Below are 269,171 nucleotides of genomic sequence, written 5' to 3'. Positions count from 1 at the left end.
ATATAATAATGATACAGGTGATGCCACTGAGACAGTAATGTGTTTCTTTAATGATTGTTTGTGATTAAATCAGGTTTTACTACTTCTCATTTTTAAAATCCTGAGATAGCAAAGCAAAATATTTATTGAAACATCACATCCCCCACCTTTGTTTTAATTGCGTCCCATATGAACTCACTAATATAATAAGAGACTTGAGCGTCCACTTCTTAATTACATCCATGTATACTTAAACTGATCTTGATAACCTCTTTCTTATATTTCTTTTCAATAATGTATTAGAAAAATTATAACTCCTTTCCTTTTAATGAGGAGGGCAGGGATTTTGTTAAAAAGTCCCTTCCCTCATTGAGAGGAAGGGAGTCATAATTTTTCTAATTGCTACAAATACCAGGCAGTTAGAATGCTTTTGTCTGGCAACCAGGTCTCCAGTCTCCTCTCCCTTAGAGTTGGTTCAGCCAGTGTAGTTCCATGGAAAGTAGGCCAACTTTGTTTCTCAAACTATTTTAATCCCTGAGAGATCTTTGACCCATTGTTGATCCCTCTGACCAAGAGTTATATTTCAGGAAATAAAATGACTAAGCATAGCACATTAAAGATAGTCTTAACATCAACTAATGGATATTACCTCCTATTGGACATGTACCCTTGGGAATTGAATTTGGCCTTCACATGCTCAATATGTAGAAAATCTGTAAGGATTCTGCTGTTTTCCTTGTTACCTTTTGGGAAGAGGCTTCATGGTATCCAAAGCAGAACATTCAGATTCAGCCAGATGTCAGGGTTTCGACAGGTGCCCTACTTAAATCATGAGTCTCAAGCCAAGCTTCAAAAGAAATCTGAGTTGTCACCGCAATTTTGTTCCACACAATATCAACCTTGTGATCTCTCAAGCTTCCTCTTTCCGCTATGTATTCAAGATGGACAGCGATTAATGTTTATATGTATTTATATCCTAGGGTACAGGTATATACCTATGTATTTATATAACTTATCTATATGTGTGTTATGTACGTGCACACTTTTGAGAGCAAACAACAGAATTTCATTTTTAATGTGCGCCAGTGTGTCCACAGAAAAAAAATGACAGTAACAGTTATCTTCTTTTGTTTCACAGGATTTCATAATGGAATGCTTTCAATGGGCACTATAAGTTTTTAATCTTTTATATCCCATTTTAAAATTTTGTTAGTCACTTGAGTGCCTGTTTAAGTAGAATGTTATAAATCAAATTATTGAACGGATTAAATTATACTTACAAATAAATAAGTAAATAAATAAATTCTTTTACTTGACCACTTTCAGAATGGAAGAACAGTCTTACTAGTTCTGACCAAAGATTTCTGTAGTTTAATTTTTAGGTCTCACATTGGCTAACCAAATGTCGTAGAGACAACCTATATGCAAGATCTAAGCACAACAACAATCCTTAACAATAGACAAAATTCTCTAATGTTAGATCACTGTCTCTGATATTAACTGTCGGGATGACTATCCTCTGTCATCTTTATATTCCACAAAAAAATTTTTTTTTGATCATGATAAAACAATTCATAGAATTAATGGAAGCCAAACCAATATGAGAATAGATTAAATTATCAGATGCCTGTCTGTCCACCCATATCTACAATAATGATTTCTTTCTGTAAATCAGATCTCTGGACTGCTCCTGAACACCTCCGCTGTGGTGATGTATCGCAGAAAGGTGATGTGTATAGCTATGGAATTATAGCACAAGAGATTATTCTGCGTAAAGAGACTTTCTACACTAACCATTGTCGGAATTCTAAAGGTAAACAAAGGTGCATAAAGAGAGGGGTGACTACAGACTTACACTTAAAAAAACAACAGCTTCCCAGCAATAGTTAGTTATTCCCAACTGAATAACTGGATAGAAGCATTCCTGTCAAACAGACAACAAATGGTCAAAATCGGGAGCGTCCTATCAAATCCAGTACCTGTCAATAGTGGTGTTCCCCAAGGCAGTGTTCTAGGACCAACTCTCTTCATACTCTACATAAACTACCTCTGTGATCATATTAAGAGCAATGGCGTTCTCTTCGCTGATGATGTAAAGCTGTTCAATACCACAGACAATACTGCTACCCTACAAAAAGATCTTGCCTATGTATCAGAATGGTCAAACAAATGGCAACTTCAAATCTCAACAAATAAATGCTCTGTCTTACATATTGGCAAAAAAATCAGAAAATAAAATACAAGCTGAATAGTCAAGATCTTGTTGATGACCCAAGCTCTGTAAAGGACCTTGGAATACTCACCTCTAATGATCTAAGTGCTAGAGCCCACTGCAACTACATAGCCAAAAAGGCATTAAGAGTTGTTAACCTAATCCTAACGTAGCTTCTTCTCTGGTAATATCACACTACTAACCAGAGCATACAAAACATTTGCTAGACCAATACTGAATACAGTTCATCAGTCTGGAACCCACATTACGTATCTGATATTAGCACAATTGAGAAAGTCCAGAAATATTTCACAAGAAGAGTTCTCCACTCCTCTACTGTTGTAGAATACCTTATGCCACCAGACTTGAAATTCTAGAACTAGAAAACCTTGAATTATGCCGTCTTCGGTCTGACTTAAGCATGGTATATAAAATCATACATTGCAATGTCCTACCTGTCAATGAATACTTCAGCTTCAACCATAACAACACAAGAGCACACAATAGATACAAACTCAAAGTAAACCGCACCAAACTTGATTGCAGGAAATACGACTTCAGCAATAGAGTGGTCAATGTCTGGAATACTCTACCCGACTCTGTAGTTTCTTCCCCAAACCCCAAAAACTTTAACCTTAGACTGTCTACTATTGACCTCACCCCTTTCCTAAGAGGCCTGTAGGGGGCGTGCATAAGCGCACCAACGTGCCTACCGTCCCTGTCCTATTGTTTCTCTTATTCTTTTATTCTTCTTATATGTACCCATTTCATGTATTCACAACTATGTATACATTTATACTTATTATCTTGTAAACAATTGGCAAATCAAATAAATAAATAAAATAAATAAATAGAAATAGAAAAAAGTATAATACGTGTACAAGATAGATAATATAATAAATGTTATAATAATTAACTGAAATAAGTAAAAAGAACTAAATAAGAAAGATTCATAGTTCATTTAGTATTAATTAGTATTAATTGAATTAATTCAATCTTAAATGATTAAATTAAAACCATGTAGAAATATATTGCTTTATTATCTCATTTTTAGCACATAAAATGTATATTAAAAAAAGAGATAACATAATTATATATCCAAACCCAATTGTTAATATTGGGAAGATGTTTACCTCATTTGCATAAGATTTTCTTTGCCCAGGCCTATACTAGGTCAAAACTTCCTGAAATGACACATTTTATGTTTTACCAATATTGTTCAATATCGTATTTATGTCTTTAACTCTTAATATTTCCCCCCAAACTGTTGATATAATTTGAAATCAAAACAAAGCTACACTTGGATATAGTCAAACTATACCAATTAAAGAAGCTTCAGATTTCATGGAATATTAGCACAAAAAATAAAGTATCTCTTTTTAAATATTCTTTGAGGAATCCAACAAATACAAACAATATTTTCTGATGAATTAATTGCAGTCTTAAATCACCAGTATGTTTTCTGTTTCTTAAATCCTGGAGTTTCCAAAATTGGATATTTCAGTCTTTATTTCATAGTTCATTTAGCTAATGGATATGAACTTTCAAATTGGATTGTTGGTTTCAGTTCAAGCATTGAACCTCTTAAGGATTCTAAGCTTGCAGGTACCTTTGAGACTGCTAAAGGATCTGGACCACACTGTTTAGTTAGTACAGGTTTCACTTTTATATTTTGATAAGCAGAAGTTATAGGTAAATAACACAGTCTTTAAATAAATAGCACAGTCTTTAAAAGAACCACTATAAATCAACTAGTATGCGTCAACTTATTTGGCCTACGCATTTTGTAAAACATCTCTGTTTGATTTGGGATCAAAACGTTGTGCTTACCTATTAATAGCCAAAAGTGTCTGGCAACTTTCAAAGACTGCGAATGAAGATCCCTGTTTAATATACATGGATACTGCCCCTTCTGAATTTGCTTACCCATCCCCCCCCAATTCCCAATAATAGGAGCATATTATTGGTTAGCATTGTTGAGTGCATGTTACTACATGTTTCAGCAGAAAACTCTGTGGCAAATCTTTCCCCTCCAGCTCTCTTCTGTTTTGCTGGCTGCTCTTATGCTTTCTGTGTGGTGAGAGTGATAAAAGAAAAAAACAAAACTTCATGTAGTTCCTTCTGGAAAACTGGTATGGATATATTTCCCAAAAACATGAAGAATGAGTAACACTACAAAGGGGAAGGAGCTTAATGGCTGCATTTTGCCTAAACACCCTCTAGAGCAGAGTAATTTAATATTCATAACAAGAATGACCCATTTTTTTCATTTACATTGACCTTGATTCTCTTGAAATCTAGAATTTTGAACAATACATAGTTAGGAACAACTGAAATTTAATAATAAAATGTTTAATGTTTTGTCAGTATATTTTAACATTTTAAAAACTGTTAAGGAAGTTAAGTGTTAGGAAGTTAACTGTTAGGAAGTTTCTCCTTAATTAGTTTCCATCCATTTTTTCTTGTCTGGAAACTTCTTACAAATTTACGATTCTGTAGCATTTTTGTAATATATGTTGCTGCTGCTCATAGCAGTAAAGCAATTGTAGTATGTATAATTATAATGTAATTCTAATGATAATTATTATATATAATGCTTGGAGCCATTTCATAATAACTTATAATGCTCAGCAGAATTTTGACTGATGGTGACTCAGTGACATATCGCCATACTTCATGTGATTGTTCCAGATTTCATGGAGGTGTAAGCATTTGTGAAAGCAGGAGTGCTAGGAAATCAAATATATATGTAGCAAACAATAAAAGGTGACCTAAAATTCTCATCTCTCTTCAATGCACACTCTTCCTATCCATACATAAATACAATTAAAACATAATATCATATTTTCATAAGTATATCTTTATTCTTAACATGGTCTTTAAATAGATCTGGTTTTTAAAAATCTATCTTCTTTCTAGTCAGCTTTTTAAAACTGCAGCCCTTTTTTAAGAATTCAAAAATCAGGGCTTTGTAGTCTGCATCTAGAACTAGTCTGACAACTGCTGATTACTTTCATAATTATTTGCAGTAAAGTAGCATATCTTCAGGTTTCAATTGGCTAATAGAGATGCAAGATTGCATATATACATATATAATTATTATATAAAATGTTGCTCAGTCAAACAAATCTGAGTAATTTACAACTCAAACATATAACACCTGACAAAAATAAACCTATTATATGCATAAAATCATAATTAAAAATGACTAAAATATAGTTGCCCGATATCAATCAATAGATCATTAATGCTTGTTTAAACGTAAGTTTTCTTATCTTCCTGAATGCCAAAAAAAGAAGAAGCAAAGCTCATCTTTGACAACAGAATATTAAATACCATGGAGAAGACCTGCCAACTGGCCCACAACTCTTTATCCTCTTTCAGAAGCACAATCTTAAAGAAACCTTCTCAAAAGGACCTCAGGTTGAATTGGGATCCAGAAATCAACTGGCAACCTGTGCCGCACTTGCAATATAGGTGTTATTCTTCAATAGCAGGTTCTGTATTAGGAGCCTGGTTGCTGCATATCAATTCCAACTTCTAAGATTTCTTCAAAAGCAGCTCCATGTAGAGTATTGCAGTAGTTCACAAGTATGTGGTAAGGGCATCAGCCACTGTACCCCAGGTGGGAGCAGATACCCCCAATCTAGTCTTTGCTGGAGAGGGAATCTATACCATCTGCAAGTTACTCATTACACATTACTCTCTCTCCTTATAATTTTAAGCAGGGTAAGTTAAGGGAGTGACTATGGAAGATCCTATCAGATGACACTGATGTTTTTAATGACCTCTTTTCTTTCTGTGAGAACTGGAGAAAATGTGAATGAAGAATGAAAGCAGGAATAAGATTTCAAGATAAAATCTGTATTTATATTTCATTTGCTGATAGCACAGAATATGTTCAGGATAGGAAAGCAAATACAACCCCCCGCCCCCGACTATGATATTAAACTGATGTAACATAACTTTAAAGGCTTTTATCTACTATATTTATCCTGTTACAAAAATATTATTTATTTATTAGACAAATTTATATAGCCATCCAACTCACATAAAAGGAAAATTTCTGTTTCAAAGGAATTCACTAGGGGTGTCACTTGCTTCTGTAAGCCAAGGCATACTATTTTAAATGTCAAATAACTTATTATAGGAAATCTATAATTGGGACTCCCAACTTTTAGCTTTTACTTCAGTGTATCTGGAGAGTAGGAAAAAGTTGTTTCAATGCCAACATCATGCTGTTTCCTTATTTCTGTATATACTGCATATAGTAACAATATGCATCAATTGCTCTTGATTCCTCTGTTTACACTAGCAGGGATTTTATTCTGCCATACCTCACAAATAGAAAAATCAGTCTATAGGATTTTATCAAAGAATGAACAGGTTTATTCAGAGCTAAGTTTGAGCCTATCTTTATTCATAAAATATTTCCTCGATGGTTTCTATCTACCTACAACAGTTCTTGTTCTCATGCTCTTACTCTTTTATATCCTCCAAATGTATTAGATTTCCAATCTCATTATTCCCAGAGAGGAGGAGATCAATGGGAGTTTCCCCAGGTTGGGCAAGCATATCCATTGTCTTTTTATGCTTATTTATATACATCTGTATTGCACATTTTCTCTCCCACTACAGAAAAACTTTATAGAGTAGAAAGCAGCAAAGAAGAACGACCATTCCGGCCAGATCTTTTATTGGAGACAGAAGGGGAGCAAGAGCTAGATGTACGTTCTGACTGAAACAAGAGTTTTTGATAGAGTGAAGTATATGCATGTCAGCTGAAATTAGAAAATTTGACAAACAGTGTTGTGGGTCCAGTGTTTTTAAATTTCACCATGTAATAGCCTTTTGCTAACAACTTCATGGAGTTCTGCAAAATGTAATTAATTTTTCTCCAACTGCAATTCTTCTCTTAGTTGATTACTGCTGTTAGAAGGTAGACTATGCCAAAATCCTACATAGCAGCTAGAGTTTAAAGTGCAAAAGGGGGCAGTTAAAACCATGTTTTACACACCTCAACAGACATGAAAACAAGCCATTATATTTTTCTTGCCAACTTTCTTCTAACAAATCGCGGTGGTGGGATTCAAAATGTTTTACTACCAGTTCTGTGGGCATGGCTTGGTGGGCATGGCAGGGGAAGGATACTGTAAAATCTCCAGTCAGAGGTGGTATTTGCTGGTTCTCCGAACTACTCAAAATTTCTGCTACCGGTTCTCCAGAACTGGTCAGAACCTGCTGATTACCACCTCTGAGCAAATGGTTTTAACCTTGGTGCTTCACTGAGAAAACAGGCCAGGTAATAATTTCCTTTGGGGAGGTAAGAACAATGGGATAATTATGCTACCAGATCTGGAAGCATCTACAAAACCTGGAAGATCACTACATGTTTGTTTTTCTAATTCTGCGGTTCATACCTGTAACCCTGTTCATTTACTTATTTATTCATTCATTTTTTTTCCTGTTCAAATAGGCTCTATATGTACATTTAAGGAATAACAGTATATCTGGTTCTATGATAAGATATCAAAATGGAATTTTTCCTTCAGATAAGGTTTACTCATTTTCCACCATGTGATGTTAAGCCAGTCACTTTCTCTCACTCCCAAGCTCAACAGAATTATTATTATAGGGAAAAATTGGAAGCAGGGCATTGTATAGTGTCTTAAGATCCAGGAGGAAAGGCGGGCTATGTTAAAATAAATTAACTGCTTCACTAGTTATTCAGTTTTGCAAAGAAAAAGAGTTGGAACTTGAGGTACTGGTTAATATTTGATACAATAGTATGTCAAGGAAGTGGAAATTGGGTGGGAAAGGAATTAACCTTATCTGAAGGAAAAACACCATTTTGATATTTTATCACAGAACCTAAATATATATTAACTAACCTTGGTTTGGAATATGCATTGCCAGATATACATTCTAGTGAAAAGCTGCTGGGAAGAAGATCCAGAAAAGAGGCCAGATTTTAAGAAAATTGAAACTACTCTAGGTAGGATATTTAGGTAAGAAACTAATAAACATTAAAGCAAGGTTTTATATAGTAATATGACAAAATGTTCAGGACATGGGCAAAAGTAAATGATAACCCATTATTTGATTTTTAAAATGTCCATGTATAAGAAGAGAACATGTAGACGTGAATAAAGAGAAATCAAGTAAAATAATATGGTTATTTATTATAAAGGTTAATTATGCAAAAATCCAGTTGGATCATATAGGTTGTTCTACTCTCTCTCTCTCTCTCTCTCTCTCGCCCACAACCTGTGAGCACAATTGGGACTGATTTACAATTATGATTTACAATTGTAAATCATAAGGATTATAAGTCAAGGCACCAATCAGCTTATTGTGATTGATTATCTCATCCACTAAATAAAGAGAGAACTGAAATTTTGCAGCGCCTCACATAGCAGGGGTTAGGGAAGGCCCTCTCCTTCCCCAATCATTACTGACTAGAGTTAACCCTGAATATATACAGTACCTCCATGGCTGCTATTCTCTCATTCATGTGTTCTCTCTGTCTCTCTCTTCTTTCTCTTTCCTTAAGATATCTAGTGTAGCATTGTAAACTCTTAAATACTAATATTCTTCTTTTTCTTTTAAGACTCATCTACAACTTTTAAAACCATTTCTAGCATGTCATTTTGTCTATTTATAGCTATTATTCAGAGGGAGAGAATTGGTGGATGTTCCTTTTGATTGTATAACATTTTAGATATAGATTAATTTCCACCAATTTCTATTTGCTGCTTTTCTTGAAAAATTTTGTTTTTGTTCTTACAATATTCCTAGCAACTACCACAACCAAAACAACGAGAGCTATATGGACACATTGATCCGACGTCTGCAGTTGTATTCACGAAACCTGGAGCACTTAGTAGAAGAGAGAACCAAGCTGTACAAAGCAGAACGAGATAGAGCTGACAAACTAAATTTCATGCTTCTCCCACGGTGAGTGTTGTCCACCAGGGAATAGTCTATACCTGCAGTGGAATTCTGCTGATTTCTTGTCCAAATACTTCAGGATAAGCTTTAAAATCTATGTTAAATATATTTGTCTTTTCAAAAACTTGTACAATATTGGACAGCATGAGGGATTTATCTTGTTATGTCTGGATAGCATGCAAAAAATTCTTCTATCCCTCTTCAAAAGGAATAGAAGCAAATACAATTTTTAGAGAAAGATCATTCTTCTACAAATGGGCAGAATAAAGTTTATGCTTTTTAAGTAACTTTGTTGAAAAAGGACATATAGTCTTGATTTTTCTTGGGCAGATTTTGGAAAGGCTACAAGTATTGTACCAAGTGCTGCTTTGGAATACTGTATCCTGCTTGTCACATGCAGGGTTCATTTGTGGAGATGGAATGTCTGGTCTATGGAAGAATGGTTTTTAAATGTTATTATATTTATGCTATTTCAAACTCTACATAATTAGACCAATATACTTACTTTATAAATTATAGTTTGTCGTAGTCAGCCAGACATTCAGGCTGGATTTGACATTTTTGTCTACCTATCAAGTCCTTTCCAAGGACCTGGGATAGACAGATCTAGATAGTTCATGCTGTTACAGATATCGTCACAGGATGTAAGCTGTTCTGAGTAAAGTTGCCTTTTGCAATTGACAGATGGTGAATTTGTCAGTGCTGATAGTGTTCAAGTGGTGTTCCAGTTGTTTTGGGATTGCACTCGAGGCACCTACTACTATTGGTACTACCTTTGCTTTCTTCTTCTTCTTATATACACAACAGTGTGATATTACAGCAAAGGAATTTCACAACAGCAAAGTGTTAAGATGATTTTATTTAAATATTGATTTCCAATGTGTTGCATAAGGAATATGAATAGCTGTTCTATACATGCTTTAATACTTTAATTAAGTAATTATTAATTAGCTGTGAACTAATTATTAACTAATATGTCTTAACAAATTATTTATTTATTTTATTTATTAATCACATTTTTACAGCTGCCATCTCTTTCAAGGCAATTCAACAAGAGATAAAAGTTATGGCTATCATACCACAATTATTTTTTTTTATTTTTTAAAAACACACTTTGAATTTAATAAGCCTCACCCCCTTTCCCCCCCCCACAGGCCTGTGGTAAAATCTTTGAAGGAAACTGGACTTGTAGAGCCAGAATTGTTTGAAGAAGTCACCATCTACTTCAGTGACATTGTGGGCTTCACAACCATATGTAAATACAGCACACCTATGGAAGTGGTAGACATGCTGAATGACATCTACAAGAACTTTGACCACATTCTTGATCATCATGATGTTTACAAGGTGATCTGATTTGAGAACAGAATATAAAAAGTTACCTTGAGATGAAAGAAAAGTAGTGGGGGCAGCAATGAATTAAAAAAAGGCAACAATTATTTTTGTCTGAGGCCTTCTCAATTAAAATGTTTTTCCAAAGTAATAAAAAGGAGATACTTTTCTTAAAATTTAAAAATCCATACTCTCATGAAGTCTCACTGTAACAAGTTTCTTCAATCTGGAGTCTTCTAAAAGTGTTAGATTCCTGCTCCCAGTTGGTATATTTGAGATAATCGTAGACTTGTTTTGTTAATTGAAGGTTGTTCAGTGTACGTTTTCCCCAAGCAGATATATCTTGTGACTTTTTGTCATGTTTCAACAGGTGGAGACCATTGGGGATGCATATATGGTAGTAAGTGGTTTACCAAACAGAAATGGTAACTGTCACGCAGTGGACATTTCTATGATGGCCCTGGATATACTCAGTTTCATGGGGTCATTTGAATTACAACATCTTCCTGGCCTTCCTGTATGGATTCGAATAGGAATTCATTCTGGTACGAGGATTCTATTAAACATTTGATCAAAGCAAACAAATCAACCAACTATGTTTAATATCATGTTTAAGTTTTCCTAAAGTAATAATAGAAATGGTATTATATATTTCTTAGGATTTCAAATGTGACCTTTAAGAAAATTAACAGTGGAGACCAATTGTTCAAAAAAAATAGTGAATATTATAAACATAATATCAAGCATAAATAGCTTCCTGATATTATTGATCAATACTTCCTTGTAATTTGTATTTTATATACCCTTATATACAAAATTCAGAATTTCTGTACTGTGCACGAAAACTGCCCTTTTCAGGAAGCCCAAAGAAAGTATTTGGCAGCTAAAAAGACCAAAGGAGTATCTTTTTAGTTGACAGCATTATTAATAGTTATGTTTTAATTAAGCCACCACATATATTACTCTCTAAATTCATAAGAAGAAAAAATGGGGGCAAGAGACTAAAGCAGTGGTCCCCAACTCCCAATCCATTGGACCAGCACTTGTCTATGGCATGGCAGAATCTGGCCATGTAAAGAAGTAAAACCCCATCCACGGGATGCAGGCAACATGCGAAACCACACCCCCTCCAGTCCATGGAAAAAAACTTCTTCATGGAATCGGTCCCTGGTGCCCAAAAGGTTAGGGGTCACTGGTCAAAAGGACATTTTATTGATATCTTAACTTTCTCATCAAGAACAATAAAGTAGAACTGTCAAGAACATCTGGTTTAAATTAATTTCCATTCCCACATATCTACCATAACATCAGCTAATATCAACTCTGACTGTAATTGTGGATTCATATACAAAACAGCTCCATTGAAATAAACTCTACATCTGTGTGAACCAAATATTTTATCCTTTTATGTGGTAAGTTTTCTTATAAGCAGAATACATATGGTTTTATTTAATTTTTTTTCAAATAATCAACAATGTTCTTTTTTGAGGAGCATTTGCTCCATTTATATTTTGTGTTAGACATTCATATTTATACGAAGAATTTAGAAAAGTCACTACCTGTAGTGCCTAAGATGGAAGCATCATCTTCAGTATTCTGTAGTTGTTTTTTTTTTTATGAGCTCTATTTGCATTTCTTCCCTTTCCCCTTTAAAATTTTCCAGAAATTCTCTTGCGTTTTGTACTGAATTCAATTTAAACTTCTGTTTTTTAAAAGTAAGGATGCACTTGGTCCCAATAAAACAATATTTTTTTTCCTGTCTGAATTTTTTACGAAAAAAAACTCCCTTCCCTTTGTCATTATCTTGATCAAATTTTTTTTAAATACAATTGAATCACATTGTTAATCTTCAGTCTGATCTTGGAATGCTGCCCAAAACCTGGTCTTTCGTCTTCTTCCTGAAAAAGTACACAAGAATATCCCTTAATATATTTCTTAATTGTGCAAATCATATATTAATCTTACATACTGTACTTTGCTCTGCCTGTGTACCTCATTCCCCCCAAAATATTAAAGATTAAATAACCTTTTTTTCTAGTGTCTTCACCAGGATTTTCTGGAACTCATTTGACTCCTTTTTTTTTTTTTTAAATTTCTAAAATGTTTCCCCTCCAAAAAAACAAAAAGTTTTTTTTAAAAAATTTTTTTTAACCCCCTTCACACTTTTATTTTGTGAATATTACAAAAAAGTTTGAAAAGATGGGAGGGAGTATCCAAATCTGTTTATAGTGGCTGCATTTGAAACGAGAATGGAAGATTTTGTAAAGAGGAAAGAAATGAAAGAAGAAGAAGAAATAAATTGAAGAAATTAGGAGAACCAAAACAAGTTACTGATAAAGTAAAATGATATAATAGAGAGATGGAAAAGGTCTTAGACAATTTGATATAACTGGAATTGAAAGAAAAAGAATTCTGCTTGATTCAGAAATAAGAGGATTTTAGATCTGAAAGAGCACTTTTCCTTCCCATTAGCTTTTTTCCCTCCCATTATTATTTGAAAAGTCCTGTCCCTCAGCATATTATTAATAAAGTGGATAGTCTTTTGATATAGGATGTTCAGTTGTAGCTTGTGTAATAAACCTTCCTTCCAGACTATGTGGACTGTGAAGGAGTACTTGAACTAAGTGCATTAAAGGCTGCAAATAAATTGTTGAACTGATACATTTTTTACTATTTCAATAGAAAAAATATTAAACCAATATTGATATCTAGCTCTTATGCTATTCCCATTTGAGAGAAGCAACTATGCAAAGTGCAGAAAAGGAGTAAGAATCAGTAATGGAAAGAAATTAACAGAAGGAAATAGGAGAGAAGAAAAGGAAACTAAAGTATAGTTTATATCACAACTTAGCAGCATTTATTGTATTTTTCCATGTTTTTCAGTGCTGCAAACCATCTTTTTCTCACCATGTCCATTCAACAATTCATGTGTTGTCTTTAAGTCATGTGCTGCCTTTTCTGCATACTTATTACGTCTCTGTTTTTCAGAATTTAATCAGTTCCATCCAACAGTAAAATTCTCCATTTTCTCCTTATTCCCAGCCCATCCACTCTTCCTTCAGATATTTGGTTTAGAGTGTTTGACCAAATCTGTCTTGGATTTCAATGCAATATTTTTGAGACTGATATACCTCGTTGTATTATACACTCTCTCGCAATCACTACAAAACATTTATATTCTCAATCAACAGTATAATATCATCCATGAACAAAGCCACATCCACATTTGTGTACACAACACAAATCTAATATCAGTGTAAACATTTCTTTGTCATTTACCCATACATACATTAAACAGTCAAGGGACATCACATATCTTTGTTTTACATATAATAAATTTTCAGTGAAACAATTCCTAATGATCTACTAAAAAAGTAAAAAAACAAACAAGGGAATAAGGCGTTTGTCAAATTTTGCTCAATGCCCGGATATTTCAGCCAGTATTCTGCTGAGTATCTTCCCAAGCACATTTATCAAATTCTGCTGAATATCTTTCCAAGCACATTTATCAAACCAGTCCACCAGAAATTTTCATTCACTCTTGTTGCCTTTTCCTTTATATGAGGGAACAGTGACAACATTCTTCCAATTATCAGGCAGAGATGCAATTATCACACATCTTTAAAATATTGCATAGTCACTCATATCTATCTTTTAACATTTCTCCAGTTGCACCATCTATATATGCAGGAAGAAAGTATTCTTTACCAGTGCTTTCCGTTCATAAACATAACTGATCAAATCAACCCTGCTACAGTCATTCCTTTGCCATATATTTTCATGAACACACATTCGGAAAAATAACAAATAATTTATGGTATCTTAATAACTTCATTATGGCATAATTTTTGGTTGGTCGACTATAGTTCACTCTACTCATATGATTGCTAATTGATTACAGTATAACTTTTTTATACTCTACCTCATGAGAAAGAGTATTAACTATGGGTGTAAACATCCATGAGTTCAGTTACAAATACTGATACACATGATTGAGGAATTGTAAACAGTGAGATTAATTAGACAATATGGACTTACCTTTTCAGACAATTTCTATTTCGTCTTGTGTTCAGGTCCGTGCGCAGCTGGTGTGGTTGGGATTAAAATGCCTCGTTATTGCTTGTTTGGAGACACGGTGAACACAGCTTCAAGAATGGAGTCTACAGGTTTACGTAAGAATAGTTTCAGAGTTTCTAATTATACAATATTTTATACAGTCAAATTCAGAATTCCATATATAAAAAGAAACATTTTATCAAGATATGATAAAAATTACTAAAATTTGGGGCCAATCACTATCTCATAAATAAGCGTGTAATTTTTGTGAATTTGGATTACAAGGCACTGAAACATATATAGCTTCTTACCTCCTTGATGGAAATGTACAATACAAGTGTCATTGTATAACTTTAAAGTTATAGTGAATATTGGGAGGGGGGTGACATTCCTCAAGTGTGTGCTACAGGCCATCCTACCAAGCTGAGGAAATATGACACCCATATTTGAATTATTCGCAAAACAGTTAACTGAGGTGTGCAGGAAAACACCACTGTATAATGGGATTAGAGATTAAATGTCAGAAAAGAAATTTCTCCCAAGAATCATTTTTCACAATGTTGTTCATGTTTCCAGGCTTTCTATGTTTTAAATAATCTTTTAGGTTTTTCTTTTATTTCTATGTCTTTAATATTTGATCTTCCTCTTTAATTTTTAGTCTTTAATCTTTCTCCATAAATCCAATCGCTGCTTTCTTAACATTTGGAGGTCCTTTCTGGAACTATTTACTTTGGTTAAATCTCTAATGTAACAGTTGGACGTTATCTGACCAAGTTTCACTGTTCTGTCCACGCACCGCTCCAGCACAAGATCTTAGTGTCCCAGTTGTCCCAGCTTGTGACAGACCAAAATGGCTGTCATCCTTGCTGCTCTTCAGGAGAGCTTTCTTCAGATCAATGAAGAAATTGCAGTTTCCTCATGTTTGACAAAGCACCTCTCCTTTCTTTACTACCCCTCCAGGATGGTTTAACCCCGTAGGGTCTCCCAGCAAGCAGTTGCCAGCTGCATTTCACAGAGCCCAGTGGAGCTCCACTATTTTCCAGCCGTTCTCACTGTGATGTCAACCGGAAGTCCTCAGCATAGGTAGCTTTTGACAGTGGTAATTAGATTTCCAGCCCAATCACAACATTGACCTGAAAACATTTCTTGCATGATTTTACTCTCCAAGCTGGCAAGAAATTCTAGAACTTGTAGTTCCCACTCTTCCTCCTCTTTTGTTGAGTCTGTCTCATTGAACAATTTATATCCTTCTAGCAGTATGTTCCAATCATGGAACATCCCATCCAGTTTCAGTAATAGCTGTAATATTGTACTTGCCTTCATGTAACAGGACTAAGATGCGGTTTATTTGTTTTAGGCAGATTTGTTGCAGGAACTATTTTAGTACATTTGGATTTTGTGGTTAATGTAAACTACCTTGAATCTTGGATATGACTAGTATATAAATTGTTATATGACCAAACAAATAAATAAAATTATCAAAGCTAATCCAAATTTATGTTAGTATGTTCAGCATATATACTTAATTACATATACATGTTGTGGCCCCGATTCCCGAGCCTATGCTGTCAGAGGAAGAAGACCTGGAAGATGAGGAGGAGGAACTGGGAATGCCTTCCTCCCCAGGACCTTCCACTCTGGCAATGCCTTCCTCCCCTGGACCTTCCTCCCTGGTAATGCCTCAGGTTCCATCAGACAACCGAGAGGAACAGCCTGAGATTAATCAGGAGGAAGGCATGTCGGAGCAGCCCCTGACAGGGAGTAAAGAGGAAGAGTATTGGCTCAACCCCAAGCAGTGTTGTAGGGAGAAATGTGAGCAGCAACGTAGGAGGTGTGGGAGGATCAGAGAGTGAGCCGAGTCATTGAGCCACACCCCACAGGGGATAAAAGTGGGTGTGTTTTCTCCTTAAACTTTGTACGTGACAAAGTTTAACCTTACTTCAGATTTTCTTCGTGAATGATTATTTTTGTGGACTGTCTTGTGATTTTCTGTGAGTAAAACTTTATTTGTTATCAGTTCAGACTTGGCAGGCAGGACATGGTGGAATGCCAAGAATATTATCAGTTCCAAAGAATTAACTCTGTGAAGTCCGAGCCAGCTTGCCTGCCTGTGTTTGTGTGTGTGTGTACTCTTTCATCTTTTGGGAAAGAGGAAAGGCGAGACAGAACATTTTTTGTCCCGTACCTGACTTAAACCATCTTCTACCTAAGATGGACCACCACCACCACCAGCAGCAGCAGCAGCAGTTTCAACAACAGCTGCAAAATGAAAATCAAACTCTACAACAGCAAGTGGCTCAATTAACAGCCCAACTTGCTTTGCTGCAGGCTCATGCAGCTCCTCCTCCCCCTCCCTGTTGGAAATGCCCGGTGGCTGTGCCATATAAGTTTTCTGGGCGGCCTGAGATGTTCCTGGCTTTCATGGGACAGTACCAGTTATTTATGGCTATGAGGCCAGAGGATTTCCCAGATGATCGTGCTCGGGTGGGGTTTGTGATAAGCCTCCTTTCTGGCTTGGCTGCCAGATAGGCCACGCCTTTGTTGCTCAAGAACAGCCCGTTATTAACTAATTACCAGGGTTTTTGGCAACACATGAGCCACATGTATGAAGACCCCATACGAGTGCAGACGGCAATCAGGCGTCTTAAGGACCTTTGCCAAGGGAGGCGCCCCCTGCAAGAGTTTATTTCTGAATTTTGGCTTTTGTGCCTGGACTCCAACTGGAATGACGCAGCGTTAATGGATGCCTTCCAGGATGGCCTGTCAGATGAGCTGCAGGATGAGTTAGTTCGAGTGGAAGCACCCTCGACGCTCTGGTGGTGCAATGTTTGCGCATCGATGCATGTCTCCAACGGTGAAAGAACCGTTGCACCATCCAGGAGCAGCCATCTGCATCTGTACCGCCGCACCCTGTGCTAACAGCGCCCTGGGTCACCCCATGAGTTGTGGCAGCGGCCGAGGAGCCAATGGAGTTGGGAGCAGCCAGACCTCACCTGACGGCGCCAAGGGGGTTTGTGCCTGTATTGTGGGGGTGGGGGTGGACATTTCACTATTTCTTGTCCTCTAAAGCGAACTGGGGCGCTCAAGCCTATGCCTGAATCTCAGCGTGATCACTCAGGAAATGGGGCAGGCCCGACCTGGGGAGAAACCCTAGGCTGGGCACGTATCAAACACCCGCCTGAATTAGCCAAGGTTGACTCTGGGCCCCCTTGGCATCTGATTTTGGACACTCGGGTTTTCTTGGCTAACCAGTCGGAAGGTCCTGGGGAGGAAGGCATTCCCAGTTCCTCCTCCTCATCTTCCAGGTCCTCTTCCTCTGACAGCATAGGCTTGGGAATCAGGGCCACAACATATACATATATATTTATTTACAAATATTACTCATAAAAACAATGGTATTTTCAGATAACTGAATTCTATTGCTTTCACACATAAAAATCAAGAATTACTAAATATCAACTATATAAATTTGACACAACCCAAAAGTAATAAAATAAAAAAACTATCTTACAAATTTTGTGTATTTTTTATGTTTACTTTTAGCTCTGCGGATTCATGTAAGTGGTTCCACTATTGATATTCTAAAGAGGACAGACTGTCAGTTCCAGTATGAAGAACGAGGAGAAACATATTTGAAGGTAATCTATACCCACATATTCATAATTTTAAAAATCTGTTTACAGTGAATATTTATTTAAGAGCCATGTAGCTTTTAAAATATAACTTACAGCTCAATTGTGTCCAGACTACTTAAAGATAGGTAGGCTTCACTTAACAACCACTCATTCAGTGACCATTTGAATTACAACAGTGTGGAATGAGAGGTACTTATGATGGATCCTCATAGTTATACCCATTGCAGAGTCCCTGTGATCACTTGATTGTAATTTGGGTAATCAATGATCAGATCACAAGTAGAACATCACAGCATTCCATTATCACATGGTCACTTTTGTGGCCTTCACTGCCATCTTCCGACAAGCAAAATCAATGGAGAGGCTGACAGGAGATCACAAATTGTAATTTGTGTGTGTGACTGTGGGATGCTGTAATGACATGGGGTTCATCTAACTATGGCAACTGATACTGCTGGAACATTCATCGTAAGTTGGCAAGTTGCTTTATCAAATAAAGGCCTTACAACCATGTCCTTTAGTGATGTAGTTGCTGGTCCCAGTTACCCTTGATGAGAATTATTTGCAATAAATCTTATTATATGACCTTGGATTAGGGCCATACATTCCTGATTTGCAGTATTGAATTTGTGATATATATTTTTATTGGGGGGTGGGGGGTGGTTTGTCCATGGAATAAGGAATTTGTGATGAAGAATATTTGTGTAGATTCTCAGTCATCCAGGTCATAGTTACCTCAAAAGTGCTTTTTCAAAAGGCAACTGGACTGTTTTTTTCCCTAAGGAAGAAGACATTTCGTTTCTCATCCAAGAAGTTTCATCGGTTCTGACAGGATGGTGGGGTCGATGGGAAGGTTTAGTTCAGACAGGATGGGAGGGGGTTGGAAGCATCATGTTTCTTTTGCAGTCATCTGATTGTAATACTTTCCCTGGGAGCACTTGGAGGATTTATCTGTGCCCTCAGGCTCACCTGTACCAGAATGCAAATCTATTTGAAACTGCTGCAAGGGATGCATTGTAGGCAGGAGATAGGTGGTGTCTTATCCCTCCCCTCTGTGGAGAGAGGACTGCTCAGTGTTCACATAATGGTCCAGCATTGGGTTTAAAGAGAGGTAAAAGAGGCTATTTGTGTGAACACTGAGCAGCTTCATGCTCTCCCACCCCCCATTTGACAGATAAACCCTCCAAGTGGCTTCAAGAGCTCTTAGGGAGACTGCTAATGACAATGACTGCCAAAGAAACATGGTCCTTTGAACGTCCCCACCATCCTTTTAGAACTGATTAAACTTCTTGGATGAGAAGTGAGATGTCTTCTTCTTCCTCCTCAGGGAAAAAAAATAGTCCTGTTGCCCTTTATGGTGAAAATTTTTGAAATAGCTTACTTTATAAAATATCATATTGTCTTTCTCCTTCTTTGAATTGTCATGCTAGCAAATCCTGAGGTTGAATTAATCACAACATAATGTGTTATTTTATGTATTTATACTTTCAGTGGGCTTAAATCAGGGGTGGGATTCTACCAGTTCGTACCCATTCACTAGAACTGGTTGCTAACATTCTAAGCAGTTCGGAGAACCGGTTGTTAGAAGAAATTACTGGCCTAATCCTGTAAGGAAGGCAGGAAGGAAACATTCTGGTGTTGCTTACAGGAACTGCCTCTCTGTTAACCCTTATTACATTTTTGGCAGGACTAGACTTCCTGTCGCAGGAACATATCTGGAGTTTTTTACCCCTCCTGTGCTGGTACTTTGCTTGTGTGGAATGACCATTCAAAGTTACAATGGCACTGAAAAAAGTGACTTATGACCATTTTTCACACTTACGACTGTTGCACCCCACAGTCACGAGAGGCCAGGCGAGGAGATGCATGCCTCGATGTGAGTGATGTTGAGTTGGCCATGCCCAGCCAGTACCATGACCACCAAGCCATGTCCACCCAGTCACATGACCACCAAGCCACACCTGGCAGCTAAGCCATGCCCACAGAACCAGTTGTTCAAAAATTTGAATCCCACCCCTGGCTTAAATAGTTTGCTTTTGTAAAAAAACATGCAATATAGTAATAACAATTATAATAGTTAATAATTAATAATAATCCTATCATTTCATATTAGGGCAAAGGACCTGAGATTACTTATTGGCTGACAGGTGTGAAGGATCAGCAATATAATCTTCCATCGCCTCCTTCTGTGTAAGAGGTTTTTTTTTTAAGCTGTGATATTAACCAGTGTTCAAATCAGGATGCCTCTTGCATTGTTGATTGATAGTTCTTGTTTTCCTTTTGATAAGGTGAGAAGGATCTTTTGCAGTATATGTGCTTTCTATTTGTTATTTTCTGAGGGTGGGGTGCTTTTTGAGGACAGGTTCATGCATTTCCAAATTAACTTTGCCCCCTGCAAGATATAGAGACACATAAAAACTACATTCTCACTCCAGGCAAGCTTGACTCTTGGTGTGTGTATGTGTACACACATCCATGTTGTATTCAGAAGAGAGGCTTGCCACTGTTGTCTATTATTATTTGGTTTTATTTCCCAAGTTCTTCACCATTTCTATAGTCCTGGGATATTCTGATGGTCATCCAGGTGCCATCCAAGCCTCAACCTGCTATTATTAAGATCAACTAGGTGTTACTAACTCATACAGCCACTGCTATATGAGCTCCCTTTATTTTCTAGCTTTTAAACAGCATTTATAGGAATAGAATTATTGATAGATAGAAATGTATAGATAATTAAAAATATTTACTGCTATTTCCAGGGAGAATCAGCAGCGTTTGCAGTCTGACTTTGCTGACATGATAAAGGACTCGTTACAAAAAAGACCCACGGGAGATTGCAAGATGCAAGAGATTTCGTGCATGACTAGCTACTGCAAAGGCACCCTGGAATATCTGCAATTAGCTACTACAGAACACCCTGCCACTTATCTGTAAAACTAGATAGGAACAAGTTGGGAATAAAATGATTTTAACTTCCTACCATTGCCACTCATTTGCAAGATTGAGGAGAGCAAGCCTGGTTTAAAAGCTAATGTTGCTCATTCCACTCACTGTTAATTAGTAAGGGTCTGATGGCACCTTTTCAAACTAGCAAGCATTATTAAAAGACATGCAAGTTTTTGTTATTACAGTTTATTTTTTAATAGAATGTGTTAGTTTGCAAAAATGCTTGGCTACCATAGACTAACATGGCTCTGTGTAATATCTTCTGTGCTTGCATATCATTATATAAGTAATGAAAGGATGAAAAGATTCCCTTCGCTGCATTTCCAACATGCAAATAATTTAAGGCAAGCTGCTTCTGCTGACTTATTAGAGCCTTTATTATTAGAGCTTCTGCTGACTTATTAGTTCTCTGCATATGCTTTTTGGATACGCAGGGAACAAAGGAAGAGCCTGTCAACTACCAGTAACATCTTTTAGACTCAGTACATTGTTTACGGTTATATGGGAAGAATTTTATCTGCAATTTAAAATCTGTTAAGGCATTGATTTTACATGATTTATTTGTTATATAATGTTTGGGAGTGTAACCAGTCCATTTGCAAATACAATAAATCTTTTGGATAAGAGTATCTTGTAGCACTAGTTCTTACCATGTGTGGAAAACAAGAATATAGGCTATCAATCTATCAGATTCAACAAGGCCTTTGGATGATAGCAGGCCCCAGAATAAAGTGACATGAACCAAAGTTTTAGATAGGATGATTTCAAAATGTACCAGAATTATTTGTAATCCTGCTGAACTGTTGCTAATTGTGAAACATGATTTTGCAAAGTATGTAGCTTTATAAATATATTTGAACATAGAAGGACGAAACCACGAGAAATAAGGAACTAAAAGTAACCGGTGGAAAGAGGTTTGAGATGTACAAATATACAGATGTGCAGAAGTATATGTGGAAACTGTCGTAAGAAAGAACAAGGAAGTAAGTTGTAAAATGCATGCAGAAAAGTATAAAAATAATGTCTTGGGATGAGTTCAGGGCCACTGGCTGTAGCAGAAGAAGAAAGGAAATCCACTGTGGAGTACCTGCCCTTAGATCAGCAAACAAGTACTAATAGAAATACAATGAGATCCAGTTTTCTTTGCATCAATGTGTTGCCATTAGGGTGCAAGCAGAGTGTGATTGGTGCATGAATGAGATGCTGAACATCAATGTAACCACAAGTGACTGAGCTTGACCAGAAAGGGCTTTTCTAGAATTACATTGATTATTCATATGGTTAATGTATGTTGCCTTTTTCTCATCTCCCCTCCCCTGCTCATTTTCTGTTAGATGTTTTTGCTTGGTGATAGGGGGCTCCTGTCTAGAATAGTTATATCTATGATTTGGTAATGACATCCTAGATGCCACCATGCAAACTGTTGTGAATCAATAAAAAGTAACTAGCCTAAATGCAAAGCAGGTTTTGAAAGCCTGCACACCTGATTGGTCCTTAAACAACGAATAAGGATTGGTCCATAACAAGTCCCTGATTGGCCAATATTAGGACACTTCTTATTGGGTATTAGTTGAACTTGTTGCACATATTATTGGTTAATAAGGTAGCAGCCAACCCTATAAAAGGGTTACTGCTGCCCATAGCCTTGCTCTGTTCTGTTCTATCTACTGTTATTAAAGAGTTGAAGTCACTGGTCAGATGTCTGGTCTCCATTATTCTCCAAACTTAACACTGGCGACGAAGGTGGGATGCGGAGACCGAAGAGCTGACTGATCTATAGAGCAACCAACAGAGCACGTGGTCAAACACGCACTATCAACGGCAACATGGCCAGCGGTGCCATACCACCCGCTCCATTCGACCCAGAAACCGAGGACTGGGAGTCGTACATGGATAGGTTCCAGATGTTTCTGGAGACCAACAATTTGAAAGATGCAACAACCAGCAAAAAAAGAGCTATATTTCTAACCCACTGCGGGCCTACCGTGTTTAAAATGGCAAAATCACTTGCCAAGCCAGCCGAAGTAAAAGCGATGGACTGGGACGTCCTCGAGCCTTTGCTACGGGCCCACTACGTGCCCACCGTGCCAACTTTAGTCAGAAGACACGAATATTACCAGAGGGTCCAGTGGAAAGGCGAAAGCCTTGCCAACTACGTCGCAGACCTCCGCAACCTTGGAGGCCTCTGCGGATTCTCTGACTTAGAAGAAGCCCTCCGAGACCGCCTAGTTCTGGGCCTAGAAGACTGCACGATCCAGAGTAAAATCATGGCTAAGGGGGACATCAGCCTCACCGATGCCCTTAAAGAAGCCACTGCAGCGGAGGCAACCAAAAAGTCGGCAGCCTGAATGCGTCGCACCAGCGCACCGCTACGTCAACCCGCCAATGATACCTCGCCTCGCTCAGAGAGACACCCGGTATCGACTCACCACGAAGACCTAGAATCCCCGTCAGAAAGCGATGAGGAAGAGGTCAACCGACTCCGAACGGAACGAGACCAGTCCACACAACGCTCATTTCGACCTTGTGCAGGATGTGGAGCTAATCACCCACGATCCAGCTGCAAATTCCTCGACGCACTCTGCCGCGTTTGCGGGAAAAGAGGTCACATCGCAAAGGTTTGCAGAAGCAAACAAAACTCCAACTCCAAACCCCGACAGGCCGAATGCCAGTCTTCAGGATTCTTCGGCACACCCCGAGACAAACTGAATCACCAATGGGGAAGCCACTCCTACAGAAACAAACCGTCCACCACTTCCACCAGGCGGGAAGAAACCAGGCGGGAAGAGACCCACCAGACAATTACCATAGGCCACGCTACATCCCTTGATGCCGGGAAAATCAGAGTGAAGGTCGCTATCGAAAACAAACCTTGTGTAATGGAGGTGGACTCAGGATCATCCCTCTCGATGGTGTCCTGGAAGACGCTCCAACAGCTCATTCCGACGATTCGCCGCCAAGACCTCAACCCTCAAAGGGTTATACTCAAAGATTACCAGGGTAACCGAATTCCCGTTGTCGGGTCCCGCCGATTCCAGGTCTCTTTCAAGGACCGCACCGTCGCACTGCCACTGACTGTCGTGGACCGTGACCGGCCTAGTCTTTTAGGCCTGCAATGGTTCAGACCGCTCGGTATCACTGTAGCCGGAGTCCACCGTGCCGAGAGCAACGATTGGGAGGAAGCCCTCGTGCAAGAATTCCAAGACGTTTTCGCGAACGGACTAGGCAAGTACAAGGGGACCCCGATCTCATTTAACTTGAACCCTGAGGTAGCACCCATCCGCCTTAAGCCGCGTCGGGTGCCGTTCGCCCTGAAACCTAAAATCGACGAACAACTCGATAAGCTAATAGCACAGGGCGTGCTGGAACCCACCGACCACGCCCGGTGGGAAACCCCAATAGTGACGCCTATCAAGCCTGATGGGTCACTGAGAATTTGCGGAGACTACTGGGCCACCCTAAACCACGCACTTCAGCAAAGTGCATATCCAGTGCCGGTAGTGCAACACCTGCTCCATTCCCTGGGCGGCGGGAAAGTTTTCGCTAAATTAGACCTAGCGCAGGCGTATCAACAATTGCCTGTAGATCCGGCCACCGCGGAGGCGCAAACTATCGTCACGCATAGGGGTGCATTTAAATGCAACCGGCTCCAGTTCGGGGTAAGCGTTGCACCAGGAATCTTTCAGAGCTTAATGGACAGGCTGTTACAAGGAATAAGAGGGGTCGTACCGTATTTCGACGATGTACTCATCGCCGCCCCTAACAGAGACATTCTAGAAAAACGACTCCGAGAGGTCTTACAAAGGTTCCAAGACGCAGGCCTCAAAGTTAAAAAAAAATAAATGCCAGTTATGTACCGAAAGGGTGGAGTTTTTGGGATACCTCCTGGACAGTCAAGGAATCCATCCCACTGAGGACAAATTAAAGGCAATTAAGAAGGCCCCCACTCCAAGGAACAAGGCAGATCTACAGGCGTTCCTTGGACTTATCAATTTTTATAACGTCTTTTTACCCAATAAAGCAACGGTAGCTGAACCATTACATAGACTCTTAGACAAAAAAGCAACGTGGGTTTGGGGACAACGTGAACAATACGCTTTCCAACAAGTAAAGAAATTGCTAACTTCTGATTCTGTACTTATGCAGTACAACGAGACTCTGCCGCTAACTATTACTTGTGACGCCTCACCTTTTGGGGTTGGAGCAATCCTGGCCCACGTATTACTGAACGGAGCAGAAGCTCCCATCGCGTTTTTTTCGTGAACTTTAGCTAAAGCTGAAAGAAATTATAGTCAGCTGGATAAAGAAGCTTTAGCTATTGTGGCTGCAGTTAAACGATTTAATGAATATGTGTATGGGCGTGCGTTTACAATAATTACTGATCATAAACCACTACTGGGGATTATTGCGGGTAATAAACCAACCCCGTATATATTGTCCCCCAGAATGACCCGCTGGTCTGAATTCTTGGCGGCGTACAACTACACCTTGCAACACCGCCCAGGGAAATCAATTCTCCACGCTGATGCATTGAGCAGAACGCCGCTCCCAGAATCGGTTGAAGATCCAGCCCCAACCATCACAACGCTGCAAATTGAGGCTCTACACGTGCCGCCACTGACAGCGAGAGACATTGCCCTCGAAACAAAACGAGATCCGGTCCTGCAACACATCCTACGCTGGGTTGAACGTGGTTGGCCAACAGAACAACTATCACCTGAATGGGCGCCTTTCAAAGCCCGCCAAACCGAACTGTTTTCCCAAAAGGGCTGCATCTTGTGGGGCGATAGAGTCGTAATCCCGGGCAAACTGCAACAAACTGTTTTAGCGGTATTGCACGACGGACATCCGGGCATCGTGTGGATGAAAGCACTCGCACGGAGCTACGCCTGGTGGCCGGGAATCGACAAAAGAATCGAGGCCTGGGTCGCTACTTGTCAACGTTGCCAGGACGTCAGCAACGCCCCACCTAAAGCAAGCCCAACCGAATGGGAAACTCCGAGGGGACCATGGTCCCGTATTCATATTGACTTTGCGGGGCCTACAAAATGGCACACTTTCCTTATTACTGTCGACGCCTATTCAAATTGGCTCGAGATCCATCGAATGAACACAACTACAACGGACTCAGTTATCAACAAATTAAACAGGCTATTTGCCACACATGGTTTTCCGGACGTTCTGGTCTCGGATAACGGCCCACAGTTCACAGCATTACCATTTGAACAATATCTTGCTGACCGGGGCATCCGCCATGCGCTAACCTCGCCCGCGCACCCTGCGGCGAACGGACGTGCAGAGCGCATGGTACAGTTTGTAAAAAAGACCCTCCACAAAATGGAATTCGGAAACATCGATGAAAAAATCAATCGAATTTTATTGTTGCAGCACATCATGCCCCACAGCGTTACCAACAAAACGCCCGCCGAACTTCTCATGGGGCGGAAACTACGATCGCACCTTGACCGGCTCCACCCCGCATACGCACCTGAAAAGCCTTTCGGCTCCAGCAGCAAATGCCGGGAATTTAAGGTAGGCGATTTAATCTTTGCCAAAAACTTCTCCGGCAACCCTTTATGGATACCCGCAACCGTCACCCACCTCACAGGGCCTAGATCTTACCGCCTGCTAACAGACGATGGGAGGGTGTGGAAACGCCATATAGACCAACTCCGTTCGAGATTACCACCCAGCGCCCATGGCTCCCCGGGTTCACCAACTGAGGGGGGAGGAAAGATTGAGGAAATTGACTTCGATATAACAGATAGCAGGCCAACGGAAACCCTACGGCCCAGCGAAGTACCAGGAATCGAAGCAGGGAGGGAGTTGACTTTCCCATGGGACGTGAACACGGGGAAAACCGAACTGCGAAACCCCGAAGAAACACTGATTGGTGGGGACAACCATAACGGAAGCAACACGGAAATTCCGTGCAGCGAAATGGAGCTTAACAGAGATCATCCAAACGCTCCACTGGAACCGGACTTTAGGCCTAACCCGGTGGAACCACGGAAATCATCCAGACAGACCAAACGGCCTGTCTATCTTGAGGATTTTGTTACAGCTCCCCTCAAACGGAACCCAAGGGGGATGTTGTGAATCAATAAAAAGTAACTAGCCTAAATGCAAAGCAGGTTTTGAAAGCCTGCACACCTGATTGGTCCTTAAACAACGAATAAGGATTGGTCCATAACAAGTCCCTGATTGGCCAATATTAGGACACTTCTTATTGGGTATTAGTTGAACTTGTTGCACATATTATTGGTTAATAAGGTAGCAGCCAACCCTATAAAACCCTATTACTGCTGCCCATAGCCTTGCTCTGTTCTGTTCTATCTACTGTTATTAAAGAGTTGAAGTCACTGGTCAGATGTCTGGTCTCCATTATTCTCCAAACTTAACACAAACTTTTGCCAAACTTTTGGAACTTTCAGTATAAAATTTGTAGACACAGAAGATTCAACTGCTTTCTAGTTTATTTGCAAGCTGAATGCCCACAATCTTTGTCAGGGACCTGGGACCTGGATGAAAATTAAAACAAGAATTTCCCAATAAGACCATGCTAGCCTGAACCATTGCATCTCTGCACAAGTGTTCCAACAGAAAAATTGCCTGACTCTTCGTTGGAAGGGTGTGTTCTTCCTGACCACCAATACTGCTGTGAAGTGTCAACATCTGGCCTCCTGGGTGCATGCTTTGCACTGTAAGAAGGTACCAACCCTAGATGAGGCAAACACTCAGCTCAGGCCACCTGATTGCTACAAGGCAAAGACTGAAGCTTTGCCCAACAAGGAAGCAAGTGCTAGTAACCTCTGCTTCCCCGCTCTCTGTGCAATCTTCAACCAAGACCTCAGCATCAAATCAACTCATCTCTACTTGCAATTGCAAGTGATAAAAGAACTGCTTCGTGGAAGCCCAGCAAGGACTGCAAGAACAGTCTGCATTAGGAGAGGTCTTATGCCTGCAGTCTGGACCATCGCTGCATTGCTCCTCTTCAGTGCCCTGGATTGCATGTCCCACCATTCAAATAGTTCAGCCTGTCTATTCCGTCTTATAACTTGCCTAACTGAAATGCCTTTTAATCAATGTAGCTGTCCTCTTTCATCTTAAATGAAGGATGCTGCACTTACTTCCATAATTGATATACGGTAGCTTATGTGTAGATATTGCTTTGTATGTTTCATTTTGTGTTGTTCTTACTAATGAGAAGTGGCAACTGTGGGAAACAAAAATATAGGCTATTGATCTATCAGATTCAATAAGGCCTTCAGATGATAGCAGATCCCAGAATAAAGTGACATGAATCAGAGTTTTAGATACAATTATTTCAAAATGTACCAGACTATTTGTACTCCTGCAGAGCCATTGGTAATTGTGAAACATGATTTTGCAAAGTATGTAGCTTTATAAATATATTTGGACATAGAAGGACAAAACCATGAGAAATAAGGAACTGAAAGTAGCTGGTTTGAGACGTACACAAGTATATGTAGAGACTGTCAGTAAGAAAGAACAAGGAAGTAAGTTGTGAAATGCGTGCAGAAAAGTATAAAAATATTGTCTTGGGATGAGTTTAGGGCCATTGGCCGTAGCTATTCCTTGCTGGACTTAGCTATTGTCTCTGGACCTCATTGCAATGGGTTATTGGTGTAAGTAATGTTATGATGGCTATTCATGTTCCAAATTGCTCATGAAATAAACCTCTGAATCTTAAAGTAAGCATTGCTTTATTTATATTGCTGTCTCTCATTTCTTTATTGGGATATTTTTATGACACATAATACAGATGAAATTTGAATATCTATCTGCATAACCACACCCACATAGTTAAGTTCACAGGCAGACAGTTATGTGGATGTTGGCATTTTGTTGCTATCCTATGTAGTTTTTTTCATACATGATTTTATTTTGCATTTTATAACATTGAGATTACTTATTATTTATATACAATTGAGAGTACTTCTACTCTGTTTGGAGGACCATTTGTGTGGCAAGACAACAGATTCAAAATGGTGCAAGAAAGAAAAAGCTGCCCATTTTTGGGTCTCCACTAGCTGTTTTGAGGATGGGAAGTTAGCAACAAAAACATTTAAAAAGCTGCTTCATGGAACTGCCGTTTATTTTTCTATTACATCAAATAATTAGTGTCAACTCATAAATTATTTCTATGGTCTTTTTAGAGTTGCCAACAGAAAGGGAGGGGGGAAAGGGGTTTGAAAGAGCAGTGCGGCAGCTTGGAAATAAAAAGTGCATTCCATAAATAGTTTTCAAAGATAGTAACTAGGTGACTGAAATTTCTGCCACGCAATATTCTAGCTGGATAACATGATTGATGACTCTTGGCTATGGATGTGTGTCATTGGAGAATATGAATTATGATACACCCAGGAGGTGGGGGAAAACCAGGGTCAAGGATGACAATAAATTATGTGTCTCAGAATCGGCTATACCCAGGCAGTGCCAGACATGTTAACTCCCAATAAGTCCTTTTGAAGTTTTGGAAGTTTTGCTCGAGACTCATGATTTAATTGAGGTATGCTGGAATCCTGACAGCCTTTCCCCCCTCCCTTTCTGTGGTAGCAGAGGATGGTTTCGATCTATTGACCTCTGGGTTATGTGCCCAGCACACTTCTGGGTAACTGCCGGAATCCTGACAATTAGATTATCTTATGTCAAATAGATAAAATAAAATAGCTGCTACCATCCCATCTGGAAATAATTGTGAAATCCACCAAGTATTGCCATATTCTTCAAAATGTATGACATCAGTGTTAGTTAAAGCCAAATACTGTATACATACCAGAATATGGATGTACTTTCTTTATTAGGTATCTTATTTATATGGTGCCATTGTAAAACATACTTTACAATATATTTTTGCTCAAGTTATCAAACAATATAGCAGGGAAAAATAAACTTTAGAATCTGAAAGAATAGTTTAAGTATAAAGGGAAGAGCACATAAAAGCAAAAATGAGAGAAAACTATTATTATGTATTTATCAATACATAAATAGGGTTTGCTTCCCAAATACACTAGAGCCCTGAGTTCTCTTAATTATTCACTTTACTTAATTTTGGTTCAAATCCATATAGGATGAAGTCTGTGTAATCACATAGTCTAGGGTTGATTGTTGCTTTTTTCTTGATGGGATGTCATGTCCAATAGGAGTCATGATCTTCGGATTCCAGCATCAGGTAGGGGGTATGCATATCATATCTGGTTAGGGTCATGACCTGGCAGAATCTGCATCCGATGGGGATTTGTTTATTTTGATGATGTCACTGATAAAACAAACAGATAAGCCATAGTTAACGTTAGTTATTACTGATTTACTTAGCACGGGAAAAATAAAATGGTATCCTTAGTACAATGAAATTTGTATCTTCCTGCCCTTGGCAATGGTTTGTTGTGGTTTCTTTGTTCATGATTAAGATCACGGAGGAGACTGTTAAATAAGCAAACATTTAAAGTAACCTTTAGATCATAAAAAAGTAACTTGACTTTGCCTTTCAAAAAAATGATAGAACTGCTTGACTTCTTCGGACCAGCCTAAGCTAATGACGGAAAAATTACAGAATGATTCTTTTTATATAACCCAAGATAACAAAACTCTTGAGAAAATGCCAACTCTGTATTATTCAGATATTTAAAACTGAGTAATCCAGATAATTCAATCAATAAACTTATATAGAGAATTGCAGATTATTCTGGAGAAGATATGCAAAGTATGTTAGCAAAACACTGGCTTGACATGGGGAAACAATAGCACATGAAAGAAATTTAAACTCTGTCTTGACTCTTTTCAGTGTAAGACAGATGGAAGGAAACAAGCTATTAGGCTTTCAAAATTGGTGACAGCCATTCAAAGTAGGCCTCATAAGAAATCAGACTCCATGATTAATACAGGAACTTCATTTGCATTAGCTATATTACAGATAGTCCTTGACTTACAACAGTTAATTTAATAACTGTTCGAAGTTACAATGCCACCAAAAAAAGGGATTTATGACCATTTTTCATTCTTACGACCATTGCATTACAGCATCCCTATGGTCACGTGATCAAAATTTGGATGGTTGGCAACTGGTTCATATTTACGACAGTTGCAGTGTCCAGGATAATGTAATCACGTTTGGCACCATTTTTTTAATCACACCTGGAAAATGCTTTTCCTTTTCACACTTTGTTGTACTTTTCTGTTATGTTTTTGTAAGCTGTCTTTAATATTGAAAGGCACATCATCAGTAACTGGTTTAAATATTCTTCAGATAAACACATCATTCAACAAAAATAAAAAATAATAATAAATTGCAAAAGGAAGCTTTATTTATAGAACAGCTTACATATTGGCACAATACCTTTAACATCATCATTCACATCTGTCTATCCCAGGTCCTTGGAAAGGACTCCATAGGTGGATATAAATGCCAAATCCAGTCTGAATACCTGGCTGACTGTGCCACAAACATATTGTAATTAAAATAAATAAATAAATAAAAAAGAAAACAAAAAATAAAGAACTCAAAGGACAGAATTGATGGACCACTAGGTTTTTTTCTGTTGTCTGTTTTCTATGTTGCACATATTTCCCTGTTTGTTTTTTTTTTACTCAAACATACCGGTATCTATGAAGAGAAATTTAGCGGAGGGGGGAAAACACCAATTAGCTAGCATCCATTACCTTCAGGTGCGGAGACTCCAGTCAAAAATGTACACCTCAGTGTCAGATTACAACACTCCTTGCTGAGTTCAACTTCTGAGGTGTGTAGAAGGATGCCACCCCGTGCCCAAAAATCTGCCGCTGAAATACGAAGCAGACCTGACGCTCCTTCCCTTCCAAACCCCACTGACAGGATCGGCCAGGTGTTGAAATTTGCTTAAAGGTCATTCCGGGTTAATGATTTCGCCTTAAGAGTCTGGGGACATTAAAAATAGGTCAAGACAGTGTAACAACCGCAAAACAATAATAATGATAATGGCTCGATGCTCAGGTGGAAACCTTTTTCGCTTTCTAATCCACCCCGCCTAAGAGAGGGCGGACCTCTCATGCCACCCGGGGCAGCGGCTCGGGAAGTGCCAGGCGAGTAATCTTGTCCCACTTTCGGATCGCCTCGGAGGACTCGACATGGTCCGCTTCGGCAGCGCCGCCTCCTCGGACAATCGCCGCCGGCGCTGCTGGAGCTGGTACTGGGGGGGACTTTTACTTCTCTGGGCCGTGGCAGAAACTCGAGCAGGTGAGAAGGCAGCCTCTTGACAGGACAGGCAAAGAAAAAGCCCTTCTCCCGGTCACCTCGCCGCTGGCCCGGGAAGGGGCTCGGGTGAGGCTGCCGCGGGAAGAGACGGCTTTCCAAAGAGGAGGATGCTTCCCGGGACCCCTCCGCAGGGTCCCGCCAAAAGAGCGTGAGCCGGGCGCTCGGCAATCCCTGCGTTGCCGTGCAGCCAGGAAGTCTCGCTTTTCCTTTTCCTCGGCTTCTGCACTGTGGAGGAAGAGGGCTGGCTCCGTCGCTTCCTCGCGGGTCTCCTCTGCCTTTTTTTAAAAAAGGCATCAAAAAGCCCTCCGTTTGGAAATGGCGCACAACGCAAATAAGTCCAGAATTCTTATTCTAAATTTCAAAAAGAAACGTATTTTTGAAACAACCAGAATAGATAGTACGTGGAACGGAGCTGTTTCGAATTCGACTTTTAGGTCTGTTGGGTTCTTTTGCCTAATGAGGAAAAATAGTAGAAGCAACAAGGAGCAACACTTTTTTTTTTGGCATTCTCCTTTTTTGAGGAGTAATTCTTTGCTGCATATATTATAAAGCCATGTTTCCTAGGATTAAATCCTGAAATGAACTGAAATCAATAATAAGCAGAAATTATTTAGGGTTTGGGGACACTTTTTACAAACAAAAATCATACAACTTTCAGTAAGTCTTCCATCCCTTATTTAGTTCCAAGAGGCAAATATATTCCTGTTCCATTATTGGTAAAACTGCTTACAGTATGTATACAATACATAGTGTGATTCCAAATAAACTTTGAAAACTACAATTAAATTTGTAAACACAAGGTAGGACTAGTGCCCTCTAATTTGATTATTATTCTTTTTTTAAAAAAATATTGCAAATTAGAAAAGGAAAACTTGTTGATCCTAAGAATTATTACTGAAATATTAGAAGTGAAGATGTTTTGTGATATATCATGTAACCTTTAGTTTCAGCAAGTTTTAGCAAATAAGTGCTTCGTAGGCTGAAAATATAATATGTACAGATATGTTGGCACCATGGATTAAGATAGTGTATAAACTTCCATTTTAATGAGTGCTGAAATACATAAGAGATAAAATAGATTACCATGGGAAAATATTTTGTAATTTTATTTGCATACTTAGCCAGCACATCTGCATTCACTAGCTTGGATACATTGGCTACTAGAATAGAGAATTTCTCTCCCCATGAATTGCTGATTCTTAGGGTTAAGTATATTTACTGTATATTTATTTACAATGGTGTACCTGAGTGTCATTACTTTACTCATATACTTATTGTATCTGTTTTAATACATGTTTTTATCTCTGGATATGATCCATAAGCAGCTATTTGTGAGCAATCAGCATTGAATCTATTTCCTTAAATTCATAGGATTTGCTATTAGTATACTTGGAAAACTTACAAATGAGGATGATCATAAGTAACATAAAACTTTTTATCTGTATTTGTGACAGTTGAACTGTCCCAGAGTTATGTGATCATTTGTAAGCTTTCCAGCCAGCTTCCAAAAAGAAAAGAATAGGGGAAGCCAAATCGCTTAACTACAGAATGATTCACTTAACAATTGCAATGATTTGCTTAACAACTGTGGCAAAAAAGTTCGTAAAATGGGGCAAGACTCACTATAACTGCCTTGCAATGGAAATTTTGGGCTCAAATGTGGTTGTAAGACCATTGCCTGGCAGAGAAGGATTAAGTAGGAAGGTGTCAAGTGAATTCTCTAAGAGGAACAACTACCAAGAAGGCCAACTATTGTTAAGTTGATCCAAAAGGCAAAGAAGACCCTCTGATAAGGTTACTGATGGATAGATACATAATACAGACTTTTAAGCATCCTGGCTTAATGGAGTGAAGGATCTTTAAAATTAGAATCATTAAGTATTTGAATTTGGGCTGGGGTTTGGACCTAAGGCAGTGTTTCTCAACCTTGACAACTTTAAAATATGTGGACCAACTGATTTCTGGGAATTAAAGTTCATATATCTTAAAGTTGCCAAGACTGAGAAACACTGATGTAGGGAATGCCCAGAGAAGAATGGTTTAATATTTATTTATTGATTATTTATATTTATTTATTGAATTTATATTGCCTCCTAAACACCCAGGGCGACTCGAGGAGGCTTACAGAATTAAAACCATATTTAAAATAAAAAACAATAAAAACTAACAAAAAGAATCAAATAAATTAATAAAATACAATAGAACAAAATCTGGAAATAAATAAATAATCACCCCCAACTCCCACCCTCTGCCCCTACGACAGCAGCATTACTTACTCCTAATAGTCTAATTAAAATCATATATTTTTATATCTTTTAAAATAATTTGATGATATCAGTATATTAAATAATATCTATAAATTACGAACCTTTTCTTTAAGAGGGATTGTAAGACTTGGGGAACAGCTCCTTCTTTTGATGAATTACAATCTACTGACACGTTTTTTAAACTGTTTTAATGTATTGATTTTTCTCCACTCCTTGGCCATGTCATAAGCTGATTTACAATTTTCATCTGATTTGTTTAAAAGTTCTAAAATCAGATAATTTCTCAATTGAAGTAGTTTAGAAAAAATTAGTCTTATCAATGAGTGTCAAGAATTATATGATAATCAATATGTGACATCTTCCTTTTTATCTAGTGTTCAAAATTCTAATTTTCTCAATCAGAAATTATTTTAAAAAATAACTAAATTTGCTTTTATCCATATAATTTTATTAAAACTTTTCAGAAAGAAGATTTAAAAAAACAAATATAAACTAATATAAAAAGAGAAGTTGAGATCAAAGAAAGAACTAAAATGCAAAAGCAAAGAAAGAAAGTACAAAGGAGTAGCCTCTGGGTTTTTTCACATCAGTTATAAGTACAATTATAAATTACTTGGTTGCAAAATATCTTATTTTTCCTTATAAACTATCCTTACTCACCATCAAAACTATAAATCACAAATTCATTTTTTCTGTTTCTCACAAAAAGTCTATAAGGAGTTTCTAGTTAGCAATAAATCTAGACACTATGTTTTCTCTAATTAATAAGTCAATTTGGCTGTTTCTGCAAGTTCCATTGTCTTCACCAGCTGTTCTGACCCAAACCTGGTTCCAAGAGAGCAAACACAAGACAAAGACAGCAGTACAATCTTTTTATGTTTCAGCTAAGAATTATGTTGCTTCACAGATAAAAGGCTGTTTCCAACTAATTAGCTCTGACAAGAAAGAACCTTGCCAAGTTTTCGCAAGTCTGCCAAAACACAACAGAGAAGAAATAGTTTACAATATAAGAGTCTATAAGAGTCATTACCAACTGTAATGTCCACAAGGCTGAGTTCAAAACGTCTTTGCCTTCTGCAAAGGTTAGTTTCACAGCTGGCTTTTATCTTCTTGAAGGAGGAGCCATTATCTTGCAGCCTTACTCCCGAGTCGCCCATGCTGTTGTAATTGTTCTTTCCTACGAGCAATCCTGCGTGCACGTGCACTTGGCACAGGCTCCTTGGGAACCTCCTCATCACTGCTGCCAGCCCCCACAATCTCTGAAGGTCCTGGCCTAATGGTCCTGGCCCCTTATCTGAGTCCTTGCTTTCATCAGCCATCCATACCTGCTGCCGGCTAACCACAACACCAGCCAAATATTTCCACCTTTTCACATATAATAATTTTGGTAAAGTTGTCATGTTTAAAAACAAAGTTTCATGACTTTTCCCCAACTGATAGGTAGTTCTCGACTTAAAATAGTTCAGTTAATGACAGTTCAAAGTTACAATAGCACTGAAAAAGTGACTTATGACCATTTTTCACTTATGATTGTTGCAGCATGATATTAAGCTGGCAGGAATAGTTAGCACCCAAGAAGATAGTCTCGGCTTCCGGTTTTGCAAGGCTGGCGGCGGCAGGAATTCGTGACTCTCCCGATTCCTGCAGCGCTCGCTGCTGAGGTGCCTCCGATCCAAACGGATCTGGAGGATATGGTTGCCCGTAGAGGCAACCAAAGAGAGAGGGGATCTGGATTGGGGTTTGGGGTTCCGCAAACCCCTCCCCAGCCGGCAAGACCCCTTTTTCCTAAGGCGGTGGAGCCTGCAGCCAGGTAAGATTTGTGCTGGAGGAAGTAGGAGAAAGCGAAAGTGCTGGCTGAACCGGGACAACAAGAAACTTTTAAACACCCTGGAAACTAAATCATTTGAAGGATACATCATCTCCCAGAGAAGATTGTAAAGCGGTGGAAGAAAGCTGGAAAGGGAAAGTTATTTTCTTTCACTCTCCCTTCTCACAGAAACAGCAGATGGAAATCTGGAAAACCTACTTGGGCATAGAAGGTAATCTAACTTGAAATTTAAAGCCAAGGGGATAAAGGATTTCTGGACATTGGAATTAAAAACCTAAAATTCTTTTTATTTGCTATAAGTGGAAGGGAAGAGATAAAGACTTATTTTAAGATTGTATTGAAGGAGACTGCTTTGAGTTCATAAGATCAGAAATAAAAGATATTACGACTTCTAGAAGACTACTTTGGAACTGTGTATTTGAATTCTACCCTAGGAAGAGAAAATATAGAAAGAAGAAAGTGCTAAATGAAACTGTTTGCTCTGATTTGATTTGCTTTGTGACTTTGGGATTTCTGTGAACTATTTCTTGAAAGATTAAAGACATTCAGGTTGTTTTAAAAAGAAAAAAAGAAAAAATGGCATTATCTTTTGAAGAATTACAAATGGAATTTCAAAAACTGAAAGAAGAGGAACAAGAAGGCAAGGGCTCTTCTGGATCTATTTTTCACTTTTTAGAAATGGCGACCTCTACCTATCAAGAAATACAACAACGACAGGAAGGCTGGGATGAAGAAGAAGAAGAAGCCATCTTTAATGGACAAATACTCTTAGTGGAGGAAGAAAAGCGAAAGGGGGCAAGGAAAAGGTGAATTCAGGACTTAAAAAGCAACCAAGAAAAAGAAAAATAAGATGAAAAATCGATATGATGTCATAAAGCAACAGAAAAGAGAAATACAACAGAGAGGGAAGATTAAGAGAGTGAAATTTGAGAGAAAATTTTTCTCAAAAAGCTAGAATTGATAAGAAAGAAAGGGAAAAAGGAAAGAGAAGTCATAAAGGTTTCAAACAAGAAGTTAAAAAACAGGTTTTTTTCAGAGATAAGGGGTAAGATATAATTTTATAAAAATGATTCTGCAAAAGTACATAAGATTGTATCGTAGATATTAGTACTTGAAACTGAGTCAGAAAATTAAAATATTATATGAATTAATAATGCATTAAAGGGAAGCTATGAAAATGTTTAAGATTTAATAATAGAGTTTAATTTCCTATGAAACATTGTTCTTATTATATCATAAACTCAATATTCCTTTTTATTGTTTTATTACTACTTATTAAATTTAATATTATTTGCTTGTTTTATTATTTTGAAATGTAGTACTTAGAATGTATGAAGCAGAATCAGTATGGAAAATATGTATTATTTTAAGTGTTAAATTTAGGGGAAAGATAAAAAGTTGTCATACTTCAACCAGTGTTTACAGGAGAAATATTGTATTAGAAAGAAAGGATAAATAGATGATTGAAAGAGAACGGACAAAAGATGCAAGTATAATTATTTAAATCGAGATGAAATAAATAAAATAGAATTAAAAGAGTGAATAGGAGAGAGAAATATATAGAAAATACAGAATGTTAAATAAGATATGAAATAGTATATTAAGTGAGCACGAATTTGATTTATGTCTGTACAAAAGATTTAACCGGGTAAGCCGCTTTCCAAAAAGAAGTTTTATGTATTTATGTTTTGTGTAATGTTTGTCCACGTTTGAAAGGATGTGGAAGAGAACTAATGAAACTATATACAATGAATATATATAATTCAAGGCAAAAGAAATACAATTAAATAGAAGGAAAGGGGGCAATAAAGAGAAGTTGGGAAAAGATATGAAGTTGAACAGATAAGACAAATATACATATTAAATTGTGTTTGTATAGAAATGTGATAATTTGGAATTATTTTGTTTTTAAATAAGATGTTTTATTTGTTTTTTTAGAAAAGATATTTTATGTTACTACATCCTATGTCTTGTTTGTTTGTGTATTGTTTTTTTAAAATTAATAAAATCTGTAAAAAAAAAAAAAAGAAGATAGGCTCAAGATCCAGATGGATCTTGACAGACTAGAACACTGGGCCGTATCTAACAAAATGAAATTCAATGTAGAGAAAAGTAAAGTCTTACACTTAGGCAAGAAAAATCAAAAGTACACATGTAGACTGGGTGAAAACAGGCTCAATATCAGTAATTGTGAGAGGGACCTTGGAATCTTAGTGGACAACCAACTAAATATGAGCCAGCAGTGTGCAGCAGCAGCCAAAAAAGCTAATACAATCCTAAATTGTATTAACAGAGGGATACAATCAAGATCAAAGGAGGTACTAATATCACTCTCTAAAGCCTTAGGAAGACCACACCTAGAGTACTGCATCCAGTTTTGGTCACCACATTATAAAAAAGATGTTGAGACTCCAGAAAAAGTACAGAGAAGAGCAACCAGCATAATTAGGGGACTGGAGACTAAAACATATGAAGAACGGCTACAGGAACTGGGTATGGTTAGTCTAGTGAAGAGAAGGACCAGGGGAGACATGATAGCAGTCTTGCAATATTTGAAGGGCTGCCACAGAGGAAGGGGTCAAGTATTTTCTAAAGCACCTGTAGGCCAGACAAGGAATAATGGGTGGAAACTGAACAAGGAGAGATTTAACCTGGAAATAAGGAAAAACTTTCTGACAGTGAGAACAATCAACCAATGGAACAGCTTGTCCTCGGAAGTTGGGGGAGTGTCATCACTTGAGACTTTCAAGAAGAGATTGGACTGCCATTTGTCAGAAATGGTGTAGGGTCTCCCGTTTGGGCGGGGGGTTGGACTAGATGACTCAACAAATTTCACACTTAGCAACATACATTTTGGGGTCAAATATGATTTTAAGTTGAGGACTACCTGTATTTATCACTCTGATTTAGTGTTTGTATTTGAATACAAGCTTTATGACTTTTTTTACAAGTCCATCAAGCATAGTAAAACATTTCTTGCTTTCCAATATAAATTTGTAATGTCTTTATACATTTTAGGGAATTTTTCTGGTCATGTATACCAAAACATAACTTTATAAAAAATTCTTAAGATCATAACATACAGTAATATAAATTTCAATATTTTCCACCACATATTTTCCCATTGTTTCAAACACCCAAAGTAGTTGAAATTTTCATGATTAAAATTCCTGAGTTTATTTTCAAGAAATGATCAGTTATACTTTATACCTTAGTATTCTTAAGTTATACTGTTAGTTTGAGTGATAGATTGGAAAAAAATAGAGATGGGTATGATCCCCTTACCGAAAGCTACTTTTATATTGTGGTCGAGGCATCTGGCTGGAGGTTTTGAGTTCTTGTCTCAGTTTATACACAATAGAGGCTGGTGATCTTGGGTCAGTCACACTCTCTCAGTCCTAAGAAGGAGGCAATGGCAAACCACTTTTGAAAAATCTTGCCAAGAAAACCTCAGGGATTATCCAGGCAGTTGCTAGGAGTCAAAGCTGAGTCAAAGACATATACACACACAAAACAACCCTTTACAGTGAGGAAAGAAAAGAGAATGCTTAGTGCAATGTACTAAATCTGTTTTTCATCTGTCACAAATAAATGCTTACCTCTGTAAATTCCATAACACAATATTAATATGGTTATAAAATATTGTTTAATCTTTGCAATGTTAATTATATTATGTTAGAGTAATGTTATTGTAATGTTAAAGCCTTTAGTATGGAAATTGTAAGTTAAGATGCTGACCTTAGCTTCTATGGCATGTAATCAGTCAGCATGTTCTGCTGGCTCACATACTGCATTTGAGTAAACTTAATCTCTGTGTCAACACATTCCCTTGGTCTTTTAGACTACTCATTGTTCTCTGTGGACTTGGGACAGTGTTGCAAAAGCTGATTTTCTTGGTATGTTTTCATTTTAATTAAAGAAAACTGTCCTAGGTTTGTGCAGATATTCTATGAAATCTATTGAGAAAAATATAATGAATTTAAGACAAGAAAGATGGGTTTAAGAATTATGAATGATAGATAGAAAGGGGAGTATGAGTATATTCCCCATATCTCCTAATTTTAAAAAAGTATTTATAAGCAGCTTCAAAACACCACAGCTTTCTAAAACTGCATGAAGTGTTAGAAATGAACAATCCTGCATTAAAATACTTTTTAAAAGATGTTAGTCCATCCTGCATGTAGTCAATAATGTAGGCCAAAGGTGATGAGGAGTTTTATGCCCCATTCTCTTGTCATTTTTCTCACACCATATGGCTGATGCCAAAGAGGTGAAGTTGTTGCTCTACCAACAACTTGGTGCAGCAACTTGTATAGTGGTCAATGGTACCATGTAAGTACAACAATGGAGCTGGACTTGGGTTGCTGCTGTTGGCAAATTTTTGTGGTATTCACTCTTTTGGAAGCATTTCTTTGCGACTTTTTGGGAACGTAGGAGAAAAATCAATTCGTTCTTTTTACTCTCACCTCATCATTGGAAAATGCAGCTGAATGTGAAAAGACTTTCCCAGACAAGATGGATTGCTCATTATGAAACTATGCCTGCAGTAAAGATAAACACTGGAGCCTTAATATCAACCTTTGAAATGCTGTGGGATTTCCCACCCATCCCCCAAAACAAAAGAGAGTCAACGGCTTAGACTTTGCTCCCTGCTATATGTGATTTTCTTTCCTGAATTATCCTATGTTCCTGATATGAAGTTTTAGATGAGATGAATTAGATACAAGGGACATAGTAGCTCAGTGGCTAAGACGCTGAGCTTGTGGATCAGAAAGGTCAGCAGTTCGGTGGTTCGAATCCCTAACTCCGCATAACGGAGTGAGCTCCCATTACTTGTTCCAGCTTCTGCCAACCTAGCAGTTCAAAAGCACGTAAAAATGTAAGTAGAAAAATAGGGACCACTTTGGTGGGAAGGTAAGAGCGCTCCGTGCGCCTTTGGCATTTAGTTATGCCGGCCACATGACCACGGAGATGTCTTCGGACAGCACTGGCTCTTTGGTTGTGAAATGGAGATCAGCACCGTCCCCTAGAGCTGGAAACGACTAACACACATGTGCGGGGAACCTTTATCTTAATTAGATACAACAATATTTACAAACAGCTAGAATCAACCTTGAACAATGTATAGTGCAAGCCCAAGGCTTGAAATTTGTTCCTGGAAGTTTAGAACTCAGAAATTGTGAGGAAATTAACAATAAATGGACATAAGCATAGTAAAAAAGAATAAAATGTTGAAGAAGAATGCCAGGAAAAATTGTAAACATGCTGGTCTTACATTACCAGAAGAAATCTAAAGGGCAGTATTTGAATGCTTTGAACATTTTCACCAAGAAATAGACACTTATTCTAAAAGGATGGATCAAATAATTTCAATGTTCACTATCTTTCAGCCATTTTCTTTGATTTTTTTCAGAAAAAAAACAAAAATTTGTTGGAAATTTTTCTGGTAAAAATATTTTATGGACATTACAAAAGAACAAGTGCAGCAGAATAGGTCAGTTGGTTTAATGCTTGAAAACTGCTAAATACGCATATAAATACTTAACACTATGAAATAAACTAAAATACACAGTATATTAAGGATTTTTGAATGTGCCTGGAGCCTGCAGCTTTATTGGCAAGATTTGGGGGGTGATTTGCCATTAGTTCCTTCCTAAGGCAGAGAATTCCTAGATTTTTTTAGTTTGTTTTAAGTAAATATGTACAATAAATATTCACTAGATAGGCCATTTATAATAAATATTCACTATAACAACATCTATTATGTATAACCTTGAATTTACCACTTAGTAACTAGGAATTTACCACTTAGTAACTAGGAATTTTATGTATGATGAGTTACTAGATATTGTCACTTTCATATTCTCATGTAGCAGTATTATTTTCTGTCATATATACAGAAATATACAGCAATAGTAGTAGTGGCATTTTCAGTTCTACATACATGCTTACGCTATTCTAAACTTTGAAAACTTCTCTGTGATTGCTGCCAATTGTTGGTTGCTCTTCCAGCTGATTCAGGTGTCTAAACTGAAATTCTGGAGCGAAGCAGAGGTCAGTCCAAAACCTGATTTGGGGAAGAAAATGGATTCTGTGGCTGCCTAAGCAGAATAACCCCAGAGAACTATGGGATTAGATGGAAGGGAGCATGTGCTTATCAGCATACAATTACTAGGATGCCAAGCAGATTTTTCTTGCTAAGGACTACCGACAATAAAATGGTAATATGAGTCAGATTGTACCCACAAACTGCTACTTGTTTAAAGGGAAAGCATTACTTTAACATCAGAACAGCTAAGAACAACTTTAAGCTAGCCTCAGGTATTTGAGGATAAGTTGAAGGCAATATAATGAAAAACGGCAGAAAAGTTACAGGGGCATGTTCCTGTTGTGACTTAGTGTGAGCAGGGAAATGTCCTGGGAGAGTTCTGAATAGGGTTGCTAATTGTGCTGTCTTTGGAAGTTGAACGACAAGCACCAGAATTCACCTTTATTCCAATACTTCTTGTTTCTTCACTGTTTAGCAAATAACTCTGAGAGGCAATTGCCACTTTCTATCTGGAATTGGGGATCTTTTAGTATTTATTTTTTAGTATTTATTTGATTTGTCAATCGCTTACAAGATACAGGTATAAGAATAAATATAGTTTTGAAGACATGAGATAGATACTTATAAGAAAAATAGTAAACAATAGGACAAGGACAGTAGACACAATTGGTGTGCTTATGCACGCCCCCTACAGGCCTCTTAGGAAGGGGGTGAGGTCAATAGTAGACAGTCTAAGGTTAAAGTTTTTGGGGTTTGGGGAAGAAACCACAGAGTCAGGTAGAGTATTCCAAACATTGACCACTCTGTTGCTGAAGTCGTATTTTCTGCAGTCAAGTTTGGTGCGGTTAACTTTGAGTTTGTATCTATTGTGTGCTCTTGTGTTGTTATGGTTGAAGCTGAAGTATTCATTGACAGGTAGGACATTGCAATGTATGATTTTATATACCATGCTTAAGTCAGACCGAAGACGGCGTAATTCAAGGTTTTCTAGGTCTAGAGTTTCAAGTCTGATGGCATAAGGTATTCTGCAATGAGTAGAGGAGCGGAGAACTCTTCTTGTGAAATATTTCTGGACTTTTTCAATTGTGGCAATATCAGATACATGATATGGGTTCCAGACTGAAGAGCTGTATTCAAGTATAGGTCTAGCAAATGTTTTGTATGCTCTAGTCAGTAGTGTGATATTACCAGAGAAGAAGCAACGTAGGATTAGATTAACAACTCTTTTTGGCTATGTAGTTACAGCGGGCTCTAGCACTTAGATCATTTGAGATAAGTACTCCAAGGTCCTTGACAAAGTTTGGATCCTCAACAAGGTCTTGACTATTTAGCTTATATTTTATTTTCTGATTTTTCCGCCAATATGTAAGACAGAGCATTTATTTGTTGAGATTTGAAGTTGCCAGTTGATTGACCATTCTGATACATAGTCAAGGTCTTTTTGAAGGGTAGTAGTATTGTCTGTGGTGTTGAATAGCTTTACATCATCAGCGAAGAGAATGCAGCTGCTCTTAATATGATCACAGAGGTCATTTATGTAGAGTATGAAGAGAGTTGGTCCTAAAATACTGCCCTGGGGGACCTCACTGTTGACAGGTACAGAATTTGATAGGACACTCCCAATTTTGACCATTTGTTGTCTGTTTGACAGGAATGCTTCTATCCAGTTATGTAGGTGTCCAGAGATACCATAAGATTTTAGTTTTAGTAGTAGTTTGTCGTGTACCACTGAATCAAAGGCTTTACAGAAGTCTTGCGTCTCTTGTTTTTCCTTGATCGAGTTGTGTAGTCCATATGTTTTTGCAGTGTAAGAGTTGCAGATTACAGGATAGTTTTTTTCTGAAACCAAATTGTTTATTAGAGAGTAGGTTGTTTGTCTCTAAGTGGAGGATAATGGATTGGTTAATAATTGATTCCATGACTTTACAGGTGATGCAGCATAAGGAGATTGGTCTGTAATTTTCAACTAGGCTGGGCTCTCCTTTTTTGAAGATGGAGATGACCGTGGCTTGTGAACATAGTTTTGGCAAGGAGCTGGTCCTGAAAGATTTTTCAAAGATTATGCTTAGAGGTTCGGCTATGGCAATGGATAGTTTTTTTGAGAAGTAGGCACATATTCTGTCTGGTCCAATAGATAGGGATGGTTTTAGATTGCACAGTGCTTTTTCAATGTCTTCTGTAAAATTGATATGTATTAGATCATTGTAGTTGTCTGTGGTTCAACTAGGAAATACTGGGCTTGATCCATTGCTGTTTACAAATACTGAGCCAAAGAATGTGTTAAAGAGGTTGGCTTTGATGGTGTCGTAGTTGCAGTCTTTGCCATTAGGTCCTTTCAAGGGTGGGATGGACCTTGAGTCTTTTAGTTTGTTGTTTATAAAACTGTAGAAAGCACAGGTGGAATTTGTGCGTAGAAGGTTTTCCTCTTGTTTAATGTGATAATTAGTGCATTCAGTTTTTATCTGGTGGCATAAATTTTTGTATCGGCTTTTGAAGTTGGCAACGTGACCAGATTTGTTTTTTCGCCAAAGTGATATCTTTTTGGATTGAAGCTTCCTTATTGTTATGGGTAATCTGTTTTTCCTGATTTTGGGAGTTATTATTGGTACATATAGTTTGATGGCTCTTTTGATTTCTAGTAAGAATATGTTGTAATGGTCTTCAACAGTATTGCATCAGTGAATAGAAATTGCCAATCAAGGGAAGAGAGATTATTGATTATAAGTTCATAGTTGCCTTTTTTAAAGTTATAATTGGCGATTTTGTCATTGTGATGATTTTTGTGTGGACGTATGTTGAGACAAAAATCAATCATGTTGTGGTCACTGTTGGAAAAGGGTTCTTTAATTTGTATTCCGTAAATTGAATTCAAACTATTGCAGAAGATGAGATTGAGGCAGTTGTTAAGCCTAGTATTGTTGGTTACTAGTTGTTCCAGTCCCAGATTTGTTACAGCATTGTAGAAGGTTGCATGTTTGGGTTCAGTTGTACATTTGTTTAGGGTCCAGTTAATATGAGGTAGATTGAAGTCACCAAGAAAGATAACAGCATGTGGGCAGGATGCTGTCCATGTTAGTAGTGTATTTAGCTTGTTTACATGTTCAATGTCATAATCAGGGCTCTGTAACATAGTAAGAACCGAAATGTGGTTCTTGGGAATCCTTCTTTTCATTTCTGTATATTAAAAATCAGCTTGACTGGAGAAACTCCATCTTTCCATTTGTTATCATGGACTGTCTATATTAGGGCTGCTGAGGTTTGTGGAAATCCCACAAAAGCGAATATATTATGGAGGACAATTGCAACAGACAAGACAGAAAGGAGAATGTAAAAAAGGCTGAAAATCTGCCAAATTCCTTGTACTTATATAGTATCAGCAGGATGCCTTTAAGTCACAAACTAGATATGAATGCAATGGCTCTCACACCTGTAACGCCAAGCGATTGAATGCAATGGCACTCACACCTGTAATACCAAGGGATTATTTCAACCGTAAACCTGTAACCAGAATAAGAATAGTGCTACACTGCAACACTAGTGGGTACAGAAAATATAAAGTTCACTGAAGCTATGGAAAATTTTGAGTCCAAAATATGCTGGGTATCCCTGACTGCCTAGATTTACTGAATTCAGCAAAGGCAGTCAGAGGCAACAATGACAAATTATTGGATAGCAAGCAAAATAACTTGAAGCCAATGTTGCATTTTATATACACTTATTTGTGTGTCTGAGATTCAAAGTTTTGAAAACTTTTTTGAGATGTATAAAATGTATAAAGATGCATTTAAAAAAGAAAGAACTGCACATTTTTCAACAAACTTAAAATAGTATCTTTGGTCTTTTGTATTTTGACTGTTAATTTTGTAGCAGAAATGAAACTAGTAGTTTCATTTGTTCATATTTTCTATCTGTGGTTTTAGACTGATTTAAAATGCTTTTGCAATAATGATAGGGGAAGCAAAATTATTTAGTTCTTCTATTTGAAAGAATCAATAATTAATTATAGAAGCAAAAGTGTTAGGCAGAACTAGTTGCTGAAAATCTTTTTTAGAAATCATAGTTGCACTTGGAAAAAAAGGAATCTGTTATTTTTCTATTTTCTAAATGTGAGATTAGTAGTTGCACTTTCTTCTTCATTTGCTTGCTTATGAGGAAATTATTTTCGAGGATGTTTTTTCTAGCAAAAAAATAATAATCAAATGTTTTCTTTCAGAACGCTACACGACCAACTACAATTGTTTTCTAAAGACAATATTCCAAAAGTTGGAAAGATGTTTTCTAATAAACCACAGGTTTCCCCCACACACAATTAACGGAGTTTTAAAATTATAATCTCTTTGATGTTAGAATATTTTGTACAATAAAATATTAAAACATTTTATTAGAGCATTCACACTTCTATTATGGCTCTGGAACCCTATCTCATTTTGTTTTTGTAAGATTTTGTCTATTATCGTACTCTTCACTGTATATAGGCCTTGAAGATAGTTTAGCCATAGAGGTGAGATAAGATGTACCTTCCAAGGATAGTTTCTTCTTAGATAAATGTACTTTCAGAAAGGTTAGAGGCCCTGGCAAGCAAGGAAGGCAGTCTCGTGTGGAATCATGCTGAAATGGGGAACAAATAACTGAGCAGGAGGGTGATGTTTTAAAAGACTGATTATAATGTATATAACTTATGCTGGTTGCAAGGGTCTCTGTGGCCCCTGCATCTAACTGTCTATCAGAGATGGAATGAAAGAGTTCCAGAGCTTCTTCAGTTAAATTATTTTAGAAATTGCCTTTTCTCTGGGGGTTTCCTGCTGGCATTCTCGGCCCAAGAAAATGAATATCTTGGACACAAAAGTTTCAAAAAAGCAAAATAAGGATCACGTCTCATGAAAATCCAATGCTGTACAAATAAAGAGTAATAAAATAATTGAGTAAAATAATTCAAAATCCATGGCGGTGCTATTACTAGAACTAACCTAAATGCTATAAAAGTGTGGATGATTTTGAGTTACCTAGAATTCATTAATTGTATATAGCTACATTTAGCTTTAATATTAAATGTTGAACTAAATTCACATATGTATTGTTTATTATAAACATTTTATTATTGGAGTAACTTGTTTTTTGAGGTTGGGGACGCAAAATCCTCTTAATATGAATTTTTAAAAATAAGTGTATCATATACTTTATATTTTTAAACTGAGGGTACTAGTAAATGTTCAGGCAAATAATTTGGCTTTCACAATAATAGAATAAGAATTAATATTTTGCTAGATTGAAGTGCTTGTGTAACTTGCATGTAATGATGCAATTTACAGTAAAACTTTCCTTTTTCCACTGCAAATGGAAATACAATTTTTTAAAATTTGGTTGAATGTTTTAAAAAAATAAATGAAGGTATTCTGAAGGTATTCAATTCATCAAAAGCATTGTATATCTTAAGTTTGTTTTTTTTATTTTCCCCTCCTATTTGTTCATTCATTCAGCTATACCAAGTGTTTGACTGAAGTAATAATAATTGAAGTAATAATTCAAATAGCTACTAATTATGACAAGGGAAGTGTATATCATCATGAGGATTGCGTTTTGATGTGGCGGGGGTAGTCTTACTGAAGTCAAAAGCCAATGGGGCAAAGAAAAAGTTGATTTGAACCCAAATAAAGTTAGTTGACAGGCTTGTTTCCAGTCCTAGGTAATAGGGAGGGGATGAAGCTTACAGAAGCCCTATGAGGGAGTTTAGTTAATTTTGTACACTTGACAGATTTTCAGAGTTGGCTCCAATGAAATGAGAAAGATGAAGCTTATTTCCCTATCTCCTATCTTGTTGCAGTTATGACCCAGAAAAATAATTCTTCTTCTGACATTTAGATCTTGGAAAGACCCACTGTTGAAGCTAAAGGAAGATTTTTCCATTTGCTTCATTTGGCAATCGAGGTGGTAAATACATGGACCTCCTTGGCCAGTCAGATTTGCCCAAATGATTGACAGTGATGAAGAAAATAAAAATGTGCTAGATGTTCTAATCTTTTTGTTGTTCTGAGATCAGTAGGAATGATTTTTAAAACTTATTCTGTGAAATTTATTACACTGCTTTTAAATTGTCAGTTGCCTGCTATAAGAATTATCCCAAGCTAAGAGTGCTTTTCAATATTTTTCTAGGCTACACTAATTATAATGGGTAGTAAACTAATTATAATGGGTAATACAGTAATTATAAGCAGGGGTGGGCGTCAAAAACTTTAGTAACAGGTTCTCTGCCCAGTTGCTGAGTGGACTTGACCAAGTCGGCCTCCTGCACCACAGCGGGGGGGCGTTTTTTCCATCCTCGGGCTCTGGAGGCTCTCTGGAAGCTGGAAATGTGCCCGTTTCCGACCTTCCCAAACTTCCGGGAGGCCTATTTTTGCCTTCCCCGAGCCTCCACACACCCTGCACTTACCTGTACCCAAAACGGGCCGTCTGGGGACTCCTAGGAGAGCGGGGCAGGGTGGGTGGGGCCAGCCAGGAGTGGGATTTGGCGGTTCTCCGAACTGTGCAGAATCTTAGCTACAGGATCTCCCGAACCCCTGCGAACACCCAGCAGCCCACCCCTGATTATAATGGATTAATTTGGTATTGTTCTTGTACAATACTTTCTGTTCTCCACCAGTTTCTTTTTTTTTTTTTTTTTGAACAGATTTTATTAATTTTTAAAGACATACAAAACATAAATACACAGAAATACAAAACATAAAAACATAAAAATTCTCTTTTCTGAAAGTTGCTTAGTTCCGGGTTAAAACTCTTGGTACAGACACAAATTCAAATTCATATTCATTTTACATACCATTCCATATCTTATTAACATTTTCAATTTTCTATATAACTTCTCCTCTCTTTTAAATTTTCTCAATTTTATTTTATTTATCTCCTCTCATTTCAAATCATAATGTTTATTATTCTTTGTCTGTTCTATTTCCAGCTATCCATTTATCTTTCTTCTTTGAAGAAAACTTCTCCTGTACACTAATTGGAGTATGACGCCTTTATCTCTTTCCCCTATATTTATAATACTTAATATAGAATACATAGCTTACATTGGGATTCTGTCTGGTACATTCTAAAATTATACAGTATTATCAAAACCAATACAAATCTATTCATTAATATTAATATTCATTTATATCTTAAACATTTAGCACATTACTTTTCAGTTAAATCACATACTTTTATGGGAGCACCTATTTTCCATAGTTATTCCCCCCCCCCCACATCACATATTATAGATCATTATTTCATTCACGATGTTCCCCTTCTCCTACTTCAAATCTCTCATTTCACAAAAAGTTTCACTAGTATAACATGGTCTAATCATTAATATTAACAATCATTTATATCTTAAACATTTTACCCATTTCAGTTAAATATCATGCCTTTGTGGGAACACTTATGCTTTCCAAAATTATTCCCCCCACATCACATATCTTAAATCATTGTTTCATTGAAGTACTCCCTTTTCTTAACAAAAATTTCACTAAATTATACTAAATATTTTATCACATTTTAAATTGCATATTATTTCCAATTTTCTATGGTTATTTCTAAGTACAAATGTAGAAATACAATCTTATGTACCTTTCTAGAATCCCTTTTTCAATAAAATTTATCCATTATCTCTAAAAAACTTTTGTTTCTTTGCATCTTGCTCCCTACCATTAAGGCTTCTCATTCCTTCCTTTCTCCCTTGCTTCTTCTTCTCCTTGTCCTCTTTACCCCCTTGTCTCTCCACCCCCCTTTTATTCTGCTTTCCTCCTTTCTGTTGTTTCCTAACATAATATCCCCTTTTCACCTTATTCTTCTCTTTTTGGATTGTTTTTCCAGGTCTTAAAGTCTTCTTCTCCTTTTTCTCTTTCTTTTTTCCTTCCCCGACCAAAGTCACTTGTTCATCAAAGATGGCTTCTTCTTTGTCCCAGTCATCCTGTTGCTCATTCAGCTTTACATAAGTACAAACCGCCATTTCTAAAAATTGAAAAAGAGTGCCAAGGACATCTTTCCCTTCTTGCTTTTCTTTTTCATATTTTTGGTATACAAGTTTCAGTCCATCCACAAATAATGCCATTGTATAGAGAAAAGGTTTTTCCAAACAACCACCCAAGTGCTTTTAATCAGAAATAATTCTCAGAAATTCCAAAGTCACCAAGCAGTCCAAACAAGCTGTTTCTTTTAAATACTTTCTTCTTCTTCACTTTCTCTTTCTGGGGTTAAAGTTTAGTCACAAAGTTCCCTTTAAAATATATCTTTTAGAAGTCTTATTGATGTTTAGTAACTCTTTAGAATTCTAGGCAATCTTCTCCTTATTTTCAAATTTTGCTCCAATTTTTTTTCCTCTCCCTTCCCACTCACAGCCAAAAAGATTTTTTTTCCTTTAAATATTCAAAAATCCTTATCCCTTCAGCATTCAATTACCTCCAATGCAGATTTTCGGATTTCTCTTATGATTCCATCTGCTGCCACGTTAGGAAGGAGAGTGAAACAAAAGAAAAAAGAAAAACTTTCCCTTTTAGGATATTCGCCGCTTGTAACTCTCTCTGGAAACAATGTATCCTTAGCAGCCTTTAAAATTTCAGGACACTTTCTCTTGCCTTGTCCCAGTCGAAAGCCACTTTCATAATTCTTCCAACTTTCTCCCTCCTGCACCAGCTTGTCCGGCTGCAGGTTTCTTCGTGGCAGCCATTGCTGACCGCCGCTCCTCTGCCTTGGGAGAAGGGGGTTCTGCCGGCTGGGGAGGGGGTCTGCGATACCCCCAAGCCCCTGTCCGGATCCCCCCTATCTTCAGCTGCCTCTACGGGGCAGCTATATCCCCCAGATCCAAACGGATCGGGGGAACCTTGGCGGCGAACGTAGCAGGGATCGCGCAGTATCGCGAATCCCTGCCACTGCTGAGACCTTGCAAACCGGAAGTCTGTTCTCCACCAGTTTCTTGTTCCACCCATAAATTGCAATAGAAGTTTATTGGGATAAACTTGGAATATAAAGGATATCTTTTTTTCTAAAGAAGTGTTTTCTCCATTCCAATGTATCAAGATATGACCTGTTGTATTAGTTTTTTGCAAGATGACAGCACTGCTCAAAATTGCGTTTATCTTAACTTTGAAGCAAAGCCTCCATTAAACTTGTATTCCTAAGCAACTAAATGTATTGAGGTCTGATATTGTTTAACACATGGGGTTCAAGTAGAAAGCGTAATTGATAACAGAAAACAACAAAGGTAGGATACAAAAAAACAAGGCAGAAGAAAAGTGCCTATGCGCATTCAGACACCTTACATTTGAAATGAAAAACATTTCCAAAGAATGCTCCATTCAATACTACTTTTAAAAGGGCATTAAAAAGATAACGCACCAGTGCTGGCAAGTGTAGCCAATGTTGATGATGCAGTTAGAAGTTTCTTCTTCAAGAGATTTGATCAGCCCTAGGTATGATGTGGAGGATAACAGAATAATAGAGTTGGAAGGGATTGGATGTGCTCTTTGTAAATGTGCAAAGTCAAACAGTAGGCAAGATAGATAACATTGTGGTAGGCATCTTGCTTAAGAACCTTAGTTGTCTTTCTTGTCCATTTTCTGAATAGGATATTTTCCCTATCTTATTAACTAATTGTAATATTTAAACAGAAAGCTGATAAGTGTGGTTTTTCACAATATTTTTATTTGTTTGGTAAAACTGATTGTTTTATATTAAATTCAACAACAAAGTTTCTCAGAACTAGATCTTTATTATCATGTAAGCATTTCTGGAATTGCTATTGAAAGTTTTTATTTGTATTTTTGGGATTTATGCTTATGTTTGTTGGTCTTTTCCTGAAGAGGGAATTGCCTTAGCACAAGATAGTGAACCATATTAATGACAATAGTTATAATTATTATCACTGTTATAATTAATAATAAATATTGACTTAACAAATTAATAGTTATAAACTTGCAATCATAGATTGAAGAGCTGTACAGTAAATAAAGCCTAATTAATGCTAAACAAAACCTTTAAATTATGAAAAAAGTTAGTATTTGCCCAAAATAACAGGAAGACTTTATATTTTATTTTGTTTATTTTATATTATTTAAACATTTATGTAGCCACCCATCTTATAATGTACCCTGACTGTCTCTCAATCAAAAATTAAAGTAATATAAAACCATATTAAAGCTATAAAATCCAAACACGTTAAAACCCAAACATCGGGGTCCGTCAAGCTTCCAATATGAAGTTACTTCGTCCGAGCACTTGGGGGAAAGCCAAATCTTCAATGCTTTTTGGAAAACTAGAAGGATAAAGGATGAACTTCAAGGGACAGGGGTTCCAAAGGACAGTGACTGACCTGGGAAACTCACATTTCCTGGCTCCCATAAGATGACAATATTTAAGAGAATGGATTGCTTTATCTGACCAGATAGGATAGAAAGCTGTCCTTAGGAAAATCCGGCCCTGTGACATATAGGGCTTTAAAGGTGATAAGCAATCCTTGAACCGCACTGGAAGCCAATGTAGCTGGGGGCCCAAAGAGCTACATGGGCAAAACTAGGAGTACCCATCACAGTGCCCACTGCTGTGTTTTGGACAAGTTGAAGTTTCTGGGTGGTCTTCAAGGGCAGCCCCATGTAGAGTGCATTGCAGTAATCCAAAAATCACACATTTTAGCTACAATTCCAATAAGACCTATTTGTCTATAGTTTTTTAGTTCATCTTTGTCACCCTTTTTATGTAGGCAGATTATAATTGTGACTTTCCAACTGACTGAAATGGATCCTGTATTGTTTATATGAGTGATTTTAAGATTAAATTAGGATACAACCATCCTCTTTCAAGCTGCCAAATTCAAGACAAAAGACAAGAATATTGCATGAAAGGAAACAGATTTCTAACTACAAAGAATGACTAATAAAAGTATCTCTTCCACCCATCTTCCTCTTTATAATTTTTTCATAATTGAGGAATTAGAGCCTATAATTTTTCACAGTCAAGGAATTAGAGTTTTGATACTATATTTTGATTTTTCAATGTTCTTCTTTGTATCCTTACAGACCTTCATTACGCTACTGTATATTGGTTGGAAGCTGAAAAATCTTTCCAAGTTAAGGATCTATTAGACAAGAATGGCGATGCTTATGGCTATTACAATGACACTGTACAATCAACTGGATGGGGGATACTTGAAATCAAAGCAGGCTATGGTAGCCAGCTCGTAAGCAATGAAATACTCATGTATGCTGCAGGTTTCTTGGAAGGCTACCTCACTGCTTTGTAAGTAGTTTGGTAATCTAAATTGGCATTGCTTAATTGATGATCTAAAATGTGGGTTGGATTTTTTGGATTTTTGAAAAATATTCACTTCCTTGTTATTTTGGCTAGCTATAATCACAAGTTCCAAAATATCCTAATTGAACAAATGTGCCTCCAAAACAGAGACATAAATCCATTTTGAGTCATGGTTTCTTATTTTGCTTTGGAGAAAAATGGTAGACAGACCACATTAATTGTAAACAATTTAGATATGGTGGCAAGCCATGATTACAACAGTAGGAAATAGGACAGGGGACTGTGCATGTGAAAGAAGTAGCTTAGTTACTTATAATGTGTACTTTTAATACAGTACATATTGAGGAAAGATTCATCTCCTGGAACAATGGAAAACTATTGTCTATAGGTGGACCAGTCGAGAAACAGATTCCATTGAAGCCTAAAATTACCATTGTTAAGATATGCTACGAAACAGAATCTTGCAAATTTGATTATGCTTGCCTTCCTCATGTGAATTATAACTTAACAAGGCATTAAGGCAAGTGATGTCTTCACTAAACTTCCAGAAACTTAGGTTATTCTATATTTACAGGTTGAGAATTTGAGGTCCAAAGTTTGAAGAGCAGTATGTTGGAGGACCCAAATGTGCTTTTTCCAAAAAGACAATTGGACCTTCTTGATTTATTCCCTTTGAAAATGTTTTGCTTCTCATTCAAGAAGCTTCTTCAGTTCTAATTGAATTCTAATTCTAGTTATGCTTCAATTTTTTTTATTTCTATGGTTTGATATTTTGCCTATAGTTTTGAGCAGGCAAACCAAGATTATTGAGCAGAATTAGCATGTTGCTCGTGGTACCAAATGAAAGAAGATTCAAGCTAATTTAAGAAAATCTTATAAAAATAACTTGAAATATATAGTTTTAATTAGGGTTACTGTGAGTAGGGTGGGAAGCATACTTATTGTTATTTTGCATACAGAATTAAATTATGTGCAGTCTTTCTTATTATTTCTATTGGAATGTAACAACTACTGCTGTACTAAAGGTAAGTTAAGACATAAAATTTATCAAGTTGTGTTCATATTGACAAGGCAAGACAAGTGGACTAAAATAATATTTCCTGTGTATTTCTTTCAGGCGTATGAGTGACCATGTTGCAAATCTGTATCATCAGCTGATTAAGAATGTCATCACTGAAAAAAAAGTAAAAGATTTTATGCAGTATGTATTCTATTGTAAAAAAAAATGTTCCCATTCATAAGTAGCAATGAAACAAGTGCTATAATACGGCTTTAAGAATCCCCAGAGTTATTGAATGTTTTACTAAGCTAATTCCACTTGTTCCAGCAATATATAACTAAGTATAAATCTAAGTATAAATCTCAGTAGTTCTGATAAAATATACATCCTAAACTCAGATTTGTTCCTACATAGGAAACAGGATGAGTGGACCAGGCAACAGATTAAAAATAACAAGGATGACCCATTCTGGAGAAATGCCGGCTACATTATTGCTCAGCTGGATGGGCTGTACATGGGAAACTTGGAATGGGCTAAACGGCAGAAAAGGACAGTAAGAAGCAATATGTTGTCTTTCACTTTCAGAAAGGGAAATATGGTTTACTTCAAGATTTAAGTTAAGACCAAGTCTTTCTGCTTTCTATACAGAATATGTAAAGCATCCTTTATGTTACAGTTGTTCCATTTGATAAAGAACTTGGTACAGCCCCAGAGTGGAGCATTACTCAATAATTCTCTAACCATTTATAAAGCTTAGAGACAAGATGAACGTCTGTCTGCAGTTGCTATACCACTCAGGGAAAATGCTGCCATTATAGCCCTAATTTTGGAATGGGCTGGGTGACCTGAGAGTCAACAGGATGTTGCCACTGTGAATTAGCAGGAGGAGAATTCACTGGATACAAAAAGCTTTCACCTTTAGTTCCATCCTCAGGCACAGCATGACAGTAAAGACGTGATTAACTAAACAAATTGTCTTTCTTTGACTCAGCAACACTGCAAGAAAATACAGAGCCTGGGGCTAATGGAATCAGGGTCAATACCATTTGAAGTGAAAATAGCATTTATCCTCTTTGAATTAATTTCTCTGAAAACAATTTACAGAAACTGAGAAGGAAAAACATTTATTGATTCTATCCATAATGTTAATAAAAACATTTTTATGAAGTAAATGTGACATAACTGTTGAAAACTATTGGCCTCTACTTTTCAGTTCAGAAAGTAAACCCAAATAATTGCCTGTATTTTTCAACTAAGATGAGCAGTTGAGTTGATAGTCAATATTCAAAAGAAGAAAATAGCCATCCTTTTGGCCCTCGCTGTGTTTATTGGCATCTATCCCCCTCTGCCATCCTCAGCCTTAATTTAGCCTTATTTATACCAAAACCAAGAATGATTTGCCAATGATGCCTCTGGAAGAAATATTGTTCAGTGCTAAATACTGGCAGTCTTTCCCCAACAAATGCACACCCTCTGCACCTTATTTATTAATACTGTACATAAAACATAAAAATACTGTACATTATTTATTAATACTGTACATAAAAACCCAATTTTTAAATAGGTAGTTTGTTTCATTTGTTCCACTATGCTGCATAGTGCAGTGATTTTGATTAGGAAATATATATTTTATGGTGGATTTATTATATTTTGCAATATTTATAAATGAATTGACAGTTTGCATTTTCTGTTAGGATTTTATGGAAATGAAGTAAAAAAGAGAAAATAAAAAGGATAAAAATCTTGAAATAGTTTATATTATGCTGCACTCTTCATCACTTACATGATCCTATTCTCTGGCTCTTCTATGATGGAAACTCCTTTATCAGGGAATAGAGGTAGTCCTTGACTTACTCTCAGTGGCTTAACAGTTGTTCAAAATTATGGTGGAACCCCAAAAGCTACTTTATGACCCAGTCCTGTAGTTATGGCTGGTGCAGTGCCCCCATATTCATATGCCATTACTACAACAACTACATGGATGCTGCAGTACCACCCTGCCTATCTTCTCCCCCATCCTGCCCATCGGGTCTCTGCAAGAATTTCCCTCTCCCAATGGCTCTCTGCTATCCTTAAGCCTGATTCCCATCCACTAGGATCCAGACACCTCTCCTCACTTACCTTCTATAGTATTGGAATGGGTCACTTTGTCACTTGGCCACATGGCTTGATTCTAGAATTGTGCCGCATGGGAGAGAGACAAACCACTCTGTTTTGCTGCTTTAACACAATTTTCACAGCCCTGAAGAAACTTTCTGCAACACTGTGCAATCTTATTAAGGCAACAAAACAGGGCAGTATCCCTTGCCTGTGTGGAAGCAACCACCAAAATGGTGGCTTTGAGACAAACCAATCTGTTTTGCTGCCTTAATAAGGTTGCACAGTGCTGTAGGAAGCTGCAGAAAGCTTCTGCTGCACTGTGCAAACCACCTGAAAGCAGCAAGACAGAGAGGTTTGTCTTGCATCTGCATGGTGCAATTCCAGAAGTAGTGGCAATATCAGAATGCAATTCGGTGGCTGAAAAAATGGCAGCTGCTCCTAGAACCATGCCGTATGGCTGAGGGACAAGACAACCCACTCTGCTTCACTAATACAGTCCATGTAGGATTTTGAAAACCTCTCAGACTCTGAAAGCTCTGCTTCCGGAATCATGTCACATGGCCGCACAATGAAGCCATCTGTCCTCTGGAAGGCTTCGGGGACCTTCACTAAGTCTTGGGGGAACCTGGTGAAGGTGGGGAAAGGCCTGTAAGCGGGATCTTGAGGGCATGGGGGAGGCCTTGAGAGGGCCAAAGCAGGCAGGCCGCCTGTGCTAGGCCTCCAATGGCACCCCGTGGTCCATTGAATGACCTGCACATTCTTTTAACAATTGCATTGGGGAGAACAATGATGGGGGATTGTTAAGTGAGATATTCACTTAATGGCCATTGCGACAGGTGACTGTAATGAACAGGCTCTGTTTCTGCAGCACTGTGCAATCTTGTTAAGGCAACAAAACAGGGCAGTTTGTCCTTCTCCTGTGTGGCAGAGACTCAGGAGCTCGAGGATTACCTCTATGGGGCACTTTGAGTTACCAGAATCTGCTGACAAGAACTCTCTGACTCTTTCCTCTGAAGCCTCACATCTGCAGGGGCTGAACCAAAAAAATCCCCTTGCTCATTCTTTGTATGGCTCAAGGAACAAATATTAACAGATAACAGATAATCAGAGTTGGAAGGGACCTTGTAGGTCATCTAGTCCAACCCCTGCCCAAGCTGGAGATCCTACACCATTTCTGGCAGATGGAAGTCCAATCTCTTCTTGAAAGTCTCATGTGATGGCTCTCCCACAACTTCCGATGGCAAGCTGTTCCTTTGGTTGATTGTTCTCACTGTCAGAAAGTTTCTCCTTATTTCCAGGTTGAATCTCTTCTTGTTCAGTTTCCATCCATTATTCCTTGTCTGGCCTACAGGCACTTTAGAAAATTATTTTTTCCTGTATCTGGTTATCTCTAAATGGGATCCTAATCAGTAAAGTTGTGTCTGAATAAAGCATGTTGGGTAAATCAGTAGTTTTAGATCTAATTTATGAAATTTCTTTATGAACTACTATTTCTTAATTTTAATATGAATGTTTGAACTAAAACATCACTGCTGTCGGACTTTAGGTTTTCAGATCCCCAATTTGAAGACAGACTGGTTAGGTATGGATTATTTCTGCCTGTCATGTGTAACACTCATTTAGATAAACCTGAATCTTAGGTATATTGTTATCTTTTTTCATTTCAGCCTCTCACTAAATTTGAAATTAGTTTCCTAAATGCAATTGGAGATATGCTTGACCTCATTCCTGCCTTATCCCCAGAGTCAAGAAACGATGATTTTCTTTCTATGTCAGAAGTTTCTAAGATGTACGAATGGGATATGGGTCATTGCTCAGCTTTAATCAAGGTGAGAGCAGTAGCAATTTTTTACTTTTATTTTAGCATTACAAGGACTGATAAAACTGATCACAGCAGAACCCAAGCAGTCTACAAATATTAATGCATTGTCAACACAACCTGCTTATTCTCCATTATTCTCATTGCCTGGGTTTTCAGGAGCACTGCTATGACCTATTGAATTAGCACCAACCCACAAACATAGATTCATCTCTTTCAACAGCTTAAAAGTAGCCTAATTCTATTTAATCAGAGGCCTTTCAATTCAATGCAGGATGTGAATCCAACATGAAATTAGGGATACATTAAGTAGCACGAGAATCCATAAAATTTGGATCCATTTTTAACAGATTGGAATTAAGTGGCAGTCATGCAGTAGAATATACCTAAGAAATTAAAACATACATGTTTTTCAAATGTTTTGGAGCTAGATTCCTGCACTGAGCAATGGGTTCCTTCAGCTCTATGATTCTATTATTTCTTTTAAGTCCTTGGGGTTCAGATGTATGGCAAAGGCCATAAAATGGTTATTTTAATGATGGTTTTTGATGTTTGCTTCTAGTTTTCTCCTGGTTGTTATGCTATTTAGGTTGTATTATTTTTAATTGCTGTTGGCTACCCAGAGCTATTATGATGAGATAGGTGGCCTTAAAAACGTAAATAAATAATTCTGGTTGCACTCCTTTGGATGGACAGGTTCATAAATTGAGGGTCCATTTGAATTTAAAATTTTGGCTTGCAGGTGGAATCTGTGACATAATTCCATCGTATGTGTCAATTCTGAACATTCCCAGAGCAGGAGATGCAGTTCTTGACTGAATAATTGTAATGCGGTTTACATGGGATTGTTTTTGAAAACTACTTGAAAGCTACAGCAGAATGTATTGGCTTGAGTTTGATGGGTGTTTCTTATTTTCTTCAGATAATACCATCACTGCAAGAGCTGTACTAGTTACTCATTGGCTTTCAAGTTTAATTCAAGGTTATGTTTGGCATTTTAAAACCCTATATATCTAATGATCTGGATATCTTTGAGATTGCCTGCTCCCAGGGTTCTCTGACAGCCTTGCAAGATTGTTTGAGACAGGAAGCAAGTTCAGATGAACTAATTCTTCTTTATTGTAAGATTACATCAACCAAATCTTGCAAATCTGAAAATACACTTCTCCCCTGATGCCCTGTTGCCTTTACAGTCCAAGAAACTAGGGAGGGTTTCAGATGTTTGCCACACCCACACTCCTGCTGCAGGCTAACCTGCCTCTTATCTGCTTGGTTCCCTGGGCTGTGTTTCTTCCCTCTAAAAAGTCATTTTTACATACCATTACAGCAGTGGTGGGATTCAAATTGTTTTACTACCAGTTCTATAGGTGTGGCTTGGTGGGCATGGCAGGGGAAGGTTACTGCAAAATCCCATTCCCACCCCACTCTTGGGGAAAGGTTACTGAAAAATCCCATTCCCTCCCCACCCCACTAATCTGCTTTCCAGCTCCGTTCTCCTGTGCAGGGCAACAAAAGAAGACCCAGCCAATCAGCTGGGACTCAGGAGGCAGAGAATAGATGGGGGTGGGGCCACTCAGAGGTGGTATTTGCCAATTCTCCAAACTACTCAAAATTTCCACTACCAGTTCTCCAGAACTGGTCAGAACCTGCTGAATACAACCTCTGCATTACAGTCTCTGTACAATAACATATTTTGATGTAAGCAAACATCAAGTCCTGTCTTTGAAAGTGTATTGTGCTGTCCCAGCCAGTCTATGGGAATTGGATAGTTACTTAGGAATTATGAGCTGTCCCCTTAAGGGAATGCATCATGGTAAATGTAGTTAAAGGTATCCTGGGAAATGTAGTTCATGTCACATGGCCACTTCTGTAATCCCGATTGGTCACTGTTTTGACCCTCGATGGGTTGGGGCAGTTTTCCTAACTTTTGCCTGAATTCTCTAACTCACGGCAGCTGCTTTCTATTGCTACAAGATGGGTTAGGAGATAACCATCTTTTACCTACAAGGCAGATATACAAAGGATTGATCATTAAAGAAGAACTTCATCACAAATGTGAGTTATGAGGATACCTGATGAACTAATAAATGTACTTTATTATGGATGTCTTGTTGAGTTTATCTATCTGCATCTGCACAGCCTACAAATGCACCACTGTGTAGAATACAGAAAAGTAAAAGATGGTTTAATTTGAAATCCTGAAGCCCATCAGTATAAAGACTGTTAATTTGGATTTGTGATAAAGCAAGTAATGTTGAAGCCAGGAGTGAATGTAGAATGCTAAGCTCTGTGCCTCTGTTTGAATTGCATGGAGGGGCAAGAATCCCCCACTTCCCCTTTTATGCAAGAGACTTTTCAAATATCCTGCACTCTGGCTTTCAAAGGCTATCAAATTTGCCTCCTTCGGTCCTTTTTTTTTCTTCCTTTACTGAGGCAGGATTCCATTGTCTTCGCATCAAGCCAGGAAGGGGCAAATTCCCCCTCTTTCTCTCTTCAGTGAAAGACGTACTATGTCTCATATTACATCGCTGTTATCTAAAGAGGAGTTCATCTACAAGCAGGGGGAAGGGCCAAGCATTCCATTTATCTCTGAATCCCTTCAGTTACAAGAGGACTATCTCCCTTTGTGGACTAAAAGCTAGAAATTGTATGTATTCACAGCAGCTGAAGAGAATTTGCTCCTTTTCCCCCCCTTCCTTCTTCCTTCTGAGACAAGGACTGCATCTCACTGGCCCTTCCAACCAAAAGCTTCCACAGGAAGTCAGTAATTAAAATACCTCATCACCATAGAAACGGACTGCCCACGAGGTAGAAGCCCTTTGTCTCAAAGCTCTTTACAAATGCTGATTTCCCTTCCTCCCTGTACAACGTAAACTTTGAAAAGCCCGCTTGGCTGCTGGGGGGAATCCCCCCCTCTTTCTCTATCCAACCACAGAGGCTCAGGAAGCCTTGCTCCATTTAAAGTTATACAGGTTGTTTGGATTACAGAGAGAAAGGGAATTTAGCAGGGCTCTGTAAGATTTTCTGAAGTTTAAAGCAGCCCACAGCAACTTCTGGTGCTCGAGGAGCAATTTCCCAGAGTTTACCACTATGTGCTTGCAATGATAATCCCTTTTTGCAATTATTGTGGACAATTTAAACAATTTAATTCAAATGTTCCAAGATTAATTGCAACCTACCAGACTCAAGCAAAGCAGCCCACAGCACCAGCTGGTGGTCAAGGAGAAATTTCCCATATTTTTCCAATACATGTTTATCCAATGACAATCCCTTTTTGCAACTATTGTGGTCAATTTAATCAATTTAATTCAAGGTTCCAAGATTAACTGCAACCTAACATGGGTGTAGCAACAGCGTCTTCCAGACCCTCTACTGCCACCTTGTGGAGCAAGCAACACTAACAGGCATATTTCTGCGTTCAGCCCTCTAGTCTTCAGACTTCGCTATGCAACCTCTAGTGCCCCCTTGGGTTGCAAGCTCACAATGCACCCCAGAAACAGCCATACTGTGTGCTGTACTAGCATCGCCCAGACTCTGTAGCGCCACCTACGTGCTCAAGTATTAATCCAGCAGCAATTCTACTTTCTGCTACCTTCTTGCAGTGCACCCTAGTACAAAAAAAGGAATTACACAGAAAACCACTACATTTTCCAAAATTCTCCCTTTGCCAATTTGAAGCATGGCAACTTCCTCAGCCATGACACATGTCTCTGATGTACCAGAAGACCTGAATCCTCCACCCACCTTGTCGTAAACGTGGAACCTGGTTCCCAACAACCGCCTTTAGATGTCCAACCCTCTGGAGAAGCCACGATACCTCAGAAGACTTACGACCTCAGACAGCATAGGAAGCTTACCTCACCTGCGGTGACACGCTTCAGAGAGGATTGGGAAAGGCAGTTTCTCCATCATGCAAACACATGGATGGAGCTGATCAAGATCTGTGACACCCCCAAAACAAAGTTGCCCCTCAAGAGCTTCTTCCTAATGCAGAAGGAGTTAGAGGAGCATCTCGCATGGTGGAGAGACAGTGAAAGTAAGCTCAAGTACATACAGTCGAACCTGGAAGACCCAGAACTCCAAGAACACATTCAATGCTTCGAGGAGGCAAACAAAGAATGTGAAGACTGCATCCAGGAAGAGAAACACTCCCTCCAGGCCGCCCTCCTTGATGCGCTACAGGAGGAGCAAATACCGAGGCAGAAGTCCACCTCCAACATAGGTCTTCAATCACAAGCAGCTTCTTCCCACCATTCTAAGAAAGCCTCCTCCCTCCATCCCAAATCGGCTAGACCGCAGGCAGGTTCCAGTGTCTCGTGCCAATTCTTTGCTGCTGGCTCTCACCATCCTTCCAGAGTATCCTCCCATCGTAGCGGCGCATCTAAGGCCTCCAAAGCAGCAAGTTACTCCGAATGGGCTGCAGAAGCTGAAGTAGAAGCTGCAGTAGCAGACACAGAGCTACGCGCCACAGAGGAGGTAGCACAGTAGAAGGCGGCAGTAGCGGCTCATCAAGCAGAAATGGCCAAAGCCCAGGCCAACCAACAGGCAGAAATGGCCAAAGCCCAGGCCAACCAACAGGCAGATTTGGCCAGAGTTCAGGCCCAATTGGAGTTGGCTGAACAACAAAGTGACGCAACAACAAAGATGGCATGGGCTGCAGCATTGTGGAAGATGGCCGACACCTCCCTCCAATTCAACCTCGAAGAGTTGGGAGAAGAGAGCCCAGATATACGGGTCAAAGCCTACGTGAATGAGCATCACTCGCTTCGAAACGAGCAGGTGCAATCACCTCAGACGCCTAGAAGTCTTCCACTATCAAGGGAGAACAGGGATGAATCTCAACCACAGACTCTACATGTCAGTTACGCAACTGACGTGGTAAGACCCAAAATACGAGATTCACTTCCTACCAACAGCAAACCTTCCCCAACTGATGTTGTACGTACTAAGGTCTGAGATTCTCTTCCGAGCACCAGCAACCCTACCACAACGTCTCATGCCCTGCTGGCCAAGCAACTTAGCCCACCAATGCTTACAACAACTTCTCAATGAGTCGACATGCCATCAACGACAACTGCCACACTCAATCCACAGGCAGCAGCATTCCTGCCACAACCTCAATACCAGTCCGGCTCCCAGGCACCACAAGGTAACCACGCCCAGTCTACACAGCAGTGTGACACTCGACCATTGTCTGCAGTATGGGAGAACGACATCCTCCGTAAGTACTGGGAGGAAGACTACAACCCGTCGTTGACTTACAACCCAAACCCACCCTACAAGAATCCAGGGGAAGAACCCTCTATGTCAATACCTCTCCCCAACTCAGCAAACGCTGAAGATTACTGGAGAAACTTGGCTGTACAGAGTGGAAAGCTAAATTTGCATGCCAACGGAGTTCACAAATTCTCTGACAAGCCAGGCGAGTATCTAGCCAGGCGAGTATCTAGTATGGAAGCAACTTTTCCTGTGCCCCGTTCAGGCAGCACGCCTGAACCCTGATGAAATAATTGGACACTTGATAGCATGGCTAGGGCCACAGTCTGCTGACATACCAAGGGCACTTTATGCATCCCACTTAGATGACCCGGCCACTGCCCTACGGTTATCATGGAAAAGGCTTGACGAACTTTATGGCGCTTCCGAAGACATAGAAGCAACACTCTTGGATAGCCTCAACAATTTTCCTAAAATTCCTTTCAACAAGCTTCGCTGGATCATAGACCTCGCTAACATACTTGTCCACTGAGAATGGCGCAATGGGATCCCAACTTACAGGGACTCACCTGTCTCGATCACATTGATACACAGAACAAAATTGTTCAAAAACTTCTGCAGGTGCTACAGTTGTCTGACACCTTCATGGCCAAGGGTCGCCACCGCTTTATACCCTTCACACTTCTTGAAGAATTCGTGTCCCACCAGGCGACTGTGCAACACACATTGGGCCCATGGACTCAGAGCTGTTAGTCTTCCTAATGACAGAAGATACAACAGCAATCATGTATCGCCCTCAGGCCCTATGCACACTACTAGGGAAAGACCCTTCATGGTTGTCCATAAAACCAAGAACGACTCCTCATCCACACACAGTTGGGGAGAGGACTCATCAGATACAACCCAAGTTAGATCTCCGAACACAAGGAGAATACAGTTTTGCCCTATGCACCACACTCGTCACTCACTGAACAGATGCACTGGGTTTGCAGCAAAATCACTGACCCAACAAAAAGAGTTGTTAAGGGAGTACCAATACTGCTACAAGTGTTGCGAATCCAAACACTCATCCAAGTACTTCACAGCCAAGGTGCAATGCGACTTATGCCATAGTGACCAGCACCTGACCGCGCTGCATCCAGATTCCGAGCTGCCACTGCAGATATCTCATAGCCCTCCTTCGGACAAGGAGCCTCAATGTAACACAAAAGCAGGCAGGGCTCCTCGGCAGATTGCCAAACCGCAACCAAAACCAAGGATGAATGTCAATTGCACAGCACTGTGCGCCGACTCACCATGCCCTCGTTCGTGTCTTCCCATCTGTTTAGCCAAAGTGTACCCTGAAGGATGCCCTGAAGATGCCGTGAAAATGTATGTGCGGATAGACACTCAAAGCACCTGCACCCTGGCCAGACCCGCATTCTTCGACCTCTTTGAGGTGCAACAAAACAAACTTCCCTTCACTGTATCAATGTGGCATGGACCAAGAAGCATGGTGGGGAGGAGAGCTACTGGACTCTGCATAGAGTCATTGGATGGAAGTTCCCAGTTCCCACTGCCGCCCATATTTGAATGCGATTGGGTACCGAACGACCGCAATCAGATCGCAACATCTGAGGTCATAAGTAGCATGCCTCACCTACAGCGTTTGGCTCATCACTTCCCCGCTCTAGATCCAGAGGCTGAGATCCTACTCTTGCTGGGAAATAATGCCCCACAGGCCTTTCTCTTCTCCGAGTCAGTTGGTGGCCATGTAGACGGCCCAATGGCCATCAAACCTCCACTAGGATGGGGAATTGTAGGAATTGTCAATGTCGATTGGAAGCAGACCCCAACCTCCAATGTCGATTGGATGCAGCCTTAGCACCATCCATTCCAACAGCCTTCCGATGCCCTTTAGCACCATCGAAAACAAGAATGTTGTTTCAGAATAAAAGGCCACCGGTGATCACTTTCGCTAGGACACTGTAAACGGTCACCAACAACTACCAGATGTCCACTGAGATGCTCTACACAGGCATATGCCTCCGCAACACCCTTTCCAACAGCTTCCCGATGTCCTTTGACACCGTGGAAGCAAGAGTACCGTTCCAACCCTAAAAGGCCACCAGAGGTGACCACCAGACTTTTACCTTTGGCACCAAGAGTACCTGTCAACTCTAAAAGGCTACCAGAAGCGACCACCAGACTTTCACCTTTGCCACCAAGAGTACCTGTACACCCTAAAAGGCTGCCAGAGGTGACCAGCAGACTTGCACCAAGAGGACGAACTTAAAGATTGAACCTCAAGCTTTGCATGCTTTGCTTTGTTTGACGCTTTATTAATGTTTCTCTTAGTTATATAGCTGTTTCTCTTAGTTATATAGCTAACGGTTTATCTTAGTTATATAGTTATCTGCTATTCAGTTAGTATTACTGTCTACTGCTTATCTTAGTTTATAGTTAATTATTTTTCTTTCTTCTTTTAATAGTGGAATTTACAATTCCAGACAGGGAGTGTGCTGTCCCAGCCAGTCTATGGGAATTGGTAGTTACTTAGTAATTATGAGCTGTCCCCTTAAGGGAATGCATCATGGTAAATATAGTTAAAGGTATACTGGGAAATGTAGTTCATGTCACATGGCCACATCTGCAATCCTGATTGGTCACTGTTTTGACCCTCGATGGGTTGGGGAAGTTTTCCTCACTTTTTCCTGAATTCTCTAACTCATGGCAGCTGCTTTCTATCACTACGAGATGACCATCTTTTACCTACAAGGCAGATGTACAAAGGATTGGTCATTAAAGAAGGACTTCATCACAAATGTGAGTTATGAGGATACCTGATGAACTAATAAACGTACTTTGTTATGGACGTCTTGTTGAATTTATCTATCTGCATCTGCACAGCGTACAAATCCACCACTGTGCAGAATACAGAAAATGTATGATCCTCAGGGACCATGTAGACATCCTTTTTCAACTGCTATTCTTTTCCTTTGAACATATTTCCACCTAAGGTTAGATAAGACCACACATGTACAAAAGTAGTGGGCTTTGTTTGCATCATTGCACCTGCCATCTTGTCAGTTTTAACACACATGCACACCAGTGATTGTGTCCTGTTTTCCTCTGTGCAAGGCATGTTAAGAAAGCTAACTTGAAAAGTTTTCATGACTTTCAGCTCCATAGGTCTGCTGAATACAGTGGGGGTCCTCCCTCCATTCTTTCTTTTTTATTCTTATCCAATGGATAACGGCAGGGGGGGGGAAACTCACTTTTAAAAAAAATATATTTATTGTTTACAACTATAAATATCAAACACAGTGTGGCCGTTCTGGCATCATTCTGCCATACAAAGATATGACTGAACCATTAACATTCATATTATTAGTACAATATTCACAATCTAGGTCTATTCGTCCTAACTATTTTTGTTCTGATCTTCCCTTCTCTTCTGCAACCATTGATAAAACTTATTCCAAGTATTATAATATTCTGATTCTCCCTTATTTTTCAGTTCTAGAGTTAGTCTATTCAGTTCTCCACAAGCCAGTATTATTCTTATTATCTCTGTTTCTGGTGGTATATTTTCATTCTTCCAATATTGTGCATAGACCATTCTTGCCGCTGTCAGTACGTGTATTATTAAATATGTTATGTCTTTGCTGTGACCTTCTGTCATTATTCCTTAGAGGAATAGTTCTGGCTTCAATTGGATATGTTCTCCCACCATTTGCTCTACCCATGTCTAAATCCGTTGCCAATATTTCCTTGCTTGATTACATGTCTACTACATGTGGTAGTATGTACCTGGTAAATCCTTACACTTCCAGCATTTGGTGATAAGTTTCTAAACATTTTAGCAAGACTTGCTGGAGGAAGATGCCACCTGTAGAACATTTTGTATACATTTTCCTTATATGATGTAGCTGATGTTAATTTCCTATTTTCCCTCCAGAGATTTTGCCATCTAGCCAATTCAATGTTATGTCCGAAATTTTTGGGCCATGCCACCATTGTCTCTTTAACATGCTCTTTCTCCAGCTTGTAGTCTTTTTTGTGTCCTCCTAAATCCTTAATTCTTGCAACATCTTCAAAGTTGTGTAAGGCCAGTTATTCTATTAATGTTTTAATTCACTTTACTAATTGTATGCAGGCTATTAAAATATTAACCAACAATTAATAAAAGAATTTTTAAAAATGTTAAATTCCATAAAAGAAAAACAAAAGTGATTTGTCTGTTATTTTTAGATAACAAATTCATTCTTTTTCTCAGGTCCTCCCTGGATATGAGAATATTTACTTTGCTCATTCTAGTTGGTTCACATATGCTGCCACTTTGAGAATATATAAACACTGGGACTTCAGAATAATTGACCCACAGACAAAAACAGGACATGCCTCTTTCAGCAGTTATCCAGGTAATTTAGATGAATGAAACATGCCATATATGTTTCTTAGTTTGTCTGTAAGCTATAACTTTTTCCAAAAGTCATTTACACATAAACCAAAAACATTTCTCCCCACTCATATTTAGAGTACAAGTACCATCTTCCATTGACTAGGCTAGCTGAAGATAATCCAACATAGCTCAACAGCACTGCATTTAGAAGAATGTTGTGGAGTGTTATAATGTAATATGAAAGTACTTCGACACAGCACAAAAGTTACAGATCAGTTGTACGGATGTCTAAAATCATAAGTAATAAAATAATTTTTTTCTTATGGTGCCTTTTGTGAGGTGAAAAGCAAGGAAAGCTTTTCCAAAGACGAGTTGAAATCAGGGATATATATATATGCAGCATTGAAGTCCTTTATGTATTGTGTTCCCATTCCAAACGCTAGGACTGCATGTATCTCCAAACAAGTATAGTTAGATCCATCTTTAGTTCTTCTTCACCCCTATAGTTCATATGTGGCAATCATTCTTCAAACCATGACATGGACTGAAAGAGAATACAATTTTTTCCTGGTCTTGTGAATAATTCTTCATGCGTTTTGCTAAAATGAATACAGAATCATAGGATTTTAATGTGCCTGGGGCTGATAGGACATTCATGTTGTGCAAATGAATGTCCCCATATAAATAAAACCACTGAGGTTTTGACTGTGCTAAACACCTGATTGTTTTTTGTTGGAGACACTGAAAGAAAAGCCTCTTTGGAGTTGTCCAGTCCAATCCGCATTTCTATAATCAATTGTAGAATGCATGACAGATGAAATGTAATCTCTTCACAAATAGATCCAGTTCACCACTTCCAGAGTCTCATTGTTGAAAACCATATATAATTTAGCTGAATTTTGTTTCCTTTTATTTATAATCAGTTGATTCTTGTGCTGCTGTTATTCTAGATTCTTTGTTTTTAACCATTTAATTTAATTTATCCATTTAATTTCCTTCATTTGTGGAAATCAAGCATTAGAATAAAAAATATGAAGGATTTCTTTTTGAATAACAAACTTTTTCAAAATTCTTGTTTCAGGCCTTTTGGCTTCCCTAGATGACTTTTACATACTTGGCAGTGGATTGATTATGTTGCAGACCACAAACAGTGTATTCAATATTTCTCTTCTTCAACAAGTGGTACCTGAGAGCCTCTTTGCATGGGAGAGAGTCCGTATTGCCAATATGATGGCAGATTCTGGAAAGACCTGGGCCCAAACCTTTAAAAAACAAAATTCTGGTTGGTATATTTGAATGGGAATCTTTTCACCTATTATTTTATGGGGGGAAGCACAGTAAAAATTTAACTATTTTCTCACTGCTCTCTAGGTACTTACAATAACCAATATATGATACTTGATACAAAAAAGATCAAATTGCGAAGAAGCATTGAAGATGGGACTCTTTATGTCATTGAACAGGTTCCCAATCTTGTAGAATATTCTGATCAAACAACTATTCTCCGTAAAGGTAAATGCTTATATAAGGGATTTTTGAATAATGGAATACGGGAGAGGGCCAAAGGTAAAGAACCTCAGCTAAAACTACCTAGTAGAAATTGCAAATAATCTTAACATTAGTAAGTGCAACTTACCAGGAATTCAACATTTGTATTTATAGAAATAATTGTGCGTGTGAGAAACACTTTAACACTAAGTACAAATTTCCTTTGTGCTACAGATGGTAGATGATGTAAATTCACATTATTATTTTTTTGCTGAATTTGAAATTCCTTAAATACTCCAGCTTTGCCAAATGAAACTTCCTTTTATGAAAATTTTCTACCATGCTAGTTTGGCTCACATTCCCTTGAGACTCAGTGTTTTAGAACTTGGTTAATATTTTTTGCAACTGAATTCAAGCAATGTACATTCACTGGTAAAGCCTTGTTTTGCAGGATACTGGCCTTCCTACAACATTCCTTTCCATAAAGTAATTTACAATATGAGTGGATATAGAGAATATGTTCAAAAGTATGGTTTGGACTTTTCTTATGAAATGGCCCCAAGAGCAAAAATCTTCCGACGGGACCAAGGAAAAGTAATTGATATAGAGTCCATGAAGCGCATCATGAGATATAATAGTATGTCATTTTAAATTTTCGTATTGATTTTTTCTATTGTTTTCTCTTCCATAATAAAAAAACACTTTAAAAACATTTGTTTTACAATAACAGTATCTGCTCACCTTTCACAATGTTAAATTATGTAGCTCTTGGCCATTATCTGTTGAATCTAGTTAAAATAAAGAAAGAAATGTTAATTTTAAATACACCATAGTTTTAAATACAGTTTTCCAAGTCTGTGAGTGACAGGAGCCAAATTTCAATTAGTTATCTTTAAACAACTTCTCAGAGCAGACCCTCTTTTCTACTCTCTTATTCTAACCTGTTTCATAGATAAAATCCAACTGGGGTGGAAAGAAAATGGCTCCAAGTTCTTTGAAGGAGAGGCAGAAATCAAATGACAGATTTCTGACTATACAGATACAAGGTTAAATGATGGTTAAACAAGAGAGCAAAAATTTACTCATCCTCTCCCCTTTATTTCCAGATTATAAGAAAGATCCATACACAAAACACAATCCCTGCAATACCATTTGCTGTCGACAAGACTTGTACTACATGACTCCAGTTCCAGCTGGATGCTATGATTCTAAGGTACACATTCCTAAAGGAATTGCCCCACTATAGATACATGTGGAGTGGAGAACACATTAATTGATTCACATTATTCTGCATACACAATACTTCCCCCCTGCACATCATTATATATGCCTGTAATTACTTGTGCATTCAAATGCAGGTGCCAGCAGCTGAGCAAACCCAGCTACTTTGACAATCATTGATATTATTTTTATCATGCTTCCATTGATAGCAGCTTTCATCTAATTAACTGTTAAAAATAAAATGAGAATTCAATGTAAATAGTTGTTTTTGTGTTAGGATTGTAAAGTATAGCTATTTCAGAGGCAGTTTGAGAACTATTCCTGTTTCATGCTATAGACCAGTACAGAGTAAAATGTTTAATTCTTTAAGATTTAATCTCAATTAAATCTCAATCCCTTTTAAAATTGAGGCAAGGGGTCTCAAGTAGCCTTAACCAGCCTGACTGTGGACATTCAGTATTATAGTTTAGCAACCCTTGGAAGAGCCATAGTCACTCCTGTCCTTGAGAAATTAATATTGATTATTTAAGGAATATCATAATATCCATTCTTAACTTGTGTGTAGGCTGCATTATTCAATCTGAGTCAGTCACCAGGATAAAAGATTTATTATCCTTATGCTGGAGTCCATCATCAGGGAAACAGCACAAGCCTGAAAACTTGGAGAATAAACCTTTGGTCCTGGTGACCAACTCAGATTGGATCCTGCAATGTTATCCTGGGACATGCATACTTACCTTCATTTGTATGTGTAGGCTGTCTTGATTTTCTGGAAGGAAGATTCAGAAATTCTGAACACTGACCTGCCATTTTTATCCATCTATTTTGCAATGGTATAGAACAGGGGTCTCCAACCTCGGTAACTTTAAGACTTGTGGATTTCAACTTCCAGAATTCTGAGAGTTGAAGTCTACAAGTCTTAAAGTTGCCAAGGTTGGAGACCCCTGGTATAGAAGACTCATACAGGGACAGAACATTGAGATATTTGTAATCACTCACATTTTACTTCAGGATGTCAAAAAGACAAATAGATACCAAGAATTGTGAGGGGAAATAGTTAAAGGAGGTAATTGAAATATGGACAAAATATGAACAGAAAGGTTGGTTGGTCAGTTGGTTTATCTGAAGCATTTATATGATCAACCAACTTAGATAATATGACTCTGATGGCATTTTAAAAAAAAGTCAAAACCAATAAATAGAAAAAACTCAACCTGTATTATTAGGTTTGTAATGGTTTGCAGACTCCAGCCAACTTATGCTGAAGGGAAGATTACACCAAAAGGGCCATCATTGGGAAGGTCATAAGGTCCAGGGTCTCATAAGATGATGTGGTTTCAGGGAAGGGATATGCCCCTCCAATTGCAATGTGTGGGTTGGCGAGATATTGTTAGGAGCAGACCATCTTGCAAATACCCTGGTGCTATGCTAAGAGGGCTTTTATAGGTGATAACCAGCAATAAACACCAGATCAGATAACAGCAGCCAGTAGACAGCCAGTAGAACAGTAACCCTTTACTTGCTGACTTACTATTTCATTACTTCAATACTTATAACACCGATTACTTCATTACCTCAAAACTTATAACTTTATTAACTCAAGAAATATATCAATGATTAGATAATGATATCTATAAAATAATTTATCTATAATAATTTCTCTAAAATAATTTATCAATTGATTGATTGATTAGTGTGATTAGAGTGTCTAGTGCAAATAATGTTATTACATATCAGTATAATTTAATTGATTAGTAAAATTTAATTATTAGTGAAATTAATTGACCAGTTTGATTAGTGATTAGTGTAATTAATTGATTAGGGTGATTGCTAATTAGTGTAATTACTTGACTAGCATGATTACTGTAATTAATTAATTGGTGCAATATTGTTATTGATCTTGTTTGATTGAACAATTTAATTCAACCAACCATTTCAACAAACCCACCATGCCAGTAAAAAAATCCAATGCAACTCCAAAAGAAAGAAATCCCCACCAATGAACCACAAGACTCCTACACATGCCTTACATATAAAAAAACTTTACAGGAGAATGAAAATTCCATCAAATGTTCCCTATGTGACAACTACACTCACCACAACTGCTTGGGATTACCCAAGCAAATGGCTCAATTCCTAGAATCACCCAACCATGGGTTTCCATATTTCTGTCCATCATGCAGACCCGAACTGGACAAATATATTGCCCTGTTCGAAAGAGTTGATACCTTAGAAACACGAATAACATCCCTTGACACCATAGTAGAATCCCTGGACACTATAAAAACAAGATTAACTAATCTTGAAAAAAAAGACACAACACAAAAAAATGAACATCCAATAACTGCAAACCACATCTTTACACAACAACCACAACCACAATCCAATCCACAGAAAACCACAAATCCAACAAATAATGATATCCCAATCCTCATCAAAGAAGCCGTCGAGCGCGAACGGAAACGTCCCAATGCCATCTTATTTGGTCTAGAAGACAACAATGACAATGATAACATCACAAATGTCCGCAACATCGTCAGTGGCTATTAAGCATCAAGCATCTCCCCTGATGAAATACTTGACATTTCCCGCATCGGCCCAGAGTTCAAAAACAGTGATGGCTCATTGGCCCCACGCTTCTGCAGGGTCGTTTGCAAAAATGAATTAAGCAAAAGAAAATTCATTTACACTATAAACTCACTTGCCAAGAGCAACATCAACCATAAGAATCTCCGTTCTTGCCTTGACCTCACCTTACAGCAACGTGAACTACACTCTGAACTCAAAAGACTACAAGAACTAGGAAATACTAACCTATACATTGACTACCACACAGAATGTATCAAAAGCAAGACCTTCAACTTACATCCCAATAACCATCACCCCAACATCCAACGTTAGGCATGCATGCCCCTTACTTCCTCCAGACCCACTACTACATATCTAAAATGGAAACTACTCAACACAAGAAGCCTCGCAAACAAAATGCATGAATTCCTCATCTTACTAAGCACAGCCACATTCAATATTATATTTGTCTGTGAGACACGGTCGAATGCATCTTTTCCAGACTCCATTACCACAGTGAGAGACTATCATGTGTATCGGTCAGATTGCGAAATCCGTAGAAGAGGTGGAGTTGCTATCTTCTATTAAAAAATCCCCAAATCTAAGAAAGATTCAAATTACAAATTGCTCTTCCAGAGACCATCGTTTGTGAACTGTCCTTAAATACCACTATCCGCTTCTTACTATGCTACAGAGCCCCTGATTATGACATAGTTCATGTAAACAAACTTCACTGCTGACGTGGGCTACCTTTAAACAAATGTACACCCGAACCCATACATGCAACCCTGTACAATGTCGTTACTACAGAGACCGGATCAATTAGTAACTAACAACACTAGATTCTTGACCTCATCTTCTGCAAGAGCTCAAACTCAATTTATGGCCTACAAATATAAGAACCCTTTTCAAACAGTGACCACAGTATGATTGACTTTTGTCTCAATTTACGCCCTCACAAAGAAGATCATAATGATGGATCTCCAAAATACAATTTCAAAAAAGCCAATTATAATCTCTTAGATGCCGATCTATCATTTCTTGATTGCCACATTGTTCTCTAACTGTAATACTACAGATGACCATTATAATGCATTCTTACTTGAACTTGAAAGAGTCATTAAACTATATGTACCATTAGTAACACCTAAAAACAAAAAACAAAAAAACAAATTACCATAACAATAAGAAAACTCCAATAAAAAAAAATCACTATGGCGTAAAAACAAAACTAGCTACGTAGCAAACTTTAAAAACTGATACAACACCTTATGCCGACAGATAAAGGCAGAATGCACAAATTATTACTGCAAACAGGAGGAAAACTTCCTACATACAAAATCTACCTGCACCTTCTACAATTTTGTAAACACCAAACTTAAAGACTCAAGAATCATCCCACCTCTAAAGGGACCAAATGGGAAAGACTACAACGACAAAGCTGTTAAGGCCAACCTCTTCAACACATTCTTCAGTTCAGTCTTTGTAAACAGCAATGGCTCATGCCCCATATTTCCTAGTCATACCACAACTAACTGCAATGATCTACTACATACTGATTTTACAGAAGATAACGTAGAAAAGGCACTAAGTAATCTAAAACCATCCCTATATATTGGCTCCGATGGATTATGTGCATACTTATTAAAAAAACGTTCCTTTGCCATAGTGGAACCCCTAAGCATTATATATGATATATCATTCAGAACCAGCTCTTTACCAAGCCTATGGTCCTTAGCTACAGTCATCCCTATCTTTAAAAAAGGTGACCCCAGTCTGGTTGAAAACTACAGACCAATCTTACTGTGTTGTGTCATGTGCAAAGTCATGGAATCAATCATTAACCAATTCATCACCCTCCACTTAGAGTCAAACAACCTACTCTCCAAAAAACAATTTGGTTTCAGGAAAAAATTGTCCTGCAACCTACAACTCCTACACTGCAAAAACATATGGACTACTCTACTCGACCAGGGTAAAGCAATAGATGCAATTTACATAGACTTCTGCAAAGTCTTTGATTCAGTGGTACATGACAAACTACTGTTAAAACTAAACAATTTCCAGATCCCTTCATAAGTGGATTACTGCATTCCTGTCAGGCAACAAATAGTAAAAATAGGGAGCACTATATCAAACCCTGCTCCAGTTAACAGCAGTGTCACCCAAGGCAGCATTCTAGGACCCACACTCTTTATATTCTATATAAATGACCTTTGTGATCACCTTATAAGCAACTGCGTCCTCTTTGCGGATGATGTAAAACTATTCAACACCACTGATAATACTACTGTTCTTCAAAGTGACCTTGATTATGTGTCTGAATGGTCAAATATTTGGCAACTCCAAATCTTAACCAACAAATGCTCAGTCCTTCACATTGGTAAAAAAAATCAGTACACCAAATACAAACTAGGTGGATATGACCTCGTTGATGACCCTCACTCTGTCAAGGACCTAGGAGTACTCATATCTAATGATCTATAGTGAGCCAGAGCTCACTGTAACAGCATTGTCAAAAAGGCGGCATTAAGAGTGGTAAATCTAATCTTACGAAGCTTCTCCTCTGGAAATATTGAATTGCTAACTAGGACATACACAACTTTTGCTAGACCAATACTTGAATACAGCTCATCTGTCTGGAATCCGCACTGTATATCAGACATTGATACAATTGAGCAAGTCCAGAAGTATTTCACGAGAAGAGTACTACACTCTTCTGCTCGCAACAGAATACCCTATATCACCAGACTTGAAATTTTGGGCTTGGACAATCTTGAACTACGTTGCCTACCAACTGTAGTACACAAAATTATCTGCTACAATGTCCTACCAGTCAATGACTACTTCAGCTTCAACCACAACAATACAAGAGCACACAACAAATACAAACTCAATGTTAACCGCTCCAAACTTGATTGCAGAAAGTATGACTTCAGCAACAGACTGGTCAATGCCTGGAATGCACTACCTGACTCTGTAGTTACATCCTCAAACCCCCACTCCTTTAACCTCAAACTATTCACTACTGAACCTCACCCCATTCCTAAGAGTTCTGTAAGGGGTGTGCATAAGTGCACCATCGTCCCTCCCGTCCCTGTCCTAATGTCCCCATTTAATCGTACCTATTTTCTGTATTCTTTCTCATGTTTATACTTATACCTTTTATCTTGTAAGCAATTGACAAATAAAATAAATAAAATAAATAAAATAAATAAAATAAAATAAATAAAATAAATAAAAAATAAATGAAATAAATAAATAAATAAATAAATAAATAAATAAAATAAAATAAAATAAATAAAATAAATAAAGTAAATAAAATAAATAAAATAAATAAAATAAAATAAATAAAATAAACTTGAATTATACCCAGAAGCCAGTCAGTGCAGCTCATGGAGCAACAGTGCCATGTGGGTGTCACAAGAGATTCCCATTACTATTACACCACCACATTCAGGACCAATTGTAGGTTCTGGATAGTTTTCAAAGATAGTTGTATGTGCAGCACATTTCAAGACTGGATATCTTTGGGTCAGAGAAGAAACAGCACAAGATAATTGTTAAGATTATCTCACTGAGGATGGTAGTAGAAATCTCAGCATGCTTTCATTGCTAGGGAGTGTGGCTTAATATTTGATAGATAACCTGTTCATAAAATCAGCTTAACAAAACCTGGATAAATCCAAATTTGTTGTCATGTCTCCTCGCTTTTTATTTAGAGACAGGAAATTATTCAGTTCTCTTTCTGTGCTTTATACAGAATTAAAATACACAAAATCATATCTCACCAGTATCAAATGTATGATTCAGTATCTCCATTCTGATCTTCAATTCACCTTGCTGAATAAAGGGGGCTGGTTTGGGGCATATGTGATTCAGTTAACATGGTTTGGATTGTCCCAGGTCATTTCTGAATAATTTTGCTTTCTTTTAATGTTACATAGAAAGCAAAAAAAGAAAGAAAGAAAAGAATGAATTAAAATGACCCGTTCATATTTGAATGGAGTTTCAGAAATAATTTGTGCATGTTATATTTGTGAAATATCCATCCACTCCTTCTTTTCTTCTCTTACATGATCTCTTTTTATAATTTTGTATAGGTAGCAGATATCAATATGGCTGCAAAGTTTACAGCCTATGCCATCAATGGCCCACCCGTGGAGAAAGGCCTGCCTATTTTCAGTTGGGTTCATTTCAACGAGACAACGCACCAGGGCCTGCCAGAGTCATATAACTTTGATTTTGTTACTATGAAACCAGTGCTGTAAGTCTGTATCTGAGCATTTTAGCATGTGCAGGAAAATTGTGTTTACATTTTTTCTGCCATATCAAATAAACAGACTTAGATATACCTTGACTTTGTTCTTGGCTTCTTATGAGAAAGAGAAAGCCTGACATATGCAAGTATATATGGGCATAACAGCATATATAGCTCTTGGATTTTGTTCATTTTAGATAAATGATCTCTGTGGAGCAAATACCTTGATTAGGATGACTTATTGCAGGTGACTGTTGATTCTAGACAGGACTGGGATTCAGCCATTTCGGGCTCGTTCAGCTGAACCGGATGTTAATTTTACATCCAGTTTGGCGAATTGATAGTTCCAAAGATCAACTGCCCCTGCCCCACCCCTCCTCTCCCCTCCCCACGCACCTGGTTCTGGCTCCCAGGTAAGTTCAGGGGGGGCCTCCTAGGCCCAAAATGGGGTGCGGGAGGTACGGCTTCCAACCCATGCCCTGTTTTGGCTCTCCTGAGGCTGCAGGGAAGCCTCCTAGGCCCAAAACGGGGCATGGGGGGGGTAAGGCACAGGGATGCTTTGAAACAGCACAGCAATACAGGGCTGGAAGGGACCTCAGAGTCACTATCTAGTCCAACTCCGTGCTCCAGCAGACCACCTTATATCATCTTGGTTATTTTGATGCCTCTAACGCAGAGGAGAAATTCCCAGAAAAGGGAAGGAGTTTACTAAGTAAGGCTGCCATGCAGAGGAAGGCATAGTCCTCGACTTATGACAACAATTGAGACCAAAATTTTGGTTGCTAAGCAAGAGCATTGTTAAAGTGAGTTTCTGTCTTTTGACCCACCCAGTCACATGACCACATAGCCATACCCACCAAGCCACGCCCACCAAACTGGTAGTAAAACTTTTTGAATCCCACCACTTATTCTAGATGAATTCTGGCAGATGCTTAGAGAGATTTCCAGCTCTCACAGATAGTTCCTAGTTGTAGAATTCATTGCCTATTCTATCATCTATAATCTTTGCCTGCCTGCCTGCCTGCCTGCCTGCCTATCTCTCTCTCTCTCTCTCTCTCTCTTTTCTGTCTGTCTATCTACTCTACCTGGGAAGAGTATATATTCTATCATCTACCTACCCACCTACTTACCTATTATCTGTCTATCTATCTATCTATCTATCTATCTATCTATCTATCTATCTATCTATCTATCTATCTATCATCTATCTATCTATCTATCTATCTATCTATCTATCTATCTATCTAATCTATCTATCTATCTATCTATCTATCTATCTATCTATCTATCTATCTATCATCTATCTCATATTTATTAATCTCTATCTATCTATCTATCTATCTATCTATCTATCTATCTATCTATCTATCTATCTATCTATCTATCTATCTATCTATCATCTCTCTATCTCTCTCTCTATCTATCTATCTATCTATCTATCTCTATCTATCTATCTATCTATCTATCTATCTATCTATCTATCTATCTATCTATCTATCTATCTATCTATCTATCTATCTATCATCTATCTATCTATCTATCTATCTATCTATCTATCTATCTATCTATCTATCTATTATCTATCATCTATCTATCTATCTCTATCTAGCTATCTATCTATCTATCTATCTATCTATCTATCATCTCTCTCTCTCTCTCTCTCTCTCTCTATCTCTCTCTCTCTCTCTCTCTCTCTCTATCTCTCTCTCTCTCTCTCTATCTCTCTCTCTCTCTCTCTCTCTATCTATCTATCTATCTATCTATCTATCTATCTATCTATCTATCTATCTATCTATCTATCTATCTATCTATCTATCTATCTATCTATCTATCTATCTATCTATCTATCTATCTATCTATCATTATCTATCTATCTATCTATCTATCTATCTATCTATCTATCTATCTATCTATCTATCTATCTATCTATCTATCTATCATCTCTCTCTCTCTCTCTCTCTCTCTCTCTCTCTCTCTCTCTCTCTATCTATCTATCTATCTATCTATCTATCTATCTATCTATCTATCTATCTATCTATCTATCTATCTATCCTATCTGGGAAGGCTAACACTAATCCTTGTAGTGCCAGGATAGCCTGGTCTCCACTGATCTTATTGTTCCTAAGGCTGCATTTCTCCCCCACTCTCCCAAGATCATTCTTTTTCAATATCATTTTTATTTTATTATATAAAATATAAAATACAAAAAAGAAAATAGGAAATTAAGGGCGGGAAAGGGGACGGGGAAAAGGTAGTGTGAAAATAGTGAAAATTTCTGCCAAAATAGCGGCAAAAATTTTACAGTCATTGTTTAATAATGAAATCAGTCTATAATTCCTTGTCTTTGTAGCATCTTGACCCTCCTTTGGGAGCAACACAATATTGGCTTCTTTCCACGTCTGGGGTGCATTTCCCCCCTGTAATATACTATTCATTGTATCTTTCAGTGTTTGAAGAAGTTCATCCTCAAAACACGTATAATATTGACTTGTAAGACTATCTGGGCCTGGGGCTTTACCTGGCCTCATTTTTTTATAGCTTCTGATAACGCAAAAGCTGTTATCTGGTCATTTATGAGTTGTCTCTGAGTTTGTGATAATTTAGGTAACTGTTGTTTTAAAAGGTATTCATCTATTTTTAATAGATCAATCTCCTCTCTTTTATACAAATTTGAATAAAAATCATGAAAGGCCTTTTTAATGACTTCATTATCTGTTATTATATTATTACCTTCCCAGATTTTTCCAATTATTGTCTTTTCTCATTCTTTTCTTAATTTATACACCAACCATCTGTCTGGTTTGTTGGCAAATTCAAAATGTCTTTGTTTCACATATTACAATTTTGTTTCTATTTCCTGTACTGTTAACATAGATGGCTGTTGCCGTAATAGTTTAATATGATGTAATATTTTAGAATCCATCAGTATTTTTTGCAACTGAGTTTCTTTCTGCCTAATTTCTTCCAGTATCCATTGAGTCTTTTCCTGGGATTTTTTTCTTTTCTAAGTGATTTTAAGCTACTTGTGAGGTTGCCTTGGCAGTTTGGTAACATTCTCCACGTTTGCATCTCAGAAGTACTTTGAGAGGATCTTTTTATCCTCAGAGAACAACTGATCCACAAATTAACGTATTTTATTTAGAGGTCTTTCAAATATATCTCTAATACTTTGCTCTACCATCTTGGCTTCCTCTTTTAATCAGAATCAGAAGATTTTGGCCACCCACAGCTGGGAAGATCAAGCTACCAGTTACTACAGTAGTAATCTTTGAAGGTGGTTAAGATAAGGAAGGTATAACTTACTGTCGATTTGAAACATTAATTTCCAAACGATGACTTCTTCAGCCCCTGAACAGATTGCAGCCACTCCCCTCCCAGCTTTTGGCATGCAGACAGCTTCGGAGTTTAACTCCAAAAGCAATCTGCTGGCTTACAGCTGTTTTGAAGTATCCTGAGGGGAAGTTCTTCAACACACCCTGACCAGGTAGATCATAAAAACTGATGGGATGTCAATCCCTTTAGTTAGAAGGTAGAAGAGCAACATTCCAGGGAAAAATCCATCAGAGATCTCTCCTGTGGGAATAACTCTGACTCCAGTATTGAGTAATGATTAATCTAAGACCTTATACATACATGTCTGCCTAAAGGTCACCTAGATAAAACAAGGAAATTAAAAGTAAACACCAGAAACAATCATGCAGCTCAGACAATTGTAAATAATTCCATGTATTATGTTTAATTATTATCCACAATGTGAATGCTTACTATGTGTAAAATTCTCAATAAAAAGGGAGCACTAGAAATTGCTCTGGACTCCCATCCCGAGTTCACTCGCTTGTGTCTCATCCTTTCCATGGGAGTCCACCACAAGTGGTGACCCCGACGTGATCCACTGCGGGTGGTACGTGTCCGGACCTCTGTGTTTCCTCGCCTGGAATAGGTAAAGTACGTACTTAACTATTGCTGGACAATAGGATTTTTTCAGGGAGCATGGGGAGAAAACTTTCTCAGCCACAGGAACGGCATGTTAGTGAGCTGCTGAGGTTAGTCAGGACAAACATCTTTTTCTTTAAACCCTCTGGGGGGGAGCAAATAGTTCTTTCAAAAGATAAAGTGAAAGAGCTGCTGCAAGAGATCTGGCGGCAGTGTCCCTACTATCCAGAGAAGGGATATTTAAAGTTAGACACATGGAGGAGAATTGGAACTATCCTTCATGAAGAGCCACGGGCAACAGCTGAAATTTTGATATATTGGAAGGTTGTTATGACTGCTTTAGAAATCCAGCAACAGCCTCTTTTAAAAACTTTAGTTGAACCTCCTCCTTATGAAGGAGTTGTGTTGCACCCCCCAATTTCAAAATTGGAATATGCCTACTCAACCCCAACAGCGCTTACGCCTGTAGAGGATAAAATCCAATCACAAACGGGGAAAGTTCAAGCAATGATGCATCAGGCTTTCAATGAAGGGAAATTAGAGCCTGACGAGATTACCCAGATGAATTTGTTTCCAGTTAATAGACAAATAAATGCTCAAGGCAATATGGAAATTGAATGGATTCCGATTCCTTTAGCTGTTCTTAGAGAAATTAAAAAAGCAGTTAAAGATTATGGTATTCAAAGTCCTTTTACAAAGGGGCTTCTGACAAGTTTGGCTACCTCACGTATGATTCCTAGTGACTGGAAAGATTTAATGAGAATGATATTGAGTTCTACTCAGTATGTAGTCTTTGACTAAGAATACCAAAGAGAAGCTATCACTAGGGGAAGGAATTCAGGGGGGCTGTATACGCCAGACCAAATCTATGGGGCAGGTTTGTTTGAATCCACTGCTGATCAAGCTGCTAATTTGCCTGATCACGTATTTCCAGTGGTTATGGCAGCTGTCCTTGGGGCATTGTCCCGCATCCAGGATGTGGGAACCCCAGCACAGTCTTTTTCTCAAATTAAGCAAACAGCATCTGAGTCTTATAATGATTTTGTGGAAAGGCTGCAATTGGCTATTACCAGACAAATATCTAATGAAGCAGCAGCAAAGGAACTTTTGCTGAAATTGGCAGTTGAAAATGCAAACGCTGACTGCAAGCATATTTTACAGCCTTTGGTGGCTAGAGGTGAGATTACTCTGGCTGATCTGTTAAAGGCATGTGCAGTGGTGGGTTCTCAGGCTTACAACATGGAGACTTTGGCTATGGCATTACAAAAAGGGATGAAACCTACAGGGAATTGTTTTAAGCTGACATCCTCAGCCGTCTCCTGGGAAATTTAACAACAAATCAGTCTGTCCAAAATGCAAAAAAGGGTTTCATTGGGCAAATCAATGTCGCTCTGATCAGAACCAAAATCCGGGAAACTAAATTTGGGGCGTGCAGCTAGCCCCGCTCCCAAGGCTGTCACAAAAGCATTGCCTGCAATTACTGGGAATGCAGGTTTGAGTTTAAAAATGCTGAATTCAATTGATGTGACCTTTCCTAATCAAGTGTACATTGAGGACACTCATTTGCATGGGCCACTGCCAGAAAAAACAGTGGGATTAGTACTTCCCAGGTCTTCTGCATCAGAAAAAGGGTTTTTTGTTATTCCAGGAGTTATTGATCAAGATTATAAAGGGGTTATTAAGATACAATTGTACACTGATACTCCTGCATCATTAATGGCCGGTGACTCTATTGCCCAGTTATTATTGCTTCCATACATTCCTATGAATCCTTTAATTGGGATCCCACGAACTGGCGGTTTTGGGTCCACTGAAATGACCAGTTCTCCAGTTGCTGCAGAATTGCTAGCGCTGACAAAAAAATTTGACTACAGATCAACCAAAAATGACAATTGAAATTCAAGAAAAATCATTTTCTGGCCTTATAGATTCCGGAGCAGATGTCTCTGTGATACGCCAAAAGGAATGGCCAAATGAATGGGCGCTTGAGGACTCTCCGGCTGTTCATGGAGTGGGTGGTATGCAATTTGCTAGAAGTAGTGTACATTGGTTGAAGGCATTGCATAGAGAAACTGGTGAGACTGCAAGGATTCAACCTCTTGTGTTGCCCTTGCATATAAACTTGTGGGGTAGAGATTTGCTATCACAATTTCGCACAAAAATTGTTATTGGATAATGGAAAAATTGCAATTGTTAACCTCTCAGCCAGTCTGGATTGACCAATGGCCACTTCCAAAGGACACTCCTTCACATAAAAACAAAAACGGGGGAAGTGGATGGATATGGCTTGCCTTACATACAAAACATTCTTAATATTACATTATATACTTTAAATTTTCTAAACATGACAGCTGCTACGGCAGCCAGTAGGCATTTTGCTTCCTCCCCTTCTGCAGGTACACCAAGACCGAAAGTTCGGTATAGGAGACTGCCAGATCCAACGTGGAGAGGACCTGTCCCGCTGATAACTTGGGGCAGAGGATACGCTGCTGTTGAAGATGAGGGGACAGTTGTTTGGGTTCCTGCTTGCTGTGTTCATCCTTATCATCAGCCAAAGGGGCAAGGGGATGGATTTGGGGGAATGGAAAAGAAACACGTTGATCCAGGACATGGGGAAGCTAGCAAACCTTCATAATAAAACTGATTGTTGGATATGTATGCACATGCCAACTCACAAAACATCAGGGCTTCCAATGGTTGCAGTACCTCTGGCCGAAGGTGACTGGTATAAGGGACAATATTATGGTTGTTCAGGGACGTGGTCTAGCAGTTGGACTATAAGTAACATAAATACCTTGCACCTTGGAAGCCGAATCCAAGGTGCTGGACCCACAATGAGACAGTAGAAAATATGACTTACTTGGGAACATATCCATTTTGCAACAAAACAATTGTTATTAGCAATGGAAGTCGGTTTTATTCGAATGATATGAAAACTAAAAATCTCACTTACTTTGTACATAACATTTCTCGATATGATATCACATCTTTGATCAATGAAAATAGGTGTCCATATATTCCTGCTACATGTTGTCCCACCACGGAGGACAGCAACCGGTTGCCTAAATGTGCAAATGGGAAATACGCACCACCATCCACTTATTTGGCTATGTTAATGGAATCCTTTGCACAATTAATCTATGCTGAACCAAATACGGTTGGTCATCTCCTGGGAGCAAATCTATGGTTGCTGTGTGGACGGATGGCCTATGATCACATGCCAGCACGATGGAAAGGAGTCTGCACCTTTGGGAAAGTAATCCCATCTCATTTCATTCAAAAATCATTGGGGACTGCTCATATCCACAATGCGCGTTCCGCAACGGAAGTAAACTCTGTTTTGACTCATGACTACTGGACACAAATATCAAGGGGAGTTATTCCTCCTTTAGGAGTCATGATGAACTATAGAAATTTACATCGTTTAAACAATTGGACAATTACTATGTTTAAAGAAACCATTAAAACTCTAAAGCTGCTTGAAGAAGAGCAAGGAAAAATCCTTAACTTTGTCCTGCAAACCAGATATGCGGTGGAAACTATTTTGGCAGCACAAGGGGGAGTTTGCGCTGTGATTCATACGCATTGTTGCATGTATATCTCTGATTTTTCTCCAAACATTACAGCTACTATACAGCATATGGAACAAACCCTGAATGAGAATCCATTACGATCGGAAGACGAGGGACTGGACGTGTGGTCTGCACTTTGGTCCTGGTTTCCAGATGGTTCATGGATTCGTCATTTAATTGTTGGAGTGATATTGTTTTTTATACTTTCTCTTTGTGTATGCTGTTGTATCCAATGTCTCCCTGGACTTTTAGGAATGTGTCGGGTGAAGCCTACGGAAGGAGAGCTGTTGTTGCAGATGGCGAAAAGCTACCGAGGCATCCGCGATCATCAAAAAACTAAAACAGGGGAGATGTGGGAATAACTCTGACTCCAGTATTGAATAATGATTTAAGATCTAAGACCTTATACATACATGTCTGCCTAAAGGTCACCTAGATAAAACAAGGAAATTAAAAGTAAACACCAGAAACAATCATGCAGCTCAGACAATTGTAAATAATTCCATGTATTATGTTTAATTATTATCCACAATGTGAATGCTTACTATGTGTAAAATTCTCAATAAAAAGGGAGCACTAGAAATTGCTCTAGACTCCCATCCCGAGTTCACTCACTTGTGTCTCATCCTTTCCATGGGAGTCCACCACACTCTCCCCGTACATGTGTTCAATTAGCCATGTTCCCAGGAAGCCTCCCAAGGTCATTCTCGCATACCATTATAGTTGAAAATCAAAGCACTATTTTGCAGTTGTTCTGCTCTTTCCTTAGTGGTGGGTTCAATTACAGAAGTAACAGCCAGATGCTCCCTTGTGAGAATTATAAATCTCATTGTGTCCCCCCCTCATAATACTCAAAGTAGACATGAAGACACTAGGAACATAATTCGTTCATTGCTGTTCTAAGAAAGGCAGGATATGCTGTCAATGTCTGGAGGCTATCAGGATCTCAAACAGATGAAGCAGATTAAGGTTAATTTTGCAGCACGGTGGAGTTGCTGATAAATAATAGCTGCTGTGATATTTTGATGGAGTGGCATTAGCTCCAAAAGCTGCTTTTGATGGGGATGGGGTGGCGTTGCCTCCAAAAGAGCAGGTTGGGATGCAAGGACCCTAGTGGATTTATGATCGCTTGATGAGCAACTGAAGACTGTAACCAGATTCATGCTTTCACACAGTTCTGGTTACTGCACTACTGTAGATGGGAGTTTGAACTGGCCCTGTGGTGGTTGGAAATATTTGGAGCTGAACATGCTTAAAACTGTAGAGATGAGAGTGGGTTTTAAGTGGGTTTTTCTTATTCTACTACCTTTTACTAAATCCAACAGCATAGTATTTGTAGTAGAATTCTTCAAGGCTTGGGGTACAGGGAGATAGGGGTGGGGCTTCGCAGAAGTACCAGTCACAGGGAATGGAGCTCTCTGTTCCTGTACTGATTTATCCCTGTTTGTGGGCTCCAAAAGAGCCAAAGCCACCCTGTAGGGCAGTGAAGCTAAGGAGGGAGCTCTGAGAAGTCACAGGAGAAATCGTAACTCTCCTGCTGAACCCTGGGGCTTTTTCCCTCTATGCTATGATGAGAAGAGGCAGTCTAAGATGGCTGCCACGAAGCTGGGACAGCAAATAACCATCTAAGCACAATGGACTTTAGTGAACAGTGTGAACAATTATTTTTATTCAAATTTTAACCCCAAAAAATATCCAGGAAAAGAGAGGCTCACAATTATGTTTAAAAGTAGCAGTGACCTAGCACTTTGAAAAAACTTTAAAATTGAAGGAAAAAGGGGACTTCCGGTTTGTCGGCTTCGCGAGCGGCAGGGATTCGCGAAGCTGCGCGATCCCTGCTGCGCTAGCCGTTTTTGGGGCTCCGATCCGGACGGGTATGGAGCTAGGCTGCCCTGCAGGGGCAGCTGAAGGTAGGGGGATCCGGAGAGGGGTTTGGGGGTGTTGCAGACCCCTCCCCGGCCGGCAGAACCCCTTTTCCCAAGACGGTGCAGCGGTGGAACCGTAATGGCCGCCACAAAGAAGCTGGCAGCCGGGTAAGAATGCGCAGGAGGAAGTGGAGAAAGTTTTTCAAAGGAGAAAGTTTTTCTTGGTTCCTAGGACTCTAAGACATATTTAACAAAATTCCTGAAAAGTATGATTTTCTGAATGATACCTTCTAGAAGAGGAAAAAGCGGCAGTTTGATGGTGCTGAAAGGAAAGCTTACCCTCTTTTCCTACGGAATAAATAAGTGGATATTAAGAAACCTATTTCTTTTAGGTGAAAACTGGCTTTAAGCGATGAGTGGGAAGAGAGAGGACTAAAAAAAATATTTGTATGCTAAGACTTTGTTGGAGGAGATGCCTTAAGGATTTGAAGACTAAAATATATTGCAATAAGATTTTAAGAAACAGATTTGGACTTTCTTTTTCTTTGATTGATACTACCCCAGGAGGAGAAAGTGAGAACTCTGCCTTGGTTTGGACTGATTGATAACTTTGGGACTGTTTTATTTTTTCTTTGGAATATTCTGGTTGTTGTAAGAAGAAAGAAGGGGAAAATAAAAGATTTATAATGGCTCTTTCTATTGAGGAACTGAGAAAAGATTATGAACAAGCAAAAAAAAAATGGTAAATCTGGTTTGAAAGAAGCCTTCCTTTTTTTAGAAATGGCGCTTATTAACTATCAACAAACATTACAACAGATGAAGACAGCAGAAGAAGAAGGAGAGGAAGCCATTTTTAATAAATTTCAGAACTCGACCAAGAAAGAAGGAAGAGTGAAAGGAAGAGAAATAAAGGACTTAAGATTTAAAAAAACACTTAAGAAAGGGAAAAATAAGGTGCAAAATCAATATAATGATAGTAAACAAAAGGGAAAAGGAACACGACAGAGAAGGGAAGCCAGTAAGGCAGAGGCTAGAAGAAGGGGGGATAGAAAGGTTTGTTGGGAGAAGAAAGAAAGGGAAAAGGTGGAGAAAAGCTACAAAGTTTTGAAATTAAATGGGAAAAAAGGAATCTTTTTTAGGGATAAAGGATAAAGTATAATTTCTTCAAAAAGATTTTGCAAGGTACATAAGATGATATTGTAGTATGGTATTAGAAATAGAAAACTTAAATGGTTTAAGAGTTGATAAGAGATTAAAATGTTGAAATGTTTAATAATGATTGGTTTTAAAATTTAATAATATGATGGGAGGTTTAGAATATTGAGTTTTAATTAAAGAGTTTAATAAGATTATGGTATTGATGTTATTATAAAATTTCTATTATAGTATTTGTGTTTAATATTTAGATTTATTGTTTAACTATGTATTTAATTACTCTGGATGTGCTATTTAGATAGAATGTACCAAGCAAAATCGGATTGGGTATTGGGCGTTATTTTAAAGGTTAATTTGATTAATTTAGGGGGGAGATAGAAAGGCATCATACTCTGATTAGTGATTTCAGGAGAAACTTTTTTTTTTTTATAAGGAACGAGACAAAGGGACAATAAAGAATGGACAAAAGATACAAATATAATGACTCAAATTAAGATGATTAATTAAGATAGAATTAAGAAGAGTGAAATATGTGGAGAAGTTAATATAGAAAGCTTAGAATGGTAAATAAAATAAGTAATGATATGTAAGATGAGCATGAATATAATTGAAGTCCATGAAGAGAGAGATACCTGGGTCCAAGTTACTTTCCAAAAAGATTTTTTTTATGTTTTATGTGTTGTGTGTATATGTTGTTGTTTTTTTTGGGAGAATTAATAAAACCTTGCAGAAATATAGAATGAGAATAATGGTAACTAAGTCAGAAAGAAATAGATGAAATAATAATAATGAAATTGAATAAGAGTAAAGAGAAGTAAAGAGAAATTGGACAAGAGGTTTTTGTATGTTTATATGGAAATGGTTTAAAACAGAATTATAGTTTATCTGACTTGTTAAATTTATAATGGAAAAAGGTTTAAACATGTAATGGATAATGATGATTTGTGTGTTTTGAAAATTAATAAAACTTGTTTTTTTTAAAAAAAAATTGAAGGAAAAAGAATTAAAGGTGAAAAGGCAGAAAAATAGTTAAAATACAGAAAATTGGACTTTCAAATTGAATAGGCACTGCTTTGCATAGGCATTTTGAAATGCTGGAATTATTTACTTAAAAATCAACATTATTTTTACATTGTGGGAAAATGGAAAAACTGGTTACTATTGAAATCCAATCTAATAGTGCCACCTGCTGACGAAAGGATGACATACTTCCAAAATCTTGGAAATATTCAATTATTGGAAATTTAAATGTGATAACAAGAAAGACATTATCATTAAAATGACCCCTGAAGATTACAATACAAGACTGAATTTATAGAGGGACCTAAGGAGGTTCTAGAAAACTTAAGGGACTATCCAGAGCAGGGGTCGCCAACCTTTTGGACCTCAGGGACTACCAAACTTGTAATTTTAAATCTCAGGGACCACTAACTGGTTCTGTGGGTGTTGCCTAATTTGTGGGTGTGGCTTAGTGGTCAGGTGACTGGCTGGGCATGGCTTGTATGTAAATATTATAAATATTTATATAAATATTGAATTTTTTTATTTAAAAAAAGAGCAACTTTTACCCAAAATCAGGCAAAGCAGGCAGGCAGATTGAGTTGCTCACAGAATCAGATTCATTCAGAAATCTGCCATTGGCTAGCTCAGTCTGTCACATTGAATTTTTTTATTAAAAAAAGAGCAACTTTTATCCAAAATCAGGCAAAGCAGGCAGGTAGAATGAGTTGCTCACAGAATCATTCAGTGATCTATCTATCTGCCATCTGCTAGCTCAGTCTCTCAAATTTGCTTCCCGTGAGTTTTCACTGAATAATAGAACCTTCAGTCCTAAGGGAGGTTTGGCTGTGCTTAAAAGCAGAGCTGAAGATCTAAAGACTAGCTAGAAAGCAAGAAATCCATTTCCTGCTTCCTAACTAATCTAAATCTCCCAGCACAGCAGAACACCTGATGGTCGGAAAAAGGAAAAATAGTAATTTAGCAGGCAAGTTTGCCGGATAAGGAGTGGGTAGGGAGGGTTCCCACGGGCCATGTGAGAGGCACAGACCTATGTTTCTGCGCAGCCTGGATTAATTGCTTTGGAGGAGTGCTCTGGGGGTGAGATTTCTCTGTGGCCCACCAAAATTTTCTCATGGCCCACTGGTTGGCGACCACTGATCCAGAGGAAAAGGTTGATCAAGTTTGGGATACAAAGAACTAAGAATATTGATTTTTTTGAGAAGTGATTTATAGGTTTGAATATATGGTCTTTGGGTTATTAGACAAAAGAGGGACACAAAATTTAACAAGATACTTCAATCAAAAAGAAAGGAGTGGAATTTGGAAAGAGATGGTGTTGGCAATTCAAAGTACGAGACACTGACAAGACATTCCTTGTATATCTAATCACACTTGATCAAATATTCTGTTCTGTTCTGCTCTAGATGACAAATGATCAAGAACTAAAAGTTGTGATTGGCCCATCAAAAAGGATTGGATAGGGGGAGATAATTGTCTTCCAGTACTTGAGAGGCTATCATAAAGGAGATTGACTTATTCTCTATGGAACCAGAGGGCAGGACAAAATTGGTTGGAAGCTTGTTAGAGATCCAACATGGAAGTAAGGAGAAATTTTCTAACAGAACAATTAATCAGTGGAATAGCTTGCCTTCTGGGATTGAGGGTGCCCCATCACTGTTTTTCAAAAATAGACTGAACCACCATTTGACTGGTATAAGTCTCCTGCCTTGAGGACAGGGTTGGACTAGACCTCCATCCCTTCTATCCCTTCTAATTATATTGTTAGCTTTACAACATCACATGGTTTGGCATAGAAGTTCTTGCAGAACCACCTTCTCCAAGTAGTCAACCCAGGAAGAACTGTGATACTCCTTATCTGCAAAGCACAGGTTGTAGAGCCTCGTAGGCATTTTTTTTCCCAAAGCAGTGCTTCTATTATGAACAATCCTCTTAAGAAATTTTATTTGCCCATGTTTTAGCCTTCTGGGGAACTTTTTATTTAGTAAACTTGTACACTGTCCATCTCATTTTTCAAATGTTTGAAATCATTTATTCTTGAGGATCTATGATGAGTGACAGTATATCTGATTTAGCTGCTTTAAGTTATTTTTATGTTGTTACAATTATTTTAGACCTACCATGGATGTTTTATTTTATATTCTCATTTTGCTCTTCAGTGTACTAAACCATTGAGATTCTGTCAGTTATGGTGGATATAAATTTAATAAATATTACTTTATGTTCTGAAAGGAAGTATTCTGGACTGTTATTTCCATTCCTTAAACCAAAAGCTCTTTTGTTCTTCCAAACTAATCACACAAAACTCAAAAATTTAAAAACCTAGTAGTTTATTTCAAAGTATAAATTTCAGGTGTATCAAGACAAAACCCCACTACAATTAACACATACAGACACTAATCTACAATGCATATAAAAGTTAGGAGAACTTGCCACCGTCCTGCTTAAACTGGACTTTTTGGTACAGCCTACATTATTTACATGTTCATCTGTTGAAGAAAAAAAATCAGAGTGCAAATTTCTATAATGAGTTTTGTATAGTTTATTCATCAGTGCTTATAAATTACTCTGAAGAGTACCTCAGGTTTGGCTGTCCAGTTGCTTTATTTACAGTTAAAATTTAAACTTAGTCTTAAAATATATTTTCAACCTAGCACATGAAGGTAAGAAACCAATCATTCTGCTTTAAAATATAGGTAAGATCCAAGGATAATACTGTAGAACACCTTTTGATTTGCATTCTTGCACATTTGTACATTACTCTCAACATAACTTCTATACTGCTGAAAATATGGTTATCCAATTTTCATACACCCCAAATACAAAGATCTTAAAAACAGCAAGATTTCAAATGCAAAATGAATAACTTTGCCATTGAATGAATGAGAATACTAAAGAAAGTGTAAGATGGCATCAACATAATATAGTTTTATATTCTGGTTGCAATGCTTTTAGCCAATACTGTGATATTGCAAGTCAAGGAATAAATATAAAACTGAAGCACTAATATTACATATAATATGGATTCTAGAGCCACAGAACTCTTGGATAAGTAGTAGTAATTGATTGGATCAGTCTAACATTGAATAAATGGACCAATTTAATTTACTGTAGTACAACCCATGTTCTAATTCTAGTGCAGGGGTGTCAAACTCATGTTGTCACAGCATCACATGAAGTATCGGGACTTTCCCCCACTTCACTAAACTGGGCATAGACATAGCCAGCACGTGATGTATCTGGCCCGTGGGCCAGGAGTTTGACAGACCTACTCTTTACATATATAAAGAGGCACAGAAATTGCTCAACATGCTGATAATACAGATTAATCAGGGTGTTTCAGTAAACATTAAACATAGAATTTTTATTCAGAGTTCTTAGGGCATTTGTCAGTATCACTGAACATATTATCCTCTATCAATAAGTTGTTAATATAAAAAGCATTTATCTTTCAAGAGCTTCTCTTGCTCTCCACTATCTACACTTAACCATTTTTTTGGGTGTAAATTGTAATTTGGGGAAAAAATTGAAAACAGAAATAAGCTAACAAGAGCTCCAGACCCAGATAACGATCATCTAGCTCACTTTCAGAATTTATATCATTTCTTCTGAAATGGAACTTGAATACTACTAATAGCTGCATTCTCAGTATTAAAGAAAGAACATTGCCGAAATATAGTTTCAGTGAAATTATTGTAGAAAAAAAATGTCTAAGTTGGGCCAGGAATACAATGCAGTAAAATAAGTGTGGTGAGAAAATAAATACCAACATAGTACAATGTAGACAGCGAAATTTTCAAGGTCTTTCAAAAAATACCTCTTCTATCTATACTATAACAAGCTCACATGCTGAGTGGGATGCAGTTTCTCAATGAGCACAGAATAATAAAAATCCAGCATCAGTCCACTTTGTTGCCATGCAATCCTGTTTATAGTAATTTGATAGAAACAGAATAAACTCCCCATAATCTGTTGCAAGGACATATTAATATCTACAGATTCAGATGTCTTTTTGGGACAAAGGCAGAGAATTAAGCACAGAATATAAAATATAATGTGGTTTGCCATTACTTACACATAAGAATTTGTTTCTGCTTAACTCTGTATTGCTTTATATAACTTGTGAGGCTTGCTCATTCTGTTTTGGAAAATGTAGCATCCTACCCTATCAGTTGCAGTTCATAAATCTGAAGGCTAATAACTATTCTCCAAAATACTAATTTAAAAAGTGCTGAAATTAACATTGCCGCACACTTACTTGAACATGGAATGAAATCTGATACTGGAAACTGGAACTGAAAATTCTTTTGAATTACTTCTTATGCCACATGTTGAAGTTGTAGGACCTAGTACCCTAAACTCAAAAAGAAAGTTGCACACCTTATGAAAGTATGCTTTTCTCCCAGATGTTCTCAGGCCTGACTTTATTGTCCAAGTACAAAAAAAATCTAAGAGAAAAGGCAAGTAACAATATATTGGCTATAAACAATAGGAACTGCCAAATTAAACAGTGGAATCCAATGCTTCTTTTAAAAAAATAAAAATGTTTTTTTAATTAAATGTTCCTTCCATTGATTTTTTTGTTGGCTGCCCTTTGCATTTTTCAGCATTCAAATTAATAGAGGTGGACTAAATATGCCCCTCCTTCAGTAAATAACACAAATCTTATTTGTGACTATTTCAGAGATGAGTTTCTAGCTCACCAGTTGTTTTATTTCCAGATAATTTTTGAAGGTAATAAGAAAATGTGATAAATTGATTTTATGCCAATTACCCACTGATTGTGATTTGAAGAATTCATAATAAGCAGATTGAAATTTACCCACTCAAAAATAGTTTTACAACACGTAGAGACGAGCAAAAGTTTCCACATAATTCTGAGAAAAATAAGACACAAAATGCCACAAGACTGGTTTTTCTTTACTGAAATACATCTTCCCACATAAGCAGCATTTAAGACCCTGTCTTCCTAAGCTGGCTTCTGACTGTACCTTTGGAACTTTGCATTTCTATTCCAATCCTATCAATTTAAGAACAGGACATAATAGGAAGTGCCAAGCAATGCAGTGAAGAGTTACCACTCACTATTTAATAGGAATGATCAATCAAGAAGATATATGTCCTATTTTTCTCTAGAATACAGTATAGTAGTTTTCTTTGATTTCCATGCAAGGTGTAGCTTATTTATTTTTAGTGGCCATGAGTTTGCTGAATTGGAAAAAGTGGAGAATCTATTGTTGTTTTGATTCAGTCGGTATAGAATGTTCATAAATTTGTTGCACAGAATTCTAGGTGTGTTTGTTAAGAAAATGAAATTTTATCTTTTGGCTACCTACCATCTTCTTAAGAACAGCATGATGCAGCTTAACGGTGTGAGAGTGATAAATCTTCACAGATTAAGTAATGTAAACATTAGCATGAATTATTAGAAAACCTGGGTATTACTTGTCAAGTGAATCTGCAATGAGAGATTATGACATCTTAGGGTTGGCAAAAGAGCAGAATATTGAAAGGATGGCAAAGAAAGAGGAACACAGAAAGTGTGACTGCATTTATTTTGAAATTATTGTTTAAGGCACAAATTAAATTATTTTTTTTAAAAGAGAAGGATCATAAAAGAATCAAGATATTGAAAATGCAAATGAAGTTTTCTAGAAACCTGGTTTTGGTGGTGGGTTTCAAAATACTCCAAGTTCTGGTGACAAAGAGAGTGCAAGCCTGCCTAGAACTTTTTGATTCCAATAAGCAGATCCATGTATAAGAATTCAAAAACTGATTGTGGATAAGTTCCGTTGCCCTTTAGGAAGTAGGTTAGATATCTTGTAAAGTACAATGGATCACTCTTCTAGGACTAAGCACAACCCTGAATCCAGGCTTTCCACCTTAACCTGGCTGTTATACTCTGCGCTTGTGCCAATGTTTGACATTACTGGTGGGCCACATGATACATGTCAACCATATTCCCAAAACTTTGTAACTCACTATTTACTAGATACAGTGGCTTGTAAGCAAAGGGGAGGAGACTATTTCATCAGAAATTCAAGCTCTTTTGCTGGAGGTTAAGAATTTATTTCAGTTTTGGTTGTAAGTTTTGTAGTGTATGAAAGAGCTCTCCAAAATAATTCTGCGGAGAAGATTTTACAATGAGTTTCATGCATGAGAACAAACTCAAAACTAGAGCAAGCCACAGTCATGGGACAAGAATGGAAGGTTTCAATGTCTTAAATTTAACTGCTTTGGGAAGCAATCACATCTGTTGACTGGGGGTCACAGAAGAGTCCAAAACGTCCATAGATGTCTTTAGCACGCACAGCAAAGTAATATTTGCTGCCAGACACAAACTGAGTAAGTGTGCATGCCATAGGCAGAGGAAGGGCTTTTACTTCCCCAATCTTTTTCCACTGAGAGGGTACAGTGGCACTTGGGTCCTCATGGTATGCATATAGGTGATAGCTATCCACACTAGCACAACTCCGGTCCACTTCCAAAACACTCCAAGAAAGCACAATGCCATTTTGACTTTGCACTCGGGCTAACTTCAGGTGTGGCTTCTGAGGCAAAGAATGGTTGGCAGCTTCAGGAGGCAGTCGGGAGGGCTGCTGGGCTTCTGGCAGAGGAGCTGGATGCACAGGCCGCAATGGCTCCTAAGGGAAAGAAAAATGGTGTTGTGAAAGTGGCAAAGAAGTTGCTCCATCATTTCAGAGACTACATGAATTGATTGCTCAATAGTTAAAAATTCATGCACTTTGTCACGTGGTAAGGAATTCCAGAAAATGGGAGCAATCACCAATAACACTAGCTTCAGAAGGAATGAGAACTTGGAGGGTTCTTACAAAACCAAACTGATCATTGCAAAAGCAGGCTATTCTAGTCTATGCAATTCAAGGCTTTAAAGATTAAAATCAGCATTTTGAATTGTACTGGAAGCAAAATAGTAATTTGTTCCTACATTTGTCAGAAACTTCTACAGAATGTGGTCCACATGTAGTCTCTAGATCTTTTTTTTTATGATCTCAGAAATAACCATTTTCCTCTTTGCATGTGTGCATGTCCTTAAATTTCCCTCTCAAACCCTAAACAGGCTCTAACCCTGTCCAGCTCAATATCATCACCTTACTATTTCTTCTCCATCATAACTATCCCCAATTAGTTTTTAAATATAAGTGATCCCTGCATAAATACATTTGATCTTCTGTGTGGTTGTATCATCTTTTCTAAATATTCATTTTAATAGATAAATGTACTTACTGTATGTACTGGAGGAGGCCGATGATGTACTGTGAGTTGAGGTGTACCAGATCCTAAAGTTAACCCACTATTTACAACATAAGCTGTTGTCTGAGGCACTCGCACGGTTACACCTATAAAAGACATTAGTATCAATGTATTTATGCCTTACTTTTTGGAAAGCTATTATGAACCATGCTATTTTAATAACTCACAGGTAGTCCTTGACTTATGACTACAATTAGAATTTGGTCATTGAACAAAATGGTTGTGAAGCAAGACACCCATATAACTGCTTTGCTTAATGACTGCAATCCTGGCACTACTGGTTGTGGTCGTTAAGTGACTTATGAATCCCCTAATTATTTTTAAAGAAATTAGATAGAACAGAAAAAAATCAATTAAAAATCAAGTTGAGTTTATTTTTATATTTATTAAATTTATATTCCACCCATTTCACCATCTAAAGAATAAAGTTGCAAAGTGACATGCTAACACAAAAATATATTGAATATTTACATTATAAACATTTTAAATATTTTTGTTGAATGATTTTTCATGTCAAACATTTATGAAATAAAATTTAATTATACATATTTCTTAGTAAACTATTGCAGCAGAAATCAAATTAAGTTTAAAAAATTACTGCCTTAAAAATTGAGATTTATATTTTGAACATATTATGACTGTCATGTTTTTATTAGCAACTGATAATTATAAGTTTCAGTTCACAGCTTACAAATGTACTTTTGAAAAGGCTTCTTACCTGAATTTTGTGGGCTGATTTGCCTTAAACCAGAATTCTGCATAACAGTGGTTCGCACAGGATTCTGTCCTGATGGGGCAGGAAGAGTAGTATAGACTACTTGATGGTTAGCAGGAGCTCTTGGTATTGGGAGTCTAGCTGTAGCCTGAGTCACTGGGCGATGTGTTACATTCACAGTTGTCTGGGCTAAGAGATAGGCAAAATAATAGTAAAAAAAAACCTTATGCTTATGAAAACCAGTTAAAGAAATGGCAGCTGTGACTTCACATTGTTGTGTAAATAATATCATAGCCCCATCAAGCAACACGTGCCTACTATAGGTCTAAACATCTGGTTGGCTGTATGACCAACCTAACAATAACATAGAAAACATATTGACTTAAACAAGTTTAATAGCCCAATCACGGTGGTATTTTAGGACAGGATTTGTTGGTGTGATTATTTCTACAGCAATCTGTAGTCAATGTAATTATAAAAAATGCTGGAGATTCACAAGTTTCTAACAATCTTAACTCCAATGTTATTTTGTTGTCTTTTAAGGAAAACATTGTAGCATTAGAAATAAATTAATTTATTACAATTGGGGGGTGGGGATCAACAACTGAGTTGTCAACTCTACAGGCAAATGTAGTTTTTGTTGCAACCTTCTGCTTCCAGCTGGTTTTGATGGAAAGTCTGCCTTTTCATATATGGCTAGAGGTATACCTTCTACTTCAATTATCAGTTCAATGAAGCAGCCCTGAAGGTAAAACATTTATAAGAAACAAGTGCAGTATGGCAGAAAGTTGATGAATTGTGTAAATGTACAACTGATCATTCAATAAACCACTTAAGAGACAAGTTATTTGTTCATCTTCATCGTAATCTCTGTGAATAAAATCATTGTTAACTATGTACCAAGTACCGTGTTTCTCATATAATAAGGCTGGGTCTTTTTTTTTTCTTGAGCCCCGAAAAAGATGGCTAGGCCATCTTTTCGGGGGTGACTTAATTCCCCTCCCTTGCATCTTTGGGCAGGTGGCGACGGCTTGGATGTTGACCTCGGCGTTGGTGGAGCACTTCGTATCGGGGTCAATGCAGGCAGCACCATATCCGGGTGTGCAACAAAAGTACTTCCTAACAGCAAGCCCCCCCCCCACTTTGCATGTTTTAATATAGGGCTTAATTTGGGGGGAAGGGCTTAATTTCATTTCATGCCTATAAAACATGCTGGGACTTCCTATTGGGGGAGGCCGTAGTGTTGGAGAAACAGGGTACAAGCTTATTTTAAGTTGGCAAGTGGTGGTCTTTAGGAGAACCAAAGACAATATGTTTCTCTCAAAGGAAACACCTACTTATGTGTGGATTTTCAATTTGTAATGCTGTGTGATCTGTTTATACAGAGAATGTGGTAGATTATGGGAACTTTCATGTATTGTCCAGGCATCAAAGGGTACATGGAATGATGATCCATTAAAAGCTAAGGTCCACTAAGATTGTTGTCATATATATTTTAATACAAGAGAAGCACAGGAAAGAAGAGAAGGAATGCTAGGGAGAAAAACAATTTAAGTACAATGTAGATTAGGTAGGAATCCTTATTAAGTATTATTGAGCAGGTGAAGGTAAAGAAATAAGACACAATCTTTGCAAAGGATTTTCTTGCAGGGAAGAAGTACTACTAGAATAGTTTTTCAATGTTCTTTGATATGGATGTTGTCTTAATTTCCTGGGACAGCAGATCTTTTCAGTGTGGGAGTTGCAACACCATTTCCCTACATATCTGCAGAAAAACTGTGAACCAGGATGACTTGGGCAACACTTGTAGTAATGTATACAGAGTCCAAGTTTAACTTTTGGAGGACTTTATGAATAGTAAGGCATTGAATTCTAACTAGATTCACATAAAAAAGAACTATATTACAGAATAATTCATATCTGAATACGATGTGCTTTTATTTACGTTTTGGACTAAATGAGTAATATCTTAAACCAAATGGTTACCAATAAGTATTTTTAAGGATTTAAGAGGTCATGTATTGAGTATAATTTAACTAAGAGTCTGCTTAACAATATATTCAATTGAAACATGTTTAGGATACACTATTTTTGAAGCAACACTGTCATTCAATTTTATATAAATGTAAAGAATATGACAAAGGTTAATATCGATAACACAAATAATCTCTGGAATAAAGAACTGAAATACCCAATCTTGGAAAATCAATAGGCTCACATTTTAACAAACATAAAATACACATGTGATTTTGAAATGAAGTTAATTAATCAGAAAATATTTTATTAGTCCAAAAAAGTCTTTTTGGGACTTTTACTCTAATTTATATGAGAAACAAATAGTTTCAGTAGAGCAAATGAGATTATGTACAAAATCAACATTTATCCCTTATCAGAAGAGCAAAACAAAATTATGAATAGTCCAATGACTGTTGATATTACATAAGCAATTAAAAAAAACTAAAATAGGTAAAGCGCCAGGACTTGAAGGTTTACCTAATGGATTTTGTGTTTTGAAATCAATTATTATTGAAGAAAGAATGAATCTAAATATTTTGTCTTTTGCCTAAAGGACATCTAAAGGATAATATAAGAATCATTTTGGGTATAATTAAATATTTAAACAATGCAATGACAAACAGGCTGTATTAATTTTTTTAGATGTAAAAGAAAGCTTTTGATAATGCAAATTGGGAGAGGGACTTTGGATGTTTTAAATACAAGAACTGAAATCTATTTATACACAACAGAAGGCCTAGATTATAGTCAATTATGAATTTATGAAAGCATATAAGATTCAGAAAAATACAAGACAAACAGCTGATTTTGCCACCAAAGTGGGTCTTTTGGCAGCTAGTTCTCTAGATCTGAATGGGAATAGCTAGGAATGATCTAAGGTGATCCTTGGACAACTATAGATCCTCCTGGGAAGGACTCGAGGATTACGTTTCCTAGTAGAAGCAGTCGGATAGTCATCTTTTTTCTGCTCAGCTGTTTGGTTTATTTAAGCACACCTGGGTTTTAATTGTGTGGTTTGAATTTTCTTTTTTATCTTGATTTTCCTTTTAAAAGTTGGTTGAAGGCTGTTTTACCTTAATCCCTTGCTTGTATTTTAATATGAATTCTTCAATGTTTTTTCACTCTTACCAACTCTGTTACTTCCACTTTCTCTGTAAGGAAGTCAACAGAGATTTCCTGGGTAGTGAAAGTGACCTGTTTGGATTTTTATTTTCATAAGATTTTCACTACAAGGATCTTATATTTTCTTAGCTTTTAAAAAGCTCGGATCATAATTTTTGAATGCTTCATGGAATTTTTTTCTTTTTTGTCTCATCATACTTTATCGTAAGAAATATTATTTGAACATTCTCTGTGGCTACTTTGTTACAGTACATTTAAATTTCCTTGTCCTCGAAAAGAATGGTTTGTTTGGTTGTGAATGCCCAGTTACAAGATTACATTAAAATGCGAACAATTTATCAACTTAAAAGATAAATCCCCCTGGAAAGTCTTTGAAAAAACAATGTTATTTAAACTACAAGATATTGAAAATTTTTGTAAAATGTTTCATAAATAACAAAGATTTTAAATCAACCTTGAATCAGACTGAAGCATCTGTAGCCAACCCAAACTCACAACTGCATTGACTGGAATGTAAATTGTTCTTGGTAGATTGAAAGAAGGAACTTAGTTTGAAAACTGCAGTTTTGCTGAAGAAGGTTAAAGCGGGATATAGATTCTACAGATTTGGAGTCAACAAGATTGCTGAGCGATGAATTGGACTTTCTTAAGAAGATTGATGGGAAGTGGACTTACCACATCTAATTGGAAAACGATTTGGCCTAGAGTTTTCTGGGAAAACGGATTGAAAACAGATATTTATGATTTTGGGGCATAAGACACAATTTTTGGGAAAGTTTTCAAACAAAATCTTTACTTTACTTTCCATTTTGTTAATTGCTAAAAATAAACTATTAACATTTCTATTTCTGAAAGCACTTTTAATTTACAGCATCTTTGCCAAACAGCCTAATTTTTCCCCCACAGTATTATATGAGGACCCGGTGAAGGCCCAAACCGCCAATCATCATTTGTGAGAGTTCAAACAGGGGCAAAGGCAAGTTGTGGACCATTTAAGTGACTTTTGCCTCTTCAGGCTAGGACCTGAAATGGAATGAAGAAGGTCACATTGACCAATTCCAGGAGATGGTCTCTTTGGAATTCTGGATAAATTGGCCTGCATCAAATGTCCTTCAACCCTTCAGGAACTCATGCACCTGTGCTTTTGCACTGATTGTCTGGAGATGCATAGGGCTAGAAGACGCATGACAATTCCCAGGCCCAGCATTACGTCAAGAAGCTCAGACCACCCAAGTTTGTCACAGGTGGAAAAAGAGTGTCAGTGACAGGAAGGCCTTTGTCTTTATTGTAGAGGACGGGGTCATATGGCTGCCAAGGTGAAGAAGCTGCCAGTGGGAAATGTCAAGAACCCAGCCTAGAGGACTCAATAGGTCAAGTTCATTGGCAGTGGGCCAGTCTCAGTAATCCCAAACCACTCCATCCAGGCAATTCATAGTGTCTGTTGTCCTGTCCATCCCTTAGAGAGATGATGACATGGCTCTGGTGCACTCAGGGGCAACTGCAAACTTTATTGATGCAGCCTTTGTGGCCAAATGGGATATTCCCCAACATGAAATGGCAGTGCCTTTGCTATCTCTTCAGGCATGCCAGCCATTGCCCATTGCTCTTCCAGTTTGTCTTTACGCACACATGTGCATTAGAAACCAAAAGACCAGGTGGCCAGTGCACACTAACCATGATTGACTTTCTGTGTAACCAGATCTCTCCTGAGAGCGTTGACATGGTTCCCGAGGAAGTCAAGATTCTACATGCCTGGCAACCCGCGCATCAAGTCAAAGACATTCGATGCCTCCTGAGCTTAGCCAAATTACTACCAAGCCTTAATTCCACAATTTGCAATGCTCACTTTGCCCCTATCCAACCCCCCCCCAAAGGACCAAGGTTATGTGGGGCTGATCAGGACATGTTTTGACAGCCTAAAGGTTGCATTTGTGTCAGAACCTATCCTCAGACACCCTAACCCCATGTAGCTTTTGTTGTCGAGACTGATGCATCAGATGTTGTAGTGGGGGCAGTATTGCAGAAGCCGCTGCACTATATAGAACTTTATTTCCTTGTGTCTGTTACTCCCATAAATTAAAGTCAATAGAGGAACACTACACCGTCTGAGATAAAGAGCTTTTGACAATTAAGTTAGCCTTTAAAGTTCCTCAAAGGAACTCAGCATCAGATTGAAGTCCAGAAGGGAGCATAGAAACCTGGAACATTTAAATATAGCACAGAAGCTTAAGCAATAACAGTTCTAATAGTTACCTGTTCTTCACCCATTTTAACTTGGTAAGCTCTTGCCTCAGTTCTGTCATTCCTACTGAAAAATTTGCAAGAGCATACATTCAGGATGAGCAACAGTGAGGCCCTTTCATGAGGACACAGTGAAGGAAGTTAAACCAGGACACCGGGGGACAGCCTAACCCTTGGTCATGGGGAGGACAACACATTCTACTTCTGCAGGTGTGTTTTGTCCCTACAGGGGCTCATTCCACGCCAAGGTCATCACAACCCAGCAGACAGCTACTTCATTTTCTTTAAGACCCTTCATTTAGTTTTGTGGATCTCTTTTGGTGACTCTGGATGTGCCATAATGTGGAAGGTATATGTTTTTTTGTGTAGAGTGTCCACAAGCCAAAAACTGTACTGGTGCCACTCCTGGACTGTTGCACTCTTTGCCCACTTCCTTAGAGGTTTTGGGGTGCTGTTTTGCTGGATTATATTACAGATTTGCTGGTTTCCAAGAGAGCCACAATGATCTTGATCTTAATCAATATACTGACCAAAATAGCCCATCCCATGCCAGACTTCTGACAACACAGGAAACCATGCAACTGTTCATCCAACATATATTTCAGTTACATGGGTTACCTGAGTCATGACTGATCACAAGTTCAGTTCACAGCCCCGTTCTGGCAGGCACTGGTCCAAAATATGGAAGTCCAGGTTTACCTTTCTTTTGCCTATCATCCAGAGAAGGATGGATGCACAGAATGAATGAATGCAATCCTGGAACAATATGTAACAATATCCTGGAACAATGGCAAGCAGGAAAATTGAGAAGGGTGATCATCCTAATTTCTGTAAAACAAGTCAGAACTAGGCGAGACAAATTTTCCAGGTAACCTCTGCCTGTCCTAAAGCCTGGTAGTGTATAGATTTTTTTTATAGCATTACCATTTCTAAGACAGAAAAAGCAAAAAGAATGTACACCTTTCGGAAGTAGGGCTTTGGAAGTGACAGGCAACAGCTACGATAGGGAAAGCAACGTAACAGCTTGCTGGACCTCCAGAATGAACTGGCATGTACATTTAAAAAAAAAAGCAATGAAAAAGGAAGATGAAGAAATAAGCTACAAAGTTTGAAGCATAATGGAACAAATGAGCTATTTCCAAATATACAACTGCTTACGAAAGCACTTTAAAGGTTTAAGACAAAATGCACCTAAGCTTCTAGACATATTCAACGGGACCAATGCCTCTGCTTCCAAACATTCTAATGAATTTCTACACAGGTAGAAACCCCATATGTGAGCCATATAGAGACCATAATGAAGCATCCTCTATACATAGATTCCTAAGAGCACTGTGACGCAGTGGTTAGAATGCAGTACTGCAGGCTACTTCTGCAGATCACTAGCTGCCAGCAGTTTGGGTCTCACTGGCTTCAGGTTGATTCAGCCTTCCATCTTTCTGAGGCCAGTAAAATGAGGACCCAGATTGTTGGGGACAAAATGCTGACTCTGTAAACTGCTTGGAGAGGGCTGTGAAGCGGGATATAAGTCTAAGTGCTATTGCTGTTGCTTACAAAAGATTACATACCCCTAAATCCTGTTCAGCTAATATATCTGGACCAAGAACTGAATATACAAACAGGCGTGAACAGCTGCTTCCCTCACCAAGTTACAACTGAGATTTCAGTAGAGACATGGGTACAGACTGTCTACAGTTAGTAAAGTTTTACATGTATGTGAAGGTATATATGTGTATGTAAATAACCCAGGAACACTATTAACCAAAAGAACTAGAAGAATTTACTGTTTTGAAATGTATATTTTTTTAAATGAACTATTAGTCATTTAAAATCAATGCAGGCATCTACTGATAGCTATAAAGAATAAAGGTTCTGAATGTAAAGAGAAGCTACTCACACTGCACCAAGGAAAATCAATAAAGTCTCACCTGTCAGGATTAGTGAATTCTTAACAAATCAAATATGACCATTCTTCCCCCCTCCCTTCAACAAAGGGCTTAATGGAAAATTTTCAGTGTATTTTTAAAAAAATATTACCTGTGGGGAGAACATGTATGGTGGCTTGTGACAGGCCACTTGTTGGCACACCAGCTTGTTGGAGAGGAGTTGTCTGTACTGGATGTAAGGGGCGAGCAATAGATGGGGCTGATAGGCCCATTCCAGGGTTGTTAGGTTGGTTCTGGTTCTGCTTCTTGCCATCTGTTAGAAATATAAAGCCAATACAGAAAAAGTACCTAGAAAAATGTCTAGTACTGTTCAAACGCAAATCGTTTTTTGGAGAATATTTGCTATTCACCTTCAATTTTTTTGTTTTTTAAAAAAACTAAATAAAGACATATGTTCTTTCTGATTATTCTGCATAGTTTGTCTTCAATCTTTTATGCCAAAACATTGAATTTTTTTGTAGCTACATCACAATATTGGCTCCATCTTCAACCTGTGATTCACCAATCAAATTCTTTTTGCATCTATTGGAACTCAAGTGCCCCTTTCCTTTTTACAGCTTTGATTTTTCCTGTGCAAACGTAGGACTTTGCAGTTTTCTATTAAAATTCATCTAACTTTCCATCTTCTGTTCTACTTCGTCAAGATTCTTCCAAACACTGAAAATGTCATCTACATTATATGTTATTTTCCTTACCTGCGCTGTTTGCAAAATATTGCTAAGCATTCATACAAGATATTTATGAACATGTTGGTGCTTCATATTTATAGTATTATATTTGTTCTCCATGATTTTTCAAAGATAACAGATAAGATTTCCACAAGCTTCATCACAACTCTTGGATTTAACTTGGTCTTGGATTCTTTAAGTTTGTTCATTTTAGCCAGGTGCTCCCTACCTTCTCTTCCTTATCATGGGTTGCTATTCCTTCCTTTTGTCTACTGGGCAATTCATAGCAAACAGGCAGATAATGGCAGCTAATCAAGTCTGTTTAGTACTTTAAAAGTCAGCATCTGAATCTTAAATCATGTCTAGTAAGCAAGTAGTGGCTGGACTTTGCAGGGGCATTATATCATCCCCATACCTCACACTGCTCAAAAGTCTGGTGAGTAAATGTTGCATTAACTGCAACTTCTGTCATTTTTCAAGAGTAAACTCATATAAGAATACTGTAACAGTAAAAAAAAATAAAATGGATCTGTCCAGTTCATTTTCCAGAATTACACTAAATAATTAAAATGCAATTCACATCTTACATTGATCCATATTTTTTTAAAAAAATCATTTATTTTTTTTACAAAGATAACTCCAATGGACAGCTAAAGCACTGACAATATCTGGGGCAAACAAATTTAGTTTAGGGTGTTTTTTTTTTAGTTTAGCTTACTTTATTGTCATTGCACCTTGTACAATGAAATTAAATGCCATCTTCAGTGTACATTATAACTACAAAAATAAAACATAAACATACATCCTTCACATTCTACACAATTTAATTGAAAACCTGATATTGCATTAATATTGCACTATATAGTAGAATTCAATGTAGTTACTGCCCTGGGATAGAAGCTGTTTTTCAGCCTATTTGTCCTTGTTTTTATTATCTTGTACCGTCTGCCAGATACTAATAGTTCAAAAAAAGGGTGCCCAGAATGAGATGGATCTTTGAGGTTTTGAACTTTCTTAAGGCAGTGGGAGCTATAAAACTCTTCCAAGGAGGGGAAAGGGCAACCAATGATCCTCTGGGCAATGACATTAACCCTCTGGAGTGCTGTCCTATCTGCCACTGTGCAATTGGCAAACCACACACAGCTGCAGTAAGTTAAAATACTCTCTATGGTGCAGCGGTAGAAGGTCACCAGCTATTTTTCATTCAGTTGTTTCCTGAGAAGTCTCAGGTAGTATAATCTCTGCTGGGCTCTTTTGACCAGTGCTACAATGTGAGCACCCTAGGTCAGGTCCTCTTTTATGATAACACCCAGAAACATAAAACTGGCCACTTGCTCCACTCCGTCTCCATTGATAAGCAAGGGCTGGATGATCTATTCCTTCTATAGTCCATAATAAGCTCCTTGGTCTTATTGGTGTTAAGAATCAAGTTATTGTCTCCACACCACGAAAGCAACCGGTCCATCTCATCTCAATAGGCAGGCTCATTCCCCCTCTCAGAGACGAGTCCCATCACTGCTGTATCATTTGCAAATTTAGTAATAGTATTACTAGCGTGAATGGGAATGCAGTCATGCACATAAAGAGTATAGAGTAAAGGACTCAACACGCAACCCTGTGGTGTACCAGTGTTAATATAGACTGAAGAGATATTACCTAATCTGACCCTCTGAGAGCGACCAGACAGGAAATCCATAATCCAAAGGCAGATTGAATAAGAAAGTCCAAGATCCATAAATTTAGACACTAGTCTCTGTGGAAGTATTGTGTAAAATGCAGAGCTAAAATCTACAAAAAGCATCTTCACATAGCCCCCGTTGTTCCAAATGAGTCAGAGCAGCGTGAAGAGTGATGGCTGTAACATCCTCTGTAGATTTATTTCTTCTGTATGCAAACTGGTGTTTATCAAATATATGCAAAGACCAGAATTTTATGAAGGCATACACATACATGGCGTGCAGAAATCAGATGCACTATGAAGTTTTAAAACTCTCAGTTTTGAATAATGTTTTATAGTAAGTCATTTTAATTAATAAATGTTTATTTTTGATTTTAATAATTTCTGAAATTAATATGTTGCAACATAGTTTATTCTTACTTCCATTACCAAAATCCTATTTTTGGTCAGCTATATCTTTTCAGTTACCTTGAGAAGAACCATCATCTTCATCGTCTAATGTGAGATCAATTACTCCAGCTGCAATACTTCCTGTAACCTTTCCAGTCTGGAAAATGAAAAAAGCAAGAAAAAAACCCAAAAAATTACCCACACCCATTATTTGTAATAGGTTTTAAATTTCCTTTTAAGAGTGTTAAAAATGACATAAACTATTCCCACAGAGATCCAAGGTATTTTAATTACTCTACTGAAATATACAATTAGTTTCAGTGGAGCCAACTCTAATACAACTAATTTTAATGTAACATAATAAAATAAATTTAAAAACTAGATTAAGAACACTGAACACCTGCAATATTAAGAACTAGAATGCTTTAAAGAAATTCTTATTGAACTAGAAAGCCTTGCAAAAGCCTTATTAATAGTTACATATTTCTAAACAGTAGAAACATAGAAAAGAGTAGTCAATTTAATTTTTATACTCCAGATTACTCCACCTTAATTTTTCTTGTACCATAATAGTTTGGATTAAATGTTTTTGGATGACCATACAATTCTAAAATGTTGTACCTGGTTTGTTACAATTACAACACAATTTAGTTTGTGAGTTCAAAATTAAAAGACCAAGAAAAAGTAATAAATATTCATAATACTGTGAGAAGTTGTTTTAGAAAGAATGCTAAAATATTCTACACACTTTAATACATAAAACAGCAACTTGCCATGAAAATTTAAAATGAAAATTCTTTTCTACAATTACAGTGCCCATAATCACTTTGAAAAAAAGGACAGACACATACTTATAATAATGAAAATGATTTTAGCTAGAGGAAACTGCACATTTGTTTTTATAAACATTCTTAGCAATCTAAACATTCAGTTGTTATATAGTGAGCTAATCTAAAGAATTATCTAGTTTAAATAGCTCCTACCACTGTAAAAATGATTCCAAATTCAATACTGCAACTGTTGTATGTATATATATACACACACACACAAAAACATATATGCTATTTTTCTAAAGTGGGTAACATCATGCAAAATGCAGAAAAACAATAAGTAGCAAGAAAAATACATACGTACATATGGCAAGAGAAAATAAAACTAGTTTAATATGTTTCCCTGCAGAGTAATCCTTACTTTTATCACATATTCAGAGAGTTGCTCATGCATTGATTTGTTCTTCAAAATGTTCACTTTTTTTGAGTTGTAATTAACTACACCCAACCATGAGTTCTTCCATCAATGCATATCATCTTCCTCCATGTAATCATTTTGTAATTCGGTCTTCATTCATTACTCTGTGACGAAATCCTATTGTATTGGCTATTCACTTTTATATTCAATCCACATTTATTCACTGCCCGTGATAACTCTTCTGTAGCTTTTCCATACATGTTTCTTAAATTACTCAGTACTCCACTACATTTAATTTATATCTACATTCCTTCTGACATACCCAATCCTTACAACCATATAAAAAAAGTGAGGAAGAATACTTTTTACAAGCACTCTTCCTTCTTTTGTATTCCTTCCTCACAATAAATCAGTGATGGCGAACCTTTTTGGCACCAAGTGCCCAAAGCGCGTGCGCACATGCCCAAAATGTGTGGCAGAGACCTGAAGACCAGCTGGCTGGTGAGAGGCGTACACATGCGCGGTGGAGCTGAGGCGACAGCGCACGTGCCCAGAGGGGCACTGCATGCCACCTGTGGCATGCATGCCATAGGTTCACCACCATTGCAATAGATTATAGGTTACCCACTACCTTCCTACTTGAGTTTGCATACTTTAATATTTCTCCATATCCTTAGGTTACATTAATTAATGTACTTGCTCTTTTTATTATATATGTATAATTTAGAATTCACTTATTTTCCTGGTCAAACCTTGGTCTTTGATGCATTAATTTTCAGACCTATACTGCTCATCGCAGCATGCAATCACAGAATGGCATGTAATTACTTTCATTGAAATGCTTTGTCAAAGACATGAACACATACATGAACATTTATATTTCCAATCAACATATCTGATATGTTATCAAAAGCATCCTTAATGTGTTTATCCATGGATATATTAAACAACCAAGGAGACATTCTGATCATCTTCCCTGCTTAGCGCAAACTAGTAATTAAGCTATCTATTTATTTTCATACATGCTTTACTTCTATTATACACTATTCTTATAACATCCAGTAAACAAACATCAGCTGTACTTATTGATGACTTTTTGTAGAATTAGGATGGATGTGTAGGCCATCCTGATTCTTCATGAATTTTCAGGGGCTACTCCATAAGCAAATGACATCCATATTTTAAACATTCCTCCAATTATCTTTCCTATACATGCAGCCTTTTAAAAAACCATTTTAACATTCTTCAAAATATTGTATAATCACATTTTCTCCATTTTTACACATAACATTTTAATGTATCATTATTATTATTCCCATAAAAAATCTCTAAAATACTATTTAGGTCTTCTTTGTCTCAGCTTCATATGATGTCATTTTGTTTATTTTTCATTCCATTAATTCTAATGGGATTGTTCGTTTAGCTCTCTTCATTCAATTTTCAAAAATAATTTAAGTCAAAATTGCTGTACAATTCCTTTGTCTGTTTGAACTATTCCTTGCTTTCTATTGAAATAGCAACATACGGGGACTTCCGGTTTGTCGGCTTTGCGAGCGGCAGGGATTTGCGATCCCTGCTGCGCTAGCCGCTTTGATGCCTCTGATCTATTGATCTGGAGGCTAGGGCTGCCATGAAGAGGCAAGCCCAAGATAGGAGGGATCCGGACAGGGGGTTGGGGTCTTCGCAGACCCCTTCCACACCCGGCTTAACCCTCTTTCTCAAGGCGGTGGAGCGGCGGTCTGTAATGGCCGCCACAAAGAAGCTGACAGCTGGACAAGATCGTGCTGGAGGTAGAGAAAGTGCTGAAGCGAAAGTTTCTTGGCTGAACTGGACTATAAGATACAAGTAATATCCTGAAAATTCGGATTTTTTGGAAGGTACTTTGTTTCCAGAAGAGATTTACAAGCGGCGAGTGAAAGTGTTTTAAGAGAAAGGTTACTCTCCTTCCACATGGATTTAACAAATGGATATTGAAAATCCTGCTATTTTATAGAAGGTAAAAATTTAAAGCTTTCTGTTATAAGTGGGAAGGGAGAGGACAAAAAGAAAATTTTAATTAAGATTTTGCTGGAGGAGATGCCTGGAAGATTTTGAGATTGGAAGTTAATTGTAATGAGACTTTAAAATACAGATTGGGTTTTTTTTTTCCTTGCCAACTGATATTACCCCAGGAAGAAAAAGTGTGAAGAACTTTGTGTTCTGTTTGGACTGTTTGATGACTTTGGGATTTTGGGGAATTGTTTTAAGTTTTGAATTATCTTGGTTGTTCTAAAAAGAAGAAGAAGAGCAAAAAGAAGAAAAGGTTTATAATGGCTTTATCTGTTGATGAACTGAGAGAGGATAAAAAAAGAAGGTAAAGACGGTGTGAGAGAAATTTTTTGCTTTTTGGAAATGGCGCTTGCTACTTATCAACAAATATAGTAATTAATGGAGGATACAGAAGAAGAAGAAGAAGAAGAAGAAGAAGAAGAAGAAGAAGAAGAAGAAGAAGAAGAAGAAGAAGAAGAAGAAGAAGAAGAAGAAGAAGAAGAAGAAGAAGAAGAAGAAGAAGAAGAAGAAGAAGAAGAAGAAGAAGAAGAAGAAGAAGAAGAAGAAGAAGAAGAAGAAGAAGAAGAAGAAGAAGAAGAAGAAGAAGAAGCCATTTTTAATGAGTCTAAAAGGACATAAGACTTAAAAAAAAAACATCCAAGAAAGAGAAAAATAAGATGCATAATCAATATACTGTTAGAAAGCAAAAGAAAAGAGAAATGTAACAGAGGGGGGGAGCGAAGGGGGGTAAAAATACCAGATGGGATAAGATAGGAAGGAAGAAGGGGGAAAAAAGCCAAAAAGGTATGAAATAAGGTGTGGAGAAGAAATCTTTTTTTATGGATAATGGGTAATGCATAACTTTGTTTCAAAATGTTTCTGCAAGGTACATGATAGTATTGTAGTATTTGTATGAGAATTAGAAAATTATAATTTTATAAGGCTTAAGTAAAGATTAAAATATTAAAGGTTTAATAGTGATAGATTTTAAGATTTAATAAAATATTAAAAGGAATGTCTAAAACATTTAGTTTAAGTATAGTTTAAGTATATTAATTGACTATTGTGTGGATGTTCGTACGAACTTATTATGGTATTTGTTTTTGAAATAGATAATTGGAATGCTATGAGATTTAATGTTTAATTATATATTTAATTACTTTATGGATTTACTATTTTAGTAAGTAGAATGTACTAAGCAGAATTAGATATGGAATTAGATGTTAATGTAGGGGAGCGATGGAAAGGCATCATACTTCGATTAGTGATTTCAGGAGAAATATTTTTTTTTCTAATATGAATGAGATAAATGGATAATTGAAAAGAATGGACAAAAGATACAAATACAATGATTTAAATTAAGATGAAATAAATAAAATAGAATTAAGAAGAGTGGAAAGCGGGGAGAAGTTATAATAAAGATATAGAAGGGTAATAAGATAGGTAATGGTATATAAGTTGAACATGAATTTAATTGAAGTCCATACAAAGAGAGGTAATCCGGGGCCAAGCTACTTTTTAAAAAGAAGTTTTATGTTTTTGTGTTTTGTGTGTGTATGTCTGATTGAGATTTAATAAAACCTTGGGAGAAAGCGAGAGGAATATTTGTAAACAAGGCAGAGGGAAATATGAATATGATGAGTATAAAATGGATAAATATAGAAGAAATGTAATTGAATAAGAGTAAAGAGAAATAATGAGAAATTTGCTAAAAAAAATATTTAAGTTGAAATGGGATATATTAGAATTGTATTGTATAAAACAATGTTTTATTTGCCTTGTAAAATTTATAGTGGAAAGAGGTTCAATGTCTTTAATGTTTAATGATGCTTTGTTTGTCTGTAAAATTAATAAAATTTGTTTAAAAAAAAAAAAGAAATAGCAACATACGTTTTAATCCTTGTAACAACTTGTTAAGCACACTTTTACACAATTATATTATAGTCATTTTTTTCAGCAATCATTCTCTTTTTTCCCTCATTCACAGCCCCTTCATCTTCCCATTAAGCATGTTTTTCATATTTCCAACTATTGTCACTCCATCGACTTGAGGTACTTTATAATAAATGTTGTGATTCACCGACAGCCTGTGCAGATGGCAGAGGAATCGAACAGTGGGGAAGAAAAGGGATCAGTCTGGGAGTCTGGAGAGGACTTGGACAAGGGTCCTGGGTCCGATGCAGAGATGGGGCCAGGACCATCTGGGAGTGGGGTGATGCTTCCGGTGCCTGGCAGCAGCAAGGCAGAGGACCCAGGGGAGTCTGTTCCCAGTGCGTGTGTGCACAGAGCTACTAGAAGGTGAGAGCAGCTGAAACAAAAGGTGCAACTCAGAAGTAAAGCTGGGAGGTGATTGCCCCTCCCATAAGTTATAAAGGACAGGCAAAGATGACGAAACCTTTGCAGGAAGCAAAGTTGTTCGTTTGGTTGAGATTCATTCTTGAAGCTTTGTACTTCGGTTGGTTTTTGTTCTAGTTTATTTGACACTTCTGTTATTGGCAGCACTTCACAGGAACGAATGGTGAGTGCTTATCTCAAGGACTGTTTGAGATACATTACTGGCTGGGAATGAAAATAATTCTCAGCATTGCAATAAAATAAGACTTGTTTTTAAAATTGTTTTAAGACTTGTTTTAATTACAGTCTCCGAAGACTTGGTCAGAACACATAATTCTTAACACTTTTGCACTCTTCCTGCAGTCATTCTACTTTCACTAAATTTTATTTCATTTTCCTCTAAATCAGGAGTGTCAAACTCAAGGCCTGGGGGCTGGATCCGACCCGTGAGATGCTTAGATCTGGTCCGCAGGGCTGCCCTGAAAAGTGAAGGACTGGCATGCGGTGACTCTGCCAGTGAAAACGGACCTCGGGAGGACCAAACGGCCCTCCTGAGCTCCGTTTTTGCTGGCAGAGAATTGCAGGAGGTCGTTGCAGCCAAAAATGGAACTCGGGAGCCCGTTTTCTCTGGCAGAGCACTCGGGCCTACAGAGGCACCCGACATGAGTGACTTTAAGCTGACCATGCTCACCCTGGCCAAGCCCACTCCAGCCCGAGGTCAAACACAACCCTGATGCAGCCCTCAATGCAATTGAGTTTGACACCCATGCTCTAAATCTTTTCCCCCCAAGATTTACTTTTGACTATACCAAAAATTAGTTAATCAACATTCATCATTACTTTTGTAATCACAAATTTTCATTGTAAACAAAACAACTTTTTGGAGTCATTTCTTCAGTATGTGTACACATGAATACATTTTTGCTTAAACCATGTATTTGGAATACAGGTGTCATTTTTACAGAAGAAATCAAACAATAAACCATTCATTTTGGGGACTCCAAATGGCCTAATCATTTTTTCCTATATCTCTTATCCACCCATTCATTGATGTTATCTAGTGGGGTAAGTTATATTTCTGGTTTGCATTTGCTCAGAATTTTAAACAATTTACCCAAACCACAACCCTGGTTTAATCATTACCAACTTTTTTTTAAGCACAACATATTGTTTACTGTAAAGATATGGTACTATTGTGCTGGGACATGTTTGAGCTAGTGACAAGGATCATCTGTAAGGAATGAAACTGATGAGGCAGGAACCAACAATATCTTTGCTAGAGAACAATTACATCAAAGGTGCTTTTCAAGGGAACAGCCTTCTGGTTGACTTGGCAAGAGAAGAGAAAGGGGCATAGAACTCAAATGCAGGGACAGGCTTTGCACAGCCATACACAAGCTTTGATTCCTGTGTACACCAGTAGGCAGCACCTTCTAAGCATGTAAACTTTCTCACTGTTAAGTGCAACAAGTAAAATCTAGCCATATTATCTATGATAATACAAGCCAGGAGAGATCTACATTTTTCAGCTGTACCGACATAAAGATTAACATTTAATCTATAATTGAAGGATCAACTATAGCTGCAGAATCTTTCACAATTTCTAAGATCATCATCCAAGTTGCCAATTCCTGCTCACATATCTGAATCTACCAGTGTCCCATATGGACCAGTTAACCCGAATACTGAATCACCTAGCTAGCCTAGCATTTTGGACGGAATTTACCAACTGATGATCCCTGTATCAGATGTAGCTGTTGCTGGAGCAATTGGGAGTCCTCCAACCCCACCTTAGCTAACACATAGATGGGAAACCAAAGAAATGTGTGATCTTTGTTCAATATGAAACAAAACACTTTGTAATATTTGAACAACTCTATACAGTAGAACCTCTGGTCACAACTATAATTTGTAATAATAATGGTTCGTCTTCAGGAATTTCTGGGTCAGGGGTCATGTTTGATCGCCAGCAGAATATGTGTTTGTGACCAGATTCAAAAATTTTGTGAATTTTTTTAATCAGAACCTGATTTAGTCGTGGTCAGAAGCCTTCATGATCAGAAGTTCTATTGTAATTGTTACTATTATCTGTCACCTATATAAAAGAACTGCGAACTGCTCTAGAATTGGCAGGTTTTGTTGTTCAAAAATTATGTCATATAAATAAATAAGGAATAAGTAACTTTTACTTTTTATTAATATCCTAAAATAAAAAGTAAATTATGTGAGCAATAAATAACTACAACACCTGACCCAATTTGTTGAATGGAAGGAAAATAAAGTAGTCTCTATTAAACAAACAAAACATCATACCTGTGATGGCACTTCAGCTTTCTTATTTGCTATATTATCTGCTGCTGCTGGTGGAGGTGGTAACAATCTGGATGTCTGATTCTCTAAGGAGATCAAGGAACAATTTCATTGCATTGTCCAACAAACTATTTTAATAGCAAAATGCAGCAAAAACATTTTATTTTTTTCCCCTAAAAGATTTTAGTTTCAGTTTCAATTGAATTTTACAGTTTATATGTTATATTAAAGGTGGAAAAAATTCTGAAGTGATTTATTTTGATATGATTTTTTTTACATCTCAAAAAACTGGCATTTTAAAGGGATGTATGAATTTTTTGTATCTACTTTATCTGTTGCAGGTTAAATACATGATGCAATGGACATTCTTTCATAGTGTCTGGAGGCTGTGGGGGCATGGATGGAGAACAATAGACTTCAACTGAACCCTGATAAAGCAGAATGGCTGTGGATAGGCCATCTGTATTCAGGAGTTTATCTTTGGTCTTGAATGGGATTACATCACCCAAGACAGACTTGGGGGTGCTCCTGGACTCACAGCTCCTTTGAAAAATAGGTTGCAGATGTGGCTAGGAGAGCCTTTATTCAGCATTATTTTGTGTGCCAGTTACACACTTTCCTGGATACGGAGGCTTTTCAGTCAGTCACTCATGCCCTGCCGTTTGGACTACTGAAAGAAGCTCTAGATGGGGTATCCTTGAAAAGTATCTGGAAGTTTCAGGTAGTACAAATGCTAGTTTGCTTCTGGATTCAATTCAAGGTGTTGGTTGTGATTAAGAGATTGGACCACCATTTGTCAGAAATGGTGTAGGGTCTCCCGCTTGGGTGGGGGGTTGGACTAGATGACCTACAAGGTCCCTTCCAACTCTGATTATCTGTTATCTATAAAGCCCTATATAACAAAGGACCAGGCTACCTATGGAACCTTCTTTGTCCCAAAACATCACTGTCCCACCCAGTTGGACAAGGAAGGTATAGAACCCGTCAAAGAATTCTGACTGGTAAGGGCCTAGGTGATGAGTTTTCTCTGCCACTGCCCCCACTCCATGGAACATTCTTCCCCTGGAGGTCAGACAGGTTGGCACTCTCCTATTCTTCTGAAAAAACATGGCTGTGCACCCTCACCTGAGGAGCCATAGCCCTTGAAAGCCCTTCCTTCATCTTTTAATTAATTTTAATCAATTTGCCTCTTGAATTTTTTTTTAAATTAAGTCCTTAATATACATACATATATACTGCTCAAAACAATAAAGGGAACACATAAACAACACAATGTAACTCCAAGTCAATCACACTTCTGTGAAATCAAACTGTCCACTTAGGTAGCAACACTGATTGACAATCAGTGTTCAGATGCTGTTGTGCAAATGGAATAGACAACAGGTGGAAAGCATAGGCAGGTAGCAAGACATCCCCAATAAAGGAGTGGTTCTGCAGGTGGTGACCACAGACCACTTCTCAGTTCCTATGCTTTTTGGCTGATGGTTTGGTCGCTTTTGAATGCTGGCGGTGCTGTCACTCTAGTGGTAGCATGAGACGGAGTCTACAACCCACACAAGTGGCTCAGGTAGTGCAGCTCATCCAGGATGGCACATCAATGCGAGCTGTGGCAAGAAGGTTTGCTGTGTCTGTCAGCGTAGTGTCCAGAGCATGGAGGCACTACCAGGAGACAGGCCAGTACATCAGGAGACGTGGAGGAGGCTGTAGGAGGGCAACAACCTAGCATCAGGACCGCTACCTCCGTCTTTGTGCAAGGAGGGACAGGAGGAGCACTGCCAGAGCCCTGCAAAATGACCTCCACTGGGCCACAAATGTGCATGTGGCTGCTCAAACGGTCAGAAACAGACTCTATGAGGCCCGACATCCACAGGTGGGGGTTGTGCTTACAGCCCAACACCGTGCAGGACGTTTAGCATTTGCTAGAGAACACCAAGATTGGCAAATTCGCCACTGGTGCCCTGTACTCTTCACAGATGAAAGCAAGTTCACACTGAGCACATGTGACAGACGTGACAGGGTCTGGAGATGCCGTGGAAAACGTTTTGCTGTCTGCAACATCCTCCAGCATGACCGGTTTGACAGTGGGTCAGTAATGGTGTGGGGTGGCATTTCTTTAGGGGGCCGCAGAGCCCTCCATGTGCTCGCCAGAGGTAGCCTGACTGCCATTAAGTACTGAAATGAGATCCTCCAACCCCTTGTGAGACCATATGCTGGTGCGGGTTGGCCCTGGGTTCCTCCTAATGCACGACAATGCTAGACCTCATGTGGCTGGAGTGTGTCAGCAGTTTCTGTAAGACGAAGGCATTGATGCTATGGACTGGCCTGCCCGTTCCCCAGACCTGAATCCAATTGAGCACATCTGGGACATCATGTCTCGCTCCATCCACCAATGCCATGTTGCACCAGACTGTCCAGGAGTTGGGGGGTGCTTTAGTCCAGGTGTGGGAGGAGATCCCTCAGGAGACCATCTGCCACCTCATCAGGAGCATGCCCAGGCATTGTAGGGAGGTCATACAGGCACGTGGAGGCCACACACACTACTGAGCCTCATTTTGACTTGTTTTAAGGACATTACGTCAAAGTTGGATCAACCTGTAGTGTTTTTTTCCACTTTAATTTTGAGTGTAACTCCAAATCCAGACCTCTATGGGTTGCTAAATTTGATTTCCATTGATAATTTTTGTGTGATTTTGTTGTCAGCACATTCAACTATGTAATGAACAAAGTATTTAATAAGAATATTTCATTCATTCAGATCTAGAATGTCTTATTTTTGTGTTCCCTTTATTTTTTTGAGCAGTGTATTTTTATATTTTTCACTTTTTATTGTAATTCCTCTGTGGGGGAGATGGGCAGTATAGATATGTGAAATAAATGTCTATTTGTGCAAAGCTTAAGAGTCATTTGAAGAGGAAGCTGGGCAGTTTCTAAATGTGATATGTAAATAAATAAAGAAAGAAAAACTCACCAATTCTTGGTGTAGTATTCATTTCAGAAGCAGCTGAATTATTGAAGGCTGATATAGGAATCTTCATCTGTATGGAGTTCCTATTGAGGGGAGGAGTATAAATTCCTGAAGTACTCACAGTAGCCAAAGTAGTCCTTGCGGCTTGTGCAACAGGATGTGCTGTTGTAACAGCTTGCACTGCAAGGGTTGTCCCTATTGAGCAGCCAACACTAGCTGGAGAGTTCCTTTGAATGCTTGAACTGGATACTGAAGGGTTATTGTTTGGTTTTGCTGAATTAGTTGATGATAGAGACAAAGGAGTTTTGGTTAGATTGCCAACATTTGATTGGCTTTGGACAGGTATAAATTCAACACTGCCAGACTGCTGATTAGTAACCAAGGTTCCTGTGTGACCTTGCAGGAGCTGAGGCTGAGAGGACATTGCAACAGGTACATGCAGGATTACTGGCAAAGACTGAAGTGAAACAGACATTGGCTGTGTATTCCCACCAGCCCCCTGGCTGGTACCAACTACTGTTGCAGTGTTAGCTGTGGGAAGAACAGGTGTTGTCAAAGAGCCAGATGTGAGGGATGCAGAAGTAACTGGTATTTGGGGCTTCGAATGTCCACTGACTGGTGTCTGTGGAGTAGTAAGAGAAGCAGCAGGCACTATAAAGAGAAAGAAAAAAAAATCTGAAAATTTTGTCTCAAGTTAACTATTTCATAATAAAGCAAAATGAATTTAAATTACAATTTCATCATGGCAATCAACATCTTTATTATATTTTTATTCATATAAAAGCACAGGTTTTATTACTATTTAATATCATCAAAATAAAAAAAACACCATAAACCATTATTATAATAAAAAGACACTTTCAGGAAGTATTGTTGAAAACTTATTTATTTCAGGCTTGACATATTGTAAAAAGGTGGCAAAGAAAGCAAAAGGTATTTAATGAAAATTTATTTTTAATTTAGTTTTAAAGATATTTATGAATAAATATTAGATTTGCAAACTGAAAAGGCCACTGGACAATATTTTTTTCCCAAAAGTTTTACTTCCTGATTTTTTTTCTGATTATGACAGATCCCGTCAAACTGAACATAAATAGAATTTCAGAATAACTCTATCGTATAGGAATCTTGAAAAATATGAAATTAACTTTTAATGATATATTTAATTGCATAATATTTCCAACGTGAGTTCAACAGGGCTAAAAATATTTTGCTGTTGACTTCCATTTGTATTCAGTGTCTGATGCATTTTGCTGCAGTATCTAACAATAATCGGCCTGGATGGATTCCAGTTACTTTATACCATTTTCAATTGTGGGAATATCCTGGGGAACTTTTCAACATATTTGTCACTCACTGTACCTAGATTTTTAGGAAAGAAATCTCAATGTGAATGCTGGAAATGAATCTTCAGTGGCATGTTGCACTATAACACTGGTCGACAACCAGTGGGCTGGTAGCTGCCAAGAAAATTATAAATGACACCCTTAAATGCTTTTCATGTGATTTTCTCAGGCCCCACTAACAGATCTTTGAACTGTTTGTCATTGATGATGATTCTGATCTGTGAATCAAGCAAAATGTCTTCCTTAAACTTGCTCTCAGTTATTCTTGAAGACATCTGTCTGAAATAACAAAAACGTCACCTTTGATATCACTTTCATAAAAGTTGCTTTGCATCTTTCGGCTGTCATAAGTAACAGGGGGAGGAGGGGGGAGATGGTTATGGGAACTGAGCTGGAGGTGTTTACAAACCAGAACTGTATAAGCTGGGGGGCGGGGTAGATTCTTGCTTAGGCTTCTAACCTATGCTATGTGCAGCTGCAACTCTTTATCAAAATATGTCAAGGTCAACGGACAGAGGCCTCATCACCACCTGGAGATGCCCACATGATGATATACACAACTTTTAATTGGATGAGCCAATTGAACTATTGGGGGTGGGAACGTTGCCATTACTTTGTATATGTGATTTACGCGCCCATTTTCTCAGATTCAAAATTCTTTTGTTGCTACCACTTGATTTCCAGTAAAAGATATCTTTTCTCTGATTAATGGAATCTAAGTATTTCCTTCTTGGATTTTGAATGGAGCACCAGCCGACACAACCAACAATACAGTATATAAAGATACACCCAAATATGTCCAGGAAGCAAAATTTTTGTTGTCCTGTGAAATTTGCAGGATGTTAAGAAAAATTATCATGCAGAATCATGGAGAGACACATAAGCAAAATGAGGAGTATAGAAATTAGATGAATAATATAAAAATGTCCCTGTATTATTTTATTTATTGATAGTAAATAAAAACAATACATTCAAACAAGTAAAATCAATTTGAAACTCTAGAACAAATCAAGTAAAAAATTACAAATAGTATGTCAAAATAATAAAAAATGACAAGAATTCCTAGCTTAAACAATCCTTTTATTATCAATCAGAATTTGCTGTTTCAACATTTTAAGACAAACCAAACTTCAGTTGTCTATGTGCAGAATTATAAATCATAAATGGTTTCGAAGTTAGTAAGTACATTTTTTAAAATATGAGCTTATTTTTCATTCCAGAGCATAGTTTGCCAGTCTTTTTGAAGGAACTTTTTGAAAGAATTGAATCTAATTTCCAATGGGAAACATAAAATATCTTAGCCACCATTATGTACAAACCTAATTCAGCGCATGTGTGGAAATAAAAGATTTTTCAATTTCTAAACTTGCTTTGAAATTTTAATTTGCCATGAAAGCTCTTTCTCAACAAAAAGTTGAATCAGAAATACTTTTATAATGCACGTTTTTGTCTGAATACTGAATAATGTAGAAACTTCAGCTAAGGTAGACTGGCAATATTTAGCTGTTGAAATTCTCAAGCTTTGCATGGTACTCATTTGGCTTTCATAAACTATTATCTGATCCATATCAGGCAGAATACATTAATAGAAAAATAGCAGAGCTATTTCATTGGATTTCAATAGTCATCCACTATCAGCCTTTCTAATTTTTTTTTATCCCAGATGATTATGGTAAAGAATTAAAATGTAAGAATATGTACATAAGTTTCTTTCTCACTGCTATTGTGTTTTCCTTATATATCAAGACAAACAATACAAAACTATCTTTTGTCATCTATTTAAAACATGTGCATTGTCTAATTAATTTCTAGGCCTTATTCAATTCTAATTTGTGTTTCAAATTGTCTGAGGATTAATTATGTCAGAGAGTGCTTTTGTCTGACCAAAGTTTGAAAAAGTTAAGTTCAGGATCTACCCCACTAAATATTGCATTTAACATGAAAAAACTATAATTACTGTTTTTATTTCGACCTACAGCAGCAACATTAGTAACATGTTCATACTGATTAATCATGAGGTCAAGGACATCAATAGTAATCTATCAGTTTATTATTATAAATCAATGATTGATTTGTAAAGAGAAGCTATTACTTTATAGGTAGAAAATATCAATTAGTAAATGTCAACTTAAATCCTCAAGAGCTCATGATGCCCCACCGAAACTTTGGATATATCCAAAGTGTCTCCCAAAGTTAGCATCAAATTATAATATTTATTTTATAGTTATTATTAGGTAAATGGAAATATCATAAAAGCTTAAATTTACATTACTATCCAGTCATTTTATCCTAGTCCTTCCTACTTGCTGAAATGTAGTACCCAACATGCAATTCAACGGCCAATTGTGATCATTAGGAACCCCCCCCCCCCCAAAAGTTATACACTTCTGAAAAACTACATATGGAAGCATGCTTTTCTTTTAAATACAGCCTTCTTTTTCTAAACAAAGCATCTTTGTCAAACCTGTGTTTGATTTATTCTAGTTTTAGAGCTGATGTGGAATTCGGGTAGCATACAGTGCTGCAGCCTGGCTTATTTTATATGGTGTTCAAACTGGTTCTATGAAAGTGCAAGGATAAAATTGTATATTAAGTTTAAGGACAGGACTCTACATAGTTCATTTTAAGACTCAGGCTACCACTGGGTTTAAACAAGACAGCACCTGTTATTTTCATCTAAATCACTTCTGTTTGGCTGAATTATATCAAATCAGTTTCTACTTATTTGATTTTAAGAAATGTGCCATAAAAGTAATAATACACATAATTGAGAGAGGTTTTACCTGCATTCACAGGGGACTGAAAAGTAGTCGATGAAGTGTCTCCCACATTTCTCTTGGACTCCAACATTTGCCTTACTGTGCCAGCATTTCTACAGAAAAAAGATTTATGTTAGCTGTATCAAGTAGAGGAGGTATAGCAGGAAGTCCAAAATAAAATTATTTTTGTATTTAAATGATTAAGTATTACTCAATTTTTCTAAATCATTCATAATATCATTGAATTCTGCATACCTACTGTATATGCAATACAAAGCCTTAACAAATTTTTTTTAAAAATCAACGTATTTCTAAGTTTAAAACAAGCAATCTCTGGGCTTCATATTTTGTGTGATGCTAACGTTATTTGTCAACAACTAAGGCATACAGCAGTTGAAAACTACAGGCTGCTCACTTTTGCCCTTAGAATTCCCCATACCTAGTCATCCTTTTCACCACTAGAATGGATTAACATATATTTGGGTAACATAAAAAAAGGCCACATTTATAAATAAAATGTGAAATATAGTTGCCATCAAAATATATTGTACTTTTCTGCATAGGTTATCTTTCTGATGAAGTTTCCAAAGGAAAAAAAGTATAATAACTAGGGAATTACAGCTTACCGAAATGTCACGCTATTGACACTGCCTGTATCACTCACTGCTTTTCCTGGGGAATGTGGTGTGTTTTGTAGAGTCTACAAAGTGACATAAACCAATGTGAGATTTGCAACTTAAATTTTGTACTTCATAAATGATCATTCTATTTTAGGGACAATTCTCTTTCAGAAAATCTCAAGTTCTGCTTAATAAGTACTGTATTATATTTCATGATACAATATAAATATATTTTCTCCCTTGAAGCCTCTGACATACCAAATGAAGTGATATATCTAAACTATCAAAACAATTCTGCTGCTTGATAATGTATTAATGTAGCAATAGTAAAGATCTATCAGGGAATATCAAGGTAAGGTGTTTAGAGTTTCCATTCTTATTTTAAAGTTAAGACATTTAAACATATTTTTGGAAATAATTTTCCCTAGCTCCTAAATATGAAGATATGTTAGAATTATGAATGCTCTGCTTTCTTCAAATAACTTTGTAGTACAATTAATTCTGAAAGATATATAGAAACATAGAAATATCAAATTGTCTTCTATGGTCTAATGCAGATATATATATGGTCTAATGCAGCATGCCTGAGTGAGTGGGTGAGTGAGTGGGTGGGTGGGTGTGTATCTATATCTATAATCTATATATCTATATATCTATATATATCTATATATATCTATATATATCTATATCTATATATCTATATATCTATCTATATATCTATATCTATATCTATATATCTATTTTCTGAGGTTCTCGCGGGTATTTGTATGTGGATCTTTGGTTATTCGGGTTTTCTCCCGCGTAAGATTGGAAGTATCTAGGCAACGTTTCGATGAAGTCTCATTCATCATCTTCAGGCTTCTGTCTTCAGCTCTGTGCTTCTCAGAGTGATGTGAGCTTGCAGCTGCTTCTTCCTTTTAACTGCTAGTGGGGGTGTGATATATAGACTGGCCCATTCACCCACTCTGGCATGCTGCAGACCCCGACAGTCAAGCAATTTCAGTTGGCAAGCTTCAGGAAAAGGACTTTCTCTGTTGTGGCTCCTGCTTTTTGGAACATTATACCCCTAAGGTGACATTGGCTCTCATCCTCCTGACCTTCTGTAAGGATCTGAAGACCTGGCTCTATCAGATGGCTTGGGGCCCCAACAGGGGAGCATCACATTGGAGGTGATTGATGAATTAAGAGGCAATCCCACCTCCCCCGTGCATCCTATTTATTTATCTATTTATTTATTTGATTTGTCAATCGCTTACAAGATAATAGGTATAAGTATAAACATGAGTAAGAATACAGGAAATAGGTATGAATAAATGGGGACAAAAGGACCGGGACGGTAGGCATGATGGTGCACTTATGCACGCCCTTACAGACCTCTTAGGAATGGAGTGAGGTCAATAGTGGATAGTTTGAGGTTAAAGGAGTGGGGGTTACAGGATGTAACAACAGAGTCAGGTAGTACATTCCAGGCACTGACCACTCTGTTGCTGAAGTTGTATTTTCTGCAATTGAGTTTGAAGCGGTTTACATTGAGCTTGTATCTGTTGTGTGCTCTTGTATTGTTGTGGTTGAAGCTGAAGTAGTCATTGACTGGTAGGACATTGTAGCAGATAATTTTGTGTGCTACGCTTATGTTTAACTGTAGGTGGCATAGTTCAAGATTGTCCAAGCCCCAAATCTCAAGCCTGGTGATATAGGGTATTATGTTGCAAGCAGAGGAATGTAATAATCTTCTAGCAAAATACTTCTGGACATGTAATTGTATTAATGTCCAATATACAGTGCGGATTCCAGACTGATAATCTGTATTTGAGTATTGATCTAGCTAAAGTTTTGTATGTTCTAGTTAGCAACTCAATATTTCTGGAGGAGAAGCTTTGTAAGATTAGATTTACAACTTTTAACGCCTTTTTTGGCAATGCTGTTACAGTGAGCTTTGGCGCTTAGGTCATTTGATATGAGAACTCCAAGGTCCTTGACAGAGTGAGGATCATCAGCGAGGTCATATCCACCTAGTTTGTATTTGGTGTACTGATTTTTTTTACCAATGTGTAGAACAGAGCATTTGTTGGTCAAGATTTGGAGTTGCCAATTGTTTGACCATTCAGACACATAATCAAGGTCGCTTTGAAAGACAGTAGCATTGTCGGTGGTGTTGAATAGTTTTATGTCATCTGCAAATAAGGTGATCGCAAAGGTCATTTATATAAAGAGTGTGGGTCCTCTAGAACAGGGGTCCCCAACCGCCGGTCCGCGGACCGGTACCGGGCCGCGGAACAAGCCTTACCGGGCCGCTGGTTGCTGGGCGCCGCCATCTTTTTTTTGGAAAGCTCACCGAAGCGCTGTTTCGTCATAAAAAGATGAGCGGCGCCAGCGCTCGTGAGCTTTTCCGGGTAGAAAGCCATTTCTACCCGAAAAGCTCACCAGAAGCGCATGCCGCTTATCTTTTATGACGAAACAGCGCCCGTGACGCCACCGAAGCGCTGTTTCGTCATAAAAAGATGGCGGCGCCCAGTTGACGCCGGCACCGGGCCGCGGCGCCCAGCTGATGTCGGAACCGGGCAGGCGTGCGAAAGGTTGGGGATCCCTGCTCTAGAATGCTGCCTTGGGGGACACCGCTGTTAACTGGAGCAGGGTTTGATATAGCGCTCCCTATTTTTACTATTTGTTGCCTGTTTGACAGGAACGCAGTAATCCACTTATGATAAGAGTTTAGTTTTAACAGTAGTTTGTCATGTACCATTGAATCAAAGGCTTTGCAGAAGTCTATGTAAATTGTGTCTATAGCTTTACCCTGGTCAAGTAGAGTAGTCCATATGTTTTTGCAGTGTAGTAGTTGTAGGTTGCAGGACAATTTTTTCCTGAAACTAAATTGTTTTTTGGAGAGTAGGTTGTTTGACTCTAAGTGGAGTCCTGCTCCCTTTCTTCCCATCTTTGAACTATAATTTTATCTTTCTAATTCCATTCTTATTGTTTTATAAATATTTTATCTTTTTATGTTTTTTATTGCTTTTAATGATGTAAACTGCTGAGAATTTCTTTGAAATTAGACAGGTAGCAAACCAATCAAACAAATAAATGAATGTGTAAATAAGGCCACATTACTTGCTGTCCAGGGCTGCATTTGGACCACAGGCCACAGGTTGGATATGCCTAGTTTAATGGTTTAAAAACTAAAATCAAATTAAACTAACATGTTTGAAAGTAATTTTGCAGCCAGAGCTTAATTTTAATCAAGAATAAATTTTAGGGTAGAATATTTAATCCTTTAATTTCCCTCTAGAAAACTCAGTAGATCAGAGGAGTTATAGTGTACTAGTTAAATATTGTAGATATTAACAAGTGACCACACACACTAATCTGTCAGTTACAGCTAAACATTCAATGAAAACTTCTTAGGGCATTCATCTTACTCCAACTGGGAAACCCCAAAAGATTTTTTATCTCATTTCAATTTAGAAATACAAGTCCACAAATTTATGTGTATCCATTAACTTCTCCAAGTTAACACATACATTTGTAATTATACAAAAGAATGCATCTCATTCCATTGTAGTATTTTAGCTAAGATCACACATGAATAAGGTACTGGTATACTAAAAATTGCATTGTTACTAATAACAGTTTTGAGTTTAATAGTCAATCAACAATATAATAAAAACTTCTGTTCTTACTTCTGGTTTTTTCTTTGAGTCCTCTCTAGCTGCTCCAAAACGTTTTGTCAATCTTGCAATTTTAGCCTCAAAAGGAAAACAAAAATGAAACATAGTCTCAATAAATTAATGATATAGTTCAGTTTTATAGTATTGGTTTCATCAAGAAAAACTAGAAAGGTTTTTTTTTATGTGGTTTTACTTCTATCTACTTCAGAAGAAAGTCATGCTACAATGAGAGGCATTAGTCATAACACTGTTCCATCTAACTATTCCCTACACAGCAATTTTATTAACCTGAATGGAAAAGGAGACTATTTTCTCTGGATGAACAAATACAGGTAGTCCTCGAGTTACAACCGTAATGGAGCCTGCCCATTACAGCCTTAATGTTAAGTGAATTATATTCAATAAATGAGTCCCATCCCTGCTCTCCCCAAAGTATTTATTAATCAAATGCATGGGTTGTTTTAAGTGCTCATTGAGTGTCTCAAGAGTGGGGAAGACTATGTAGGAACAAGACCATCTGCCTCTGGCCACCCAAGACCTCCCTCCCCCCACCTACCGAGATATCTCATGCTCCGCTTCCTATCTCTTGGGGTCCCCATAGCTGCATGGGTCTTCTCTGCACCAACTCTGTATCACCAATTGCTCACTATATGTTCAAAGAGTTCCAGACCTCAAGATGTCAGGGTAAGAAAGGAAAACAGGCTGGACTACTTGGAATAAAAGCAACCATCTTTTTCTCAGACTCTGATGAAGCTATTTTCCTTCTGTCGCTAGATGGTAACCTTCCCACCCACCCCACCATTAGCTCCACTAGTCTTACACTAGAAGAATTAATGGTGGGAGAGGGAAAGCATACAGCCAACGGCAAACCTCGACTTCCTACAAACTGTCAGTAGAGGCTACAGCAGAGTCAGTGAAGGTGTCCAAACTTCTGGCAACACAGAGTGAGCTGAATCCATCAGGAAAGGGGCAGGCAAGTGTTGATGCCACCAAATTAGAACTATCAGAATGAATATGAGTCAGAAAAGTATAACCAATATTATCCATGTAATATCTTGCAAATCTGTCAATAGTCTTAATATTATCTCCAAAAATACCTTTTCCAATCAAAATCCTGGCTGATTTTGCAAACTTTTCTCCTTTCTTTTTACAGATTTCCCTGTAGATTGCATGTTTATGTGCCATATTCTTTTCTGTCTAAATAGTAAAGTGTTTCTTGTGATACATTGTTCTTCACAATCAACTGTGGTTCCATTTAGTGCAAGGCATTTGAATGAGAGGTTTCTACTTGTTGAATAGAAAGTCACATTTGAGAGCTGAATGAAAGAGGGTTAACTGAAAAATGTCCTTGAACCTATTCAGCTATTCTAGTTTTATGTTAACAAAGTAAATAGTGGATGTGATATTATTTTTTCTTATGCAATCAGCTAGCATAAAATGAACAGTAGGTTTAATTTTGAAACAAGGGACAAAAACCCTGCAAATACAAATGGGGATATTTCTCTGAGGAAAATATTCTTTAATTAACAGGAGTCTTGCATTTTAATATTGGAAGAAAAATAACTCTATTAAATCTCAGTCATATAAGCATAGATACCTGTAATTCTGTAATGATGGTTTTGTGTCTCTTATTGCATTCAATTTTATCTACTCTACTTTTCAAATTTTCTAGAGTTTTATCAAACAAAGCACATTCGATGGCACTAAATTTCTCTTCTAGAAAACGATGGATGACCTGTAAAAATATAAATGAAAAAGTAGCTAATTAAGATTAAATTTTGTTTTAAATGTTATCATTAAAATGTGTTTCATATTAACATTTATGAAAAAATGAAATAAAATTAATTTACACTTTTATTTAATGATTATACACTGCTCAAAAAAATAAAGGGAACACTTAAACAACACAATGTAACTCCAAGTCAATCACACTTCTGTGAAATCAAACTGTCCACTTAGGTAGCAACACTGAATGACAATCAATTTCACATGCTGTTGTGCAAATGGAATAGACAACAGGTGGAAAGCACAGGCAGTTACCAAGACATCCCCAATAAAGGAGTGGTTCTGCAGGTGGTGAGCACAGACCACTTCTCCGTTCCTATGCTTTCTGGCTGATGGTTTGGTCGCTTTTGAATGCTGGTGGTGCTGTCACTCTAGTGGTAGCATGAGCGTAGTGTCCAGAGCATGGAGGCTCTACCAGGAGACAAGTTAGTACATCAGGAGACATGGAGGAGGCCGTAGGAGTGCAACAACCCAGCATCAGGACCGCTACCTCCGCCTTTGTGCAAGGAGGGACAGGAGGAGCACTGCCAGAGCCCTGCAAAATGACCTCCAGTGGGCCACAAATGTGCATGTGGCTGCTCAAACGGTCAGAAACAGACTCCATGAGGGTGGTATGAGGGCCCGACGTCCACAGGTGGGGGTTGTGCTTTCAGCCCAACACCATACCATGCAGGACGTTTAGCATTTGCCAGAGAACACCAAGATTGGCAAATTCGCCACTGGTGCCCTGTGCTTTTCACAGATGAAAGCAGGTTCACACTGAGCACATGTGACAGATGTGACAGGGTCTGGAGATGCCGTGGAAAATGTTTTGCTGTCTGCAACATCCTCCAGCATGACCGGTTTGACAGTGGGTCAGTAATGGTGTGGGGTGGCATTTCTTTAGGGGGCCGCAGAGCCCTCCATGTGCTCGCCAGAGGTAGCCTGACTGCCATTCAGTACTGAGATGAGATCCTCCAACCCCTTGTGAGACCATATGCTGGTGCTGTTGGCCCTGGGTTCCTCCTAATGCACGACAATGCTAGACCTCATGTGGCTGGAGTGTGTCAGCAGTTTCTGCAAGACGAAGGCATTGATGCTATGGACTGGCCCGCCCGTTCCCCAGACCTGAATCCAATTGAGCACATCTGGGACATTATGTCTCGCTCCATCCACCAACACCATGTTGCACCAGACTGTCCAGGAGTTGGGGGATGTTTTAGTCCAGGTGCGGGAGGACATCCCTCAGGAGACCATCCGCCACCTCATCAGGAGCCCAGGCATTGTAGGGAGGTCATACAGGCACGTGGAGGCCACACACACTACTGACGCTCATTTTGACTTGTTTTAAGGACATTACATCAAAGTTGGATCAGCTTGTAGTGTTTTTTTCCACTTTAATTTTGAGTGTAACTCCAAATCCAGACTTCCATGGGTTGCTAAATTTGATTTCCATTGATAATTTTTGTGTGATTTTGTTGTCAGCACATTCAACTATGTAATGAACAAAGTATTTAATAAGAATATTTCATTCATTCAGATCTAGGATGTCTTATTTTTGTGTTCCTTTTATTTTTTTGAGCAATTTATATAGTTATCTATGAAAAACAAATCTTGAATATATTTGCATTGATTTAGTGAATTCTATTTTCAATTCACACCCTCACTTATTAGCACGTCTTAAGTGAAGATCAGCAAATGTTTAAAATATTTGTTTGACTGACTTTTTTCATGGTACTATCCAGGCCTATATAAAATTACTCTTAATGGAAGAATTTAGATTGCAAGTTCTGCTTACTAAAGACTAGTTATTTAAAAATAGCTAAAGTGTTAAGTTACCACATGGTGGTATTTTCCATTGTCTTTAAAATTGAAATACACATCTAACTGAAAAACATGTCCCTGAAATCAATGAAACAAATAACTGAAATTGAACCATTCATATCTGTTTCCAAAAACCATTTGAATATATATATTCATATAAAGATATAAATGTATCTTCTAAAAATCTAAATGCTTTCCTTTTTTGCTCTCTGCAGCTATGCAATTAGACACTAAAAAGGTTGTGTGAACTTTTCATCATATAATATGTTAATTTCACACATGTACTAATAAAACAAGATTATGCTGTTATTTTTAATTTATATACACATATTTTTCAATAATTTATTAAGGATTATATTAAACAGATAAAACAGCTATAAAAGCCAAACACAAAAATACATAAAAAAAGAAAATACTTAAAAAGTGCAGAAAAAAAAATTGTCCACAAAAAAAGAAAGAAAAGGAAAAAAAAGAAACTTCTTCATGGCTGCTTCATGGCCAGCAAGTACATTCAACATTAACAACTTTTCACTGTTTCTTAAAATATAACCAAACAAAAACAACTTCTTTCTCTACCACATACCATTTTCTTTCAACTACAATTGAGCCCAAAATTTCTGTTGCTAAACAAAGACAGCTAAGTGAGCTTTGCTTCATTTTACAACATTTCTTGCCCCAATTGTTAAGTGAATCACTGCAGTTCTTAAGTTAGTATCATGATTAAGTGAATGGCTTTCCCACTGACTTTGTCAGAAGGGTGCAAAAGGTGATCACATGATCCAGAATACAGCAACCATCATAAATGTATGCCAGTAGGCAAGCATCTAAATTTTGATCATGTGGCCACAGGGATACTGCAATGATCATGTGAAAAATGGTCATGTCACTTTTTTCAGTGCTATTATAACTTTGAACATTTGCTAAACGAATTGTTGTGTTACCTGTAAACCTCTTTCTAAATCCTCAGCTAATCTAATTAATCAACAGAGATCCAGTAAAAGTTAACAGAAATACATAACATAAATATATAATTCCACTATTTAAAACCTAATTCCCAAATCCCTATCTTTAATAATCAAAATCTAATTCCAATTAACAAGTAAACATTACCAAAAAAATTCAGAATTATGAAGCATTATTAGAGGTAGTGTCCCCTTATTTTATGTTAAAGTAATAACAGCTATTGCAAACCAATCCATTATACCAAATTGAACATTCCCCTGAAGAAAACTGTAGTCAAAATAACTATTAAAAATCACCAGAGACAGTAGCCCATTATTTAATCATAATCAAGTAAGATAATTTTTGCATTTTTTCTTCCTTCTCCCAGAAAACCTTATGTTCCATACCTAAAATTCTTACTTTTGTTTTCTTCTATGGTCCCTCGTTCTTCTTTCAAAATTCTTATTTTTATCCATGTCCATTTCTAATTTCCTTGTAATCAATTCTAGCAAATCTCTTATATTCTAATTTAAAAGGAATCTGTTTTGATAGACTGTAATTTCTTTTCAATGTTGGCAACTTTAAATACTCAAAGAGCCACAAAGGTCCTAACCAGAAAGAAGCCCCCCATTAAATTCTGGAGCCGACTGGAAGTCCGGTTCCCCCACCATGGTGTCTCCTAGCATGGTGTCCTTTTTCCTCTACCTTTCCAAAAGCCCTACCAATTGTGGAGCCAACCAGCAATGGAGTCACAGCAGAGGGATGAAAGAGCCACATACAGCTCCAGAGCCGCAGGTTGCTGACCCTTGTCCTATACCAAAGGGAGTCAAAACGGGACAATCTTAATCTTTATTCTGCTATCTTGTCTTCCTGGCCTTGAATGAAATTTTGGTAAAAGTCTTTATATTTCTTCTCCAAGGTCAACTACCAGGTTTCTCATAAAACACGACTCAACCCAAAAATTTCCACCAGAAATGAGTCTTTGTGAGACTTGTCGCGCCAGTGAAGCCTCTTGGAGCAGGATGAATTGCAGGATCCCAAGGACTCATTTCTTGCACAGACTTTGGGGGAGGGAAAGTCTTCTACTGCTTTCCTTCTGTGCAGCCAAAAGCAGAAGTAATAGATACCCTGGGAAAATCCCAAAACAATCTGCAGGAAAATCCCCCACCCGCATTTTCCTACTGATCAATCAATCTTTATTTGGGATTGCAGGATACCATCTCTCTCTCTCTCTCTCACTTTCCCTCCCCCCCGCTCTCATAGTGAAGGAATGTAGCCTTGGAGGAGTTGGGGATGTGTGAAGGACCTGTTCGTGTGTCTTTGTGTATGCGAGAAAGAGTACATCACCGCCAGCCCTCCGAGGTTATATCAGATCTCTTTTTCTCTCCCCACTCCCAGTGGCAGTGATGGAACTTCAGTGCCTGACTGGAGGGGAGCCAGGCGCAGCACTCTTTTTGGCCACGAAAGAAGCCTGGGGGTCAGGCGAGCCGTTTTTTCAGGGGTAAAAAGAAAATATGTCCCTTGCCTTATTTTCTAAGAAACATGGTATGTGGTTCTCTATATGAATATGTTAATTTAGGGCTTGCAGAATTTGTTGGGTCAGTGTGGGTTGTGGAGGTTTGTTGTTGAATTAGGAGATCATTAGGTTTACTTGGAGCGGGAGGGTGGCATGGTGGCAACAGCTGTTCTCAGAACTGGTACAGCACAAAATCTTGAGAATAACCTTCTGAAAGACCAGGAAAGTGGAGTTGCCTGGTGGCCTGCAAATGAATGGGATCTAGTCAGGCCATATATGTGGCTGTAGGTCATGGCTGCTAATGTAGCAACAGGGACAACAGCACATAAGAATTTATACTACTGATGTTGATCATCTTTTTGATGGTGTGGTTCTGTCTCTGAAGCACCACCTCTCTTGTACACTCTTTGGTAACATGGTAGCAGCAGCAATTCAGAATTCCTTGCTCAGGTAACAACAGCAGCAGTGTGGAAAAGTGCTTGCTCTGGACTAAATTTCAACAATGGAGAGTGCTGGTGATTAAATGAGGCCTGGTTTTGGTTTTCTGGAATACATGAAATTTACTCTTAATCCCTTAATAAACAAGCTTTGGTTAGTCCAGTCAAAACTATACCTTCTTTAATCTCGATTAGGGATGGGTAATTAATTTTTGATTAATCAATTAGGTATATCCTGATGGCATAGTGGTTAGAATGCAGTATTGCAGACTAACTCTGACCACAATCTGAAGTTTGATCCTGATGTGCTTGAGGTTGACTCAATGTTCCATTGTTTTAAAGTTGCTAAAATAAGACCCAGACTGTTGTGGGGAATATGTTGACGTTGTAAACTACTCAGATGGTGTTGAAAAGCATTATGGAGTGGTATATAAGTCTAAGTGCTATTGCTATTTATTTTCCCAAGGGACACCTGAAAAATTGGGACGGTTGTGGATGGCCACTCCACCTCTGCCACAGCCCTTCACACCACTGCCGCAGGCTGGAAAGGGACAACAACAACAACAACAACAACAAGCTCAGATCTCATGGGTAAAAAGGAAATAATGGGTTTGTTATTCAGCCAATAAGTTAAAGAAATACAGCTTAGGCAAGAACAATGGAAAGTAAGTATTTCCTAAATAGTTTTCTTCTTTATAAAAGCATAATCCTGCCAAACATTTATTTTCAAGATTAAGGATTTTAAAATTTTAATATAGTTGGAGCAAACAGAAAATATTTTAAATTAAAAGGCAAATTACCTACAATGCACAAATCAAGAACGTCATATTTACCTTTTCAAGTTTCTGATGAACATCTCCTTTGGTTGTAATTTTTACTTCAAATTCTGCTTCAAAATCTCCTAGATATCTTCGGCGTTTAGAATGAATACTATCCATATCCTCTGATTTAGAACGCTTTCTTCTCGATGCCTCACCTAAAATTTATTTTGATTTTTTATAGAGACTTCTTAGTTGACCTTTTCAAGACCATGATTCTCTCAACAACAAAAAACCCTCAAGAAATTCAGCTTCACCAAAATTTGAGAAAAAGGAATTTTAAAAGGGGTGCGATGCTCCATTAAAATTCAATGGGAAACGATGTATATTTTTCTGTTCATAATAAATTTAAAAAAATCAATAATTCTCAACCATGAGTGTGCAATGTATGAGATTAATTTTTAAAATATATGCTTACAAAAATTAAGATAGCAACTTTGAAAATAGTCGCAATTATTCCATCACATTGAGCAAACTGGTGGCAAGATGTGACCTCTTTGGTTCACTAGGAACAATGTGAATATGAATCAGGCATGATGTTACTAGGCTTCTTAAAAGGCTAATATCATAGCAAGAAAATCTGGTAGCATCTTGCAGATGAAATAAGTCAGTGGCAGAACACCCATTTTGCATCTAGGAAAGTCTCCAAATAGGACTGGAAAACCTCCTGGAACAATTCTCTCATTTAAGTGTTTATCTGCATGTATGTATTTCATTTCATGTATTTCATTATGACCCCAATTTATTCATTTTGTTATTTGTTGCATATGTAGTTCCATTGGCTCTGAGCCATACATATAGCACTGCCAGCTTTATGTAGGCAAAATGCACTAGTGAAAGAATACAGAAAAAAGTATGAATAACTCATTCCTACTGGTGCATTCTGACCTTCCTCATTTATCTTCCTCATTTATCAGCTGTAAGACTCAAATCCAGGAAGCCTCCACTGGCACTTGCATAACAATTCCCAATGGGAAGCCAAATGGGTTGCTGAACACCCAGATTTAAGAATGCATATAAATGACCCCACAAAAGGTGCCATGAACTACCATGTCAATAACTGACAATCCTGAATAGGATTTGTATCTCACATGGTGTCTGCCAGGACTCTCTGAATACCTGGAGCATAGTAGCCTCCCCTCATTGTGACTGTGGGGTCCCACATCACAACTGTAGATCACACTGTGACCAACTGTAAGCTGAGGACATACACTGGTCCAGTATCTGACTTTTTAAAAATAAACAATAATGCACTTCAATGGTTAGATGGTAATTGAACATAGATCTTTTTAAATTGTTATATTTATTGTGTTTTGTTAATCTAGATGAAATATTAATATATTAATATATCTTGGTAATCCACATATGATATATGCTAAATATTTGTTGCCAATCCTGAATCATATACATGCACATGCAGTACTCTGGTATAAGATTTAGCATGATCTAGGGATTCAGTAGTGGTAAGGCAGCTAAATAATTTGAGAACTAAAGTGAACTTGAAAATAAATGTGCCTTCCTAGTAATTTTAATATTTGACAAAACGAATGGCAGCTCAATCCTATGAAAAACTTTTAACACATTGATGATGTATTTTTCTGCATTTTAAGCATATTGTATGCAACCATGAAATTTCACATAGTAGATAATTCAAGTGACAGGATGGCTATCAGTAGAAAAAATAAAAAATAGGACTACCCAAAAATGAAGTAGCGATTTTAACATAGAATCCTAATGCTTCAAAACATATAGAATTATAAAACATGATTTGAAGGTAGCACAGGGGAAGGAAATGAGGAAGAAACAAGTGAATTCATTTAGTCATTGTTAATAGAGTACACACACACAAAAATCATTTTGAAGTATAGCCAACATACAAAAATACAGCAACATAATTCCTGCAAGCAGTATGAATTTCTTATTTTTGCTATACGTACATTTTTCTGGAGGTTTCTCCTCCTTGTTGGGCTCCTTTTCTTCTATGTGATTCAGTTCTTTTTTTTCTTCTCTGTCTTCTGTGAGAAAAACCAATTGTTTTTTATATTTATAGGCAAAGTCACTGTACCCCAGATTATTATTTATAAACATATATACAATAAATTGAATCTCAGAAAATCTTAAGATAAAATACCTTAATGCACATTTAAAATACCACATCTTCTAATGCTGTATACCTGTACAATTATTAGAAGGCAAGCCAATAGTGCCTTCTGACCAATGATGTGATTCAAGTAATTCAAACTGGTTCTCCCTCATTACCACCTGGGTAGGCATGGCTTGGGGGGGTTTGTCATATGGCTAAATGGGCATGGCCAACTCAACATCACTCTGGTGCAGGTGGCCAAAGCAGTGATGGCCGTAGCCTTAGTGCGGGAGTAAAGTGCCCTGTATTTGCCTTTGCACAGCAACAGCATTCCACTTTCGTCGCGTTACATTTGCTCTCAAGGCAGCCCTCGTCTCCTGCCACTTCAAGCTCGGAGCTGTAAGCCACATCCGGAAAGCACTGCGGCAGAAAGAGGTGGCCAAGTCTGATTCTCTGGCACCTCATCTCTTGCTGGGTCTCACTGCCCGACAGGGCTTTTAAAAAGATTTTTTCAGTAGGTAATGGTGGGCAACTACTTCCGGCATTTGTTGGTGCAGCTAGGCATGCTTCAGTCACTCAGGAAGATGTGCAACCTGCTCTCCGCCCTGAGACACTGGCCTGCCATGTTCACTGCCACTGCCTCATGATCTGCCTGCTGACCTGGTTGTGGCTGATGCCACCGCTGTTGCCAGGGGTGAGCAGGCCAGGGTCACATTGTGGCTTCATGTCGTAATGGGCTCCAGGAGGAGGAGGGGACCCTGTCTCCCCCATTGTGAAGCACGCTAAATTTCACGGTGCTGCACAAGGCGCTGTGAGAGCAGTGGGCAGGCCACTTCGGTCATAAGGCGGGAACAGCAGCGGTGATAATGGCACAGATGGGGTCAATGGGCAGGCCATGAGGCGGCAGCTGGGCTGGGTCAGTGAGCAGGCCATGAGGCAGTGGTAGCGAACATGGCAGGCCAGTGTCTTGAGCAGGAGATCGCATATCTCCCTGAGCAACCGAGGCATGCCCAGGTGTACCAACAAAGGCTAGAAGTAGTTGCCCGCTGTTTCCTGCTGCAAAAATCTTTTTAAAAACCCGACTATTGGGCAGCGAGACCCAGCAAGAGATGAGGCACTGGAGAATCAGACCCGTCCACTTCTCTCCAATGCAATGCTGCCCATACACAGCTTACAGCTACAAACTCAAAACAGCAATAGGCAAAGGCTGCCTTGAGCGCAAATGCACCACAATGAAGGCGTAATGCTGTTGCTGTGCAAAGGCAAGTACAGGGTGCTTTGCTCCCACACTAAGGCTCTGGCTAAAGCCACTTCGGCTGCCCTACTCTATGGTGATTTCCATCCCCCCCCCCAGTGAGTCTCCCTCCCCTGCCTTACCTTCTCAGGCCATGTGGGGCATGACTGAGAGGGAAGGGGCCAGACCAGCCAATGGTAGGATCAGCCGGTTTGCTGAATTGCACAAAAAGTTAACCAGTTTGAACCATCTGAATCCCACCACTGCTTCTGGCCCTTTTCCAATTTTGTGACATTAGAACTTGTACAATCCAAATTTCTATGATGAGCCATTCAAGTCACAAATTGTCATCCTGCTACTACAGCAGGCTTCATCAAAGTTGAGGCTAGAGTGTAGGTGACCATACTCAACTGTTGGCTCAGACTATTTGTTTCCCTTTGACCGTGTCACATTAACTATAAGCAATGATTTTCAATCCACATGGAAACAGGCAATGGCAACTACAATCTCACCCCTAGGCCTCTCTCCAAGTCATACATGAAATATGATCAGGCCAAAGCAGTCATTGAACTCAAATTCTTTTTCACCATCAAGTTTCCACCCTGCTTTAGAAAAGGAGCCAAGCAGCTGGACATCAATACATCTAAATTTGTCCATTTCAAATCTCTGGCGTAACTTGGTAGCAGAGGAGGACCAATCCCAATCATCCTCAGACAAAGTGGCTCAACCAGATATTAAAATGCTGAAGAAATAAGTTTCAAAATCTCAAGTACTAGGATATTTGCTTTCATATTTGAAGTTCACATGCACCCCAATCATCTACAGAATTCAGCCATTTAGAGCTACTGTATGGGAGGCAGCTTTGGTAAGTGCTAGATACAATAAAGAAGAGTTGAACTAAAAAAAAAAAGGAGGTCCAAAGAAGGTACAGAGGGCTACATTGCAAAAGCTAAGACAAATAACACAAGAACAGTTTGGCTATCCCAAAGCCGGGCGCCCCTTGCAATCACAGAAACCGCACCAGCCTTGCCTTTTGTATGGGTCCCCTAGGCGAAAGGCAATTGCAGAAGCTGCACTTCTGCCTGCTACCCGATTGGCTGGAGCTATTTGTCCCATGCAGTCAAAGGCCCAGGTCAAACAGTATCTGGGCAAATTGGTAGGGATGAAGGGCGGACGGCCAGGGGCCCATTGGTTGTGAAGAATGGCTGGGGGAGGGCCAGCGGAGATGGAAAGCTGTCTGTTAATGGGCTTAGGTAGGTGGCTGAGGGCGAAGGAGGGGCAGTCAAAGGTCTGTGTCTAAATGTTCCATTCCGAGGAGGAACAATGCTTTTACTTCTATTAACCAGGAATGCAAACTTCACACAAAATGATATTCAAAGCTGATGGCAGAATGGTGCTGTAAACCACAAAGTACACTTGTACTTAAGAGGAATTTGAAAGGGTATTTACAGGTAGTGCTTGACTTACATTCATTTAGTGACTGTTCAGTTACAAATGCAGCATAAAAAAGATGCAAATGCAGCATAAAAAAGCATCAGATCTGTAGAAGCAGGGGCTACCACATTTCCTTCAGGGAATAGGTTGAATAAGATTGTCCACATTGAAATTTATTCCAAAGAAATAGCTAGCACAAGCATTAAAAGATGCCAATATAGTAATATCAAATATAAGAACCAGCTCACTACAAGAAACAAACCAACTAATGTACAGCACAACTGCAGTTATAACTGAATAGCTGGGATGCAAAATCAACAAAAACAGATCTTCTGATCTTTGAATACAGATCCCACAGTTCCACTACTCATGAAGCCATGAATATGCCTACAAACTGCAAACACTCCAACAAATCTGCTTATCTGTTGCCTTAGGTTTTTGTCTAGAAAAAGCTGAAGCTGTAGCAATCATGAAGAAACAGTTGTAGTCCAGCTACCAGTAATATTTCATGTGCTCATTTGAACACACAGTCCGTTCTTCCTTCAACAATACTTCTATCTCTTCTCCTTTAAAGGCCGTTAATTTGGACATCATGGCTGTTCCTATTTCATTAATACTGCAAGTATTGGTAACCATTATACTTGATCTGAGTGGAGAGTACATTAGTGTTCATTAATGTGAGGGATGTTTTAGCTTTGTCCAGCTCCATCTGCTCAATTATTTCAATTAAGACATTCAGAAGGGAACACAGACATCCATGGCACACCCTGTAGGAAGCATCATTGTAATTCTTTCAGACAATAGCCATTGGGTTGCTAGGATACAATTCCACGTAGAGTGATTTGTTGACTTACAAAGCATATCTCAGAATGTGTTAGCATTTAACTCTTAAAGGGAGGCAAGGCTTGCATGTTTTCATCCAAAAACTGGTCCACTCCCCATCTAAACTCAAAGAGGAAGTGGACTCTGTCTGTGTATCTCATGACTCTTTTCAGTATCCCAAACAAATATTGAAATATCTTCATTACTGTAGATATTTAGGGTTAAGAACCCTCTTTCTATTTGTAGCACTTTCAGGATAGTTACCTTCTTTTCTAAGTATCTTTTCTTGTATCCCTTGAAACCTTTTGCTCTGGTGGAAGATGTCAAAGTGGAGGATGGGAAAGCGTGGTTTTCTGCCCTCTCTTCCTGATTGTCTGGAGCAGCCTACTCAAACTTGCATGTAAATTTGTTCTGGAAATTTTCTTATTAAGAGGTGTATTTGCTGGAGCTCCCATGACTGTTGGGGCAGAATTTCAGTTTTCTGCTGCCATTCTGGCAACAGAAGGTAATCCATGTTGTTTGTGGCCTGGAGAGGTTGGTTGTTACTGTACTCTCTTTGCTGGATCTGGCTGCCCATTGTTTGTGCTAATACATTGACTGGTTGTTAGACAGTCATTGATAATTACTCTTGTTGGTACCATGCCTTGTCTGATGCAGGAAAAACTGTTCCAAGTGGTCCTCAGTCCTAATATATTACACACAGACTTGTTGCTGGATTTCCTCATTGTTACTTTGCTAAGTCTTATATGGAGCCTGTCACTTTATGCTTGGTCTGACCCTTGTGAACAGCAAATCAAGCTGTTTCATCCTCGGCCTAGGTGTGTTCTTTGGTCTTATTTATTTTGCAAGGAAGTCACACAGTTGCTGAAATGAGTCACTTTTGCTTGCTGCTTAATTCTTTTTCTTCAGCTATCCAACTGGAGTTCATGGAAGACACTGCCCCCTCATACTACTGTATTTAGAAGAGGTGGAATTAACTCATTCCTAGTCTCCAATTTCAATGTTGCAACATTTGAGCTTTTAATTTGGGCATTCTTGGCAAATTAAGTACTATATATTTTAACAGTCTTTTTACCTTCTTTACCTAAGCTGACAGAGATAGGCTGAAGAATATGGCCCTGGAAGACTAAAACACTCAAATTAAGACAATCTTAACAAGAACAATAGTGTTTTTCATGATCACCGTGACAATTGTAGAGCCAATTTAGCTGCACACTAAGAAAATCAGAAACCTTCCTCTACAGTGCTTTTCAACCAAAACTTAAAAGGTAAATGATTTGGGAAAGAATATCTTCTAAAACAGTGGTTCTCATCCCAAAGGGGTCGCGACCCACAGATTGTGAACCACTGTTCTAAAATATCCTGTCTAGAGAAAATTCTCACTAGGGGCTTTTTTAATTGCTCTGGGTTTTTAAAAAAATCTTGTTTCAATTTACACTATGTATTTCTGTTTATTCTAATACTTGAGGGAAATGAATACAATCATAACCAATTATAATTAAAAACTTAGCAAAAGGTATTTATTTTTTTAATAAGAGTGGAAGCTAAATGCATCTCCTCAGAGAGTGGATTCCGTAACTGTTTTTTAAGCCAGTCCTTTAAAATATAAGTTTGTTTGGCTTTTCATTATATTTTTATTACAAGTAGTACAACTGGTCATTTACCAACCAAATTTAGGACAAACTGAAAAGTTACTTGTGACCCATCCTCAAAGTTACGACTGCCACATTAGACCTACCTCATGCAAACTTATTTCAGGTACTTGGCAACCAACTCACATTAATGCCAGGCTACAGCATCCTAGTCAAGTGATTATATTTTGCTATGTTTTTTGTCATTTTCTGGCAAAAACGCACATTAAATAATCCTGATTCAGACGTATAACTATGCAATTAACTTTAAACACTACAATTCTCACAGCAACCATTGTAAAAACAACCTTAAAATTGAGTCTGGTCACATGATAACTCAACATGCAGCCATAAATTTAAGCTCAATGAAGGTTGTAAGTCAAGGACTACCTGTACAAACTACTCTATGAATATTTACACTGAAGAAATTGACCAATAAACAAGTCACACCTAACAAGAATCCATATATGCAAGGTAATATTGCACCAAATGTATCACTGAATAGAATCAAATTTGGCGCAGCTCCTATAAAGATGGTAGTATAACCGAGGTCCTGATACTTACTTCAGGCTGGAATCTTATCTATAGTTTTACCTAGAAAACAAAGTCGTCACCGCAATAATTGATAGTATGATAAAATCAAGTTAAGCTATTTTATATTATTAGTTACTATATTACCAATCTCTCAAACAAGATCAGCTAGTATCTATACGGACAATATAAAGTATTATAGTATTGTTTTAAAGTTCAGCTAAAAGTAGAAGCAGTTAGATGAAGCAAATATAAATAATTTAAATATTTTAAAAAATCAAAACAAATTGGATGGCAAAATAAATATCAAAAAGAGCATGTCTAAACATGAGGGAGAATCTTAGATCATTATTTGCTAGATTTATATTTCACCTTTCATTTAGTAGCTCAAGGTGGTATAGATCAGGGGTCGCCAACCTTTTGGACCTCAGGAACCGCCAAACTCATAATTTTAGATCCCAGGGACCACTAACTAGTTCTGTGGGTGTGGCCTAATTTCTGGGTGTGGCTTGGTGGTCATGTGACTGGGTGGGCATGGCTTGCATGTAAATATTATAAATATTTATATATTGATTTTTTGTATAAAAAAGAACAACTTTTACCCCAAATCAGGCAAAGCAGGCAGGCAGATTGAGTTGCTCACAGAATCACATTCATTCAGAAATCTATCTGCCATTGACTAGCTCAATCTGTCACATAAAATTTGTTTGCAAGCAAACTCATAAAATTTGCTAGCAAGCAAACTCACAAAATTAACTCACAACACACCATGTATGTAAATATTGCATTTTTTATTTTTTTTAAAAAGAGCAACTTTTACCCAAAATCAGGCAAAGCATGCAGGCAGATTGAGTTGCTCACAGAATCAGATTCATTCAGTGATCTATCTATCTGCCATTGGCTAGCTCAGTCTGTCACATAAAATTTGCTTGCAAACTCATAAAATTTGCTAGCAAGCAAACTCACAAAATTAACTCATAACACACCACGTATGTAAATATTGCATTTTTTATAAAAAAAAAGAGCAACTTTTATCCAAAATCAGGCAAAGCAGGCAGATTGAGTTGCTCACAGAATCAGTGATCTATCTATCTGCCATCGGCTAGCTCAGTCTCTCAAATTTACTTGCCATGAGTCTGCACTGAATTTCCTTGCAAGCAAACCTTCGGTGTACCAAGGGACGTCCACTTGTACCGAAGATCTAAAGACTAGCTAGAAAACAAGAAACCCACAGAACAGATAATGGTCGGAAAAAGGAAAAATAGAAATTTAGCATGCAAATTTGCTGGGTAAGAAGTGGGCGGGGAGTGTTCCCGTGGGCCATGTGAGCAGGGCAGCCTTGTCTTTCTGCGCAGCCTGGATTAATTGCTTTGGGGGGGTGCTCTGGGGGTGAGATTTCTCTGCGACCCACCAAAAAATTTTCACGGCCCATGGTGGGCGACCACTGGTAGAGATAATACTGTCTACAACAGCAGCTCTTTGACAGAGATTGGGCTGAGTGATAGGTACAAGGTCACTCATGAACCTTTGTGACTAAGGGTGGATTAGAATCTGGGTTAAAGTCCAACACTTTAACCACTATACTATACTTCCCCAATCCTTAAAGGCCATCTTTTCTTGTTATAACTTTCAGATGGGTTTCTCAAGCTGTAATTCTCATGTTTGAAGAAAACACAGATGGCATTACATTATAATTAAACTAAGCAAAATAGGCAAAATTGCTTAACAGTTCCATTTCTCTTGGTATGTGTGTCATAATTCTAAGCGAATAGAATTTATTCTAGATTGATCCACCTAGACAATCTTCACAGTTATCCTCAGTGCAATTGTCTACTGTATACAGGATCCAAATCTGAGTTGGTCATCAGGACCAGAGGTTTAACCTTCCAGGCTTTCGGACTTGTGCTGCAGCCCATCCTGGTCATATCACACCCCATGACTAAGGTTCTCTTGTACTATTCCTCTCTGCAGGGAGGCTGAACCCATTCATACCCAGTGAACACATTAGTCCACACCTGGCAAATGAGAGTCCCAAATGGATTTCAAAGGGAGCTGAGAGAAATAACTGCTGCTACATGGTCCTGTTGAAGTCCTAGCGGTTGCCTAGAATAGGGAGTCTGCTGGAGCCCTAGACATGATTGCTCTTATATAGTCTCTCTGGTCTGATCACTCATGTTACTCCCTATGCTTCACAAAGGAACTAAGAGAGTCAAAAAGATGCCCAAAAGAGATGCCTGAAGCACTGCTGGATAAAAACAAAGAACGAACTTGACCAAACATGAGCTAAAATTGCTATTAAGGTTTACCTAATACCAATAAGAGCTGCTAAGCATTGATACCTCTCTGCTCTTACTGCATCCACAAAATGCTGCCGAGCAGCCATGCTTAGGGTCACCAGAGTCCTCCTTGGATAAGGTGCCTCAGAAATCCATCTTCAGAGCCATGCGGAAGAATTTGAGGCATTAGTGGATAAAATCACTTGGATTTGTTCATAGTTGGATCCAAGAGTGGTTTAAGTCCTATGTAGATGACAAAGGAACACATACCCAGCTTTATGGGAACTGTTCAACTTGAGGAAGTGGGCAGGGTCCTGTAGGGTGCAACAACCACCACCTGCATATTAGATCCATGACCCTTCTGGCTGGTTAAGGTTATCCAGTGGGTGTGTGACTTGATCCTTGTTGGAGGGAGTGTTTCCAGCCCCTTTTAAGGTGTCACTGCTGTGCCCCCTAGATCAAGAAGCCGTTACTGAACTCGACTGTGCTGGACAATTTTCGTGTAATCTTCAACTTTTACTTTTTAGGAAAAGCACTTGAGAAGGTGATATGACCTCAAGAGGGCCCTGGAGAAAAAGCATTATCAGATTTCAGGCTCTGATATGGGACCAAAACTGCATTGTTTGCACTCATGGATATCTGGTAGGAGTGAAAGGGAGGTTGTGCATCCATCTTTGCTCTCCTTGCTTGACTATGACATCCTTTAGGGGTGATCTTGGGGTGGGTGGGGCTGGTTCTCCTCTTTCTTCAGAGGCCAATTCCAATTGGCGTTAATAGAGATATCCAGTTCATGGCCCTTCCTTTGTTGGGTGCAGCAGGGCTGTGCTCCCTCCACTCCTTTTTAATAGCTACATGAAACCTCTGGGTGAGATCATCCATCGCCATAGGATGAGGTGATATTATCTCTGTCCTAGGTGAAGTGAGTGATGCAGTGGTTGTCCTTTTGCGGTGCCTAGAGGCTACAGGGATCTGAATGGGGAGCAAAAGACAACAACTGAACCCTGATAACACGGAATGGCTGTGGGTGGGTGCCCTGTATCGTTTTCATCTTGGGTCTTGGATGCGGTTGCACTACTGCTTACAAACCTGGTGAAGGACCTTAGACTCACAGGACCTGTGTGGTCAGGAGTACCTTTGCCCAACTCCCATTGTGCACCAGTTACATCCTTTCCCAGAAAGGAAAGCTCTCTGCTCAGTTACTTATGCCTTGGTGATCTCCTGATTGGATTTTTTTTTTTTTTTAAATTTTGAGTTTTCACAAAGAAAAAAAAATACAAATAAAACATCTTTTTTGAAAGCAGCATAATCCTGGGTTACATTTCTTCGTACAGACACAAATTCAGGTTCATGCTCATTTTTATATTCTATTCCATATCTTATTACTATTTTACATTTTCTACATAGCTTCTCCCCTCTTTTAACATTCTCAATTTTATGTTAATTATCTCATCTCAATTCAAATCATTGTATTTATATATTTTTTTCTGTCCTGTTTCAATTATCTATTATCTTTTCTCATTAAACAAAATTTCTCCTGTAGTTACTGATTGGAGTATGACGCCTTTATATCTTTTCCCTAAAGTTGTAACATTCAATATAATACATAACTTCCATTCGGATTCTGCTTGGTACATTCTTAAAATACACACTGTATTCTTAAAAAAGAAAAAAATTATAAATATATATAATTAAAACAACATTCCATTCCAATTCAATTCTATCATTAATATTAATATTCATTAAAGTCTTAACATATTTAACATTACCTTTCAATTAAATATCATACTTCTATGGGAACAATTATAAGCTTTCCATAGTTAATCTACCCCCTTCACTTATATTTTATAAAACATTAACTAATTAAGATGTTCCCGTTCCTTCCTAATTCAATTTTCTCATTTATTTTATTTATTTTATTCACAAACATTTCACTAAATTACACTATTTTATCCCTCATTTTAATCATACGTTGTTTCCAATTTTCTAATTATTTCTATTACTAATATAACAATACAATCTTATGTACCTTTACAGAATCCCTTTTTCAGTTAGATTTTCACCTATTATCTCTAAATAGGTCCTGTTTCTCTATATCTTGCTCCGGGGTCCTTTGTAACTTATTTTCCTTTCCTTCTTCCCTCTCTTCTTCTCTCTCTCCTTGTCTCTCTACCTCTATTTCTCTCTTTTGTATTCCCCTCTTCTGTTGCTTTCCAGTATTATACTTATTTTTCAAATTATGTTTCTTTTCTTTGGTTGTTTTTTTAAGTCTTAAATTCTCCATTCTCTTTTCCCCCTTTCCTTTTTCTTCCCCACATAAAATTGCTTATTCATTAAAGATGGCTTCTTCTTTGTCCCAGTCTTCTTGTTTTGCAGTCGTTTCTTGTTGTTTCTCATAGTTCCAAATCTCCATTTCTAAGAATTAAAAAATGAAGCCAAAAGAACCCTTCCCTTCTTGTGCATCTTCTTTGTGCTTTTTAAGTTCCATTTTCAATTCATCCAGAAGTGGTGCCATTGTATAAATTTTTAAACAACCACTCGATTGATTTTAGTCATTCAAATATAATAACCAAGAATCCAAAGATCACCAAATAATCCAAATACACGCAAGCTGTTTCTTTTTGCTCTTTTTTTTCACTTTCTCTTCCTGGGGTTACTATTTAGTTGCAAAGTTTCAGTTAAAATGTATCTTTTAGAAGTCTTGTTGAAGTTTTACTGTAGATTCTTTTTAATTCCAGGCAGTCTCCTCCCACTTCCAGATCCTGCCCTTATTCTTTTTCTCTCCCTTCCTGCTTATGAAAAAGAAAATTTTTAATGTCCAGAAATCTTTATTATCCCTTTGGCATTTTGTTTTATTTTCAGCTTAATTGCCTATTGATGTCAAAGCAGATTTTTCCGACTTCTTATTTAAGTCTCTTAGTTGTCAGTATAGGGAAGGAGAGAGAAGGGGAAAAAAGCCAAACCTTTCCCTTTTCACTTTCCTTCGCTGCTTCCGACTCTTCTTTGGGAGCGATGTTATTTTTTGTAAGTTTAAATTCTAGGGTACCTTAGTTGTTGCTTTTACAATTTAATCCAGTCAGCCAAAACTTTCACTTCTTATCTTCCTCCTGCACATTCTTTTCCGGTCGAGTTCTTTTTTGTGGTGGCCATTTCTGACCACCGCTGCAACCGCCTTTGGGAAAGGGAGTAATGGCCAGCTGAGGAGGAGAGATGCGGCTCTCCTCGACCCTGCTGGCGGTCTCCCCCCTCTTCACCACCTCTACGGGGTGGCTTAGCCCTGAAACCAGCTGGCTCGGGGCGCTCCAGCGGCGAGCCCAGACAGAAACCGCGCATGATCGCAGATTTCTGTCGCCGAAGCCCTTCAAACCGGAAGTTCTCCTCCTGATTGGATTATTGTAACATGCTCTACATGAAGATATCCACAAAATGTATCCTAGAATTAGATCTGGAAGCAAACTGGCACCCAATGCAGTTCATTGAATAAATTATTTATGCCTATCTGCTTCAGTATCTTTATTATCAATTTTAAGATTGCTTAGATTTGATTGCTGTACCTATTGCCATTAGTTTGGTCTTTATATTTCATCCTACCCCATTTTTTTTCATTCTGCTCTTTTTTACTTTCATTACTAGAGTTTAGAGATTTGCATTTCTACTGTCATTAGCATAGTGCAGGTTACATTTCTTCTTCCAATTTTAAACCCCTGCTAATTATTTTCTAATCCAACTTCCTTCAATATGTACTCTATGTATAGGCTGAATATATAGAATACACAGCAGTGTGAGCAGCGTGGTAACATAGTGGTGAAGATGCTCAGAAGATTGAGAGTTCAATCCTAGATGATGGCAGATGTTTCTTCCTTACGGTGCAAAGATGTAACATCTGCTGCGAACTCCACATAAATGTCAGAAAGGGCATATACACCATGTATCTGCTCTAAGAACCTTACATCTAAGAACCAGAATATAAATTATTCAAGTAGATAATAATCTTAATAGGAAACAATATTTAAAGAAACAGTGATGAGCATTATTAAAGTAAATTTTTGATTTAAAAATGTATTTTCATTTATATTTTGGACCACAGTTTGTTTTAATCTAATATGGCTTTTCAGAGTTAAGGTTTGATATTTATTTATTCTATTGTTCCATAATTTAAATTTTAAATAATACAATGCACATCTCAAATAGGGACAAAAGCACTATATACCAGTAAATGTCAAGTAAAATAGAATTATCAATTTGAGCAATTTTTTATTTTAGAATTACACAAAAATTAGTTTCTAAATCTTTCAGACATATTTGAAATACTGATCAACTAATTCTTTTCTGTTGCCTTTAAGAATTTTGGAAATTATTTTGTAGTGGTTTGAATACTATTCACATAGCTCCAGAAGGTAGCACTTTATTGTTTTTGACAAAATTTTCTTCAGAATTCAATCCTACTCAACAGAATTTAATGCTTACAAATGACATGTAACAAAGTTACATGTTACAGCGTAACAAAGGTATTTGTGAGGAAGTTTTCAATCCTGATATTTTATTTTCAATTGTTATTCCAACTCTCACGAACCAAACTGTTTTTGAAATAAAATCAAACATTAGTATTTTTATTACAAACAGAATATCACTGCTGAGAATCAACCCTGAAAATCAAAAAGATTCATAAGCGAAGTAGAAAAACAAGTAAAATTGAGCCACTTAATATCAACTGATTCAAATATTCTACTAATGCAGTTTGAACTTTTACACAGCAACAAAATTAAATCTAGTCTGAATATATTATAAATGTAAAAAATAAAATTCAATTAACCACAAGTAGGTATCAATAGCATGAAATGCCTCTAAAATAGTTTTTACTGCATTTGTTGTAGATATGGTCTATTTGATTTGATTTGATTTGGTATTCTACAGTTGCTGGGAGTTGGGTGGCACATGAATTAAAAAAAATATTATAGTTGGTCGCAATCAGCAAGATATTTACACTCAATTTGGCATTTTTATCCACCTATTGAGTTCTTCCCAAGGACTTGGGATAGGCAGATGTTGTTTGATGGTTGTTGTTATTAATGAAAAGTAGGCTTTGAAAGCTTGAGTAGTTTACTATTTTATGGTTATTGTACAGTATTATTTTTATGTTTTAATTTTTAAACAGCAAAATATTGATATTGTGACTTAAAAACACTGGACTACAATTAATGCTTGTTCTACATTTAATATAACTAAATTTATTATTTCACAGATAAGGCAATTATTTTACTGCATTTAAGTTCCAATATTGTTTCAAATGATCATTTAAAATGGAGGGGGGGGGGAAGATGCCACTCACCTGGAGGGTTTTCATGGCTTGGCATTAATACTACAGCATCTTTGTCACAACAAACTTCTTCTTCATCAGAAAGAACCAAGAAAGCTTCTTTGGGCAAACTTTCATTGCTTTCATGTTTAGATGGAGAATTTAAAGAATTTGCTACCTTTTCTTCTGAACATAAGCTAGGAGTCTCTACAGGAAGCAAGATGGGTTGAGAGAAACAATCTAATGCATTTGCTGGGGCCAGCTTTTCTAAAATCGGAATGATTTCATCTGTTTCCATTCTAGCTGCATTTCCCAACATATTCTCAGTTGGTGGTTCTTCTACAGTTTTTTGAGCTATAGTCTCTACAACATCTGCAGATTTGATTTCATTCTTTGAACCTTCAGCTGTATTCAAACTACTAGATATTGCTTCCTCATCAACGTTCTCTTTTACAACAGCTTCCTCTGCATTATTTTTTTCCTCTATAGACAGCTCAGGAGTAATAGCCAACTCATTTGTTTCTGCTGGTTCTACCATTTGGTCATTAATGTTACTTTCTTCTTCAGTATGACTTGATGAGGATTTCTGATCTGAAATATCAGCTACACAAAGATCTTTATAATTTAGGTCCTCTTTTATAGTGATCTCTTCCTGGATGTCATTATCTTTATTACAATCAAGTACTTGACTTTCAGATCCAGGACTCAAAAGTGGGCTACTATTTTCATGATGTTGCTCAGAAACAATGTTTTCAGGAGATAGTGTTTCAAATTTTGCTGTTAAGTCACTATGCTGGTTGTCCTTGTTATCTGGACTTTTGACATCAGTGATTTCATCAGATTCTATTTTATTGTCTTCAGGATCAAGACATGCATCATCTAGGCCATTCACCTCTCTTTCCTCAATGCAGTCAGAATTTAATAAAGGAGAACTGATATCTGAATCCCCATTTTCATGTTTTCCATTTAACAGTTTCAGATCAGCGGTCTTCAAAAGATCTTCTTTTACTTTATATACACTTTCAAGCTGTTGTCTGTCACTTGTTCGCATGGTTTTACGGGCCTTAAAGACTTTTTTTTGAGGTTCTTCACTGTTTTCCATCTTGATTCTTAAAAGTAGTTTTAGGATAAAAAAGAAAAACAAGAAAAATCCATCAGTAAAAATCTAACATTAAATACAACAGGTTTGTTATTTATTTATTTTTTGTAAAATCATTGGGAAGATGGTTTAAATAATGACTCTCATTGGACCTTTTGTGGCACAGAATCTCTTTTTATTTTAGGAAGTTATTAAAACTTGATCATGGAGGTAAAGTATGGATGGCACCATACTGAAATCACATTCTATAAATTGTCATCTTTCTAGTTCAATTGAGATAGCAAGTCTTTAAAAATTGGTAGAGATTGGTAGTCCTTGCTTAACAACCACAATTAGGATCAGCAACTCTGTCGATAAGCAATGCAGTTAAGTGAGACATCACATGACTGTGATGGATTTACAACTTCACTTCCGCTGCAATTGTTAAGCAAATTACCCATGGTGGTTAAATGATTTGTGATTTTACTGCTAGATTCTCCATTGATTCTGCTTGTTGGAAGCCAGCTGTGAATCATGCAAATGGAACCACATGATTGCATAGTAATACATGTAAGGACTGGTTGTAAAGTTACTTTCTCAGTGCTGTCATAACTTCAAATGGTTGCTAACTAGGGCAGCTGTTAAATGAGGTCTACCAGTGCCTTCTCCAGGACTAATGTCTAACTGGGAATCTTTTCAGTAGATTTTTTAAAAAAAAATAATGAAGAAAACCACTCAAGAAACTTTCACTATAAACTCTGCTAAATTTATTTTTGAAATATCCTAAGACATTTAAACTGATTTAACACAATAGTTTAATCCCTACTGCGCAAACATCACAAAATATCCACAAGGGTGCAGTAGTTAGTCACTTCATAGATTTGTTGTTAGAGAAGGTACAGTGTCAAGAAAAATCAAAGCAGTATGCAATTGGATCATAACTAAGCACTTTAAATAATTTGGTGATATCTGTGCAAACCAATCAGTCATTCTCTATTTTTTAGAATAAAATTGCTGTAAAAACATGTTCCATTGTTCAAATAAAGCTCATATGCATGTAGATCTGGTAATAGTTAACTTAAAATCATACATGAGGAATTTAAAATAGATTCAGCATTTCTGCTTTTTACTCCAGAAAGTGTATCTGTAATTTACATCAGGGGGATTTAAAACTATAAAATTGGATACTTTAGTAAATCTTGATTTCTTCTCATACAAATGGCTCCATAGAATGCAGGTAATGCAGAAAAGCTTGCATAACTTAATTCAGTGGATTCATAAACACCCACAAATCTTAAAAGAGATATGTCTTACCAAGAAGAAACAATTTCTGAAATTCAATGGTCTTATTTTTGCTTTTTGAAGTTCTACAGTTCAGAACCATACGATAAATTAGGAGATAGGACTATGTAAGTATATCTTGCTTAGTTTTGCAAACACTTATAGTATTTGCATATGCATAATACAATTCATTTCATAAATATCATTTCATTTCATCTCCAACAATAGGGCCTCCCCCAATAGGAAGTCCCAGCATGTTTTATAGGCATGATATGAAATTAAGCCCCTCCCCCAAATTAAGGCCTATATTAAAACATGCAAAATGGGGGGAATGGTGGGGGGCTTGCCGTTAGGAAGTACTTTTGTTGCACACCCGGATATGGTGCTGCCTGCGTTGACCCGATACGAAGTGCCCCACCAACGCCGAGGTCAACATCCAAGCCGTCGCCGCCTGCCCGAAGATGCAAGGGGGAATTAAGTCACCCCGAAAAGACACCTAGCCATTTTTTCGGGCTCAAAAAAATAAGACCCAGCCTTATTATATGAGAAACACGGTATTAAACATTATTTCATCTACCAGAAGAAATTATTTAAATCACTTGTCACTTTTATTTGGTGAAACGTTTTGTCAATACAGATGTAGCTTTCAAGTGTTCATCTGTGTAAGAGTAGTTTCTAAAGCGATATTCCAAAGTGTCCTTGCCTCCATAATTAGGAACTTTTCTTTCTCTTCCCTATTTTTTTTTAAAAAACAAGTTCATTGCTACATGTCAACGAAGATAGATATTAGAATAGCTGCTGCTATGAATTAACCCATACTCATGAAGTCATATTAGTACTTAAAAGGGTTAACCAATCACTTTCTAGCTCAAGTGTATTTTACCGGGCAACAGAGGCCAAGATCACAGAAAGACAACATATTGTGTGAGACTCAAGACAGTTCCATATGCTACAAGCATTCCAGAAGGGCATTTCTGTTAGTTTCAAAAGCAGTGTTTCTCCAACAAACATAACCCAGTTTAGAAAAAAATTATATTAGCAAATAATGTTCACTATTAAGTGGGTATGCATAAATGTTGCCTGCACGGTAATTAGGAAATCCTTGGCCTTGGTACCATGTTCTAGATGGATTATAGACGCGTTCTAAAACATGGCTCAGACAGTCCATCAAAATGGAAATGCACACTTGTATAATGAATTCCACTTTGCTATGCCAAGAATACACATGAAGAAATGCATAGTGATGTTTTGAAATTCCATACATTTTCATAATCTTACTTAAGATTATTTTTCTTCTTTCTTTAAAGTATTTGCTGGAGTGCTTAGGTGTCTTTATAAATATTTCTTAAATTATGCCATTAGCAAATTAACAAAAATTCTACACTTAAAAGAATTGCATTACCTTCCACACAAGCTGAATTATATATGTATTAAAAGGCAGTGCTTACATTGTTTGTTTTGGTTTCCCATTTTATTAAGAAAAAATAAGAACTATAAGTCTTGAATAAGACTCCAAGAATTATAGTTTGCATAACTGTTGCCACTTAGATTGAGCATAAATCAGGAAGAATGGTAGTTAACAACAGCAATAGTATTTCTTCTATTTTTTTAGCTCTTGCAGTATCAGAAGCATACTCAAGATGGAGTTAGCTGTACTCACAAATTTGTGAGACAGGAAAAAATTGGCAGCTGTGCTTTATTGTTACCAAGCTGCTTCCTGTGAAAGTTTTATCTTATCCTATTGGCTCAAGAATGCTAATCCTGACCCACCAGTTAAGAACATGAAATCTCAGTTCTGCCCAGCAACAAGAAAATCAAATAAAACTGAACATTTAGACATATAGCTTGTAAGAAAAAATTGCTAAAATATTTAGAAAATGTACAATCCTTTACAGTATTTTGAAATATCCTTCTTCAATATAATGTTAAGGGTAATTGTAGCAGTAAGATTGGAAATTGTTGAAGTTTCCATATAACAGGTTGTGAAATTGAGAGCTTAACCTAGTTCTGAATTTTTCAATTTCAGTATCAAATAGTATACATTTCCTTCAACCAACATAAACATCAACTAATTGCATTCTGTGTTAGTTTCTGAGCAACTACCATAAAACCATAAAATTGTTAAGATAATTGCTAAAGCGCTAATATACAATTACAAGCTACTATAAGGCCTATGCAAATCAACTGTGCTAATCGGTTGAGATTTGCTATTATTGTTATTGGCATATTCTCTCAAATACTTTTTAAATTTATACTTTTATTTTGCTAACCATCTTTGCATTATTTCCTATAGTTGGATTTCCTATATTTGGATTTTAAATAAATCGTAATCTCAGCAGGACATTTGCTAGGTTGCAAAAGCATTCCTTTGGTTTTATAAAGATGATAAATAGCCTTCAGGGTAGTATAATGGGAACCCGTGTTAATACAGTAATCAAAGGGTGAGTTCTTAAATTTGTAATACGATTTCCTAAAATGATACATGACTACATGCAACCTGTCTCATAAATAAAGCCAGAATAGAATGTGAATGATTTAGACATCTCTAAAAGCTTGCTGCTGTTGAAGGCTTGCCCAAGCATAACACGAAATTTTGACAATGCTCTTACTGTGTTCTCCATTAAGAAACCTATTTTAAAGCAGCAAATAAATATTTGGTACTAAAAGTTACATAGCATTTAACACTATGTTTTTAATAGGGCAACAATAAGCCTACCAAAAGCAAAATGCAAAACTATATATATTTACATTTCAGCTCCTTTCTTATTTGTAACTTTATAATTAGATTTGATATCTTACCTTTTTACGCCACCAAGTGTCACCCTCTGGAAACACAAGGGAAATTACATAGAAATACATCAAAATTCAAAATTTCAGTATTAAAAAGTAGCATTTATAAACCTTCAGAAAGCAAATGATAATTCTCTTACAAGACACATTAAACTTAAACGGTTTCTACGGATTTTCCAGAAAATTGTTGACTGTTTTTTGAGAAGATTTCATCGACAGAAATGAAATATATCTGCTTGTATGTGCACAACCACAAACACTATTGGCTTATACCAAACCCTGTACTTTGAAAATAATAAATGCGGATCAAATAGATGCACTTCAATTTTGGGAGACTTCACAAATGAAAATTTTGTTATAATACAAATTTATCTCCCCTTATCATGAACCAAATTAACCTACAGATTTACCTTTGGCATTTACTTGTCATTTAAAAATGACAATACATTTTCTGAGTATATAGAAACATGTCCTAACAAGAAGCCCCTGAAGCCATGCTACCATATTATCAGCAAGCCTAATAAGAGAAATTATACATAAACAAGACATAACAAGTCTGATGTCAGACAAATTACTGAATATTAATGCAATTCCATTGGTTGGCAACTAAAGACTGGTTTGAACAAGCCTAGCAGTACTAGAGGCTGAGAATCAGCAGGAAGCAGGAAAAGATCTGCCTGGCAACAAGGCTAAAAATAGCACACCTCCTAAGCATTAGCACTACTGTATATGAAATCAGCGGAGCTTCATGAAATCTTCCTGCCTCTTTCGATATGCACAATGGAGTGCTCTTCATAACAAAGTTAAACTATTATGTTCTCCCCACAACAGAGCCAGATTAGCACACATCAGTTAAGCATGTAACAAATTTTCGTGCAGTCTTCTTTACACATAGAATACATGACAAAGTTTTGCCTATTATTTCTTTTTACCCTTAAAGACAGGAAATATAGCCCTATCTTTAGAAATAGTTAAATTCAACTATATTTTTTTTAAATGATAATGCTCTCAAGGTTTTCATCCACCATTAAACTATATGTATATATCATGCTAAAAAAAATATACACCTATGTATAATTTCATAGGGAGGCATTTGACCGGTTTGACTAAAAATATTAAACATCTACAAAATTGCCCACTTTTTCATTTAATAAAACCCCAATGCTTTTGAGAAACCTCTTAGTGGAAAGAGACCCTTGCCTTCCTTCCATGATGCATAATCATTCCTACCTCAAAGCAGAATTTCCTTGCATGTTTAAAAAGTATTAACAAATATTGTACTTCAGATTAAAAGTATTTCTATTTGTTTTAAATTATCATTACCTAAGCCCATACAAAATTAAGTCAAGCAAAATGAGCTTCACTTAAGAAACAAAATATAAACAGACATTTAATAATCAAATAGCTATATATAGTAAACGGAATGTAAAGACTTTTTATCTGAACAGCAAGTTCAGTAACTTTAATACATGGAGAAAGGGGGAAACATGGTGGTTAAGCACAATCTCACTCCCCTTAAATAAAACCAATTAAGACTCAACAATAGTACCCATATTTCACATGACTAAAATCTCAATCCCAACATCTCTAGTAAAGCAGTATTTCTTAATAGTACTGGAAATTACTTTATTTATATTTGATATCTTGAAGAGGTGACTGCTGATATGCATGCGAGCACTAAGATAAACATTGATAATTTGGCTCAATATAAGGAGAATAAAATGAAGCACTGCACTGACTTCCCAAAGAGGATCTGCATGATACAATAAAGCATTAAATGTTCATTAACATGAAATTATACACTGCATCTTAAATCCTATCTTGAATACTTCTATCCGTAGAAGATATGAAGTGGCCACCAAATTTTTGATTATCAAATTGGAATTGGAAACCAGTAAGTAACAGTTATTTTAAAATTTCATTATTGTTAGAAATGGTGCCTACTACTAGTCATTTAAAACATTTCATCATGGAGGAACAGTTGAAAATGGTTAAGACCTCAGGATTTGGAATATTGCATAACATTTTCACTCTTTAAGTAAGTGTGAGAATGTAACATTTTAAACGTAATTAGACAATTTTATTCAACCCTTGTTATTCATAGGCTTTCGTTCTTGAAAAACCTTTTACAAAGGGAAACAATTATTGAAACACCATTCCTAGTGAGGTGACATCATCTATAATCATAATATGGAGAAACGTGTTAAACAAGAACAGAATTTCCTTAATGAAGCTCATGTCAGTACTGAGTGGTAAAGCTCTCAAGCTTTTTTCCCCTACTGTGCATGGCCATATACATTGACACGGTTGAAGAAAAATGTACATTTGTATAGAAGTGAATAAGAATGCTTAGAAAACAATGACTGAGACTAATAACAACGGGTTTTCCTTCCTGGTTATTACTACTGTTGTTCATAAGTTTTTAAACCCATTATCTAGATTTATTCTTTCTGTTGATTTAACGTATTGTAATAAATGAAATCCCACTTTTTAAATAAGTATTCAGATTTAACAGATAATCAGAGTTGGAAGGGACCTTGTAGATCATCTAGTCTAACCCCCCACCCAAGCAGGAGACCCTACACCATTTCTGACAAATGGCAGTCCAATCTCTTCTTGAAAGTCTCACATGATTGCACTCCCACAACTTCCGAGGACAAGCTGTTCCATTGGTTGATTGTTCTCACTGTCAGAAAGTTTCTCCTTATTTCCAGGTTAAATCTCTCCTTGTTCAGTTTCCATCCATTATTCCTTGTCTGGCTACAGATGCTTTAGAAAACAGATTGACTCCTTCCTCTCTGTGGCAGCCCCTCAAATATTGCAAGACTGCTATCTTGTCTCCCCTGGTCCTTCTCTTCACTAGACTAACCATACCCAGTTCCTGTAATCGTTCTTCGTATGTTTTAGTCTCCAGTCCCCTAATTATCCTGGTTGCTCTTCTCTGTACTTTTTCTAGAGTCTCAACATCTTTTTTATAATGTGAACAAAACTGGATCCAGTACTCTAGGTGTGGTCTTACTAAGGCTTTATAGAGTGGTATTAGTACTTCCCTTGATCTTGATTGTATCCCTCTGTTAATACAATTTAGGATTGCATTAGCTTTTTTGGCTGCTGCTGCACACTGCTGGCTCATATTTAGCTGGTTGTCCACTAAGACTCCAAGATCCCTCTCACAGCTACTGCTGAGCCTGGTTTCACCCAGTCTATATGTGTACTTTTGGTTTTTTTTGCCGAAGTGTAGGACTTTACTTTTCTCTACATTGAATTTCATTTTGTTAGATACAGCCCAGTGTTGTAGTCTGTCAAGATCCATCTGGATCTTGAGCCTATCTTCTTGGGTGTTAGCTATTCCTGCCAGCTTAATAGCATCTGCAAATTTGGTAAGTTCCCCTTCTATTCCCTCATCTAAGTTGTTAATGAAGATATTGAAGAGTACTGGGCCTAAGACAGAACCTTGTGGCACCCCACTGCTTACTTCCCTCCATGTAGACTTAGACCCATTAAGGACTACTTGCTGAGTATGGTTTGCCAGCCAGTTGCGAGTCCATCTAGTGATGGTGCTGTCTATTCCACTTTTTTCTAGCTTACTAAGAAGTAGGTTGTGGTTTGGTTTGTCGAATGCCTTGCTGAAATCTAAATATATTATGTCCACAGTATTTTGCTGGTCTACTAATTTAGTCAGTGTGTTGAAGAATGAAATAAGATTGGTTTGGCATGATCTGTTTTTAACAAACCCGTGCTGACTGCTAGTTATTACTTTACTTGTTTCTAGTTGTTGGCAGATGTTTTTTTATTATTTTTTCCAGTATCTTCCTGGGTATTGAGATGTTAGGCTGATTGGTCTATAGTTTCCTGGGTCTGTTTTTCCCCCTTTTTTAAAGATGGTAACCACATCAGCTCTTTTCCAGTCCTCTGGTAGTTCCCCAGTGCTCCAGGATTTTTGAAAGATATGGTGCAGTGGTTCTGAGATGACCTCTGCCAGCTCCTTTAAAACTCTGAGATATAATCCATCAGGCCCCAATGATTTGTTTTCATCAAGATCAGACAGGTGTTCTCTTACTATTTTTTTTTTTTTGCTTATTTTAACTTTTATTTCTGGCCTGTCTTTTACAGTTGTTTTTGGTGGGTTGAGCTATAGTTTCTTTTTGCATGAAGACGGATGCAAAGAATGAGTTAAGCAGTTCTGCTTTCTCTGTGTTGCCCGTTACTTTCTTGCCATCTTCTGTCTTTAGTGGACCGACCGTTTCCTTGATTTTTTTCTTATTTATAAGTTGGAAGGAACTTTTTTTTTTATTATCTTTGAATTTTGTTGCAAGTCTTTGTTCGTTCTGAGCCTTTGCTATCCTGACTTTGTCTTTGCAGATTCTGGCTATCTGCTGATATTCTGCCTTAGTTGTATGTCCTTCTTTCCATTTTTTGTACTTGTCCTTTTTTTCTTTCAATTTGCCAGAGAGATATTTGTGCAGCCATGCTGGCTTCTTCTTGGATTTCTTATTTTTCTTTCTTAGTGGTATTGTGCTGGTCTGAGCTTCTATGATCATACTTTTTAGAGCTTCCCAAGATTCTTGACTTGTTTTCCCCTTTAGGATTTTCATCCATGGAATCTTTCCCAAGTTCTGAGTTTATTGAAATCAGCTCTTTTAAAATCCAAGACTCTGGGGTCATTATGTTCTGTGGCTTGTGTTTGTGTTATGTTGAATTCTAGCATGACATGGTCACTCTCACCCAAGGTTCCTGCAGTTACAACTCCCTCTATCACTTCTTCTCTGTTTATAAGAATTAAGTCCAGAATGGCTGTCCCTCTAGCTTCACCCTCTACCTTTTGGACAACAAAGTTGTCAGCTAGGTTGGTTAGGAACTTATTTGATTTCTCACTTGGTGCAGAATTAGTTTTCCAATTGATATCAGGATAATTGAAATCTCCCATTACTATTGTGTTTCCTGCATGTGTTTGTTATAGTTGGCTGGCAAAAGGGACATCTATTTTTTCTGCTTGATTGGATAGCCTATAATATACACCTGTGGCCATGCCATTCTTTTTTCCCCTTTATATTGACCCATATGCATTCTAGGTGGTTTTCATCTTTGGTTTCATGCATTTCTGTAGCAATATAGTGGTCCTTTACATACAGTGCAACTCCACCTCCTCTTTTATGGGGTCTGTTTTTTTGAATAGTTATTAGTTTTAGGTTGCTGGGGACAGAAATGTTCTGAATCCATTAATTCTCTGTCCCCGCTGTTCAGTTTAAATGTTTATCCAGGAAATCTGTGAATTTAATGCCAAGTAAGTAAGTCCCTTTCTTTGATGGATGCAAACCATCTCTTTTGTACAGTTTTTCATTGGACCAGCTGCAGACATCATGACTAATAAAACCAAAGCCTTCCCTTTTATACCACTCCTTTAGCCACACATTAAATTCCGCTATACGCTGCCCTTTCTCTTTCTGTTCCTTGTATACTGGTAGAACCTCTGAAAAGATAAGCCTACAGCCCATATTACTAAGGTCATACCCCAAGCTCTGGAAGTCTTTCTGAACAGAAAGTACATCCTTCTGGGATAGATCATTTGTACCAAGATGTATAATAGCATCAACATCACAGTCCTTGCTGGCATTCTGGACTATCTTAAGAATATGCTTCTTGTCTCTGCTGGCAGTAGCACCTAGTAGACACCTTGACCTCTTTCAAAACCTCAGTATTGTTTCCTAGATTTACATCCCTTACACTTTAGTCCCCAACCAGAAGGTGGCTTCTCTTTTTGGATGCCTTACTCTTCTTGTGTGACTGGTGCATAATACCTGATTCACACTTTCTCCTTTCCAAAATAAGTACTTCTTCTAGGACCATGATCCCCGGCTTACTTGAGTTATCATTATCACAACTACCTTGATCTGTCACTTTAGTGTCCTTATTAAGGTCAGCAAGGGCACTGTATCTGTTATGCTGGGACACAGCAAAAGCTTTGTGTTTATAGTCCACAGCTCTCTCTGCCAGATCCCACGGTTGTCCATACTGCCCTTTTCCTATAGGATCTTTGTGGTAGTGGGGGCTGATAGCACGGCAGCTCAATAGATGGCTGGTTTGGGCACCTAATTTCTGTTTGGAGAGAACAGATTAGAGATTCTAGATAGGTAATCTGTCCATGTAGACTGGTAGTTTTTTTACAAAGAGGACAGTATCCAAGTTTGAAAAGAGTACTGCGAAAGACAGCTGTAAAACCAGTATTACACTGAACTAAGCCGGTCATTTTGAAATAAAGTAAAATCACAATCTCAAGTGCACTTACCCTAAATGTCTTATTGGTATTCTTGGTTTATAGTTATGTGATTCGCACGCCGTTAGGGCCGCTATCTTTCTACTCACCCTCTGCTTCCTTCACAAGCAGCCAGCAGCTCCTCCCACAACCTCTGGGAATTTGAAATGCAATGGAAGCAATTCAAACCAATGGAAAAAAGGTTACCTACTTTTTATTTTATTTCGCTTGTATAACCAGCCAAGCAACTTAACTGTATAATTGCCTTTGATCCTGACTGATGCTTGTTTTTTCTTCAACAAATTGGCCATACAATTTGGACCAAGAGATATGTATACGTAGATGTGCATATATCCATATAAGATAAGCAGTAGTGAGATAAAAGTTATACAAAACTGGGCTACATCATACTTGTCAATTCTGAGAGGAGCTAACAAGGAAAGAAAATCCCAGTTGTAAAGGAAAGCTTGGGTTTACTCTAATGGACTCAAGCGGAACATTGCTTTATCTGTCCATAAAGAGGAATAGAATTACAAGTCCGTATTTACAAGCAGCAATATAATTGAGAGACAGAATATTATCTTCTTTCTACATCTAGCTGGCCTAAACCATGGCATCCTGTTTAACAGTCTTCTCCAAAGGCTTGGGTATTTAGGCCTGTCTGTGGTTATTTGTAAGTAACTATACAACCAAATTATGGAACAAAAGCAATAATCATCTAGCTGGGACCAGCAAGACCTAATCTCTGTTTCTCTATCTAGTGTGGCCAGATCCTGATTACAATGTACAAGGTGGGTATTAAAAGATGAGACCATCTGAGTACTAAGCTTTCTCACTAAGGACACTAATTAAGTAACTGGAGGGTTGCTTAATCATAATATTCACTAACCTTAAGATTTTGATTTACAAATGAATTGTTTAGCTCTGTAACATGAATAAACTTTTAACTATTTCAAGCTTGGTTACTATGAAAAAAATGGATAAACTAATAAGACTAATGGTGAGGTCTCCTTAGTGAAGTTGTGTCAAGTTTTCAACACCAAGGCTCTTTTCTGTTGTACCAGACTTTTTAAGATTTAGAATTTTAAAAACATTCATTTTTTTCAACATTTTGGTTATTGTTTTTAGCAGTCCAAGTTAGTCTTGTAATTATTTTCAGTTGTTTAGAATAATGTATATGAGTAAAATAATAATTTTATTCTATAATAAAGATATATATACACACACATATTCTAATTGAAGCTTTGAATAATTTAAAGACCCTCTTTAACATTTTTCTTATTTTTAAAATAAAAATATATATTAAAAGATAGCTTTTAAATTATTCAAAGCTTCAATATGTAATGTTAAATATATTCATGACGTAGACTTCTATCAAAGGTAAATTAGAATAATGAGATGAAAACATTTCTTCCTTTGGTCACATGCAGTTTTAAGCTTCTCCCATGATTCTTAGATTTCTTCTACAATGCTTCCACTTATTATTCTTGTTCAACGAATAATGTTTCCCAAGTATGTCATAGAATTAAACACTAGAAATAATAAACAAATATTTTACATATTCACATATATATATCAACACCGAAAAAACAATGCTATAAAAGCTATGCCAAATATTTTGTACAAAGATATATAATCTGATGTGTTTTTAACTGGACATAGAAAAAAACCCCTAAAATGCTGGTTATTGGTTTTAAACTGAAATTCTTTATTTGGTTTTTATTCTAATAGAATTATGTCACACTAGTTTCAAAATGTACTAATGCAGACTTGAGAACTAAAAACTTTAGAATAAATCTCCAATTTCACAGGATTTTTCAGTGTAGAGATTAAACAAATTCTTCCTGGTATGAGAAGAAATCAAGCACTTTTTCAAATAAAGTCTGAAAATCTAATTATATATTTTAATACTATCAGATTTAAAACAAAATGAAAAATAAAAAACCCCATCACAGTTTCTGTTATTTATTTTGAAACTGCAATTATATTTAGCAATAAAAATATGGGATAAAACTAAAGCCAAAATATTTTTATGAGAGAATCACTGAACATGCTCACAAATCTCATCACAGAATCATCTGTCAATTACTCCATTAAATAATCAATCGATGACTATCTCCAACAATCCTAAACCCTCAAATATACTGCCACACAACCTAAGCAAGTAGCTTGTTAAATCTTGAAACTATAATTAAACTATAATTAATTAAAATGTATAAATATATTTTAAAATTATAAAACTACTTTTCTTACCTGGAAACAGCTTGCCCCTCATCAAATGAACTTCCTCTTCAGCTTAGCTGCTTATTTATCAAAACAGTAGAAGAACACTTCTAGTCAGCCATCTTGAGAACAGGCTTTATTTGTCTTTATATAAGCAAAAAATATTGCATGTTTGTTGAACCTGACTAATGCCTAATTTTTCATTTAACTATCCACATTTTTGGAAAAATGAATGCCAGGATTTTTATTTACACAACAAATACTCCTAGAGGAATCATATTAGCTCTCAAATACAGTCTAGAAAGCTTTTAGAATGAGATTATTGGTGATGCTTGCTGCAGTGCTACCAGTTGCCTCCACATAAATGTGTGCAATGTGATAGCTCCCTTTAACATGCCACAGCAGAAAAATTGCATATTGTAGCACAAGAGGAAACAAATAAAGTTAGCAATTTAAATTTTGCGTACAAATTTTTGTTCTTCCTTGCATTATTTTAATAACTTTTTTTCCAAATGGTATCTATTTTAAGTACTTAGTTTTATTCCTCTTCCATCTAAGCAAAAGAATTGCTTGGATATTCCAGATGAGGTAGATTCTTTACTGCCTGTTGTTAATAGTAGAAATGTAGATAAAACAAGCATCTATTTCCTAAAGTAACTGCAGTAAGATGCTGCTAGAAAATTTGCACTATATTTTATGTTCAAGGATTAATAGTTCTAAACAGAACTGGAAGTTCAATGACAAGTTGCCTCAATCAAAAAAAATTATCAATATTTTCAATATATAATAAAATAATCTGACTGTTCATATATTTTATATATTTATATACCTATTTTAAAGTTCTCTTTCATATGTGATAGAAATAATTAACGGTAAAACCTTGTTTAATTTTAATTTTATAGTACATATCTCATAAAATAAATCAGTTCTGCATTCATTTTTATTCTTTCTTTTATTACATTATTGTAACTATTTTATTTATCCTTTGGAATTTTTAAAATCTTGTATGTCATCAAGTTTGCAATGGATTATAAATAAAAGTTAGTTATTTTAATTATGTATGACTTAAAACATGGCTATTTTAATTAAGTAGAACTTAAAACATAAATAATTCTCCATTTTCAGGATGATCTGTTAACCTAGATCCTCAGGAAACTCCCCTAAAACAGAGCTGAAATTCTTGGCTGACCACAAGCTTGACATTTTTCCATTCCTGTCCCCAATTAAGTTTTATATTCCAGAACAACAATGTGAACAAATACCACTAAAGCTTCCTAATGTTGCTACTGCATTTCCTACTGGAAACTATAACTATAGCTGAATCTCAATTTTAAGTTACTAACTTTATACTACTTTGGCATTTTATTTACCTTACCCTTGCTGATCGAGATCAAACCTCTATGTGCAGAATATGAATCATGAGCAAAAAAAAATAAAAATACTCATTTAAGTAAATGTACAGTCTACCAGTGAAAACATGGGGTAAAATGTATAATATACTGTATATATCTCCTGCCCAAGAAATATGTATAATATTAACATATTTTAAAGCTAAATCATAGAATTATAGAGCTGGAAGGGACCTCGGAGGTCTTCTAATCCAACCCTTTTGCTCAAGACAAAACCTTACACCCAACTCAAATGGTTGTGCGGTCTATTTTTGAATACCTCCAGTGATGGAGCCAGGAGACAACCTATTCCATTGATTAATTGTTCTGTCAGAAAATTTCTCCTTATTTCTTGGCTGGATTTCTTTTTAACAAGCTTCCACTCATTATTTCTTGTCCTGCCCTCTGATGTCTTAGAGAATAAACTTAACCCCTCTTTTTTGTGACAGACACCCCCCCCCCCAAGTACTAGAATTATTGTTGTTATTGTTCCCCAATCCTTTGATGGGCTACAAATACCTAGCTCACTCAAGTGTGACATTTTAACCATTGAAAAGATTCTTGTCAAAATACCAAAAAAAGTGTAGTGATGCTGTAAATCCAATACCAAGAAAAAACTGTTAGGAAAAAAAAAGTTATTTTTTTTTTAAAAAGTGGGCACCCCAGCCGAAAAGGCTGGCATCTGTGGTAATGGTCAGGCAGCTGGGCTCCTTGAAAGCACATCACCTTTGTTATGGCCCTGGACGTCCACCACTGGAAGGACTGGAGTACCTTGTGTGGAACTGGAATCTTGGTAGATGAGTTGCTCTTGCTGGATCTTTGGTAAGGTAGGAGAAACCACTGCAAAGTCCTGGCATGTAGGCATGCTCAGGGAATGATTGCAATGCAAGATACCATCTTGCCCAGGAGCTCTGAGAGGAGGACCAGTGGAACTGACTGGAATGTTCAGATCTGGTTTGCGAACGCTTTTATGTTGTGCTGATGCTATAAATATACCTCGCATAATGGTCGCCCCCAATTGGTAAGCAGGTGGTTGGAGTCAGGTGATTCTTTTTGAAATTGATAGAAAATCCATGATCCTGAAGGACCTGAATTATGACTCTCAGGTCTTCTGCTGCCTGAAGGCGAGAGGGGGACTGGATTAAGATGTCGTTCAGATAACACTGGACTCAGATTAGGATCACCCTTAGGTGGGCCACCAATACTACCAGTATTTTGGTAAACATCCTTGGTGCTGAAGATAGACCGAACGGTAGGACTCTATATTGATCGTGCCTTCCCGCATAGAACTGGAGAAAGCAGCTCTGGGGTGGTAGGATAGGCATGTGGAGATATGCCTGTGTCAGATCTATTGATGTTAAGAAGTCAACCTTCCTGATGCTCTCCAGAATGGACTGGAGGGATTGCAATTTGAACCTCCTGTAAATCAGGTGGTCATTTAATTTTTTCAGGTCTAGAATTGCTCTCCACCCTCCCAGAGGTCTTTGGGACTACAAATAGAATGGAGTAGAATCCCTGTCCCTGTTGGTCCACTGGAACCGGCTGAACAGATTGAATGTCCAATAGATGTTGGATTGTGACCTCCATGAGACCCCTTTTTGTGTTGTCTCTTGATATGGGGCAATGTATAAAGAACCTTGGGGGTGTGGAGAGGAATTCAAGAGCAAGGCCTAGTCTCACTGTGCTTAGGACCTAGGTGTCCATTGTAGTTGCCTCCCATTGATTTGCAAATAGCTCTAGGCGGCCACCAATGGGAGAGCTGCACCTGTGGTCACTTGTAACACTGGAACGGGCAACCTCCAGAAAGGGCGTTGGTACTTACCTGATACATCCGTTCTCTGTGAGCTGTGAAGAACATCCAGGCACGGGAGGTGCTTCTGTCTGTCATTCAATAGGCTGCCCCCGAAATCAGATCTTTCTGCCTGCTGTCCTTGATGGTACCCAAAGGACCTTTGAGATCTTTGAGAATAGATTCCTTGATAAAAAGGACAAAAAGAATTCCTCCGAAAGGACTGGGATGGTCTAGTTTCAGGTTTATGAAAAAGGGAGGGAAGGATTTTCTTATTCCGATTCCATGAAATGGATCCAGGGCAGATGGAGCGGATGCCAGCTTCCACTTATATTTGGTATCCGCTTGCCAATAGCGAGGCCAAAGTAAGCGTCATGCTGTGACTTGGGATGCTATGGTTCTGGAAGAATATTTGACCAAATTTAAAGTTGCATCAGAAGAGAATTCTACGGCTGCCAACAATTTGGCTATGTCCTGATGCATCCTGGTATTCGAAGAAAGTATGGAATCTCTCAGGTGATGAAGCCACCTTAGGCAATATCTGGTAAAAAATGAAGCGGCTGTAGCCACCCTGATAACCCATGCGTCTGCTTGATGAGACCTGCAAAGTGCTAACTCCGCTCTCTTCTCTGGCTTAAGAGCTTCCTCCGCTTCGCTTGGTATGGTGGAGGGGAGGCTAGGGCTACCACAGGTTCATCTTCTAGGGGAGCCAGAAGGGACCGTGAAAATTCTGGTGCTAGGTTGTAGAATTTTTTTGTTATATTCCTTTGGATTGGGATAGGCACCTGTGGAGGTCCACTGCTTCTGAACTATACCAATGAACATCTGTGGGACAGGAATGACCTCCGCCTTGGTGATAGGTTGTGAAAAAAATTTTAAGTCATCCAACTCTTCATGCGCTTAAGGCGATGGGAGTTAGTGGTTGGATTGTCAAGGCATGCGTTTTTGGCCTTAAATAATAAAGATTTAAATAGGTTTGGGCGGAACAACCCTGTGAATGTCAGTTGATCTGGGGCCAAACCTCATCTTCCAACATATCCTTCTCTAGCTGCTCTGCCTCAGACAAAGAATCATTGTCTTGAGAGGACACTGATATAAGTTGTTTCAGCTCCTCTGTTTGGTCTTCCCTGAATTGTATGTTCTGATCATGCATGTGAGCAATAGGAAGATTCGCCCCTTGGGGAGGTACCTGAAGTTGGATGTATTCCACCCTGCTGAGAGACCATAGTGACTGAAGGTAATGATCAGGACCTGCTTGATGTTGTCGGGCCAGAAATGTCTATTGCACTCCACTGCGATACCTTGTTTGATTGATTGCTCCATCCAAGCTCTCATTTGTGGAGGAATATCTTGAGGAAGAGATTCCTCTGTGCAGAGTCCCGCTGCCGTGGGGTTGAACGTAGCTTCAAGAGCCCTCCGTGGTGCAGGTATTGCACTGTAAGTGCCAGCTTGGTCTGACAAGTTGGTGCTGCACCTGGGTTGCATTGACAGGTCCAGTGGAGGAACTGGAAGGGAGCTTTGAACAGGTGCGGCCCTTAGAGAAGAAGCTGTTTATTTTTTTCAGCCTCACGAAGGCACTTTTTCAGGTGTTTCTCAAGTGCCTTTTGATGCCTCTTGGCATCCTCTGTGGCCTTGGAGGGCTTTCTTGAACCCAATGTTTTGCTCTGGTTCCTAGCCATGGCCCTTCTGGCTGCCGCTCTGGATCCTGAACCAATAGAGCCAATTGAGATTCCACTTGCCATTGTATCCCTGGATACAGGAGCTGTTAAAAGGCTTTTGAATTAGAGGCAGTTGGCATGTCTAGAAAGCCTGTTCCAGAGGGGGCGTTGGTCTTATCTGAGACACACCTTCTCAGATGGTGCAGACAGGATCCATGTGAGATATATTCAGCTCTGCTCGGCTGTAGACTAAATAGAAAAAACTGAAGCCACTCCCCCTTCGGGCCACCATCCCTCCAGTTGTTCTGATGAAGTCAAGGTGTCTTATAGTTACTGCGAGAAGGCCATCCTTAGGGAAAAAAAACCCTGTAGATAGTCTCTTCTCATACACCCTTGACCACAATGGCCAGAAAAAATGGGTGGGACTGGATCCTGTCTACACCATCTGAGAAGGTGCGTCTCAGATAAGACTAACGCCCCTTCTCCAGAATGGTTTTGACAGGATCCATGCATGGGACATACCAAAGCAAATGTCCTATGGGTGGGAGAATGGACACTATTGAAGATGCCCATCTGATAGGACCCTCTGCAAAATCCTTCATCCAAAAGCAGCATGAGCTGATGCGAAAGAGTCCAAACGATAATGAATTATGAAGGGAGAAGGAGTAGACCAGGTTGCGGACCTGCAAATCTCCTCCACCATAGCCTGAGTTGTCCAAGCAGCCGTTGTGGCAGTGCTACATGTGGAATGCGCCATGGCATTATGAGGAAAAGGCAAGCCCAGTGATTGGTAAGCTTTAATCATAGCTGCTCTTATCCACCTACCTATGGAGGAGGAAGAAACCTTCTGGCCCAAGGTGTTCTGATAGGAAATAAACATAGCTTCTGTTTTTCTAATTGTAACAGTTCTCTTCATGCGTATGTGGAAGGCTCGTCTTACGTCTAGCGTATGCCAAAGTCGCTCCCTAGGGTGAGCTGGATTTGGGCAAAAATTAGGCAAAATGAGTTCTTGTGCCCTACGGAAGTAAGAATTGATCTTATGGATAAAGGCCGGGTCCAATCTCAGGACTACGCGATCGGTATGAAAAATACATAGGTCATCTCTGGCGGACAGAGCTGCCAACTCTGATATTCTTCTTGCTGATGTAATTGCCACCAGAAATGTAACTTTATAAGATAGGTATTGAAGGTCGACCGTTCGTAAGGGCTCAAAGGGTGGCACTGTTAGTGCTTGAAGCACCTTAGAGAGATTCCATGTGGGGAATCTATGTACCACTGCTGGTTTTAAATTTGATGCTCCCTTGAGGAAGCGACGGATCAGTGGATTTTGTGCTAATGAGTCCAGATTGCTAAATGAGAGTACTGATAAAAGTGCTGCTACTTGTCTTCGTAAGGTTGCGGGAGCCAAGCCTCTATCCAGTCCCTCCTGCAAAAAATCTAACACGAGTGATTGAAGCCTTAGTGGGATCAATGTTCTTTCCCTTGTTCAATGTACAGAAGGCCCTCCAAGTGGCGTCATAAATTCGAATGGTGGAAGGTCTTCTGTCTGCCTGTATGGTGTTAATAACTTGAGGAGAGAGATTAGTGCCGTTTAATTTATGCCTCTCAAGTGCCAGGCGGCCAATTGGAGCCACTGTCGCTCTGGGTGTAGGATTGGCCCCTGGCTGAGAGATCCTGTCGGGGGGATCATCCATGGACGTGACACAGACTGACCAGTTCCGCAAACCACAGTCTCCTGGACCAATGTGGCGCTACTAGGAAGATCTCAGCCTTTTGCTGCAATGTCTTCTTGATGACTGCTGGAATGAGGGGTAGTCGAGGGAAGGCATAAAGGAGACCCCTCAGTCACTGGCAACGAAGGGCATTGACTCCCTCTGCCCCCTGCGATGGGAACCTGGAGAAAAAACTAGGCAATTGGTGATTGACATTGGATGCAAAGAGATTGACTAATGGTTGCCCAAATGTGGCTGAGATTTCCTTGAAGATAAGAGGATGCAAGGTCCACTGAGTGGTCTATTGTGCACCTACCCAACCAATCAGCTCTGACATTCAGTGTCCCTGAAATATGCTCAGCCTCGATAGAAGCTAAGTTTTTCTCTGCCCAATTACAGAGCCGAGAGGCTTGCCTCATTAGAATTTTGGAGTGTGTCCGTCCCTGGTGATTGATGTGCGCCTTAGTGGCCACATTATCTGTTAGAAGGAACACATCCTGTCCTATGATCAGAGATTCAAAAACTGTAAGGGCTAGGAAGGCCGCTCGTAACTAGCCAATTGATGTTATGTTTTAAGTCAGAGACGGTACAAGTACCCTGTGCTACCCTATCCTGACAGTGCCCCCCCATCCTGATAAACTAGAATCAGTGGTTATGGTGATACATTCCTGTTCTTTAAATGAACACCCTTGTCTAAGGCCGAAGAGGTCCACAACATACTGTGGTAACCTCACTCTAATAGAACATGTCCCTTGCTTAGCTTTCTGATAGCGGAGTAAGAACCACTGCAGTTCCCTAGAGCGCAAGTGTGCCCAAGGCACAATATCAATGCATGATATCATCTTGCCCAGTATGTGAGATATTTGGGCAGGGGAGGCCCTTCCGGAGGAATGGAGCTGCGTGCAGATATCTGTAAGTCTTCCTATCATGGTTGGGAAAGTAAAAGTACTTCTGCCTCCGTGTTTATAATTCCACAAAGGCGCAATATGCAAATATGCAATATGCTTTTTTACTTATTGACAAGAAAACCGTGAATCTCTAAAGCCTGCAGGGTGGTTGTCAAATCCCGAATGGCTTGGTCGTGAGACCTTGACAAGATTAAGATATCATCCAGGTAGGACAAAATCTGGATTGTTACAGTCCTGAGATGTGCTGTCAAGGCTGCCAGGATCTTGGTAAATGTTCTGGGGGTTGACGCTAGGCCAAATGGAAGGGCTCTATATTGAAAATGTTCGGCCGCGTAACAAAACCTCAGATACTGGCGATGAGCAGGCAAGATGGGGATATGTAAATATGCCTCTGTGAAGTCTATTTATGTTAAATGGCCCCCGTCTCATGCTCTTCAAAATTGATTTAGCATGTGCATCTTGAACCTGTGATAAATTAGAAAGGTGTTTAGGCTTTTGAGGTTTAAAATAGCCCTCCAGCCCCCCGAAGCCTTTGGAACTACAAAGAGCATTGAATAAAACCCCTGCCCCTGTTCATCCTGCGGAACCTCTTCAACAGCTTGAATTGACATGAGGTGCAGGATCGCTTCTATCAGCCTTTGTCTGTGGGAGTTTGTTGAGACAGGGCAGCGGATGAAAAATCTGTGGGGACGGGATCTGAATTCGAGGGCAAGACCCAACCTTGTTGTTTGTCTGACCAAAGCATCCGAGGTAGTGTACTCCCATTGGTCCGCAAAAAACTTGAGTCTGCCACCAACAGGAGTTACTTCGTGCTCATTTGTATTTGCGAAAGGGCCTGTTGGAAAACTCTCGAAAAGGCCGCTTGGTCTGTGTTTGTGAACTTGCCTTGTAACGTCCTCCTTGTGCAGGTTGGACGTCTTGTCACTGACCAAAGCTGCCCTGAGTCCGTTGTCCCATTGACCTTTGCTACACTGCACGAAAGGAACGTTGGAAAAATAAAGAAAACCTCGAGTCCCCTTTTTTTGAGACCGAAGGCATGATCTTATGCTTGTGTCTGGACTCTACAAGGACTAGATCTAGCGGGGCACCAAATAGTTTGCCACCTTTGTATGGTGCTGATGCAAGTTTCCATTTATGTTTGGTGTCCGCCTGCCAGTATTTGAGCCACAGATGGCAACGGCCTGCTATGGCAGAAGACAGAGCGCGGGATGCAAACTTCACCGAATTCAAAGTTTCATCAGCTGTATACTCAGACACAGCAATCACCTTGTGAAGTCTAGGTGCACTCTGATGTTGCTGGTTGGCACTTGTGCTTGCATCTGCCGTAGCCAAATTAAGGACACTCTGGTGAAGATGCCGCTGTAACTGTTTTGATTGCCCATGCAGCGGCCTGGTGCGTCTTCTGCCAAGTGAGGTCCGTCTTCTTGTCCTTGCCCTTTAAGACGTTGTCAACGTCTTTCAGTATGATGAGGATGATGCTAGTGCCAAGACCGGATCATTGACTTCTGGTAGATTTAAAGCATCTGCAAATGGTGAGTCGACACTATAAAGGTTTTTGTCGAAAGCAGTGGCACTAGGACATGACCTTGGAAGTCCAGTTTTCTTTGGATCATGTTTGTAAAAATTTCATAAGAAGGAATTACGTCAGTTTCCTCTTTGGGGTCAGTGAAGAGGGACTTACCCCAGTTATGTGTGAGAGTCAGGACATCTGTATTCAGCTCTAACCCAGTTGTGCTTTTTGCTTTGGCTAAATAAAGGTTTAAATAGCTTGAGTCTAAAAAGCCCTATGAACCCGGCTTTTTCGGGTTCAGTTTCCTCCTCCGACAGGTCCTCTATCTCTCCTTCTTCGATGGAATAATCAGATTGGTCTTCCTCTGAAGAGACCAAGGAATAATCCAGGGGCAGATTGCTTTAGAGGCTGTCTGGTGGTGCATTTACTGTGGTGAGAGATGACTGGGTCAGCAACTGTCCGAGTGGGTAGAATGGCTTGTTGCAGTCCAACCATCAAACCACCCTGTCTAAACATCAGAGTAAACCACTGTTAAACTTCTATAGACATCAACTGGGTTGCTGGGTTAGACATTTGACTTGGCTGGGTGGCCTTGTAAGGCATAGGGTCACCCACGCCAGCCTGATGATATATATGAGCAGATACCAGTGGGAAACCAGGTGTACCTACCCCAATGTGAGCAACCAGGAGGTTCTGCAGCTTGGATGGTACTAATTGGCTGCCCCTGGTTCTCTGTCCTTGAGCTTTCCCCGTGAGATGCCACAGGTAGACCGTCCCGATTCTCCCTTTCCCTAGGAGGACTACGTTGCAATAACTTTTCCTGTTCTCTGGTGTTCTCCACCTGGCTTGACTAAGGCACTGTGTCGCCTACGTTCAGTCTTCTCCTCTGTCTTGGACCTTCTAGTTGTTCTGGATTTGGCTGATTTTATCTGCAGCTTCCTGGACAGAACCCCTGGTTTTACGGGTTCATTTGCTCCTGCCTGTCTTCTGTGTCTCAGATATCTGAGGTGGAGAAACTGTGGCAGTGGAATCATCCATAATTTAATTGGATGATGGTACTCCAAATTGGAAAGAAAAACTCAAAAAGGAACACACACACAAAGGAAACTAATATTCATAGCAGGAGGGGCTATCTGAGACCGACTGAGTGAAAAGGGAAACAAAATTTATTCCAGTCTGCTAGTTGCAGCAATCTATCTGGTTAAAGGATCACTCTCTATGGTAGGAATGAGAAAAACCCTCTGAAACTAATGGCAGTAACTCCTGAAAAATAACAGGAAAGCTTTCAGTTGAAAGTGAAGTGGCTATTAGAATCTGAATAGGCTGGTATGGAATGTTAGCCAAACCTATAGATCCAAAGTAAAGTAGCTTTGCAAATTCCCAGGTGTTTGTTATGCAAAATGGCGTTCCCACCAAAAACTATGTGCTGTGAAGCCCAGCAATGAGTTGAAACTGTCCCCAAACAAGCTTCCTACTCTGCCTAGGCAACTCTCCCTTATTTGGGCAGATTGCCCTTCAGGTACCTCCAACTCTCCCCAGTACCTTCGCTTTGTAGTCTTTGGAGTGATTTCTTGCAGATTGCCTCAGGCACGAAGAAACTGAGCTCTGGAGCTGCAAATCGATCTCTTCCACGTGCGCTGCAATCGCTCTCTCTCTTCTCTCTCAACTGACCAGGCAGTGCTCCCTTCCCTTGAGCAGCCTGCCTAATAAGAGGGTCTATGCCAAAAACGCTCCCAGTACCTTGATCTTGGGACTGGAAACGTGGTTAGGTGTTTGGCGCGAAAGCAGCAGCTCCTTTGCAATCTTGCAGGCAGGAAATTATATCTAGCCTGCTGCTGTATTGTAATGAGCACAAGTCAGAAGAAATCCCTTTGTGCTTTTAGTCCCCTTAGGACTGTTTGTGGATCAATTCCAAAATAAAAAAGTAATTAAGCTGCCAATGTTCTTCTATTTGTAAAAAAACAGAAGAGCTATCAAGCGGTACGTCTGCTCAGCTGGACTGAATAGAATAACTGGCTGTCCGAAAGGAGAGTAGCTTCAGTTTTTTCTATTTAGTCTACAGCCGAGCAGAGCTGAATATATCCCACACATGGATCCTGTCGAAACCATTCTGGAGAATGTGCAGCGACTCCCTAATATGTAGTTAATTTACCTCCCCTTTTTAAAAAATTAATGCCAATTAAAGCTGAATATGAAATCAAATCCAAGGTACATTGCGACCTGGCCAGAGTAGGATCTGACAATCTGTAATAACACTGGGCCTCAAACAGCTTTAATGCTCAAGCAGTCTCAGGCCTGGGTGCTAGCTATTGTCCTGTTCACTAGATCTGGCTGTGAGGGGTTTGCCAACTAAAATCCTTCAGCAAGCCTATTCTTTATCTAAGAACCTTTGCTGAAGGTCCCGTTAGACTGTCGTGGATCAGCCTTGTTAGGAATAATCCCTCACAACAGCTATTTAAAAAGGGTAATCACTGAGCCGTTATTAAATTTGGCGTGAGTTTGCGAGAAGCAATTTCAAAGGGTAAAACAAAATGGCACTAGCCATTACTTTTGGCACGCAAATCTCTGTCAGCAATGAAACCCGGCTGGAGCTAAAGGGCATTAGAGGGGCTCCAAATAACTCTGCTGGGTAGGGGTGGAAGCTCTGATGCTTCCCTCCTTAGGTTGGGTGTTCTCTAAGGGGAAATAAACCTGTTTGATTTTGTATTGGCGCAATTGCGAGCCTGGGCTCGCCGCTAAGGGAGTAAGAATCCAACAGCCAGCTGATCTAAAACAGCTGAGTAGAGGGGAAGCTCTGATTCTCTTCTTTTCAGGTGATTCCAGCGGGAATAAGCCTTTGATGCCAATACGGTGCAATCTCAAGCCTATGCTCAGATCACCATTATAGCCCTCGCTGAGGGCTTGAGAGCTCCCACAGCCAGCTGATGTTAAAAACGGTGTCAGAAACTCTCTTTAAGAATTTTCCGATCGCAGTGATCGTAGGCAGCCAGAAGGCTGCGATCTGATCTTATTTATAATTGTTTATTTCTGAATTATTGATCTGACAATCCAGCCAAGGAAAGGTTACCTTGCTCGAACAAAGGCTGAGCAAAAACTGGGGACACTAAAGAGGAGCCTCAAGTAGGAGTGTCCTCAGAAATCAGCTCAGCCTATCAAACAACAGAGAGAAGCACCTCCCATGCCTGGATGCTCATCAGGAGAACTGTCTGTTCCTGTCGTGAAATCCAGCTCTACCAGGTTGGCAGTCAGTTCTGTGGGGATACATTCTCTGGGAGTAGCCAAATCCGTTGTCTGTTGGTCGAAAGGAAGGCCTGCTAAAATAAGGGGCATCGTTCAGCTCGCCTGCATAGGGAAGGCAGGATCTTTTTCCTGTCTTTGGTTTCCACCAAGATGGGTTCCATGGCCTCTCCAAACAAACAGCTTGCCACCCTTAAAGGGTGCAGAGGCTAGACTCCATTTGGATTTAATGTCTGCCTGCCAGTGGCGAAGCCACAGCAAACATTACTGACGATGCAATAGCCCTGAAAGCTAATTTGGCTGCATCTAGGATTGCATCAGCTGTAAATTCCGTCATCGCTATCAGCTTGTTGATGTCCTGTTGGAGGCGTTGATGTCCTGTCATCAGGCGAAGCTCTCTCTTGCATCTGGTGCAATGAGCATGAGGAGACTCTACTGAAAAAGTGGTTGTTGTTGCCTTGACTACCCAGGCTGCCACCTGATGAGCCCTGCGAAGGGTCAGTTCCACCCTTCTATCCTGTTTTCAGAGCATTTGCCGTGTCTTGAGACAGGAGAGCAGAGGATGTTAGGGCTGCCATTGGTCCGTCTACCATTGGTAATTGTAGCTCTTCAGTTAAGTCTAAGGCTACATTTTTTGTCACTCCCACTTGGATTGGGGTATGACCTTGGATGGACCCATTGCCTCCAGACGTCATGGAACAATTGGGGTGAGGGGATCTCCTCACTCTCCGCTGTTGGCTCTGTAAATAGAGCTCATTTGGGTCTAGTAGCGCCAATGATGATTCCAATGTGCTTGGCTCAGCTCCCATGTGAGATGTTTTTGCTTTAAACAGGAGGAAATTAAAGAGAGCCAGGTGAAAGAGTCCTGTGAATGCTGGGGGATCAGGGATCAACCCTTCATCCTCCGAGATCTCTACTTTGTAGGGATGACGTGGGAGAATGAGGCTCCTTAAAGTTAGCCAAATCTCCATCAACCTGAGGTATGTTCTAGGGATGAATCTGAATCCAGGGGCAATTTGGTTTCCTTGCTGCAATGCGGCAGGAAATCCGTGTTATGGAGATCAGAAGTTTCATTTGCTTTAAAATCTCTGGTCCCTGATTCTCTCATGGGTGGAGCCCAGCTACTGTGGGGGTAAACATTGCCTCTGAGACCAATTGCCTCTTTGTTAAAATAGACTCCCAATGTCCCTCAGCTGACAATCTATTTGGCTGTGGAGCAAAAGTGTCATCATTGCTGCCTTTAATAGAAGGTAACGGTGGAGATTGCTATCCCGAGTCTGGGAGCTCAGGGTCCCCTGCAATGAATGGGAAGGTGGTGATAGGATCTTTCCCAGGCAACTCTGTCTGCCTTTCAGATATGGAGCTCTCTTTCTCCAGGGTTCTTTGATGCCTCTGGTGTCCTTTTCCTCATCCTTAAAAGATTTTCCTGGAATGCAGAGCTTTTGCCCTTATTTGGGCAGCCACCTGTCTACTGCCCGCTCTTGGTGCCGAGGGACCTCTTTGATTAATTTGGGGTTGTACTGGGCCCCCCCTCTCATCCCCACTCACGCGAGCCACTTCATGGCTTTCTTAGGCAGCAGTATCCTTCATCCTTTGTTTCTGCTGTATTGGGGATTTTTCGGACCCCTGCTGAGGAAGCACCAGGGCATCTGCTGTTGAAAACCGTGCCAAACATTGGCTTCTTTGAATGAGCTGAAAATGGCGGCTGTGCTGGGAAAATCAAAGTTGCCAGCCAGGTTGTTTTAGCAGTAGTGCCGGTATACCGGGGAAACCAGCTTAATTGTTGCAGCGGCTGTGCTGATAAAACGGGAAGCCACCTGATTCATTGCAGCAGCTGCATCTGTCAGACCAGGGTAGCTAGCTGAGTTGTTTTGGGCTCTATAGCTCGCCCGCCAAGCAGCGATGTTGCTGAAAAACAGCTGATATGCTGTGGCTGTTCCTGCACCAAATAGCCGGTTTTAAAAGCCTCCGCTTTGCTGGCAGCTCCTCTGTCAAAAAACAGCTGTTTGTCTTGGCTGTTCCTGCATCAAACAGTTAATTTAAAAGGGGGGGGGAGGAGAAGCAATCCACATTAAAATTCTCCGTGAGAATCCAATGAATTTAACTGTCTTTTTGCTCTGAGTTCTTGTTAAACACGTCTCTCTTGGGCTAAGACTGAGTCAAAACTGGGACACATTCAAGAGAGGTGTGGCTACAATGTTTTAAAGGACTGAGTCTCTGGGCAGAAAAGCGGAGTTAACCCATTCTTTAGATTCTCTGCTCAGCACACTGGAAAAAAAGTACTTTTTAAAGGCATACAATACATTGCTTTAAAAAATCAGTGTACTATTATAAGAGTAACTCAACAATAATTTATACTAAATACTCATTACATCAAAAGCAAATTTTAAAGCAGCAAATAACTAGAATGAAAAATTTAGGTGAGCTTTCCATAGCAACCTAGCTTTCTGATGAAACCTTCTCACAAATGTGTTGCTGTTTACAAATTATCTAATGGAAAATGAGTCTATAAGCAGTGAGAGAAAAAGCACTTTATCAAAATTGATTCTGTCTCATTAAAAGATTGTATAAGCAAGAGTAGAAGCTGGGTTGTTGCAAAGGTCAATCTTGCAATGTCAGTGAGGTCAGTGTGTTGAATTTTGGGGGTGGAGAAGGAAGAGAAGTAAACACCAGATTTAATGTACAACTTTAAAACAATTTTTAAATGGAAATTTAAAAACATATGATGGTCAAGATATACATCTTTTTTATACCGACAAATCAAAACGGATATAAAATCACTGAATTATTTCAGTGATTGTATATTTTAATAAAATCTTTTATTGAAAAATGATAAAATCATACAGTGAAAGAAACTGAGCTAGCAATGTTAATGTTACAAGCCTAGAAAGGATTGCAGCTAATCTTCCACTTCTACAGGCACAATGTATCTGAAGCGATGCATTGTTGAAATCCACTATTTCCAACAGAAAAATTAAATACATGCTGAAATCTTGCGTTGAAATTGAAGTTTATATAAATAGGCTTTTGATAAAACCTTAGACCAATTACAAAAGAACACTGCTTGTTTTAATTCCACAAAATAACTGATGAAAAAGAATATTTAATTTTTTTAAGTCAGTCTATTTTATATTCTTTTAAAATCATGAGAAAACTTAACTACTAAGCAAAAGCCAGAGTATTTGTGCCAATTAAATAAACACTACAAAACATTGGAGAGAAAGAAAGCATTATACAAAGTGGAAAAATACAAAGCAAAATAATTTTACCTTGTTTCCTGATAATAATTTGCTTTCCTGGGATTGCAGTAATTATGAAAAATTCTAGATTTTGGCATCAGCACCAAGGAACAAAAAATCTTTTTGATATTTAAGGTAATAAAGTAAAATATAACACATATCTGAAAAATATTCAACAATCTAAAATATTTCATAAAGAAATGTAAGTGGAATACAAATAAAATTTATTAAATATATGGAAGTGTTTTTTTCTTTTTCTAAACTGATTTTGCAAAACCTCTTTAAAATTTATTATTGAAAGGATTGCCAGTATTCATAAAGTATGCAAAATAACTAAAATGTATTTTGTAAGAGATCGTGTTTATCAGTAATATTTTACTGCTTGCTTCTAAAACAATCACATTTGCCAGACCATTTATCCCTTTAAAACCCATGCAATGATAAATGTCTAATTTACATGGAAATCTTACTCAAAGAACAAAAATAAAATTGAAACCTTTTCATTATATATTTTATAATAATGTACATTTTGCTCCTGGAAAATGTGACTTCAAGCATATAATTCATTAACTTACTCAAGTTAGCTTTTTAATTAGATATTTAAGGATGAATAAATAGTAATATCCACTAATTTTAACAGGTTACTGAAAGGATGGTTTGACTTCCTTGATATGACAATGAATGTGGACATATTGCTTTTCTTCATGGAACTGCTTTTTGAAAACAGACATCCCTCTTGCACTAACACCCACTGATGTTTTGATAAGTGCAAGCACGACCACATCTTGTAAAAGGTGTACATAAGTTTTGCCCCAAGCGTGTGCACAGTGATCTGCTCTCTCTTCACAAAAGTAGCAGCATTTTCTTATTTAAAAAAAGTATTCAGATAAGTATTAGTATTCAGATAAGCAGTCCTATATACTATTCCTCTATTACAGTATAGCAGAATTGAATAAAAGGGAACTATAGGTAAACCTGATATTTAAAAAGTGTAGCCTACAAAAATTATGTTTTAATGGAAAACAATTCTTTTGATAGAGACATATTTATATGAGATGTTAATGCCAATCTTATAATTAATTAGTAATTTACTGTCCTGGAATAGTATCAAAGATATCCTCCTAAAAACACATTAAAAATTGAAACAACCTAATATTTTTCCTTCGGTAGGTGGCAGCACTTTGCTGAACAGATAAGGTCTCAGAAGTCAGAAGGGGCAGGCCTGTTGGCACATGGATAAAAGACAATCATAGAATATCAGGCCTATACGCTAAACTAGTGAGTTGAAAAATTTCAATGAAGAACGCCATGGCAAATATCCATGAAGACAGCTGACATCAAACTCAAAAGAGATTCTATCTTAATATCTCATATCTGAATTTGCGCTATTAACTTACCTTTCTTATTTATGCTTCAAGACAATGCTCATACAAAACCTAAGATACCATTAATAAATCGTGTACAACAAAATAGGAATGTGGGTCATAATATTTTTATGTAAGTGAGCCTATATCTCAAATGAATATGTACCAAAATCTTTTTTAAAATCTAATATTTTACAAAACAGCAAATACAAAAATTTAAGAAGTAATTTTAACATTGTATATGAATGCAGCATTCCTGAATAAATGCTATTCAAAAATATATTGCTCTATCTTGTTCTAAATATTGAAGAATTTAAAATTAAGTTTGTAAATATAGTTACATATTTTACAAACCTTTATGAATGATTAAAAATAATCTTAAATGTATTTAAAATTGAATACAAAGACTAGCAAACATATATGTCTAAATCTTTATGTCTAAATCAACTGATGTGAATGTCGAAACAATGATTACACATATTTATGATAATTTTACATTAATGTCGCCCTTTGACCCCAACCCTTCACCGAATGACTTTTGCAAAACTGCTGGAATAACCAAAACTCCCTAAAATTCTTCACCATAAGCTTAAAACTGAAACAAACAAAAAAACTTCTGTTCCAATAGTTTTACTTCATAGTCTAATATTTGTGTGTATATATATATCCTGAACTAATTCATAAAAAAATCTTAATTGCTCTTACCTCTAAATCTGTAACATGTGACTGCATCAGATTTGCTCATTAGCATAGTCATGCTAAACTGCTCCAGAGACAATTTCATCAGCCATTTTGAGACTGTACTGTTCCAGCTACACTGAAAGTGTGATTAAAATGGCTGCAGTGTGTATTCAGTCTCAGCCAGTAAAAACGTAGCAATGTGTGAAACACTTGTCACAAAGCACCTCCCTCCTTATGGAGTATACACTATTAGTGTTATTAGTGCATGTGCTGCAGAGATATGGCACAAGTGCTAGAAGTAAAAACTCACAAGGCACACAGACTGCCTCTGTGAACCAATCGGTAGCTCAGGATATAATATCTAATCCTGAACTGAATCCAAGCAGCTGCAAATCCATGTCACATATTATTGACTACAGGAATGAAGCCAAATATTACTGGCAGGCAAGGAATGCTATGCAGGAGGAGCCTGATTTCAATTCCTTTTTTTTCTTACAGCATTATAATTTCTGCTTAAATCACTTACACTACACAATGTTACAAAATAATTTGTGTAAGATGCTACAAAGAAAAATAAGTATTAGGTTGATTTTAATCAACTACATATGTTTCCAACATGTGCTTTAACTGAAAGACCTAGAGTAAATTTTAATTCACAACTGACAATAAATTAAAGAATCATACAAACTTATCTTAATGCAAGCATGTTAATGAGCTTTTTTCTCAATGTGGGATAAAAAATATCTAGTAATAAAAATGTTGAGAGTATATATTACAGAAATATTAAATTCTATACCTGAATTATGGACATGTTAGAAGTTTGTTTTATATCCTAAGTAGTTGCTTAGCAAATTTCATTGGCCAGATATAAATATATTACCACATTTTTAGTATTGGCAATATATTTTACTGCCCAATGCCTGAGAATGAATTGCCAAAATTTAAAATAACCAACCAAAAATTATTTTCAGTGATATTGAAAATTAAAACAAACATCATGCATTACTATTTAAATATCAAGGTGCTTCTATTTCAATAGCTATATCAGGGGTAGAAAACCTATCTATTAAGATATTGATACCCGTCCCTGCCTCTCTTACCATTAGACATGATGGTTGAGGTTATCAGAATTGAAGATTAGCAATAGATTTCCTAACCATGTAAGTAATCCTAATCTTTATAATCTCATTCTTCAGAGAGGGAGACAAAATTACTAACACCAAGTGATAGATTAAATAGATTAAAATGTATATAAAACAATCTTTTAACCCATGGGTACTTTGTCTTGGTGTCAGCATATTCCATGTTCCATCTAACCTTTTTTTAGAGCTACTTTAAGTGAGAGGTTGTCTTAAGTCTTGCAAAGAAAAATAATACCTCCAGGCCCCATATTCTTTTTTGGAAGAGTTTCCGCTTGCAAAATAATGAACTGAATTTGTGAGCATCTTTTTTATCACAAATTCAACTTTAAAAAGTGAGATTATAAAAACCCAGTCTAGCACTATACCACTGAAAAAGAAAAATAAGAGATCCCAGAAGAAACTAGCAGGGCTGTATAAAGAATTATCTGATAAACTGAAAGGCAAAAAGGATAAATATAAAAATGGAAAGAGATTTGAGTTCAAATCACCAGACCCAGATGTATTACATTCCAGGATCTGAAGGAGCTGGAAGACAGGATCTTAGAACCACTGAACCATATGAGAAAGGGGCAGTACCAGAGGACTGGAAAAAAGCTGACTTGGTTTCCATTTTCAAAAGGTGGGGGGGATTGATCCAAGAAACTACAGACCAATCAGCCTGAAGTCAATGCCTAGAAAGATCCTGGAAAGAATCAAGCAAATACCTAGAAGCAAGCCAATGGATTTGTCAAAAACAGATTATGTCAGATAAGCCCTACTGCATTTTTGGCAAAATGGACCAGTGAAATGCTGTGCATATAATTTATCTGGATGTCAGTAAGGCATTAGATAAAGTAGACTACAACCTACTAGTTCATAACATAGAACACTGTGGGTTAGGCAGCATCACCATCAGATTCATAACTGGCTTTCCAGCTGACTCAAAGTGTAGTCCACAATGGAACTACATCTACATGGAGGGAAGCATGCAGTGAGGCACCTCAAAGTTTTGTCTTAGCCCAGTACACTTCAACATATTCATAAAGGATTTAGATAATGGGATATAAGAGGAACTCATCAAATTTGCAGACAACACACAGCTGGTGGGGAAGGCCAACACTCCAGAAGCTAGGCTCAAGATTCAGAAAAATCTCGACAGACTTGAACACTGGACCTTACCTAACAAAATAAAGTTCAATGTAAGATTTTATATTTAGTCAAGAAAAACAAATTGGCAGCCAATGCAGCTCCTGCAGGAGAGGTGATACATGTGCACACTGAGGTCTGCATAAAACCATGCGGGCCACTGCATTTTGCACCAACTGGAGCTTCCGGATGCTCTTCAAGGGCAGCCCCATGTACAGCATGTTGCAATAACTAAGACAGGAAGTCACCAGGGCATGAGTGACTGTGAGTAGGTACTGCTGATGCAGGAAAGGGCATAACTGGTGCACAACTGGTTGCACAAAGGCCCTCCTGGCCATGACCGCCACCTGCTCTTCGAACAGGAGTCATGAGTCCAGAATCCCCAGATTACGCACAGGGTCTGTTTGGGGTAGTGCCACCTCATCCCAGACTAAAGGTGGTAATTCTCCCTGAACCAACTAACCCCAGAACCCAGAGCCACTCGGTCTTGCATGGGTTTAGTTTCAACCCATTGCTCTCTATCCAGCCCCTAACTGCCTCCAGGCATTGCGAGAGGGAGGACACAGCAACACTTAACTCACCACGGGGCGAGACATACAGCTAAGTATCATCAGCATATTGGTGATATCTGGTTACCAATGGTTGCAGGAACTGAATAAGTCTCTAATCCAATGAAGAGAAGGACTGGCAGTGACATATTAGTCTTCCAACATCTAAAGGGCTACGCAAAGAGGGAGTCAACCTATTTTTCAAAGCATTTGAAGGTAGGACAAGAAGCAATGGATGTAAACTTATCAAGGAAAAATCCATTTAGAAATAATGAAGCATTCCATGAAGATATTTTTTAAAACAGTATGAAGACAATAGGCAAGTTTCAGTGAGTTTGGAAAAATGTCTGCCATAACCGAACAGTTGACCAGGAATAAAAGAAACAACACAAAAGAGGAACAGAAGAGAAAAGACACATAAAGAAATAGAGAGTATGATGTATAGGTAATTTCTAAAACTACTACACTTCAATTTACAACTACAATAGGGCCTAGAAAATTTGTCATTAAGTGGTGTGAGACATCATGAAACTACACCCAATTTTACAACTTTTGCTGTTGTCATTAAACAAATCAGATTGTTAAATGAAACATTGTGTGACCTCAATTTGTTACATTCTTCCATTTTTCTTGTCCAAAGCTGACTGAGAATGTTGTAAATAGTAACCATGTGACTGCAAGACATTGCAACAGTTATAAGTGCAAGGACCATCATAAGTCACTTTTTAACATCATAACATTGGTCACTAAATGAATGGTCATTAAGTGAAGACTACCTATATTCTGCCTAGTGCTGCGTAAAAAATTCAAAAACAATGAGAACCTTGCAAACACTGATCTCTAGGATATTTTGACTTTAGACTGAACTCTTTCCTAAACTCCTCAGCTGTAAGTGAAGAACCATTTATGGCTGTTGCACTATTCCCAGTCATGTGATAAAAATTAGAGCACTTGGTTACTAGCGTATATTTATGATGGTTGTATTATGTAACTGCCATTTGCAGCCTTGCCCCCCCAAAAAAGCAAAAGGGAAGTTGCTTAACAACCATGTGATTTGTTTAATAACTGAGGCAAAATGGTAATGATTCATTTAACAACCACATTGCTGAATGATGGATGTTCCAGTCCCAATTGTGTTCATAAGTTGAGGGCTATCTATAGAATACAACCTGTACTAATTGGCATTTATCTTGGGAAAGAGTTACAAGTACTCTATTACAAAGGCTTAACCAAGTTTTAGTTGAAACAGAAAATAAAATAGATTGATTAGATAGTCAGATAAAACTGAATCTTTCTAATAACTGAATAGACAGTCTACAACAATTTGTCAAAGAAGAAACCAACAAAAAGGGGAGAAGAAACTCATCTGATTCTATGGTATTTTCAAAAGCAAACAAAGCAACAAAAATCTAACAAGTATATAACAAATAAAAAATACAACTCTATACCAACACAAATGTAAGAAAACAGACTACAATTTGACAATTGTAGACAAAATAAGCTTGGAAGTTCAACTCGAAAACTATCCATCTCCTCTTACTGCAATATAAAGTGTTCTACTACAACATAATTGTATATGCTGAGAGAATGTTTAGAATAATAGCAAAGGTAGATCTAAATGGTCTTACCCTCTTATTTACGAGATAATGAGAATTGAATGGCAAAGCAAATATAACCCAACCATTATTCATGGGTTCTTTACTACGTAGCTGCCTGATGCTGAGCAAATTTTTGGTGCTGGATTTCTGCTGATCAGAGCATATTTGTAGATACACAAAGAATAATTGTTAAACATTGTTCCATCTCTTCCTGCCTTGTATTAAAATGCAGATAAGCCATTGAAAATCGGGTTTCCACCTACTTAATTCTATAATTTTGAAGGGCATTATAATTCCACAATTTAAAATTAGCTTCGATGTTGAGTGGCTGTTGTTAATTCCAGTGGTATTACTAGTTGTTTCAATATATTCTTAGTTTCAACATTCTACCGTTTTTTTCTTACGATTCTGCACATATGTATGATTTAACAATCCTACTTTATGAATAAAATTGGTCCAACCGAAATTGCATATTTTTGATGGAACAGAGGGTTTATTTAGAATTGTGAGATAATGTTGCTGTTTTCTTAAGATAATCAAGAGGATGCTACTTATTGATTTGTTCATTTTAATTTATTGTGGCTACATTCCTATTTCAGAATATCAGTTATTTAAACTATTTTATGTGGATCTAGGAATTGCAGCATATTATGCCATCTCATATCAAACCTCTTCATCATTTAAGTATTTTTTCCTTAACATTAATAGACTTAATTGTATTAGTTATTTTCCTCTAAAACATTTATTTTCAGTGAGTCAGAAGTTTCTCCTTATTAAAAAATAAAGCACTGAAAACATGGAGACAAAAAAAAATATTCTACACAAATTTGTTCTTGAGCAGATGTTGAATATGTAGTTCAAATAGCTTTTTGAGGGGGGAGGGCAAAAAATTAATACCTGGATCTACTCCATGCTGAGAATATTCTGCTGATCCAGATTGGTTGCTCGTAGAACATAGAAATCTAAACTCAACAGTGAATTGCAGCTATGTCCATAAAAGGCAATTTTAAAGCACAATATAAAAAAAAATCTAACCTAAGAGGCTTAGAAGGAGATCCTCTAATCAACTAGCTACAATTCACTTTTACCAAACAAGAGTATGGTTCAAAAACACAGTAAACAATTAAAAAAATGAAACAATATTTAAAAATATGTTGACTGATTATGCACCTGAATTACCTTCTGCTGTATTTTGCACCCCGTGCAGTTATTTCCCCCCAAAAAGTTAATTAGATATCATATCAATTTTCTGAGGTTTTGATGAAAACTTCATGCAGTTATTAATCAAACTTGAAGTCTGCCCTGCTACCAACAGGTCTTAGCCAATCTGTCTAGACCTATAACATATATTTATATAATTAATTTATATGACTGCTCTACCACTCTTTCGATGGAAAATATCGTGCTAATACACGTATGTACAAGAGACAAGATACGAATGTAATCTTGGAGTTCTGCACCTGATAAATGTAGAAAACTTCCTGTAAAACACGGGTGTCAAACTCGCAGTGTCACGTTGCCGTCATGCAACATTTTACAATATTTTCCCCATTTGCAGAACTGGGGTGGGCGTCGCCCATGTGTGACATCTGGCCCATGAGCCGCCAGTTTGACACCTCTGCTGTAAAACCTTCGGGGTTATTAGTATCTATCCTCTGAAATGTTAGTGAAAGAACTAAACAACACCAAATGAAAAGACTATATTTCTGGATGTTGCATGAAATATTTTAACTTGCCTGAATTATACACATTAACCAGTATTAAAAATAATTCATTAAGTTTTGAATAATCAAAACATAACACAATGTTCCTATTTGTAATATATATTTTATATTAAAATATTATATTTATATTACATATATTCAAAAATTAGTTTTGACATGAACTAAATAAAAATGTTTATAGATTTTTTTTAATTATGGCTATAGTCTTCTCTTTGCTATTTAAAAATATCCTGCCCTTTTTCATTATTTTTATTAATTAGTTAAACATATTTCAATATGTTCCAAGAAAGCAGCAGGGATAGAATAATTTAAACTTTTAAAAGAACATAAAATTATGTTATCTTCTATTGCTGAGAAATAAAAGGCCTACCGCACCAATTCTGAAATACAATTGCATCAACTTTTAAAACAAAGTTCATAGTCTTAAAATCAATGAAATCTTGGATTGTGAATTTAAATAGATCTGTCCAATGACATACGAATAAATTCAATGGTAATACTAAATATTTGTAAATATTTCTGTTTGGAGTCAATAAATTGCTGATTGAACAGGAGCAATATTAAACTCATTCGCAAGGTAATATATGATGAGGACTGTTTGGAACTGTTCACAACTCAGCAAGATTATTTGTGGAAACATCTATGACTGTTTTTTAAGCATAATTATATACTTAAACTTGCGTATCACTTAGAATATTGATACCCGAAAACAAACCGCTCAAATAGCCTGGCTATGCAATTATTGTCTTAAGAAACTTTACTATAAAACTCATGTTAATATTGTTAATTTTATTAAATAATTGGTCCAGACAAGTGGTTGTGATGCTTATTTATCACTAATGAAGCTTCCTTTTAATTTAAGTCTTGTATAAAAAGACATTTTTACTAATGGTGTGATCAAACTATAACAACTAAGAAAAACTAAATACCCAATTTTCATACAGAAGCTGGAACCTCAAGAAAAATTCTGAATACTGTGTAGAGGGAAATTTTTCAGCATTTTTTTCTCTCCAGTAAGGTACTTTTGTTATATATAATTTACAAATACCCAACAGAAACAATTTTTACGTATATATTGCAATCTATGTTTCTCCTATTTTAAATAATTTAACTTTTAAAAAGTTATAGATCATTTCTATTTTAAATATTTTGTCTAAAAATGTAAAATTAAATCATGCAAAAATTGGCAATATTCCTATTATCCTATAGCATATAATATCTAAACAAAAATTACATTTTGATACTGCTTGAAACAATGATGGGATCCAAAGTTCCTTAATAGGGTTCAATCCTGCAATTATTATTTTTAATAGCAACTAAAATGCTATTATTTAATGATTTTCATCATTATAGTAGTTAATCTTAATGAATGACACTTTAAAATCACTAGCCAGATTTTGGCAGAATAATTTATGGTGACTAGAAGGGGGGAAGAATCTATCACATTAGTATGTTGAATTATTAATCAACCACACTTAATATTAGTGTTTGGGTGTCATGTAATAGTTTGTGGATATAATGGGTATAGTAGTATACACACGTGCTTAACAATATTTTCTCCTAAAATTATTAAGCCACCTTTATATTAAAAAGACGCTGAACTTTGTATCATGGATGTGGTCACTTAACAGCATATAAAACGTAAAACAAAACAACACAGCTATCAGCAACTCAGGAGATAGCTGCAAATGTAGAGCATTATACAGTATTGTATAGTCTAGTGAAATACAAATATTTAACATTTTATTCATACTACTTGTTATTTATGCTAATGTAAGGTGCTGCCCAGTCATTTAGTAGTGAGATGGATGGGACACAAATTCAGTAAATAAATGAAATATTCTACTTCTACTGCACTGCTGCTATATTTGCAGTTTGGTGCATGTATTGTAATATAAAATTTATAAAAAAACAAAAGTCTCCAAATTCGCAAAATATACCATGCTTGACATTGTAAAATTATGTTGGAATATTTAAGTTGACAATTTGGAATACTAAGAAATGTATGAAGGACAATTTTAATGATTTTTCTTGGCAGTTTCAGTCAATATAATTCATCAAATTTTCAAGGGTAAAGCAGACTTCTCTGACACTAGATGAGGGAAGATATGTATCTGCTATTTATTGACAGTGCGTAGCTGTTGCATCCATACATCTGCAAATTTTAATGTTCTGGCTAGGAGCACTCAAACAGCAAAGCATGTCAGATCAACCAATCCAGCAATAACTGAAAATACCATTTTTGGAATTTGGAAAAGCACTTAAGCAAAAGGTTTTCTCACTGTTAAAGAGAGCACGTTTTGTCCCCATTAGACAAAATAGGAAGTGAAAGTAATTTAGAATATTTTTCCAACACGTTTGGCCTGGAAGAAAAAAAATGTATTTGCATTTTCCTTATATTACAACTCTAGAAACTAAATTAACTAAAAAAATGAGTGAAACTTGGAGGTTTTTTCTAGTGATAATTATATTAAATCTATTTATCATTCTTACACTATCAGTAATGTTAACCTACCTCAGAGTTGTTGTGCATATTAAATCTTGGCATCATTCTAATTGGAGATCTTTTGACAGAATGGTAGAATATAAATTTAAAAAATAAAGCTTCCTTCATAGAACAAATCAGAAGAGAAAAATATCATTCCCTCTCAAAGACTAAGCACAATAATATTTTACAACAAGCCATTTATAAAACTTATAAACGTGAAATAAAAATAAATTGAGAGATACAGGATTTTGCCAAAAACATATAGCATAGTGTCCACACACACATCCACGGGTATGTCATTTCCCCTTTGTGCTTCTTGCACTCAGAAATACCAAGATATAACACCATAATGAATGATCAATGCGCATTACATTTGCTCTTCTTTGCACTGCAATGTATAAGAATGAAAGATATGTATATACACATCATACGGTTTTTCTATTACTTCACAATAAACTGGTGCATAATCCTTGAGTATAAAACAAGGAAATTTGAGGCCTTTTAATTACTTATTCAGACAGAAGATTGTGCCTGTAGCTTGAGGTTTCATAAAATACAGCAGTTTATATCTCACCATCGATGTATTTTCCACAACAGAAACTAGAAACCAGCAACATTATCTACCATGTTTCAGAGTGGATAACATACTTACTGTTAAATTCAGATAATTTTGCTGATAATGCTGGTTTTAAATAAAAGCAAAGAAAGTTACTTGTGAATAAAACAGCCATTGATAATGCAAAACAAAGTGAGCTCTCTTATTTATCTTAGAAAAAAAGCTAGAGGTCATATAGCAGTGTAGCAATTTTAAAAGTTAAATATTATTTTTCAAATACTGCTAACTTTGATATGTCGTATTAATGGAAAAATTGCCATACTATTATATACCGCTTTCCAGAATTTAAAAACTCATAAATCAGTACAAAAATTTCCAGAAAATACTTGTGAGGCATTTTTATTTTAAACTACAAAACTATAGTAATTTTTATAGGTTTCTAAGTAATACAGCAATTAATGAAAATTAAAGTATTATATCCCAATGAAGTTTTTATTTTATATTCTAGCAGTATTGCCAAGTAGTCTCTCATCTCTTTTAAAATTATGATTGTCTATTTTAGCAGCAAAGTTATAAATCCATGGTATTATTTCAAGCAAATATATTTTCTAATTAATATTTATAAATTAAAACAACTATTTTTCTCTTACAGACATGTGAATGTTTTGTGTGTGCATTTGCGTATATGTACACAAATAAACAAAGGCAGAAACATTAACATGTTATTATATAGATTGCAAAGATACACAATGTAGCGCTCTTCTTGAAATTCCAAATTTTGAACACAATCCACAACTGGGAAAATATCTTTTACTGTAATGACAATGTTATTTTAATTGTTGCCCAATCACCCAAAGAGTAGAATGAGAGTAAACTGTTGTCTTACATAACACTAAAAACTCAACTTATAAAGTAATAATACAATTAATAAGATTTAATCTATTCTTTAAGAACGCTGTCAGTACTTTCACTTTGCATATTTATCTCCTCAGAGCTACCAATCAGAATACTTTTTAAATTGAACAACACAACTAATCAATATCCAAATATTTACATTTTAATAAATAAAAAATAATCAAACCTGGGTTAAAAGACAAATATTATCCCACCGTACTTACCTTAAACTCAAATAAATAAGATCAAGAAACAGCATAACCCAACCAATATAATTTCAAACAATCAGCCTTCAGCAGCAGATATGTAAATTAAAATAATATAGCACTAACCGATTACATGAGACTAAAAGCAGGTGTCCTCGATTGCTCATAAATCGGGAAAATGGCCGCCTCCTTCTGAAGAAAACCTCCTCGTCGTCGAACACTAGAAACGAGGGTTTCAGGCGCGCTTATGCAATGCGCATGCTCAGGCACATACTTCCTGCCAGGATAGAGGAAACCGCCACCTATCAACCCGCGGGGGGGGGAGGGGTAAGGAGCGAACGGAAACTACCGCCAGGAGCGGCAGTGAGGACTCATGAAATTTTCCACCGCGTCAGCGATTTGGACAAGGCAAGTCGGAGGGGAATCGACAAAAAGGAGAAAGTCTTTCCTCATAAAAGATGCCTGAGAGAATTGTCTTTAGATGTAGTAGCTGCGGCTGGCTACCACCGTTTCCAACACAAAACCTGATCTGTATCCAACACCCGCTCCCTCCCTCCCTCCCCTCTGGGATTGCAGCAGTACCTGCGAATAGAAGTATGTTCGCCGCCAGTGGTTCAGAGCGCTGCTACAAGTGCTCCCGTCCGCTTCCACCGCCGCCGATGGTTCAAAAAAAAAACCCCACACAGCCAACAGCATGTGCTGGGCCGTTATGCAAATGACCTGTGATTTCCCCTCCCACTCTCTTGGCCACACCTCCTTTGAAAAAGCTGAGGGGGCGGACGTGCGAACTGCATTCTTTCGCCGGCCAATCCACAGATCGGCCGTTTCGACGATTATGCAAATATTCCACAATTACTTAGCATATTTTGCTGGTGACTCCTCCCCTTTTTGCAGTAAGGAAATTATTGCTTTGAGCGGTAGATAGTTGATAAGCGAGTTAAGGTGGAACGGAAGTCCTTGTTTGTTAAGCTAGAAATCGACGCCAGTGGTTAGGAGAAAGCGCTGCTACAGTTTACGAAGCTGACCGAAGCAGCGTAAACTCTGTCTCGGCTGGATCGGTTGGAGTTACTTGGCTGTATCTGGATAGCGTTGAAATCAGCTTGTTCTTGAAGAGAAGCTTCGTGTTTTATACTGTTTCGGAGGAGTCCCCAGTCCTCAGTGTCAGCTTACAATTTCTGTATTGCATGGTAAAGGTAGTGAATGATGTTGATACACTTTGGAGGTAGCTATTGTAAAATTAAGCTGCCGTAGAGCTGTTACTCATGACATATTTGGAATGTCAATTACGTTCTTATATTCCTTCCCCATTTTGGTCTTTAGTTGCGAAAATAATTTTCAGCTAGGAAATCATTGAACTGTTATATTTAAGTGGGAAATAGGAAAGGCTAAATAATATCTTGTTTGCTTTTCTAAAAACATATCTTACCAGCTGCTTTTTCCTCTCTACAGTGATTTTCCACACCCTTTTCCCACAAGTCTTTTCTTCCACATATCCCTTCCTACTTCATTGCCTGCAGCAATGCTATCTTAAGGTATTCTAGAGGGACAAAACTACTCATTTATTCTAAATACTTATTTGAGTAAAAAGTGTTAATGTTCCTGTTTTAAACTTGTTGATGAAATGAAATCAAACAGTAAACACCAAACATTTAATATTTAAACATTTGAGAGAGATGGAAAATAGAGAAGTGGGAGGTGGGAATAAACTAAATAGTCAGAAAGAACTTGGTATTTTTCCCCACAGTGGCACCAACTCTAAGCATGCAGAGGAGAGGTATTATGAAAAGACACAGGCCATCTACTTATTAGCTTCCTCAAAGCATAGACAGTGGATCATTGAAATAAAAATTGTGTCATTCATTTGCACTTTACTTTCCATTTCCCCTAATTTTGAAGACTAGTAATTCAAGTCCAATTATTCCGTAAGAGAATAAGTAGAGGCCATGTAAGAAGGTTATCATCTTTGCTGCACCTCCACCCCCACACACATTTCAATGGCTTTTGCTGAATCAAGTGAAATATGAGTATTAGTGAATAAATGAAGCAGTACAGGTCGTCCTTGACTTACAACAATTCATTTAATGATTGTTCAAAGTTACAACAGCGCTGAAAAAGTGACTTATTGTTTTTCACACGAGGGTTGTAGCATTCCTGTGGTCACATCAAAATTCAGATGCTTGGCAACTGACTTATTTATGATGGTTGAAGTGTCTTGGTGTCATGTCATCACCTTTGGCAATCTTCTAACAAGCAAAGTCAATGGGGAAGCTAGATTTACTTAACAATCATATTGTTAACAACTGCAGTAATTCACTTAACTGTGGCAAGAAAGGTGGTAAAATGGGGCAAAATTCACTTAATACTGTTTCAGAAATTTTGGGCTCAATTGCGGTAAGTCAAGATACAGTCAAGCAGATATATATATAAAAGAAGAGAACTGGTAAGCAGCTAGTAATGGGGCAACCAATACAGGAAAGAATTACAGACCCCACAAACACTCTTCAGTAGTATAATGTAAAGAGTACAAATTTAGTAATAATAAATACAGTACCAGTGTCCATACTGTTGCTTTGTAAGATACGGGAAGAATTTGGTTCCTGGATAAAAATGCCACCATAATGCTACTCAGAGAATGAATTCAAGGGGGCAGATAAGATGATGAAATCATTGATGATTGCCTCTTGGTATTGTACACTACAAAGAGACAAGTAAATGAGCAAGTGAAGTGCCTAAAATGTATAAAAAAGAGTAGATAGGAGCAAGCATCTGTTGCATATTTCATCTCCAGAAAAAGAGAAAGGATGCAAGAACAGATTGCTATTTTTAAGAGCAACATAAACAGAACATACTAAACTGGTGAAAATTGAAGAATAAATATGCTGGAACACAACTATACCTCAAAAGGTCAATAAGACCCTGATAACTGGTAACTTTTATGATGGCAGTGAAAGCTGTTTTGTTCCATCAGAAACTCTGGCCCTAAATTAGACCACATTAAATTAATTTGCTTACCTGTGGGCTATTAAAAAGTGAGGGATGGTAAATATCTATTTCTAACCTGATAGTCTGGGAATGGTATTTGGAAGTTTTATATCAAATAGTTTTCTGTTTTACTCTTGTGTTTTTTATTGTGAATTTCCTAGATTTGTCGGAAATGCATAGAATATAGATATTGTACTAAATAAAAATAAATTATCCCAATTTTTTGCATTAGCTGGTATTAGTGTGCTTATGTTGGCTTTTCTTATCAGTGGGAAAAAGTATTGGCATAATTTCAGATTAAAGTCTACTTGTTTCTGTTATGCAAGATACATTTTCTTCTTTTGGAGAAGGATCTTTTGTTGCTTAGGTGCTGTTTCATCTTGTCCATTCTACCTATTTCAGTTTAATGGCAGAAGAAGTAAGGAGAGGGATTGGAATTAGTCAGCCAGAGAAGCAAATAAATAAAATGGTGTTGCTTCTTGAAGAAACTTACAGGACCATTTTCATTTGCAGCTCTATTTTTGTCACTGGTTGGTATGAAGGTTGGACTCCATGAGGATAATTTATATTAATACATATCTCAGGAACCAGAGATGAATGAGAAGATGAGATAATTGCATATTGTTTACTACATTACTAAGGGGCAATGTTGAATGGATAGTGATGCCTACTTGTATTCTCATTAAGCATTTGCCCTCTTATGTATATTGGAAGAAAATAAGAAAGAGATGAACAGCACTGTCTTGTTTTGTTTTTAGACTCCCCTGCTTGTTCCCTGAAATGGTAGTTTAGATGAGATGCTACTTAGAAAGTGATAAAAACTGGATGCAATTCCTGTCCTTGTTCCTTTCATTGTCTACCCTAGAAGAAAACAATAGGATTGATTTATTGTTTATTGTTGATTGTCTATTGCCCACAACAGATTTTAATGAAGTGGGGAAGGCAATGCTAACCACCATTTCTAAATATGTGCCTATTTATGTCCTAAATATCCCGTGAGAACAGATAAAGTACAATTAATGCATACCGTTTAAAAAACATGCTTTGGCCCATAGCTTATCCCAATTGGCATCAGACTGGAACTTAAACCAAAATTACTTTTATTGCCCTAGAGCAAGAAGGGTTTTTTTCCCAAATAAGCATCATTAACTACCCATTTAGCATTCCTCTTTAGTTTGCAATTATTTTGCCTTCTTATTCATCTCTAGTTCAAGAGTTTTGTATTTGTTTGAATGTATCCAGGAATCCAACCAGATTTCTTTTAAATAAAGCTATACAAAAATATTGTCAGTTTTCATTTAGTGAATTTCATTTTGGAATTGAACCAGTGGTTAAATCAATATTTATTTTAACCATGTTAAACAATAATATAGTTTGTGACTTAGCAAAATTCATGAACCAAGGCACTGTAGTTGTTCAGTTCATTCACTGACTTTGGGCAATGTGATTAGGTATTATTCTACACAATTTGTGAATCTCATCAATATCAACTGTTTTCTTTAAAGCTATATATGGCATTTAGAAGTCATTTGGAATATAAACTTCTTAATGATTTTAAATTTTAAGAAGAATGTTGAAAATTGGATAGAATTTAAATATCTACTAGAGCTATACATTTTTGAAGGTATTGCATATTGATAAAAGAAAGAACTATCATGCAAAAAAATCATGCATGAAAAGTGGAAAATTCTATTTAACATATATTGGATAAAAAAGGAACTCTATTTTAGGGAAGTAAATATTGTATGTGGACCAAGAAATGTAAATATTTAATATTAATACATAAACTTATATTAAATATTTATATTTATTAGTTCACACACATTATTTGATTCCCTAAAATATAATTTTTATCCAATATATATTAAATATAAATGTATACAATTTTAATAATAACTCTGCATCTACTTTACATTTAATGGAATGTGCTAGCTATACGTTTTCATGTGTGCTGCTCCACTCAATCGTATACACGTAGAGAGTTTATTAATGTTCATCAGCAATTCCCTTCACCCAGCCTCAGAACTGTCCCAAATAATTCCAGCCACAAGCAAGCCAAGGTTAATATAACCAAGGCAATGGCCAATAGTCCATAAAACAATGGAAAGTCGCTCTGACAAATAAGTGTACCAAACAAACTTAATCTACCAGGCCAAACTGAAATACGTCCACAAGAGCTCACTTGGCAAGAGAAGTTCAGAGTCTCCAAAGTCCAGCAGGAAGCATGAGGAACAAACACACACAGCCAGAAACTAAACACATTGTTCCCAACAATGCCTCCCTCTGCCTGCCGTGAGATATAGTTTTCCAGTGCAGCCCATTATGATGGGTGGGGCCTTCTCCCAAGTAATCTGGCAGATCACCGTTGCTTTTGTCTCTTCTCTGTCCTGCGTGCTCTCGGATCCAGCACGGAAGGTAGCTCCTCGTCCTCCTCTTCACTGACTGTCCGCCCCTGCAAGCTGTCCCCAGCCAAAGCCCTCTGTAAATCTCAGCCAGCCATTCAGAGTCATTAATTAACCCAGTTCCTGACATGCCAGGAATGAGCTCATTCTCTCTTGAGCAGACCAAGGAAGAATCTGAGGAGTCCTCTAAGGGAGACATCACATCATGCCAAATTTAAATACTTAATTATCTTGCTTTCAGATAGAGCTATTGCAACAATGCAAGAGCAAATACTCCCTCTACATAAAATTGATAACAAAATCAGTTTTCTACAATCTATTTGAACTCTGCAAAAGTCAAACATTAAATTGGAATTATTATTTTTCTACACACTTTCCAAGTGGAGTAGAATGATATTAGCTTATTCTCATTTCAGTGGCTTACAAATAAGCATGCATATTTACTCTTTTTGAGACCATACCAAGGCTTAACTAGGTGAGAGTCATTATTGTTCAGCATAATTTACTATATGTTATTTGTTTATTTAAAATTTTATAGCGTGTTTTTTTTTTTTTTTTGAGAATTGAAAGCAATTCCATTGTAGGATAACATACAGAAACTAAAAACAAAAATAAAAAGTAACAGAGTCCTGGATCAAGTGGATTATCTGGAACTTTTCCAGTTGGGTTTCAGACAGTGGTGGGATTCAATTTTTTTTTACTACCGGTTCTGTGGGTGTGGATTGGTGGGCGTGGCAGGGGAAAGATACTGTAAAATCTCCAGTCAGAAGAGGTATTTGCCAGTTCTACGAACTACTCAAAATTTCCGCTACCGGTTCTCCAGAACTGGTCAGAACCTGCTGAATATCACCTCTGGTTTCAGGCCAGGATATAATATGGATTGGTTATTGGTTATGCTGGTGGATGAACTCTGTGACGCAACTATCTTGACTTTTGATAAGGTCCTGGCATGTTTCTGAGCTGGTCATAGGATTTATGAGTAGGAGGCACAATGATGATTCTCCTTTTTCCCCTTAGACCTGTTCTATTCAGTGTTGGTATGGAGGAGCGGGTGAAGCATTATCTGTAGGATGTATCAGGACTGGACACTCATTGGTTTAACATCTACATGAAACTTTTGTCAAGGTCATCCAATAAAATGAAGTGCAATATTCATAGTACACGAATGATACTTGATTTTACTTTTCAACCTAACAGTGCTATCAAGAGCATCTCACAGTGAAGTTCTGGATGGAAAGGAAGAAGCATAAGTTTAACTCTGAAAATATGGGAAAGGCTGTGGGTCCTAGGGATTTTCTACTTTTACTTCTTTGTCTAGGGATTGTTGATTCCTAGACAAAACTGGCACACATCTTGGAGATTCTCTTTGATTCTTAGTTAATGCTTAAAGAGAAGGTAGCAGCTCTGGCTAGATTCATGTGATGCACTGATTGCAACTTTTTCTGGATTTGGACTTCCTTGTCATTTATGCCTTAAACACTAACATTAGGATTGTTGCAACACACTCTATATGGGTTATCCTAGAAGACTATTCAGAAGCTGCAACTGTTATTGAATGTAGCCTTACAGACAATTATGGGTATGTCTTAACTATGCTCTTATGGCATCTTTTTTGTGTGAGCTAAACTAGTTGCCCATATACTTCTGAATATAATTTAAGGTGCTGCTTGTGATATATAAAGTCTTGTTATAGAAGAATTATTTCTTCCCATTATTTCTGCCTGCCCAATAAGATCTGGCATAATAGGTATACTTAGATTCCATTTAAATAATAGCAATAGCACTTAGACTTATATACCGCTTTACAATGCTTTACAGCCCTCTCTAAGCAGTTTACAGAGTCAGCATATTGCCCCCAACAATTTGGATCCTCATTTTACCCACCTCAGAAGGATGGAAGGCTGAGTCAAAATGATGTCACTTGGTGGGTCCCAGGAAGTATGGCTTCTCTGTCATGGAGCCTGCAATTTAGAAGGGAGTCCCTCCAAGATGTCTGTATTGTCCTGACCATTGTTCTTTAAATGAGCCTTGACGTTCTGGTGTGCGGATTTCTGATGCTAATGAAGAGTTGTTTTGGTTTTTTTTAATCAAGGCTGTTTATTATTATTTTTATCTGATCTTGCTTTCTTATTAGGTGTTTTTACTGTAATCTACCCAGAGAGTATATGAAATAAATATGGAAGTGGCCACAGAAGAACTAGCACATACAGACACTTGACAAATGATATTTTATAGTTGCTCTAAAATTGTGGCAAGGGGGCTAAAATTTAAAATATTTGGAAAGATGATGCTTTGAATTCAAACTGAAAATTGGGGTTGTGCTATGATTTGGTTTTGTCAGGCTTGGAAAAAACCTGGAATAGTTATTATGGCAAGAAGAACTCAAACATACTTTTTAAATAATTATCCCACCTAAACTCCCCTCAATAAAATATTGGGTGCCCCCAAGTAACCAAAATTTTCCCAAGTCTTAGTAATGGCAAGCAATACATGTACATTGACAAAAGAAACAGCATCAGAAATGGAGAAAGATTATTTATGAGAATTGCCAATGTTTTTGTCTTCGTATCTTTGAAAGTTACATAATAAACAACAGAAAAAGGGTTGCTGTTTCTTTGAATTACAGCATGTTTTCCAGAGTACAAAAGATAATTATTTTCTGTATTCAGTTTTATTTTTAAAATGGCTGCATGTTTTGATATAGCATTAACAACACACTGGTATATACACTGTGGTTGTACATTACTCAAATATAGTATCACTGAGTTTATTTGAATTTAACTCTTCTAATTGCCACCTTAAGCACTTGTACATGTGCATTTTCTGATAGCGCTCAATTTATGTACAATGATAATTGAAAATATTCGTTGTATGAGGAGGAAATGAGCTTTCTTATTATTTTGGTTCATAGTTAAATAAATTAGAAGATAATTGTAAAATAAAAATAAACAACATAATGGTCACAGCTTAGACAGCATTATAAAGTCTGATGTTTCATATCTTTATTTTACAGATTATAAATAACTGCAGCATATGTAAGTAAAGAACTTGCTTTTTGCTAATTATCAACACTTTTGCTAATACCAACACTCTTCATAATTATAGTTTACGTACTATTATGGACAAAATATTGGTTAGTTTGATTAAGTGAAATAAGTATTGTTTCTGAATTTAGAGTTCTTGATCAAATCAGTTATATTTTATGTTTGGGCCAGTGCCCAAATCAGTGAACTAGGAATAAATGAGATCTGGATCCAGGAATTTATTTAAGAATCAATACAAATGGAAATTGTAAAATATTTCCAAAATTTAATGTAATATAGAACATTACTTTGATTGGAGAGCAACCAAAATTAAAAATAAATTTAAAAATGTATTTGACATTAAGGAAACATGTTAGGCAAGGCATCAGATAGTCTATTAAAAAGCACTAGAACAAGACAAAAGTAGAATTAATTCATGGTAGATTTTGCCTGCTCCCTGCCCACAGATGGTTGCATTGACAAGGGTACTATGGTAGCAAACAGCTGAAAAAAAGTAAATGGGGAGATGTTGCCATAGCAGCTAGCCACATGGCAAAATGAGGAATGTTGCTTAGCAACCATGAGGGCTTCAAGGCACAAGCATTCCATAGAGAGCTAGGAAAGCAACAACTGGAATGGCTGGGGGAGGGGAAAGAATTAAATTGAAGGACACAGAAAGAATGCTTAATGTGAAGACAAGGAAAAACGGCGGAAAAAGGCAAATTAGCAAGAAAATCTAACACCAGAAATAACTGTAGTGGTGGGTGAAATACTGTAGGAATGCTTTATTTACATAGCATTTTGATTCAAGTCATTAAAAGTTACTGCAAAATTGGACATTTGTTTGTTGTATACATCTGCAAATAAAATACTCTCCATGAATAACCGGAAAAAGGAACTTTAACAGACTGCTTAATTTTTGTTGTTTTTCTACAAATTAACATAAATATAATTTCTATTATAGTAATTCTAGTTCCTATTGCACGATAAGAAGTTCACCATTCATCCTTATTACGCTTTGGAAGTGAAAGATGAAAATCTTAACATTATGTACAGTATGTTTGTGCCTTCAGTCAAAAAAATTGTAATTTATTTGTCAAAAACAATTTTTTCTGCAATTATAACACTTTTCAACCATTTTTTAACTGTTTACAGACCACCTGAATGGAAAAGCTAATTGCTACAAGATATGATAATTAATTCTATAATTAATTTATGATGTTAATTATACTAAAGACTAAGGGGCAGCATTGAGCTTGAAAAAAAGAAAGAAAAAGATTCCCACAAGTGAAGTGTTTTATCTCCAGAATCAAAATACATTTTTACATTCAGTTTATTTATAGTCTATTACAATTATAGGAATATCAACTTTGGTTGAACATGAAGATTTTTTTTATAATTCCAGTTATTGAGCAGTTGATCAGGTTACCTTGGGAAGTGGTAACTCTCCTCTACTGGAGGAATTTAAATTATCACTGGATGGCTATCTGCAGGGTGCTACAGTGTTTAATTTATTTTGTATTTATTCAATTCTTTATATTCCACCTTTATTATTTTCAACAATTGGGTCAATTCCCAACTTGCTCTTTGTAATAATGTTTCCAACATTTTGGGACCTCACATGAAAATTCTGGATTGATTGATTGATGATCATTTGTTTTCTTGGCTGTCTTTCTCAGATTTATTCTCTAGCACCAAAGTTCAAAACTGTCAATATTCCTTTTATCTTGCTTGACCCATTGTCATCGGGGCACTTGGTACCGTGTCCAAGAATTTTGCAAAATCCATCAAAAAGTTGCAGCTTCCTGCTGTAGTGCCAGCGGAGTTGCAAAAGACTGCGCTACTCAAAACAACATACATTTTAAGAAAGATATTTGGTTGATAACTAGGATGCTGGCAGCAACCCCTATCAACCATCAAAGCCAGTCAATATTTGTGATACCTTTTTAAATGTTCAGTTGACTGATTTTCATGTTTAATGAATAAAAGATAAAAATAACAACAACAATGCTGGAATAGACCCAAGGAAATAGGTGGCATGAAATAAGATATTATTATTCCCTCAGCAGTGAACATCTCCCCCAGAACCTCAAGCCAACCAGCAAAACCCAGTTTTGGAACCCTTCTGGAAGGTCAAAAGACTGGGAGCAGATCCCACTTCCAGTGGTAGAATGTTCCACAGGACGGGGCTGTATCGGAAAACACTCTTCTACTTGAACCCTCCCCCCTCCCAGCTGAAATTCCATAGCTGATGGAGTCCAGAGGAAGCTTCTTCCATTGGAGTGAGAAAGTTCCTCAGATACCCTGGATCCATGCCATGGTTATTATTCTTGAGTTATTACTTTGGTTTTCTTTAGATTTAATTTTAGTTTCATATTTTTTTGTGCTCCTTGATAGCAATTGGGGCTGGGATTTCCATTGCTTATAGATCTAGTCGTAAACCATGACATCACATGACTGAATCATATGGTGATAGCAATCTCTTCAATCCCAGTTGCTGTTATTCAGCGAGGATTGTGGGTGATTAAGTGAGTACCTCCTCACAACTTCTTGCCATCTTCCAACAATATGTACACATTTTATCATTGGGTCCTCAGTACTAGTTGGTAAAGAATAAAAGCTTTTGTTACATATATTGCCAAACTCTTGCTTTATCCCTTGGCTTAGCAGATATGGACCAGAAACTGCTGGCCAAGACATTTTGCTATCTGAGGTAAAAGAATAAGATTGTATCCTAATTTGTCTGCAAAATCTGCATTCTCTATCTCACTTGAGAACATTTTAACCTTTTTTTCTCACTGTGCCAAAGACCATCCTTTCTAATGCTACTCTTCTTACTCAGGAAGGTTAAATTATCATCTCTTGTTCCTAATTACCTTCTCATGCACTTGCTGCTTTATTGAAAGATTGAAAGAGTCCAGATTGATGCAAAACATTTGAATTACATTTATTTGTTACCCTTCCATCCTGATACTTTTGTCTTGCCAGGATTTTGTTTTTTAAAACTAAAACATTTTATTCTCTTTTTTTTTGTGGCTCTCTAAATTGGACAGTTAATAAACATTGCAAATAATTTTTACATATAATTTTATTTAAGGTTTAAAAACAAAGATAAAAACCAATACAAGTTAACATAGTGTAAGTAAGAAAAAAAAATCACAGAGAGAGCTAATAGTGCAAGAAAGAAAGAAAAATAGAAAATAAAAAGGTGTGAAGTGGCTTCTGATCTTTTGTACAGCAGTTATAAGAACAATTATAAATTCACCTCTTTCTTTAGTTACATCATGACTCTCTATAATTTTTCCTGATTGTCAAAATCATAAATCATGAGATCATTTTCATTACACAAAAATCCAACATATAAATAAATTTTAAATTCTTCTTTATTCAAAGATAATATACTATATTGTTAAATCTGGAATGTACCAATAATAACAACAGCAACAAAAACAGTAAAAGAACGGCAAATAACTGGGGTCGCAGAGCTGGGCAGAACTTTGGATTCAAAGTGAAAATGACTTTGACTTCACTATAATCCATACACAGCATGTGTGGGAAACATGAAACACTTCTTTTTCCAGGACTGTTTATAGTTTTGGAGGACAACTGCAAGAACCAAACAAAAAATTCAGCTGCTTTAAGGTGTTTCTCAAAGATCCTACATGCATGTCAATGTACATTTGAATCCAAAGCATTTTTTTCTCCCTTTGAAGCTGTTTTAGGTAATCCTTCACTCTGTTTATGATGTAACTGAACTGAAAAAAACCTGCATTTATATTGTTGTTGTATTCCACCAATGTCCCGCTTCATTGTTTGGAACATATATGTTCCAGCATTTCTTCACACTCTTTTCCTTATTGGTTTATAATACTCTTGCCCAATATATTTATAGTTTTCATTTCATTCTTAAAGTTTTTCTTAAAGTTTGATGAACTTAGAACAATGTCTTGAGCAAGAAGTCTGTAAAATGCACAGAATAAAGTGAAAGATTGTAAAGATTGTCCTGGTTTTCAGACAGAATATTAGATTTAGAAAAATTCAGTATACATGGCAGTACACTGAGCCTGCAATTGCAGTGCTGATAGCTGCAGGAAAAATAGTCTTTCAAGTGTCACCTACTATTGAAGTTACAAGGTGCTTTGCATTCACTGCATGTATGATTTTGCATAGATTGTCAAAGGCATATATTAGTCCTTGACTTACAACCAGTTGCGTATGATCAAAGATACAATGGATCCCAAAAAATCTGCTTATGATCCAGATTTGAAATATAAATAACTGGGCCAGTGGTGGGATTCAAATAATTTAACAACCGGTTCTTTGCCCTAATGATTGGCTGGGTGGTCATGTGACTGGGTAGGCGTGGCCAATTCAACATCACTCACATCAAGGAGGTCCTTGCCAGGCCCCTCCCCTTCCAGCTATCTGTCACTCCCAGCCTCAACATGACAAAAGTTCTATAAAAATGTTGTTCATCTTTTTTCGATTATATTATCTGCATTCACATAGTATAGATGTACTTTCATGGACCACTGAAAGGTGGAAATGGCTCACATGCTTTGCCCAAGACAGGTCACAAAACAGGCTTTTGAGGGGCTGCCACAAAGGGAGGCAAAGCAGCAGAAGGCAAAACAAGAAGCAATGGATAGAAACTGAACAAAGAGAAGCAACCTAAAACCAAGGAGAAACTTCCTGACAGTGAAAATAATTAACCTGGTTCAGTTCCAAGCTGGGAGAAAAGCACTGGAAACATGGAGGCTGATTAGAATGATAGTTTATTGAAGCAGAATCACATGGATGGTCCTAGGCAGCTGACCATATAGAGTTGAGAGAGGGAGGTATTTATACCCTCTCTTGGGCTTTGCGCTTGAACTTCCTGTTCCCTGTGCAAGAACATGTATTCTATTAGCTGTTGCAGGGATCATAGTTAACTTTGTAGGTTGTCAGAGTCCCAGGTTTGATTGAAGTTTGCTGGGTGATGCAATGTGCCCAGTGATTGTGTCATGTTGTCCACATTGCTAGAAAATTTGGTTGGGGAAAATTAAATTCACTATATCAAACTTGTTTGTCTACATTCTGGAAAAGGGGAGGTTGAGCTTCTGTCACCACAGTAATTTACTGTGTAACTTTCCCTTGGTTTTGAGCTGAAAGGTAGTTTGGAGAATCCCCAAAACTGAGTCAATGGAACATAGATGTTTTCATGTTTTCTACTAAGGGAGTGCAAGTTCCCATACTTCTTTCTTCATAACAATAAACAAATAGAAAAAATAAATTTTATTGGCTCTCTAATTAATGAATTCTAGTCTTTTTTTTTTAAAAAAAAACATTTTTTATTATGAAAGAAGTGATTTTGTTAAAAAAAGAGTACAATCCAAACAAACCTGTCTGAGTGCAAAATATTGTGTGAGGAATGGATATCTGCTCCAATTCATGCCAATCTTAGGCATTGGAAATAACTCCCTTTTAGTTGTTTCTTGTTCATGTTTCTCAGCTCAGCCACTTAAAAGATGTTGTCTTTGACTTGGATCTGATCTGTCTTTAGGCAGAAAGCTTTGCCATGTTTCAATGGCTTTCTACCCGGAAAAGCTCACCGGAAGCGCTGGCGCCGCCATCTTTTTTTGATGAAAACGTGCTTCCAGTGAGGTCACCGGAAGCACTTTTTCATCAAAAAAAGATGGCGGTGCCCAGCTGATGCCGGTACCGGGCCGCGGCGCCCAGCTGATGCCGGTACCGGGCTGCGGCGTCAAAAATGTTGGGGATCACTGTGCTAGGGTACTCCTCTCTGCCCCCTAAAATAGGGGTCCCCAAGTGCCGAGCCACAGATCGGTACTGGTTTTTGACTTGTTGGGTACCAGGCTGTGCAAGCAATGGGCAAGCACCTGAAACTTCATTTGTGCATGGGTGGGAACTAGATTGTGTGTGAAAAACCATCCCCTCCTACCTCACTGCTGTCACAACTGCTATTGTTGCTGCAGTCTGTGGAGCCAGAAAGGTTGGGACCACTGTTCTAGAACGAGCTGATTCTTCTCTTTTAAAAAAGAGTATAGTTCCAGCCATTAATTTACATCAGCCAAACCCATCTTTTGTTTCTTTTCTATATTTTTGAAGACCTGTTCTTGTCTTTCATCTCTTCCCAGCCATTTAATCTCTTTGGGTCACTTGAATAGCTCTATGCCAATTTTTGACTGTCAAAGTTAGGTGCTAATAGCTGTGGATATTACACACCTGGTCTTTACTGCAGAAGAGAGAAGGAAATACTGCAAACTGATAATTCATTATAATCTTTAATTATATTTCTTTGCTTCATCCAATTATGAAGAGTTCTTCAGTATTGCTAGAAATATTCCTGGCTAATTGCATCACTTCATTATTAAAATTTATAGTAGAAATATTTCTTTCAAGATATATTCACACTGATGGGAAAGAGGAAGGAAGGGAGGAAGGAAGGAAGGAAGGAAGATTAAACTAGAACAAGAGAATAGTGTTTTTTTAACATTTTCCCCTGGTATTCTTCTTTTCTTTAGGAGAGAGAAAATAATTTGAATTGTGGAATCAAAATACAGGACCCAAAGGAAATAATCAAAGCTCACTGCAGAATTTATTGTTATCAGTGCACATTGGAAGAATTCCCTCAAGAGCACAGTGGGAGGATCTTTTGCAGACAAAAAGATGCACTCATATTTATATATTTTAGAAAGGAGAAGAAAATGATAGTTATACATATGTATAAGTGATAGATGATATAGTCATAAATATTCAAACTGTGTTACTTTCCTACCCTTCTATCTTCAAGAAAGAATTATTGTCATGATTAAAAAGATATATATCAGTTATGTTGCTATAGAATTTTTGATATTTTTTTAAAATTATGTCCTGAGGATTAGGAACAAAAAGAAAATAAGCACATTCATATATCTGGTGTCTGGTGTCTGTGTAAGTTAACTTAGAACAGGGCTGGGAATCTTCTGCATAGATCCAGAGGCCCTGCCACTGCCATTTTCTCCTTCATCTCACAGCTCACTCTTGTTCTTGTTAGTACCAGGCCGAAGACTTGTGTTGGGGTGGCTGATGAAACCATTGCCAAAATGGTTCTAGGACCAACTCTCTTCATACTCTACATAAACGTCCAGAAATATTTCACAAGAAGAGTTCTCCACTCCTCTACTCGCTGTAGAATACCTTATGCCACCAGACTTGAAATTCTAGAACTAGAAAACCTTGAATTACGCCGCCTTCGGTCTGACTTAAGCATGGTATACAAAATCATACATTGCAATGTCCTACCTGTCAATGAATACTTCAGCTTCAACCATAACAACACAAGAGCACACAATAGATACAAACTCAAAGTAAACCGCACTAAACTTGATTGCAGGAAATACGACTTCAGCAATAGAGTGGTCAATGTCTGGAATACTCTACCCGACTCTGTAGTTTCTTCCCCAAACCCCAAAAACTTTAACCTTAGACTGTCTACTATTGACCTCACCCCTTTCCTAAGAGGTCTGTAGGGGCGTGCATAAGCTGCACCAACGTGCCTACCGTCCCTGTCCTATTGTTTCTCCTATTCTTTTATTTTTCTTATATGTAACCATTTCATGTATTCACAACTATGTATACATTTATACTTATTATCTTGTAAACAATTGGCAAATCAAATAAATAAATAATAAAATAAATAAATAAGTGATGACTCCCTCTGACGCTTCCCCAGATATCTCTCCAGATATCAGCTCGGAGGAAGATGAACCAGTTCCAAGCACATCAGGAGGGGAGTTAGTCAAGAGCTCCAAGCAGCTGTCTGAGAGTGATTTGACTCAAGCACAGCTGCAGCAGGATAGTCCTGAGGCTTCAGGTGGGAAAGCACACAGCTGCAGCTGGTTAGTGATGATGATGAGGAATTGCCTTCTGTGCCTGATCTAAGAACATTTAAATTAAATGTATAATTACAAAGATAAAAAAATGAGTACAAACTGAAGAATATTTAAAATTTCCCTTCATCATAACAAGTATAAACAATTTTAGCAACTAATCACTTTTTCCTGACACTATAACAAAATATCTCCTTTCCACATCTCATCTATAATCAAATCTTTAGAGCCTTGTTATTTGTTCCAGCTCAACATAAATCTACTGAGCTACCAAAAACAGCTACATATGTGTATATGCACACATACATAGCCTGATCAAATAAACCATCTTTATATTTCTTCATTTGCTTTTAAGAATCTCAATCTTTAGTCTTTTAAATAGTGTCCCAGAAATTGGTTTCTTTTCATTTTCTCTTTGTTCTTCTCAGAAAACCCTTGAAAAATTTAACGAATCTCTTTCATAAATCCAAAATGAGAAAGTTATCCGTCACTTTTCTATGTTGTTATTTGTATATCTCCCTTAATTATCAAGGAATACGCTGTTTTCAATTATATATCCAGTATATAATATATTTTTCTGAATAATTCTTGTAAACTATCATTTTAAAATCCACATTTGAATTAGCCTCAGTTTTGTCCAGTAAAATTTGTTCTTGTTCTTTTAAATCTAGTTTTATGATGGCAGACACTTTTAACAGTAATAAGTACATTGTTACCAAATATTCTTAAATACAAACAAGTTAGAATATTCTGCTCCATTTTATATTAATGGGTCTCTTTTCTTTCAATTAAAATTTTAATTATTTCTGGTTCCCTTTAGTGTCCAACCTTCCAAGTCCCATCTCATCATGATTTTTTTTTCTAATCAGCAACATTTTCTTATGGGGAGGTTTCTTCTCCATAATTTGTTACCTGAACCTGATGTCATGGAATGAGAGATAGTGATTTGACCAAAGTCTAGTTGTCTTTAAGGCATAAGATGGTACTGGAATTTAGTCTCCTGGTTTCCTTGCATAAAACTTATTTCACTAAGGATTGAAAGACACTCACCTGGTGTAATAAGACTTTTCTGACAATTCTTTACAGATATATATATACATATATATCCATTAATAAGCAATTTCCAGGAAAAATTGAGAAAAAACCGAGTGTCCTTTGAAAGTGCTGAAAATAAGTTAATTTTCTGCTATCATCTATTTATTCCTAATGTTTCAGTAACGGTTTAGACATACAGTATGAACATCCAGATGAGAATGATGTATATAAGTTTATACTCTTCTGGTTTTCCCTTTTTCCAACATTAAACATGGTTTAGTGTTACATTTTAACAATGGTTAATATTAACATTGTAGCATTATTAATGCTGAAAATGAAGGATAATTCACATCATACTGAGAAAAGAAGTGGCAGAAGTATGCAATAATGCATAATATATCTAGATGATAGTTAATAAACATGGAACATTTTGCCTCTGCCAAACTATTTTTTCAGAAATATTTCTGAATAGTTTTGTGTTTTTTAAAGATTTAGCATGTAGCTGTTTCCATATATAACTTTCAATTTCAAAACATCTGAAATTAGATGGGGGCAATGTTTCAAGGAGTTTTGTTATATCTTTCACATGGAGTCTTACACCTTTTCTTCTTCCAAATTAATTACTTTTTTCTGCATTTGATGGCTAAGAGCAGGATATTTGACATAATTGTTAAGCTTTAACAAACTGAGTTAATGTATATTAAAAAACCAATCTGTGATCATTCCTTGGGCTTCTGAAGGTCAAATTGCTCAGAGCAGAAATGAAAGATAATACACTAGGGAAAGGAAATTGTACTGTACATGTAGCTGCATCAAATGCTTTTGCACACAGCCCTAAATCTACTTTTGCACACAGCTCTTAACTATTCAGTCAACCAGAGAGAGAGAGAGAGAGAGAGAGAGAGAAACCCTAACGACTGTTGCTGTGATACCACTGAAAGCAGGTTATTTATTCCCAAGTGGTTATAAATGGTATATTTCAAAGTATATTGTGTCAGTTTCAATACCATTCCAGAGAGGTATAGTCTTAAATAGATTTAGCAGTTTTTAATAGAGGTAAGGTTAGAATCAAATCAGTTTAGTTTACTTTACTTTACTTTATTGTCATTGCACCTCGTACAACGAAATCAGACACCATCTTCAGTGCACATCATGACCTTGACCATGAAAATAAACACACATATCCTTCACCCTTCACACATTGAACCGGAAACCCCCGACACCACACCAACACTGCACTATACAGCAGAATTCAAAAGAGCTACTGCACTGGGATAGAAGCTGTTTTTCAGCCTATTTGTCCTTGTTTTTATTATTCTGTACCATCTGCCAGATGGTAATAGTTCAAAAAAAGGGTGCCCAGGATGAGATGGATCTTTGAGAATGTTTTGAACTTTCTTAAGGCAGCAGGAGCTATAAAGATCTTCCAAAGAGGGGAGAGGGCAACCAATGATCCTCTGGGCAATGACATAAACCTTCTGGAGTGCTTTCCTATCTGCGACTGTGCAATTGGCAAACCATACAGAGGTGCAGTATGTTAAAATGCTCTCTATGGTACAGCGGTAGAAGGTCACCAGCAGTTTCTCATTCAGTTGTTGTTTTCTGAGAAGTCTCAGGTAGTATAATCTGACAATGATGACATCACAACTGTCCGAAACATCATCAGTGATTATCAAGCATCAACCATCTCCGCTGATGAAATACTTGACATTTCCCGCATTGGCCGAGAGCTCAAAAACAGAGACGGCTCTGTGGCCCCACGCTTGTGCAGGGTCATTTGCAAAAATGAATCAAGCAAACGTAAATTTATTTACACTATAAATTCACTCGCCAAAACCAACACCAACCATAAGAACCTCCGTTGTCGCCCTGACCTAACCATACAGCAACGTGCCTGCTCCCGTACTCCGCACTGAACTCAAAAACGCCTAGACAATGGAGAGAAGGACCTGTACATTGACTACCATGCTGACTGTATCAAAAGTAAGCCACACAACCCGCAACTCAGCTTTAACCCTCAACCACAACCCTACCTCAACCGATCCACCATCACCCAAGACTAGGCATGCACGCCCTAACTACCTCAATTCCAACTACTGCTGGCCTTAAATGCAAACTACTCAATGCAAGAAGCCTCGTGAATAAAATACCTGAATTTTTCCTCCTACTAAATATGGCTAAATTCGACATTATATTTGTCTGTGAAACATGGCTCAATGCATCTCTCCCTGACTCCATTACCACAGTAAGAGACTATCATGTTTACCAATCAGATCGTGAAATTCGTAGAGGAGGTGGTGTTGCTATCTTCTATAAAAAGTCCTTACATCTAAAAATATCCAAGTTACCCAGGAGCTTGCTCTTCCTGAGACCATCATCTGTGAACTATCCTTAAATATCACAATTCGATTCTTACTATGTTACAGAGCACCTGATTATGACATCGAACATGTAAACAAGCTAAATACATTACTAACATGGGCTGCATCCTGCCCATACCCTTTTATCTTTCTTGGCGATTTCAATCTACCTCATATTGACTGGACCCTAAATGATTGTACAACTGAAATCATACACACAACCTTCTACAATGCTATTACAAATCTGGGACTGGAACAACTAGTAACCAACAACACTAGACTAAACAACTGCCTCGATCTCATCTTCTGCAATAGTTTGAATTTAATTTACGGAATACAAACTAAAGAACCCTTTTCCAGCAGTGACCACAATATGATTGACTTTTGTCTCAACATACACCCACACAAAAATCACCACAATGATGTAATCCCCAATTGTAACTTCAAAAAGGCAACTATGATCTTATAGACAACGATCTCTCATCCCTTGATTGGCAATCTCTATTCACTGGATGCAATACTGTTGAAGACCATTACAACATATTTTTACTTGAAGTCAAAAGAGTCATCAAACTATATGTACCAACAACAACTCCCAAAACAAAACAAAAAGCAGATTACCCATAACAATAAGGAAACTTCAATCCAAAAAGAGATCACTCTGGCGGAAAAACAAATCTGGTCACGTTGCCAATTTCAAAAGCCGATACAAAAATTTATGCCACCAGATAAAGACCGAATGCATCAATTATCACATTAAACAAGAGGAAAACCTTCTAAGCACCAATTCCACCCGTGCTTTTTACAATTTTGTAAACAACAAATTAAAAGACTCAAGGTCTATCCCACCCTTGATAGGACCTGATGGTAAAGACTGCAACGACGACACCATTAAAGCCAACATCTTTAACACATTCTTCGGCTCAGTATTTGTAAACAGCAATGGATCATGCCCAGTATTTCCTAGCCGTACCACAGATAACAACAATGATCTAATACATATCGATTTTACAGAAGACAATGTTGAAAAAGCACTACGCAATCTAAAACCATCTCTATCTATTGGACCGGATGGAATATGTGCCTACTTCTTAAAAAAGCTATCCACTGCCATAGCCAAACCTCTAAGCATAATCTTTGAAAATCTTTCAGGACCAGCTCCTTGCCTAACCTATGGTCACAAGCCACAGTCATCCCCATCTTCAAAAAGGGAGACCCAAGCCTAGTTGAAAATTACAGACCAATCTCCTTATGCTGCATCACCTGTAAAGTCATGGAATCAATTATTAACCAATCCATCATCCTCCACTTAGAGACAAACAACCTACTCTCCAATAAACAATTTGGTTTCAGAAAAAACTATCCTGTAATCTGCAACTCTTACACTGCAAAAACATATGGACGACACAACTCGATCAGGGCAAAGCAATAGACGACAATCTACATAGACTTCTGTAAAGCCTTTGATTCAGTGGTACACGACAAACTACTCCTAAAAATAAAATCCTATGGTATCTCTGGACAACTGAATAACTGGATAGAAGCATTCCTGGCAAACAGACAACAAATGGTCAAAATTGGGAGCGTCCTATCAAATTCTGTACCTGTCAATAGTGGTGTCCCCAAAGCAGTGTTCTAGGACCAACTCTCTTCATACTCTACATAAATGACCTCTGTGATCATATTAAGAGCAATTGCATTCTTTTCGCTGATGATGTAAAGCTGTTCAATACCACAGACAATACTGCTACCCTACAAAAAGATCTTGACTATGTATCAGAATGGTCAAACAAATGGCAACTTCAAATCTCAACAAATAAATGCTCTGTCTTACATATTGGCAAAAAAATCAGAAAATAAAATACAAGCTGAATAGTCAAGATCTTGTTGATGACCCAAGCTCTGTAAAGGACCTTGGAATACTCACCTCTAATGATCTAAGTGCTAGAGCCCACTGCAACTACATAGCCAAAAAGGCATTAAGAGTTGTTAACCTAATCCTACGTAGCTTTTTCTCTGGTAATATCACACTACTAACCAGAGCATACAAAACATTTGCTAGACCAATACTCAAATACAGTTCATCAGTCTGGAACCCACATTACGTATCTGATATTAGCACAATTGAGAAAGTCCAGAAATATTTCACAAGAAGAGTTCTCCACTCCTCTACTCGCTGTAGAATACCTTATGCCACCAGACTTGAAATTCTAGAACTAGAAAACCTTGAATTACGCCGCCTTCGGTCTGATTTAAGCATGGTATATAAAATCATACATTGCAATGTCCTACCTGTCAATGAATACTTCAGCTTCAACCATAACAACACAAGAGCACACAATAGATACAAACTCAAAGTTAACCGCACCAAACTTGATTCCAGGAAATATGACTTCAGCAATAGAGTGGTCAATGTCTGGAATACTCTACCCGACTCTGTAGTCTCTTCCCCAAACCCCAAAAACTTTAACCTTAGACTGTCTACTATTGACCTCACCCCTTTCCTAAGAGGTCTGTAGGGGGCGTGCATAAGCGCACCAACGTGCCTACCGTCCCTGTCCTATTGTTTCTCTTATTCTTCTTTTATTTTTCTTATATGTACCCATTTCATGTATTCACAACTATGTATACACTTATACTTATTATCTTGTAAACAATTGGCAAATCAAATAAATAAATAAATAATCTCTGCAAATCTGAGAAGTGGGAATAGAACTGAAATTGATATGAATCAGGTGCAAGTCTCCAGAATAAAAATGTCAATTTACCATTTTTAATAATAATTTTATTAATTTACAATTTTTCTGTTGCTTTTAAGGATTCCTGCTAAATGATAGCATCCAGTATCTGTTTTGACCAGGGGGTGGGCTTCAAAATTTTTAGCAAAGGATTCTTTGCCCAGTTATGGAATGGGTGTGGCCATGGTGGGCGTGGCCTAGTCAGCCTCCTGCACCATGGCAGGGGGAGTGTTTTTTGCCTTACCTGGGCTTTCCTCAAGCCTCCAGGAGGGCGAAAACAGCCTCCCTGGGCTCCGGAGGCTTTCTGGAAGCCAGAAATGGGCCCATTTCTGGCCTTCCCAAACTTCTGGGAGACCCATTTTCCACTCTCTCTGAGCCTCCACGCGTGTCCTGCACTTACCTGCATCCAAAAGGGGCTGTGTGGGGGCTCCTGGGAGGGGAGAGGCATGGTGGGCAGGGCCAGCTAGGAGTGGGATTTGGGGGTTCTCTGAATTGCACAGAATTTTAGCTAGGGGCTCTCCCGAACCCTTTGAACCCCTAGCAGCCCACCCCTGTTTTTGACCACATCCAATAAACTGTGGATATAAAGTGTTCACATAACCAAAAAACAGATGCACTTCTCCAGAACCAATTCTAGGCAGCTGAGCACATTTTGATATTGATTGCCTCCCACATTGACAATATGTGACTAGAATAAGACTTCGTTTATTAGAATAATATATTTAGATAAAATCCATTTAAATTATATTGATTTTGCATCTAAACAGATAAAGGTTTTAGCTAGAGTGCACTAACAATTCTGCTTTAAAGGTACAACCTGGATGATATAATGAAAGTGTGAACAAACCTCAATTATTGCACTAGTACAACAGTATAAAAATTGGTATGCAAATAGCATGTTTTCAGATGTTATATTTTGCCAGTGTGCAGTTTATAAATATAAAAATTATCAGATTATTTTTAAACAACAGTAACTTCCTACTTAGTATAATCCTCATTTTTGCTGGCAATTCTTTTCATAACTAAAGCAGGACTGAACCAATTTCTTTGACACAGAATAATCTATTGAAAGACTCCAGAGCATAACATGACTTTCAGATAATTCATCCATCTTGCACAGGGGTCGCCAACCTTTGGGACCTCAGGGACCACCAAACTCATAATTTTAAATCCTGTGCACCACTAATATGAATACAGAACGCCGCTTGCTGAAGCGCCTGGACTCCCACTGATGGGTTGGGGTCCTTCAGGCACTTAGCTTGGCTGCCTGTTTCTGCAGCCTTGTTTTCCCACAGAAAACAAAACACTGGGATCTCTCATCTCTCTCTCTCTCCTCTCTCCTCTCTTTCCCTCTCCCCTCTCTTTTTCCCTCTCTCTCTCTCTCTCTCTCTCTCTCTCTCTCCCTCTGTCTCCAGGGGTGAGGGTGGGGGAAAAGGAATCTCTGAACTAGTGCTGGGTGGTGGGAATCTGATGTCCGGAAGCCAACAAGCCACATGCTGAAGACCAGATGGCTGGCAGGGAGGTGGGGCAACAAGGGTGATACCGGCAGTGGATGGACTGATGTGCACAGGAGATTGCAGCCTCGGAGCCCTTCCCAAGTATTCCCTGGCCTGCAAGGTGGGGGGGGGAGGAACCTCTGAACTGGTGTTGCGCCCTGCCTTCGCGCATTGAGGAGGCCAAGTGGCTGCCAGCGATTCCCTTGGGTGAAGATGTTGCGAGGGGGAGGCTCGACCCCTCCCCTCAGGACCTGCAAAGCGCTCACCACCCCTCTGGCAGCCGCCAAGCCTCCTCCTTCCTGCTGGGAGTATGAGCACTGCTGGCGAGGAGGAAGAGAAGCATGGTGGGAAGAGGCTTGATGGCTGCCAGAAGGGTGGCGAGCGTTTTGCAGGTCCTGAGGGGAGGGGTTGAGCCTCCCCTCGCAACATCTTTACCTGAGGGCATCGCTGGCAGCCGCTCAGCTTCCTCAATGTGCAGAGGCAGGACGCAACACCAGTTCAGAGGTTCCTTTCCCCCCACCCCCTCACAGGCCAGGAAACACCCAGGAAGGGCTCCAATGCTGCGATCTCCTGCATGATCAGTCCATCCGTTGCCAGTATCACCCCTGTTGCAGACAGGGTATTAGAAGCTAATGATATAGCACAGAGAAACCATTTTTCTTGGGACATACTAGATGTTAAATGCATCTTCAGAAAGACTATCAAAATTGGGAGATGGAATGAAGACAGGCTTAACCTATTTCTCTTAATTTGTAATTACAAAATAAACCACACAGCAATCCTTAAAAAAACAAGCTTTCATTAGCACGACCAAAGGCTTAAATCTCTTCATATATGCAGTGTTATCTTAACAAATCAAGTTTCATCACCATTATATTTTTATTTGGCATACTTTCAAATAGTGACTTCAGGATTATATCGAGTTAAAATATTTTAAAAATATATTTTCAGTATAGTAAGGAAGGACTTCTACTAAAATTATAAACACTTGAAAGAAACTGATTGCACAAATTTTGTTTGGTAAAATTTGATGGAGAAAATGCCAACCAATGTACTATGCCTTATCCATAATGCAGAAATAGATGATAGAATAGCTCATGTCCTAGTTATAGTTATAACTTTGTCCTAGTTATAACTTTGATAACTTTGCAACAGAAATGTAATTGAGGATAACAAGCAGCATTTAAAAAAAATAATTAGGTCACAAGGTAGAAAAAAACCTTCAAAAATGCTTTCTGGTCTATTTATATAATCTCTCAGAAAAGTGAGATAGTTACTTGAAAACTACATAAAGTATACATACTTCCTTTTTATTTTTTAATAATGGTAAGTTATAGAAAAAAGGTATTGAATTTTTTTTCGCAAGACTTACTTTCTTTTCAGAACAGTATATGGTTTCTGCACAGTCCTTCTCCTTTTGTTATCTGTGGCAGAGTCATTAAATGAGTCATCACTTAAATATGTACTGAGGAGAAAGGGAAGCAATATAGTACCTACAGAGTATTTTCACATTTTAGAACAACCCCATTTGAATATTATTGTTTGTCCAAGTAATACTTTTATATGTAGATTTAAAATGATTTGTGGCAGTTTGTTTGTACAAACTGAAATGAGGAATTTCTCTTTCTAAATAAGTGCATTCCTCTGTGCTACCTATGATTCCTATTCTATCCTCAACGTATACCTTAGAAATCATAAACTTTGCAAACTTAGCAAACATTTATTGTTTTTAATTCTTGGAATCATGGTTTTGAATCCATATAACTAGATTCTTTTCCTTTAATGTATAATATATATACACACATACGTGTAACATTGCAAAAATATAAAGTAGGGTTGTCACTAGAAGCATGGTTTTCATTTTTTTTTCTACTGTATGTAATTTCCACACTGCTTTGGTGAAAAATCGGAACTTCACAAAATACTCCCCCCCCCCCCGGGACTTTTTTTGTTTTACTTATTTACTCAAAGTTAGAGTATATAATTTTGGGAAAAAGTGAATTGTGAAAATAATAAAAACTGATCAGAATGCCAAATAAGATACTTTAATCAAATACAGATATTTCAGCCCTAGTTCATTTTAATATTCATCTAGTTGAATGTTCTGAAAGAACAAAACTCAATGAGGGGAGCATTATATGAAGCCAATCCCTCAGCTTTTCCTTTTGGAGAAAGTTAGCAGCCACCCCTCTCCTAGAAGAATGAAATATTCTAGGAAATATTAAAAAGGCAGAATATTATATTTCCCTGGATGAGAAAAGGAGGAACCCTTTTTTAAAGACAAAGCAGCTCCCTGTTCTACCCCGCTTAAGCTCCAGGATGATGGGTTTAAGACATGGCCCTCAGGATATGATAGGATTAGCCCTCTACTCATCTAACAGCAGAGCTCACTACATTGTGAAATCACCTGGGGACATTACATCACCCAGCAAGATTCAGCCAAGCCTGGGACTCAAGACAACCTACAAAGTTACCCCTGCATGGCCCCATGGGAGTCCGACAACCAATCAGAATACATTTCTTGCCATGGAACGGGAAGCAAGTTCAAAGCCCAACAGAGGGTATAAATCTCTCTCCCTCTCTCACCCATGTGCTCCATTTTGTCCAGGACTTCAAACCCCATGCGGTCCTGTCCACCATTAAACCATCCTTCCAAGCAGTCTCCATGTTTCCAGTGTCTTTCTTTACACTTGAAACTGAACCCAGATGGACATTTCCCTCCTTACGCCACCAGACTCGAAATTCTAAAACTAGAAAACCTCGAATTACGCCGTCTTCGGTCCGACTTAAGCATGGTATATAAAATCATACATTGCAATGTCCTACCTGTCAATGAATACTTCAGCTTTAACCATAACAACACAAGAGCACACAACAGATACAAACTCAAAGTAAACCGCACCAAACTTGATTGCAGGAAATACGACTTCAGCAATAGAGTGGTCAATGTCTGGAATACTCTACCTGACTCTGTAGTCTCTTCCCCAAACCCCAAAAACTTTAACCTTAGACTGTCTACTATTGACCTCACCCCTTTCCTAAGAGGTCTGTAGGGGGCGTGCATAAAGCGCACCAACGTGCCTACCGTCCCTGTCCTATTGTTTCTCTTATTCTTTTATTTTTCTTATATGTACCCATTTCATATATTCACAACTATGTATACACTTGTACTTATTATCTTGTAAACAATTGACAAATCAAATAAATAAAATAAATAAATAAAAATAAACAAATTTCTTCCAACACTTTGAAGAACTGCTTGTTCTCCTTTTAATTTTCCTGCTGCCAGTGAATCAGAGTCCTATAGCAGGAGATGCAGAAGCAGTGGTAGTATTCTTCCGGTTCAGCTCGGTTCACATGAACCAGTAGCAAAAAAATGTTACCATTTGGCCGAATCAGTAATAAAAAAAACAGCTACCAGTTCGGCCGAACCCATATTTCTTTTTTTCTTTTTCCTCCCGATGATCAGCTGTTCCAATGATCAGCTGTGCCGGGATCCCCCTCACTATCTTACTGCTTCACCAGGAGGCTTCCCTGAGGCCCAGGAGGCAAAAAAACAGAGCACGGGGGGTTTGCTGCAAAAAAAGAAAAAAAAAGAAGAAGCCATGCCCACCCAGTCACAAGACCATGCCCACCTAACCGCGCCCACCTAGCCATGCACATAGAACTGGTAGTAAAAATATTTGCATCCCACCCATGCAGAAGATTGGTATACCTACTCTCTAGCAGCAGCTTAATTCCTTTTTTCCTCCTCTTAAGGTAACAGGAAGAAGCCTAGACATCAGACTAAATTCTCCTGTCATGCCAGGTTTTTCTCCTCTAAAAATAGCTGTTGAAAAATAGAGGTCTGCAATGGAATCTGATGTGACAGCGATTGTGTTAGTCAAAGTAACATATACTAGTGATGAATGAATGGATTTTTAATCAAAGTTGCCCTTTAATATACATTAGTGGTTCTTTAAAAATAATTCATTTCAATTATCCAGTTAGTTCAAGAACATCTTAAAAGAAGCAGTGGACTTTCAATCATCTCTTTGTTTCATCAGCCATAAATGTCTCCATGTTGCTAAAATGATTATGTGTCTCAAATTTTCAATGCTGCTGCACTTGGGAATGTTGCAGCCTAAGAGCTAAAGATAATGCCCATAAAGAGAACTTAAAATTTAATAAATAACCAGGCTCAGCTTGCCTTGTAGGTCAAAGATTCATGAGGACAAAATTTCACAAGAATTTATTTAGCAAGAAGGCAACTGAGCTGCTATGACTTGAAGTCTGCTTTGTTCATCTTTCTTCCACCATTTTAAAACATCAAGTATCCTACAATGGCTTCGCTGCAGGTCTGAAGGGAACTGAAGTTTTGATAAACTGAAAATCTGTATTAGTGTCTCAATATTGGTCTTAACTGATAACATTCAATGTGGATTTTAAATTTTAAACTTTTATTTAGTCCAAATACCTTAAATAATTATTCAGCTCCTATTTCATAATGTTCCAGGTAAGGAAAGAAGAGATCTATCTAAGATTGATTAAAGTGAAGGTCTGGATTGGCTACTTGGTAGAAATAGAAACAGATTTCTTCAAACCGCCATCTTTATACAATTAATTTACTTTGCAGTAGGCCAGCCACCACCACATGGAGCAAAGACAGGGAGGGGTCTGCAGCTGAGATATCTAAAGGCTTGTTATTGCCCCAATGGAAACCCTTGTTGTTGCCCATAATGGGAGTAAGATTCACATATAGATTCACTTTCAATTTTATTTATTTATTATTTATTTATTAAAATCATAGCATATAAACATATCTAAAACAATAAAAAGACAAGTTCCAATCCTGATAAAATTATAATTAAAAGATAAGGAGAGAGGGAATAGGATGCGTGAGGGGATGCAGGATTGTCTCTTAATTCATCAACCACCTCCAGTGTGATGTTCCCCACATTTCTTAACATGTGAACATGCATGGCCAATTGAGATGATAATATTTCTTGCTGAACTTTTACACCATACTAATGTGTGATATTATTTAACGGACTTAAGTTGTGTAAGGTATGCAAAGGGGTATTTCAAGTATGGGGGCAATTTTAAAATCAGAATTTAAAGTTTTTATCTTCTACTCTGAGTGACGAGAAAAAGAAAATTAAAGGACAGTAGAACTGCCAGGAGAAAAAAATTCTACCTTGGACAATAGTGTACAATAGTGATCCCTTCACAAATTAATTACCAGCTAATAATTAATTCTGTTTCATAACTAGTTATCATTTAAATATCCACTCTTTGTGTTATAGGATCAGCTCTATACCACTGTATTCTTACACCGCTGTCTGTGTGAGAAAACTGAGCTAATTAAGTTCGAGCTTAGCTGTGATATATCTAAAATGGAAATTTGCAACCATCTTTCTCTTTACAATGATGAAACTTTGCAGATCTTGAAAAGTCTTATTTCCAACAGATGGAAGCTCTTGTTGTGCCCCTCTTCTCATCTTCCAATTTTCAGTTGATTTAGCATTCTGTTTGCTGGTACTTAAAAGGGAAAACACCATTAATAGCAACCACTGAGATTTATTTATTTAATGCATATAAACAGACACAGTTCTCTGTTGATTCTACTTTAAAACACACCCAGGCTTAATATTGACTTTTGTAAATCCTTGTAACTGTTCCTGGGGGTGGGGGGCGGGAAATTCAAATCTCTCTAATCTGTCAGTTTCCTCCTTTTGTTCAGCTGAGCCCAACTTTCATACAATGTTACAAATGGCTTGAGGGAAATGCAAGTATGCATATCATATATACATATGTATGTATATGTATATGTATATGTATATGTATATGTATGTATGTATGGTATTCAGCTTTGTTTGGGTATTTTCCCATGTCATTATAGTTGTGCTTTTAAAGTTGTAGCAACGTTTCGGCAGAATCTCATCTGCCATCATTAGGCTACAACTTTAAAAGCACAACTATAATGACGTGGGAAAATACGTGAACAAAGCTGAATACCATACATTTAAATACCCGCAAAAACTTAAGAAAAGAGAGAGAGAGAGAGAGAGAGAGAGAGAGAGAGAGAGAGAGAATATGCTTTATTAATTTTTCTCTTTTAAGAGGAGTGGGAAAGAAACCTTAAAGAATCCTATTCCTGTTGTAAGTGCTATACAGACTATAAGTAATCCTCTCTTAAAGATTGCTGTTTAGCAAGTGTTCAAAGTTACAACAGCACTGAAAAAGTAACTTTGCAACCGGTTCTTGCATCATTGAAGAATCTCCAAGGTTATGTCATTAAGATTCAAACGCTTTGTAGGAGTCTTCAAAGGTGGTACACAGAGTGGCAGGGCGATTTTTAATTTCTGTCAACAAATAGCTGATTTTGCTGCCAAAGCTGGCTCTTCGGCAGTATGGTTCCCAGATTTCAATGGGAGCAACTAGGAATGATCCAAGACAACTCTAATGATGGTGTACCTAACTGAGAAGAATTTCAATGGTTGCAATTTTCAGTAGGAGCAGTCAGATGGTTGATCCATCTTTCTTTCAGTTATTTTATTTATTTTAAGCATGCCTCAGCTTTAACTGTATCTTTTGAAATATCTTTTTTTATTTTGACTGTTATCTTTATTAATCAACTGGTTGAATGCTGATTTATTATAACCCCTTGCTAAATTTTATTATGAATTTTTATGTCTTTTTACTGCTTTACAATGTACCTCAATATTCATTGTTAATTGGTTTTGGGAGGCATGATAAGTTCTAAAAATGATGAGTACTAAACAAATCATGTGACTTACCACATGAACCTTTGTTTTGGATGGGAAGGATTTCCTATCTGCTCTCCACCCCACCCCCCACCCCCAGCTTTCCTATGTCAGTGATATTCCAAGCATGAGTGATTTCTTGTCTGCCCTCTGCAGCTGTCCCCTGCTTACTTTTGTAGTGACCTTCCCAGCATGGCCAACTTCCTGTGCATTCTCCATAACCTTCCCCCTCTTCCTATTGCAGCATATCAAGTATCAAACCAACAACGAGTATCGGGACAACATTTTGGTGTCCAAATGTGTTGAATACCAAATTTGATGAGTTTTGAAGCAGTCGAGTAATCAGGTACCACTATATTTTGGAGTTGCAAATTACTTTTGCTTTTGCCAGAAGTTGACAGTGATCTGCAAGGTAATGAAAATTATTAGAATTTATTTACATTTACATCAGATTTTCACTACAAGAATTTTGTATTCTACTAATTTTTAAATTTTAAATTTTTAAAATTTCCTTTAACTTCTGATGGGAATTTCCTTTTTTTCTATTTGCTTTCTATTGTGGGAAATATTATCTCAGTTTTTTCTGTGGTCATTCTGTTATATCTACTTTTCCTGTTGAGAGGAGTTGTTTGTGTTTGGTTGCAAAAGCTCAGTTACAGGAGAATTTATAAAAATAAAAACAATGCATCAACTTAATGTTAAAAGTGGTCGGAATGCAGTATTGCAGGCCAATTCTGCCGACTGCCAACAGTTCAATCCTGTTGGCAATTCAAGGTTGACTTAGCCTTCCATTCTTCCAATGTCAGTAAAATGAGAACCCAGATTGTTGGGGGCAATATGCTGACTCTGTAAACCACTTAGAGGGGGCTGTAAAGCACTATGAAGCAGCATATAAGTCTACTATTGCTATTAACAACTGGCAATCACACATGACTGTTTGCTTAACAACTGCTGCAAAAACCTGGTAAAATTGGTTTTGTCACATGACTAACCCATTTTACAACTTTTATAACATATAACCATAATAGGCAGACTCTATTATTGTTATAACCTGAGGACTATCTGTAATGCAACTACGCTAGTGGTAATTATAGACTAGCTTACTTGGGGAGATAACTATAAGGAAAACTCAGAAGAAAGTCTGAAGCAGAGGTCTTATGCATAGAAGAAGAATTTTAAAGAAAGGGCAGGGAAGATGGATGGAGAAGATGGCAAACTCCATGGCAAATGGTAACCTTTGAACAAAACAAACATCAGAACATAATGACAGCTCTTTCTAGCATGTTTCTCCAACAATACGGCATCCCCCAATAGGAAGTCCCAGCATGTTTTATAGGCATAAAATTAAATTAAGCCCCTCCCCCCAAATTAAGGCCTATATTAAACATGTGAAATGGGGGGAATGGCGGGGGGCTGCCTGTGTTGACTTTGGCGTTGGTGGGGCACTTCATATCGGGAGACCTTCTGCCACCGTTGCTTTCCCTTCTCCCCGTGCTGCCGCGGCGTTTAGAGCAAGGCCGCGGTGTTTGGCGCAGCCACACGCGACCAGCCAGGGTTCCTCCCTGCAACTGAAACCCGGTGGAGACACTCGGCTTCAGGTGCTCCTGTCGCCACCTTCCCTGGAGCGCCACCTTCCCTTCGCCTTCGTAGGCAAAGCCAATTCTTTTAAAAATGACACCCTACTACTGGTACGACAACACCTCCCCTGCCCGAGAGGGCAGCCCAACCCCATGTGGGGAGGCGAATCTCCCGGGGCCGCAGCACAGGATTAGCCCACTCCGGGAGAAGCGCCCAGCCGCCATCCCTGCCTGGCGCTGGGCAGAGCGCGAAGAGCTTTGCCTGGGGTGCCCAGCGCAGCTGACAGGCGGGCCCTCCTGCCCAGTGGATGAGCTCTCGCCAAGGCAGCGAGCGCCTCCCCGCCGGGCCTTCCGCTCATCCTGCCAGGGCCGCACTAGAGCCGTGCGGGCTGGGCAGAGCCGGGAAAGCGAGCCGCAGGTGCGTGCCCGCCTGCCAAGCGAAAGAGCCGGGCCGACCCGAGCTTGGCTTCTTTCCCAAGTCCCTCCAGCCCGAACCTGAAGAGGCCACCGGGAGAGGCTGCCTGAGGCAGTGATAGCACCCACCCATCCGCGGACAGGGAGGAGAGGTGATGGCAGTGCTGCTTCCCTGGCCGGCAGGTCCGGTGGAGAGAGCCCAAAGCTGCCCATCCTTTCCACCCCTCGCCCAGCCCATCCCCGTCCCCACGCACCTCCAAATGCGCTGGCAGCTCCAAATGCTGCAGTGGCACGGGCATCGGGCAGAGGCGCTCACCTGGCGGGGCTCAGCTCAACTTTGGTAGGATTTGGATCTGAAATAAAAACAAAGCATTTGAGGCAAATTGCCTGCCAGCAATTTAAACTTTCTCAATATACAGTATATATAGAGAGAGAGCAGGGGTGTCAAACTCAAGGCTCAGGGGATGGATCCGACCCATGGGATGCTTAGATCCGGCCCACAGGCCTGCCCTGGAAACAGCGAAGGATCAGCCTGCAGTGCCTCTGCCAGTGATAATAGAGCCTGGGGCCACCCATGCCCGGCCTTCAGCTCCATTTTCGCTGGCAGAGGGCTGTAGGAGATTGTTCTGGCTGAAAATGAAGTCTCAATGAGTGATGTTGAACTGGCCATGCCACCTGGCCATGCCCCCCAGCCCCCAAGGTCAAACACAACCGTGATGTGACCCTCAATGAAATCAAGTTTGACACCCTTGTTATAGAATATACATACAGTATATATAACATACAAACACACACACATACACATCCTGTTAATTTAATTTTTATACATTAATTATTACATTCTTACAAATGCAATAGATGTAATAAATATATATGACTAGTTTAAGCAATTTAAAGTTATACATAATAACCATGAATCCTTGATTCTCTCAGTGTCTGGTTGTTTGCTTGCAGACATTTCATTACTTGTCTAGGTTACATCATCAGAACTAGTAAATGTAGAGTTTGTTCCCTGTTCTTGACTTATAACAGTTCATTTAGTGACTGCTGCTAAGTGAATTTTGAAACAGTTGTTAAGTGAATTTTGTGTACTATCTGTATAGCATTCCCATTAAGGAAGTTTTCTAATTAAAAAAGTTAAATGAGAGAGCCAACATTTATTTATATCAAGACAAGTCCAGGGGTGGGATTCTATCGGTTCTGTCCACTTCTGTAGAACAGGTTGCTATGAAAAGCAGCAAACAGAGAGCATACATAGAACCGGTTCTATGTCTGCTGTTGTTTTGGCCTGCCTGCCTGCCTGGGCTCTTACCTGACCTTACCAACACAGTGTGGTTAAAAAAGCAGGAAAAAGTGCTTTTTCAACCGCTGCGCACTTGCACGCAGCACTGCTCAGCTGTCCAGGCAGCTCAGCAGTTCGTAAGTTGCACTCGCACGACTCATGTGACACGCACGCGCATGCACACGTGACGCAAAGCAACAGAACCGGTAGTTATACCGATCAGATCCCATCCCTGGACAAGTCCATTTTTCCACACTTGATTTGTTTCCCATACTCAGAGCATTTGTGTTTAGAAAACAAAGGTAATTTTCTGTCTCTGTAAAGGTACATAAGATTGTATTGTTATATTAGTAATAGAAATAACTTTAGAAAATTGGAAACAATGTATGATTAAAATGAGGGATAAAATAGTTAGTGTAATTTAGTGAAATGTTTGTTAATAAAATAAGTGAAATAAAATAAATGAGAAAATTGAATTAGGAAGGAACGGGAACATTTTAATTAGTTAATGTTTTATAAAATATAAGTGAAGAGGGGGGGAATTAATTATGGAAAGCTTATAATTGTTCCCATAGAAGTATGATATTTAATTGAAAAGTAATGTTAAAGAAGTTAAGACTTTAATGAATATTAATATTAGTGATAGAATTGAATTGGAATGGAATGTGTTGTTTAAATTACATACATTTATATTTTTTTCTTTTTTTAAGAATATAGTGTGTATTTTAAGAATGTACCAAGCAGAATCCAAATGGAAGTTATGTTTTATTTTGAATGTTATAATTTTAGGGTATATATTGAAGCTAAATAAGAGTTAAATGGATAAACTTAAAAGATATAAAGGCGTCATACTCCAATCAGTAACTACAGGAGAAATTTTGTTTAATGAGAAAAGATAATAGATAATTGAAACAGGACAGACAAAAAATATAAATACAATGATTTGAATTGAGATGAGATAATAAAAATAAAATTGAGAAAATTAAAAGAGGGGAGAAGCTATGCAGAAAATGTAAAATAGTAATAAGATATGGAATAGAATATAAAAATGAGCATGAACCTGAATTTGTGTCTGTACGAAGAAATGCAATCCGGGATTACGCTACTTTCAAAAAAGATGTTTTATTTGTATTTTTTTTCTCTTTGTGAAAACTCAAAAAAAAAATTACAAAAAAAAGAAAAGAAAACAAAGGTAATTTTCCTTCCCTCACACTTATATCCAAGAAAGTCAAGACATGGCAGTTTCTTTCTTAGTTTTTGCAGGCTAAGGTCATGTTTGACTAACAATTGCCCCAAACCTTCTTCAGGGCCATCATTACACACTTCTATAGCTAATGCTATTCCTTATTTTGTGTTGTTGATTAGTTTAGTAGGCCCAATTAATTGACTCTCACTTACTTCTTTTAGGTACAACAAGGGATAATTGTCAGTGGGCTTGATACGTTTTGAAATCTGCCGCATCCCGAATCAATACTTTTGTCTAATAGAATATATCACAAGCTTATGAGACCAGTTGGTGCAAGTTTCTTCCTTGGAATATTAAATTAATAGTGTTAATTGTCAGTGTTTATTATATTTTATATCTTCTTGTTTTAGGCTCTCAGGTTAGTCAAGTATTTATTATTTCTTAGAGGGAATATGTGTTAGACTGCGGAAATTACAGTTGTCTCACTATTGTCTATTGCTGGCAAAATTTGTGCCTGCACTTTCTTGAACAAACTTACCATTGTCTTGGAAAGGAATCTGCCAGAGACACAGTGTGGCTTTCAGCCAGAACAAAGTACATGTAGTCCTATATATACAATCAATCACTCAATGACCTTTCAAAGTTATCACAAACCCCTCAAAAGTTACTTACAATCTGTTTTTGAAGTTATGATGGTCACATGATTGCATTTTGGGTACTTGGCAACTGGCTGATTTTTATGTTTTTTTTGCAGCATTCCATAATCACACAAACACAATTTGCAACATTTTTTGCCAGTTTCTGCTGCTTAGTTCTAGTTCCCAGCAAGGAACACCTATTGGGGGAAACTTATTTGCTTAATGGCTGCAGTGTTCATTTAATGATTGGTAGTCCTTAAGTCATAAGTCAAGGACTATTAATACAGCAGATATTGTATTTATCGTGAGGTAAATCCAGGAGAAGTAAATTGAGCAGAACAAGCCTCTTTACTCTGTTTTTATTGACATAGCTAAGGCATTTGACAATGTAAAGAGGGAGGCTCTCTGGATGATTCTGACTCATTATGGGTGCTTGAAGAAATTCATGAAGTTGATTCAGCTACTTTACCATGGAATGACAGACAGTTCTTTACAATGATGACCATGGTCCAGATCTGATATTGTAATCAATACATAGCACTGGACTTTGTGAATAGTGCATCAAGTAGTTACAAATCTGTATAACTGAAAATTGTTTCTTAACAATTTATGGCAATCCACAAGAAAACCTTAATAGAATGAAGATATATTATCTATAGCATTCCTCTAACCTAAAAGGCTAAAAGCCTGTTTTAAAAATTAGATAATTTTAATTTGGGATGTTATATAAACATTTGTACCATTTTTATATTTTCAAACAAAAATATAAATGAGGATGGATTATTTGAGTAACCGTCTCTTCCCAATCACATCGCCCTGTCCCATCTAGTCTAGCAGGAAGGATATGTGGTTCCCATCCATGAAAGAATGCATCTGACCGGATGGAGGTAAAGAGTCTTTTCTTCCATGATACCCGCCCTTGGGAACATCATACTCCCTGAGATCAGATTGGCAATTTTGCTGACCTTCTGAAAGGGTGTGAAAACATGAATTCGGCATCTAGCCTGGGGATCTAGTTGTGGTGGTATAGAATTCACTAAATGTCTGTTTTATTGATTGTGCTCTCCCAAGATTACTTTTCTATTTCTTATAAATTTTTAAAAATTGTTTTAATGTTTTTAAATTATTCTTATGGTTATTTTTTTATTATTTTGTTGTACTATGTTTTTAACTTTGTATGCCATTCAGAGAGACGTATCTGAGATGGGAACTATATAAATTTACCAAATAAAAAGCTGACAGACTGACTGCTTAATTGCATGTTCTAGAACCTGTAAATTATCAAATTCAAGTTGACAACCTAATTATTAGATGCCTTCATTTTATTTTGCTCCTTTAGTTTCCATTCATCATAGTTCTCTATGCAACTTTTTTCAAGGAACTCTGGATCTGTACACTGGATTGTACAGACTGGATTGGAACTCTGGATTGTACGAAACAGTGAATATCATACTAGAAAGCATAGAATAACAGAGTTAGAAGGGATCTTGGAGGTCATCTAGTAGTCCAACCCCTGCTCGAGAAGGAGAATCTATTCCAAACATTAGCCTCTACCTAGGATCAAATGAGGGGTAGCATTTAATCTCCTGAATTTATCCTTCGAATTGTTTGATTTTTAAAATCTTTTTCGGGGATAAAACAGTGACATTCCATTAAAGCAAGTAAACAGTAATTGGAACTTTCTCAGAGAGTGCTAGGCAGAACGGAAGAGATCTCAGAGAAAGAAATATGAGGAGAGAGAGCACAAAGTAAAGGGGGAGGGGAGGAAAATGAATCCATCAAAGTTTATTAAAAGAAAGTAACTTGGATAGCATAGTAAACTATATTTCTGTAAATGAGGACAAATTACTATTGATGTTTTCTGAGCAGAGACAACTTACAATAATTTTTCATCCAATATTATTGGTAAATAAACTTTTTAGTCTTTTTAATCAATTGGCTCTCTGAGCAAATGAGAAAGAGAATATAGTAGTCCAATCCCACACAAGATACTATACTATCAGAATAAGAGAGAAGATAACCTCATATATGAACTTGTAAAGGTTTTCATTTTCTGGTGATACTAACAAGATTTTAATCATATTTATTGCAAAACAAACTTAAAATAAATTATTTCATTTCTGATCATATAAATCCAATTGTTCCATTCTTTCCAGCAGGGTTTCTTAGGCATAAAGACATTTCCCCTTTGTGCCTAACAATACAGGAACCACTTTGGAACACTTTCGCTTAAAAAGGAAACTGTGCCCTGGAGCACACATGGAGGAACATATACCACCTGGAATTGCTCTTCAAGTCAGATTTGTCTTTCCCTGGGATTGTTTTGCAATTGCAGAGAGCAGGAAATGAAGCAATTGTTTGAAAGAAGTACTAGGTAAGTATCTTTGCATACTCCAAACACCTCTTCCTTTGAATTCAAAACATGCAGCCTGCTCACAGTAGTGCAAATTTGCCCTTGCAGGGTCTTTATTTCATCTTTTCCCTAGTCCATAAGTGAGACAGATTTTTACAGTAAGCTAATTTCCAGGATAAAATTGTTTGTTTATGCATGTATATATGCATGTATATATTTATATCCCACCTTTATTATTATTTTTACAAATAATTCAAGGCAGTGGACATTTCCACTCATTTTCATTTTCCTATTTTCCTCACAACAACAATCCTGTAAGGTGAGTTGAGTTGAAAGAGTGATTGGCCCAAAGTCACCCAACTGGTTTCATGGCTAAGGCAGAATTAGAACTCATTGTCTCCGACTTTATAGCCTGGTGTCTTAACCACTACATCAAACAGGCTTTCAAAAAAACAGATGTATATATCAGTTTGTAGTAACTCTCTCAGTTACTACATACCAGTAGTAGCAACTGTGAGAAGAATCTAGGTGTCTTAATGGACCACTACTTAAGTATGAGCCAGCAATGTGCTGCAGCTGCCAAAAAAGTCAATGACGTCCTAGATTGCATCGACAGAAGGCTAGCATCAAAATCACAAATTATACGCTGTTTTATACTGCGGTAGTGAGGCCACACTTGGAATACTGTGTCTAATTCTGGTCACCGCGATACAAAGATCCCGTGACCCTAAAAAGAGTGTCAAGAAAAGCAACAAAGATAGTAAGAGGTCTGAAGGCTAAACCGATTCTCACCTAGTCGGGCATTCATCTTACCATCAAACATGAAACAGGAACAAATGTTTATTGAATTACGGTAATATGTTCAAATCAGTATTTGAAATAGTTCTAGAAATTGTATAATACTGTATTCCTTTGTAATGTGAATTTAATATGGAAATATTAGTTTTTAACAGGTCAAGCCTAAAGGTTATACACAGAAGTCCAAATTGTGTTGGCTGCAAATTGGCAAGGGAGCACAAAGTCAGAGACATTTATTTTGCTTTTCACTTCCTGGTTATTAATTTCCTTTATGATGTAATTATGTCGACTTGATCTCCATGAAACCAGTTCCCTAGACCAAGATCAAGGAAATGGATTGTGAAACTTTTACATACTGAGCCCCCCCCTCCCCCCCCAATTTCTTTTGTGAAGAAAAGTGGCAAGACCTCAAAATGCCACACTGGATACTGGCAAAGAAGTAAAACTCAATGTCATATTTATTTCTCTGAAATTGGACTTTGTCTCCCATCTCAGTATGGTACCTCACCTTATGCTGGATAAGTATGATGTGAACCTATCACTTGTGAATAAATAAACTAGTTTTCATGATATAATTACCTTAGCACTATATATTATGCAATTTACTGTATTTTCAAACAGAATTATGTGCCAGTACCCAAGTCCAACTATTGCTTTTATATTGACAGTAATGTGGCCTTTTATATCCAACGTTCATTTCTTGTTTTGTACACACATTTCTGATGCCTACTGTAATAAAACCTTTGGTTTGCACATGGGCATTCTGATTTTCTGAATACTGGAAAATCTCACCTAGCTAGGATTAATCTCATTTCTAAGTTATGGGAGGAGTTGTGCAGTCAGTGTGCTGTTCACACATGTTTACAGCAGATTACATTTTACAACTGTGGTTTTTTTTCTGTTGTACGTTTTTTTGATTTTCCTGTTAGCATAGCACGTTTCTATTGTGAATACGTTTGAGACAAAAGAAGGCTGTTCCCCTGCCCCCCTAGCTGTCTCACACTGAATCTGCATTTGCAGAAGAGCTGGCACCCCTCCCCCACACTCTGGTTCTACAGCAGCTGCTCTCACTGAAAACCAATATCTGAGAGGCCCCTTTTCTCCCTAAACCAGTTCTAGCAGGAAAGCTGGAGAGAAGAAAAACCCAGACTGGATTTCAAGTTGGAGCCCCTGCAGCTTCTTTTACTGAAGGCAAGATCTCCAGTTCATGTAACAAAGTAGTCCACATCTTCCGTTTAGCTCTGCTGCTAATGGCATTTACTGTGGGCTCCTGCCGCATATTTTAACAAGGGGACTGTAGCTCTTGGTGTTCTGTGAGCAATCCAGTCCAGAGATTCCAGTCAGCCCTGGTGCGGCAGATCCTCAGCCTAAACAACAGTTGATGTCTCATTCCAGCTCAGAAACCAGTCTCAGCCGGCTTAAACCGGCTTTGGCTGGATGGATTGGCAAACGTGTTCTGAGCTCTCTCTTTTTTTCCTTCCATGAATTTCGATTGCCCCACCCATACAGAAGCAGCACAGAGAAAAAGCTTATTTCTATTTTTATGTTGGGATTCAGTGCTGGCCTTGAATTATTTCTACTACACCCTATAGTAGGAGGGGATGCCAAATCCTTCTCAGTTCCCCAACACCAATTATATTTTTGTGACACAGAAAAATTGCCTATTTTTTCCCTCCAAAATCTATACAAAAGAAAGGTGTGGGTATGCTTCCTTTTCACAGTGCCCAACCATTTTGGGAATGTCTTCTATTGATGAAAAGAGACTGACCTTTTCTTAAATACAAGCAGTTGCTGTTGTGCCAGGGCCACTTTAGTTGTCTTACAGGGAAAAAAATGAAAATATCCCATACATTACGCATACCCTCGTTGTGGACAATAATACTGCATTGTGTTGCCATTTCTCAGCTTCCACTTCAGCTTGGTAATGAAGAGATTTACTAAAGGTTTTGGAAAGATTTCCCTATATACTGTGGTGACCATGTTGCCCAGAAAAAGCAAACATTGCCTGTCTTCCCTGTAAACAACCCCCAGTGGAAAGGATACAGTGCCCTCTCTTCACCGAAGAGGGAAAATTGGTGTTCATAGCAAAATACCCTAATAAGGCGGACTACAGCATCTGCTTTTCTCCCTGATGACAGCAAAAAGAAGTCTATCCAAGGACACCTCATTCCTATTCAGTAAGATAAAACATCTCGCTATAGCTGTAAGTAAAATGAATGTTAAATTCTGACCTTGCTTCAAGGTACTATAGAGTTGGGTACATTAGATACACTATTTATTATTATTGAGATAACAATCTCGGTTTCATTGAAATGTAGATTTCTTTTATAATAAAGGTCATAGCTGAGGCTGAAGGAAGCTAAAAATAACAGCCACGGGAGGTTTCCTCTATTTGATGCCCATAGGAGCAGGCATACTCAGTATTAATCTATCAGAGGAATAGAAAGGTGTTCAGATTAGCCACTCCAGAACTCTTTTAACACTTTACTCCCATCTGATGGCCACCCAGAGTTTTGCTGGTAGCTGTAAATGACGATAGGGGAAAATTGGCCTTCTAACCACAAGTTATTCAACAGTTTTGACAATAATTCTGAAATATTGAGATGGAATAAACAAATTCAAATTAGCAACATTTGTTGTTACTGTTACTACCCAAGCTACGACTGACATGCCCTCCCAAGATAAAAGGTAGGACACAAGAAATTTATTTCTGTATAAATTTATCTGCTTCACCACCCTTTCAAACAATTTATGCTTGCAGCACCCCTCTGAGGTAGGAATAGGATATTACATGACAGTATTTAAGGAATACTTTATGAGATAGTACTGAAAGGGGAATGCTAATAAAATACAGTACTGAGATACAATATACACAATATAATTTGCATCATACATTAATTGCATCAGGTAATTAGTTTAAATTTAAATCCTCTTCCTCCTAAAGAGAAAATGGGCAAAATATAGAAGCATTTTAGTGTGAATGAAGTCTATGATAATTCTATAATGGAGTTCAAGTTACTTGGATATGCTCAGAAGTATAGGCGCAAATATGATAGTTTTTCCATTTGACAGTATGAAGAAACAACATTAAGCATGTAATTTACCTACGTGAAATGAATATCAGAAGTCTGGAGATTAAAAAAACACTATTGGATGTTGTAGTATCTGGAAAGAATAGAAAATTGGCATTGTTAGGAATTTTTAAAAAATAGAAAATTAATTTTTCATAGGGGTGAGGGAAGAGAAATACAAATCTAGGAAACCCAAACAATTGTTTATGATTAGTTTCGAAAAAGCTTTTCTGTCTTGTTCCTAGTTTTAATTCTTAATTTATATGCCAGTTTCTAGCAAATGTATAGATTTCATCAAACAAAAATATTTGTGTGTTTTAATTAAATTGTAGATGGTATATGTAGATGTTGTACATTGATTATTTTTATGGCCTCAGGAAACTTTTTTACAAATATAAATACAGATATAAAATTTACCTGGCTATCATGTGATAGACTTTGAAACAAGAAAAAGTCTGGCAAATCCTTAGAAAATTAGAAGCTTAACCTAATTCCAAAACAGTGCTTGGTTTAGTGCAAAAGGAAATTATATCTCTTTGTAACTTGAAACTATGATGCATGGATGGCTTCATTTAAGAGAATAGTTTTCTAAAACAAAATAACTTCTCTTTCTTGTTTCTGATTAATGTTATTTTTAAAAAAATCCCTTTGTAGAATGTGGCTTTCTTAATCTTGGGTTCTGTACAAATGGCCTGGGAAGCTTGATGGTTCTGCACAGTATCTTAGCTATTCATGTACAGTACTTGATTGACCCATCCCAGTCGTCCAAGCAGATTAGGCATGCTGTAGGTCCTGTCAGCCCAATTATTCCGGCTGGTGGGGTCGAGCCTTCTCTGCTTTGTTCTTTTCCTTTGGAATATCTTACTGTCCAATGTGAGATTGCCCCCAACCTTCCTATTCTTTCATAGGTAAAAGACCTGGCTCTGCCAGTTGGCCTGGGCTGGGCCCCAATGGTGGAACAGCATAGTGCAAGTTGTTGATGAGTAACAATGAATCCCACCTCCCCCATTCCACCTCCACCCTCCCCGCTTGTCCTTAGATTTTAATCTTTGGTTTTTGATTTATTTATGTTTTAATGTAGATATATTTTACGACTATAACCTGCCCAGAGTTTCCTTTGGTAATATGGGCAGCTAATAATTTTTATAAATAAATAAAATATATTAACCCTTTATGCAAATAATTTGTTTTCTCATTTTTATTATTCTCCCATTTTATTTATTTTTTGTATTTATTTATTATATTTTATGTGGCTTATATTTTAAGGTTTGTAATTTAGTACTTTCTGTCCATGTATTATGCATCCTCCTCTCTCAGCCCCTTTACTGCAGGATAAGTAAGTCTAATACAGTGATGGCTAACCTTTCCATCCTCATTTGCCAAAGTGCACGTGCTCACATGCATGCACACACATGTGTGCCAGCACCCATAAGGCAATGCACGTGGGGCCTCTCATGCCCCCTGCGCATGCATTCCTGATGCCCACATGTGCCACATGTTTCTGTGCATGCGCATGCCCCCCCCCCCCGCACATGTATGGCAGCTACCCAACGATCAGCTGGTGGGAAGGCGACGCGTGCGCCTGCACAGTGGACCTGCTGTGGGGCAATGGCTTGCATGGTGGTGGAGATGGCTCTGTGTGCCACTTCTGGCACATGTGCAATAGATTCGGCATCATGGGTCTAATACATCTACCAGATACTGATTGTGACTTTTGCTCAAAATATGTATCTTTTCGTTTGACTGATCCCCTCAGTTGTGCCCTATGTAAGGGGAGAATACTTAAGCAGCAGCAGTTACAATTCCTATCTGACAAGAATCACATAGCCAATTTTAATGCTCTGTGTCAGAGCCAGGCAGTTCTTGTCACCTTGTTCCAGTGCCTGTATGTCTGCGTAGGAGGTATATATATTGTTGCTAAAACTCAGGTGGCCAATACTGAAAGCATTTATTTTAGTAGTAAAAAGAAACAAGAAATTCAGCAATTACAGAAAGTTAACATTTATGTATCATGTTTGGTCCTCAAAACAATTCACATATAATTTCAGCAATCTTTCAATTGTTTAAGGTAGATTAATAGAATTATTTCTGTACTGAAAGTGGGGAGTGAGATCTGAGTTTGTGTTAATTTGAACTATAGAACCAAGAGCTCCTAATTTAGCTATTTTGTGATGCCAGAGCCTTCTCTATTTTTCTTTGTCAAATTCAGTATTTTATATATCAGTTTGATAATTGATTCTTTGTATTTGCAGTTTCTACTGAAGTTTTCTGAAAAATGACAATTTGCGCTTATCACATCTTTTGGCAATCAAATTGACATATTCTTGAAAATGTTCATGGGTGTCCCTTGATTGGATTAAGCTATTATTTGTTTTTATATACATTTTAGGGGTTTTCTATAAGTAATAAATGAATATTCTTGGAAGTGTATGGACTTTTGCCCATTTAAATGTATTTGAGTTTGCTATTTATGAATTGTATCAATGTAAAATGAGATATGTAAAATACTTTAAAATAGATGCAAATATTACTTCCAGATTATTTTAATGGAAAAATAAGTCAAAGTTAAGTCAGGATGAAACTATTATCATGTGTTAATTTCAACTATGAGACATGGGAAGGGTGCCAAAAATAGTGAGATGAATAGATCTACTGCTTTTTAGAGAAAGAAAAGATTTATAGATAAAACAGGAGGAAAACTGACTAGGATTTGGGATCATCCAATTCAGGAAAATTCTGATTTCAGGAATAATAGTGTACATATTGTTATTAAATAATTCCCATTTATCAAACTGTTTCATTCCTGATGCAGAATAGAGAAGGGATCACTTGGTGTCCTACTTTCCACCTCTACTCTGTTGATGTTATGTCCACAAAAGGTCAGAGTTGGAATAACCAAAGACTCCCATTCTGTTTGGGCTGAGCATTTTATTTAGCTGCAGTATTATTTTCATTGGCTCTAGAAAGTTTTACGATTTGTGGACTTTGATATAGAAAATGGAAATTTTTGCTGAATGTTCATGCCTCTATTTCTCTGCTTTTGGTGGCCTTTTGTCCCATTTTGTCAGTTAACTATTTTGATGTTTGCTGATCAAGCTACCATATATTTTTCCTCAAAGAAAATTTGATTATTTCTATGGAGAAGCACAAACACAGCTACTTATTTTAAAAACATGTATCACAAAATGTGCAGATAAACTTATATGAATTATGGATTAATATGTCATAATTGTATGCAAAGCTTGTGGATACATGAAGAAAAAAGAATTATATTAAATTTAAAAACCCAGTTAGGAATAAAGCAAAGCCATCAGGTAAGAACAAAAGGCTGCACAGGTTTTTGACTTAAAAATAAACACATGCAGGGCTGCTCACTTGAATAAACTATAACCCTAGATGAGTTGCAATATTTACATACTTGTACCAATCAGCTTTGTTGCCACTTGCACCTGGATCTACTTGGAAAGCTCAAAAGGAAACAGCAAAGAATAATAACAATGGAAGATGTATTATAAAGAGCTGGAGGAAGAATTGTTAATATGAGTGAAAACAACAACAAATGAAATTTATAGAGGCAATACAACAAATATGGGAAGAAACATATATCACTTTAATACACTGCTCAAAAAAATAAAGGGAACACTTAAACAACACAATATAACTGCAAGTCAATCACATTACTGTGAAATCAAACTGTTCACTTAGGTAGCAACACTAATTGACAATCAATTTCACATGCTGTTGTGCAAATGGAATAGACAACAGGTGGAAAGCATAGGCAATTAGCAAGACATCCCCAATAAAGGAGTGGTTCTGCAGGTGGTGACCACAGATCACTTCTCAGTTCCTATGCTTTCTGGCTGATGGTTTGGTCACTTTTGAATGCTGGCGGTGCTTTCACTCTAGTGGTAGCATGAGATGGAGTCTACAACCCACAGAAGTGGCTCAGGTAGTGCAGCTCATCCAGGATGGCACTTCAATGCGAGCTGTGGCAAGAAGGTTTGCTGTGTCTGTCAGCGTAGTGTCCAGAGCATGGAGGCGCTACCAAGAGACAGGCCAGTACATCAGGAGACGTGGAGGAGGCCGTAGGAGGGCAACAACCCAGCATCAGGACCGCTACCTCCGCCTTTGTGCAAGGAGGGACAGGAGGAGCACTGCCAGAGCCCTGCAAAATGACCTCCACTGGGCCACAAATGTGCATGTGGCTGCTCAAATGGTCAGAAACAGACTCCATGAGGGTGGTATGAGGGCCCGACATCAAAAGGTGGGGGTTGTGCTTTCAGCCCAACACCATGCAGGACGTTTGGCATTTGCCAGAGAACACCAAGATTGGCAAATTCACCACTGGCGCCCTGTGCTCTTCACAGATGAAAGCAGGTTCACACTGAGCACATGAGACAGACGTGACAAGGTCTGGAGACGCCGTGGAGAATGTTCTGCTGCCTGCAACATCCTCCAGCATGACCGGTTTGACAGTGGGTCAGTAATGGTGTGGGGTGGCATTTCTTTAGGGAGCTGCACAGCCCTCCATGTGCTTGCCAGAGGTAGCCTGACTGCCATTAGGTACCGAGATGAGATCCTCAGACCCCTTGTGAGACCATATGCTGGTGCGGTTGGCCCTGGGTTTCTCCTAATGCACGACAATGCTAGACCTCATGTGGCTGGAGTGTGTCAGCAGTTCCTGCAAGACGAAGGCATTGATGCTATGGACTAGCACGCCTGTTCTTCAGACCTGAATCCAATTGAGTACATCTGGGACATCATATCTCACTCCATCCACCAATGCCATGTTGCACCACAGACTGTCCAGGAGTTGGGGGATGCTTTAGTCCAGGTGTGGGAGGAGATCCCTCAGGAGACCATCTGCCACCTCATCAAGAGCATGCCCAGGCATTGTAGGGAGGTCATACAGGCACGTGGAGGCCACACACACTACTGAGCCTCATTTTGACTTGTTTTAAGGACATGACATCAAAGTTGGATCAGCCTGTAGTATTTTTTTCCACTTTAATTTTGAGTGTAACTCCAAATCCAAGCCTCCATGGGTTGCTAAATTTGATTTCCATTGATAACTTTTGTGTGATTTTGTTGTCAGCACATTCAACTATGTAATGAACAAAGTATTTAATAAGAATATTTCATTCATTCATATCTAGGATGTCTTATTTTTGTGTTCCCTTTATTTTTTTGAGCAGTGTACATACAGAAGGAAACGATGCAGAAAAGAAAACCATAGTAATACCCTTTCCTTTATTGAAATTTTTTATATTACAATGCTAGTTAAACATTTAAAGAAATGTGTACCCAAATATAATGCGTATAGATTAAACAGGTTACATTCCTAAGAGGAGTATAAACAATAGCACAATTATAATAAATACAAAACAGACTATATTACTGTAATAACAAGGAATTTATGTTTTTGATAAATAATTTATTTTTTAGATAAAAAGCCTTTGATAATTTGTAATGGCCATTTCTATTTGCACTATTGAATAAATAAATCCTGGTGAAGAATTCAAAAGCTTGGGTCAAAAGCATATATCAATGGTGTTATGGAAAATGGGATAATTTCTGAAAAGAGTTCAATAAAATTACCAGACAAAAATGTAATGCCTCATTACTATTTGTGATTGATTTAGAAGCATAAGCTAATAAGTTTTGAAAAGAGAAATATCAGGCATCAAAATTTAAGCAGAGAAATATAAATTAAAAAGTTATGTGGATATTGTAGCACTGTTATACAACCACAAAGTGCGGTAGGACAGCTGATAAAAACAATTATAGCTTGAATTTTTAAGAGACAAAATTAACATATAAAAACCAAATAATGAGATATTTATTTCGAAAGGAAGAAGATAGCTTTGAGTAAAAAGAATCAGGTTACTAGACAACAAAAGATCTAGTGAAATGTTTGGGACTGAACCTCACATTTCATAATTACATCAGTTTGTGGGGAGAAAAGTTTAAAAAGAGCTTAAAAGGTAGACAGATCCAAAACTGTTGAGGATTAATAGTGAACATTAAAATAAATATATTATCTGAAATTATTATTTACTTCAAATGGTACCAATTGCAATCCCAGAAAAATACCTTGCAAAATTGGCAAAGAAAAGTCAATATATTTATTTGGAATGAAAAAAAAAACACCTCATTGCTTTTCTGAATTTTAAATTATATTATGTTGCAAGTTATTTGTGGTAGAAAACAGAGTGGTTAAAATCTGAATGGCAATAGCGATAATATTGGAAGGAGCTGGTCTTGTTAATGGATTTTAAAGAAGATTAAAATTTGAAACGAGATTAGAGATAAAGTTTAATAAAACATGGAATTCTATAAAAATAAGTCCAACAAACTTGTAGCTTCATTTTCAAACGTCTTTTATCTTAAAAAGCAATTATTGCAGCAAAAGTATAATTACATATGTGGATATCAGTGGTGGGATTCAAATAATTTAACAACCAGTTTGCTTAGGATCAAGTTGGCCATCGTGGGAGACGTGGCCCATCCCCATCCTCCATCTCTGCCACACATGCAGGACGAGCTTCCTGTGACGACCAACCTGACCCTGAGTGAACTGGTTGTTAAATTATTCCCCCCCACTGTCAAAGTGGATCAATTGTGTCCTTTTAACACAAAGGAAAAAGATACTAAGATGATGCACTACCATGTGAAGGAGGAATAAAAAAGGGGGGGAAACCAAAATGGCAACCATGAGAGAGACTGAAACAGATAAGGAAGGCGCAGGTGAGAAAGGGAAGGTAGTGACTAAAGAAAAAAAAAAGTAATGTGCTTCATTGGGGGAGGCCCGATTATTGGAGTTTCTTTAAAAAGTGGGGGAGGGAATCATCAGTTGGCATTGCAGCAGGACGGATATGGGATAGCGGAGCTCCGCGAAACACAGCCAATACCTGCGTACCAGGAGACCCTACAGGTTCAAAGTCACCCTAGAGGGGTGGTGAAGAAAGGAGGGACACTTTGTAGATCGCGAGGAAACAGCAATTTTCTCGCTTGATCCAAAGAAACCCTCCCGATCAGCAGCAGAGATGATGGCCATTTTGGCAAGACCAAAGCTGTCACAACTGGGACAAGAAGATTATGAACTGGAGCGGTTTGAGGACAGAAGATTGGAACTAGGTGAGACAACTTTCAACTTCTATATTAGAGATTTAAACCCAAATAAAAGAGTTCTTAAAAAAAGACTCCAAAACACTAGGAAAGTGGCGATTTAACACATGGAGAAAGATTACAGATCCAAAAGTGAAACAAACTTTTAATGGAAAACTGAAGCTTTAAAATATAGAAGACCCGGACTGGAAGTTGTAGTAGTGTGAAAACTGACTTAATTTGCAGATAACAATGTCTGATTACTGGAAGAAATTGTATAACCCTAGAAAAACCCCAGCAATTGATAATAAAAGATGAACGAAAAACTCAGAAAACACAGGAGAAATCAGAAGAAGCTGAGGAAAGAATAGAGGAGATAAATTAAAAATGATACTAAGTAGATAAAGATATGGAAGAGATAGTAATAAATCTTAAAATGAAACATAGATTATTCTTTAAGAGCTCAAAATATAGAAGAGAATAAAGAGTAAGATCTCATGAAAGTGATGAAAGAATTACAGATGGGTGCTCTAGAGATCCAACAACAAGAGATAGGTGTTGAGGCAGATGAAATACTTAGATTAAATAAGTGTGATGTAATGAGATACAAGATCCCAAAGGAGAAACATGAAAGATTTATCAAAAAGTCAATAAGAGTTCTAAGAAGGGAAAGAGATGATGGATAGATATAGAATACGTCTTAATATGGTGGCTACTGTATTAAGAGTTAGAAAAAAAGAGGTAAATATAAAATAAAAAATTTCCCACAGGGCAGCTCCATCTGCTTCAAGTAGCAAACAGGGAAAGCAGCCAGCTAAGAAGACCTCTAGGGCAGAGGAGAAGGATGCTTCCAGGTTCCAGAAGGCCATAGAGAAGCATATTGCCAAGGTGCAAAAGGCCTCTAGGACAAGATCTCCAGAAAAAAAAAACTTCTTCTGCTTCACATCACAGCGAAATTGACATGCAGGATTAGGACCTTCCTCCAGAACCATAGCCCAAACTTGGTCACCTGATGCAGTTGGAAGCGAGACCTCTCATCCATTGGCTGAGGGAAGTCATTATGGTGATCCTCATGGGGGATTCAGAGCAGTTCCTTGGCAAGAATGAGAATGCAGTAGGCCTGGAGTGGAGGCCACTTTTATGCCCGCTGGTCTTAGACCTGCTGAGTCTCCTGAACCAGATGTCCTGGTTAATTTACTGCTCCTGATTGATAGGGCTATCAGGAAAGGTATCTCTGAAGGTATCCATAGGTTTGCCCGACATTCTTCAGTGGCATCTGAGGCTTCTGTGAGACCTTCCTGGGATCAAGAGGCTCTACTGTCAGAAAGAAATGTGTGTCTCCTTCTGCATCGGCCTATGCTCCATCTGGGGCTGCTGTGCATTCCTTGATTGGCGAACCAGACAAGATAGAGTCTGATATGTCTGAGAATGAGGGCGTTTTCCCTGAGATCCCAGTGTTCACAGGTTGTTTCAAGCATACATTATCCACCCCTTTGCTATTCAAAGCCAGGAACATGGCCAATATGAAGGATGTGGATGACAAGGAGGCTGTTGCTCAGCCTCCCAAGGAGTCAGATGTTCTCTTTGATGAACCTACAGTGAGGAAGGAGGTGGTCCCATCCCCTAGGCTTTTTCTGAAGGTTGTTCAGAAGCAGCTGGAGTCTCCTGCTATAGGGCCCAATCCCTTGTCTTCGGACCACAGGTTTTTCAACGTTGGTCCAGAGCTGTCCAAGAGTCTTCAAGTGCCCATGGTGGATGCACCTGTTGCAGCTTTGGCATCCACCTCCTCAGCTCCTTCTGATCTGGAAGACGTCCTTAAGGATGAGGAAAAGCGGATTGAACAGTCTCCCCAGAGATTGCACCAAGCGGCTGCCTGGGTGGTCAAGGCATCAGCAGCAGCCTTGTTCTTCATCAGAATGTCACTAAAATGGTTGAAGCAACTATGAGAGAGAATTCCTGCAGCAGACATCTGTACCCATCAGGATCTCAATAACATTGTAGCGGCAACTGAATTCACAACAGATGCCACTCTTCATGGGGCCAGGTTTGCCAGCAAAGCTATTGCTTTTTCTGTGGCAACCAGACGCATGTGTTGGTTGCATAATTGGCAGACTGATGGAAGCGGAAGCTAGCATCGACCCCTGTGCGAGGAGACAAGCTTTTTTGGGAAGCTTTAGAACAGTTCCTGGTCGAAATCAAGGATAAAAAGGTGCTTCCATTGCTGTACAAGAGGGCAGAGAATCGACCTGGCCCTTACTTCAAATCCTCATTTACCTGGAAAAATCCTCATTTACCTCATTTAATTATTACTCATTTACTGACATTTAATTATTACTCATTTACTGACATTTAATTATTACTCATTTACGGAAGGCTGAGTCAACCATGAGCTGGTGAAACAAGAACTGCCAAAATGCTGGCAGCCAGTGATCAGCAGAAGTAGCCTGCAGTACTGCATTCTAACCACTACGCCACAGTGGCTCTTGCATGTTACTCATATAAACCAAGAGAAAAGTAGCCTCACTGGAGAGAGTCACTCCTTTTTCCCAGTCCAGGGCATACCACAGTCTTTTGGATATGAAAGCTAAGTTTCATGTAGTCAGGTTTCTCATCATAGACTCCGTTTATCAGATGCTATAGGGCAGAGGCCCCCAACCTTTGCGGCTTGGTGGCCTGGCAGAAGGGGAGAGGGGAACTAGGCCAAAGGAGTGGCAAGCTGGCGTGCCTGAGCGGCCAGAGCTTAACTTGCATGGGCGGTGGGCCAGCGTACATGCACTTGCACATGCACACATAGCTTGACTTGTAGAAGTTGAGCTGCACGTGTGTGTGCACATGTATCACTATGCCACTTGCATAAATTGAGCTGCACAAGTGTGCGCACCTGCCTGCTACTCAAGGGGCCCAGTTCCCAATAGGTCACAGTGTGGTAGTGGCCCATGGCCTGGGAGTTCGGGACATCTGCTATAGGGCACTCTGTGATGTCATATCAAAAATAGGAGCATGCTAATCTTTCCCCCCACATTTCCCATTTTTAATTCTCTTGCCAGCAGTTAATTTCCTGTAGCTTATATAGTTTGTGCTGTTTACCAATGGTCAGGGGTACATTTAAGGGCAGATTTGCAGCAATTTTTTATGTCTGTCAGACCTTATTAAGCCTCACTACCCCACTATCCCACAGACAACTTGGATAGAACAGTATTGGCCAATTTATAGCACTGTTATTTATAGCCCTGTTATAAGATAGATGAGGAGGGTACTGAATGCTCTAGAACAGTCTTCCCTAATGTGATCTGATACACTGAGATTTTCAACCCCAGAAACCAGCAGATTAGGCATGCAGGTGATAGTCTTGTAAAATATTATCATCTGTGAAGGGTGTTTGTGTGACAAAAGGTGTTATGATATTAAAACACAATCTGCCATGTATGTATTGACATCTTATATCACAATAAACATATGGGTAGGGCTTGCGTTATGATGTCACAATGCATACTCAACATTTTGGCATCATAGCTAGTAACAAGTATTTAAGAACCAGGTTCTATACTGCTGAAATGGGCACATTGTAATCCAATATATACGGAGCAAATCAAGTTGGGAAATACTGCTCTAATGTGTGAAATGCAAAAATGTTACTTTTAGCTTTAAAATACTGTGATGTTTGGATTGCTGAATAAGCCTATGAATTTCCAGCAGATAACTAAATTTTGAGCACACACAAAAAGCAAAATACGCTAAGTATTGTATAAATGCTGCACACTATAATGTTGCATAAATTTCTGTTAAAATATTTTTCAAATAAAGTAAATGTGAGGAACAATTCATTATTTTTGATGAAGTGATAAATTGATAAATCAAATATAGAACCAAAATATGAAGCAATGATTACTGTAGCTGACTTTCTTGAACAACTTTATGCCAATGCTACCACCTGCTGGACAGTTGTTAGTACTAACATTTTACAAATGTTTCTTCTATATGAAGAAAGATTTTAAATTTTTAAGAGAATAAGAACTTTTCCATTTGCCATCTCCCAATGTTCTAGAATCACCAGATCCCAGTGAGATGCCAAGTGCCTATTAGCTAGCTCATTCATTTCTGGTTTGATTGGAGTGCATTCATGGAATACAAATTGAAAAGATTCTCCTTTTCAGATATTTTCCTATTAGTAAAAAAGTCTACCTATTATCCTTGAGGGAGATGGGTGGTCTAAACCAGGGCTGTCAAACTCATGGCCCACCGGCTGGATGTGTCATCTGCTGGCCATGCCCATGTCCAGTTTAGCGAAGAAGAAAAAAGTCTTGATATGTCATGTGATGCTGCCGTGACGATATGAATTTGACTATCCAGTAGTATCCCTAGCATAAAAGTACAGTTGCCTTAAACCAACATTTTATCTAATTGCTGAGTAAGAGAATAGTGAATTGCAATTTTTGATTTAGGTGGCATCAAAAGATAGCTTGCATCCAGCAGATGCATTTTTCTACATGTGTGTGGACAATTTATCAAGACGAGCAAAAAAGTACTCCATGAAAGTACCTGTTAAAATGTGCGAGGCCTACAAAGCATACTTTGGCATGCCCGTTGGAGATCAAGATAATCTCTGGCACTTCATTTCACATGTGAACATTGCAAGAAAACTCTTGAAGGTAAGGTGAACAATTGTTGCTAGATGAAATTTTAGTGATTTATTACAGTTTAAAATAGCTGCAATTAAAATTTTCACTATTTTCAAAATTCACAGAAAATACAGACTACACTATATATTGAAAACCTTGTCGTTATATCTTGCACAATATTAGGTAATGTATGAAATATCATTTTTGAAATTTATATAATTCTGCTATGTTTACAGGCTGGTACATGGAAGAAAAGAGAGCCATGAAGTTTGTAATCCCAAGAATTTGGCAGAAAACAATTGACCACTCAAGCAACTGCTACTTCTGCATCTTGGACTCTTCCAAATGTCAAACTGGCAAGAGTGCGCCTCATGTATCCAGACATTCCTTCATCTATTGCCCTGGTACCATGCTGCCCTAAGCTCCCCGTTCCATTCCTCTGGAAAGGGATCAGCCATCTTCAGGAGGGAGAAGCAAGTCAAACAGCAAAGAAGACATTGCAGATACAGATTACAATTTCATAGATGCGGAGGAGAGAAAACCATACTTCCCCAACCAGAAAGACCTCAATGTTCTGATCAGAGACCTTGGTCTTACCAAGTCTCTTGCTGAGCTTCTGACCTCTAGGCTCAAGGAGTGGGATTTGTTAGATGAAAGTGTGAAAGTTGTAGAGAAAGCATCACCAAAGTTTTTCCAACTTTTTCAGTCAGCAAGATGGGCTTCTGCAACAATGTGGCCTGTCTATTTGAAGCTCTAGGAATCACCTGTAGCCCCAAGTGAATAGCGCCTATTCATAGACAATTTATCCAGCACCCTCAGAGTTGTGCTACTTCATAACGGGAACAAGTATTGTCTCTGCCTATGGCTCACTTTGTGCACTTCAAAGAGGACTACGCCAGTGTCAAGATGTTGAATATGAGCGCCTTGAAGTATGATGACTATGACATTGGAGACTTCAAAATGGTGTCATTCCTGATGTGCCTCTAAGATGGTTTCATGAAGTTTCCTTGTTTTCTTTGTCTCTAGGACAGCGAGGACACTAAGTGTCAGCCCCGAAGCTGTTCTGGCTGTGGGTTTTTCTTCTTCTTTCCTTTTCTGTAGTTTTCTAATAGGGGTTCTTCCACGTGGCTTCGGGCTTGTCAAAGCTTGGAGCGGGGGGGGGGGGGGTTTGTAACTAAAACTAGTTCATTCCTTGGTCAAGGACATTCCAACTACTGGCTGGCTGGAGGTGGAGGAAGGAGTTGCCAGGTAACCAGTCAGTGCCCGGATTGGACAATGTCATTTATTGTTTGGGGGAAAAGTGAAACTGTCGATTTTATTGAGGTGGAAAGCCTGGGAAAATTCAGAGTTGGCTTTCCACCAGTTAATGCCAAGATGGTGTTTCCTAATTAAAAACTGTTCTTTGATAATCTGTCTTGTTCTCTTTTGAAATGGGGTCATTACTAGGAAAGCTGACGTTAAGCGTCACAGAAGGGACTGGCCACGATGGACAAATTCTCTCTAGAAAAGAATAACATAAAGTGGGACCTTTTGGAAGAAGCTGATGCCACCACTACACATCAAGTTAGGCCTCATCAAACAATTTGTCACAGCTCTCGACAAGGACTTGGCACCTAAGAGGTCTGTAGGGGGTGTGCATAAGCGCACCAACGTGCCTACCGTCTCTGTCCTATTGTTTGTTTTATTTTTCTTATATGTATCCATGTATTCATAACTATGTTTTTACTTATACCTATTATCTTGTAAGCAATTGACAAACCAAATAAAAATTAAAAAAAAATACTTCCAAGATCCCTTTCCACAGTTGTCAGAGGCAAAGGTTAAAGCTGGTATCTTCATCAGAACACAAATAAAGATCATAAGAGTGTGACGAATTCTCCAAGAAACTGAAGAGGATGAAGAAATTGGCTTGGAAAAATTTTGTTGCAGTGGTTCATGGTTTCTAGGCAATCAAAAGACTGAAAACTATGAGCATCCGGTTCAGGCTCTTATAAAGAATTATGCCAAAATGGGATGCAGAATGTCCCTCAAAGTCCATATTCTTGATGGTCATCTTGACAAATTCAAGGAGAACATGGGTGCTTACTCAGAGGAGCAAGGTGAGCGTTTTCACCAGGATATACTATACTTTAATTGTCATTACCACGAACAGTATAACGAAATGGGGGAACTATGTTTGGGGGCTTCTTCAAGAAAGCAATTTGCAAGATAGCTGCAAATCTAGAAAATCTGATTTCTGAAACCTTTTGAGTGGGATTGACTGTCTTTGTGTATTTGCCATGAAGTATATTTTATTATTTCTCTTAACTGTTTAATTTTTTTAAAAAATGCCTGTTTTGTCTCTGTAAATGTGACATTTTTGTAGGTTGTGGGCACAAAATCAAAGTTTGTGATAGATATAGCCATTTTTTGCATAGGCTTTAGACATAAGCAGTTGAAATATAACACTTAGAAGCCAGGAACAAAAATTATGTTATATAGTTGAAGCCCTGGAACCTATTCTAAAGCTTCAGCGTATACATTACTCTATCTCTTTGTTCCTTCTGCTTTTTTCTGTCTTCTGAAAGGCTTCTTGAGGCTATTGTCTTTCCATAAGCACTTCTTGACTCATTTAAAAAAATCTGTCATCTTCGTTGATAAGCTGATGGTAATGGTGATGGTGTCCCTGTTCTCTGTCTTTTTTCCAGGAGATCAGTCATCTTCCAATTAAGTATGTCAAAGTTCCGACTGAAGAACCCAACTGAGCAAGCACAATTGAGACGGTCCAGTCTTTCTAGGCAAAGCTTTATTGAGTCCATCATTTTTGCATAATTAAGGCAAATCCGGCTCTGGCTATTTCCCGTGCAATCCTGTATAATTAAAGTATAGAATTCTCCTTCCCAGTCTTGATGTAGGTTATATTGTCCAATTAAATACAATAGAATTGTTATGAGAAAATACTTCTGAGGATCTTCTCCATCTGCTGATGTGTCCTTGATTCCCATGCTTTGCTCTCCCCATGTCTGGACCTACATTTCATTTCCCTCTCCCCTCTCCCTTGCTTCATTGGCAAGTTGAAATATGATAATAGTTGCAACAGCATAAGTGCACTTCGAAGCTTGACAAAGTCATGCATAGTTCTGCAGGATGAGCAACAATATGGAACAAGCCCTGTTGGCCATAAGAGCAATTCTGTCTCTTTTTTTGCTTCTCTCATAAATAACTAAAAAAGTACTTCCTCCTTGATTTCTGTACCAAACTGCCTGCTAAACTGCTCTCCCTATTCACTTGCTCCATAATCAAATAGATTATTAGAAGACTAGAAGCAATGCTGAAAATCAGACAGTCTTGGCTACATCATATTTGAAGTTATTGAAAGTAGATCAGAAGTCATACGTATGGAAGTGTGATGACCCGTGGCGTGACACAAAAATAACAAAGTCACAAAAGTAGAATAAATTCCCTTGAATGCCTCCAACTTGGCCACAATGTACAATTATCCTCGGCTGGATAACAAACACTTCAAAAAACAATCTACGAAGGGCAGAAATGCAGTCTGAACCCAAAGTAAAGATAATTAGAAATAAAAATACCAACAGCACACTGAAGCAATTAACATGGCAGGCCAGGATGATAAATTGCAGACTTTCAAAGGATAACGCAGCACCCATGGTTGAGAGGATGCCAAAACTCAGACAAGCCTCGACCAAGATAATGCACGCTTTGCTTCCAGCAAGGATCTGGGTGCAAACGCCCCGCTTATATCCTGTTCTCCCAGCTGCAACTAATGAAAGGTATCAGGCCTTGTAAGCCACGTTGCTCCCTTCTCCATTCCTCCCTGCGTGCCCTAGGATGAAGAGGGGATGGCCCTGGGTCTTCCTCTGAATGCCCAGCCAGACTGCCCTTCCCCCATTTCTTCCACAGCCACTGGAGCCATACTCTTACTCCCTGTCAGCTGCTCAATCTCCCCTCAGAATCAGACTCCAACAAGGGCATGACAAGAAGTAACCAAGTGTGATTTCTCCCTCAATTGCTGGTTTAGACGAGCCATCCAAGAAGAACTATGGGGAGCATCGGGAACATGAAAGGATCTGTGGCAGAGTCAAAACAAGAAAAATGGAGATGGGTGATTGTGGTGAAGCAGTCCCAGGAAAAATTGGTAGGATCTGAGAGAGAGAAGCTGGCTGAACAGCTGGCTGTGCATTTTGAAGAGGAGATGCAGCTACAGCCAGTCAGCACTGATGAGTTGCCAGCCCTGCCTGATCCAAGACACGAAGGGCCAGGTGAGAGAGGTGCAATGGAGATCAGTGAGGCTACCTGTAAGGAGACAGCCTTGCTCCTCCTAATGAGGTGCACTGGCACTGCCTACGTAACTACCGTGTTTCTCAAAATAAAACCGGGTTTTATTTGAGCCCCGAAAAAAATGGCTAGGATGTCTTTTCGGGGGTAACTTAATTTCCTCCCCCACGCGCACCCCCACCTAAAGTGCCCCATGCACACTAACCTCTCCACGAGGCTGCCTCTGGAAGTTCCCTGAAGGCAGAGTCACCAGTCGCTTCTATTGGCCGGTAGAAGTGGCCTCTGGACGAGCACCCATGCGCACTCCCCTCGCCATGACCATTGGCCGGTAGAAGCATGACTCTGCCTTTGGGGAGCTACCATTGGCTGATGGAAATGGCTTCGTGGCGAGGGGAGTGTGCGTGGGAGAGCAGCTGCAAACTTCTTAGCAGAAGGGAAGCAAGCTGAGTCTCTCTCTCTCTCTCTCTCTCTCTCTCTCTCTCACACACACACACACACACACACACACACACACACACACACACCACCCCACTCCTAGCCCTCGTCCCTGCACTAGGTCAGCCAAGCCCTTCTGGTGAGGGAAGGTCTCAGTAACTGTGGGATTCCCACTGCCACCCTCCCTCCCCAGGCCAGACTTTTCTGGGCACCCTGCCAAAGTCCCAAGGCAGTTGTCCTCCCTTTACCTGCTGCTGCCGTGGGTTTGGGAAGCGGGGGGGCACCAGGGAGGGAAGAGGAGGCAGCAGACCTCAGCTAGCTTTGGAAGGGAGATCGGGCAGGCTCCCGAAAGAAGATGTGGGAGCAGTCCTCGTGGGAATGCAGTGGGGAAGCGGGGTGAGTGTGAAAGGGTCGCCATGGCACAGGAGGGCAGGAGGGAACTGGATTGAAGAAGGGCTGGGGTGAAGCTAAACATCCTCCTATCCTCCACTCCTTTCTATTGCTCTGGTGAGGGCTGAACATTTGCAGGGGCTGGTTGGAAAGGCCTAATTTTAGTGTGAACCTTGAGTCGTGGGGGCGAGTTGAATGGCAAAGGCACTCTGCACATGATCCAAGGCAATCCTGCCACAGCTCACGGGTGGCACTGCTAACAGTTGGGGGGGGGGAGTCTGAGAACTTCAGTGACGCCTCCTCTCTCTCTCTCTCTCTCTCTCTCTCTCTCTCTCTCTCTCTCCCTCCCTCCCTCCCTCCCTCCCTCCCTCTTTCTCTGAGTGCCTGAAAGAGTGCCCGTCATTAACCAATTAACCAACACCAGCCTCAGAATCCCTTATTTCAGCATAATTCGGAATGAGAAAGGAGCTGTAAAACCAGGGACTTGGTGACGAGATGCAGGTTCTTTTTTTTGATTGAGTCCAATCACGAGACATTTCTGGACTTCATCGGATGTCTGAGGTATTCAGAAGAACTTTTGAAAAACTTGGTGTAACTTTGAGAAGCAATGAGTTCAGTCCTCTCAAATGGCGGAGGTTAGGGACAGTCTTTGGAGACCTCCCCTCTTCTTCAGCTGAGGGAGACCTGGGCGATTTTCGGCCAAAAGCTGCCCCAGAGAGATTGATCAGAGAATGGGCAGGAAAGCAAAACAAGAACACATTTGGGTAAGGCCTTTTCTCCCATTCCGTCTGTCGCAATCTCACAATTTTTATCCAGACACAGATACACATGTCCTTTCTCTCCTGCCCCGCTGGTAGATTCAAAGACAACTAACGCGCATGGAAGCTCTCCAAAGGCAGAGTCACCAGCCACTTCCATTGGCCGGTAGAAACAGCTTCGTGGCGAGGGGAGTATGTGCAGGTGTTGGGTACTGGCCAATAGAAGCGGCTGCTGATTCTGCCTTCAGGGAGCTTCTATCGGCCGATGTTCTATCAGTAGTAGATCGGGGTATTCTAGCCTAGGCTACCTGCAGGGCGCTCCTAAAGGCAAGTTTTCTCCCCCCCCGCCCTTCCCCCCCATAAATTAGCAGTAATTTATGCTGCCGATATGCATATTATTCCATAACTTAATATGAGAGACAGAATTAAATCTGAGAGCCTTAAGATCAATTATGGGCACATAGAAGGGGAGGTTACTTTGAGGTTAAGACACGGATCAATTGTAGAGTGACCTTCCCTGTAGAATAAACGCTATGCTGACATTGTTTTGTGCCAATTCCAGAATACATGGATAACCCTTCTGTGGGAAAATGCTATTAACTTACATTCTGTAAACTGACATCACAGAATTTCTATTTATGTTTATTTTCACTATTCTTTATGATCAGTGCAAAAAAGCCTTATTGCACTATCTTAGTAGCAATAACTATAATGTTGGAAATATATATTTGGTATCATGCAATGGCGAAAAATGCTATGCCAGAGTAGGGAGCTTTTTATTAGTAGGTGAAGAAGAGAGAAAGCAAAGCAGATATTTTTTTTTTTTGCTTGATACTCCAGTCTCCTGACACACTGAGACAAAGCAGGCATTGATGACTTTGCTTCCTCTGTAATTTTAAGAACAACAGGGAGTTGGCGGTGGTGTTTCCCCTTTTGTATTCTTATAAAAGTGTTGTGTTTAAAATGTGGATTATCCTCCCACCAAGAGCTTATCCTTGCTTCAACTTCAAGATAGATAAAACCATGTTGTTGAATTGGGTATTTCTGTTACCTCAGTGCCAGGGAACATTGCTCCAAAAGGAATTGATGTGTAATACTATGATATGGTTGAGTAGGAAATACTTAGGGAAAAAGGAAGCCTGCTAAACTACTTTAACAGAGAAAAAATCAGTTTGTGTGTGTGTTCGCTTTCTGCATAGCAATATTCGCTTTGAATAGTTGAGGAATCAAACTGTTGATCTGAGATATGACACTTTACACCTGTTGAGGATTGAGCCTAGCATGCCCTTGTCAGTAGATAACATGCCGTGCCTTATATGATTGTGAAATTGCCTGCTGACTCAACTGTACTCCATTTATGATTGAGTAGAATTTATTTAGTGGGAAAACTACACAGAGCTTTTCTCATGCAGGATTCAGATTGCAAAATGGACAGGAAAATACTGATTTAATCCATCACTATTACCTGTAAATTCGCATGAAGTAACTCTAGGTTGCAGGGGTGGAAGAACATGCATTGCAGTCTTTCATTAGTTATTATATATGTAAATTGTAATAGTCATATAGTATTACATTACACATTCTGCTAACATGGTGGCTCAGTGGTTAAGATGCTGAGCTTGTCAATCAGAAAGATTGGCAGTTCGGTGGTTTGAATCCGGAGCACTGTGTAATGGAGTGAGCTCCCATTACTTGTCCTAGCTTCTGCCAACCTAGCAGTTCGAAAGTACGTAAAAATGTAAATAGAAAAATAGGAACTACTTTGGTGGGAAGGTAACAGGGAAGGTTCCGTGCGCCTTCGGTGTTTAGTCATGCCAGCCACATGATCATGGAGACGTCTTTGGACCATTCTGGCTCTTTGACTTTGTAACAGAGATGAGCACCTCCCCCTAGAGCTGGAAACAAATAGCACATATATGCAAGGGGAACCTTTACCTTATTATACATTCTGCTAAAGCCATTATATATTTACATTTCTCTACTGAAGAGCAGATAATTATGAATTGGTAATTGGTGCTGTTAGGTGGACAATCAAATATCCTATCAAAACTGTTCTCAGTGACGGATAGAATTTGAAACTTAAATAAACTTGAAATAGAACTTAATTAGCCAGACAAACTGAGTAATTCATTTTATCTAGCAATAGTCATTTTATAGAAAGTGTATTTGGCAAAAATTGATAATAAACTGCTAGTTAATGTTTGCTTTTTGTCTTAAAATGCAGCTTTCTACAGAGAACAGTTATCTTCTACCCATGCACAGAACGGTCACCATAGTAACCTGTTAGAATTTGTGGGTGTTTTGTGGCTGCTGCCTATAGAATTATCTCTCAAATGTTTATTTTTAAATTTTTTGACAGAAACCAAATAAAGGGCAGTGGGTTTATGTGTATATTTAAGTAGAAGTTCAAATACTAACTTTTCTTTTATTACAAGATAACTTTTGATCCATTGAACAGGCCTATAGATTTCTTCTCAAAATTGAATAAAGTTGCAATTTTTTTGAAATCTTTTGATAATATTTTTTTAAATATTTGAAATCTTTCACTTGTATCTGCTGAATATTGTAGAGATATGAAGAATTACAACCTATACCACCAAAATAATAATTATTATGTTTTTGTTATAAAAATGGCATAAATATGATGTTCTCTCTATATTACTGTATAGTTTGATTACTATCCTTAATGCTTAATGCTTGTTCTTTGTGCTAGATATAGTCTTCTATTTAGTTCTGGAAAAGTTAAATACATCAACTTGATGTTGCACCACTAGAACCAAGCATTCTAATAGGCCTCAGGTTGGGTTTCCTTCCCTGTCACACCTCATATGGTGTTGTGTTTGTGGATGCTTGTTTGGGATCCTATTTTTCAGGTATGCTACTTCTCTCCAATATTCACTTGCTAATAACATGTTTTGGAGCATGTATAACATCTTTCTCACAGAGCAGTTTTTCCTTTTTGCTATATTATTCAATTCTGGGTCATACAGCATAATGGTCTGACTTCAGGTACTTTTCCAAACACCTGAAGTTTGTTCACTGAAGCCACATGTTCTTGAATTAATTTCTCTAGTACTTGACTCTCTTCTTTGAATGTGTAGGTGGTTGTACAGTAATTCTCAGCTGCACTTAACTAGATTAGGAGTCCTTTTATTAAACTAATTTGTGAACTGCATATGGATTTCTGTGTCCCATTTTTCTGTGCCAAAGATTTCAAATACTGAATTTTGAAGTAACAGATGGAATCTGGGTTAACTTTGAAGTTATTGGCCGTGAATTTGATCCAGCTAATTGAGAGTCCAGTACATAAGAATGGCCATGCGCAGGATCTGGTTTTGTTTGCAACATGATCTGTTCCAGTCATTTCATTTTCTGATTGCCCTATGATACTCTCTGTCTCTGGACCTATTGATTAGTCCACCTCAGTGATTAATTACCCCACTGGTGGAGCTGATATTTGCAGCACAGTTGTTACCAAGAGTAGGTAGTAGCTCTTGTTCCAGGAAGGCTTTTGCACAAATTTATTTTGGGCACTGGTTGCATCATTGCCTAGACTGGGAGGTACTGCTCATGATCAACTCATATCTATTGATATCTAATATCTATATTTAGATATTACTGCAGTAGAAGTCTATATAGCACTCTTCCTGAAGACCATTTGGAAGCTGTTAATTGGTCCAGAATGCAATGGCACAGGCATTTATGGGCACGCTTCTGAATGTCCATGTTACACCTCAGCAGTGTTTGTTGTAAGTGTCTGTTTAAGTGGTTCTTTATCTCTATTTCAAATTTATACAGCTCCCCATCTCCCCCAAGAGTGACTCTGGGTGGCACACAATATCATTGCATATTTCACATCCTTTCTGTGTTATATAATTTGTTGAAAAGGATTTGGCTCTAAATATATATAAAGCATTTTCAAGTTAAATTGATTTCCTCTTCTTTACTGAGGACACAAGATCACTGATCCTCTACCTACTGAAGGTTTGTTTTTGACTGATAAATTAATTTCCAATTGCTGCCTAATTTGAGAAATCTTTATCTTTGTTTAATAAAAATATTTGTAGCTTGAAATCTATACAAATGCCATCTTTCAATTGAGAAAATTAAGTTTGGAAATCTTTGTATTTAACTCTTTTGGCATTTTTTTTGCATTCTGTTTTCTGCCATTCTTTTGCTGTGCTGGGATGACGCCTATTGTTTTGGATGTAGGAGAGCTGCTTGTTTATTTGTTTATTTTGCCCTGGTCTTGCAAATGACACAGGCTATTACAACTAAGGCATCACCTCTCCCTATGCTGGGCTTTGTAAGCTAGGTACGGAGGAAGTTTGACTTTTCTCTCTCAGAATAATTCAAATCAAAGTCTTCTAGATCAGGGGTGTCCAACCTTGGCAACTTTAAAACTTGTGGACTTCAACTCCCAGAATTCCTCAGCCAGCTTTGCTGGCTGAGGAATTCTGGGAGTTGAAGTCCACAAGTTTTAAAGTTGCCAAGGTTGGACACCCCTGTTCTAGATGATTCTTTATAGAGTTAAGATCTGTTCCATTTTTCCTTGTGTGTGAATAACAACAAAAATCACACATTTTTTGGAAGTAAATATAGGACCAGGGCAATATTTTCAGGTTTCATTCTCATGTTTTCCTCTTCAGCTTGCCTACCCATTTCACATATTTTATTCATATGCAAATTTCTCTTCACCTGATCATTGCACAGCCCTTAAAATGTACTTATGAAACTATTATTTTATCAGTGTTCTTAGTGAGATCCAACTCTTAACATATATAAGGATGGACTTGATCACACACTTATACCTGTTATCTTATAATTGCTTGACAAATAAATAAAAATAAATAAAATCATTTCTGCTGCTCTATTATTTGCAATATCCCAGTCTTTTGAATCATGCCCTCCATCCATGAGTTCGTTTGGGGACTTCAGAAGTATTTTCATTTTGAAAGACATGGGAAAAATGATGATCCTTCCAACTTTTCCACAAGGTGAAATTTTACTACTTTGCTATCTCCTTTTTGAAAAACAATGAGCTCTGTATTTCACAGAATTGTTCACATTGCTTTGGGCCCACAACCCTGCCAGAGGAAGCAATTTCAATATGTTCTAGGAAAATGGGAATTTAAACTGAATAAACTGACTAGTGAAGCAGTTCTTTGTAGATTTCTCACAGGAAATGAGTGATGGGAAGACACAGAATAGAAAAAAGTTACTTCCTAGCTGGCTATTTTCAAGCAATGAGTCCAGATGCATGTGAATTGGGAGGAAAGAAGAAGCATAAAATCTAGCAATCTCAGAGAAAAAGAAGGAAGAAAGAGAAAAAACAAGATGGAATATAGAGGAAACCTCAGTTCTCTATCTATACCTCATTGACCCTTCTGGACAGTAGATTTTTAGTTACTAAACAGTAAGTGGACTGATACAATATTTCCAGTGTTTGATATGGTCAAATATTACATACTTCAGGATGAAGTAGGCTGCCAGTAGTGTTCAAGTAATTTACAGGAGTTGAACTTTAGCTTTTTTACAGTTAATTTACTATTTGTTTGGTCACCTATTTATTTAATGTTTCTGTATCATGTCTATAGTCATGAGAGTTTGCTGTGATTTATATTGAAATAATAATGAACAGATGAACAAAATAAAATAAAAATATATTATTCCCTCTTAAAAAATTTGAATCAAAAATACATTAGAAAGTAGCAGCATTTACAGGTATTCCTCATTCAGTGACTATTTGAAATTACAGCAGCCCTGAAAAATATGACTTACAACTTGTCCTCAAAGTTTTAATCAAAGTTTTAATCTTTGCAGCTTCCCTGCAGTCATGTGATCATGAATTTGAATTTACAATAGTCAGAGTGTCTTTTGATTGCCATTTGCGACCTTCATAAATGGCTTATGACAAAGTCAGTGGGGAAACTGTCAGAAATTTGCAAGTTAGAGTCATGTGACATTGTGCTTCATGATCTACAGTGATTTGCTTAACTGCAGCTACAACTGTCATTGTAGGTCAACATTCTCATGTAGCATCAGACTTAATGAAATTGTCACTTAGTAATGGAGTTGTCGGTCTCTATTGCCAGTAATAAGTAAGGACTACCTGTATTGATAAAATATTTGGCAAATTTTATTTTTATAACTTATTTTTCAGCTATCCAAAATGAGAAGATCATACACCTGCATAATAGTCATTTCATTCTCTCCTTACTCAGTTTCTATCCTTCCCACAAACAGTTAAATCAATATCAAATGCCACATGAAAATACCAAATGCTTATTAACTTTTAATTTTTTTAATGCTTACATTTTTCTCTCTCTGCTCCCCTCAAAATTCTTTCTCCTTTTCTTTGTAAAATTTGGGGTTGCTGAAATTTTCTTTGTGTACTCAATGAAACAATTCTAGGGACATGGCTGAACAATATGATTGTATTTTTATGTTTTAGGTTGAGTTATGTTTCAGATATTTATGTTAGATATTTATGTTACTATTTCCAAATAGTGCTGTAAAAAACCTCAGAGATGAAAAACTCCCTAAAGGAAAGAGATCCGATTTTCAGATATATGAAAAGTATTAAACAATTTCAAACAGCATTTTGTTGCCAAGGTGTGGGAAGCCATTTCATTTGCTACATTATTTTAAGTGTTTGATCATTCTCACATTTATAATTTTTGATAATTTTTCTATCTTTAGACTGAGGGCATATCTGCATTGCCAGGTTATTGTAAGTATTGCCACAACCAATTTATGGATGAAAAGAATGGACAAGAATGGTCTTTTACTCATCTCCAGCCCACTTAAATATGACTTCTAGTTGTGTATTTATCTTGTTTATTTATTTTTGCACCTGACTACAGACCAGGAGAAAAAGAAAGAAGAAAATCCAATACAATTTACAATTAAAAGAGATTACAAACACGTAATACAACATTTGGAGCACAACAAAAATCAACATAATGAGTACATCAAATTTGGTAAGAAATAAGTTGATATGGAAGATATTGAGGTTGAATACGTAAATTGGTGAGAGGAACTGGAACAAGGCAGTCAACCATTATGGAAAACAAAAATATGTCACTATCAGAGGTAGTATTCAGCAGGTTCTGACCAGTTCTGGAGAGCAGAAATTTTGAGTAGTTCAGAGAACCTGTAGCAGAATTTTTGAGTTGTTCAGAATACCAACTCTGACTGGCCACGCCCCCATCTATTCTCTGCCTCTCGAGTCCCAGCTGATCAGCTAGGAGAATGGAGCTGGAAAACAGGTTAGTGGGGTGGGGAGGGAATGTGGATTTTACAGTATCTTCCCCTGGAATGGGGTGGGAATGAAGATGTTACAGTATCCTTTCCCTGCCACACCCACCAAGCCACACTATGCCCACCAAGCCATGCCCACAGAACCGTTAGTAAAAAATTTTGAATCCCACCACTGGTTAATATTATCAAATCACTTAATGAAACAACTTTCTGGAGACTTTTTGAAACATCAAATCTTGTACTAGAGCATATTGCTTCATTGTTATTGTGTGCTATAATTCCCAGAATTTTTATGGAATGAACAACTTTAAATAAACTTATTCTGAACATACTATCAAACTGTTGGGGTAAAGTCCATACATATTTTCATTATATTTAAGTCTGTCCTCCATCTCCTTTCTGCCGTAACATTGACTGTTTTCAGTAGATTGCATACTTCTATTTCTCCCCCAATCCCGCTGGCTCATTAGTGATATTTCTGGAGGTCTAGTTTCCACAGTAACAAGCAATTACCATTATTCCATAGACTGCCAAAGTTACCACAAGCAACACAGAGGGAGATGCATTACTTTTCTATATTGGGATAAAATGCTTGCACACTTCATGTAGTCAATGCGTGCCAGTTCTGACGCATATTCTTTGCTATTGGTACATAATTCTCCTTGTGCATCATAATATTAAGAGGAAGTTAATGCTCTCATTTTACAAGCCAGTTACAGCTGCAAAAGTCAATGTTCTCCAAATAAAATATATGAAAAATGTGGAAAATTCATTTGATGAGATCAGATTCTTCGATATTGTGTGATATTTATTACTTTCAGAGCATTTATGTGCATTTTAGATTAGATATACCTAGAAAGCTAGAAAATCCTTTCCATTTGCCCTGATATCTAATCTTGATTATTGCTGTTGGAAATCATACATAATCATCTGCAGAATACTGTGTAATCTTTGTTCAGTACTATTAAAACATCTAGCAAAATATCTCTAGCAGGCATGATTAAAACAAAAATCAAGGATCATTCTTTTATTACATTTTGACAAAGAAAAGACCATGTTGGGCCATTATATTCCACCAGAGGAAGAAGAGCAACAGGGAGCTTGCTCCTTGTTCTTCCTGCCAAAAGGAACATTCAGATTTAATTGCCACAGGGCACTTTTGACTTCTTTTACTGGGCAGAAGCCACTGGCAATTTTTATATGTAATTGAGTGAAAAAGGGAATATAAATAATTAAGATATTTAAAAATATACATGGATGCTTTCTTTTCTTTAAAAATTCCTTTATTTACTTTTCATCAATAATACTGATTATTTCAGATTCCTATAATACTGTCACTTCTTGATTTTAATGGAAAAACACTAGAAATAAATTTATCCAATTCAATCGTTTGAAAATGCTTGGTAATTGAACAAAGGAAGAATGCTAAGAAAACATGTATACTTGCTTTATAGTGTACAGTATGTATTTGGAATGTGCATTAAATTCAGCTAATTGAGTTATACTAATTCAAAGCATATCTGATCCGGAGTTTGTATAGTTTTGTTAATGATTTGGAATTCAAAGTTTCCGGAAAATTTGTTTAATTTGAAAAAGATTGTAATCTATTTCATGTTAAGTATATTCTGGAATGAAGGAATATGAGTACTGTTATTTTGTGGTTGATAGTTTCAGTTTTTAATCATAACTAATGGTTTCATCACAGCTCTCTAATCACAATGCCTTTGGGATTGAAATAATACATTGCAGGAATATGTATGCACCCAGTACTTTTTGAGGACTGTAGTACATGAAAGCTTATGTAGTGATAAATTTATCAAATTGCCATAAGATTAAGATGACTGCTCTTCTAAAAAGTAGGGCTTTTTGTAGTTTCTGTCAGAAAAGGGAAAGGAAAAATTATTTTCATGGTATCTAAGAGATCTGGGGAGATGTCTTGGTTGAAAAAAAAAAGGTTCTTTTTTGCTGGTAATATTTGCTCCTCATCTGATTCCAACTGAACAGAACACAAAAATCCTAAACATATGTTTCATTGGCTATAACTGCAGCATGTTCAATTGTCCTGAAAAAGGAAAGAAAAGGAAAATCTGAATTAGTTTGTAGGTTATTTAAGAAGAAGAAAGAAAGAGAAAGTGGGGAAAAAAACTTCCAAGTAAAACCTTCACCAGTCTTCCTGAAATTATATTTTCTTAGCTGTATTCTACCCCATTTTTCATAATAACCCTAAAAACAATCCTGAAAATGTCATCCCATTTTGCCACATAGAACAAAGTTATAGTTAAAAATCATAGACTAATACTTAAAAATAGGAGTATTCCTGAAATATAATTCTTAAGATTTTTCTAGTTCAGAAGTTCTACGGACACTTCAATATCTTCTAATCAATCAATCAGAACAGAGCTGGAAGGGACTTTGGAGGTCTTCTAGTCCAACCCCCTGCTCAAGCAGGAGACCCTATAGTAGGGTTTGCCAATCTTTTGGACCTCAGGGACCATAAACTCATAATTTTAAATCCCAGGGACCACTAATATGAATTTTGACTGAGGGTAGCTTGCTGACATTGGTGGGAGAGAGAGAGAGAGAGAGAGATCTGATCTAACCCTCTCCCTCTCTCTCTCTTTCTCACACACACATACACAAACACACAGAGGCAGGGGTGGGATTCAAATTTCTTAACCGGTTCTTGGGTGTGGCCTAATTTGTGGGCGTGGCTTGGTCATGTGACTGGCTGGGCATGGCTTGTATGTAAATATTATATTTATGTAAATATTGATTTTTTTTAAATAAAAAAAGCAACTTTTACCCAAGCAAACAAAGCAGGCAGGCAGATTGAGTTGCTCACAGAATCACAGATTCAGAGATCTATCTTTCTACCATTGGCTACCTGTGTCTGTCACATAAAATTTGCTTGCAAGCAAACTCACAAAATTAACTCCCAACACACCATGTATGTAAATATTGAATTTCTTATATAAAACAACTTTTACCCAAAATCAGGCAAAGCAGGCAGGCAGATTGAGTTGTTCACAGAATCACAGGTTCACTTAGAGATCTGTGTTTTTGCCCTTGGCTGTCTGAGTCTGCACTGTTTCAGTCGTAAGGGAGGTTCAGCTCTTTTTAAAAGCAGAGCTGAAGATCTAAAAATTAGCTAAAAAGCAAGAAATGCAACGATTTCCTGCTTTCTAGGTAATCTAAATCTCCCAACACAGCAGAACAGCTGATGGTTGAAAAAAAAAAGGAAAAATAGCAACTTAGCAGGCAAGTTTGCCAGGTAAGGAGTGAGTGGGTGGGGAGGGTTCTTGTGGGCTATGTGGCTGGTGCAGCCTTGTGTTCCCACGCAGCCTGGATTAATTGCTTTGGGGGATGCTCTGGGGGTGACATTTTTCCATGGGCCACCAAAAATTTTTTGCGGTCCACCGGTTGGTGACCACTGCCCTATACCATTTCAGATAAGTGGCTGTCCAGTCTTCTTAAAAACCTCCAATGATGAAGCACCCACACAACTTCGGATGGCATGCTTTTTCATTGGTCCTCACTATTAGGAAGCTTCTCCTTAATTCCAGGTTGCTTCTCTCCTTGATTAGTTTCCATCCATTGTTTGTTTGTTTGTTTGTTTGTTTGTTTGTCAATTGTTTACAAGATAATAGGTATAAGTAAAAACATAGTTATGAATACATGCATACATATAAGAAAAATAAAAAATATATAAAAGAAACAATATGACAGGGACGGTAGGCACGTTGGTGCGCGTATGCACGCCCCCACAGACCTCTTAGGAAAGGGGTGAGGTCAATAGTAGACAGTCTTAAGGTTAAAGTTTTTGGGGTTTGGGGAAAAAAACCACAGAGTCAGGTAGAGTATTCCAGACATTGACCACTCTGTTGCTGAAGTCGTATTTCCTGCAATCATGTTTGGTGCAATTAACCTTGAGTTTGTCTCTTGTTTGCTCTTGTGTTGTTATGGTTGAAGCTGAAGTATTCATTGACAGGTAGGACATTGCAATATATGATTTTATATACTGTACTTAGATCGGACCGAAGGCGTCGTCCTAGGTTTTCTAGGTCTAGAATTTCAAGTCTGGTGGCATAAGGTATTCTGCAATGAGTAGAGGAGTGGAAAACTCTTCTTGTGAAATATTTCTGGACTTTCTCAATATCAGATACGTAATGTGGGTTCCAGACTGATGAGTTGTATTCGAGTATTGGTCTAGCAAATGTTTTGTATGCTCAAGATCTTCCTTGCCCTCGGTGCTTTGGAAAATAAGTTGACCTCCCTCTTCGTGGCAGCCTCTCAAATACTGGAATACTGCTATCAAGTCGTCTTCTAAAGAAAAAGACAAAGAGAAGCATTAAATTTATTTTAAAAAAATACTTCATGTTTTTAAATCACAAATTTCAGAAGAAACACATAACATTTAAATCTTTAACTCTTATTAAACATTTGTACAGGTAGACTTTCTTTTCTTGCCACAGTTGCTAAGTGAATCACTGCAATTGTTAAATTAGTAATACAACAAAGTGAATCTGGCTTCCCCATTGACTTTGCTTGTCAGAAGGTCACAAAAAGTGATTATGTGACCAGGGCATTGCAGCCATCATAAATATGATGAGTCAATTGCCAAGAGTCTGAATTTTGATCAAATGACCATTGGGTACTGCAATGATTGTAAGGGTGAAAAATGGTCATAAGTCACTTTATTGTCGTAATTCTGAATAGTCACTAAATTAACTGTTTTAAGTTGAGGACTACCTTTATGTTCATTTAAAAAACAGGTGGGATCTTCTATCTTGCTATAAAGCATACAGAACACTGACCAGAGCTTTCTGTTTTCATCTATTATCTAGAGTAAGTTGCAAATTGCCTTTGAGTTTAGGAAATACATATCTTCTTCAAAGTTTATTACTTAGTCTAGGAATGCTGTTTGTGATGATATTCTGTGTTTCATGTTCCATAAAATCAATAAAAATTCCTTCAGAAACATCAAAGGAATTCAAACTGGCTTTTTTAGTCCTAAAATCAAATCTAGGACAGCTCTTGAAAGCTGAGTTAGATGTGATCTTTGCTTATATTAATAAAATAAGTAGTTGGGGGTGGATGTGAACTGACAATTATGGCATATAAGAGGAAAACTTGAAGCTTCTGTCTCTTCAATCAAAACCAGATTTTTCTTCTGCCTACCTGCTGTTCACAGTGGTAGAAAATCTCAGATTTATTTTTCCCCACTACAAACTGAAGGAACACAGAGTGAAATTATTCCAATCAGAAATCCTATTCTTTCTTCATCCTGATATGGATGTAATTCTATTATCCCACAATATATCTCTGTTGTTATGCTCTTGGCCCTGAATCATTCTTATGATCCTTACTGTCAAGCCATTTTGTCTTGATCCCAACTGTGACACTGCTTAATAGAAATATAGCTTTGATTAAACTCAAGCATGTTTTTGAGTAACAATTTACTTAACATTCAGAAATTTTATATTCTTTTCCTCACTCCTTGGGCTACTTTTACTTGTTATTCCTTTTAGACAGCTTCTTTTTGTATGATCTTTGATTGAATTGATCTTCAGGAACAATTTCCTTTTTCCCATCCTGGCTGTAGTTTTCTATTTCTCATGCTTCATCCCTCTGAGCCAGCCAGACCAAGTGCATCTTCCATCCTTTTCTTGTATTGAATACCAGAAGGACCAATTGTCGTCCTCTGGTTTCTCTGGTTTTAACAGAGAAACACAGCAAGCTCCTGCATTCTGACTTTTCTTGTTTTCCTCTGGGCATTTTTCTTCCCAATTGTGAATTCCTGATTATCTGTACTTTTATTTTGTTTGAATTGTTGATTGGTTTGTGCTTTTTTATTATTATTGTAAGCCATTTAGAGAAGCAGTGCTTGAGTTTGTTGGTCAGATAAATGTGTAAAATAAATATTACTCTATGCTGTATCTATCCATCCATCCATCCATCCATCCATCCATCCATCCATCCATCCATCTATCTATCAAAGTCATATTCCTCTACAATAATAAACAGACCCTTAGTGACTCACAAAAAAGACAATAACATAATCATGAATAATAATAAAAAATACTATGCAATATAAGGAAATGCCACAACAATACTGGTGTCTTTGGCCTCCACAATGTCCCCCAAATGGGGGCCAGCCGTCTGATTTACTTGGCACAATGAGAGTGCTTGAGCAGATTCAAGAGGAGAGATTCTGTTGTGCAGGTAATACACCACCAAGCCATAAAGGTTAAAATCAGAACCTGCATTTAGATGCTCATAGTTAGCCCATAGATACTAATAGTTAGACCGTTTTTGTTGTTAGGATTCTAAGGGTAGATTTAAATGAGTTTTGGAAAGATCTAGTACATAATCCCTGACCACCACCCCACCCCCAATCCCTGATAAAGATTTACATTTAAAATAGGCATTCAATGATGCCTAAATGTCTATGTTGTCCCAGAGCTTCTGACTGAGTCAGAGCTGAAGAAGCTTCTTGGATGAGAAGTGAAACATCTTCAAAGAAAAATAAGAAAGCCCAGTTACCTCTTGGAAAAAAAATACCTTTGGAACATTCAATGATGTCAAATACAGTACTTTCCAGAGATAAGCTGCCTTGGTACTACAGAGATTGGTGTTGTGAAAGCTAGCAATCACTAGATGGAGCAATTGGGCTGCAAGTTTGCATTCTATTTGGGGGGAAATGTATTTTTCGATTGAAAAACAATGTACTTATTTTTAGTGTGTTTCTGTGAATTTTGTTGGACACCCACTACAATAGAAAAAAGATACATAAAAAGAAAATCTATACATATTTTTCATTCATGGCTAATATGTTTTCTTTGGCTTTACTATTGTTTAAATAAGTAGATTGATGAAGAGGAACAGTTTGGATTTCATTGGTTATCTGCTAAAACTCCATTTTAGAGGAGATAAATATGAAAATGATAAGATTTAAGACTTAGGTATTTTAATATTTTTCTGTCAAAGAAATCTGGAAAGCTGAATAGAGAGTTTGTAAAAGATTTTTTTAAAGTTAAATGACTATGTAAAATAAAATGTTTTTATGTGCTTAGGAAGTTTATGTTCAAAGCAAAGGTAGATTAGGTCTGAGATGGATAGTCAAATGGCTTTAATAAGACTGTGGTAAAATTCTACCCATCTGATTATTTTTAATGTAATTTGCCTCAAATGACCTGCTTCCACCTGCTTATTAATACAGATTGTAGCCCTAAATCAGCACTGTTCACAAGGAAGAATGAGTGAAGGAAAGAGAAAAGCAAATATCTTAGGACAAAGAGTCATGATTTGTGTGAATGAATCAATATGGGCAGTATGAAGTGATATAGCAGAGAGTCAAAACTTAAGGAAACCTTGTTTGTTGACAGTATTTAGAAATCCAATCCATGCCAAACAGACATATAACGTGAAATACTAAAATAATAAAACTCATAGAAAAAATTACCACAAATCAGATGATATATCAAAACAAAATGTCTTATGTCCCAAAAGACTATAATGGCAACTATTGAATTTAGTTGGTTGATAAAAGGAAAAACGAGAATAAATAGCTAGCATTATAGTTATTTTTATTATATGTACAGCATGGAAAGGTTCAAAGTTCCAGACAATGTAACTATACATACAGAAAACTATACAATGTGGTACAGAGAATGTTAATAAAAGAGCCAAGTTTTTAAGGCTTTTTGGACCATTAAAGAGCCAGGATTTCAAAGAAAACCTCATGATAGAGGCCTGGTACCGCAATAGAGAATGCACTCCTTTGGGATTCCTGTAGATGGTGCTCCATAACTGAAGTAATATGGAACATGCCAATCATATTGGATTGACCAGTCAATAGATACCGGAGGAGATAGTCCTTCAAAAGCCAGACCTATGCCATGTCGGGCTTTATGCATCATAATAAGCTTTAGAATGGTATCCATATGTAAACTGGCAGCCAGTGTAGGGATGTCACATCGCTAAGTGGAGTCATGCCCATCACTTTGGCACTTCTACATTTAACCCCATTTTAAAGTTATGGCCACTGCAGCATCCTCATGGTCATTTGCCTTTACGACTGACTGCAGGTGCTCCCCCTCTCCCCCATCCCACCCCATTGGGTCCCTGCAGGATTTGAGCTTAATCCCCACCCACCTATCACCCACAGCACACTGTGGAATATCTCTGGACATCATGCTTGAGAAGGAGGGTAGCCCATTCATCCCTGGGCCATGCAGTTGCCTCCCAGAAGCAGCTACCATTTTAGTGTGTTCACAGTTTTGTGCAATTATGCTGAAATGGTGGCTGCTTCCAAAGGACAGACATTCCATTTTGCTTTCCTAATGTAGTCTGTGCGGCCCTGAGGAAACCTCTGGAGTTCCAGAGATCTTCAAAACTTAAGTCCATGAAGGGTGATGGAGTGTATGGGAGGGGAAAGGCCTGGGGGAGGGAAAAAGCAGGCCCAAGGATTGTATGGACCCTGAGGGATGGGAAATAGAATAAGGGTGTCTCAGAGTGGGGGAGCCCTTAGGAGAGACAGCCTGTGCCTGCACTAGTCCTAGGGATAATCTGAACATTTGTTTAATAACTGCATCAGGGAGAGAAAGGGTGTGTGTGTCATTAAGTGAGGATATCTTGCTTAATAGACATTACCGATTTTGACCATAATGGGCAAGGTCCATTATGTTTGTAGGTTGAGGATCACCAATAGACAAAGTTGGAAAGAGAACAAGATAATTTGGTTGTACTGGGATTGAGAGAGAAGGAACTATTTGAGACTTAGAACAAATGCTATACAAAGTATATAGAATAAATTCAAGGTTTGTTAGAACAGAAGTGACCCAAGGGATATTTTGATACAGTTTGCCAGGAAGAAAACAAGGGATCATGTTTGCATCAAGATTTTAATACAAGACTGAAAATTGATAATATAAATATAATTCTCCTTAAAGAAATTCCATACAGAATTTTACGTAAGAAAAAAAAAAGGGATTTTTTTTGGCAGAAAAGTTAAAACCGAAATCCTATTGCAAGAGGGCAAATTTGAATGTGTGATTTTTTAAATTTTAAGCAGCAGAAGTTTGGATTTCACCTGAAAGCGAAGGGCCTACACTCAACAGATGCACTGGACCCTAGGCCTGGATGTGTACAGGGACTACCTGGGCATGTTATGTTGCACTTGCTCCATGGCTTTGCTGATGGAATGCATTCCTTGGCCAATGGGCCATTGGGACTCCATGCTCTGGCTCACCCCAGCCTTGAGGACTTCTAACTTGAGAAGATTCAAACCTAAAGACAAGGGCACTGCAATTCTCCTATGGCGAGTTGGTCACAGCAATTGTTCCTTGGTGCGTTGGCTATGGCAAGTTGGCCGGAGTGAGTTGTCCTAGACCCAAAGCTCTGTGTTGGAGTTGAGAGGAGAAAATGTAGATAATTCTTTCATTTCCAGATGAAAGATTGCAATTTTCAGAAAAACAAAATAGAAATCCAATAAAACTGAATCAGAAGAATACAAATATTCAAGAAATATATTGTTGGTTTGAACAAATTCTGCAGGGAAAATGTATTACTCTATTGCTGTCTCAAAGAACAAGTTTTATTCTATAATAATAGGAAATAGCCACTATGTTCTGGTTGGCTGGAATTCTTATATTTAATTTTATTCTGTTGGATCTTTTTCCTGGTTTTATTCATTTGTAGTTGCTAGATCATAATCTTAAGAGATTTTCAAGATTGGGGTAGGGAAAGTCAAGAAATAGGCACAGCGGGGATTTTAGGAATGTTCTTTGTTGTCGGATAGAATAACAGACTCTTAAAAGCTTGTTGAAAGTTCTCTCTGCCCCAGCGCATGCCAGCAAAATCAAAGCTGGGTTATTTTGAGTTTCTTTTTACTTTCTCAGGGCTGGCTAATCTTTTCAGAAATCCCCCCCCCCCCCAATGTTTGTTCATATCTTTCCCATTCCAAGACCACATTTACATTCCTTCAGGCAGAAAGATAACACCCTAGATTCCTGCATATGCATCTAATCATGAACTGCTTGACCAAGAATTGCTTGTGATGGGCTCTTTATATATCTAGGCTCCATAGTTTTCTGTAAAAATCTACACTTGTTTTTAAACATGTATTTAGAAGAAAACATTAGTTCTGTTTTTTTAAGGTTTGATATTCCAGTTGATTTAAACTGGAAGGAGAACTAGATTCTGCAAGTGATTTGTTTTTGTTTCTTTCCCAGTTAAGTGCATTTCAGATTTTATGCTACTTCTGCTTACTAGCAAGTTTTATACGGCTGTATTTTCTACTTAGGTTATTAATTGGGGAGGTATGCTATTTTGCATATCTTATGGCTAATTCTGAGTGCTATTGCTGGTGGCCATCTACAGCTAGCACATAACAGTTGGGACTGTTTCCCTTTTTAATTACTTATTTAATATATTGTTCCCCGAGTTGCTGAATTTTCAAAGAAGCTGTTAAGTAGCAGCTTACCTTTCTTTTTCATAATTCATCACAATGTTGCTGCTCACTAAGCAATGTTGGATAGTTGCTGCAGTCTTCTGGATCTTTGATAGGACAGTTGCCCATACAAACATTCTTTCTGTAGGTAGCCATTACTTTACGTAATGTATTTAGCTGAGACATGTCTTTAACTCTGGTATATAGTGTTAGTAAGTGAGCTAGAAGGTCAGAGATCTCTTGTCTATATCTTGATAAAGATTCATGACTATGACTAAGTCATGGAGGTTAATACAGAAGGTAATGTGCGAATTGAAGAGGTCAGTTTGCTTAATGTGTCAGTAAACCAGCAAAAATTGGTAGCAGTAGAAATAATTACATTCATTTAGAAAGAAATGTTTTTTTAAAAATACTATGTTTGACAGTTTGTTTTTAAAAAATGATATGAGTCACTTAAATCTATACAATAACATATACTAAAGAAACTTTTATATGCTTTTATGTACAAGTAACAATCATTGGCAAAATAATGAGATTTTTCCATTAGTATTACAAAATAATATATAATGCTCCATTTTAATTGTATTATATCAGATTAATTTGACAGTTCTTCTAACAACTGTTATTTCAAACAGTTTTTTTTTCTTAGATAAATCTCTAAACTTTCTGATTGAAATGTTATTAATTTTTGAAAAAAATAGGCCATTCTATATCATAATGAAGTCAGTTTTGAAATATCCCTATGGCATATCACAGCAGGTAGCTATTTGAAAGTGGGGTCCAATTCAAGTTCAGCTTGTCTTCTACAATAAGCACCACAAAGAAGTCAGTGTTATATTTCTTACTGCTTCAGAAATTAACCAAAGTTTTTGTATATTTCATGCATTTAATACATAATACAGACTACTGTGGAATAATTTTATTTATTTGTTCATTTATTCATTCATTTCATTTATATGGCACCCATCTTGCCACATCTGGGCAGCTAGCAGAAATAAAGCAATGTAATAATAAACATGAACAAAAAGTGTGCAGCACCCAGATATAATATATATACTTAAATGGCTGTCGTCAGCAATACTCACAACAACAATATAAATTACAACATCTCATGAACTCCAAATAACTTCTTACCCCTATGCCCAGGAACAGAACCAAGTTTTTAAGACTTTCAAGAAAACTGGTAAGGTTGGGGAAGTTGAACCCTTAGGGAGCATAATATTCCAAAGTATTGGTGTTGCAATTGAGAA

General features: G+C 37.8%; 3 protein-coding genes, 3 long non-coding RNA genes and 1 pseudogene across 18 annotated transcripts in view; 4 read left to right on the top strand and 3 right to left on the bottom strand.

Moving 5' to 3' along the window:
* Positions 1-21,738, top strand: part of GUCY2C (guanylate cyclase 2C) — a 72,726-nt gene extending 50,988 nt beyond the window's left edge. The window contains exons 18-27 of the mRNA XM_026694638.2: positions 1,655-1,792; positions 6,830-6,918; positions 8,108-8,199; positions 8,990-9,148; positions 10,297-10,489; positions 10,845-11,019; positions 14,548-14,646; positions 18,074-18,168; positions 20,279-20,355; positions 20,925-21,738. Of these exons, the coding sequence (XP_026550423.2) occupies positions 1,655-1,792; positions 6,830-6,918; positions 8,108-8,199; positions 8,990-9,148; positions 10,297-10,489; positions 10,845-11,019; positions 14,548-14,646; positions 18,074-18,168; positions 20,279-20,355; positions 20,925-21,099 (1,292 nt within the window). The 3' untranslated portion in view covers positions 21,100-21,738. The remainder of the gene's footprint in view (positions 1-1,654; positions 1,793-6,829; positions 6,919-8,107; positions 8,200-8,989; positions 9,149-10,296; positions 10,490-10,844; positions 11,020-14,547; positions 14,647-18,073; positions 18,169-20,278; positions 20,356-20,924) is intronic.
* Positions 21,739-29,916: 8,178 nt separating this feature from the next.
* Positions 29,917-40,409, bottom strand: LOC148130215 (uncharacterized). 2 transcript variants are annotated; one of them, XR_015750104.1, is made up of 3 exons: positions 40,199-40,409; positions 39,746-39,979; positions 29,917-30,394 (listed from the first exon to the last, which is right to left on the bottom strand). It is a non-coding gene; the product is annotated as an uncharacterized LOC148130215 (long non-coding RNA). The 2 variants fall into 2 exon arrangements; XR_015750103.1 differs by lacking the exon at positions 40,199-40,409 and having other exon boundaries at positions 39,746-40,135.
* PLBD1 (phospholipase B domain containing 1) lies at positions 32,211-77,940 on the top strand. Of its 2 annotated transcripts, XM_026694631.2 has the most exons (11): positions 32,211-32,347; positions 53,555-53,774; positions 54,907-54,990; positions 55,204-55,342; positions 58,557-58,718; positions 68,184-68,328; positions 69,391-69,591; positions 69,681-69,821; positions 70,249-70,434; positions 70,904-71,010; positions 77,690-77,940. In XM_026694631.2, the coding sequence occupies exons 1-11, from the start codon at positions 32,239-32,241 to the stop codon at positions 77,855-77,857; spliced, it is 1,662 nt and encodes a 553-aa protein (XP_026550416.1). In that variant the 5' UTR covers positions 32,211-32,238; the 3' UTR covers positions 77,858-77,940. The 2 variants fall into 2 exon arrangements, with proteins under 2 accessions (XP_026550416.1, XP_087824348.1); XM_087968222.1 differs by lacking the exon at positions 58,557-58,718.
* Positions 77,941-91,702: 13,762 nt separating this feature from the next.
* Positions 91,703-191,315, bottom strand: ATF7IP (activating transcription factor 7 interacting protein). Of its 10 annotated transcripts, none has more exons than XM_087968220.1 (17): positions 191,232-191,315; positions 190,776-190,926; positions 154,416-154,441; positions 149,291-150,366; positions 135,891-135,968; positions 133,969-134,111; positions 128,250-128,387; positions 126,665-126,730; positions 122,997-123,070; positions 122,395-122,483; positions 118,269-118,916; positions 115,304-115,386; positions 107,519-107,597; positions 104,796-104,957; positions 97,383-97,568; positions 96,638-96,750; positions 91,703-96,033 (listed from the first exon to the last, which is right to left on the bottom strand). In XM_087968220.1, the coding sequence occupies exons 4-17, from the start codon at positions 150,357-150,359 to the stop codon at positions 95,617-95,619; spliced, it is 3,345 nt and encodes a 1,114-aa protein (XP_087824346.1). In that variant the 5' UTR covers positions 150,360-150,366; positions 154,416-154,441; positions 190,776-190,926; positions 191,232-191,315; the 3' UTR covers positions 91,703-95,616. The 10 variants fall into 10 exon arrangements, with proteins under 10 accessions (XP_087824346.1, XP_087824347.1, XP_026550391.2 ...); XM_087968221.1 differs by having other exon boundaries at positions 190,776-190,869; XM_026694606.2 differs by lacking the exon at positions 154,416-154,441.
* On the bottom strand, positions 183,517-189,037 carry LOC148130214 (uncharacterized). The gene is made up of 3 exons (XR_015750223.1): positions 189,021-189,037; positions 185,961-186,112; positions 183,517-183,530 (listed from the first exon to the last, which is right to left on the bottom strand). It is a non-coding gene; the product is annotated as an uncharacterized LOC148130214 (long non-coding RNA).
* Positions 191,316-195,962: 4,647 nt separating the features above from the next.
* Positions 195,963-201,512, top strand: LOC148130213 (uncharacterized). Its single transcript, XR_015750105.1, has 3 exons — positions 195,963-196,046; positions 199,047-199,068; positions 201,454-201,512. It is a non-coding gene; the product is annotated as an uncharacterized LOC148130213 (long non-coding RNA).
* A 29,454-nt stretch (positions 201,513-230,966) lies between these two features.
* LOC148130212 (uncharacterized) lies at positions 230,967-245,972 on the top strand (annotated as a pseudogene). The gene is made up of 3 exons (XR_015750102.1): positions 230,967-231,753; positions 244,171-244,377; positions 244,584-245,972. The product of XR_015750102.1 is annotated as an uncharacterized LOC148130212 (transcript).
* Positions 245,973-269,171: the final 23,199 nt, after the last annotated feature.

The sequence above is a fragment of the Notechis scutatus genome, chromosome 6, assembly GCF_049901735.1.
Source record: "Notechis scutatus isolate UNSWTSFEM ecotype Mainland chromosome 6, rNotScu1.2, whole genome shotgun sequence".
Taxonomy (NCBI): domain Eukaryota; kingdom Metazoa; phylum Chordata; class Lepidosauria; order Squamata; family Elapidae; genus Notechis; species Notechis scutatus.
Note: the sequence above shows the minus strand (reverse complement) of the source record. Positions and strands in the feature narration are given on the sequence as shown.

Bases quoted from the DNA above. Each gene is read 5' to 3' on its own strand.
- PLBD1 (XM_026694631.2), top strand. From the start codon at position 32,239: ATGGTCCGCTTCGGCAGCGCCGCCTCCTCGGACAATCGCCGCCGGCGC. The intron at 54,991-55,203 runs GTATGTATTCTA...GTTCCTACATAG, and splicing joins AAAGTAAAAGATTTTATGCA to GAAACAGGATGAGTGGACCA. The intron at 68,329-69,390 runs GTAATTTAGATG...TTCTTGTTTCAG, and splicing joins CTCTTTCAGCAGTTATCCAG to GCCTTTTGGCTTCCCTAGAT.
- ATF7IP (XM_087968215.1), bottom strand. From the start codon at position 180,419: ATGCAGTCACATGTTACAGATTTAGAG. The intron at 134,112-135,890 runs GTACGTATAGCA...AATAAATTTTAG, and splicing joins GGAGAAACCTCCAGAAAAAT to GTGAGGCATCGAGAAGAAAG. The intron at 118,917-122,394 runs GTAAAACCTCTC...TTCTCTTTATAG, and splicing joins TCAGTCCCCTGTGAATGCAG to TGCCTGCTGCTTCTCTTACT.